General features: G+C 44.5%; 2 protein-coding genes across 2 annotated transcripts; one reads left to right on the top strand and one right to left on the bottom strand.

Moving 5' to 3' along the window:
* The first annotated feature begins 61,355 nt into the window (after positions 1-61,355).
* Positions 61,356-91,513, top strand: EMP1 (epithelial membrane protein 1). The gene is made up of 5 exons (XM_073586665.1): positions 61,356-61,503; positions 84,780-84,887; positions 85,087-85,189; positions 86,165-86,308; positions 89,333-91,513. The coding sequence occupies exons 2-5, from the start codon at positions 84,810-84,812 to the stop codon at positions 89,482-89,484; spliced, it is 477 nt and encodes a 158-aa protein (XP_073442766.1). The 5' UTR covers positions 61,356-61,503; positions 84,780-84,809; the 3' UTR covers positions 89,485-91,513.
* A 56,757-nt stretch (positions 91,514-148,270) lies between these two features.
* GSG1 (germ cell associated 1) lies at positions 148,271-277,125 on the bottom strand. The gene is made up of 6 exons (XM_073586664.1): positions 276,958-277,125; positions 261,772-262,084; positions 162,696-162,743; positions 152,392-152,544; positions 149,191-149,302; positions 148,271-149,097 (listed from the first exon to the last, which is right to left on the bottom strand). Exons 1-6 carry the CDS (start codon positions 277,012-277,014, stop codon positions 148,806-148,808), a joined length of 975 nt encoding a protein of 324 aa, XP_073442765.1. The 5' UTR covers positions 277,015-277,125; the 3' UTR covers positions 148,271-148,805.
* Positions 277,126-288,358: the final 11,233 nt, after the last annotated feature.

Raw genomic sequence — 288,358 nt, 5'->3', positions numbered from 1 at the left:
AGTTGGTGGCGCTGGTGTGGGCAATGACTGAGAAGTTTGCAGAGTATCAGGCCGGCTCAGAAGTCCACGTGCAGACGGATAACAATCCGTTGGCTCACCTCAAAACAGCAAAGATGGGGGTCCTAGAACAACATTGGGTATCACGAATGGCAAAATTTCAGTACAAGATCTCCTACGGGAGGGGAGTGGAGAATACTCATGCTGATGCCCTTTCCAGAGTAAATTAACGTCCGCCAGCTACCAGCCAGGATGAAGAGTTGGTGGCTGTAGAGGTTCCAGAGTTTGGAGGAACTGCCAGGACTGTGGCAGTGACGGGGGAAACAGTTCAAGAAAGGACACAGGAGAATTTGTTGGAACAACCCCGTGATGAGTTGGTGTGAATACAGCAGGAAGATCGAGAGATAGCTCAACTGAGACCGTGGCTCGTAGCCGAACAAGTGCCTGGTCAGAGTGAGAGGACAGCTATGTCCCCTGAGATGTTATGGATGCTGCGCCAGTGGGAGCGGCTACACTTGCGGGATGGTATCCTGTACAGGAAAGTGTACCTACAATCTGAACTGAGGCTCGTTTGGCAGACGATCATCCCCTCGTCCCTGGTAGAACAGGTGGCTAAGGAGGCGCATGAGAAAGGAGCACACTTCGGGCCAGAAAGAAACATTTCAGTGGCTGCATCGTTTATTCTATTATCCCCACTTGAGGAACATCGTGGAGAGAGTATGTCAGCAGTGCCGAAATTGTGAACTAGTCAAACCGCCGGAACAGCGAGCCCCCACAGAGACAGTGAGGTCCTCTTCTTCCATGGAGCTACTGGTCATAGACTACTTGACGATTGGGCCAGCGCATCAGGGCTATGAGCATTGCCTTGTGATGATCGACCACTATTCCAAATTTGCTGTGGTCACACCCACTCGGGACCAGACTGCTGAGTCTGCGGCCTATGCTGTCTGTAAACATTTCATCCAAGTGTACAGGTGTCCCAAGCAAATCCATTCTGATCAAGGAACCTGCTTCCTTGGGAAAGTGATGGAAGAGTTACATCCAGCTGTACAAAATCGATAAGTCTCGGACCACTCCTTACCATCCACAGGGGAATGGAGCTTGTGAGAGATTTAACCGCACACTGATTCAGATGCTCAGAACACTGGAAGAAGACTGGAAGCGCGCTGGACTGAGTCTGTCCCCGAATTAGTGTGGGCGTACAACAACCGTAAACACAGTACCACAGGATTCACGCCCTATTCACTCTTCTTCGGTCGGCCCGGGAAGGGACTGACTGAATTGGCGCTAGAGCTTGAGGAGGACTACCCACGGATGGGGTGTACTCCTGGGTTCAAGAACATCGTCGTCGGCTACGGACCATTCAACGGCTGGTGCAAAACCAACTCCGTGAATTTGAACACCCTCAGGTCACTCCCCAGAAGGGGACAGCCCTACAACTGGGTGATCGAGTTTTAGTAAGGGAGAAGCGCCCCCACAACAAGTTGGAGTTCTGGTGGGAGAAGAGCCTGTACAGGGTGAAGCGACGACTCGGTGGACGGGGACCCGTCTATGAGATTCAACCTGAAACAGGTGAAGAGCTTCCCACCCGTACACTACATCAGAATATGCTACGTCCCTGCTTGTCTCGAGCCCCTCCTGTGGTACCATCTGCCCCGGTACCCCAGGTAGCTGAACCAGTGATCGCTGCTGATGACGAAGATGAGGGAGACTCTCTACCCCTTCAGAGAAACCCGAAAACAGGGCTGGTGCCTGAAACTACGGAAGTAACCGGGGAAACCTCAACTTCCACTTTCCCAGGGGCTGATTCCACAACCTCTACTGATCTAAGATGCTCTGAACGGTCAACGGCAGGTGTACCCACCATACGCTACAATCAGGACGAATTAATCTGGCAGCAAATTGTACAAGGTCTGGAATATTGTCAGCAGGAGCTCCAGAAACTCTTGCCCATGGAATGACGAGCTCACAGAGAGGGGGAATGTAAGGGGGTGGAGTGCAGAAGGAGCCGAGGGAGGGTTATCTCTTTTGCTCCGTGCCCGGAACCATTAAGCAGGGCAGCGGATTCCCGGGGGACACTTTAGCAGCCTGTTCAGCAGCCAGGAGTAGGAAGGGAGGAGAGCTGAGAGCAGGAAAACAGCTTTCCTCAGAGCAGCGCAGACCTCTGACAGGGGAGGACGCTAACGCAGGCGGGGAGAGAACTCTGGTACAGCCGCCAGAGACAGAGAGACCGCGGACAAAGACTGCAGATCGTGAGTATGTGAAGCCTGGGACTGCAGTGTCAGGAAGGTTGCGCACTCACCCTTGTGATAAAACGCTGCCCCGCAGAGAGACTGTGCCCTGTGATAAAATGCTACCCTGCAGAGAGACTGTGTTATGTGGCAAGACGCTTCCCAGCAAAGAGGCTGCATTCAGGAATGGAGCTGTGACCTGTTTAGAGAGACTGAGCTACGTACAAGGTTGCGGTGACTTATGTGTTAATGCAGAGCACCTGATTCCGGTGAGAGAGCACCGTTACAGAGTAAGAGAGAAGGACTTGGAGTAAAGGGGATATCGTCAGTCTCATACCACTCTTGCTCCTGCATTAACCCCTCGTACCCCGGCTGGACAACGTTAAAGGCCCAGGATACAGAAGACTACGGACTACAAACGCCGCTGGTGATTCGGCGCCAACGTTGGAGAAGAGTGACCCCTTCAATCAAGACCCCTGCAGACTGATAAGTTTTCACCATAGGAATCATAGAATCATAGAATCGTAAAGTTGGAAGCGACCTCTTGGGTCATCAGGTCCAACCCCCTGCTCAAAGCAGGATTCGCTAAATCATCCAAGACAGATATCTGTCCAGCCTCTGTTTGAAGACTTCTATTGAAGGAGAACTCACCACCTCTCATGGCAGCCTGTTCCACTCATTGATCACTCTAACTGTCAAAAAGTTTTTTCTAATATCTATTCTGTGTCTCCTTCCATTCAGTTTCATCCCATTGCTTCTAGTCTTTCCTTGTGCAAATGAGAATACAGATGATCCTTCTGCAATGTGACAGCTATTTGTATACAGTTATTAAGTCTCCTCTCAGTCTTCTCTTTTGCAGGCTAAACATTCCCAAATACTGCAACCTTTCCTCATAAGACAGGGTTTGTAGACCGGTCACCATTCTGGTCGCTCTTTTCTGAACTTGCTCCAGTTTTTTTATGTCTTTTTTAAAATGTGGTGCCCAAAACTGGACACAATATTCCAGATGAGGTCTGACCAAAGAGGAGTAGAGGGCAATAATGACTTCACGTGATCTAGACTGTATGCTTCTGTTAATACATCCTAGAATTGCATTTGCCTTTTTTGCTGCTGCATAACACTGTTGACTCATATTCAGTCTGTGATCTATTAGTATACCCAAGTCTTTTTCACATGTGCTGTTGCTTAGCCCTATTCCTCCCATTCTGTATATGCTTTTTTCATTTTTATTGCCCATATGTAGTACTTTGCATTTTTCCCTGTTAAAAACCATTCCGTTAGTTGCTGCCCACTGCTCCAGTTTATTTATATCTTTTTGAATCTTCTCTCTCTCTTCTCTAGTATTAGCTATCCCTCATAGCTTTGTGTCATCAGCAAATTTAATCAGTTTACCCTCAATTCCTTCATCTTAATCGTTGATAAAGATGTTGAACAATACAGGGCCCAGGACAGCGCCCTGTGGTACCCCACTTGAGACATTCTTCCAACTGGATGTGCATCCATTTATGACCACTCTTTGGGTCCGATCACTAAGGCTACTTTCACACATCAGGTTTTCGGCGTCAGGCGCGATCCGGCGTCGTGCCGGAATGCCGGATCCGGCAAATGTTTTGTAAAACCTGATGTGCCGGATCCGGTTTTCTGCCGGATCCATCTTGTTCTTGACAGACAAAACCGGATCCGTCTCATCCGGTTCATCCGTTTTTCTATCCGTTTTTCGACGGATTACGCCGGATCTGGTTTTTAAAATTGACCCTTGTGGCCTTCCGAACGGGATTGGCTACTGGAAAACTATATATAGCATGTTCCTACAGCCCTTCTTTGACAGGTTGTAGAGGAGAAAGTGCAGGTTGGAGAGAAGAGCAAGTTACTGGCGAAGATGGATGTTGTCATTGGAAATATTACCACTAGAAGTTCTGTGACGGTTTCAGTAATGAGGGACAATTTTGCACTATACTTTATGTCACCTCAAGGCAGAGTACACTGGCAGGATGACAGAGTGTGAAAGATTTGTGCCCTACCAAACTTGTGTACCTTCTGGACCAACAGTATATACCTTTGCCAACCAAAGTTGGCTATCTTGTCATGGTCTTACTATTTTTAGCTTTAGGCCACAGGTGTGTACCTGGTTGTGTTTTATGCAAAGTATTTCACCTTTTAACAAAAGTTGTGTACATTGTTAGGAAATCACCAACAATAAACACAACTTTTCAGGTGAAATACTTTGCTTCAAACACAACCAGGAACACAACTGTGGCAAAAAGCTAAAATTTACCCACAGTTATATACCTGGTTTTGAATACCTTTTTACCTTTTAAATACCCTGTATTTAACCTTTTTTTTAAACATATTTCGCCGCAGAAAGAAATGACAGACAACCAGTGTAAACAATAATTTAACTTTTATTTAAAAAAATTTTTTTTTTTGTAAACTGTTTTTAAAGTTAAAAAAACTTTTTTAATAAAGGTTTGAAACCAACCAAATGGGCATTTTTATTACAGAAAAAACATTATAACTCGGTGTAGTGTGGGGTGGAAATACTGCTGGAGGGGCTGCGGGACACTTCGACAATGGGAGTGTGGAGAGAGGACTGGGATCGTGGTGGGGAAGGAACAGTTAGAGGTGATGGTGTGGAAAAAGATACAGAATGGGTGGACATGTGGGAGGCAGAAGAGGTGGTGGGCGGTGGAGGGTTGGGCAGGGACTGTAGGAGCAGATGATGTTGATGGAAAGTTGTATGGGGAAGGAGTTTGGTACGGGGAAGGAGTTTGGTACGGGGAAGGAGTTTGGTACGGGGCAGGTTGCTGGAAGTGGGGAGATGTCTGGTACTGGGGAGGTTGCTGGTACTGGGAAGGTTGCTGATACTGGTGAGGTTGCTGGTATGTAATAGGAGGGGGAGGATGGAAAGTGGCTGGAGGGGGTGCAGATGTAATAGGAGGGGGAGGATGGAAAGTGGCTGGAGGGGGTGCAGATGTAATAGGAGGGGGAGGATGGAAAGTGGCTGGAGGGGGTGCAGGTGGAGGAACTACAGTGGTGGGAGGTGGAGGTTGGGAGGTAACCTGCTGTAGAGCACCGTGGCACGAATGCATTACATGCATCTGCTGGGTAGGAGATAGTGTTGCCATGCGCTCCACAACAGACCTGAAAAAGGTGTGATTTGGCGAAGATCTTGCTTCTGAATGCATGGTTTGCAGAAGTGTCTTCACCTCCAGAATGCTGGAGTTGATCTGCTGAAAGCCTGCGGAGATTTGCTCTGACAAGACTTTTAGACAGTTCTGGAAAGATGCATTCAGATGCAAGAACTCTGGCGCATAACTCTTTTCCTGACCCCTCTGCCGCTGCCGCCCAGTACCCACAGGTGTACTAGAGGTGGCAGGGGCAGAAGGGTGGGGTAAAGGGAAAGCGATCTCCTCACCAGCAGCTTCATGTAATGGAGGCGGCCACGATGCTCCTGTGCTGGTGGATGGGACAGATGGGTCGAATGTGTGGGAAGGCTGGGAAGGTGCAGATGTACCGGGGCGGACGAAGTGTCCCTCGGTGCCGGTCTCCTCAGGGATCGCCTCAGAAGGGTCCAATCGTGCAGGCTCCCGAGTGCTGCTCACCGTGCTGTGGAATAAAGAGAAAAAAAAACAATTAAAATACTGACATGGTATGGCCCTGGCTGAAAAAAAAAAGTTACATCTAACATTTTTTTTCACATGTGGTGTGTAATATTTACCTTCTAGTGACCATTGTTTCCCGGAGGAACGACAGGGCTTGTGCGTACTTGTACTTGCTCCTGCGTCCTCCAGATCCACTCGGGGCCCGCATCTCTTTATTGAACTCCTTCTTGAAACGATCCCTCACAGACCGCCACCGATTCACAATTCTGTTCCCTGAAACGAGAAAGGAGTGGTTAGTATACAACATCAGTGTTTCACAAACTCCAGTCCTCATGGTCCCCAGGGGTCATGTTTTCAGGATTTCCATAGTAAATAGAAATCCTGAACACATGATCCGTGGGGACCACGAGGACTGGAGTTCGGGAAACACTGGTTTACATCAAGCAACCGGTACTGTATATACTTACGCTCTTTAATCTGGGCCCGAACATCGAGGTCCTCCCAGCGGCCCACAAGGAGCGAACAGATTTCCTCCCAGAGTCGTCGGGTAACGATAAGGTCAGCGTGGCGGCGGTCAGCCATATTCCAGAGCGGCTCCCTTTCTCTGACGAGATCGATGAGGTGGTCCACATCGAGTCCTCCATCCTCACCGTCAGAGTCGGGAGCACGCTGTGAAGGCTGTTAAAGAAAAAGACAAAAATAACATAATTAGCCTACACAAAAGAAATGAAATAAAAAGTGCAAAAAAACAAAGCAAAAATATTTATACTTACACGCTGGTGACCGCCGCGTTGCTGTCGCCGACGACCCTGGGAGGCACTGCGAGGACCTCTTGGCCGAGCACCAGATTGGGAAGACTAGAGAAGAAAACAAAAAATGTTATGTCTTTGGATGTAGGCATTTGTTTGCTGTGTGTGGTCTGCAGAACATTGTTTTCTATGTGTTGTGTGTAGTGTGATGTTGTGTTTCTGCGTTTGATGCAAAAAACTTACCAATTGTGAGCCCACTCCAAGCGTCTGTCCACCCCTTCCTTCTTCTTCTGGGAGCTCCTCTTCATCTTGTGAATCCTGTTTTGAAATAAAAGGCAATGAATAGACATATATTACAGAGATGATGGATTTTGGAAATAAAAACTTACCGTCAAACGCTGACGATGCGAGGGAGGGCTCCCAGAAGATGATGTGCTGTCTTCCTGGTGGCCACACTCCATGCCTGTGGGTGGTGTTCCACCTGCTGCCATTGCTGCTGCTGCTGCTGCATCTATTGGGCGGCTGTTGAATAAAGAGAAACAAAGGGCCAATGAATATCTTGATATTCAATAGCCCTAGTTTGGAGGAATGGGGGATTTGATAATTACCGTCTCTCATCTGCTGCTGGCCTCCCCTCCTCAGCATGTTCCATTTGCTGCTCCATTTGGGGTGGTGGTGCTGATGGTGCTGCAGTGGTCTCCTGCCTTCTCCTGCTGCACTTGGTTGCTTTCTTGGGTGGCATGTTGGGTGTGGCTGTGGGTCCCACTGTCTTGCTTTTATATATGTCTTGTGGGCAGACCTACTGAGCATGCTCAGACCAAAAAAACCGGATCCGGCCACCGGATCCGGCGCATTGCGGCGCTCATAGACTTTCATTGTGTGAAAAAGCCGGACGCGCCGGATCCGGCGTGTCCGGCTTTTACGCCGGAGACAAAAAACGTTACAGTAGCCGTTTTGTTCCAGACGCCGGATCGCGACACATTGCCGGATCCGGCGAAAACCGGATGAAACGCATGGCCATCCGGCGCGATCCGGCGCAAATGCAAGTCAATGGGGGGGAAACCGGATCCGGCATTGCATTTCGCCGGATCCGGTTTCTGTCAAAAGCGCCGGATCGCGCCTGACGGCGAAAACCTGATGTGTGAAAGAGGCCTAAGCCAGTTATGAATCCACCTAACAGTTGCCTTGTAAATTCCATACTTAGTCATTTTTTCAATAAGGATTGTGTGAGATACTTTGTCAAATGCTTTGCTGAAGTCAAGATATACTATATCTACAGCATTTCCCTGATCCACCAAATCAGTGATTCTGTCATAGAAGGAAATTAAGTTAGTCTGACATGACTTATTAGTTACAAACCCATGCTGACTCTGTTTAATCACTTCATTCTTATCCAGGTACTGACATACATGTTGTTTAATAATTTGTTCAAAGATCTTTCCTGGTATAGAAGTCAGACTCACCGGCCTATAGTTGCCTAGGTCCACCTTCTTCCCCTTTTTGAAGATAGGAACAACATTTGCTATTCTCCAGTCTTCTGGGATTTCTCCTGTCCTCCACGAATTTTCAAAGATTATGGAGAGCGGTTCAAAAATTTCTTCTGTTATCTCCTTCAGTATTCTGGGGTGTAATTCATCTGGACCTGGAGACTTGACTTCATTTAGGTTAGCTAAGTGTTTCCTCACTATATTTCTCGTTATAGGTATCCTGGATTCTTCTATTCCCTTAATAGGACAGTGAAGAATAGTTGATGTAACATTTCCTTTCTGAGAGAAAACAGATGCAAAATAGGAATTTAAAAGTTCGGCCTTCTCAACATCCTGTCTTACCATTTCATTATTTTCATCCTGTAAAAATTCTATAGCATCTTTGACTTTTCTTTTACTTTTGACATATCCCCAAAAACCTTTATTATTGCCTTTGACCTCTCTTGCAAGCCTCAATTCATTGTCAGCTATAGTTAATCTGATTCGTGCCCTGCAGTGTTATGATTGAGTCACCGTAGGAGGCAAAAACAGAAATGCTAGCTAAGTCCAGAAAACCAGAGAAGTTGTCAGTTATCGGATTGCAGACCCCTGAACCTATCAACACAACTAACAGTAGCCGTGGGGGGTTCCTACGATGCCCTAGACCCCTCGATCACAGCCGGAGAATTAAATAGGCCTAAAGAAAGAAAGGGGAAATCTAAACTGCCCCAGAGCAGACCCCAAAGCAATAGGCAGCCCCCAATATATAATGACGGTGAAGCAAGATGAAAATACTAATGCAGACAGAAAGATAGACTGAGCAAAGAGGGGCCCAAGCTAACTAAATAGAAAAGGACAGGAAGGCTGCTGTCTGCAATCCGTGAAAAACCCTATGAAAATAAGAGCCAACAGACTGACAGTGAAAAAGGCCCTGAAGATGCTAGGCTTCAAAAAAGCTATGTCAGTACTCAGGAATATACTGAAGACAGAGCTACAGGCAAAAGGAGATTCAGCTCACCCCAGCAGGGAATGGCAGAATACTGAAAAGCAAGGAAAACAAAAAACAAAACAAAAAGCTAACAGGCAAAACAGAAACTTAGCTTTAGAGGAGCAGGAATCAGACTGGTGTCCTAGAAGTCCACAGAGAAATCACACGCAGGGCAGAAGGGCGTCGGCAGCCTTATATCCAGTCCGTGACTCCACTCAGCCAGTCATCCTCATTAGACTCAGGTGCCTGATAATCAGGCTCATTACCTTCCTTTACCAGAATAGGGAGTTCACCAGACCCCAGTGACGAAGGGGAAAATGAACTCACAAAACCGCAGGTTCTGCAGACAGCATTATATTCTTCTTTAGATATGCCACCCTCTTTCCATTTTATAAACATTTCTTTCTTCCTTTTTAGCATGTGCTTAAGTTCTATGTTCATCCATCCTGGTTTCCTTAAATGCTTCCTATTCTTCCCTCTTTTTGGAATTGTTAACGATTGTGCTTTGAGAATTTCATTATTCAAGATTTCCCATCCTTCCTGGACATTTTTGTCCATAAGGATATCCAGCCATTGGATCCCTCCAATTCTCTTTCTGAATCTCTTAAAATCTGCCTTTCTGAAATCTAACCTTGACATCTGAGTCTTCACAGGTCTTCCTCCTCTAGTTATCCTAAATTCTAAAATAGCATGGTCGCTACCTCCTAGGGTCCCAGCCACTTTTACCTCCTCAACCATTTCCTCCCTGTTTATAAGGATTAGATCCAAGGTAGCAGTTCCCCTTGTTTTCTCCCCTACCTTTTGGAAGATAAAGTTGTCAGCAAGAGAGCATAAGAATTTCCTTGACCTGTTGTCACGTGCCCCGTCCTGCGTGACATGGCCAGCAGGCCGGTAACTGATACAACAGGACGCGGCACGTGTAATTGTCCTATGTGACGCGGCCCGCAGGCCGTTAACTAATACAATAAGACAAGGGAATAGGGAAAACCTGGGTAACAATAACAATGGTGGCCCTGCGATAGGGAACGGGGAAGTGGAGACCTGCTGCACTCCCCTGAGTCAGTGTCTCTACACTCTTAACGTTCCCTAGGCCGGTTCCGCACCGGGCGCCGATCAGGATACCTAATATCCCTGACTCGCCCTGCATTTAAACCCTCACTAGGGAAATGGTCGGTGCAGAAACTAATCCCACCACTGCACTAAACACACATAAGGAAAAATGACAAAACAGGGGAACACCACTTAGCTTTGCTCTGTTGCTTACGCTCCCAGCAACAGAGCCCACCACCTGCGTGCATCTTTTCCTCTTACTGGATCCAACACCATAGTGCAGCCTTGGAGCAAACAGAGTTCACCACCTGCTTGCAGCTGTCCAGAAACAGAGTCCAGCAAATGAGTCCAGCTTTTCTGCCAAAGAGTCCAATATTTTGAGTCCAGCTTTCCAGTAACCGAGTCCAGCATCCTGAGTGCAGCTCTGCACCATAGCCGCCACTCCACCAAGCAATGCCAGCCCTCCTTGCAGACACCATAGCTGACACTCCACCAAGCCATGCCAGCCCTGCTTGCAGACACCATAGCTGCTACTCCTGGACTCTCATGTCAGGGTCCTGACAGCGCCGACGTACAGCCTCCACTACGCAGGGACTCACCCGCACCATAGGGACCCCTGGGGACAAGAACAGCCGGACAATAAAGATGCATGGGACCTGAATGTAGAAGATTAGAAAGCCGACACAGGACCTATGGTCATGTGAACGGTCATGTGACTGCAAGGGGGTGGGGCTTAGCATCCTGCTTTCAGAGGAGGAAGAAATCTCAGAGTCGGGCAAAGCAGAGGTCAGGCACAATACAGGCAAGTGAGGTACAGGAGGGATAAACAGACGGGAGGTCAGACAAAGCCAAAGGTCATGCACAAGATATCAATACAGTACCAGGGATGAGACAGAACGGACAGTCAGGGCCAAGCAGAGATCAAAAACCAAACGGACATAGAAGGTACCAAGCAGAATCCAAAGCGATATCAAGAGAACAGACCAAGTCATACACAGGGAATCAAGCAACCAGAACACAGCACTAACACACTCAGGGGTCACCACACAATGCCAAGGGCGAAAGTATAACTGACGGGGATGGGAGCTTCCTGAGGCTATAAGAAACCTCCCCAGAACCAATGAGAAGCCACCCTAATAGGTCCCAGGTGTGCAGGTGAGAGTCTGCACTGCGATCAGAACATTAACCCCAGAAGTGCCGGTCACCCAGCACTGGTATCATGACAGTACCCCCCTCTCAACGGGGGGCCTCTGGACCCCCAGGCTTGCCCGGGTACCTAGCATGGAAAGCCCAAACCAGACGATCCGCATGCATCAACCGGGCCGGCACCCAGGACCTGTCCTCCGGCCCATACCCCTTCCAATGAACTAGGTACTGTACTGACCGCCGTACCAACCTAGAATCTACAATGTGACCAATCTCATATTCCACATGTCCCTCAACCGAAACTGGAGGAGCAGCGGACTCGGATTCTCCCCGGACTGCTTCAAACGGCTTCAGTAGAGATCTATGGAAGATGTTAGGGATCTTGAAAGAGGGTGGAAGGCACAGCCTGTACGCTACCGGGTTGATTTTTTCCACAATCTTGTATGGGCCAATGAATTTGGGGCCCAACTTTGCTGACGGAACCTTTAACTTAATGTTTCGCATGGAGAGCCAAACTTTCTCTCCCACCTGAAACATGGGACCAGGTGTTCGTTTCCTGTCCGCGAAAAACTTATACCTGCCTTGAGACCTAGATATACGCCGCTGGACTTCTGCCCATGTATCTTTTAACCACTGAACAGAATCCTCAGCCCTGGGGCACCCCGAATCCAGATGAGAAAACTCACCAAAATGAGGACTGAACCCATAGTTGATGAAGAAAGGGGACATACCAGTGGATTGACTCACCCGACTAATGAAGGCGAATTCAGCTAACGGCAGTATATCACACCAGTCATTCTGTCCAGCAGAAGTCAGACATCTGAGGATCTGTTCCAGAGACTGATTAGTGCGTTCCGTCTGACAATTACTCTCAGGATGGTATGCAGACGAAAAAGACAGAGATATCCCTAATTTTTTACAGAAAACACGCCAAAACTTAGACACAAACTGCACACCACTATCAGACACCACATTCAGGGGTACCCCATGCAAGCAGACCACATGCTGCACAAACAATCTGGATAATATCTCAGCAGAAGGTAATGCGGACAGGGGTACAAAGTACAAAATGAGCCTGCTTAGAAAATCTGTCCACCACTACCCATACCACCGTAATACCCCTGGGGGAGGGAAGATTGGTAATAAAATCCATGGACAGATGGGTACACGGTCTTTTGGGAACTTCCAAGGGCATCAGCTCCCCCGCCGGCCAGCTATGGGAGCTTTTAGAACGAGCACAGACCCCACAACCAGAAATGAATTTCTTTATATCAGAACCCAGAGTAGGCCACCAGAAGATCCTAGCTACCGTCAGTCGCGTGGCTGATATACCAGGGTGAGCACACAACTTGGATTAGTGGAACTCTTGCAAGAGCTTAAGGTGAAGTTGTTCTGGGACAAACAACTTGCCCCCTGGTTTGGCCGCAGGAGCCAGCGACTGGGCCCCCTCAATTTCCCGTTCCAATTCAGACGACATCCCTGCTAACACCACCCCAGGGTGCAGAATGGAGGACGGTGGCTCAGGGACAGACACAGGGTGAAAACTACGAGATAAGGCATCAGTCTTGACATTCTTTGACCCTTGATGTAAGACAAATTTTTGTGATCAGTGATCACAGTAACCGGGTGACTGGCCCCCTCCAAAAAGTGCCTCCATTCCTCAAACGCCAACTTAACCGCAAGAAGCTCTCTATTGCCTACATCATAATTTCTTTCAGCAGCAGAGAACTTCTTGGAAAAGAAGGCACATGGCCTGAGTTTGGTTAGAGTGGCAGGCCCTTGAGACAACACTGCCCCCACCCCCACCTCGGAGGCATCCACCTCCACCACAAATGGCTTGGAAGGATTTGGCTGTATCAAGACAGGAGCAGACATAAAACATTTTTTCAGCGTCGCAAAGGCCTCTTTTGTGAGTGAGGACCAATTTCTCACATCCGCACCTTTGCATGTTAGATCCGTGAGAGGTTTGACCACTTGCGAAAACCCCGGAATAAATTTGCGGTAATAATTGGCGAACCCCAAGAAGCGCTGAAGACCCTTAAGATCTCGGGGTTGCACCCAATCCGCAATGGCCTGCACCTTCTTGGGGTCCATGCAAAAACCCTCCCCAGATACAATTAACCCCAAAAAAGACAATTCTTGCACACAGAATACACATTTCTCCAATTTGGCATACAGATGATTTCCTCTCAGTCTTTGGAGAACAGTTCGTACATGTTCCAAATGAGAATGCTTGTCAGTGGAGTATATCAAAATATCATCTAAATAGATAATGACAAATGACCAATGAGATCCGAGAATACCACGTTGATGAAATTCTGAAATATGGCGGGGGCGTTGGTAAGACCAAACGACATGACTAAATTTTCAAATAGTCCCTCAGTCGTATTATATGCCCCCCGAAGATCCAGTTTAGAAAACCACTTTGCCCTTGATAGTTGGTTACATAAATCGTATTCCGTACAGTAATCTGATTAAGCTCCCAGAAGTCGAGACAGGGACGTAACCCGCCATCTTTTTTCTTTACAAAAAAGAAACCTGCCGCCACAGGTGAGACTGAAGGACGTATGTGTCCTTTGCGCAGACTTTCAGCAATGTACTCCTTCATAGCCAAGCACTCAGGAACGGACAAATTAAACAGACAGGCTTTAGGTAATTTAGCCCCCGTGACCAGCTCAATAGCGCAGTCAAAGGGTCTATGTGGCGGTAACGTCTCGGCCTCGCTTTCGGAGAATACATCTTCGAAGTCCTTCAGGCATTCCAGAATACCTTCCAGCTCGACAGATGATACAGACACAGATTTAACAGGTTCAACCAGCAGTGCGGATTTATCACATAACTCAAAATCATTAAACCCCCATTGAACAATATCCCCCGTTTTCCAGTTAATAACTGGGTTATGGCGTTGTAACCAGGGCATGCCCAACACCAACCCTGCAGGTAGATTGTCCAGCACAAAACAACTTAGGTTTTCCACATGAGTAGCTCCCACTCTGAGCGAAAACAAGTCAGACATAAAGCGAATTCCCTCCTTAGTGAGGAGAGAGGAGTCAATGGCCATCACCTTGATCGGAACCTTGAGCCTAACTGTCCCTATCTTGCAGTGTGTGACCAATTGGGAGTCAATGAGATTAATCGATGACCCGCAGTCCACGAAGGCTGTAGAGGAAAAAGAACTACCATCCACAAACAGTTCCACAGGCAGTAACACTTTAGAAAACGAGGAAAAGGGTACCTGAGGGTCTGAGCAGTCTCCCCGTTGACTACTCAGACCTAGTCATTTTCCGCCGACCGGGTTTGAAGACGGGCAATCAGGACACTCCCTTTTCCAATGTCCCGTTTTACTGCAGTAAAAGCATAACTGCTTGTCCTTCTGGCGTTTGCTCTCGGTATCCTTCAGGAAGAGGGCGCCTACATCCATGAGCTCAGGGGCAGTCTCTTTTCCACTGGGGAACCAAGGAGTTTCCACCTGCATCACCCCTCTGGCCCGCAGCCTGCGGTCCATCCGGACGGCCTGGGTCATGGCGTCCTCGAGAGAGTTAGGTGGGGGGATGTAACGCCAAGGCATCCTGCAGCCGCTCGGACAAGCCTCTGAGAAAGAATCCTTGGAGTGCGGTGTCGTTCCAAGAGACCTCTGCGGCCCAGCTGTGGAACTCAGTACAAAACCACTCAGCTGATTGTTTCCCCTGACAGACACTCATCACCATGTCTTCTGTCAATCGCACTCGGTCAGGCTCTTCATAAATGTGCCCGAGGGCCTCAAAAAATGCATTCACGGACACTCTCTCAGGGGCAGTGGGAGAAAGGGAGAAAGCCCAAGCTTGTGGGGACCCTCTTAATAGAGACATAACAACCCCGACCTTCTGACATTCGTCCCCAGAGGAACGTGGTCTCAAACTAAAAAAAAGTTTGCACACCTCCATGAAGACCCTGAACTCCTTTTGGTTTCCAGAAAAAAAGTCAGGCAGTTTAACAGGTGGCTCTGGTGACACCAAAACAACATCACTCGACCCAGCCCCCAGAGACCCAGCAGCTAGAGCTCCCCACACTGTCTCAGAAACCTGCTGCTGAGAACGAGCCAGAGCTTGCTGCTCCAGAGATAAACCCTGAAACATCTGACTCAGACTTTTCATCCGGTCAGCCAGAGACTGTATGGGATCCATAACTCTCTGCATAAAAAAACCCCAAAAAACTTAATGGTCAGTTATAATGTCAGGGTCCTGACAGTGCCGGCGTACAGCCTCCGCTAAGCAGTGAGTCACCCGCACTGTAGGGACCCCTGGGGACAAGAACAGCCGGACAATAAAGATGCACAGGACCTGAATTTAGAAGATTAGAAAGCCGGCACAGGACCTACGGTCATGTGAACGGTCATGTGGTTGCAAGGGGGCAGGGCTTAGTGTCCTGCTTTCAGAGGAGGAAGAAAACTAAGAGTCGGGCAAAGCAGAGGTCAGGCACAATACAGGCAAGCGAGGTACAGGAGGGATAAACAGACGGGAGGTCAGACAAAGCCAAAGGTCATACACAAGATATCAGTAAAGTACCAGGAGTGAGACAGAGTGGATAGTCAGGGCCAAGCAGAGATCAAAAACCAAACGGACATAGAAGGTACCAAGCAGAATCCAAAGCGATATCCAGAGAACAGACCGAGTCATACACAGATTATCAAGCAACCAGAACACAGCAAAAACACACTCATGGGTCATCACACAATGCCAAGGGCGAAAGTATAACTGACGGGGGATGGGAGCTTCCTGAGGCTATAAGAAACCTCCCCAGAACCAATGAGAGGCCACCCTAATAGGTCCCAGGTGTGCAGGTGAGAGTCTTCACTGCGATCAGAACATTAACCCCAGAAGTGCTGGTCACCCAGCACTGGTATCATGACATCTCACTGAGCTGCCCGTGACTCTCCTTCAGCTCCATTCTTCACCCAGGCTTGCTTGCAAATGAGGAACTTATCACCAAAGTGATTGACACACCTGACACTCTTTTATAGAGCAATCACACCTGTTACATAATCACGTGCACAAACTAAGATAACCAGAGTGCAATGACCCTAATGGCCACCAGGGGGAAAACTACAACTGAAACCACCACAGTGCAATGACCCTAATAACCACCGGGGGCAAAACCACCTTTGGCATACAGCCAAAGGAAAAAAAAAAGGTTACTTTGTGCATTTAATCTGTCGGATCCAACCTGGATCATGACACCTGTTAGTTTTGCCTGAGAGAGATTCCCAACAAATGTCTGGATAGTTGAAATCTCCCATGACAACTATGTCATATTTTTTGGAGAACTCGGCCATTTGGTGCATAAAGAGTTCATCCCTATCTTCAGCTTGCACAGGCGACCTGTAGTAAATGCCTACAATGGTGTCCTTTCCATTGTTCTCTCCTTGTATTCTTGTATTCTTACCCAAACAATTTCCGCAGAACTCCCAGTCTCTGAAGCTTCAATCTCTGTGCAGATATACGTGTTTCTAACATACAATGCGACACCTCCTCCTCGTTTATCAAGTCTGTTTCTTGCAAATAAGTTGTATCCTTCTAGTCTTGTATTCCAATCATGTGTATTGTCCCACCAAGTTTCTGTGATTCCAATGACATCATATTTCTTTTCCTGCGTTAGTAGTTCCAATTCTCCTTGTTTGTTGCCCATGCTTTGTGCATTAGTATAGAAACATTTTCGTTTGTGATTGGTTTCTCTTTCTCCAATATTTTTATTAATTAGATTCTTTTGTCTTTGTTCTTCCTTTTCACTTCTAATAGCAGAGTTCTCAGTAGCATTTGTCAGGTGTATGGCTTTTTCTGGCCTTTTGCTTCCTTTCCCACATTGTTCTAATGTAAAGCTCTCCTGATGAGTGTAGCAAGGAGACTTCCAAATATATATTTTCCAGTCTTCGTAAGGTGCACCCCATCTCTAGCAAGTAGTCCATCGTATAGGTAATTCACTATTATTACTGTTGAATTCTGTTTATGTTTTTTTGGCTGTTTGCTAAACTGTTCACATCGTATTCATTTCTATACTGTTAACTTTACCAGTATTATTCCCTGTAAATAAACCTCCCCTTTAACTGTTGGTCCGTCTGCTCCGTGGTGACATACCTATTCCTGCACGCTTCTTACACAAGGATAGGGGATAAAGCGCCATACATACACGGATAGGGGATAAGGAGCCATGCATACAAGGACAGCGACGGGGAGTCATGCATGCAATGACAGGGATGGGGGAGCTATGCATACAATGACAATGACAGGGATGGGGGAGCCATGCATAAAATGACAGGAATGGTGGAGCCATGCATACAATGACAGAGACGGAGGAGTCATGCATACAATGACAATGACAGGGATGGGGGAGCCATGCATACAATGACAGAGACGGAGGAGTCATGCATACAATGACAATGACAGGGATGGCGGAGCCATGCATAAAATGACAGAAATGGTGGAGCCATGCATACAATGACAGAGACGGGGGAGTCATGCATACAATGACAGGTACGGGAGGAGTCATGCAGACAATGACAGGGACGGGGGAGCCCATACATACCAGGATTGGAATAAAGGGACAATGCATACCCAGCTTATACTCGAATCAATAAGCTTACCCAGTTTTTCATGGCAAAATTAGGTGCCTTGTCTTGTATTTGGGTCGGCTTATACTCAAGTATATATGGTAATAAGGGCTGTAAGCACTTGGCTGTACAGAACTCTTTTCTCCTTTCTGATATCGCTGAAAATGCAACATGCGATCCTGTTTTATACAGGATGTCTCGGATGTCTCACGTGCTGCGCCGTCCAATCACAGCCATGCCAATACTTGTCATGGCTGTGATGGAGCAAGAAGTGAACACACTCATGAAGCTTGGTGATTAGCTGTGATGCAAGATTTTACCAAGCTTAATTATGTGCAGCCGATACACTTCCAGTTTAAAGTCCGGGTTTGGGGTTCGGTACCGCAAACAGCACAGGGTGTCTGATTCAGACCCCAAACATTAGCAATTCAGTGCACCTATCTGTGTATTCATTGAATAAATAAAAAAATAAATGAAAAAAAAGGTTGGAGTCCACCATAGTTTTCATAAGCATCTGAGGGAAAGCCGACATCTGGGGGCTGATGTTAATATTTTGGGAATGAGCCAATAGCCCTAAGGGTCCCATCACACCAAACGATGCACCAGCAATCCCAACAATGATACCACCTGGTCAGGATCGCTGGTGCATCACTACATGATCGCTGGTGAGCTGCCAAACAGGCAGATCTCACCAGCGATGAGGACCAGCGAGGAAGCTGGTATCCAAGGTAAATATCGGATAACTAAGCGCATGCGTCGCTTAGTTACCCCCTGTGTACCTTGGATACCAGCTCCCAGCACTAGCACGCTGGTATCCAAGGTACACAGCGGGTAACTAAGCACAGCGCGTGCTTAGTTAACCGATATTTACCTTGGATACCAGCTCCCAGCGTCTGCTTACAGCGCTGGGAGCTCGCTGATCGATGCTTCCCCGCTGCCACACACAGCGATGCGTGCTGGCCAGCGAGAGACCAACCATTAAAAAATGGCCCAGGATGATCCAGCACGATCAGCGATACCCGGCGGGGGGGGGCCGGTCGCTGATACGTGTCACACACAGTGAGATCGCATGAGAGATCACTGATGCGTCACAAAATCAGCGATCTCGCCATGTGTGACAGGCCCTTAAAGGTTCCCAGGCTATTAATATTAGCTCACACCTGTTTGCTTAGCCTTTTCTGGTTATTATAGGGGAGACTCCTGCAAAAAATGACTTGGGGTCTTCCCTATATTTATTAACCAGCAAAGGCTAAACAGACATCTGCGGGCTGATATTAATAGCCTAAGAAAGGGCCATGAATATTTACCCCCTCCCAGAATAAAAACATCTGCTCTCAGCTGCCCCAGAAATGACACATTTATTAGCGGTTCTTCCCACTTGCCCTGGTGCGATGGCAAGTGGGGTAATAGTTATGGGGTTGATGTCAGCTTTATAATGTCAGCTGACATCAAGTCCACAGGTTAGTAATGGAGAAGGGTTGTGAATTCTCTTTCTGGGCTCCCTCTGGTGGTTAATGGAGGTGGTGGAGCTGATTTGATTGACAGAGGCTTACCACCTGATAATGAGGACAACGATTGGAGATATGAGGCTTCAGAATGGGACTTAGGACAGCCGACGCCCTCTATCCCTGCTGGTGATTTTGGCTGCCTTGCCTCCTGACGTCTGACGTATTCAGCTCTTTCCCTGCATTGTCCAGCTAAGTGATTCATTTGCTTTTCTGTTTGCATTTGTTCAGGTTCTGTCTATTCCTGCTTTGTGCGGGTCGGCCAGCTCCGGCTGGGGCTGTGCTGCATCACCGCCATATGTTGCTGCTTGTGCCAGTTTGTTTTTCCCTCCTGGTATATTGGTCTCTGTTGCTTTGCTTTCAGAATCTACCAGAGTATTGATATAGTGGGAGGCGAAGTCTTGTGACTTCAGGGTTTTTGTGCATCAGTCGTGTTGGACATTTTGCAGGGTTTTTTGTGCGTGATTGCAGACAGTATCTATCCTTTCTTGTCCTGTCCAGTCAGTGTGGGCCCCATCATTTGCTAAGCCTATTTTCCTACCTACGTTTGTGTTTTCATCTTGTGTCACCAACAATATATGTTTGGGGGCTATCTATTCCTTTGGGGTCTGCTCTGGGGTAGTTTAGCTTTCCCCTTTCTTGCTTGAGATGTAGTTAGCTCTTCGGCTGTGCTGAGGCATCTAGGATCATCGTAGGTGCGCTCCACGGCTACTGCTAGTTGTGTGGATAGGATCAGGGGTCTGCAATCAGCTTAGTTACCAACCTCTCTGGTGTTCTGTGGCTCAGCTCGGGCCTGCTCTCCTCCTCAGTGACCCATTCATAACAGAGAAGCATCTATAAGACCTCATAACTAACCCCATAGTCATATTGTAAAGAAGACACAGCCAGAATAAAGTTCTTTATTTGAAATAAACACACAGACATCTTTATTTGAAAGTAAAACTCCCCAACCCTCTTTTACTCATTTATAACTGTAAAAAAAAAAAATAAAACACCATATTCCTCACCTTGAGGGTATGTGCACACGCTGCAGTTTTGCTGCGGTTTTGCTGCGGTTTTGGCCCTGCAGAACTGCAGCAGTTCCACAGGCATGGTACTTTACCATATTAGCCTATGGGTTTTCAAAACCGCAGTGCTCACGCTGCGGTTTTTTACCTGCGGAAAAGCTGCGTTTTTTTTTCCGCAGCATGTCAATTGTTTCTGCGGATTCTGCTGCGGTTTCACACCTTTAACATAGTAGAGGTCACTTTACCTGCGGTTTTACCTGCGTTTCCGCGGGAAAAAACCTGCAGCAGAATCCGCAGCGTGTGCACTCACCCTTACTCCTATTAATAATCCATTAATGGCCATGTCCCATGACGATCCAGATGATTTGGAGAGCAGTCACAAAAGTGATGTGAAATAAAAAAGGGGAGAAGCCAGCGTTGCTCATGGTCAGAATGCAATTCATAAAGTGCATATGCACATATTAATTTCTAACTGTCTTTCAAAATGAGACATTTAGCAAAAAATTGATCAATATTTTGAGCCACCTCACCACGCCAAGGTATTCTTATATGGGGCAGTCCTACTCTACGTTTTTTATATTCGCTGTGCCATTATGGCCTCCTAAATGTATTAAAAGCAAGACCATATTAAATGCAAGCTGTACCTGAAGCATTTCTGAGTCACTACCATGGAGCCAGAAAAGGCAAGTGCAGATGAAGGCTGACCAGGTCCAGACATAGACATTTCAAGTTTAACCTCTACACTGCCTGACCAGCACCACAGATAAAGGGTGATACAGGCCCAGACACAGGTGCACAATGAAACAGAGCCTAAGGCAGGGCAGGGCTGCTGTGTGTGCGCCTGGCTTCTCCCCTTTTTTATTTGATATTGGTTTGTGGCTGACCTCCACCATTGCCGTGCGTGCTGGGTTATGTTTGCCGTTCTTTCTGTGTTCATTGTGATTGATCTAGGCTGCTGTGCACACACACAGCAGCCGTGCCCTGCCCCAGACTCTGTTTGATTGTGCACCTGTGCCTGGGCTAGAAAGGAGACTACACAACCCATCTGCATAGAGAGATTCCCAAGTTGCTTCCAGGCCGACCAACTCCTGTACCATCTGTGATGTGAATCCTGGACTGTACCTTCAGTAATAGGTAAAAGAAACTGCACTCTGTCGTATTCTTTGAATCCTTCCTGCAACTCCTTCAGCACTGCTACATCTCTGTGTCTAAACACTACATCCTCTACCTTAACATCTACTACTACTTCCCTGGGACTACAGCTCTGCCTGTGGAGAGCTTTACTAACTCTGCTGCTAGTCACCTCCCTTCTGACCAGAAACCACAGGTGGCGTCACAAATTATCTACCTATAAACTTTATTCAGCTTCATTCCACCTATTTTACATGGACACCCAGGGCCACGGACCGGGTCACGCCACCGCTACCTATCCCTTTAAGACACCGGCCCGGTACCGAGTAATCCCACCGCCAAAATTATTAACGTTATTGCCAGTCCACGACTGATTACGCTAGTCAGCACATTGACCCTACAATATTGTGTCAGCAATCTTTCACATGGACCATAGCAGCGCGCACTAGTCGTGCTCATTTTACAGACCAGACATATGCAATCTGTGGATGTGACTGGTACATTTTTGGTCATTTAGAACAAGCCTAGAAAAGCTGTATACAATTAACTGATGATCTCAGGGCTCGCTTACATGAGCGTATACATCAGATGAGTGCTAATCCAATGTTTTATCGGCTAGCATTCGGACCGATAATATTCTATGAGGCAGAGATGATCAGAGAAAAAAAATCTCAGCATGCTGCAAGTTTCTGTGCAAATGGGATGCCACTCACCCATTCAAGTCTATAGGTACGTGGTAAACATAGGACTGCACTTGGATGTCATACGAGTCCGATTTTTGTGGACTCACAGAATTGTGAAGATAGAGAAATTAACTTCTCTGTTTTCTCCGCATCTGTGATATGGTTCTCTCATCCAATACAATCGGATCACACTAAGCTGACACTAGGATCACACTCTGATCTGACTTTGAGCCTAGTGTCATTAGCATAATCATCCGGATTCTCTCGCATGACGAAACCTATGCTCGTGTGACTCCGGGCTATAGGGATCTCTAAGCGTCTCCTGATTAGAGTTCAGCAAATTTTTCAATATTCAATTTGGATAACAATCGCCAGCGAATATTGTTTTTGCAATATTTGCTTAACTTAGCCGAATGTCATTGAAGTAAGTGGGAGTAGAAATGAGCAAATATGTTTGGAACTGATCGACAAAAATAATTTCTTCACAAATAGTGTGCTAATATGGCACGAATATGGCAAATTCGGATTTGGGGAACGTATACAAATAGATTTGTTCATAGTAACATAGTGACATGGTTAGCAAGGCCGAAAAAAGACACTTGTCCATCCAGTTCAGCCTATATTCCGTCAGAATAAATCCCCAGAACTTCGTCCTTCTAAAGAACCTAATAACTGTAAGATACAATATTGTTACGCTCCAGGAAGACATCCAGGTCTCTCTTGAACCCCTCGACTGAGTTCCCATCACCACCTCCTCAGGCAGGGAATTCCAGATTCTCACTGCCCTAACTGTAAAGAATCCTCTTCAATGTTGGTGGAAAAACCTTCTCTCCTCCAGACGCAGAGATTGCCCCCTTGTGACTGTCACCTTCCTTGATATAAATAGATCCTTGGAGAGATATTTGTCTTGTCCCCTTATATACTTACTAGCTATGTACCCATTCTATGCCCGGGTGGCAAGCATTTTTATTGGTACATGGTCTCCTATCCTGGTATGTGGTGCCCCCCTCCTATCCTGGTATGCATGGTCCCCTCACCCCCCAATCCTGGTATGTATGGTCCCATCACCCCCCAATCCTGGTATGTATGGTCCCCTCACTCCCCTATCCTGGTATGCATGGTCCCCCTCACCCCCCTATCCTGGTATGCATGGTCCCTTCACTCCCCTATCCTGGTATGCATGGTCCCCCTCAGCTCCCTTATCCTGGTATGCATTGTCCCCTCGCCCCCCAATCCTGGTATACATGGTCCCTTCGCCCCCCTTTCCTGGTATGCATGGGCCTCTCACCCCCCTTTCCTGGTATGCATGGGCCTCTCACCCCCCTTTCCTGGTATGCATGGTCCTCTCACCCTTCTTTCCTGGTATGCATTGTCCTCTCACCTCCCCTCCTGGTATGCATGGTCCCCTCACCCTCCTATCCTGGTATGCAAGGTCTCCTCAACCCCTATCCTGGTATGCATGGTGCTCTCACCCCACCATCCTGGTATGCATTGTCCCCGTACCCCCTATCCTGGTATGCATGGTCCCCTCACCCCTCTTTCCTGGTATGCATGGTCCTCTCATGTCCCTCTATCCTGGTATGCATGGTCCTCTCACCCCCCTATCCTGGTATGCATGGTCCCCTCACCCCCCCTATCCTGGTATGCATGGTCCCCCAAAACCCCCTATCCTGCTATGCATGGTCCCCTCACCCCCTTATCCTGGTATGCATGGTCCTCTCACCCCCCTATCCTGGAATGCATGGTCCCCTCACCCCTCTATCCTGGTATGCATTGCCCTCTCAACCCCCTATTCTGGTATGCATGGTCCTCTCACCCCCTATCCTGGTATGCAAGCTACCCCTCACCCCCTAATCCGGTATGCATAGTCCTCTCACCCCCCTATCCTGGTATGCATGGTCCCCGAACCCCGGTATGCATGGTCCCCTCACCCCCTCTATCCTGGAATGCATGGTCCCCTCACCCCCCAATCCTGGTATGCATGGTCCTCCGCCAACTTATCCTGGTATGTATGGTCCTCTCACCCCCCTATCCTGGTATGCATGATAAGCCTCATCTCCCAATCCTGGTATGCATGGCCCCCTCACCCCCCCTTTTCTGGTATGCATGGTCCCCCTCACCTCCCCTATCCTAGTATGCATGGTCCCCTCACCCCCTTTCCTGGAATACATTGTCCCCTCACCACCTATCCTAGTATACATGGTCCCCTCAACCCCAAAATCTTGGTATGCATGGTCCTCTCACCCCCCCTTACCTGGTATGCATGGTCCTCTCACCCCCCTTTCCTGGTATGCATGGTCCTCTCACCCCCCTTTCCTGATATGCATGGTCCCCTCACCTCACCTATCCTAGTATGCATGGTCCCCTCACCCTCTTTCCTGGAATACATTGTCCCCTCACCACCTATCCTAGTATACATGGTCCCTTCACCCCCAAAATCTTGGTATGCATGGTCCTCTCACCCCCCTTTCCTGGTATGCATGGTCCTCTCACCCCCCCTTTCCTGATATGCATGGTCCCCTCACCCCCCTTTCCTGGTATGCACGGTCCTCTCACCCCCCCTTTCCTGGTATGCATGGTCACCTCACGCCCCTTTCTTGGTATGCATGGTCCCCTCACCCCCCTTTCCTGGTATGCATGGTACTCTAACCCCCCCTTAACCTCTTCATAAAAACTGATTAGATTGGTCTGACAGGAGCGATTCCCCATAAACCCATGCTGATATGGAGTTAAACAGTTATTCTCATTGAGATAATCCAGAGTAACATCCTTCAGAAATCCTTCAAATATTTTACCAACAATAGAGGTTAGACTTACTGGCCTGTAATTTCCAGGTTCACTTTTAGAGCCCTTTTTGAATATTGGTACCACATTTGCTATGCGCTAGTCCTGTGGAACCGACTCCATCACTATAGAGTCCCTAAATATAAGAAATAATGGCTTGTCTATTACATTACTTAGTTCTCTTAGTACTCGTGGGTGTATGCCATCTGGACCCAGAGATTTATCTATTTTAATCTTATTTAGCCAGATTCGCACCTCTTCTTGGGTTAGATTGGTGACCCTTAATATAGGGTTTTCTTTGTCTCTTGGCATTTCATCTAGCATTTCATTTTCCACCGTGAATACCGTGGAGAAGAAGGTGTTTAATAAATCAGCTTTTTCCTAGTCATCTACAGCCATTCTTTCCTCACAATTTTTAAGGGGCCTACACTTTCACTTACAATTCTTTTACTATTGGTATAGTTGAAGAACCGTTGGGGATTAGTTTTACTCTTCTTAGCAATGTGCTTCTCTGTTTCCTATCGGCAGCTTTAATTAGTTTTTTTGATATAGTATTTTTTTCCCTATAGTTTTTTAGAGCTTCAACGGGGGAATCCTGCTTTAGTAGTTTAAATGGTTTCTTTTTACTGTTAATTGCCCATCTTACTTCTTTATTTAGCCACATTGGTTTTTCCTATTTCTTGTCCTTTTTATTCCCACAAAGAATAAACCGCTTACAATGCCTATTTGGGATGTTTTTAACCCCTTTACCCCCAAGGGTGGTTTGCACGTTCATGACCAGGCCAATTTTTACAATTCTGACCACTGTCCCTTTATGAGATAATAACTCTAGAACGCTTCCATGGATCCCACTGATTCTGACAATGTTTTCTCGTGACATATTGTACTTCAAGTTAATGGTAAAATTTAATTCATATAACTTGCGTTTATTTGTGAAAAAAACAGAAATTTGGCTAAAATTTTGAAAAAACCTGACTTTAAATTCATCCATTGGTTGTATAAGTTATTCTATTGAAAGCTGAAACCCTCCGAAATGTGGTTTAGGTTAAGAAAATAAATTGGTATCAATGCAAAAATATTAATCATTTAATGGACACAAAATGGTTAGATTTTGGCAAAATTTGAATTATTATGCCCTTAAATCACAGAGATATGGCACACAAAAAACTTAATAAGTAACATTTCCCATTTGTTTACTTTACATCAACACAATTTTGGAACCAAAATTTTTCTGTTAGGAAGTTATAAGGGTTAAAAGATGACCAGCAATTTCTTATTTTTGCAACACCATTTTATTTTTACGGCCCACATCACATTTGAAGTCACTTTGAGGGGTCTATATGATGGAAAATACCCAAAAGTGACACCATTCTAAAAACTACACCCCTCAAGGTGCTCAAAACCACATTCAAGAAGTTTATTAACCCTTCAGGTGCTTCACAGGAATTTTTTGAATGTTAAAAAAAAAATAAACATTTAACTATTTTTCACAAAAAAATTATTTCAGGTCCAATTTTTTTTATTTTACCAAGGGTAACAGGAGAAATTGGACTGCAAAAGTTATTGTGCAATTTGTCCTGAGTACTCTGATACCTGATATGTTGGGGGGGAACCACTGTTTCGGCGCATGGCAGAGCTAAGAAGGGAAGGAGCGCCGTTTGACTTTTTCAATGCAAAATTGGCTGGAATTCAGATCAGATGTGATGTCACGTTTGGAGAGCCCCTGATGTGCCTCAACAGTGGAAACCCCCTCACAAGTGACCTCATTTTGGAAACTAGACCCCCCAAGGAACTTATCTAGATATGTGGTGAGAACTTTGAACCCACAAGGGCTTCACAGAAGTATATAATTCACATCCGTAGAATTAAAAAATCATATTTTTTCCACAAAAATTATGTTTTCACCCTCAATTTTTATTTTTCCAAGGGTAACAGGACCGCAAAAGTTATTGTGCAATTTGTCCTGAGTACGCTGATACCCCATATGTGGGGGTAAACCATTATTTGGGCGCATGGCAGAGCTCGGAAGGGAAGCAGCGCCATTTGACTTTTATGGCTGGAATTGAGATCGGACGCCATGTCGCGTTTGGAAAGCCCCTGATGTGCCAAAACAGTGGAAACCCCCACAAATGACACCAATTTGGAAAATAGACTCACCAAGGAACTTATAAAGATGTGCGGTGATAACTTTGAACCCACAAGGGCTTCACAGAAGTTTATAACGTACACCCATAAAATTAAAAAATCACATTTTTTCCAAACAAATGATCTTTTCACCCCCAATTTTTATTTTCCCAATGGTAACAGGACCCTTAAAGTTATTGTGCAATTTGTCCTGAGTACGCTGATACCCCACATGTGCAGGTAAACCACTATTTGGGCGCATGGCAGAGCTCGGAAGGGAAGTAGCGCCATTTGACTTTTTTGGCTGGAATTGGGATTGGACGCCATGCCGCATTTGGAAAGCCCCATTCTGGAAACTAGACCCTCTAAGGAACTTATCTAGATGTGTGGTGAGCACTATGAACCCCCAAGTGCTTCACAGAAGTTTATAATGCCTGAGCATGAAAATAAAAAAATCATATTTTTTTCCACAAAAATGGTATTTTTGCCCCCATTTTTTTATTTTCCTAAGGGTAACAGGAGAAATTGGACCCCAAAAGTTGTTTTGCAGTTTGTCCCCCATATATGGGGGTAAAACACTGTTTGGGCGCATGGCAGAGCTTGGAAGGGAAGGAGAACCATTTGACTTTTTCAACAAAGAATTGGCTGGAATTCAAATCAGACGCCATGTTGCTTTTGAAGAGCACCTGATATGCCCAAACAGTGGAAACCCCCCAATTCTAACTCCAACCATAACCCCAACACACCCTTAACCCTAATCTCAGCCCTAACCCTAGCCCTAACCCTAGCCCTAACCCTAACCCTAATGGGAAAATGGAAATAAATACTTTTTTTAATTTTATTATTTTCCCTTAACTAAGGGGGTGATAACTGGGGGTTTGATTTACTATTTATAGCGGGTTTTTATGTTTGGCAGCTGTCATACGATAAAAGACGCTTTTTATTGAAAAATAGTTTTTGCATCACCACATTTTGAAAGCTATCATTTTTCCATATTTTGACCCACCGAGTCATGTGAGGTCTTATATTTTGCAGGACGAGTTGACGTTTTCATTGGTACCATTTTCGGGCACGTGACATTTTTTGTTAGCTTTTTATTCCGATTTGTGGGACGCAGAATGAACAAAGACCAGCATTTCAAGAATTTCTTTTGGGGGGGTGCGTTTACACCCTTCTGCGTGTGGTAAAATTGATATTGGTAAAATTCTTCAGGTCAGTGTGATTACAGCGATACCTCATTTATGTCTTTTTTATGTTTTGGCGCTTTTATGCAATGAAAACAATATTACATAAAAAATAAATATTTTTGCATCGCTTTATTCTGCAAGCTATAACTTTATTTTTTCACTGATGACGCTGTGTGGCAGCTCGTTTTTTGCGGGACAAGATGACGTTTTTAGCGGTACCATGGTTATTTATATTCGTCTTTTTGATCGCATGTTATTGCACTTTTTGTTCGGCGGTATGATAATAAAGCATTATTTTTTGCTTTGTTTTTTATTTTTATTTTTTAAGGGGTTCACTAAAGGGGTTAACTAATGGGTACAGTTTTATAGGGCATGTTATTATGGACGCAGCGATACTAAATATTTGTACTTTTGTTGTTTTTTTGCTTTTTTATTTCCAAAAAAAGAAATTATTAGGGAATATTTTTTTTTTCAATTTATTTAGCGATTTTTAATAAATTATTTTTACACTTTTTTTTTAACTTTATTACATTTTCCCAGGGGGGACATAACTGTCATGTGTGAGATCGCTGATCTGTCGCTGTGACAGATCAGCGATCTCACACAGGAGCTGCAGCAGGCTTCCTCATGCCTGCGCTCTGCAGGCACTGAGGAGGCCGCCTCCCTGCAGGCCCCCGAAGGTCCCCGCCACAATATTGGATCCGGGGACCTGCAGGGAAGGAGGCCCCCACAGCAGCGCTGCACATCGCGCTGCTGCGGGTGTTTCAGGGAAGCACGGAGGGAGCCCCCTCCCTGCCGATGCTTCCCAATACCCCGGTACACTGCGATCGTGTTTGATCGCAGTGCGCCAGGGGTTAACATGTCGGGGGCGGTCCGTGACTGCCCCTCACTCATAGTGCCGAGTGTCAACTGTGATAGTCAGCTGACACCCGGCCGCGATCAGCGGCGCTCACCCTGTGAGCGCCGCTGATCGGTATGACGCACTATCCCGTCCATGGGCATAGGGGCCCGGGTCCCATGGACGGGATAGTACGTCAAATGTCAGAAAGGGGTTAAACATTTCCCATTTATTATCTGTATTCTTATTTCTGAGCACTTTGTCCCAGTCAACTAGATTAAGTGCATCTCTAAGCTGGTCAAACTTTGCCTTCCTAAAGGTCAGTGCTTTTGGGACTCCCTGACAAGTCCCCTTTTCGAAAGACAAGTGAGACTGTACAATATTGTGGTCCCTATTTCCTAGATGCCCAACGACCTGAAGATTTGTTATTCTCTCAGGTCTATTAGATAGTATTAGGTCTAAAAGTGCTGCTCCTCTGGTTGGATTCTGCACCAGTTGTGAAAGATAATTTTTCTTGGTTATTAGGAGAAACCTGTTGTCTTTATGGATTTCACAGGTCTCTGTTTCTCAATTAATATCTGGGTAGTTAAAGTCCCCCATAACAAGGACCTCATTATGGGTTGCAGCTTCATCTATCTGACTTAGTAGTAGACTTTCCATGATTTCTGTTATATTTGGGGGTTTGTAACAGACCCCAATGAGAATTTTGTTACTATTTTTCCCTCCATGTATTTTGACGCATATGGACTCGACATCCTAATTCCCTTCGCTAATATCCTCCCTTAAAGTGGACTTTAGATAAGACTTTACATAAAGACAAACCCCTCCTCCTCTCTGATTTTTTTGATCCTTTCTAAACACACTGTAACCCTGTAAGTTAACTGCCCAGTCATAGCTTTCCTCTAACCATGTCTCGGTTATCCCCACTATGTCATAGTTACCTGTAGATATTTCTGCTTCTAGTTCTTCGATCTTGTTTGTCAGGCTTCTGGCATTTGCAAGCATGCATTTTAGAGAATTTTGCTTTGTTCCAATCTCCTCCCTGTTGATTGTTTTAGAAATTTTCTTACCTCCCTTCCGAGTATGTTGTGTTGGGTCTTCTTTGCCACACCTCATATCCTTTATCATTATATTTTCTGGCTCCATGTTCGACTCTAATGTTTTTCTTCCCGTCCCCTCTTCTTCTAGTTTAATGCCCTCCTGATGAGTGTAGCGAGTCTTCTGGCGAATGTGTGCTCTCTACTCCTGAGTAGAGTTGAGCGAAACGGGTCGAACAATTTCAAAAGTCGCCGACTTTTAGCAAAGTCGGGTTTCATGAAACGAAACCCGACCCTAGGATGAGGTCGGCCACGAGGTCGGCGACTTACGCGCCAAAGTCGCGTTTCAAAAGTTTGTTTTGCGCTCTTTTTCAGCCAATCAGGATCCACGGACACTGTGGGCAACGTGATGACATAGGCAGGGGTCGCCACCATCTTTCAGAAGGGCATGCAAGTGATTGGCTTGCTTTGGTGGGCGTCACAGGGGTTATAAAAGGCCGTGCACGCCAACCGCCATCTTACTTCTGCCGATCTTAGCATAGGAAGAGGTTGCTGATTCTGTAGGGAGAGCGTTAGGCAGGGAAGAAGACAAAAAAACTGCTTCTGCTGCTAGCGATTTTGCCTGTGCAACACACCACTCACTGTGTGTGCAGTGCAAGGGGAGGCTATATTGTGGTGGATCAGCGGTGTTGGTTGTTAGGCTGCCTTCTAAGGCTTCCTGACAGCTGCATTGCTGTTTCCCCACTGCTCTGCAAACTGCTTTTTTAAAAGCAATCCCAATTTTTTTTTGTCCTGCTAAGGTACTGAGCGTGCATTTATTCACACCATACAGCGGTGTACGCTCCTCACACAGTACCGTGTAACGGCTGTTATCACAGCCACAGTGAAGCTATCTGTGTGTCACTGTGGAGGACTTGTTCCGTTCTTACAGACCTACACTCTAGGGAGATTCCTATTCTGCCCAATTCTACAATTCACTTTTTTCACACCTGTGCCATCGAGCCTGTGACATAGCGCTGTGATATTCAGTGGGCCTCACACAATCCAAGTGTCCAGTGTCCACAAGTGTCTGCAGAAATTCAAAATCTCCCAGAAATTCAAAATCTCCCTTATCCTGTAGTCACTTTTTTCACACCTGTGCCATCGAGCCTGTGACATAGCACTGTGATATTCAGTGGGCCTCACACAATCCAAGTGTCCAGTGTCCACAAGTGTCTGCAGAAATTCAAAATCTCCCTTATCCTGTAGTCACTTTTTTCACACCTGTGCCATCGAGCCTGTGACATAGCACTGTGATATTCAGTGGGCCTCACACAATCCAAGTGTCCAGTGTCCACAAGTGTCTGCAGAAATTTAAAATCTCCCTTATCCTGTAGTCACTTTTTTCACACCTGTGCCATCGGGCCTGTGACATAGCACTGTGATATTCAGTGGGCCTCACACAATCCAAGTGTCCAGTGTCCACAAGTGTCTGCAGAAATTCAAAATCTCCCAGAAATTCAAAATCTCCCTTATCTTGTAGTCACTTTTTTCACACCTGTGCCATCGAGCCTGTGACATAGCACTGTGATATTCAGTGGGCCTCACACAATCCAAGTGTCCAGTGTCCACAAGTGTCTGCAGAAATTCAAAATCTCCCTTATCCTGTAGTCACTTTTTTCACACCTGTGCCATCGAGCCTGTGACATAGCACTGTGATATTCAGTGGGCCTCACACAATCCAAGTGTCCAGTGTCCACAAGTGTCTGCAGAAATTTAAAATCTCCCTTATCCTGTAGTCACTTTTTTCACACCTGTGCCATCGAGCCTGTGACATAGCGCTGTGATATTCAGTGGGCCTCACACAATCCAAGTGTCCAGTGTCCACAAGTGTCTGCAGAAATTCAAAATCTCCCAGAAATTCAAAATCTCCCTTATCCTGTAGTCACTTTTTTCACACCTGTGCCATCGAGCCTGTGACATAGCACTGTGATATTCAGTGGGCCTCACACAATCCAAAAGTGTCCAGTGTCCACAAGTGTCTGCAGAAAATCTAAATCTCCCCTGTCCTATAGACACCTTGTACCTTGTTTTACATTACTATATAGTTTGTAGGAATTTGTCTACATTTCTACCAAAAATGAGGAAGGCTGGTGGAAGAGGCCGTGGAATTGGGCGGGGGTTGGCAGCTGGTAATGATGGTGTTAGTGGTGGATCTGATGGTAGTGGCAAAAGCAAAATAGGACCGAATGCAGGAGGTGTTGAGCCTGCGTCATCGTCTGGCTCCATAAGGCTTCGAAGGCTTAGTTTTCTAGGAGTTGGCAAACCGCTTTTAACGCCAGAGCATCAGGAAAAAGTTTTGTCTTACATTGCTGACTCAGCCTCCAGCTCTATCACCTCCTCTTCTGAAGTTGTAAAAAGTAAAAGCACTGAGTCGTCATTGGAGGCTCATGTTCATGAACCACATGAACCACACCTTTCCTTGTGTCCTTCACCACAACCAAGATTGAAGGATGACGCAGGCCATACTACTGATTACTCCATGGAGCTGTTTTCACATACCATGCCTGGATTATCAAGTGAAATGGTGAATTACCCAGGCCAAGATGAATCTGACATGGAGTGCACTGATGCACAGCCGCTGATAGATGATTCTGCTGGTACATTCACTCAGAGCACTACATTGTCCTCGCAGTGTACAGAGCCAGATTCTGACCCTGATGAGACTCAGGTGCCCCTTCCCGCACACTATACCACCATACACGGTGACAAGGAGGAAGGTGCACATGACATTGAAGAGGAGGTGATGGATGACCCAGTTGTTGACCCAGATTGGCATCCATTGGGGGAAGAGGGTGCTGCTTCCAATAGCTCAGATGAGGAGCATCCACAGCAGACATCAACATCGCAACAGCTGTTATCTGGCAGGCCCGGAGCACTCCAAAGACAGGTTCCAAAAATCAAAAGAGTTTCTGGACAGCTTGTCCAGAGGGTCAAAACATCACAGCGTGCTAGGCCGCAAAATGTCTGCCAAAGTAGGAAGAGTGCAGTGTGGCACTTTTTTGAACAAAATCCTCATGATCAGGCCAAGGTTATCTGTAAGAAGTGCGTAAAGACCTTTAGCCGAGGGAAAAATCTGAAAAATTTGAATACCAGTTGCATGCTTAGACATTTAACCAGCATGCACTTGCAAGTGTGGACACAAAACCAAACCTCAAGTGCCACATGTGCAACTGATCACAAAGAAGGTAGTCAGCAACGCTACATTGTTTCCCCCACTGTAAGCCCACCGGTTAGCACAGCAGCAAATGTTGAGGTGTCGTTGCAAGGCCACAGCAGTCAGGGAATCCCACTATTATATCAACGAAATACTGAATCTTGGCCATCAGAAAGAACACCAACTCCATCACCATCATCAACCCTCTCTCAGTCCGCCCTGTCCACCGCTACTTCCACCATATGCAGCTCTCAAGTCCAGCTCACCCTCCCAGACACTATGAGTAGGTCAAGAAAGTACTCAGTCTCTCATCCACGTACACTGGGTTTGAACGCCCACATTTGAGATGATGCCCTATCGGTTGGTGGAAAGCGCAGCTTTACGCGAACTCATGGCCTATGCAGTACCACGCTATGACCTACCCAGTCGCCACTTCTTCTCTCGCAAAGCCATCCCAGCCCTCCACCATCATGTGAAAGACCGCATTGTCCATGCACTCAAGCAGTCAGTGAGTGGCATGGCCAGGGCCGTTACGTGTCCATCACTGCGCACTGGGTTAATGTGGTGGATGCAGGGTCCACAGGGGACAGCGGTGGTGGGACAGTGCTGCCTAGCCCATGGTATAGGAAACAGTTGGCTGTAGGCATTCCACCCTCCTCCTCCTCCAGAAGCGAAAGCTCGTCCACAGAGCGCAGTCGTACGAGCACTCCATCTGCAGCTGCCACTGTTGCACACGAGGTGTCCCCCTATCGAGCAGCTAGTGGAAAGCGTCAGCAGGCTGTGTTGCAGATGATGTGTTTGGGCGACAGACACACCGCCGAGGTGCTGGCCGAGTACTTGAAGCGACAAACTGAGTCATGGCTGGGCAGTGTACATCTTGAGGCAGGCAAGGTAGTTAGTGATAACGGCCGTAATTTTGTGGCAGCCATAGCCCTTTCAAAACTCAGCCACATACCTTGCTTGGCTCACACCTTTAACCTGGTGGTGCAGTGCTTCCTCAAAAATTATCCGGAGTTAACAGCCCTGCTCCATAAGGTGCGAAGACTGTGCGCGCACATCCGCCGGTCGCCTGTACACTCCGTTCGTATGCAGAAGCTGCAGCGATTGCTCCACCTTCCCAACCACCACCTCATTATCGACATTGCAACAAGGTGGAACTCCACCCTGCACATGGTGGAGCGGCTGTGCGAGCAGAGGCAGGCCATAATGCATTTGTGGGAGGATACACGGCCAGGCACTTTGAGAGCAGACATGGAGTTGACAGGTGTGCAGTGGTCGAAGCTGAAAGACCTCTGTAAAGTCCTTCAGTGTTTTGAGGAATGCACACGGCTGGTAAGCGCAGACGACGCCATCCTAAGCATGAGCATCCCACTTATGCGTCTGCTCATGCAAACTTTGACGCACCTTAAGGAGCAGGCATCTGCAGCCAATGTTGACGAGGAGGAAGAGGTGGAGGGAATCCTTGATGACATTCAGCCATTGTCTGCTCAGGGACCTCTCCTGGACGAGTTGGAGGAAGAAGAGGAGGAGGAGGATGATGATGGGGATGATTACTTAGGGGAGGAGGATGCATCTCGTGGGGCAAGTGAAAATGTTGGCGTGGCAAGGTCTGATACAGGGTTTGTGCGTGACTGGAGGGATGTGGATTTGCCAGAAAGTGCTCCTCCAATCAGCACTCGCAGTGCATCATTGACACCGGGAACATTGGCCCACATGTCAGATTATGCCTTGCGGATCCTAAAAAGGGACCCCCGCATTGCCAAAATGATGAACGATGACGACTACTGGTTGGCCAGCATCCTGGATCCACGCTATAAAGGCAAATTACAAAACATCATGCCACAGGAGAACCTTGACCTAATATTGGCTAATAAACAAGCAACTCTGGTAAATCGGTTGCTTGAGGCATTCCCAGCACACAGCAGCGGTGATGGTTCTCACACGAGCCGTACGGGCCGGGGGCAGCTTGGCAGAGGTGTTCATGGTGCACACAGCAGAAGTGGCGTTGGAGACAGGGGTTTCATGACAATGTTGTGGACTGATTTTTCAAGTACCGCTCACACAACTGGTAATACAGCATCGATGGAAAGTGACAGGAGACAGCAGTTGTCAACTATGGTTACAAACTACTTTTCCTCCCATATCGATGTTCTCCCACACAGGTCATTCCCCTTTGACTATTGGGCTGCTAAACTGGACACCTGGCCTGAATTGGCACAATATGCCTTACAGGAGCTCGCTTGCCCAGCTGCAAGTGTGCTATCGGAAAGAGTCTTCAGTGCAGCTGGATCAATCCTGACAGAAAAAAGGACCCGTCTGTCAACCCAAAATGTGGATGATCTAACCTTCAGTAAAATGAACCATGCATGGGTTTCCAAGGATTTTGTCCCACCTTCCCCTGATGACACATAGGGTGACAGAAAAATGGCTTGCTTTGGTCCACCTCTTCCTGGGACTTGACCTATTTCGCCTTTTGCATCAGCTGAATGTCCAACATCAACATATGCCACTTTCTAAAACTCCCTAACTGTGCTGCCTCCCCCCCCCATGGCCGGGGTCACCACGTAGCGCACGACACCGTGCGAGTGCCGTTGCCCTGGACAGGTGGGTAGGCCGACTCTTGGGCGCGGGCACTGGCACAGGGTCCCTCATAGTGCAATCAAGTGTCTCTGACGGTGGTGGTGCACACCCGCCGTCAGACACACCGCCGTACTATGAGGGGCCCAGTGCCAGTACCGACGCCCACGAGTGGGCCCCCCTTGCTTGGGCAGGGCCCCAGCATTTGCAATCTTTACCTCTCCCCGCTCCTCCGCTGTGTAGTCTGGGCCGTCAAATCCATACTGTGCCTGACACCGTCTGAGCCTGCCTCCTGATGTATAGACATATTTTGAATGTGTACGCTATCCATACATGTTATCCGGGGATACGGTACCCTTTCTCACCTTTGTGCAATCACGTGCAAGCCATACTGGGCCTAACACCGTCTGAGCCTGCCTCCTGATGTATAGACATATCTTTTGAATGTGTACGCTATCCATACATGTTATCCAGGGATACGGCACCCTTTCTCACCTTTGTGCAATCACTTGCAAGCCATACTGGGCCTTACACCGTCTGAGCCTGCCTCCTGATGTATAGACATATCTTTTGAATGTGTACGCTATCCATACATGTTATCCGGGGATACGGTACCCTTTCTCACCTTTGTGCAATCACTTGCAAGCCATACTGGGCCTTACACCGTCTGAGCCTGCCTCCTGATGTATAGACATATCTTTTGAATGTGTACGCTATCCATACATGTTATCCGGGGATACGGTACCCTTTCTCACCTTTGTGCAATCACGTGTAACCCATACTGGGCGTGAGAATGGCTGGCGAGCTGTTAAGCAAGCTACAGCACCTTTGGTTTGCACACGTAAGTTTTTCATTTTTTTCAGGAATGACGGTTAGGCCTAATTCCGGAACTGCGGTTGACCTGCACTTACTGGGAAATCATCGTTCACGAGTAATAATTGTAATCAGTGATCCCCATCACTAACGTTGTTCATCGGGTTATCTGCACCTGTAAGCGACAAACGCTGGCCTTTTCAGTGTAGCGCACATGCAGCCACGGACATGTAAGGGCATGACACACCAGTTATTGGCCAATCTCATGTGCCAGAGCCTCACGTGTCCCTCTAGTAAGCCGGACTCGGACCGCGGGGCATGACGGAGTCTCGTTCGTTAACGGAATTAAGCTTGCAATGTGTGCATCTGTTCTGTAGCTGGCATGGTTGAGGTTTCCCAGGTGGAGTCAAATTACGCCGTAGGCTCCACTCCTGGTGGTGCCCTTCTGGACATTCCTTTAAGGTTCAGCTTTGCAACCATACTGCCCACGTAAAACAAACACTTTGCCTTCATGAACGCTGTTTGGAGGGTCATGACTCGTGGGAATAACGCCGCCCAATCAGTTAACCTGCTAGAGAGATCCTTCGTTGCTCCCAAGCATGACATCACACTTCCTAGGAGGAAGGTAATGCCACTGTGGCGACCGTACTCCTGGGGGCGACACAAGTGCACTGATGCCCAGCCACTGCTCGATGAATCTGCTGGTACATTGACCCAGACCACTACATTCCCCTCGCACGCTACCCGACCTGAATCTGACCCTGATGAAACTCAGGTTACCCTTCCCATATACAGTTCCATCTTACACGGTGACAAAGAGGAAGCTGCAGATGAAAGTGCAGGTTCGGCCCACCCGCCATCAGACACACCACCGTACTATCAGGGGCCCTGTGCCAGTGCCGTCGCCAACGAGTGGGCCCCCCCTGCTTGCTCAGGATCACAGCACTTGCAAGGTTGAAATACTGTGCAGTGAGATGGAAGATGGGGACGACGAGGAGTCCAGACTAGTACAGGGATTCCCTAGCGAGGAGACTTATTTCATTGTTTTCAATGTTGGGACAGCAATTTTTGGGGAGCACTATACTCTGGAGAATGATAGATGGGGCCCACCATACACTGGAACATTCCAAAGGTGGACATCAGACACTGGAGCAGCATTTACAGGGCCCATTATACACTAGAGCATTAGAAATGGGGCCCATTATGTTTGGAGCATTATTTGGGCCCATAAGACAGTGGAGCTTCATCCATGGGGACCAACATATACTGTAGCATTATGTGGAGCTCATCATATACTGTTTCAAACATTATATGGGACCAATGATTCTGTATGGAGAAATAGATGGGCCTCGTCATGAGATGTAAAAAGTGAAGTATTTTTCATTGTACTATACCGCTATTTCTCTGCCGTATCGGAGCATGATGAGTTGTGGTATTAGGTGTTAAAGGGGCGCTCTTTCGCCCAGGGCACATGAAAACCTGGAGCCAGCCCTACCCCCCCACAACTTTAGCCAAATAACCCCCATTTTTCAGTGCGTAACTTGTATTATGAAGTTAATTAAGGTTGACCAGCTTAAGTAAGAAGAATTGATGCTTTTGGCATTCAAATGAGCACTGTAGGTGTGTTTCCTGTCCTCCTCTCACTGCCGACTTTTATTCCCCATTGACTTACATTGGGTTTCGTGTTTCGGGACGACCCCGACTTTTCCCTATAATCGGCCGATCTTGCTCGACCCGACTTTTGGAAAAGTCGGGCTTCACGAAACGAAACTCGACCATAAAAAAACAAAAGTCGCTCAACTCTACTCCTGATGGCAGATGTTATGATCAAGAACAACAATATTTCCTTTATTCCTGTGAGATATAACCTCATGTCAGAGGAGTCTGGCAGTTGCTCCCAGTTGTGTCCTTATTGGAATAAATATGTATGTTGAGGTAATAGTCTGTTTTGGTGAAGCTATATCATTACACCATTAGAATCTTAAAGACAGGGCAATTTTTCATTTTTTTTTTCCTCTTCTTCCAAGAAGCCATATATTTTTTTTATTTTTTAGTCAATGTGGCTATATGGGGGCTTGTATAAAAAAATATGTCTTAAATGATGCCATTCATTCCCCACATAATGTACTGAAACTGAGGAAAAAATTACAATGGTGGTGAAATGTTGAAGAAAAAAAGAAGCAAATACTTTGTGTGGTTTTGGTTATGTTTTTATGGTTTTCACTATGGGATATAAATGACCTTACACAATTCTCTGGGTCAGTCTGGTTACACAGATATCAAACTTACAAGGTTTTCTTTTAAAACTTTAGTTGTAAAGATATTCAGAACTTGCAAAAAAATAATTTGTCTTGTATTACCAGAGAGCTGTAGTCTGATATTATGTTTTCATTTATAGCACTTTGGGTTATAAATGTTGCCCTGATAACTTTATTATTGGATTTTGGGGAGAAATTTGGCAAACGAAGCACAATTCCTATGTTTTGATTTTTTTTTGCCTCAATGTATGAGATACATATTTTTTTATTTTGGACAAACAACAGTAACATACTTACAATATTAATCTTTTATTTTTTTACAATTTGCTCTTCACATTTGAGGTAAAAGCGGTAGTTTAAAGGAAACCTGATCCATGTTGTTTTGTGAGGAGACCGCAGGCACGTAAGATGCAGTAACGGATTGTACACAGACCAAGGGTGATAGGGGTTTATTTTACAACAGAAAACTCCACGCAGGAAGAAAACAAAGGGATATTAGTCTCTAATAGAGCGAATGACTATAGGGGATAACTTAAGGCACAAGAATAAGTAAGGCTACTTTCACATTTGCACCGTTTTGCACAGCGTTTCGTGTGCACATAAAACACAAGCAAAAAACGCTTGCAAACGTATGTAAATGCAGCGATTTTTGACGCATCAGCATGTGCATGATGACAAAAAAGCGCAGCGTTTGTATGCGTTTTCATGCGTTTTTACATGCGTTTGCATTTTTATGAGCATGAGTTGTCAAAGTGTCACATTTCACAGGAGGAAAATCCTTGAAAAATTCTTGAAACAGACTCCACCAATGGGACATCAGTGGACGCGTTTGATGGGAATTGTTTATATATACCCTGTTTACAGCCGAATTCTTCAGATTTGCTTGCTTTTTCTTTTGTGAACATGGATCTGTACTGGAAGAGTTTTCACTTCAACTGAGATCTGGACATCGCAATGGCTCAGGCTTTTGCATTTGCTTACCAGCAACAAAGGGAGAGAGAGAGACAGCGAAGACAGCAGCGGGGGCGTTTGTGGATACATCCGATTATTGAACTCCGGGAGAGCCGTGGAGCGTACCACACCCTCTACATCGAGCTCCAGGGAAACCCAGCGAAATTTACTGACTATACCCGGATGTCCCAAGAAAGCTTCATGGATTTGCTTGCTTGCGTTCAAGGAGCTATCCGGAGACAGGACACACAGCTCCATCGTGCGATTTCTCCTGAGGAACGGCTCCTGGTCACATTATGGTACGTAATATTTACAAACCAATGCCTGCATAATTGTTTTTGTTCTGCCATGTACTAATCCAAAGCCTGCAGAATTATTGTTCTGCCACATAGTAATCAAAAGCCTGCAGAATTATTGTTATGCCAGGCACTAATATTTTTTTATTTTATTGTTTTAAAAAACCCTAGACATAAATTAATATTTATGTTCTTTCTCTGTTTGGCAGATTCCTGGCTACTGGAGAGACACTATCTTCACTCTACTTCCAGTACCGGCTTGGAATATCAACCTTGGAATAGTTGCATACACCTGCCGGGCTTTGTGGGACGTTCTCTGTCCAGAATTTATGCCCCTGCCCACTGTGAAAAAGTGGATAGATATTGTTGAAAAATTCTGGACAGTCTCCAATTTCCCCAACTGTTTGGGAGCGGTGGATGGGAAACACATCAGGATAACCAAACCCGCAAGAAGTGGATCAGAGTACTATAACTACAAAAAGTACTTTTCTACAGTACTCATGGGCATTGCGGATGCAGACTGTCTGTTTGTTGCAGTGGACATTGGGGCATTTGGCCATGGGAATGACTCCCAGGCTTTTAAGAACTCGGACATGGGCCAGAGGTTGTATTGCAACCATTTCAATTTCCCCATGCCACGGCCTCTTCCCCACACCGAAGGTCCGCCACAGCCATATGTAATGGTTGGGGATGAGGCCTTTCAAATGTTCCAAAACCTGCTGAAACTCTACTCCAGCCGGGACTTGGACCTTGGACCACACCAAAAAAATATTTAATTAGAGACTGACCAGGGCCCGAAGAACAGTAGAGTGTGCTTTTGGTATTCTTACCTCCAGATGGCACATTCTCGGCACAGCCATTAATCTTAAACTGGAAACAGTGGATGAGGTGGTGAAAGCCTGTGTGGTTCTTCACAATTTTGTGATGGCTAAAGAGCACCCTAACTTTGAACTCGATGAACCAGCTGCAAACCCATTGCCTGAATTCAATCAGCACCCTCTCAGGTCATCAGTTGAAGATGGCCAAATGAGGGACCAATTTGCGGCCTATTTTATCTCTGATGCAGGACGTGTGGAATGGCAAGATCAAATGGTGTAAAATTGTTTTCTTGTGTGTATGTCAATAAAAAACCTGTTTTGATACCTGTACCGAATGCACTCTGTTTTTAAACACTCCAATACAATAATCATTTGCCCAGCTATCCCAGTGAATTCAGGATGCTGTGTTTTGTGCATCATGAATTTACTAGTACTCTTGACCAGGTGACTATACATACACACAAGTTGTATGACCTTTATCATCTCTCCAGTTTGTGTTCAATTTGCAGCAACGGTGGAGATAATACAACTAATATTTGTATCACCTGGCCTGATGTTACAAATAGTGATTTTGGGATGCACTGACACCTGTCACTCTTTATGACACCTGACCATGTGAGTATAAATATTATTTGTAGGATCACCACTGTGGCTTGAGTATGAACGCAGACTGGAGAGATGATAACGTTTATACAACTTCTACAATCCCCAGGCCTGGTGTCATGCTGAAGTGAGGACGCCCAAAATAACACATCCTGACTTCAGAATGTAATCACACCTGGGCAGGTGAATACACACATGAGTTAACTTCCAGCATGTCTCCAGTCTGCGTGCAATAGATAATGCAGACTGAAGCGACGCTGCCGGTTAATTCATATGTGTATTCACCTGGCCAGGTACGATAAATAGTTATGATATGAGGCCAGGGTATTGTAGATATGATGTGCATTTTCTCCATCATCTCTTCAGTTTTTTCACCACACACTGAATAGAGGATGTGGTTAATTACAAGGTATATCTAGAATCCCCTGGCCTTGTGGCACAAAGAGTGAAACGATGATGGTAAAAACACCATTCTCATATCACTCTTTATGATACCTGGCAAGGTAACAATAGATATGCCTTGCACTCAACACCATCTTCTATTCAGTCTGTGCAATATTAGCAGACTGAAGAGACTGGTGGTGACAATACAAGTCAAATATTTGTGTTTTTGACTACACATATCTCCAGGAATGACATAAGAAACATGTGTCAGTAATGGAGCTATGTGGTGGTAATAACACAAAGTGTATGGTGCAGTGTGTGTATGGTGCAGTGTGTGTAGGCAGCGGAAGACACATTAATCAAACAGTATTAAGGGAAACCAGATTTTTACATTTATTTAAAAAAAAAAACAGGTTTTATTGGGAACGACATTTGGGGGAAGATGGTGGCAAGTTGGGGGTGTGGAGAGACGTGGAACGGCTGGAAGGCAAGGAAGTGATTCTAGGGGAAGGGGCGACAAAAGTTGGGGGGAAAGGAGCTCAGGGATGGAACTGGAAGCAGGTTGAGACACAGTGTGGGGTGAGGGGGGAGGGACGGTCAAAGATTTTTGTGACTCCTGTGTCCTGGTGTGTCCTGCCTGGGCCTCCTGGAGCTGGGTGACCGCCTTAACCTGGCTGACCGGCTGGAGCAGGGTGACTTTTGCTGTGTGGGAGCAAAAATGGAATGGGGGTCCCCCATTTGCTGCTGATGATGCTGCTGCTGCTGCTGAAGCTGCTGCTGCTGCTCGGTGGTGGCGGTGCCAGTGCTGGTCCTTGCAGGAGGAGTGGTGGCAGCAGTGCTGGTCCAGGCAGGAGGAGGTTGGTGGCGGCAGTGCTGGTCCAGGCAGGAGGAGTGGTGGCGATGGCGGTGGCGGTGCTCCAAGCAGGCATGGTGGTGGCGGTGGTGGTCTAGACAGGAGCAGCACTTACCATGGTGCTGGCGGTGGAGTGTCCAGCAGCACTCGGCATTGGGGTGGTGTTGTGGTGTCCGGCTTGGCTTGGAATGTAGGTGGCTGTGCAGTGGTGTGCAGCAGAAGTCGGTAGTGAGGTGAAGCGAGTCAGTGGTGGCACAGTAGGAAATGACACCACTGACTGCTGCACGTACTGACTCTGCTGCATAGCCTGCAAGAAAGCAGTGTTGCAGGCCTACATCACAGTCAGCTGGAGATCTCGACTAACGTGTTCCGCCATGGCCCGTTCAATTTGGTGGAAAAAATGGTACGCTGGTCTGTTGAGGTTGGCTTCCAGATGGTCAAGGCGACTGTAGACAGACTGGAAGCAGTGTTCCATGAGGGTAAAACCGCTTTCCACTCTGTCTGACAGCGCTTTGAGGCCATTCTGAATAACTGAGCTCAAGTGAAGGAACTCGGGCATGACATTCCTGGTCTCCAGCTGTCTGTGGTGCTGACCTGCAAGATGCTTCTTGGCTGACGGATGGCTGGGACGGGTCCGAGGTGGTTCAATGAAGGACCGTTCCAGGGACAGGTTGCAGGGTGTTGCTCCAGGTGCTGTGAAAAGAAAAGAAAAACATTACTATCATGCATTTACAAGCGCCAACTGCTGTGGAATAGAAAAGCACAGAGTTAAAAGCAAAATACTTACGCTCTGGTGGCAAGGGCCGGTCTTAGGAACGCCAATGCCCGATGGTATCTGTATTTTGTTCTGGTCCTTGCAGCAGCACCACTGCGACCCTGGCCCTCCTGACGAACATCCCTGTTGAAGCGGTCCTTCATTGAGCGCCAATGGGTTCTGACTTTGTTCACTGTGGGAAAAAGAAATTTAAAAAAATTAGGCAATGCCAGGATAACACAAATGTGTGTGATGCTAGAAAATCACTTGCATCATACACACTTGTGTTATCACGGCCAAGGTGATTGCCGCATCACACAGCAATACAATAGACAATGCACTGTTGGCCATGATAACACAAATGTGTGTGATGCTAGAAACTCCTGTTCCTAGCATCATACACACTTGTGTTATCACGCCCAAGGTGACTGCCACATCACACAGCAATACAATAGACAATGCACTGCTTGCCATGATAACACAAATGTGTGTGATGCTAGAAACTCCTGTTCCTAGCATCACACACACTTGTGTTATCACAGTCAAAGTGACTGCCGCATCACACAGCAATACAATAGACAATGCACTGTTGGCCATGATAACACAAATGTGTGTGATGCTAGAAACTCCTGTTATTACACCCAAGGTGACTGCCGCATTACATAGCATTGAAATACTTATGAAAATCCTTGCGGACTCGGGGAGAGGCGTTGTCTCAGTCATCCATCACCGCTGCGGCCACCGCTTTCCACTGCCGCCGGGTCACCACCTTGTCCGCGTGATGCGGATCACAGCTGTCCCACAATGGGACTCGCTCCTTGACCAAGTTAATCAGGGCATCATTGTCCAGGGGCATTTCTTCATCCCGTTGTGGAGCCTAGAAAAAAAAAGAAAAACCTAATCTTGGAAATATTTGGAAATGAAAAAGATAGAAAAAGATACAGAAAAGAATTGAAGATGAAAATCAGGACAGAAAAAAAGGCAGGGGAAAAAAAAAAGTACATTTACAGTCAGTCTATACTTACAGGCCTTCTCCCCGCCCGCACTTGGCTGCTCCTGCTGTTCTTCCTTCCGAAACCGTGGCCGATGAGGTCTGAAAAAGAACAAAAATTAATTTGGTACATTTGTAGATGCAGCAGCGAATACTTACCCAAAATATAGGGCATGAAGATACTCACTTCACGCTCTGCTTGGGCAGTTCACCACGGACCAGTGTGTACTCCTCTCCAGAAGACATGCTGCAATAAAAAAATACATTAGTACATAATAAATTTAAAAAAGGACAGGCAGACATTAGGTTAGAGTACTCACATTCTTGAAGTTGCTGCTGCTCTAAAAATGACTGGATCCTCTTGACTCTCTTCCAGGCTGTCTGTAGAGTAATGGTCTGCCAGTACCAACACCTTCTTTTATATACACTACCCCCCCAAACAATGTTTCTTTGTGTAGGAGGTGGTTTAAACCAGTGTCTAGACATGTTTACTCAAAAATCGCATGCGATCAAAAGCGCAGGTGTGCGCATGTCCATGTGCACACATGCGACCCCATAGACTGTAATGTGTTATTTTGGTTCATTCCGTGCGCACGTGATCGCATGCGGTTTTTTAACGGTGTTGGGCGGAACAAAAAATGCAACATGTTGTGTCTAGCGCGTCTAGGCGCACACCTGTAAAAAGCGCATGCGCACGAAAACGCTGATGAACACATGCAAGCGCTAGACCATGCGCCCGCCATGTTAAACATAGGGGCGCATGGCGCATGCGACCGATAGCGCACAATGCGCTGCGCGAAAAAACGCTAATGTGAAACCAGCCTAAGGCAGACAGTACAATTAAATACTACTTATCCCTCAGGTGTCAGTCACAGTTAAACTCCTGACCGTGACTGGAGCCGCTTAGGATGTGTCGCAGTGGAGGTCAGTCCTGAGAAAGCTGGTATAATATATCCTGATGGTGACAGCTAGTCCTCGGGATCCTGATGCAGGTCTTGGGTCCAGGAGATGAAGCGATAAAGAGGGAAACGTCTTTTTCCTCAGCGATGAGTGTCCCAACAATACGGAAACATGCAGCACTACCCAAACACAGTTTACTACGCGCAGCCCGGTTCGCTGTGTCGACTAGATACATGCCTAAGTCTAGTTTACAGACCTTGTCTCTCACGGTCAGTGCTGTCGGCAGGGGCGGCTGTGGCAGAGTTGTCAGCCGTCTCAGCGAGGGCAGAAATGTCAGCGGGGACAGCAGTGTCTCAGCGGTACTCAGTCTGTAGTCTCCTGTCAAAGCGCTCTGCCATCACAGGCTCTGCTCAGTCACCTCTCAGCTGATTTTTCCTCATTGGTCTCTTGCGCGCTCGAAGTTCCCGCCCAAACTGTTTGAATCATCACGCGCGAACCTTCTCTCAGCAAGGCCATGCCCCCTTCACTCAAGTAGAGAGAGCGGTCTCGTGCTTTAAGCTTTTCCCCGTGACTTAGGTGACAGCCCCGACGGTTCCGGACCCATCACGGAGGAGACATGCCTAACTAGTTCCTTCCACTTACAGTTTGATCCAGGTGTGCCATGTATCAGACAGCAGCTGCACGATTCTACCCTTAGGCCGGATCAAACTTGCGAGTGCAATGCAAGAAACTAGAAATACATGCATAAAAATACATGCAGCCGCACACTCCGGTCCCGAGTGCCGGCGCAGTGCCGGATATTGATGCGAGAGACTCGCACGAGTTTCTAGCGTTGCACTCGCAATTGTGACCCCGGCCTTACAGTATATGTAGATTGTAACTCTTTAACAAAGCCGCCGTCTCTTCTGGAGTGGCAAGTCTCTTCTTGGATGCATGTATAGGGAGAGATTTGTGAGTCAGTGGTACGGGGACAAACTGCCAGGGACTGGCCTGTCCAAATAGTCTCCTGTGCGACTCAGTAGCTAATGGCTTTAAAAGCATGTGTTTGTCTGAAGCATAGCAGCGTTTCAGAGTTAAATTCATATTGTATCACTTACATCATATAGCCAATGTTTGATACATACTGCCTGTAGATTAGGACGCGCGTATCAGCTGTAAGTTCTCCTTTAACATTTTTATATTTATTGATTTTTTTATATATTTTTCTTTTTTTTTTTTTACATTACATACTAGCCTCTTAAGGGTATTTAACCTGTGAAAACTCAGTTGCCTATACAATACACTGCAATACTGTAACCCTAAAAGGCACTCCATGGTGGAATTTAAGAAATTAAACTGATGCAATCAAAGCTAGTTCCAATCACCTCAGTCACTCTCAGGTGCCATCTTTGTAATACAGCCAGCACCTGTACTGTAAAGTGCAGGCTCAGCTTTTGAGCTCGTGCCTTGTAGTAGCAGCTCATGGCCACTGTGCATATACTGTGTCTTAGGGGTTGAAAGGGTTGTCTAAGGCTATGTGCCCACATAGTTTTTAGTGCTGCGGATTTCTCCCTGCGGATTTTGTAAAATCCACAGGTAAATCCGCAGGTTAAAAGACCTGCGGTTTACCTGCGGTTTCTCACCTCACAATGGTGAAGGTAGGAAACCACAGCGAAATCCGCACAAAGAATTGACATGCTGCGGATTGTAACCCGCAGCAAATCCGCGCGGAAAAATCCGCAGCATGTGCACTGTGTTTTTTTATTTCCATAGGAAATCAGAATCTGCTGCGGACCCGCAGGGCCAAATCCGTTGTGGATCCGCAGCAGAATCCGCAGCGTGTGCACATACCCTTAGGCTGTGTGGTTTTTCAGCATTGTTCACACATGGCTATGTTACATATAAGGTTAGATTATAAATGACTTGCATTTACATTCATCTCCCTTTAAGTTCCTGGAGCTCTCTCTTTACTGGCCATGACCACATTTATTTGTAACATTGCTCTGTACAGCAGCCAAGTGAACTCATAATAATTAATTGAAGCCTGTGCTGCAATGTCATGAAAGAGATGCTGAATGAAGCATACGCGCTGTGCTCGGCTACTCAGTTATGCTAACACTATTACTGGATGTTCCTAACTTTATCCCTCTGTATTAAAGGGGTTGTCTGGCCTTAGGCTACAAATCTGCCCTCACTTTATGTGCCTGCAGACTTGTGAATTCTCACATCACGCACACAGTGTGCTGTGAAGATTCTCCGGTGCCGGTGCTGGGAATGATTGGTCATGTGACCATAACTATGCAATTTACTTCAGGCCACACTCTGACTAAATGGGCGTGGCCTCACTCATTGCACTGCATTAGGCGTGCTGGAAACAGTCTAGTTGGAATGTGGCCAGAAGTGTGCATATCGCATATGGATCGCCCTCCCAGGGCTGTGGGGTACTCGGTACCGGGCTAGTGTCAGTGGGATGTGTCACAGCAGCAGTGACCCGGTCCATGGCCCTAGGCACCCAAGTAATGGGGAATTGTAATGGTGTAATGGAATAGTTCGTGACGCCGCCTGTGGTGTTCGGCAAGGGAGATGTTAAGCCGACGCTGCAGACAGATCCGCTGGGACTGATGGTATGGTGCAGCAAAGATGTAGTAGCTCCCCACAGGTGAAGCTATAGTCCCAGGGCAATGTAGATGTGGTTGGCACGGGGACGTAGCAGTGCCGGAAAGGTAGGAAGCAGACAAGACACAGCGGGGTGCAATTTCTGTACCTTTACTTGATAACTGCAGTCCAGGGTCCTGATTACAGGTGGTATTAGAGCAGGCTAGCCTGGAAGCAACTCAGGGATTCTCTCCTAGCAGACGGGCTGTGCAGTCTCCTTCCTAACGCTTGTTTGAATTAAGCACTCCAGTACTAAGTTACTCTGAAGTTCCTCCTGTCAGATGTTCCCAAGAACCGTACTTGCACGGCAGACAGCTGTAGCCTTTCTCGGGGACTCCTCTCACTCTGAGTCCTGGCTCTCTATCCAAGCTGCTGTTGTGCCTCAAGTCTTAGATGGGAGTAGGGCATTTACAGGCTCCTACTACCCTGGTATCTGCTGTAGGTCCTTTAGTATCCGTACAGCCGTGGAGACCAGGCTCCAGTTCGTGCGCTCTCAAGCTGAGGGAGCTCTCCTTCCTAGCTCAACCTCCAGCTTCACTCCACACGTCTGCACACTTCACCCTTCACAGACTAACTGAACACTCCTTCATCTTGGCCCTCAGAGGGCACCCCTCCCCTTAATCCTGGTTCAGAGTTCCCCCTGCTGGCCTGGAGTGGAACTGTGTTGCATGTATGGATTGACTGCGAGAGAGACCCATCAGTGCCTCCAAGCCTGGCGTTACCCTCCCCTGGAGGAAGGCAAAGCCACTGTGGCAGCCATACTCCTGGGGGCGCCACACATACTTATGTTTACTTGACCGTGTGCTCCCAGTGCTGACAGCAGAGAATCCTCACAGTGCACAGTGTTTGCAGTATAATCCCTGTAAGTTATACTTTTGCCTTTGGCCGAGTGTGGTGACCTCAGTGTGCCTGTGCCTGTTCATTGTTATAGCTTGTTTATATGGTTCTGTTCCCCGTTGTGAGATTGCCTGTTGATTCTGTACTGTGCTACCCTCTCTGTGTATGACTCGTTGCCTGTGATCTGACTACTCTCTGCTCGCCCCTCTTGTACCTTGCAGATATCTCTGTGTATGACTCCTTGGCTACATCCTGACTATCCTCCCTGTCTATGCCCCTTGGTAACTTTGTCTCGCAGTTACCCTGCTAGGAGTTCTCTTGCAGCTCTCTGGAGTTTAGGCCATGCCCCCAGCAGTCACGTGCTTCAGGTCCTGCTGTTCTGATGTACACACCTACTCGGCTGCTGCCCGCTCCACAGGTATCTTTGAGCACAGTTCGCTTTACTCGGGACATCCGCACTGGCTCAGTGAGCAAGTTCAGTGTGGTGTTCCTGACATTATAACTGACCTTGAATTTTTTTTTCTCTCCTCATTTCTGCAGCATGGACCCAATGTGTGCTTTATCTGAGCAGGTGAATTGCTTGACTCAGTCACTGCAGAAGCTTGGCTTGGAACACCAAGCTCTGGCCCAGTCCCAACTGCGGGTTGAGGACTCAGTTCAGGGGGTGCTTTCCGCAGGCTTTCAGCAGGTGGGGAATAGAGAAGTCATTTTAGTCCCACCCGAATCCCCGGTTAAATTGCCAGATAATTTGCTGGTAACAAAGATGAATTCAGAGCATTTAAGGAGGGCTGTAAGCTTTTTCTCTTTGAGACCCCGCTCCTCTGGGGATGAGAAACAGAGGGTGGGGGTGGTGATGTCCCTGCTTAGGGGGTCCCCACAAGCCTGGGCATTTTCGCTTTCCTCTTCTGCCCCGAAGAGAATGTCTGTGGATGCGTTTTTTTAAGCCTTACGGCTTATTTATGATGAGCCTGATAGAGTGCGTTTGGCTGAGGACAAGGTGATGAGTGTCTGGCAGGGGGAGCACTCGGCCGAGTGGTTCTGTTCTTAATTCAGACGTTGGGCAGCCGAGATTTCTTGGAGTGATGCCGCCCTTCGGGGGCTGTTCCGTAGAGGCCTGTGTGAACATCTGAAGGATGCCTTGGCACTCCATCCTCCACCTGACTCCCTGGAGGATGCCATGACCCAAGCGGTTCGCATGGATCGCAGACTACGGGCTAGAGGTGTTATGCAACTGGAAACACCATTATTTTTCAGTGGAGATGAGACCCGGACTCTTCCTGTGGCTATGGAGGTGAGCGCTGTCACCTGTCAGGAAAGGAAAGAAGACGCCGCCGGGAGAAACAGTTGTGCTTCTATTGTGGGGAATCTGGACACTGGAAGAAGGACTGCCCCTCCTGTCCGTCATCCTCGAAGATGGTGGGAAACGACTAGGTCTGGGAGGTAGTCAAGGAGGCTACCCAGACCTTCAGGTATAATTTTCCTCACGTGCAAAAATGGTGCTGCAGGTGGAACTGGAACTTGGTAATGGTCCGGTTCAGACTACTGCTTTTGTTGACTATGGTTCTGCTGTGAACCTGATTGATACCAAAATTATGACTCTTAATAAGATAGGGACAGCCAGGCTTCAGGATCCTGTTAAACTTGTGGCAATTGACTCATCCCCTCTTACCCAGGATGGTATCTGTAGCAGGTCTGAACTTTTATCTCTAAAAGTGGGTTCCACTCATGTGGAAAAACTAAGTTGTCTTGTGCTAGATAACTTACCTGCAGGACTGGTACTAGGGATGCCTTGGCTTCAACGCTATAATCCTACCATTGATTGGGTTACAGTGGAGATCACTCAATGGGGATGCAAGGATAAATGTGGTAACCTGGGACACCTTGTTAACGCTGTTAAATCCGTATCTGTGTCGTCTGTCGGTCTGGAAGGTATTCCGGAGTACCTGAAGGATTTCGAAGACGTTTTTTCCGAAAGTGAGGCTGAGGCGCTGCCACCACATAGACCCTACGATTGTGCCATTGATTTAGTACCCGGAGCCAAGTTACCTAAGGCTCGATTGTTCAATTTGTCTGGGCCTGAGCGCCAAGCCATGAAGGAGTACATAGCTGAGAGTCTCCGCAAAGGGCATATCAGGCCTTCTGTGTCACCTGTGGCAGCAGGATTCTTTTTTGTGAAGAAGAAATATGGTGGTTTTTGCGGCCGTGCCTCGACTTTCGGGAACTGAACAAGATAACGGTTAGGTTACCCGCTTCCCCTCATTCCACACTTATGTAACCAGTTAGCTGGGGCCCAATGGTTCTCCAAATTAGATGTCCGGGGGGCCTACAACCTGATAAGGGTTCGGGAAGGGGACGAGTGGAAAACTGCGTTCCTCACTTCAGGAGGACTCTTTGAAAACCTGGTAATGCCGTTTGGGTTAACTAATGCGCCCGCTATTTTCCAGAATTTCATCAATGCGGTGTTTTCTGACCTGATAGGCTGTTTTGTTATTATTTATTTGGATGACATTTTGATGTATTCCCCGGACAGCCAATCTCACTTGCAACATCTACAGTTCTCCAGAGACTCAGGGAGAACCAATTGTTCACTAAATTGGAAAAATGTTCGTTTTTTGTAGAGGAACTGTCTTTTTTGGAGTTGATTGGAGGGCGGCTCACCCTATCACGGTTGTCACGGATCACAAAAATTTTTTGCATACCTTGAATATGCTAAGAGGCTTACTCCTAGACAAACCCGTTGGTCACTTTTTTTCATGATTTCAGTTCTCCATTACTTTTCGACCAGGGTCCAAAAATGTTAAAGTGGATGCCCTGTCCAGAAGTTTTGACCCGGTGTCTCCCCCCCAAGCAGCCATCCTCCATTCTTAGTGGTAGTGGCGGGGGTCTCATCTGAGTTGGAACAAGAAATTCTGAGGGCTCAGGCCCTAGCTCCTGCAACCAGGCCAGGGGATAAATTGTTTGTTCCAGATTTATTGTGGCCTAGACTTCTGCAGGAGTTTCATGAGTCTAGGCTGAGTGCTCATCCAGGTATCACGGCCACTAGAGAGGCAGTAGCCAGGGGTTTTTAGTGGCCTTCACTAAGGTCCAATGTTAAGAAATTTGTTTCTGCTTGTGGTGTGTGTGCCCGTTCCAAAAGCTCGCATATCCGGCCGGCTGGGGAACTCATACCTTTACCAATTCCTGATAGGCCATGGACTCATCTTTCCATGGATTTTTGCTATGAATGGGTCATCGAGGAGAAAAAAGCAAAACAAGCTAAGTCACAGAAAAACAGAGAGGTTGGTAACTATGCAGATTGCAGATCCCTGATCCTACCACACAACTAGCAGCAGCCGTGGAACGTACCTACGATGTTCCTAGACGCTTCATAACAGACGGAGGACTAAATAAGCCTGAAGCATGAAAAGGGGAAAACTAACTGCCCCAGAGCAGACCCCAAAGGAATAGATAGCCCCCAACATGTATTGACAGTGAAACAAGATGAAGGCACAAACACAGGCAGGAAAACAGGCTAAGCAAACGATGGGGCCCAAACTAACTAGAGAGGAAAGGAAAGGAAAGACACTGTCTGCAACCTGCAAAAAACCCTACAAAAATAATGTCCAACACTTCTGATAGCAAAATTAACCCTGAAGTCACTAGACTTCTCCCACTATATCAGCACTCTGAAGTATTCTGAGACAGAGCAAAAAGAGACCAAACTAGTAAGGGACAAAAAGCAAATTGGCAAAATACTGATAAATATGAGTGGAAATTCAGCACAGCCCCCAGCCGGGGCTAGCTGACCACACCAAAAAACTGAATAGACCAACAAAATCAAGTGTGAACATTAGCAGAAAAACTTAGCTTTAGATGACTGGAACAGAGCTGAAAACCAAGAGCTGACAAGCCAGAAGGAATCACCAGCAACTGTATAGGGTGTCGGCTGTCTTAAATCCAATCTGAGACTCCTGAGGTCCAATCGTCATCCTCATTCTCAGGCAGATCTCCACCGATCAAATCAGCCTCACTACCTCCTGTTACCACCAGAGGGAGTCTGGAAGAAGAACTCACAACTGGTGAACCAGAGAATGAACTCACAACAGTACCCTCCCTTGAGGAGGGATCAACGAACCCTCATCCACGCCACCAGGCCAATCAGGATGGGCCCAGTGAAAAGCACAAACCAATCTATTGGCATGAATAGCGGAGGCAGAGACCCAAGAATTATCCTCCTGACAATAACCCTTCCATTTGACCAAATACTGGAGTCTTCGTCTAACCAAACGAGAATCCAATATTTTCTCTACCTTATATTCCACATTGCCTTCAACCAACACAGGGTCAGGAGGTGCTGCCATAGGAACCACTGGCTCAACAAACCTCTTCAACAGAGATTTTTGAAATACGTTATGGATCTTGAACGTAACTGGAAGAGCCAATCGAAACGAAACAGGATTAAGAATTTCCAAAATCTTATAAGGACCAATAAATCTTGGCTTAAATTTAGGAGATGCAACCTTCATAGGAATATTCTTAGACGACAACCAAACCATATCACCCACTTTAAACCGGGGACCAATGGTCCTATGCCGGTTGGAAAATCGCTGGGCCTTTTCCTGAGAGAGTGATAACTTATCCACCACTTGGTCCCATATCTGCTGCATTCTCTTAACCACAGTGTCCACACCTGGGCAGGACGAAGATTCCTCTTGCCCTGAAGAGAATCGAGGATGAAACCCAAAATTACAGAAAAAGAGTGACATCAAAGTGGCAGAACTAGCTCTATTGTTCAGTGCGAATTCGGCCAAGGGCAAAAATGAGACCCAATCATCCTGATCAGCAGATATAAAACATCTCAAATAAGACTCCAAGGTCTGGTTTGTTCTCTCAGTCTGTCCATTGGTCTGGGGATGAAATGCGGAGGAGAAGGATAACTGAATTCCCAGATTGGAACAAAAGGCTTTCCAGAATCTGGAAACAAACTGGACTCCTCTGTCCGACACAATGTTCTCAGGAATCCCATGTAACCGAACCACCTGCTGTAAAAACAAGGGCACCAACTCAGTGGAAGATGGCAACTTTGGGAGTGGTACAAGATGGACCATCTTCGAAAATCTATCACAAATCACCCAGATAACAGTCATTCTCTGAGAGACAGGAAGATCAGAAATAAAATCCATTAAGATATGGGTCCATGGCCTCTTGGGCACCGGCAAGGGCATCAGCAACCCACTAGAACGAGAACAGGGTTTAGACCGAGAACAAGTCCCACAGGACTGTACAAAATTCCTGACGTCACGAGATAAGGCAGGCCACCAAAAGGACCGACTCGCCAAATCTCTGGTACCAAAAATACCTGGATGACCAGCCAATGAGGAGCAATGAATTTCAGACATCACTCTTTTTCTCCACTGGTCAGGAACATACAATTTTCCCATAGGGCAACGCTCAGGTTTATCCTCCTGAAATTCCTCCAGGGCGCGTCTCAAATCGGGCGAAATGGCAGAAAGAACTACCCCCTCACCTAGGATGGTAGTAGGCTCGGTCACACTAAGAGAATCGGCAAAGAAACTCCTAGAAAGGGCGTCTGCCTTAACATTCTTAGTGCCCAAAAGAAAACAGACCACAAAATTAAAACATGTGAAAAACAAGGCCCATCTAGCCTGTCTAGGATTCAAGCGTTTGGCCGACTCCAGATAAATCAAATTCTTGTGATCGGTGAGGACCACAACTTGATGTCTAGCTCCCTCCAACCAATGTCTCCACTCCTCAAATGCCCACTTCATGGCCAACAATTCCCGATTCTCCACATCATAGTTGCGTTCAGATGGGGAGAACTTTCGAGAAAAGAAGGCACAGAGATTCATCTTAGAAGTCACAGGGTCTTCTTGGGACAAAACAGCTCCTGCACCAATCTCAGAAGCATCTGCCTCCACCTGAAATGGAAGTGAGACATCAGGTTGCCGTAAAACTGGAGCTGAAGTAAATCTCTGCTTAAGCTCCTGAAATGCTGAGATAGCCTCAGGAGACCAATTCAGGACATCAGCGCCCTTCTTGGTCAGATCAGTCAGTGGTTTGACAATACCAGAAAAATTACCTATAAATTTACGATAGAAATTAGCAAAATCCAAAAACTTCTGGAGGGCCTTCAAAGAAGTGGGCTGAACCCAATAATAAATGGCCTGTACCTTGGCCGGGTCCATTTCAATAGTCGATGGAGATAAGATAAATCCCAAAAATGAAATCCTCTGTACACCAAAGAGGCATTTCGATCCCTTAACAAACAGGGAATTCTCCCTCAAAATCCGGAACACAGTCCGGACGTGTTCCACATGAGAATCCCAATCACTAGAAAAGATCAAAATATCATCCAGATAGATGATCAAAAACTTATCCACAAAGTCACGGAAAATATCATTCATAAAGGACTGGAAGACAGAAGTGGCATTAGTGAGCCCAAAAGGCATCACCAGGTACTCAAAATGTCCCTCCGGAGTATTAAACGCCGTCTTCCATTCATCCCCGTGCTTGATGCGAATAAGATTATACACCTCCTGAGGTCAAGCTTAGTAAACCAGCAGGCACTCTTAACTCTGGAGAATAAATTAGTCATCAGAGGTAATGGGTACTGATATTTAACCGTCATCTTGTTAAGGGAATGATAATCAATACACGGTCTTAATGAACCATCTTTCTTGGCCACAAAAAAAAAAAACCCAGTACCTAAAGGTGATGAGGATGGTCTAATATGACCCTTCTCCAATGACTCCTTAATATAGGATCGCATAGCATCATGTTCGGGTACTGATAAGTTGAAAAGCCGACCCTTGGGAAATTTACACCCAGGCATCAACTCAATTGCACAGTCATAACTCCTATGAGGAGGCAAAGACGCAGACTTGCTCTCACTAAATACATCAGAAAAATCGGCTAGATAATCAGGAATATCATGAGACTGAGGACAGGTGGAGAAAACAGGAGCGTCCCTAAGAACACACTGACAAGCCCAACTCACCACAGACCCAGATTCCCAATCCAAAACTGGATGATGATTTTGCAACCAAGGAAAACCAAGAACAATAGTATCATGCAAATTATGCAGCACCAAAAATCTACAATTTTCTTGGTGGTCTGGGGCAACTCGCATTGTCACCTGATCCAAAACTGAGGTTTATTCTCCGCCAAAGCAGTAGCATCAATACCCCTCAAAGGAATAGGCGTCCGCAGAGGCGTCATGGAAAAACCACAACGTTTAGCAAAGTCCAAATCCATCAGATTCAATGCTGCTCCTGAATCCACAAAAGCCTTCGTGGAAAACGTGGATAAGGAGCAGATCAGAGTAATTGCCAAAAGAAACTTAGGTTGTATACTGCCCACAGCAAATGTGTGTGCAAAACGTTTCTCTCGTTTTGGGCAGACAGAAATAATTTGAGAGGCGTCTCCACAGAAAAAACACAGCTTATTACGCCTTCTAAACTCCTGACGTTGCGCCCTAGACAAAACCTCATCACATTGCATAGGTTCAGACGTTTGTTCAAAAGGTGGCAGCGCCTCCCGTGTAGTTTTACGTTCACGTAAACGCCGATCAACTTGCAATGGCTAATGACATAGAATCATCCAGACCAGAGGGAACAGGAAATCCCACCATAACATCTTTTATGGTCTCTGATAAACCCTTCCGAAAGAGAGCTGACAAAGCACTATCATTCCATGTAATAAGGACAGCCCACTTTCGTAATTTTTGACAGTATAACTCTGCAGAATCCTGACCCTGGCTTAATGCCAACAGGGTTCTCTCAGCTTGATCAACAGCATTAGGTGCATCATACAACAACCCCAAGTCTTGAAAAAATGCATCCACATTAGTCAGAATAGGATTTTCAGGTGTCAGAGAAAAAGCCCAATCCTGGGGATCACCGCGCAGCAAGGAGATGACAATTTTAACCTGCTGCACAGAGTTCCCCGATGAGTTAGGCTTCAAGGCCAGAAATAATTTACAACTATTCATAAAATTCAGAAATTTAGACCCATCCCCAGAAAACACATCAGGAGTAGGGATCTTAGGTTCAGCAGCATGTGACTGAATGAGGTAGGTGGAAATTCCCTGCACTTCAGCAGCCAGCTGCTCCACATGATCAGACAACTGCTTAATCTCCATTAGGAAAAAGGAAAAAAAATCCTCCTACAGCCCCAGAGAAAAAAGAGGAAAAAAAATTAAAAAAAAAATACTGACACTTTTTTTTTTTTTTTTAACAACTTTTTCCTGCTTTTGAGTACCCTAGAATCTGCGGTATGGCTGGTGATTCTGTTATGAATGGGTCACCGAGGAGAAAAAAGCAAAACAAGCAAAGTCACATAAAACCAGAGAGGTTGGTAACTATGCAGATTGCAGATCCCTGATCCTACCACACAACTAGCAGCAGCCGTGGAGTGTACCTACGATGTTCCTTCCTAGACGCTTCATAACAGCCGAAGGACTAAATAAACCTGAAGCATGAAAAGGGGAAAATTAACTGCCCCAGAGCAGACCCCAAAGGAATAGATAGCCCCACACATGTATTGACGGTGAAACAAGAGGAAGGCACAAACACAGGCAGGAAAACAGGCTGAGCAAACGATGGGGCCCAAACTAACTAGAGCGGAAAGGAAAGGAAAGACACTGTCTGCAACCTGCAAAAAACCCTACAAAAATAATGTCCAACACTTCTGATAGCAAAATTAACCCTGAAGTCACTAGACTTCTCCCACTATATCAGCACTCTGAAATATTCTGAGACAGAGCAAAAAGAGACCAAACTAGTAAGGGACAAAAAGCAAATTGGCAAAATACTGATAAATAAGAGTGGAAATTCAGCACAGCCCCCAGCCAGGGCTAGCTGACCACACCAAAAAACTGAATAGACCAACAAAATCAAGTGTGAACATTAGCAGAAAAACTTAGCTTTAGATGACTGGAACAGAGCTGAAAACCAAGAGCTGACAAGCCAGAAGGAATCACCAGCAACTGAATAGGGCATCGGCTGTCTTAAATCCAATCTGAGACTCCTGAGGTCCAATCGTCATCCTCATTCTCAGGTGGCAGATCTCCACCGATCAAATCAGCCTCACTACCTCCTGTTACCACCAGAGGGAGTCTGGAAGGAGAACTCACAACTGGTGAACCAGAGAATGAACTCACAACAGATTTTATTACCGGCCTTCCACCTTCCAGGGGCAATACTGTGATCTGGGTGGTGGTGGATAGGCTTTCTAAACAGGCCCATTTCATTCCCTTGGCAGCATTACCCTCAGCAGAAACATTGTCAAGGTTGTTTGTGCAGCATGTGGTCCGATTGCATGGGGTACCCCTGAATGTGGTGTCTGACAGAGGTGTGCAGTTTGTGGCCAAATTTTGGAGGGCGTTCTGTATGAAATTGGGCATCTCACTCTCCTTCTCGTCGGCATATCACCCGGAGAGTAATGGTCAGACAGAACGCACCAATCAATCCCTGGAACAAATTCTCAGGTGTCTGACCTCCGCCAGACAGGAGGATTGGTGTGATGCGTTACCATTGGCGGAATTCACTTTTAACAACCGGGTGAGTCAGTCCACCAACATGTCCCCATTCCTGATTAACTATGGGTTTAATCCGCATTTTGGGGAGATTTCACAGGTGGATTCCGGTTGTCCAGGGGTAGAGGGGTCCGTTCAACGGTTAAAAAACCTCTGGGCTGAAGTCCAGCGTAATATCTCTCGGGCCCAGGGGAGGTACAAATATTTTGCTGACAAAAAGAGAGCCTCGGGAGACATGTTTCAGGTGGGAGAGAAGGTTTGGCTTTCCACACGTAACAACAACTTAAAGGTACCATCAGCTAAGTTGGAACCGAAGTTCATTGGTCCGTACGAGATTATGGAGATAGTCAACCCAGTGGCATATAGGTTGCGTCTCCCCGCCTCCTTAAAAATATCCAATGTGTTCCATAAATCTCTGTTGAAATCCGTAGGGTCTGTCAAAGAGGACTCCGAGCCTGTTGTTCCTCCAGTGCTTGTGGAGGGTCAATTGGAGTATGAGGTCGGACATATTGTGGACTCTCGGCTGGTGCGCCGCTCTTTGCAGTACCTGGTCCACTGGAAGGGATATGGACCAGAGGAGCACTCATGGGTCCCTGCTCGCTCTGTACGTGCAGATCACCTGGTTCGAACTTTCCATGCCAAGTACCTGGGGAAGCCTGGGGGTCCAGAGGCCCCCCGTTGAGAGGGTGGTACTGTCATGATCCCAGTGCAGGTTTTTGAGCTGCACGTCAGGGGTTAATGTCTGGAGCTCAGTGCAGGTTTTGACCTGCACACCTGGGGTTAATGATTGTGGCCTCTCTTTGGTTCTGGGAGAGCTTCTTAAACCCCTGGGAAGCTCCAATCCCTGTTAGTTATACTTTTGCCTTTGGCCGAGTGTGGTGACCTCTGTGTGCCTGTTCGCTGTTGAAGCTTGTTTATATGGTTCTGACCCGGCTCTGTTCCCCGTTGTGAGTTTGCCTGTTGATTCTGTACTGCGCTACCCTCTCTGTGTATGACTCATTGCCTGTGATCTGACTACTCTCTGCTCGCCCCTCTTGTACCTTGCAGTTATCTCTGTGTATGACTCATTGGCTATGTCCTGACTATCCTCCCTGTCTATGCCCCTTGGTAACTTTGTCTCGCAGTTACCCTGCTAGGAGTTATCTTGCAGCTCCTAGCTCTCTGGAGTTTAGGCCACCCCCCAGCAGTCACTTGCTCCAGGTCCTGCTGTTCTGAAGTACGCACCTACTCAGCTGCTGCCCGCTCCACAGGTATCTTTGAGCACAGTTCACTTTACTCGGGACACGCACACTGGCTCAGTGAGCAAGTTCAGTGTGGTGTTCCTGACATCATCCAGTCATCCACAGTTCACAATTGCTTTTCCTTAGCCCATTGTAACCTTGTTTTTTCTGTTTAGGTGTTAATGATGGCTTTCGTTTAGCTTTTCTGTTCGTAAATCCCATTTCCTTTAGGCAGTTTTTTACAGTTCGGTCACAGACTTTGACTCCAGTTTCCTCCCATTTGTTCCTCATTTGTTTTGTTGTGCATTTCCTGTTTTGGAGACATATTGCTTTAAGTTTCCGGTCTTGACGCTTTGATGTCTTCCTTGGTCTACCAGTATGTTTGCTTTTAACAACCTTCCCATGTTTGTATTTGGTCCAGATTTTAGACATAGCTGACTGTGAACAACCAACGTCTTTTGCAACATTGCGTGATGATTTACCCTCTTGTAAGAGTTTGATAATCCTCTCCTTTGTTTCAATTGACGTCTCTGGTGTTGGAGCCATGATTCATGTCAGTCCACTTGGTGCAACAGCTCTCCAAGGTGTGCTCACTCCTTTTTAGATGCAGACTAACAAGCAGATCTAATTTGATGCAGGTGTTAGTTTTGGGAATGAAAATTTAAAGGGTGATTCCATAATTTTTTCCCACAGAATTGAGTGATTCCATAATTTTTCTCCTCTGCTTGGTCTAAAAAAGTAACCATTACTGACTACCACATTTTTTGTTCTTGATTTCTTTTAGGTTTTCTTAAAGCCAGAAAGTTGCCATTTGAAATGACTTTAGTTTTGTGCCATGTCTGTGATCTGCTTTTTTTCTACAAAATGAAACAACTGAATGAACATCCTCCAAGGCCGGTGATTCCATAATTTTTGCCAGGGGTTGTAGTCGACAATCAACTGCAACTATGTAAATCACATACATGTGGTCACGTGACCACCCACCTGCGAGAGTACTGAGAAAATGTGACTGTGTGCGCACCATCATGGATCGGTAGCCTGGGGTCACATAGAGTGACTGCTGACTTTTCATATTAGCTTGGGCAATAACCTTAAAATTAAAAACTGAATACCGAAGGGCGAGAGGTGTCTTAGATGTTCTCAGAGTGGCCGGCACAAAGACTGGAAACATTGAGCCAACGGCACCTTACAGTTTACATCTGGCTGCAGGTGGAGCTCAATGATCAAAAAGGGAGAAGAATATATAACACAAGCCGATAAGAAGGTTCATTCAATGGAATCAATAAGTGACCATACAGTTCTAAATCATGATCTCATGCTGGAAAACCCTCTAATTCTACAATGTGAGGTGTACAACCGCAGACTACTCACTTGGTTACCACATAGTTACCCGCACCTCTTTTTTTTTCCTTTTATAAATCTGTTTTTGCAAACAAGTCTGTTTCCAAAGGATTCTCAGTGCATCATTGTGTGAGTTTTAGTCATTCATTTTCTTTCCATCTAAAAATGTAATTGTGACTCACGCAGCACAGAACGTAGTACAACTTTCTGCCTCCTCCCATACCTTGCAACTATGCAGCTGCCAAAACCTGGGTGTAACTGAATTCTTTCCTTGATAGTTCTCTGCATATATATGTTCCTATAAAACTCGCACAGGCACCACCCTAATTGCATCACACAGAACCTATAACTGCTTGAGAAGTATTGCTATCCAAGTATTGCCATTTACACCAAAAGTGAGCCAGGACGTCTGGAAGCGCACACCATTCTCCTCGGTAAGATTTCTTTAACAAATTTGCTTTCATGCTTTTTGACAAAGTTCAAGTAGAACAGTCGTTTCTATGAGAAGAATTGGAGATTCGACACAAATGCTGAGGTTTTCAGACAGATGATTATCATTGTCTATTCAGCTGTGATTGAATATTTTGCTGCAAACCCAGTGGCTCTAAACCTTTATATGGTTTGACTGGGTTTGTTCTTTTTTTGTCTTTTAGTTCTTTGCATTTTTGTATTTTTGTTCTATTATCTTTATGCATGGAAAGATTTCATTAAACCAAGAAAAGAAGTAAAATAATATGTCTACATATACAACTTTATTTTTCTTCAAACAGTAACATGTAACATGTATCATACCTGACAGTCCAAAGCAAGACATTAGTGCCTACAAATATATACCTATCTGGCATAACGTTAAAGCTACTGTCTATATTATTATGTGGTCCTCCTTGTGGTCTCCATCTAAAGATGTCCAGCACTACATTTTCAGTAAGTTGTGTTAGCATTTCTGTAGTACCCGACAGACTGGCTAACCTTCACTCCCCATGCATGTGATTGTGCCTTGGGCACCCATGACTCTGTCACTGTTTAATGTATGGATGAATAGTATAAATTTTACATCATCTGGACCTTTGCAAGAATTAGCCATTATTGGTTTTGTTTGTAATTACAGTGGTTAGCACTGCAACCTTGCAGCGCTGGGGTCCTGAGATCCAAACCCACCAAGGACAAAATCTGCAAGTAGTTTGTACGTTCTCCCCATGTTTGTGTGGGTTTCCTCTTGCTTTGGAAGGTGGAGTGGCCCCTCTTATCTCCTTGGCCCCTGTGCAGCTGCGCAGGTTGCACCAATGGTATGTCCATCCTTGGCTTTGTTGTGTCAGATGAGACAGGCACTGCCAATCTTCCTCTATATGATACAGTGTCTTATCAGGAAAGCAGGTCTGGATCAAAAATTGTTACCGGGACTTCTGGTGGTGGGTGTCTGGGCTTCTACCAGAGTTTAGGATGCAGATGCTTCCTCAGTCTAGTGATGCTTAATCCATCTGTAGCAGTGAGTATAGGAAGTTAACTCAGCAAAATACACTTCAAGGCCTTATTCACAAGCTTAATATTTGGGCAGCATTTTGCATCAGTGTTTTATGCCAAAGTCAGGAGTGGAACATACAGAGAAAAACTATAATTGAAAGATTGACACCTGTTCAGTGTTTTGGAGACTCTCCTAGGTTTGGCATAGAGATACTGATCAAAGAATACTGATGTGTGAATAAAATCTAAATGTAATGTGCTAACTAAAATATCATTAGGAATCTGGGAAAACATTTGTTTCAATAAAAATATAGAGCAGTATGCAAATGAATATCACTTATCAATTGTCATATTAAATAATGTTACATGTTTGTAATTGTAATTTCTGGACAGCAGAAGGTTTTGCTATTTCCTGAATTTTAGAACTTTGATAGTTAATTTATTACTCAAACATCATGTTTCTAACACAACTAAAGCTATTTTATGGTACTTTTAGTAAACTTTTATTAGCTGGCGCAGAGCCTATAAAAATGGACTGGTATGCAAGAACAGCGAAGTAACCCTTGTTCCCGAATGTAAGGGTTACTCAATACTGGGTGTTGCTCAGATTAGAGTGTCACAAGCTTTTCTTCCTAGTTGGGCTTCTATGTTTTAGCAATTCTGTGATATAATGTGATTTAAAGAATAATTCCAGTTAGCTAGCACTTTGAAGAGAAAGGAGAACAGTTATAGATACAAGTCTAATGCTAACGTGCCAGTACGGCTAATAATGTGGTGAAAAAGGCAATAGTCTACAACCATTCTATTGCCAGAGAAGACCACCCAACTGGTGATGATAATGGCTTTTATCATAGCGTTATTGCTTCCACACATGGTCCCAACAGCAGTCTGAACCATTGTGATGAAGGACAAAACATTAATGTACTTTTTTGATTGAATTAAAATTTTCACCATTTCTACTGCATCCCTTCATTGTATATCATACACCTGATTCAGTCATTCACTGGCAGAATTTCAGGCCTTAATTAGAAATTTCATATTCCTGTGCTTTCCTGTTCTTAAACCAGGAAGAACTTCCACTGCTAATGGAAATCTGTCACTGCATCATATTAGAGAGCTGGTGACCAAGGTTCATCCAAATCAGCCCACAATTTCAGAAAAATCATATTTTTCATATTTTGTTTTGTACTAATGCTGTAATGAAGCTTTCCTAGTAAAATATTGGCTCATATGTATACAGAATATAAGTAAATAGAGGATTTACTGACTGGTAAAGTATGTGTAATTATGTGAAAGAAGTGTTCCAATAACATAGAACATTAAAATAATAAATATGAGGAAATGGGAGATCTTGTATGAAGTAAGCAAAGCTTATTTCTCGCAAACGTTGACAAAACTTGCATAATTTGTATAGATGTAAACCATGCAGATCCTGGATAGGCAGCCATTAGATTGGGATCTACTGGTAGATCTGACTGATCATAAGTAGATCACACTGATATCCGCGATTTAAAAAAATGTCTAAAAGCCGGCAGTGTGGTAAAAGAATAATAATTGTGACAAACCTGGAAAAACCTCTGCCCTCCAGTGCTTCCGCTTTGGTGATGCTGTTGATGTTACTGCTGCAGCCAATCACTGGCCTAGTGATGGTACCTGCAAGGATGGCACAAGATCGCTGAGACCAGGGATTGGCTGCAGTGATGACTTATGCATAGTTGGCTTATCATCACTGCAGGACAAGTCAGGAATATTGGTGGGATCTAAATCATGGTCTTTTATTTAACCACATTGTCACTTTTCTTCTGTGTAAAAATGAATGCATTTTTATCATGGCCTTTAGCAACTACAGAATTAATGCAATATATCTCAACCTCACCTGATGTAGACCGCTGAACTTCTAGCATCTGAATTACAGATGTTAATTTACCAACTATGTGATATAACAAAAATTGAAAGAATTTCCATCACCAAAACTGGTAATTCTCTTTCCATTTTGTGCATTGTTTTGCTGGGGTACTGGCCCCGTTTCTTTCCAGGCTTCTCTACATGGACCGCATGTTGCCATGACTTATATTGGTGAGCTGATACCCCCACTCCCCCCCCCATGTGATATAAAGTCTGTATTCTGATCCTAAGTGAGATGTCTTCCATAGCTTGCATGGATTGTGCACTCACTCATGGCATTAGACGTTCCACTCTACTAGTTATCAAACTTCAGCCTCATGAGCCCAACACATAATATCCAACTGGGCCACCACCACAGGTCTTTAATAGTATTGGTCTTCCCATATAGTCCAAGGGGACTTTTTGTGCTCCTTAGCTCCAAGCCTTGGGTGCGATTGCAACCTGTCACTTCCTATAATTATGCCCCTGATAGTCATCTATAATTACCTAATTAATTCATCAGTGACTTAATATGGAAATAGGGAGAAGAATACATACCGACAGCATAATTTGGCAATTGATGGTTAATGCATAACAATATAGGGAGTGATAACATTCTTGCTTATTACTTAGATTGAAAAAGGTAGATTTACTAAATAGTTTGAAAAGAAAAAAAAATCCTTGGCCATTTTTAGCTAATCTATCTGTACATACATTATTTAATCCTGAATATCCAGACACACTGGCTGATAGTACTTAGATGTCAGCTATGCCATTTAATTGCCTGCATAATGTGACTGATGGCCCCAGGCGCTCCGGTGTTATTCATGGTAGGTATGCGCTGAAGCCTTAAGTGTACCGTCATGACTCTATAACCTCAGGGCTACAGCAATCTCGATATGAGAACTCTTCTCAGTGCACTGATGTTATAGCAGGCGAGAACATGTACCTGACTCCAGTGTCAGTATAGATATGGAATTTACATACAGAATAAAATCCAGGCTGCTGATATATTATCTGTTGTATTCCTCAATGGCCGTGCCTCTGTACAGTACAGCTCTGGGTGTGGAGGAGATGAGCCTTCCCGCAGCTACAACATTGCCCTTTAGAAACATATTTTTACTACGTAATCATTGTGGTTTCCCAGTGTCGCTGCCTACCACGACATATCTCGCTACATAGGTTGGGTTGCTTAGGATTTTGTTTTTCAGTACACAGTGAGTCAGAGTACTGTAAATCTGGCAGATGGGTGGGGTGGGTCGCTGGTGTGATATTTGATGCTTGCTATCACACAATGGTTACACATCGCTTGCATGACTTAACGTCTTAACTCTACTTCTCTATTTAAGAAAATTTGAGTTTTTAAATGCCAAACGCAAAGGAATTTTTCTTGTTGTCTCTTCTTATACACCACTGGTTTGCAATAGCTGACTCCCGGAAATGTTTTGACCATATGTCAAAGTATACATTATTACAAAAAGTACAATGGCTTTCATATATGTGATTATTGCACTGATACATTGTAATCTGATCAATGAAATAATTAATTATCTGATAGAAATGAGCTGTATCCTGGCTCCATAAATCCTTTGTGTTGTACAGAGCCATGTATGCTGTTGTTTGGTTTGCATATGCTTGTTCAATTTGCTTATTAAGTCTTTTTACGTAACATAGTGTAACATGGAGTCCTATATGGACATTAACATAAGGCACTCTGCCTTATTTTTAATTATTGATATGTGCCGTTTAGAAATTTCTCTGTTGTGACACCTTCAGAGACATTTTTTGTTGTGGGCTAATATCTTACAGGCAGGTAGTAGCTAAGTACCTGCCTGTTCCACCCAGTCCTGATCTCTGTCAGCTCAGAATGGCCACAGAGACAGGCTCAGAATGCTTCTTCTTTACCGCTCTGCTTTGTTGACAGGACGTCCCTGCCAACGTCATGATGATTAACTATAATCTCCCTGCGGCCTAACTGTGGGGAGCCAAATGTCAATCAGCATTATGTCTGCAGTAACGCCCATCAACAGAGCAGGCTGGAAGAGGAAGAGCTACTCTGTCCACGCGAGGTCAAATGAAATAGCAGAATCAATGGCAGGAGTGGTCTGTGACTGAAATTAGTTGGCAGAGATTAGAACCAGGCACAAAAGGCAGATCTCAACCCCATAGAAAAAAAACAAAATTCCGAATAACCCCTTTAGGTATATATTTTTGTGGCTAAAAATACAGTGGGGGAAAAAAGTATTTAGTCAGGCACCAATTGTGCAAGTTACTGATGGTAGCCATTGTTACAGAGGTCCCAGCTCTATGCAGGTCATTCACTAGATCCCCCCGTGTGGTTCTGGGATTTTTGCTCACTGTTCTTGTGATCATTTTCAGGGTGAGATCTTGTGTAGCGCTCCAGATCAAGGGAGATTATCAGTGGTCTTGTATGTCTTCGATTTTCTTATTATTGCTTCCACAGTTAATTTCATTACACCAAGCTGGTTGCCTATTGCAGATTCAGTCTTCCCAGCCTGGTGCAGACCTAGAATTTTGTTTCTGGTGTCCTTCGACAGCTCTTTGGTCTTCACCATAGTGGAGTTTGGAGTGTGACTGATTGAGGTTTTGGACAGGTGTCTTTTCTACTGATAACAGGTGCCATTACTACTGGTAATGAGTGGAGGACAGAGGAGCCTCTTAAAGAAGAAGTTACTGGTCTGTGAGAGCCAGAAATCTTGCATGTTTTTAGGTGAGTAAATACTTATTTTCCACCATAATTTTCTAAATAAATCTTGCCAAATCAGACAAGGTGAGTCATTTTCTGGATTTGTTTTCTCATTTTGACTCTCATAGTGGTGGTCTACCTATGATGTCAATTACAGGCCTCTCCTCTTTTTAAGTGGGAGAACTTGCACAATAGGTGGATGACTAAATACTTTTTTTCCCCACTGTACATTTGAAGTAGAGTTTCATTATTAATTTATAACTGGCATCTATAGCCCCAATGTTTCTCTGTACATAGCAGATTTCAGAATGAGTTAAAGGGTTTGCACTAAGCTTATGCTTTACAATCTATTCAGTACTGGGATCCCCATGAATCCTCAAAATAGACTTGCCTGAATGGGAAGGAGGTCACACATGCACACCTCTTTTCATTCTCTATTGTACAGTGCTATCTCCAGCAGTGTCTTAGAGAATGAACAGACTGGAGGTGAGTATGCTTGACCTCATCTACATCCAGAAAGTCATCTCCTGAGAATCCATCCATCCATCCATGAGCTGGTTCTGATGGCAGTCTATAAGCCTTATATTTCTTTTGAACTCCTCTGTGTTAATTGATGACCACATCAAAGCTCAGCTGTGGTCACAGACTGCATAAGTTACACTGTCATATTTAGGTCAATAAATAATTATGACCATTGATAATCAGATGCAGTATTATTTTAATCAACTTTGCTGAACTTTCTCCTAGTTGCAGAAGCTCCTCCGCTCGTCTACATAAACTCAAAGTTTTTAAGCGCTTGTTCATTCACATGTAGGTTGGTATCTTCTATGTTGCTATTAAGGAAATATTGTCAATGTTGGCACTGAGTGAAGTTTCCTGAAATTTAATCCTGAATAACTCTCTGCCAACACTGACTTTGTGTTCCTGAGTTCTGTCACTTCATACATTTTTATTTTACCTCGATTAGTAACCAAACCATCAATTACTAAATCACTGTTGACTCGAGGTGTAAATCCCATGTACTATCTTTTGGCAAGCATCAGGAAACTAAGCTTGTATCCAAATATGAGAACTGCGGTAAGGTAGACGGTCAACTGATCCACGGCTAAGCTGTGGTGTAACTGGATTAAATATTTGCCATGATTTACTGATACCAAAAGGAGTTTAAAAAAAAGTGAAATGTTTCATTACTCCATAGCCTCAATATGGATTTTTTTCCTCTCCATAGTCATTTCTCTAAATCGTATGTTTTAATATAAATCTATTTTACTAAGACAATATAATTATATATATATATATATATATAGGATTTCATATGATGTTAAAAATGAATTGTATTTGGATGTATTCATTGTGAAATGCACGAAAAGTAATTGAGTAATGTTACACAAGAAACGGTTGCCGCATGGCCATCTCTGTTAGCTGTGTACAGAGATGTTTGCTGCTAATAGCACAAGGTTGCGGGATGGGTCATCAGAGGTTTTCATGCCTAAATGAGACAAGGTAAATCTTTTTAGTGGTGCATCAGGAAGAAAGAAGGAAGAACAGCAGATAATTTGAATGACATGGGTGACCAAACCCTTTGGGGTTGGGTGTTAATACTTTTAGTAAGTGCTCTGCACGGTAGTCAGATCTAGTTGAACAAACATATTAAGGGTGTTGAGTTACAGTAGGAGTATAGCATGGGATGGTGCTGGTACTTTTCCTTTACAAACTACACTAGATTGTGGTGACTCCAGCACTATCCTGTGCCCTGAAACAGATAGAAACTTAATAAAAATTCATTGTCCGTCTAATCATCACTGACAACTGGAACACAGAGATTACGATAACCATAATTCTGGAACAACCTAAATATAAGGCCTGGCTAGATCTATAGCTACTACAAATGGATACTGGAGATTACAATAGTACTCTTACTAGATCACAGTGAAACACGTATTCCCTCTCATTTCACATTTCATATTATCAATACATGTGGCTCATATCCCTAATAATCAATGTAATATCCAACTAATAAGGAGATGTTTCCAACAAAATGGAGGAAAAAAGCCTAACAGAAAAGTCACCATTCCGTGTTCAGTGTTGTTCGATGCGTTATAGGGGTTGTTACCATTAGACCCTTTGCCTCACCCTCTGGTTCAGTCACTTTACAGTAAAACCTCGTCAAAGTTAATTGGTGCCATCTTACAGCCATGTGCATGAGGTCTTATGTTCCCTAAAATTATAACATTTGCAGCCAGCATTAGCCAAACATCAGTAAGTTTAAATTGATAACATAACCTAATATTTCCAAAATATCCAATAAATGCACTCTCCCCAATATTGAGGTTTGCAGTGCTTAGGTGATTTCACTCTTTCCTACATTGCATGCCAGCTCAGCCTACTCCACCGTGCGTGGGTGTCAGGACTTTATTAAATTACTCTGGGGCAGATGCAGTAAAACCACATTAGCAATCCCTGTATATTCAATAAGGTGATTAACATATATTGCTTTCTTACATAAGCAAATCAAAATTAAGGAGAACACAGACATGCAGCTCATTCTGCAATGTCCAACATTCAGCAAGTGACAAAAGGAGTAGCTACCTATGGAGCACAGGACCAGACAGTCATGGAGCCACCAGTGATCCCACCACCTGGCTTCAAAGACTTTTATAAATTAACCGGTTAAAAACGCTACTCATATATGCTTAAAGGGGACCTGTGACCTGGTCAAAAGAAGCCATCTCTTGTTCATATTTCATTCTCACTGCTTCCTTGAATATTATACTTTTTATTTTATTTTTTTTTAAATCGTCCATACGGTTCCTGAGTTATGGGGCTTTTTATTTAGCACTAACTTATTTAGCGTAATAATGCAGATCAGCCTAAAAACATGCTCCAAAAGAATCCTGTGAACCATACGCCACTGGTAGAGATGAGCGACTTTGCCTCTTTTCAGGTCGAGTCTGGTTTCATGAAACTCGACTTTCGCAGAAGTCGGGTGGAACGCAATCGGCCGATTATCGTGAAAAGTCGAAGGCCGACTGAATCACGAAACCCAATGCAAGTCAATGGGGAAGAAAAGTCGGCAGTGAGTGGAGGACAGGAAACACACCTACAGTGCCAAAAACATCAATTCTTATTACTTAAGCTTGTCAACCTTAATTTACTTTATAATAATAGTTAGGCATTGAAAACTGGGGGTTATTTGGCTAAAGTAGTGGGGGGGTAGGGCTGGCTCCAGATTTTCATGGGCCCAGGGCCAAAGAGTGTCGCTGGGCTCCTTTAACACATGCCACAATTCATGATCCTCTGATACGGCATAGAAATAGCAGTATAGTACAATGAAAAATACTTCACTTCTTACATCACATGACTGGTATCCATTTTAAATTCTCCAATAGCTCCAAAAACGGACAGTATATTACTCCATACAGTATTATTGCTAGCGCATAGTGCGCCATACAGAGTAATGAGGCCCATATATTTCTCCACACAGAGTCATTGGTCCCATATAATGTTCGATACAGTATATGATGAGCTCCACATAATGCTACAGTATATGTTGGTCCCCATGGATGAAGCTCCACTGTATTATGGGCCCAAATAATGTTCCATACTGTATAATGGGCCCTGTAAATGCTGCTCCAGTGTCTGATGTCCCCCATTTGGAAAGATCCAGCATATGATGGGTCTCACGGATGATGCTCTAGTGTACGATTGGTCCAAATAATGCTCCATATATAATCTGCCCCATTTACAATGCTCCAGTATATGATGGGCCCCAAGGATGATGCTCCAGTGTCTTATGGGCCCAAATAATGCTCCATATATAATGGGCCCCATTTCTAATGCTCCAGTGTATAATGGGCCCTGTAAATGCTGCTCCAGTGTCTGATGTCCACCTTTGGAATGCTCCAGTGTATGGTAGGCCACATATATCATTCTCCAGAGTATAGTGCTCCCCAAAAATTGCTCCCAACCTTTAAAACAATTAAATAAGTCTCCTCGCTAGGGAATCCCTGTACTCTGGACACCTCGTCATCCCCATCTTCCATCTCTCTGCACTTGGACTGTTTAGGCAGAGGGTGTACAGACATGATGTCATCGCACTCTCTGATCAGAATGTCACTGTCAGGAAACGCAGAAGACGTCATGGTGGTGGAGCAGGGAGAGGTAAGTATTTCAACTTTGCAAGTGCTGTGATCCTGAGCAAGCAAGGGGGCCCACTCGTTGACGACGGTACTGGCACTGGGCCCCTCATAGTACGGGCCCTCCCACCGGCAGAGACACTTTTGTGTACTATGAGGGGCCCTGTACCAGTGCCGTCGCCCATGAGTATGCCCCCCCACCTGCTCAAGGAACCTGCACTTTCATCTGCACCTTCCTCTTTGTCACCGTGTAAGGTGGTATAGGATGTGGGAAGGGGAACATGAGTTTCATCAGGGTCAGATTCTGGCTGTGTAGAGTGCGAGGGGAATGTAGTGGTCTGGGTCAATGTACCAGCAGAATCATCTAGCAGTGGCTGGGCATCAGTGCACTTGTGGCACCCCCAGGAGTACGGTCGCCACAGTGGCATTACCTTCCTCCTAGGGAGTGTGATGTCATGCTTGGGAGCAACAAAGGATCTCTCTAGCAGTTAAACCAACACACAACACAGTTCCCACTCCAGGCCAGCAGGGAGAGCTCTGAACCTGACTGCTGAGGATCTGCTCTCTATGGTTGGGAGGAGGGAAGTTAGGGCAGTCTGTGAAGGGAAGGAGGAGTGTGTGGACGTGAGAAGGGGAGCTGGAGGATGAGCAGAGTTAAGGCTCACTCCTAGCTGGAGCACATGGTCCAGATTCCGGTCTCCGAGTTTGTAGGGACACTGACGGTCCTGCAGCAGAAACCGGAGGAAGTAGCAGCTGTAAATGCTCTGTTCCCAACTAAGGCTCGGAGGCCCCAGCAGCGACGTGTGTGAGCCAGAAGGAAAAGGCTACAGCTGCCTGCCATACGAGAAAGTTCCAAAAGAGAGTCAACAGGGGGCACTTCAGTGAACTCAGTACTGCGAGTACCTCAGATAAGAGCTAGAACGGAGGCCACACTACCTATCTGCAGAGAGAGAATTCCTAATTTGCTTCCAGGCTGACCAACTCCTTCTCCATCTGTACTCTGGGTCCTGGACGGCACTTACCAAGCACAGGTAAAGGAACTGCACGACTGAGTCTGTCATTTTTCTCCTGTGCCTGGCGCACGGGTCTGCTACATCCTGCACTGCACACCATCTACCAACTCTTTCATCTGCCCTGTGACTACGGCCCTACCTGTGCAGCGCTTCTACATCTTAGCTGCACCACAACGTCTGTCCCAGAGAAGCGACACTGCAGCGCTGGTCAATCTGATCAGAAACCACAGGTGGCGTCACGTATCATTCACCTACAAACGTTATTCACCCCTTTGCATGGACGCCCAGAGCAACGAACCGGGTCACCACCACCATGACACATCCCTCTGAGACACCGGGCCGATACCGATGAACCCCACCGCCCTGGCTGGCGACCCACACTCCTTGTCAGATTCATCTTGGACTGGGGAATTCACGATATGACTTGATAACCCAGGCATGGTATGTGAAAAGAGCTCCATGGAGTAATCTGTAGTGTGGCCTGCCGCATCCTTCACTTTTGGTAGGGGTGAAAGACAGAAGGAAAGGTGTTATTCCTGACCAGGAGCCTCCACTGACAACTCAGTGCTTTTATTTTTTGAAACTTCAGAAGAGGAGGCGATAGAGCTGGAGGCTGTGTCAGCAATGTAAGCCAAAATTTGTTCCTGAAGCTCCTGCTTTAAAAGCGGTTTACCTACTCCCAGAAAAGGGAGCCTTCAAGGCCTTGTGGAGCCAGACGATGATGCAGGCTCAACACCTCCTGCCTTAGGTGCTATTGTGCTTTTGCCACTACCAGCAGATGCACCACCATCAGTACCGGCTGGCAATCCCCGCCCACTTCCACGACCTCTTCCACCATACTTCCTCATTTTTGGGAAAATGTACCCAAAATACCACCAGCTACATGGTACTGTAAAACAAGGTACAAGGTGTATATAGTATTGGGGAGAATTTGAATCTCCCTTGAGATTTTAGGAGGCTGAACAATTATCTCAGGCCCACTATAGATTACACCTCAATTTTACAGGCTGAAATAGGCTGGTGTACGACAAGGTACAAGGTGTATATAGTATTGGGGAGAATTTGAATCTCCCTAGAGATTTTAGGAGGCTGAACTATTATCTCAGGACCACTATAGATTACACCTCAATTTAACAGGCTGAAATTGGCTGGTGTATGAGAAGGTACAAGGTGTATATCGTATTGGGGAGAATTGGAAGCTCCCTAGAGATTTTAGGAGGCTTAACTATTATCTCAGGCCCACTATAGATTACACCTCAATTTAACAGGCTGAAATTGGCTGGTGTATGAGAAGGTACAAGGTGTATATCGTATTGGGGAGAATTGGAAGCTCCCTAGAGATTTTAGGAGGCTTAACTATTATCTCAGGCCCACTATAGATTACACCTTAATTTAACAGGCTGAAATTGGCTGGTGTATGACAAAATACAAGGTGTATATAGTATTGGGGAGAATTTGAATCTCCCTAGAGATTTTAGCAGGCTGAACTATTATCTCAGGCCCACTATAGATTACACCTCAATGTAACAGGCTGAAATTGGCTGGTGTATGACAAAGTGCAAGGTGTATATAGGATTGGTGAGAATTTGGATCTCACTAGAGATTTTAGGAGGCTGAACAATTATCTCAGGCCCACTATAGATTACACCTCAATTTAACAGGCTGAAATAGGCTGGTGTATGAGAAGGTACAAGGTGTATATCGTATTGGGGAGAATTGGAAGCTCCCTAGAGATTTTAGGAGGCTGAACTATTATCTCAGGCCCACTATAGATTACACCTCAATTTAACAGGCTGAAATTGGCTGGTGTATGACAAAGTACAAGGTGTATATTGTATTGGGGAGAATTTGCATCTCCCTAGAGATTTTAGGAGGCTGAACTATTATCTCAGGCCCACTATAGATTACACCTCAATGTAACAGGCTGAAATTGGCTGGTGTATGACAAAGTGCAAGGTGTATATAGGATTGGTGAGAATTTGAATCTCCCTAGAGATTTTAGGAGGCTGACAATGATGCTCTCAGTCCAAGTATGGCAGCAGGCAGCCTAATAAGCAGGACTGCTGCACACAAAAGTATGGAAAAATGAACACTTGGTAACTGTGCAGAAAAGAGGAAGAAAAGTATTTTTGCTTTTAAAAAAGCAGTTTGCACAGCAGTGTGCAAACATCAATGCAGCTACCAGGGAGCCTTATAAGGCAGCCTAATAACCAACAGAGCTGATGCACAAAAATATATCCTCCCCTGTCACTGCACACAAAGTGTTGTGTTGTGCAGTGGAAATCGCTAACAGCAGAAGCAGTTTTTTTTTTCTTCCTCCCTGCCTAACGCTATCCCTTATTCAGCATCAGCAGCAGCAACCTCTCCCTAATGCTAATATTGGCAGAAGTAAGATGGCGGTCGGCATGCACGCCCTTTTATAGCCCCGGTGACGTCACAGAAAGCAAGCCAATCACTTGCATGCCCTTCTCAAAGATGGTGGTGACCGCTGCCAATGTCATCGCGTTGCCCACAGTGTGCGTCCTCCATCATTGGCTGAAAAAGGGCACTGGAAGCATCATTTGAAACGCGACTTTGGCTCTCTGGTCGCCGACCTCATGGCCGACCTCACGCTATGGTCGGGTTTCGTTTTATGAAACCCGACTTTAGCGAAAGTCGGCGACTTATGAATTTGACCGACCCGTTTCGCTCAACTCTAGCCACTGGTAAAGAAAATAAAAATTAGCACCAAATAGAAAAGTCCATTTCTCCGGTACTGTATGGTAGATTTTAAAAAGCAAAAAGCGGAAAATTAGGAGGAGCAGTATGAAAAAATTAGAGCACAATCTGGCCACTTTTGACCTGGTAATAAGTCCTCCTTAAATGCTATATAATCCAATCACTAAAAAGAAGAAAATATTGGACGTTGGTGTATAAAGAGAATAGTACGCACTATAATATAATTAGTAGGATAGTAACATATAGATGATAGAATGTAAGGTACAAAGCCTCAGTGGGTTCCTTGGGTTGAGCAGAGGCCTCATAAATTCAGCTGCTGAGATTGATTTGTTTTCTGACAGTCACCATGACAGGCATTGAGCACTGACGTTTGCTGACAACTGAATAAATCTTCCTTGTACTCACTATAGGACTCTTCAGTTGCAAATAACAAACACCATGTCCTCATACGTGAATTTGTCAATCTATTAGGGAGAAAATTTCTTAAAACTAAAATGTAAAAAAATGTCTGTGACAAGCTTTCTTTTGGAAAACAGCAAAGGACCATGAGATATGAGTGATGCCTCAAGCTTTTTACCTGCTGAAATGAGAGGGAATTCAACAAAATTCAGCACATGCTTTAAAAAAAAAATGGCCACGTGTTTGCTAAAATAAGTCTTCCTTCTCTAACAGCCTTGGGTGCAATTCTGTCATTTTAAAGATGAGAGTCTGGAAGCCTGGGGCGATTGTACAGTGTCTATAACCAGCTTCCACGATGGGAATAATTCTCTACGTAGTAAGATTTACAAGATGGCCATTATCATGGCGAAGACTGAAAGGAAAAATTAACCATTCCCTCTATGTAAGGAGCATAATAATACATTATGTACACCTCAATTAAGATTTAGGGAACTGTTCAAAGTGACAAGTGTCATGTGTCACGTTCCCGGAATGAGAATGTCCTTCGATGTGGATCCCAGAGTAATGGTTACAGTGAGAGGACATCACTTAGGACATAATGTAGTCTGACCCAACAGAACCAGTGTTCCTTGGTAAGTTGCACAACTTTCTGAAAGTTGATGAGAACTTTGAGGTTTGTGTCTAGATACCGTTTAGGACAAAGTATACCAGAATCTAATGCTATTTCTTTCCGCAAGTATTCCAAGGCAACTTGATTTCATTAAAATACTGATATTTACCGGTACTTCAAATTCTGTCTCAACAACATTGCTAGGATGCAGTATAGCAGCTTGTTGAAGACTTATGTTCATAGACAGATCACCTGGGGCAATGGTAACATGTCAATACATCTAAAAAAGTTAAGTAATGTGCATAACCAAGCACAAGCATGTTTAAAAAAATGATACTGTAGTGAAGGTTCCCACACAATAAAAAGTACTTAGTATTCTCCACACATGAGACTATTACTCCATCCATTACAAAAATAGAACACAGGGTGTGATGCTGGGAAAATGAAGTGACGTGAGCCATGACAGGTCATTAACATTCCCGTATCTTTACATATCGATACTTAGTTAAATCATCTAACATGCTTGGTATTCAGATCATTTGATTTGGACATCAGAGGAAGTAATCAGAGGTAATCTATGTCAAACACTGAACACTTATATACCACTAATTTATTTTTTAATTACAGATATACTCATAATCAAAAATTTTCTATACCTGCACTTGAATCTTTGGAGCTGTACACGAATGATGAAGATGATAGGCATCAGGCTTGTTTACATATGCTGTAGAGTAGATGGCATCCAGCATGAACCTGGCCATGATAAAATGATGCAGGACTTTACTAAACAATTCTTCAACATTCGACTTCCCTCCGGAGTCCTTGTCCTCTATAGATTGTGAATGTAGCTAGTATGGACTGGGGGACCAGCAAGGGCTCACCCACCAGAAATATTGACTTTGAGGGCCCAATATTCAGTTGCATGCAAATATTACATTACCCTCATTAGCAAGTTTGCTTATGCTTCTATATAATAATACACTGGGTAGTTTGTTATGATGATGTGCTAATTTTGTCTATACATAGTGAATCAATTATATTGAGACAAATATTGCTTAAAAAGTTGAGTTGAGGGCTCACTCCTGCAAAGGGGCCCCCCGGGAGATTCTCCTGTTCCACCGTGAGCCAGTCCAAGTCTGCAGCATGGCTATAAATCTGAATATGAAATGAGCGTAGTCTTTCCATTGTGCGGAATAGACTTAGAGAGGATTAGCTACTTATATGGACAGAAGGTTCAGTAAACCAGGAATGCCAAATCTTAAAGGATTATTTCTGCAATTATATACTGAATTATTTCAGTAATTTTTGCATTATCTTTTGAAATTATTTTTTATAATTGCTCTAGTTCATCTGAAATGAAGAAAAAAACAGTTTTCATCTAGTAATGATTAAATATTCTACCTATGTGCCTTCATGGTGGCAAATTTCGAACAAACTCTGTTACAGTCTGACGCTGTATTTATATGTATTTCCACTACGTATTGTTGCTATTGTACAAAAGAAGTGAGAGGAAGAAGTAAAAAATGTCTACACAAATTCATATAGCCAGGAAGCTTCATGTAAATTATAGTTCAGTTTAGGCCAGAATAAACACATCCGTGAAACATAGTCCGAACTTGGATCACCATTCCCAGCCCGACTGTCAGGTTTCATGGCCTGATCTAACTTCCTCAGCTATGCCTATGACGCAGTTAGTTCAGGTTAGGAGATCCAGTGGTCATGCATGGTGACCCAAGCACAGTCTGTATTTCATGGAAGTGTGGAACAAGCCCTATTGCTAGCATGGGACAAAGATCCAAGTGAGCAGTCAAATACAGGTGCTTTCTCACAAAATTAGAATATCAGTAAAAAGTTAATTTATTTCAGTTCTTCAATACAAAAAGTGAAACTCATCTATTATATAGAGTCATTACAGAGTGATCTATTTCAAGTGGTTATTTCTGTTAATGTTGATGATTATGGCTTACAGCCAATGAAAACCCAAAAGTCATTATCTCAGTACATTAGAGAAATTATCAAAAACACACCTGCAAAGGCTTCCTAAGCGTTTACAAAGGTCCCTTAGTTTCAGTAGGCTCCACTGTCGTGGGGAAGACTGCTAAGTGCTGGCTAGACAGATGTTCAGAGGTCAGTCACTGACACACTCCACAAGGAGGGTAAGCCACAAAAAGTCATTGCTGGCTGTTCACAGAGTGTTGTATCCAAGCATATTAATGGAAAGCTGAGTGGAAGGAAAAAGTGTGGTAGAAAAAGGTGCATAAGCAGATGCCATGTCATCTGCTGGTGTCGGTCCACTGTGTTTTATCAAGACCAAAGTCAGCACAGCCGTCTACCAGGAAATTTTAGAGCACTTCATGCTTCCCTATGCCGACAAGCTTATTGGAGATGGAAATTTCATTCTGTAGCAGGACTTGGCACCTGTCCACACTGCCAAAACTACCAATAACAAACTCACCTGACCTTAACCCCATAGAGAATCTATAGGGTATTGTCAAGAGGAAGATGAGAGACACCAGATCCAACAATGCAGACGAGCTGAAGGCTGCTATCAAAGCAACCTGGGCTTCCATAACACCTCAGCAGTGCCACAGGCTGATCGCCTCCATGCCACGCTGCATTGATGCAGTAATTGATGAAAAGGAGCCCCGACCAAGTATTGAGTGCATTTACTGAACATACGGTTCAGTAGGCCAACATTTTAGATTTTAAAATCATTTTTCAAGCTGGTGTTATAAAGTGTTTTAATGTACTGAGATAATGTCTTTTGCGTTTTCATTGGCTGTAAGCCATAATCATCAACATTAACAGAAATAAACACTTGAAATAGATCACTCTGTAATGACTCTATATACTATATGAGGTTTACTTTTGTATTGAAGAACTGAAATAAATTAACTTTTTGATGATATTCTAATTTTGTGAGAAGAACCTGTGCATTCTGCAAAGTTGTTTCAATTTAATGAGATGACAAACCAGTGTTGAAACTAGTCTCACAATGCACATGGGAACCACACGTGCAAAATGGGTAATCCTAAAATGTGAAAATTGTCAGCAACACCCACATCTGTGAATATGATTTGTTGTCTCGCCTAAGTCACAGTAGACTATTAAGAAATAAATAACCAAGTAATCATCCTTGTTGCCAAGTATGGCTAACAGCTTAGAAGTGATAGACATCTCTGTTTTTTTGTAACTTTGTGTTCTCAGTATTTTATGAGTATGTGCGTGTATAATGAGTCTTTGTCTTCTCTGAAGTAGCAAAACCTAAATTGGTTGTCAATGACCTCATTCGCAGCACAGTATATCAGCAATTAGGGAACTGCAGAATCCCTGGGTATCAATGAATACCAGAAAAAATTCCTCTTACAGGACAAGGTTCGGTAATGAACCCTTAAAGGGAATCTGTCAGCAGGTTTTTGCTACTAAATCTGAGAGCAGCATGATTTAGGGGCAAATATCTTGATTCCATTCATGTGTGACTTATTTGGCTGCTTATTGTAGTTCAATAAAATCAGAGCTTTATCAGCAGGAGATTATCACCACAGGACTAGTTGCCCCTTGCTATGTTGTCCTTCTGCTCTGTGACTTGGGAGCTGACTCTTGACCCAATCTCCTGCCGTTTGAGTTTGTTTATGGGTTGATTCATTTATAACCTTGCTAGATCTTATCAGTGATACATCCTATATGTAATGTGATAACTATCCGTAAAAATTGCATATGCAAATATTATATATATGTGAATTCTGGGCTATTTATTCTGATTGACTGTAGGAACCTCACTCTGACATGTCACGTTGCAGACCGTGCAATTATTTTTTACCCTCATGTCACTTAATGTGTCAAATATTATATCTGCATCAATGACAAGAACAAATGATTCTTTTCTTCTCTCTTTTCTTACATCTATAATATTTTCCACTTTTTGCTATGTGCCAGTCCACACCCTTTGGCAAGTTATTGCAGAAACTACTGGCCGTGACCCAGAACAGATTCAGGCTGAGGTGTGGCATGAAGAACAACTCAACCTCTTGTAAAAACTTCATTACGTCTTGATAAAATAGAGCCCAGCTCCACATAAATGTGACATTTTCACCAAAACGACACGCTTTTCATAAGGGTATAATAATCCTTTTTATGTCAATTGCTTTATCAGATCCTTTTGCTCATGCACTGATTGTTTGCGTTTTGTTATGAAGAACGGTTGTTATGGGAGGTTGTCACAGCTTCACCCCCCGTGCAGAAAATTTAGTGGCCACATAATAAAAAGAAAACAGCAATGTGCCCGTTTCATTTCTAATAAATGAACTTTCTGAGGTTCATGCTTTAAAGCTGATCATTGATCCTTCAACCATTTTCTATTCCACAAGGGGATTAAAAAATATAAACATTATTTTTATTTTTGTAGGTTATAAACAGATTACAACGTTTTTCGATCTCTACTTTGCCGATTGCTGAAAATGCCACTATTTGTCTCTCAGCAAACCAGGGCATAACAATAGTGAGAATGCCGCACATTTACTTTTTCAATGAGCAGGAAGACCCAATACGAGTGTTTGACTTGGCCTTGGAGCAAAATCTTATATTCTCCAATGAACCATACTTAGAGCTATAATCTTGGCCTTCATGTATAAAAGGATGCATTTTATTTACTCATCAAACTATTGTGGTTTAATGAAGAGTTTTACTGTGATCCGTTTGTTGTAGAAACTCAGATTGACGTCTGATGCATCAACGCTTCAAGAAGAGTTGTCTCTGTCGGCCAAAATGTAAAGGATAAACCAAAAAAAGAACTTGTATAAAGTAACAAAAACTTAATACTCATCTTACCTATCTACCAGAGCTCCTATACAGACGCCTACCTGGTCCCTCACCGATGTCTGTATTTGCTGCTCTGTAGGCCAGACTTGTATTGTATTTTTATGGACAGACGTATTGGGTTTTTCATCGAGTCCTTTTGCCACAACTGGATAAAATCCTGCCTCTCGCCATCCCATCTGTCTTTAGAAATATTTGTGAAAGAGGCAGTCATTCTAAAGAGCTCATTGAAAGTTTTTGTGGTCCTGTAATAGGAGGACAGCATCGTAACAAGCCAGTTCATGACATTTCTACTCTCCTAAATATTCCTCAACTGACTTTAATATTATTGAAATGTAAAAGCATTTAGGAACAACATCTACTCAGCACTTAAGTGGAGACTTGATCTGTGGTGTGTGGTGTGAAAATCACGCCTCTCCATCTGGCACCTGTAGCATGGGTATGCAATGCCAGGAGAACATTACGTACCCAACTGCATTGAGCCAGCTCTTACGGTGGTATAGGATTGTTTTCCAGGGTTTTAACTTTTGATAACTTAAGAGCTACATTCTGCTCTGATAGAGGGTCTCACCCCCTAATTACCACACAGTAGTGACAGCAACAGCACCCATTAACGCTATAATGACAGCCAAAGCTATCCCATAGAAATCACACAGAGGAAGTATACCTATATCTAGAGGATCTCACCTTATCTACCATAGGTATACTTGCACCAAGCTCTCCCACCACTATAGCATCCAGCTTCAAGATCCTCCTTAGACTGACAGAATCATCCATCTTATACCAACATCCGTATATGCTCATCCAGACCTGCTCCTCTTGGCGGGTCTACTCACAAAAGTCACCAACTGGAAATCTGCTCTTCATAGTTCTTTTCTAAATTTTATGACAGTCCCAAGCAACACATCTGGTTTCCGATCCACAGATTCAAGGACCCCAGACCTTTAGTTCCAGTGGTTGGAAATAGTAATGCTTCAGCGTAACAAGTATGGCTATGCCTTAATTCACAAAGCAAGGTCCATAAAGGCTTAGCTGGTTGAGTTTGGTGTGGAAGAAATTGACTAGAAGCACATAGACCTGACTTCTCAACGAACACCTTTGAGATGAGCTAGAACAAAAGTTTCAAGTTAAACCCTTTTGCCATAAAATGGCATTTACTAAAGATAAGGAATTATCTATCCCTATGAACAAACCCCTAATGCACCAATATAATCAATGATTGTATTAGTGTTTTCCTTCATTCTATGCAGATAAATGATTCTAAATATTAAGCGTCTGATTGGGGTAATCTCAGACATACAATATATTCTATAAAAAACTGGGAGGAATATACAGAACAAGTGGATGTTTTTAGTCTCACAGTGCTTTGACTTGCCCTTGTCTCCACACCCAGTTTTCTATACCTTATGTTAGCTGTTGGACAAGTCACTTTGTATAAAATCCTACTAGGGCCTGGCTTCAATGTGAAGAAAACATAGATTGAGTCACATGAATAAGTACACTGTCAGTGTAGGAGGTGGGTCTGTAAATCACACATACCAGTGATGAAGTGATACTACCTCACCCATAGGGGCACTCCTTGAGGTTGCAAGTTCAGGTTTTTAATGAGCAGTCTAGCTCTCACTCAGGATTCCATCTTTACCTGTCAATATGTGCTAAGACTTTATGCTGCCCTTGATTTACTTATGTCTAGCAATTTATGCCTCCAACTTTCATAATTTTAGGTAACATTCATAAATTTCAGTTTTTATATATTCTTTACTAGTTTTATTCATCTATGGATTAAAACACTACAGAGTTCCGAAGCATTCTTCGGACTCCTCTTGTCCTTCCTCCCCTGCCCTTTCCTTTGTCTTACCAGTAGGCTTTCTGGTCTTGTTGGTCTTCTGTAGGTGTACTTTGGCCAACATTTACCTCTTTAATGTCCCCCTGAAAGATGAATGCTAAGCATAGATGAGTGTTCAAGTGCTCTCAGGGCAGAGAGGGGAGAAAGCCACTGCCAGGCGCCTCTGACAGCAGCTTATCTGGTATCAGATTAATAGAATCCGGTCGTTGATCCGAGTGGTGAGTTCTCCTTCAATGGAAGTCTTCAAACAGAGGCTGGACAGACATCTGACTGGGATGATTTAGCTAATCCTGCTTTGAGCAGGGGGTTGGACCAGATGGCCCAGGAGGTCCCTTCCAACACTACGATTCTATGATTCTATCCATGGATGTCTACATGAGTCCTGATACCATATCCTAAATGATTAGTATACTTAGTGATAAAGGGATATTTATGTAACAGGATTATTACAAGTAGAAGTCTGATATTAATATATTAATAATGCTATAAAAATTTGCAAAGTGTTATCAAAAGCACCAAAGGAAAAAAGAGGTTATGCTCTACTTGGATACTCCACGAAACAGACAGATTGCTCATATTTTATCGTTCTGGGTCTAAACACATTTCACAATAAGCTTTTATTTTTAATTATACGTTATTAGCTTTCAGGTATTTTGTATATTTTACAATTGCTATAGTCCGATATTTCAAAATAACGAACAAATTCCTTGATCACGTTGGAGCTCCCTCGGCGCTCAGCGCAGGGCAGTGGGGTAATCGGTACCGGGCCCGTCGACTTCAATGGGGGACGGTGTCACGGCGGCGGTGACCCGGTCCGTGGCCCTGGGGCGTCCATTAAATAATAAAATAGGGGGGAAAGTTGTTTGTGATGTTGTTAGATGTGGTAGAAATGAAGATAAAGTTTGTAGATGATTAAATATGTGACGCCACCTGTGGTATTCTGGTCAGAGGTGACCAGCGCTGCGGTGTTGTTCCCCTGAGACTGTTGATGTGGCGCAGCTGAGATGAAAATAGCTCTCCACAGGTAGAGCAATAGTCCCAGGGCAAAGATGTTAAATTAATAATCAAAATGGCTGTGAATGTTGGGGTGCAGATAAATGAGAGGAGGACACAGAGAGGTGCAGTTTCTTTACCTTTTGACTGGCAATTGGTTGTAATCCGGAGTACCACATACAGGTGATGGAATGAGTCTGGCTCGCCAGGGGATCCACCTTACCAGGTGGGGGTTTAGGACCTTCCTTCTGCGCTTTGTGTGTGGGTCTCCGCTGTTTATAACTATGCTGCGACCCTCAATTGCGTGAAGATTTCACTAACCTGTACGGCTGTCAGCATGAGCCTATTCCACGGGTACCGTCCCTTTCACCGTCAGCCCCAGGCTCCTTATTTGCTGCCATGCCCTCAGGTGTTTAATGTCGCACAGGAATTTACAATCCCCTGTACTTTCAGATTCGGCGATCAGGACATACAGCTCCTGACCAACTAGGACTCAGACGTCCCTTTTCTCTCTATTAGCACTTCGCTCTGGGGTCTGCTATATGCAGTTTTTTAGCTTCCCCAGAGCCTCTCCATCTCTGCTCGTGTCCTTGCCCTCTTCACAGATCTGCTCTCTGTCTTGAACTGACTGGATCTTCCAGAAAGATCTTTACCTCACGTTTAACTGTCTTGTCATTTCCTCACAGCTGCTCTTGTTTCCATGACAACTCCCTCAGCTCACTTCTAGCTGACTCACCAACCCCCTCTGCTGGCCAGAATTTATAAGGCAGCTGCCTTTTCTGACCTGCAGCAGGAATTGTGATTTAATCTATGTTACCTGGCATGGGGGCCCCTTTCTGCCTCCAAGCATGACTTCACCTCTTAGAGGGAGGCAATGTCACTGTGACAACCGGTCTCTGGGGTGTCACAACAGCGTTTACATTTTACTTGTATTTGTCAACGATAATGCAAGCACAAAAGAAGCAGCACACTTCTAACACATGGCCAATGCGGGTGTGGGTTTAGCACAGTCATTAGTGCCTTCTTCAATGCATCTTTCTGCTGTATATTACTATGTATGACAGTGGTTTACATGAGTTTGGCCCTTTTAGTAGGTCTAATCATTTTTACTGTCCTGCTCTTTTCTAGAGTCTGCTCCGTTAATACCAGAAAACCAAGATGTTGGTCATCCTAGCTGCCGTGTTTGTGGTTCACATTGCCGTCACTATCATGCTCTATGTGGCCACCATTTCCAATGTATGTATGAAAACAATAAAAGTAAATGTATTGCTTGCTATGCTATTGAATAATATGTTGGAAATTTGCATGAGAATGGATACCTTATGTGGATACATTTCTGTATTTACAACCCAAACTTAGGATGTTTCTTATAAACAATATGCCGACACACGAGAATGTGCAGAGACTTCCACTCATCGCGATTACTGTGTTTCAGGTTTGGCTAAAAGAAGGCACCGGCATAATGTCACAGGGTATATGGCTGTACTGCCAGGCTGGGACTTGTACAAGTATATTTGGCCAAATTGGTACTGATCAACGTAAGTTGCTTTTGATTATTAAAAATATGTTAGTCTCATTGTGACACCACAAAATGACAGAAGACTTCTCTGAATAGTTATTTTCTGGGAGTGGCACGTTTGTTAAAGGAGTTATTCTGGACTATTTTACTTTTGTACTATGGGTCTAAGAACTGACAGGCAGGCAAGTAGTTGTTAACAACGTGGCGTCACCTCAGAGCGGTCACGGACAGTTCCTGCTGGAGATTCAGTCGCTTCACATCGATAGCCGCTCTTCTGGGATGTTTTGCTGATGGGGCTTGACGGCTGATGTCATGCTGATTGACGGTTGGCTCCCCGCAGTTAGACAGTGGGGAGGCATCAGTCAATCCGCATGACTTCAGCAGTTATGTCCATCAACGGAGCTGAGCAGAAGATAAGTAGCTACATCAACGTGATGCCAACGGTAGCAGCTGAATCATTGGCAGGAGCAGTCTGTGACAGCTCGGTACCAGCAGAGATCTGTGTCTGGCAAAACAGACAAGAAGTTATCAATTACCTGCCTGTAAGTTCTTAGGCCCATAGTAAAAAAGTAAAACAGTCCCGGATAACTCCTTTACTGGTATGGTGGATGAAGTAGAGGCCATTAGGTAGCTGAGCGTCTTGTACAGGAGAAAAGTTGTGGCTGTATTACTGTATCACACATATTATAATGATGAACTTTTGTATTCAATTTTTTTACCTCAAAAATATCTATTAATTACTGTAAATTCAAAAATGTAATTTCTGCATTATTCACAGTAAAAAGAATTATTATTACATTTCCACTTCGGTGCATATCATCGGTAGAATATTATTAGCATATTTCACATGGGGGGAAAATAATGGTATAACATTAGCTGCCAATATTATACCACTTCTCCATGAATGTCTTATGGATTAAGCCCCCAAACGGTAAAGCCCCAGCATCACTGCTGGTATCATGGCCGCCCACATCTATTACTTTCTCTCTTTCAGACCCTTCTATGAGGGCAGTGGAAGCTTTCATGATCCTGGCCATTATCTTCTGCTGCTTTGCACTGATGTCATTCATCGCTCAGCTCTTCACACTGGAAAAAGGATGCCGTTTCTACATCACGGGAGCTTTGATGTTTGTCTGCTGTGAGTATGCTCACTGAATCTATAATTCTGAGTAACCATGAATGTAATCCTTCATTGTTTTACAGGTGGGTGCACATGCGGCCCACCATGCCATTTTGGACTTCTGTATAGAGTAGTTTTTAAGTCAGGGGGAAATATAGTAGCACGCGCACAGGATCAGGGATGGATGAACCCGAAATGAGCACTATGTAACCAGATCTGGGTCTCCCGTAGATAAAGAAACTAGGGGACTCTCTTTACCCTGATTTAGCTTTCTAGAAAGGCATTTGGGATAGAAAGAGGTGGCTGCCTATGGGGATGGTGAAATGCAGCCAGGTACTACAGCACCCATCATCTCTGTTAGGAGTCGGATTTCTGCATTTACTCAGCAGGGATCCAGATCCTCACATTCTGCACTCCCCTCCTATTTTGCCACTGCAGAGGAGATTGCAGAGGAGATTGCCCTGCAGAAAATCTCTCCTGAGGCTAAGTCCTTCTGTCCTCCTACTGAGCATGCTCATGGGACTATCTCCCATTGGAGATCGGGAGTCATGTGCTCAGGTCCCGCTCCAGTTCTCATTGGTCCATCTCAGAGATCTGGAAGCATGCAGAAGGTCCCGGCTACTATAAAAGGCGCACATGGCTGTTCCGCCATGCGCTAGTATAGTCATACTTGCTGCGGTGTGTATGAGGACGGATGCATGATTTTGGTGACTGACTCATTTGAAACCCCTTCCCTCTGATATTACGCATGTGAATAGGGACTTAGTTAGTTTCAGTGCCAGCGCTCCTCTGCTTCAACTCGCACAGCTGCTAGCGTCCGACATTGCGCTTGCGCCTTAGCCTTGTCGTTTGATGGCAGTGTCCACGCCGCACTGCAGTAGCAGCCTCCTTTGCGTTTGCAGTTGCTATGCCGCACACACGGTAGGTCTAGACGGACGTAGTGCCGCCGTCTTGGGCTACTCCTGTGACCATATACCGTGTGTGCGTTTTTTACTGAGCTCTGTGACTACAACAGGCTCAGTTATTTGTTGTACTTTCGGCATCTCCGTGAACTTAACTGAGATTGCTCTGCACACCTGGGTGGAGTTTAACCCTGTGTGCAATTCCGCCATATTGCTCCTGCCTCCACCTAGCAGCGGTTATTTCACCTACTGCACGGTGGACCCCGAGCGGCGAACGCACTTTATTTATAATTTTATTAAGTGCGTTCCGCCGTTCCTAACAATCTCCAATGTGGAGAGTTACATGTGTACAGGGTCACTTCCTCACTAGAGTGCTAATTGTGGGAGAAGAGGACTCCAAACCAGGTAGGAGTCCTAGTAGTGACAGCTGCTTCTCCTAGACGTTCCTGGTATACACTTTTGATATGCTAGAAACCTCTAATGGCCTTTTTCAGTTTGATTGCCGCCCTTGGACAATGTGGCCCTGGGACAAAAAAAGGTTGTGCACCCGTTTTGGAGTCTAATTATACTCACACTGCCCATGTCCGTCTGTACACTAATGAAACCTGTAGGAAATAGTCATTTCATGAACATCAGATTGTGTTTTTAACACCAGTACCAATACTGTTAGAGCTCTACTAAGGATGTTGGGTGACTAATATGCAGCTAATCATCATTATATCCGCTGCCCCTTTACTGATTCCCCTTTGTGGGCTTGTTCACACACTGTATTTTTTCCACTTTTTTAAAAGGTAAGAAACGTATTGTGCCTGCAAAGTGAATGGGATTGCTGAAATCTCACACACACCCTGATATTTTTCCCTTGTGGAATTTGAACCATCCAAGCATTTATTGAAATCTGCAACATGTTGATGCTTTCAGCATTTTTGCATTTTTTTCACCTTTTTAAATGAATGGGAGTAAAATGCAAGTAAAAAAAAAACATCAAAGACGGGCATAAAAATGCAGCATTTTTCCCGCCAACACTCTGCTTTTTGGTGCAGAAAAATGTACTGCAAATAACTTGACCACATGCCCTTTCAGTGGACAAACTGGCCATTTAGAGGAATTGTGTATATTTTTTCTTTCCATTACTTTAAGATAAAGTTACAATAATGATAATAATGACTTGTGTGGGTTAAAAGGCGTTCATTTACCAATAACGAGCACTTAAAGGGATTAGTTTGTAATTTTGTTCTTTATTAGCATGTAGACTAATCATTTTCTTTCCGAAAACAAGCAAATATGTCAACAAGTAACACAACATGGTACTTAAAGAGGATATCAGGCCCTTTTTGTATTTTTTTCCTTTGGGGTTATGAACGTTAAGTCAGGTTGTGGCTAACTTCCTGCCTATTCTGCCTGGCACCGATCTCTGCTGGCTCAGAGTGGTCACGGGCTGCTCCTGCTGGTGATACTGAGGCTTCCTTTGTTGTCACGATATAGAGCAACTCCTTCTCTAGTGCTCTGTTGACAGGACTTCACTGCTAACGTCTTGCTGATTGACAGCAAGCTCCCCACTACCTAACTGCGGGGAGCCAGCAATCAATCAGCATGACGTTGGCTGTGATGCCCTGTTGACAGAGCAGAAGTGGAAGCGCTGAGGTCAAATGAAGCAGCAAAATCGCTGGCAGGAGTGGTCTGTGACCACTCTGAGCAAGCAGAGATTGGCACCAGGCAGAAAAGGCAGGTTGTGTTAGCAACTGCCTACTTTTAAGTTCTTAGCCCCATAAGAAAAAAAAATAAACTATTCCTAGATTAGTACCACGTTGTGTTATTTGGTGACAAGTTTGCTTGTTCTGATCCCACAATAATGACTTTACCTGCTAATGGGCTGTGTCTGGTAATGAGGAACAGCCCCATTTAAAGAGGACCTGTCACCAAGTCACAAGGGAACAGTTTTTTTATTTCTGCTGTTACACAAAATATTTTTTTTTTTTTTTTTTTTTTTTAGTTATTTGTTTTCATTCTGCAGTTCCAGAGATCCAGACTTTTATTATGCTAAAAAGAATAATTTCCTAGACATATTACAAGTATTAGCATGTTGACGTGTGAGATAACTGCAGTCGTCTGACAGCCAGCTTTCCTTTTTTCTTTGCAGTTGTCTGTATTCTTATTGCAGTTTCCATCTACACGGCCAGATTTGGATATACCGCAGGATGGTACCATGCATATTGCTTCATTTTAGCCTGGATCTGTTTCTGCCTCAGCTTTATACTTGCCATCCTCTATATGGTTCTACGGAAGAAGTAATTGTCCTATTGGTCTGTATGTACCCCACAGCCTGTGAACCAGAATCTCAACAGAATCCCCCAATTTGCCAATATGAGGACTGCTCCATCATCATATCACAAAACAAGAGCGCAAATACTGTGGGCTCAGGCTACGAAGATCACACAAAAAATCACAACGGTTTTAATATAACTGTCCCAACTTAAAGGAAAAAGGGCAATGGGGAAGACATCTAAATTCTGAGAATTATGTTGCTGCAAATATATGTTTGTCTTAATTTACAAATTTTAAGTCATCATGGCTAAAATCGCAAGCAATTGGCACAAATTGGAAATGACGTGTGACCCACAAATAACAAGCCGACTTTTATTATTTATTTCTAGTTTAAACTGTATCTAAGGTGCAAGAGCTTTGTGTTAGGTTGTACTGTGAGGACACCATGTGGTCAAAATATGGTACTACAGGTTCTCAATATAAGGCCTAGAACAGCCCAATGTATTTGTGAAAAAAAAGGGTTGTTCCATTTTGACAACTAAACATTATTTTTTTTTCTGTTTTACCTTTCTATTGTTAAATATCTTTGTGTACAAAACCCCAAAAGTATTAAAAAAAAAATCTAATATCTTTATTGGTAAAACAGAAAAATAAAAATTATAAGGTTTGGGGCCACTGAGGCCCATACATCAGACAGGTTTACAAAGGGAAACTCTGTTTTACCCTCAAAGTCAAAATAAACTATTTCCTGTGATTATATATCTTAAAATATGTAAAAGCAAGTGTGGTGTTGGGAACGCTACACCTGATATATTTAGCCAGAGAAAAGTATCGTTGCTTTTTAAGGATATACTGTATCTACACAAAGATTCCTTATATAATAAAGTATCACCCAAAGATGTCTTATCTAAGAAACCATCATGCAAAAATAAAATGTATCTTTATATTTAAGATTTATTTTAATATAAATATTAATGCTTAATAAAGGAATAAACTGTCATATAAAATATATTCACATGCAAAGCGCCATGGAATGAATGTCACTATAATAATAAATGATGATATATAAATATATAGTTTTATGACAATACTGTATATATTTATTTGTTATTATATGACTATAAATATATACAGTCATATAATAATTAAAAGAAAAAGAATTTCTAAGGAAATATTGCAGACAGTCTGATGAGGCTCAAAAGAAGTGGCAATGGGGTGAAAAAGAAAGTGTACACTGGTTTAGATGTAAAAACTTGGCAAACTAGCACATTATACTGCCTATTTTTTGGAGGCCATAATGAAAAACATCTTCATCTTTGTGTTTCTGAATGTGTATGCCCTGCTATATAAACAGACCTGTCTATTGACCCGACTTGTCAGTTGTAATAAATACTTGTGCTCCATAATAAATCATTCCTTAGCATCTCTCTTTCCACCTCTTCGTCGTGCATTTCTTCTGTTACTCCTCCTGAAAATGTATAAAGAAATCCTCAAACAGCATTCAGTCTGATATGTCAGCACTGATTGGCCGATGTCACACTGTTAGGATACGCCCTAGAGGAACCGTAACCCCTAGTTGCAAATTCTTTATATGTTTCAAGGAGGAGAAGAAGAGGAGTGGCACAATTCTGAGTTCCCAGAAGAGAAGTTCCATGCTATTACATGGAGAATACAAGGATTTACTGTGACAGACACGTCGGCAGAAGGGTCAGACCCTTACTAACGCCTATGGAGCAGCCACAAAGGTGCAGTTCAGGCCAATGTATCCATATAATTTGCTTTTGATTCTGTTAGTTCGGGCCATCTCACTTTACTCTTATATCTGGATTGCTCTCTTCGGTGGTTAGAATCTATTTATGACGTTGTCATTTCCTGGTGCCTAAATAGACTGGAGTTTCTGTATCTAATCTACTACTACTTTTTGCCTATGTAATGGAACTATTGCTTTCATGTGGAATGTAATAAACTTGTAGGCTTTGCACTCATTGTAAATATTTTGATACAATATTATATGGATTCATAGACTGAAATACAAATATTACTAAATGTCATACAACTGTCTCTTTGGTTATTTAATTACTATTACTTATTAGCGTCCCCAGCACATTGATTAGCTCTTTTGCTGATTATCGTCAGGTCAAATCAAACAGAAAGTAGCATGAAAACAAAAGTAGTCCACCGCTCACTGAATAGTGACACACAGTGTATTTCATGCACACTATCACAATTCCCTTGTACTTCCAGCATGAGCGACCGCAAGTATACGATTTACATGGATGTGGTCAAGTATCGGCTAGATTCACATCCACTTCTCTCAATGAATAACTATCTGGGGTAATAGAGATAGATGTAACCAGTCCAGCACGGCCTCTGGATTCTCTCCATCCTGCTTCAGGTGATTGACAGGTCATACATGAAAGAGACTTGTCAATCAATTGGAATAGGAGATGCTATCTAGGGGTTGCACAGGACTAGTCACGTCTATCTCCATGGTCCCCGGTTGGCTCTTCAATGTTTTCTCTAAAATGCTGCGGCATGCATACCTGGCTGTGGTTGTGTAGTCAGGCTCTCATATATTCTGCTGGTGGTTTCAAACAGCATGAATCTAGTGACAGGATCCCATCTTAGAAACTCATGTGTTTTCAGCCCTGTTTCTGAAAAGTCTCTTTTACCTGCTGTATTTGTGCATATCTACAAGAATTCAGCAGGAAGAAACACATTCTTCTGGGATCTTCATATGTGCCTCCTACAGTTGAGTTCAAGCACTTTGTGTGAGTAATGGTTGAAAGAGTGTTAGGCGTCAGGTTCCTGCGGCGGTTCAGCAGGAATCCAGAGCCTCACATTCTGCAGTCTCCCATTGTCTCTCGACCGCAGAGGAGATTGCTCAGCAATCCCAGGGTCCCAGACGCCCTGCCCAAGCCCTGCTCTGCCAAACCATGCAAACATGAAAAATGAATAATGAATTGCATTACTGCATTAGAAGTATGAAAAATTGAGAAAGTTTAGTGCATAAAATGGCCAAGTTATGTGTACCTTGGAAGCCATGTTAAGGCATTTCTCGTTTTCCAGGTCCCTATTCTATGCCAATCCTCACTAAGACTGTAGTCTCCATCTGAATGGGAGCCTATGAAAAATCCTCTGTTAGGACTGAAGTCTATATCTCTGTGGAGGGGAAATGGCCCTGGTTTGATTAAAACCGCCTGCAGCTAACAGGTGGAGTGCTCAGTCAGAAGGTAAATGAATACAAATTTCAAAAACTGACCGTCACCTCCAAGCATAAGCATAGTGTGAACAGGTGCTTAACCTAGAGTCACCAACTCATATACATTCAAGTAAAAAAGGAAGCACACTGTAGCGCCAAACCATGCAAACTTGAAAAATGAATAATGAATTGCATTACTGCATTAGAAGTATGAAAAATTGAGAAAGTTTAGCGCAAAAAATGGCCAAGTTCTGTGTACCTGGAAGCCACGTTAAGGCATTTCTCATTTTCCAGGTCCCTATTCTATGCCAATCCTCACTAAAGCTACTTTCACACTAGCGTTTTTTTGCGCTGCGTTTGGAGCGCACATGAAACGCATGTCAAAAGCGCATGCAAACCCTGGTAAACGCTGCGTTATTTTGTAGCATTATTGTGCGCATTAGAACAAAAAATCGCAGCGTTTTTATGCGTTTGTAAGCGTTTTTCATGCGTTTGCATTTTTTATGCGCAATAAACTGGAGAAAAAATCCTTGAAAAATTCTTGCAACACACTCCACCAATGGGACAGCAGTGGGCGTGTCTATGGAAATTCTTTATGTAGACCCTGTTTACACCTGAATTCTTCACATTTGCTTGCATTTGACTTGAGAAACATGAATCTGCGCTGGAAGAGCTTTTACTTTGACTTGGATCTGGACATGAGGACGGCTCAGGCTTATGCCGTTGCCTGCCATGAACAGAGGGAGAGAGAGAGGCAGCGAAGACGGCAGTAGCGGCGTATGTGGATACATCCCATTATTGAACTCTGGCAGAGCCGTGGAGCGTACCACACCCTCTACAGCAGGGGTCCTCAAACTTTTTAAACAGGGGGCCAGATCACGGTCCCTAGGACCACTGGAGGGCCGGAATATAGTTTAAAAAAAATTAGGACCAAATTCATATGCACACTGCATATATCTTATTTAGAAATAATAAAACAAAATAGGAACAAATACAATATTAAAAATGAAGAAGTAGTTAAATCATCAAACTTACCGATTTTTTGGGGTTCTTCGAATATCCTATACTTCCAGTCAATTTTTTCTCTTTCTTGATATCATTGTTTCCTAGGCATTCAAAATTGCTATTAGTAAAATACCAACATATATACAGCGCTACAATAACAATATACCAGCAATAAAATTTCCCACACAGAGACATACAAACTGCACTGCCCAACAATGCGGCCTGATCAGCGCCCATCAATGCGGCCTGATCAGCGCCCATCAATGCGGCCTGATCAGTGCCCATCAATGCAGCCTGATCAGTGCCCATCAATGCAGCCTGATCAGTGCCCATCAATGCAGCCTGGTCAGTGCCCATCAATGCGGCCTGATTAGTGCCCATCAATGCGGCCTGATCAGTGCCCAGCAATGCAGCCTGATCAGAGCCCATCAATGCGGCCTGATCAGTGCCCATCAATACAGCCTGATCAGTGCCCAGCAATGCAGCCTGATCAGAACCCATCAATGCGGCCTGATCAGTGCCCATCGATGTAGCCTGAACAGTGCCCATCAATGCAGCCGGAACAGTGCCCATCAATGCGGCCTGATCAGTGCCCATCAATGCGGCCTGATCAGTGCCCAGCAATGCAGCCTGATTAGAGCCCATCTATGCGGCCTGATCAGTGCCCATCAATGCAGCCTCACCAGTGCCCATATTGGTGGAACTCCACTTTTACCACAGGCTCAGACTAGTGCAAGAATCCCCAATAGGCGGCATTGGTCCCTAAAAGGCAGGAAAATGTCCCAAATAAGCAGCACAGGTCCCCAAAAGGTAGCACGGGTCCCCAACAGGCAGGTAAATGTCCCCAGTAGGTAGCACAGGTCCCAAATAGGCAGGAACATGTCCCCAATACGTAGCACAGGTCCCCAAAAGGTAGCACAGGTCCCCAGTAGGCAGCACAGGTCCCAAATAGGCAGGAACATGTCCCCAATACGTAGCACAGGTCCCCAAAAGGTAGCACAGGTCCCCAGTAGGCAGCACAGGTCCCAAATAGGCAGGAACATGTCCCCAATACATAGCACATGTCCCCAAAAGGTAGCACAGGTCCCCAGTAGGCAGCACAGGTCCCAAATAGGCAGGAACATGTCCCCAATACATACTGTAACAGGTCCCCAAAAGGTAGCACGGGTCCCAAATAGGCAGGAACATGTCCCCAATACGTACTGTAACAGGTCCCCAAAAGGTAGCACAGGTCCCAAATAGGCAGGAACATGTCCCCAATATGTAGCACAGGTCCCCAAAAGGCAGCACAGGTCCCCATTATGCAGCACAGGTCCCCAATAGGACCCGGAGTTAAAAGAAAAAAAAAAACAGTACTCACCTATGTCCCCTGCTGCTCTGAAGAGGCGCCCGCTCATCTCCGTCTTTTTCCAGCACAGGCACAGGCGGCGTGATGTCATCAGGCCACGCAGGCGGCGTGATGATAATCACATCGCCTGTGTGGTCTCTGCTGCATACTGAGGGATGCGCAACGCCTTTCCTCGGCGCCTCATCCCGCCTGCGATTACAGGGCCCGTCGGCCCTGTAATCAATGCAGTTTAATGTTGGCCTGGCCAGGGGCCGGATAAAAGTCCTTCGTGGGCCGCATGCGGCCCGCGGGCTGTAGTTTGAGGACCAATGCTCTACAGCGAGCTCCAGGCAAACCCAGAGAAATTTACGGATTATACCCGGATGACCCAAGAAACCTTTCACTATTTGCTTGGTCGGGTAAAAGAAGTCATCCGGAGACAGGACACGCATCTCCGGTGTGCGATTACTCCTGAGGAACGGCTCCTGGTCATATTAAGGTAGGTAGTTTTGCTAAACCAATGTCTGCTGAATTTTCTTGCTTGTGACATGTACTCTTCCAAATCAGGCAGAATTACAGTTCTGCCATGTCGGTAACTACAAGCTGCGTTAATTTTTGGATGGCATGTATTGAAACAAAGGCTGCAGAATTATTTTTTTTTTTTTAATGTAACGTGTGTAAAAAAAATTACATAAACACATATATTAATTTTTGTTGTTTTCTTTGTGTCACAGATTCCTGGCTACTGGAGAGACCCTCTCATCACTGCACTTCCAGTACCGGATTGGAATCTCCATGTTGTCTGGAATTGTAGCGGACACCTGCCGTGCTCTCTGGAACGTTCTTTGTCCCGAATTCATGCCCATGCCAACCGCAGAAAAGTGGTTGGACATCACTGAAAGATTCTGGACTGTCTGCAATTTCCCTAACTGTTTGGGAGCAGTGGATGGGAAACACATCAGGATTATCAAGCCCAAAAGAACTGGCTCTGAGTTCTTTAACTACAAAAAGTACTTTTCTGCTGTACTGATGGCCATTGCGGATTCAGACTGTATGTTTATTGCAGTGGACATTGGGGCATTTGGCCGTGGGAATGACTCCCAGGCTTTTAAGACCTTGGACATGGGCAGGAGGTTGTATGGCAGCGACTTCAATTTCCCCATGCCACGGCCTCTTTCCAACACCGAAGGTCCGCCACAGCCATTTGTAATGGTTGGTGATGAAGCATTCCACATGTGCCAAAACCTGCTGAAACCCTACTCCAGCCGGGACTTGGACCTACAAAAAAGAATTTTCAATTACAGGCTGACCAGGGCCAGGAGAACAGTAGAGTGTGCCTTCGGTATACTTGTATCTAGATGGCGCATTCTTGGCACAGCTATTAATCTGAAACTGGAAACAGTGGATGAGGTGGTCAAGGCCTGTGTTGTTCTACATAACTTTTTACTTTCTCGAGAGCACCCGAACTTTGATCTTGATGATGTTGATCCTAATCCATTGCCTGAATTTACTCAGCACCCTCTCAGGTCATCTGTTGAAGTTGGCCAAATGAGGGACCAATTTGCGGCATACTTCAACTCAGATGTAGGACGGGTGGAATGGCAAGAGCAAATGGTTTAAAAAATTTGTCTTGCATGTTGTTCGTATGATAATAAAAAAAACTGTTTTGATACCTGTACTGAGTGCATTCTCTGTTTTTACACTCCCAATACCATTACCAATTAGCCGTGTGTATCAGTGAATTTATGATGCTGTGTTTTGTGCATCATGATTTCACTAATACTCCTGAGTTGGTGACTATATAGATTATGTGGTTATTTACAAGGTATATCTATAGTTCCTTGCATTTTTTAAATGAGAACAATAGATATACTGTACCTTGCACTCAACACCATCCTCTATAGCAAGGGTTTTAAAAATTTACTCCTAATGTCAACCAACATATGTTTAAAAAAATTTTTTAACTCCAATGTAATTACTAAAAACATGCTATGTTGGTTTGGTTTGAACACTGTATTTAGGGAAACCAACTCTATTCAGTTTGCAATACACCAGATATCTCGATTACTGACGTTTCTTGTGTCAGTCTTGGAGATATGTTTTGTCAACGAAACCAATCTACATCTTCACCAACTCCACAAGGTTCAACAACAGATCATGTTGTAATGAAATCCATAGCTTCAGTTGCTAAAAATTTTTCAAACAGAGGATTCCATACAACATGATCTTTTGTTGGACCTTGTGGACTGGAGTTGGGGAACCCTGCTGGATGCACTCTGTGCAATATTCCTAGAATGTAGAAAGTGTTCTGGAAAAGGAAAGTCATGTAGATTATACCTATATGACTTGTCTTTTCCACAGCAGTCTCTACATTCTAGTAATATTGAACACACTAGATCCAGCAGGGTTCCCCAACTCCACTCCACAAGCCCACCAACAGATCATGTTGTAATGAAATCCATAGCTCAGTTGCTAAAAAATTTTCAAACAGAGGATTCCATACAACAAGATCTTTTGTTGGACCTTGAGGACTGGAGTTGGGGAACCCTGCTGGATGCACTCTGTGCAATATTCCTAGAATGTAGAGACTGTTCTGGAAAAGGAAAGTCATGTAGATTTCGTTTGTTGACAACACATATCTCCAAGACTGACACAAGAAACAAGTCTCACACAAGAAACAGTAATGGAGATATATGTTTTTGCAAAAACCCTAAGTGTATGGCGCAGTGTGTGTAGTCGGCGATAGACACAGTAAACCAATACCAATTTTTTTAAAGCACAAGTGCACATTTATTTTGAAACCAAAAATAAACAAGAAAAATTTTATTATGAATGACGTTTGGGGGAAGATTGGGATACTTTGGGTGTGTGGAGAGACGAGGAACGACTGGAGGTAGAGGAAGGGGTTCTAGGAGAAGGGGCGACAAAAGTACTTGGGGAAGGGAACTCTGGAATGGACATTAAGGCAGGTTGAGACACATTAGGAGGAAATGGTGGATGGACAAACAAAGGTTTTTTTTTCTTCTTTTTTTGGCACAGGCATATCCTGCCCCGACCTACTTGCAGCCTGTGACCACCTTTCTTTTGTAGACCGCCTGGTGACTGTGGACTGTGCTGTTGCCCTGTAAAATAGGGAATGCGGATCACCCCTTTGTTGCTCTGTGGTGGCGGTGGCGGTGCTGCTCAAAGTGGCAGTGGTGGTGCTCCTAGAAGGGGAGCATGTTGGGTCGGTGCTACGTGAAGGAGGCTGCGTATCAGTTATCTCAGCCAAAGTTCTTGGGGGACTACGAGGAGGAGAATTGGTGGCGGTGTTCTGAAGATGAGGAGTGGTGGTGGTGCTCCTTTGATGAGGAGTGGTGGCGGTGCTCCTTTGATGAGGAGTGCTGGTGGTGCTCCTTTGATGAGGAGTGCTGGCGGTGCTCCTTTGATGAGGAGTGCTGGCGGTGCTCTGTTGCTGCGGAGTGCTGGTGGTGCTCCTTTGCTGTTGACTGCTGGTGTCGGTAGCCCAAGCAGGTTCTGTGGTGGTTTGGCTCCAAGCTGGTGGTGCTGTGGCGGTGGTGATGCTCCATACAGGAGCAGCGCTTGCCATAGTGGTAGTGGCGGAGGAGTGTGCAGCAGCACTCAGACTTGAGGTGATGTAGTGATGTCCGGCTTCGCTGGGAATGCAAGTGGCAGTGCAGTGGTATGCAGCAGAAGTCGGTAGTGTGGTTAAGCGAGTCAGCGGTGGAACTGTTGGAAATGACACCAGTGACTGCTGAACATACCGATTCTGCTGCATAGCCTGCAAGTAAGCAGTGTTGCAGGCCTGTAACACACTCAGCTGTTGCTCAGGACTAAGGTGTTCCGCCATGCCCTGTTCAATTTTACTGAAAAAATGGTGCGCTGGTCTGTTGAGGTCAGCCTCAGACGGTCAAGGCGCTGGTCGACAGAGTGGAAGCGGTGTTCCATGTGGTTAAAACCACGTTCCATCAGGGAAAAAACGCTTTCCATTCTGGCGGACAGCGCCTTGAGGCTGGCCTTAAAGGCCTCGCTCAAGTGCATGAACTCGGGCATGGCTTTCCTGTCCAAGGCCCTCTGCCGCTGGCGGGTAGTGCCCGCATAACCAGTGACAGAGACCTGGGACAGGGGAACACCTGATGGACCAGCTTCCTGGTCACCAGCTGTCTGTGTTGCTGACCTGCAAGATGCTTCCTGGCTGTCGAATGGCTGGGACGGGTCCGAGGTCGATCGATGAAGAACCGCTCCTGGGACAGGGTCAGGTTGCAGGGTGCTGCTCCAAGTGCTGTGGAAAGAAAGGGAAAACATTAGTATCATGCATTTACAAGAAGCATCAGCTGTGGAATAGAAAAGCACATATTAAGAACAAATAAAAATAAAAAACTTATGCTCTGCTGGCAAGGACCGGTCTCAGGAAAGCCAACTCGCGATGGTAGCGGTACTTTCTTCAAAAAACAAAAAGAGGAAAAGAATCATGCAAAAAAATAGGATCACCAGACAGTATCAATAGGTACAAACTAAGAGCAAATTTTATTAATGACAAGCCAAAAAACAGCACGCATTTAAAAACATTTAAAACATCCAAAAGATCATAAATGGACTCTCCAAAAGATGACAGAATATAACATAATAGATTTTAATATATCAGTTGACCGCAAATGCTGAAAGTGCACAGAGAAAAATAACTCTGAATAAATGCTGCTAGCATATAACCAACAATCTTGCTCACCTTGAAAAAGACACTTAGAAGTGTCGATACGCGTGGGTTTCTCTCATGGACTCTTAACATCACCACTGACCGCACCGCTGCTATTCAGATGACGGGACGACTGACTGGTTCCCCTAATCACTATCATACGGGGTGACGTATTCAGCTTCTGTTGCCCAGCATGCAGGATGCATTGGGCATCATTGTGTATTTACTATTAACCCCTTTCTTGTGGCATTCAGCCGTTTGGCTTATGGTAATAATCAGGGTTTAACTTTTGCACTGCATGCTCCATATATGGGGGCTACACTGGTTTATAATCTAAGATTGTTCAACAGAATCACCAGCCATACCGCAGATTCTAGGGTACTCAAAAGCAGGAAAAAATTGTTTAAAAAAGAAAAAAAAAGTGTCAGAATTTTTTGTTTTTAATGTATTTTTTTCCTCTTTTTCTCTGGGGCCGTAGGAGGATTTTTTTTTCCTAATGGAGATTAAGCAATTGTCTGATCATGTGGAGCAACTTGCTGCTGAAGTGCAGGGAATTTCCACCTACCTCATTCAGTCACATGCTGCTGAACCTAAGATCCCTACTCCTGATGTGTTTTCTGGGGATCGGTCTAAATTTTTGAATTTTAAGAATAATTGTAAATTATTTCTTGCCTTGAAGCCTAACTCATCGGGGAGCTCTGCGCAGCAGGTTAAAATTGTTATCTCCTTGCTGCGCGGCAATCCCCAGGATCAGGCGTTTTCTGACACCTGAAAATCCTATTCTGACTAATGTGGATGCATTTTTTCAAGCCTTGGGGTTGTTGTATGATGAACCTAATGCTGTTGATCAAGCTGAGAGAACCCTGTTGGCATTAAACCAGGGTCAGGATTCTGCAGAGTTATACTGTCAAAAATTCCAAAAGTGGGCGGTCCTTACTACATGGAATGATTGTGCTTTAGCAGGTCTCTTTCGTAAGGGTTTATCAGAGATCGTAAAAGATGTTATGGTGGGATTTCCTGTTCCCCCTGGTCTGGATGATTCTATGTCATTAGCTATTCAAGTTGATCGGCGTTTATGTGAACCTACACGGGAGGCACTGCCACCTTTTGAACAAACGTCTGAACCTATGCAATGTGATGGGGTTTTTGTCTAGGGTGCTACGTCAGGAGTTTAGAAGGCGTAATAAGCTGTGTTTTTTCTGTGGAGACGCCTCTCATACTATTTCTGTCTGCCCTAAACGAGGGAAACGTTTTGTACACACATTTGCTGTGGGTAGTGTATGTTAGGCATCAGATTCCTGATGCTGCACAGCAGGAATCCAGAGCCAGACATCAAGCGGTCTCCTATTCTCCTCCGACTGCTCCAGGTGCTGCTCAGCAATCACGGCAAGCCAGGCATTCTGCTCAGACTCATTCTGTGAACCTAGATGTTGCTGCCACCTCTGGTGCAGCAATGGTAGCGCAACCTGCTCTGCAGGGAACCGCTCCAGAGGCTAAGTCCTCGTGCCGTGCTACTGGGCATGCCCACAAGGTGACCTCTCAGTAGAGAGCAGGGGTCACATGCTCAGGTCCTGCGTGGGATCTGATTGGTCCTTCCCAAAGTACTGGAAGGTCCCGGAAGTGCATGGCTATAAAAAGCCCACACGGCGGCTCGGCCATGCGCTAGTGTAGACTAAGAATGCTATGTGTGTATGGTGATGGATGCATGGACTGGTGACTGACTTATTAAGAAACCCCTTCCCTCTGATAATACGAATGGTGACAGAGTGTTGGCTTAGTCAGCGCCAGGTTGTGGCAAGCTACACGCCACTGTGCTTACCGCACCTACACTAGCGTCCATCGGTGTCCGGCTCCTCCGGCACCGTCGCTAGTGGCTTCAGTTACGGCCGCGCTGCAGTAGCAGCAGCCTTTGGTGTTCGCGGCTGCGATGCCACATGCCGGCTGACCTGTGCAGCTAACAGGTTCAGCCTTCACTTCTACTTTATGTTCAGGCGTCTCTGTGACTAAACAGAGTCCACCTTCAGGCTCTCGGGTGACGTTAATCCGAGCGCTGTATCGCACTTCCAGCATATCTGCCATCGTCCAGCAGCGGTCTTGTCATCTACCGCACGGTGGACCCCGGGCGGCAAATGCACCCCCTATTATTTATATCTGGTGCGTTCCGCCGACTCTAACATTACACTAGTGCCAGGGTCTGGCTGGTAATGGCAGACGTGCAGCAGTTGCAGCGCTATATTCGGCAGCTGGAGAGCAGGTTGGCGGCTATTGAGAGCGCCAACTCAGCTGCGAATACTGCGCTAGCTGCTGCTCAGACAGTCGCTGAGGCTGTCTCACTTGTGCCCACACTTATGCCCACGCCGACAATTTCTCCCCTCCCGCTCCCCGACAAGTTTTCGGGTGACAGCGCCACCTGTAGGGGATTCGTCAGCCAGTGCTCTATTCAGCTGGAGTTGCTGGCTGCACGGTTTCCTACAGAGCGGGCTAAGGTGGGGTTTATTGTCTCCTTGTTGTCTGGCCAGGCATTACAGTGGGCCACGCCATTGTGGGAACGTGATGATCCCGTGGTTGAGGGTGCTGCTCAGTTCCTTGCAGCCCTGAAGCAGGCCTTTTTGGGACCATGGATCACGCACGATACCTCGCTCCAACTACTATCCCTAACACAGGGCTCGCTCTCGGTTAGCCATTATGCCGTCCGGTTCCAGACACTGGCTTCCAAATTAAAGTGGCCGGACAAAGCATTAGTCTCGGTGTTTTGGAGTGGGTTAGCTGAGCACGTGAAAGATGCTCTAGCCACTAGAGAAGTTCCCACAAGTCTGGAGGAATTGATTGCAGTTTCCACCCGCATTGACCTCCGGTTTACAGAGCGCAGGTTGGAACGTGCACAATCCAGACGAAGGGTTAATATGGCTCCCACATTCTCCGAGCCGCTAATTTATCCAGCTCAGGAGCTTTCGCCCTCCGAACCTATGGAGGTGTCTCGCACTGACTCTAAGCCACGGCCGATGCGAAGCTCAGTACGTTGTTATCAGTGCCGCCAGTTTGGTCACCCGGCCAGCATGTGTCCTCTGCGGGCGAAAAAACGTCCACGACCAGTGGCCGTAGGTGATGGGCAGTCTAATATGAAACCCTTCCCACCCAAACCGGTATTCCGGGGTATCTTAGACAGAGGGTCTTCCACCTGGGAGGCAGAGGTTACCGTGGATTCCGGGGCTGAGGGGAATTTTATGTCCTTTACCTTCGCCCAGAAACACGCTATCCCCCTGGTATTATTACCACAGCCTCTGACCATCAGGGTGGTTAACGGTGCCCCGTTACCCTCTCAGGTGACCCATCAGACAGCTCCACTCGGGCTCTCTATCGCACCCTCTCATCGTGAGATTCTGTCCCTGCTCATCTTGCCAGATGGCATCGACCAGGTGCTTCTCGGGGTTCCCTGGCTCCTTTGCCATTCTCCTCATATTGATTGGACTTTGGGGAATATACTGGCATGGAGCAAGGACTGTGAGGGAAGGTGCCTGAGGGGCAGTGTTCAGGTGGCTTCCACTGAAGTGCCTGCGAATCTCTCCGCGCTCCCCAAGCCCTACCACCAGTACGTCTTCTCTAAGAAGTCTGCGGAGACGCTCCCGCCGCACTGTCCCTATGATTGCCTGATTGATCTCCTGCCAGGCACAGAACCTCCTAGAGGCTGTGTGTATCCATTATCACTCCCTGAGACAGAGGCTATGTCTCAATATATCCAGGAGAACCTAGCTAGGGGTTTTATCAGAAAATCTGTGTCACCGGCTGGTGCAGGGTTCTTCTTCGTACAGAAGAATAACGGAGAGTTATGTCCCTGCATTGACTACAGAGGTCTCAATGTTATCACGGTTAAAAACAAATACCCTCTACCATTGATCTCTGAGTTATTTGACAGGTTGTGAGGGGCCCGGATCTTTACAAAATTAGATCTGCGGGGGGCATACAACCTGATCCGCATTCGCGAAGGAGACGAATGGAAGACAGCTTTTAATACCAGGGATGGCCATTACGAATACCTGGTTATGCCGTTTGGCCTTTGTAATGCGCCAGCTGTCTTCCAGGATTTTGTCAATGACGTCTTCCGCGACATGCTCTCTACCTCGGTGGTGGTCTATCTGGATGACACACTCATCTTTTCGCCAGATTTGACCACCCACCGGAGAGACGTCTGCAGGGTCTTTGACCGTCTGCGGGCTCTGCGGGCGAACTCTCTATTTGCCAAGCTGGAGAAGTGCCAGTTTGAGCAGGAGTCCTTGCTGTTCCTGGGCTATATCATCTCGGCCCAGGGGCTGGCCATGGATCCTGCCAAACTACAAGCGGTAATGGACTGGCAGGAACCCCATTCCCTCAAAGCGGTGCAGCGCTTTTTGGGGTTCGTGAATTACTACCGCCAGTTTATACCACACTTTTCCACACTGGTGGCTCCTTTGGTTGCTCTCACCAAGAAAGGAGCTAACCCCAACGCTTAGTCGGAACAGGTCTCCAAGGCCTTCTCAGCTATAAAATCGCATTTTGCTGGCGCTCCCATATTACATTGTCCCGATGTAATAAACCGTTTATTCTGGAGGTAGATGCTTCTTCCGTCGGTGCAGGAGCAGCCCTTTTCCAGAAGGATGCTCAAGGTCGGAAGCATCCATGCTTCTTCTTCTCAAAGACCTTCTCACCGGCGGAGAAGAATTACTCCATCGGTGACAGGGAGCTGCTAGCCATGAAGTTGGCCTTTTCAGAGTGGAGACATCTCCTGGAGGGGGCTCGGTTTCCCTTCCAGGTATACACAGACCATAAAAATCTGGTCTATTTGCAGACGGCCCAGCGCCTGAACTCCCGTCAGGCTAGGTGGTCGCTTTTCTTTTCTCGCTTCCGCTTCACCCTGCACTACCTCTCAGGAGAGAAAAACATCCGTGCGGATGCTCTCTCATGCTCGGTGGTTTCAGCGGTTCAGCAGAGGAGGAGAGGCTGAGCCTCGGTTAATTCTCCCGCCGGAGAGTTTTACGACCGTGGCTCCAGTCGCTCTCGAGTCAGTGCCACCAGGCAAGACCTTGGTGCCTCCTCAGCTACGGCCGGAGGTTCTCACCTGGGCATATGCCTCCAGGGTGGGTGGTCATTTTGGCAATAAATGGTGCACCGAACTCTTGGCAAGGTCATATTGGTGGCCACATATGGCTCGAGATGTTAAGGAGTATGTGCAAGCATGCGTCTCGTGTGCTCGGAACAGATCCTCTAGACAGAGGCCGGCAGGGCTGTTTTCAGTACGGTCATCTGGGTGGTCACTGACCATTTTTCCAAAATGGTGCATCTGGTGCCACTCGCACGGTTGCCTTCCGCTCATGGTCTTGTCACTTTGTTCATAAAGCACATATTTCGGCTACATGGTATGCCGGACAAAATCGCGAGTGACCGAGGTCCCCAGTTTGTGTCTTGATTTTGGAGGGAGCTCTGCAGCTTACTTAGCATCGAGCTCAATCTGTCCTCCGCTTACCATCCCGAGATGAACGGCTTGGTCGAGAGAGCCAATCAGACCTTGGTCACCTACCTACGGCATTTTGTCTCTGCCAGGCTGGATGACTGGGCATCCTTGCTACCTTGGGCTGAATTTGCTCTAAACAATGCGGTGGCTGATTCCACTGGTCAGACGCCCTTTCTCCTAAACTATGGCCAACATCCTCGCATCCCTGTCCCGATGCCAGTGTCCTCCGCTGACTCCAGGGTGGCAGACTGGACAGTGGAGGCCCGGAACATTTGGTATCGCACTCAGGATGCTATCCATGCCTCTAAGGAAAGGATGAGGGCGTCCGCCGACATGCATCGGCGACCCGCTCCAAGCTTCTCCCCTGGCGACATGGTGTGGCTCTCCACTCGAAATATCAAACTACGGGTCAAGTCCCCCAAGTTCGCGCCATGATATATTGGACCATTCAAGGTCCTTGAGTGAATTAGCTTGGTGGTCTACCGCCTGGCTCTTCCTCCACATTTAGCCATTTCAGATGTGTTCCATGTGTCCCTCCTCAAACCAGTTCACATGGCCCGGTTTTCTGAGTCATCGGCCGGGTCGTCAGGCTTGTCATCTGACGAGTTTGAGGTTAATGCCATCGTGGGGTGCAGGTTTGTGCGTGGCAAAAAATTCTACTTGGTAGATTGGAAGGGTCACGGTCCCGAGGCTCGGACCTGGGAGCCGGTGGAAAACATCCACGCACCGCTCCTAATCGCGGCTTTTGAGCGCAGTGAAGTGCAGAGGGGAGGGGGCCTTAGGAGGGGGGGTAATGTTAGGCGTCGGATTCCTGATGCTGCACAGCAGGAATCAAAAAGCCAGACATCCAGCGGTATCCCATTCTCCTCCGACCGCTCCGGGTGCTGCTCAGCAATCACGGCGAGCCAGGCGTTCTGCTCAGACTCATTCTGTGAGCCTGGATGTTGCTGCCACCTCTGATGCAGCAATGGTAGCGCAACCTGCTCTGCAGGGAACCGCTCCAGAGGCTAAGTCCTCGTGCCGTGCTACTGGGCATGCCCACAAGGTGACCTCTCAGTGGAGAGCAGGGGTCACATGCTCAGGTCCTGCGTCGGATCTGATTGGTCCTTCCCAAAGTACTGGAAGGTCCCGGAAGCACATGGCTATAAAAAGCCTGCAGGGCGGCTCGGCCATGAGCTAGTGTAGACTAAGAATTCTATGTGTGTATGGTGATGGATGCATGGACTGGTGACTGACTTATTAAGAAACCCCGTCCCTCTGATAATACGAATGGTGACAGAGTGTTGGCTTAGTCAGCGCCAGGTTGTGGCAAGCTACACGCCACTGTGCTTACCGCACCTACACTAGCATCCGTCGGTGTCCAGCTTCTCTGGCACCGTCGCTTAGCGACTTCAGTTATGGCTGCATTGCAGTAGCAGCAGCCTTTGGTGTTCGCAGCTGCGACGCCACACGCCGGCTGACCTGTGCAGCTAACAGGTTCAGCCTTCACTTCTACTATATGTTAAGGCATCTCTGTGACTAAGCAGAGTCCGCCTTCAGGCTCTCGGGTGACATTAACCCGAGCGCTGTATCGCACTTCCAGCGTATCTGCCATTGTCCAGCAGCAGTCTTGCCATCTACCGCACAGTGGACCCAGGGCGGCGAACGCACCCCCTATTATTTATATCTGGTGCATTCCGCCGACCCTAACAGTGTACAACCTAAGTTCCTTTTGGCAATTACTCTGATCTGCTCCTTATCCACGTTTTCCACTAAGGCTTTTGTGGATTCAGGAGCAGCTTTGAATCTGATGGATTTGGACTTTGCTAAACCTCTGCGGATGCCTATTCCTTTGAGGGGTATTGATGAAACTCCTTTGGCGGAGAATAAACCTCAGTTTTGGACCCAGGTGATAATGCGAGTTGTTCCAGACCACCAAGAAAATTGCAAATTTTTGGTGCTGCATAATTTGCATGATACTATTGTTCTGGGTTTTCCCTGGTTGCAAACTCATAATCCAGTTTTGGATTGGAAATCTGGGTCTGTGGTGAGTTGGGGTTGTCAGTGTGTTCTTAGGGACGCTCCTGTTTTTTCCACCTCTCCTCAGTCTCATGATATTCCTGATTATCTGGCCGATTTTTCTGATGTATTTAGTGAGAGTCTGCATCTTTGCCTCCTCATAGGAGTTATGACTGTGCAATTGAGTTGATGCCTGGGTGTAAATTTCCCAAGGGTCAGCTTTTCAACTTATTAGTACCCGAACATGATGCTATGCGATCCTATATTAAGGAGTCGTGGGAGAAGGGTCATATTGGACCATCCTCGTCACCTTTAGGTGCTGGGTTTTTTTTTGTGGCCAAGAAAGATGGTTCATTAAGACCGTCTATTGATTATCGGTCCCTTAACAAGATGAAGGTTAAATATCAGTACCCGTTACCTCTGATGTCTGATTTATTCTCCAGAGTTAAGAGTGCCTGCTGGTCTACTAAGCTTGACCTCAGGGGGGCGTATAATCTTATTCGCATCAAGCACGGGGATGAATGGAAGACGGCGTTTAATACTCCGGAGGGACATTTTGAGTACCTGGTGATGCCTTTTGGGCTCACTAATGCCCCTTCTGTCTTCCAGTCCTTTATGAATGATATTTTGCGAGACTTTGTGGATAAGATTTTGATCATCTATCTGGATGATATTTTGATCTTTTCAAGTGATTGGGATTCTCATGTGGAACATGTCCGGACTGTGTTCTGGATTTTGAGGGAGAATTCTTTGTTTGTTAAGTGATCGAAATGCCTCTTTGGTGTACAGAGGATTTCATTTTTGGGATTTATCTTGTCTCCGTCGACTACTGAAATGGACCCGGCCAAGGTACAGGCCATTTATGATTGGGTTCAGCCTACTTCTTTGAAGGCTCTCCAGAAGTTTTTGGGTTTTGCTAATTTCTATCGTAAATTTATAGGTAATTTTTCTGGTATTGTCAAACCACTGACTGATCTTTCCAAGAAGGGTGCTGATGTGCTGAATTGGTCTCCTGAGGCTGTCTCAGCATTTCAGGAGCTTTAGCGGAATTTACTTCAGCTCCAGTTTTACGGCAACCTGATGTCTCACTTCCATTTCAGGTGGAGGTAGATGCTTCTGAGATTGGTGCAGGAGCTGTTTTGTCCCAAAAAGACCCTGTGACTTCTAAGATGAATCCCTGTGCCTTCTTTTCTCAAAAGTTCTCCCCATCTGAACGCAACTATGACGTGGGGAATCGAGAATTGTTGGCCATGAAATGGGCATTTGAGGAGTGTAGACATTGGTTGGAGGGAGCTAGACATCAAGTTGTGGTCCTCACCGATCACAAGAATTTGATTTATCTGGAGTCGGCCAAACGCTTGAATCTTAGACAGGCTAGATGGGCCTTGTTTTTCACGCGTTTTAATTTTGTGTTCTCTTTTCTTCTGGGCACTAAGAATGTTAAGGCAGACGCCCTTTCTAGGAGTTTCTTTGCTGATTCTCTTAATGTGACCGAGCCTACTACCATCCTAGGTGAGGGGGTAGTTCTTTCTGCCATTTTGCACGATTTGAGACGCGCCCTGGAGGAATTTCAGGAGGATAAACCTGAGCGTTGCCCTATGGGAAAATTGTATTTTCCTGACCAGTGGAGAAAGAGAGTGATGTCTGAAGTTCATTGCTCCGCATTGGCTGGTCATCCAGGTATTTTTGGTACCAGAGATTTGGTGAGTCAGTCTTTTTGGTGGCCTGCCTTATCTCGTGATGTCAGGAATTTTGTACAGTCCTGTGGGACTTGTTCTCGGTCTAAACCCTGTTCTCGTTCTAGTGGGTTGCTAATGTCCCTGCCGGTGCCCAAGAGGCCATGGACCCATATCTCAATGGATTTTATTTCTGATCTTCCTGTCTCTCAGAGAATGACTGTTATCTGGGTGATTTGTGATAGATTTTCGAAGATGGTCGATCTTGTACCACTCCCAAAGTTGCCATCTTCCGCTGAGTTGGTGCCCTTGTTTTTACAACAGGTGGTTTGGTTACATGGGATTCCTGAGAACATGGTGTCGGACAGAGGAGTCCAGTTTGTTTCCAGATTCTGGAAAGCCTTTTGTTCCAATCTGGGAATTCAGTTATCCTTCTCCTCCGCGTTTCCTCCCTAGACCAATGGGCAGACTGAGAGAACAAACCAGACCTTGGAGTCTTATTTAAGATGTTTTATATCTGCTGATCAGGATGATTGGGTCTCATTTTTGCCCTTGGCCGAATTCGCGCTGAACAATAGAGCTAGTTCTGCCACTTTGATGTCACCCTTTTTCTGTAATTTTTGGTTTCATCCTCGATTCTCTTCAGGGCAAGAGGAATCTTCGTCCTGCCCAGGTGTGGACACTGTGGTTGAGAGAATGCAGCAGATATGGGACCAAGTGGTGGATAAGTTGTCACTCTCTCAGGAAAAGGCCCAGCGATTTTCCAACCGGCATAGGACCATTGGTCCCCGGTTTAAAGTGGGTGATATGGTTTGGTTGTCGTCTAAGAATATTCCTATGAAGGTTGCATCTCCAAAATTTAAGCCAAGATTTATTGGACCTTATAAGATTTTGGAGATTCTTAATCCTGTTTCTTTTCGATTGGCTCTTCCAGTTACGTTCAAGATCCATTACGTATTTCACAAATCACTGTTGAAGAGGTTTGTTGAGCCAGCAGTTGCTATGGCAGCACCTCCTGACCCTGTATTGGTTAAAGGCAATGTGGAATATGAGGTAGAGAAAATATTGGATTCTCGTTTGGTTGGACGGAGAGTCCAATATTTGGTCAAATGGAATGGTTATGGCCAGGAGGATAATTCTTGGGTCTCTGCCTCTGATATTCATGCCAATAGATTGGTTCGTGCTTTTCACCGGGCCCATCCTGATTGGCCTGGTGGCATGGATGAGGGTTCGGTGACCCCTCCTCAAGGGGGGTACTGTTGTGAACTCATTTTCTGGTCTACCAGTTGTGAGTTCTCCTTCCGGGCTCCCTCTGGTGGTAACAGGAGGTAGTGAGGTTGATTTAATTAGTAGAGATCTGCCACCTGATGATGAGGATAACGATTGGATCTCTGGAATCTCAGACTGGATTTAAGACAACCGACGCCCTATTCTGGTGCTGGTGATTCCTTCTGGCTTTTCAGGTCTTGGTTTTCAGCTCTGTTCCAGTCATCTCAAGCTAAGTGTTTCTGGTAATGTTCACACTTGATTTTGTTGGTCAATTCAGTTTTTTGTGTGGTCAGCCAGCCCCGGCTGGGGCTGTGCTGAATTTCCACTCTTATTTATCTGTATTTGCCAATTTGCTTTTTGTCCCTTATTAGATTGGCCTCTTTTTTGCTCTGTCTCAGAATATTTCAGAGTGCTGATATAGTGGGAGAAGTCTTGTGACTTCAGGGTTAATTTTGTTATCAGAAGTGTTGGACATTATTTTTGTAGGGTTTTTTGGGCAGATTGCAGACAGTGTCATTCCTTTCCTGTCCTTTCTAGTTAGTTTGGGCCCCATCATTTGCTCAGCCTATTTTCCTACCTGTGTTTGTGTTTTCATCTTGTTTCACCTTCAATACATGTGTGGGGGCTGTCTATTCCTTTGGGGTCTGATCTGGGGCAGTTAGTTTTCCCCTTTTCTTGCTTTAGGCTTATTTAGTCCTCCGGCTGCGACGAGGTGTCTAGATTCATCGTAGGAACGCTCCACGGCTGCTGCTAGTTGTGTGGTTAGGATCAGGGGTCTGCAATCTGCATAGTTACCAACCTCTCTGGTTTTCTGTGACTTAGCTTGTTTAGTTTTCCTCCTCGGTGACCCATTCATAACAGGGGAGTTCTAGACAAGTGTCTAGACATTGTTTCCTCAAATCGCATGCGCGCACAAGGCACTGACGTGCGCGGTGCCAAGCGCTCATCAACGACCACATAGACTGTAATGCTATTTTTGGGCGCACACCGAGCGCACACGTGCGCACGCGATTTTTTTAACGATGCCGCCAGAAAAAAATGCAACATGTAGCATACGGCGCATCTGGGCGCACACCTGTAAAATGTGCAGTGCTCGCTAAACGCTGAAGAGCGCGCACATTCACAAGACCCTGCGATCACCATGTTAAAGATAGGGGGACATTGCGCGTGCGCCCGATAGCGCACGATGCGCTGCGCGATCGAACGCTAGTGTGAAACCAGCCTAAGACTGTAGTCTCCATCTAAATGGGAAACTGTCGTGAGTTCATTTTTCCCTTCATCATTGAGGTCTGATGAACTCCCTCCTCTGGTGAAGGAAGGTAGTGAGACTGATTATCAAACACCTGGGCAGCTAGATGAAAACTGGGTGGCTGGAATTGAAGACAGGATATAAGGCTGCCGATGCCCTTCTTCCTGGCTGGTGATTTTCCTGCTGGATTCTTGGAGACCAGTCTGATTCCTGCGTCTTAAAGCTAAGTTTTTCTGCTCTGCTTTGTACTCTTCAGTTTTGTTTTTGTTTTGCCTTGTTTTTTGGGAGTTCTGCCATCCCCGGCTGGGGGTGAGCTGAATTTAATTTTTGTCTCTGATCTGTTGATCTTTTGCTCTGTCTTCAGAATATACCTGAGTGCTGATATAGTCTTTTGAAGCCTAGCGACTTCAGGGCGAGTTTTTCCTATCAGTCGGTTGGCTCATTTTGATAGGGTTTTTGCGGATGGCAGACAGCAGCTTTCCTATCCTGTCCTATGTAGTTAGCTTGTGCCCCATCATTTGCTCGACCTATCTTTCTATCTGTGTTAGTGTTTTCATCTTGCTTCACCGTCATTATATGTTGGGGGCTGCCTATTGCTTTGGGGTCTGCTCTGGGGCAGTTTAGTTTTTCCCCTTTCTGTCTTTAGGCTATGTAACTCTCCGGCTGTGATCGAGGGGTCTAGGGCACCATAGGAACCCCCCACGGCTACTGCTAGTTGTTGTGGATAGGTTCAGGGGTCTGCAATCCGATAGCTGCCAACCTCTCTGGTTTTTCTGGACTGGTATTTTGTTTTTTCCTCCTTTGGTGACTCATCATAACAGAATCACCAGCCATACGGCAGATCCTAGGGTACTCAATAGCAGGAGAGAATTGTAAAAGAAAAAAAGGAAAAAGTGTCAGAATTTTTTTTTTTGTGTGCATATTTTTTCCTCTATATCTCCGTAGGGGGAAATTTTCTCTCAATGGAGATGAAGCAATTGTCTGATCGTGTGGAGCAGCTCGCTGCTGAAGTGCGGGGAATTTCCGCCTATCTTGCTCATTCACATGCTGCTGAACCAAAGATTCCTACTCCTGATGTGTTTTTTGGGGGTCGGTCTAAATTCTTGAATTTCAAGAATAATTGTAAATTATTTTTTGCCTTGAAGCCTAACTCGTCGGGGAACTCCGCACAGCAGGTTAAAATTGTCATCTCTTTGCTGCGCGGCGATCCCCAGGATTGGGCGTTTTCTTTGAAACCTGATGATCCTATTCTGAATAATGTGAACGCATTTTTTCAAGCCTTGGGGTTGTTGTATGATGAACCTAATGCTATTGATCAGGCTGAAAAGACCCTGTTGGCATTAAGCCAGGGTCGGGATTCGGCAGAGTTGTACTGTCAAAAATTCCGAAAGTGGGTGGTCCTTACTACCTGGAATGATGGTGCCTTGGCAGCCCTCTTTCGGAATGGTTTGTCATAAACTGTAAAAGATACTATGGTGGGATTTCCTGTTCCCTCTGGTCTTGACGATTCTATGTCATTAGCCATTCAGGTGGATCGGCGTTTACGTGAACGCAAAACTACACGAGAGATGTTGCCACCTGTTGAACAAATGTCTGAACCTATGCAATGTGATAGAGTTTTGTCTAGGGTGCAACGTCAGGAGTTCAGAAGGCGTAATAAGCTGTGTTTTTTTTGTGGAGATGCCTCGCATATTATTTCTGTCTGCCCTAAACGAGAGAAACGTTGTGTACACACGTTTTCTGTGGGTGGTGTTCAACCTAAGTTTCTTCTGGCAATTACTCTGATCTGCTCCCTGTCCACATTTTCCGCCAAGGCTTTTGTGGATTCATTAGCAGCTCTGCACCTGATGGACTTGGATTTTGCTAAACGTTGTGGATTTCCTATGACACCTCTGCGGACGCCTATCCCTTTGAGGGGTATTGATGCTATTCCTTTGGCGAAGAATAAACCTCAGTTTTGGACCCAGGTGGTAATGCGGGTCGCCCCAGACCATCAAGAAATTTGCAGATTTTTGGTGTTGCATAATTTGCATGATACCATTGTTCTGGGGTTTCCCTAGTTGCAAATCCATAATCCAGTTCTGGATTGGAAATCTTTGTCTGTGGTGAGTTGGGGTTGTCGGTGTGCCCTTAGTGATGCTCCTGTTTTCACCACCTCTCCCCAGTCGCATGATGTTCCTGACTATTTGGCTGACTTTTATGATGTATTTAGTGAGAATGAGTCTGCGTCTTTGCCTCCTCATAGGAGTTATGACTGTGCAATTGAGCTGAACCCGGGGTGTAAATTCCCCAAGGGTCGGCTTTTCAATTTATCTGTACCCGAGCACGAGGCTATGCGATCTTATATTAAGGAGGCATTGGAGAAGGGTCATATTAGACCATCCTCTTCACCCTTAGGTGCTGTTTTTTTTTTTCGTGGCTAAAAAGGATGGTTCATTAAGGCCTTGTATTGACTATCGTGCCCTCAACAAAATTACTGCTAAATATCAGAATCCGTTACCCCTGATTTCTGATCTATTCTCCAGAGTTAAAGGTGCTTGCTGGTTTACCAAGCTTGACCTCAGGGGGGCGTATAATCTTATTCGCATTAAGCATGGGGATGAATGGAAGATGGCGTTTAATACTCCGGAGGGACATTTTGAGTACCTGGTGATGCCTTTTGGGCTCACTAATGCCCCTTCTGTCTTCCAGTGCTTCATGAACGATATATTCCGAGACTTTGTGGATAAATTTTTGATTATCTATCTGGATGATATTTTGATCTTCTCCAAGAATTGGGACTCTCATGTGGAACATGTTCGGACTGTGTTCTGGATTTTGAGGGAGAATTCCCTGTATGTCAAGGGATCTAAATGCCTTTTTGGGGTACAGAGGGTTTCATTTTTGGGATTTATTTTGTCTCCGTCAACTATTGAAATGGACCCGGCCAAGGTACAGGCCATTTATGATTGGGTTCAGCCCACTTCTTTGAAGGCCCTCCAGAAGTTTTTGGGTTTTGCTAATTTTTATCGGAAATTTATAGCTAATTTTTCTGGTATTGCCAAGCCATTGACGGATTTGACTAGGAAGGGTGCTGATGTGCTGAATTGTTCTCCAGAGGCTGTTTCTTCCTTTCAGGAGCTGAAGCGAAGATTCACTTCTGCTCCGGTTTTGCGGCAACCTTATGTCTCACTCCCGTTTCAGGTGGAGGTGGACGCTTCTGAGATTCGTGCAGGAGCGGTGTTGTCCCAAAAAGATCCTGTGACATCTAAAATGAATCCTTGTGCTTTCTTTTCCCGAAAGTTCTCCCCATCCGAACGTAACTATGATATGGGGAATCGGGAACTGTTGGCCATGAAATGGGCATTTGAGGAGTGGAGACATTGGTTGGAAGGAGCCAAACACCAAGTCGTGGTCCTTACTAACCACAAGAATTTGATTTACCTGGAGTCAGCCAAGCGCTTGAATCCTAGACAGGCTAGGTGGGCCTTGTTTTTCACACGTTTTGATTTTGTGGTCTCTTTTCTTCCGGGCACTAAGAATGTCAAGGCAGACGCCCTCTCTAGGAGTTTCCTTGCTGATTCTCCTGTTGTGATTAAGCCTGCTACCATCTTAGGCGAGGGGGTAGTTCTTTCTGCCATCTCGCCCGATTTGAAACGCGCTCTGGAAGAGTTTCAGGAGGACAAACCTGAGCGTTGTCCCAGTGGAAAGTTGTATGTTCCTGACCAGTGGAGGAAGAGAGTGATGTCTGAAGTTCATTGCTCTACATTGGCTGGTCATCAAGGTATTTTTGGTACTAGAGATCTGGTGAGTCGGTCTTTTTGGTGGCCTGCCTTGTCTCGTGACGTCAGGAATTTTGTGCAGTCCTGTGGGACTTGCTCCCGGTCTAAACCTTGTTCTCGCTCTAGTGGCTTGTTGATGCCTTTGCCGGTGCCCAGGAAGCCATGGACCCATATTTCAATGGATTTTATCTCTGATATGCCTGTCTCTCAGAGAATGACTGTTATTTGGGTGATTTGTGATAGATTCTCTAAGATGGTCCATCTTGTACCACTCCCTAAGTTGCCATCTTCCTCTGAGTTGGTGCCCTTGTTTTTGCAACAGGTGGTTCACTTGCACGGGATTCCTGAGAACATTGTATCTGACAGAGGAGTTCAGTTTGTGTCTAGATTTTGGAGGACTTTCTGTTCCAAGCTGGGAATTCAGTTGTCCTTCTCCTCTGCGTTTCACCCTCAGACCAATGGGCAGACGGAGAGAACAAACCAGACTTTGGAGTCGTATTTGAGATGTTTTATTTCTGCCGATCAGGATGATTGGGTTTCATTTTTGCCCTTGGCCGAATTTGCTTTAAATAATAGAGCTAGTTCTGCCACTTTGATGTCACCTTTTTTTTGTAACTTTGGTTTTCACCCTCGATTTTCTTCAGGGCAGGTGGAGCCTTCTGCCTGCCCAGGTGTTGACACTGTGGTGGAGAGAATGCACCAGATCTGGGACCAAGTAGTGGATAAGTTGTCTCTCTCCCAGGAAAAGGCCCAGCGGTTTTCCAACCGGCGTAGGACTGTTGGTCCCCAGTTTAAGGTGGGTGATATGGTTTGGTTGTCATAAAAAAATATCGCTATGAAGGTGGCTTCTCCTAAGTTTAAGCCTAGATTTATTGGACCTTACAAGATTTTGGAGATTATTAATCCGGTCTCTTTTCGGTTGGCTCTTCCTGACACATTTAAAATTCATAATGTGTTTCATAAGTCCTTGTTGAAGAGGTTTGTTGAACCAGTAGTTCCTGTGGTGGCACCTCCTGACCCCATATTGGTTGAAGGTAACATGGAATATGAGGTAGAGAAGATACTGGATGCCCGTCTGGCTAGACGGAGACTCCAGTATTTGGCTACGTGGAAGGGTTATGGTCAGGAGGATAATTCCTGGGTCTCTGCCTCTGATATTCATGCCGAAAGATTGGTGCGTGCCTTTCATCGGGCTCACCCGGATCGCCCTGGTGGCATGGATGAGGGTTCGGTGACCCCTCCTCAAGGGGAGGTACTGTTGTGAGTTCATTTTTCCCTTCATCATTGAGGTCTGATGAACTCCCTCCTCTGGTGAAGGAAGGTAGTGAGACTGATTATCAAACACCTGGGCAGCTAGATGATAACTGGGTGTCTGGAATTGAGGACTGGATATAAGGCTGCCGACGCCCTTCTTCCTGGCTGGTGATTTTCCTGCTGGATTCTTGGAGACCAGTCTGATTCCTGCATCTCAAAGCTAAGTTTTTCTGCTCTGCTTTGTACTCTTCAGTTTTGTTTTTGTTTTGCCTTGTTTTTTGGGAGTTCTGCCATCCCCGGACGGGGGTGAGCTGAATTCCATTTTTGTCTCTGATCTGTTGATCTTTTGCTCTGTCTTCAGAATATACCTGAGTGCTGATATAGTCTTTTGAAGCCTAGCGACTTCAGGGCGAGTTTTTCCTATCAGTTGGTTGGCTCATTTTGATAGGGTTTTTGCGGATGGCAGACAGCAGCTTTCCTATCCTGTCCTATGTAGTTAGCTTGGGCCCCATCATTTGCTTAACCTATCTTTCTATCTGTGTTAGTGTTTTCATCTTGCTTCACCGTCATTATATGTTGGGGGCTGCCTATTGCTTTGGGGTCTGCTCTGGGGCAGTTTAGTTTTTCCCCTTTCTGTCTTTAGGCTATGTAACTCTCCGGCTGTGATCGAGGGGTCTAGGGCACCGTAGGAACCCCCCACGGCTACTGCTAGTTGTTGTGGATAGGTTCAGGGGTCTGCAATCCGATAGCTGCCAACCTCTCTGGTTTTTCTGGACTTAGCTGGTATTTTGTTTTTTCCTCCTTCGGTGACTCATCATAACAGGAACCTATGAAAAATCCTCTGTTAGGACTGAAGTCTATATCTCTGTGGAGGGGAAATGGCCCTGGTTTGATTAAAAACGCCTGCAGCTAACAGGTGGAGTGCTCAGTTAGAAAGTAAATGAATACAAATTTCAAAAACTGACCGTCACATCCAAGCATAAGCATAGTGTGAACAGGTGCTTAACCTAGAGTCACCAACTCACATACATTCAAGCAAAAAAGGAAGCACACTGTAGCGCCAAACCGTGCAAACATGAAAAATGAATAATGAATTGCATTACTGAATTAGAAGTATGAAAAATTGAGAAAGTTTAGCGCATAAAATGGTCAAGTTATGTGTACCTGGAAGCCACGTTAAGGCATTTCTCGTTTTCAAGGTCCCTATTCTATGCCAATCCCCCCAAGACTGTAGTCTCCATCTGAATGGGAACCTATGAAAAATCCTCTGTTAGGACTGAAGTCTATATCTCTGTGGAGGGGAAATGGCCCTGGTTTGATTAAAAATGACTGCAGCTAACAGGTGGAGTGCTCAGTCAGAAGGTAAATGAATACAAATTTCAAAAACCGACCGTCACATCCAAGCATAAGCATAGTGTGAACAGGTGATTAACCTAGAGCCAATCCTCACTAAGACTGCATCTGAATGGCCACTTTATGCGCTAAACTTTCTCAATTTTTCATACTTCTAATGCAGTAATGCAATTCATTATTCATTTTTCATGTTTGCATGGTTTGGCGCTACAGTGTGCATCCTTTTTTGCTTGAATTTATGTGAGTTGGTGACTCTAGGTTAAACACCTGTTCACGCTATGATTATGACCATATACCGTGCGTGTACTACTCTGAGACCTGTGACGTTAACAGGCTCAGCCTTTTGTGTTTAGCACTTAGCGTCTCTGTGAGCAAACAGGGATCGCCCAGCGCACCCGGGTGACGTTCAACCCCTCGTGCGTTATACCGCCATATTGTGCGTCTGCCATTATATAGCAGCAGTTTATCACCTCTGCACGGTGGACCCCGGGCGGCGAACGCACTTTCTATTATTTTATATTTAGTGCGTTCCGCCGTCCCTAACACAGGCAGCCTGGACATGGTGTCTCAGTGCCCTACACTTGCAGTTCAGTTGTGGAGTGAGTCTACAGCTTCTATAATGCTACAAAATAGTCATCAGAACATCTGCTTTCAGCATATAAAAAATCATCATTGCAAAGCCCCTCATACAGCTTCCAGAAACCAGCAGCTCTCATCACTCCATTCTGTTTGTGAAGTACAAGGGCTGAAAGAAAGACTACACGGTCTCTACCAGATCTGCTGTCAGATGAAGAATGTGCAGAGTTTAATCCAGTCTAGTGAGAAGGCCAAACACGCTACAAAGCTTACATGGAAAGCTACAGAGAACTTTGATATAAGTAAATATGAACTTTCTTGCAATATACCAGACTTATTGCAAAAATTGCTGAGTCATATCCCCCAGCCTGCTTCTCATGAACTACCACTAGAGGGAGCCTTAGGACATCGGTGCTCAGTTTATAAGCTCTATTTCAGAAAGACGAATTGATACATTATAATTCTGCAAAGACTTAATACATCTGATTCTCTTGAAGAGCTGCAAGTAGCAATGAGCGAACGTGCTCGGATAACATGTTATCTGAGGATGCTCAGGTGTTATCCAAGTATCTTTGCCATGCTCGAATAATATGTTTGAGTTCCTGCAGCTGCATGTTTTTAGACAGCTGCAATACATGCGGAGATGGCCTAACAAACAGGCAATTCCCACATGTGTTGTGCTGTCTAACAGCCGCAAAATATGCAGCCACAGGGACTCGATCATATTATTTGAGCACAGTCAAGATACACGGATAACACTCGAGCATGCCCGGATAACAACGTTATCCGAGCCACTCATCGCTAGCTGCAAGTTTTCCAACAACTTAATTTTGAGAGAGAACACATAGTGAGCGATATCACAGCTAAGGGCTCATACCCATTTGCGAGAAATACGGACGAGTGAAATCTGATAACCTGTCAGTCTGATTTTACTGTACACCACATATGAATTACCGGCTTTTCTATCTATCTATCTATCTATCTATCTATCTATCTATCTATCTACAGTTGTGGCCAAAACTATTGACACCCCTGCAATTCTGTCAGATAATACTCAGTTTCTTCCTGAAAATGATTGCAAACACAAATTCTTTGGTATTATCTTCATTTAATTTGTCTTAAATGAAAAAACACAAAAGAGAATGAAGCAAAAAGCAAAACATTGATCATTTCACACAAAACTCCAAAAATGGGCCAGACAAAAGTATTGGCACCCTCAGCCTACTACTTGGTTGCACAACCTTTAGCCAAAATAACTGTGACCAACCGCTTCCGGTAACCATCAATGAGTTTCTTACAATGCTCTGCTGGAATTTTAGACCATTCTTCTTTGGCAAACTGCTCCAGGTCCCTGATATTTGAAGGGTGCCTTCTCCAAACTGCCATTTTTAGATCTCTCCACAGGTGTTCTATGGGATTCAGGTCTGGACTCATTGCTGGCCACCTTAGAAGTCTCCAGTGCTTTCTCTCAAACCATTTTCTAGTGCTTTTTGAAGTGTGTTTTGGGTCATTGTCCTGCTGGAAGACCCATGACCTCTGAGGGAGATCCAGCTTTCTCACACTGGGCCCTACATTATGCTACAAAATTTGTTGGTAGTTTTCTGACTTCATAATGCCATGCACACGGTCAAGCAGTCCAGTGCCAGAGGCAGCAAAGCAAACCCAAAACATCAGGGAACCTCTGCCATGTTTGACTGTAGGGACTGTGTTCTTTTCTTTGAATGCCTCTTTTTTTCTCCTGTAAACTCTATGTTGATGCCTTTGCCCAAAAAGCTCTACTTTTGTCTCATCTGACCAGAGAACATTCTTCCAAAACGTTTTAGGCTTTTTCAGGTAAGTTTTGGCAAACCCCAGCCTGACTTTTTTATGTCTCGGGGTAAGAAGTGGGGTCTTCCTGGGTCTCCTACCATACAGTCCCTTTTCATTCAGACGCCAACGGATAGTATGGGTTGACACTGTTGTACCCTCGGACTGCAGGGCAGCTTGAACTTGTTTGGATGTTAGTCGAGGCTCTTTATCCAATATCCGCACAATCTTGCGTTGAAATCTCTTGTCAATTTTTCTTTTCCGTCCACATCTAGGGAGGTTAGCCACAGTGCCATGGGCTTTACACTTCTTGATGACACTGCGCACGGTAGACACAGGAACATTCAGGTCTTTGGAGATGGACTTGTAGCCTTAAGATTGCTCATGCTTCCTCACAATTTGGTTTCTCAAGTCCTCAGACAGTTCTTTGGTCTTCTTTCTTTTCTCCATGCTCAATGTGGTACACACAAGGACACAGAACAGAGGTTGAGTCAACTTTAATCCATGTCAACTGGCTGCAAGTGTGATTTAGTTATTGCCAACACCTGTTAGGTGCCACAGGTAAGTTCCAGGTGCTGTTAATTACACAAATTAGAGAAGCATCAGATGATTTTTCGAACAGTGCCAATACTTTTGTCCACCCTCTTTTTTATGTTTGGTGTGGAATTATATCCAATTTGGCTTTAGGACAATTCTTTTTGTGTTTTTTCATTTAAGACAAATTAAATGAAGATAATAATACCAAAGAATTTGTGTTTGCAATCATTTTCAGGAAAAAACTGAGTATTATCTCACAGAATTGCAGGGGTGTCAATACTTTTGGCCAAAACTGTATCTATCTATGTAATATTAAAAAATATATATGTGTGTCACTGATATATACACATATATATATGTGTATATATATGTATTCTATCTACTAGATGGTGGCCCGATTCAAACACATCGGGTACTCTAGAATCTCTCTCTCTCTGTTAGGCGTTGGGTTCCTGCCTCTGCACAGGAGGAATCTCGAGCTTTGCCTTCTGCATTTCTCCCATTCAGTCCCAGCTGCAGAGGAGTCTGCTCAGCAAAGACGTCGTTCCCAGCGTCTTGCTCAGGTTAGCGCTGTCAGGTTGGTTGCTGCTGCCACCTCTGGGTCAGCTTTGGCAATCCGCACTAGCCAGCAGCGAGCAGCTCCAGAGGCTGTCTTTTTTGCAGCCTTCTGAGCATGCCCGTGGGACAACCTCTCATTGGAGGTCGGGGGTCACACACGCATGTCCTCAAGCAGCCCTGATTGGGCCATCAGGAAGGTCCCGCTGCGCCTATAAAAGGATCGCACTGCCGTGTGCTAGCATAGTCTGTAATTTGTAGTGGTATGTGTGATGATGGATGCTTGTGAACCGCTGACTGACTCATTATGAAACCCCTTCCCTCTGATACGTATGTTAGTAGGGTTTAGAGTTTCGAGTCAGCACCGAGTAGTGGCACTGCCTAGCGTCGCAGTGCTCCCAGCTCCTTTCACATGTTGATGCCAGTGTGCACCACGCTACATTAGGTACTACGGTACCGAACGTTCAGCAGCATCAGTCAGAGTGGCGCCATGCGCCATTAATGTGCTTTCTAGGCCAAAGCTTAGGCTGGTTAGTGGCATCCTCCAGAGCTGCGCTGTACGTACTTCATGCAGTAATCATCTATCAGCTGCACCCTGTGACTGTTAACAGGGCACAGCGTTCAGTAAGGGTTTATCCCTGGCGTCGCAGTTGCGGCGCCGAACGCTTGTGGGTCTAGAGGGACTCTAACCCCGTGTCCTTGGGGCAGGGTCCTGTGACCAAAACACTAGCGTTCACTCTGCGGTATCGCGGCCCTGTGAAGCACCAGGGTCCGCCTCCTATTCACAAGGGTGAAGTTAACCCGTGTGTGTTTGCTATACCGCCAGTTTCTATCCGCCATTATGAAGCAGCAGTCTACCATCGCTGCATGGTGGACCCCGGGCTGAAAACGCACCTCATTACCATCTTTTATTATTTGGTGCGTTCCGCCAGCCCTAACAGTCTCTCCCTCTCTCCATCCCTCCCTCCGTTCCGCACTGCTGATCTCCCGACGGAGGAGTGCGTCGTTCGAATGCGCTGATTGGTCGCGCCTGGCCGGCCGCGACCAATCAGCACCGCGGAATTCCATTACAGACAGACAGACAGAATTAGATGATTATATAGCAGATTGTATCTATTCTTTTCTAAGCTGTCAGGGTGATTTTACTGTAGCCGCACATGAATCGCCGGCTTTTCAAAGGACACCGGTGCATAAAAATCGGACAGCGCTCGCATGGTCTGAGTAATGTGCGATTTTTTTTCTCGCACCCATTGACTTGTATTGCCGAGTCTCATCCAAGATACGCAGCAAATCGCAGCATGCTACGATTTTTTTCTCAGTCCGATTTCAGTTGAGAAAAAAATCGCAGATGACATGTAATCCACTGAATATCATTGGTCCGAGTGCAATCTGATTTTTTATCGGATTGCACTTGTCTGTATTTCTCACAAATAGGTATGAACCCTTAACCCTATACTCAGAAGTGCACATGCAAGCCAATATACAGACAAGTCATCACATTCCAGTAAGCCACACAGTTCCAGCTCCATATGTGGCAGAAACTATGCACATTAAATCAGTTACTGGACTGAATGCCAGTGCTGCACCATACTTGTCTGTGTTACTAGGTCAAAACGCCACAGACTATATGAATAACACTACTCAGCCAGCAACTGTTTTTCCAAAATCAGTGAAAACTGACATGTTTGACTTTGCAAAGTACATGGTTTGCTGCGAACTTACTAAAACCAGTCTCACAAGGTTCAATGATCAACCTGAAAACTACAGAGTAGAGATGAGCGACTTTGCCTCCGGGATGGTCGAGTCGGGTTTCGGACCACCCGACTTTACCAGAAGTCGAGTCGAACGAAATCGGCCGACTATCGGCAAAAGTCGAAGTTCCGACCGAAACCTGACCACAATGCAAGTCAATGGGGAATAAAAGTCGGCAGTGAGTGGAGGACAGTAAACACACCTACAGTGCCCATTTCAATGGCAACGACATCAATTCTTATTACTGAAGCTTGTCAACCTTAATTTACTTTATAATAATAGTAACGCATTGAAAACTGGGGGTTATTTGGCTAAAGTTGTGGGGGGGGGTACAGCCCAGTTAGGGAGATGGAAAAACTGGCATATGTTGAGGTGTATGCTGGATGTTCAGCAGCTGCAAATGGAGGAATTGGAGAAGTCGGAGGAAGAGGCGGACAAAGTGAGCCATTTTGCTGGCAACCTATGTGTCATCAGGGGAAGGTGGTACAAAGTCCTTTGAAACCCAGGCATGGTTCATTTTAATGAAGGTGAGATCACCGGCAGGTCATGTTTTCAGGATTTCCTTTGTATTACCCAGGTGATAATTGCATCACCTGTACAATACATGGGAAATCCTGAAAACATGATCTGTTAGTGGGCCTTGAGGACTGGAGTTGGGGAACCCTGATGTAAGGCATATTGTGCCAATTCAGGCCAGGTGTCCAGTTTACAGGCCCAGTAGTCAAAGGGGAATGAACTGTGAGGGAGAACATTGATAGGGGAGGAGAGGTAATTTTGAACCATAGTTGACAACTGCTGTCTCCTGTCTGTTGCAATCGATTCAGTATTACCAGTCGTGTGAGCGATACTCGAGAAATCAGTCCACAACATGGTCATAAAACCCCTGTCTCCAATGCCACTTCGGCTGTGTGCGCCACGAACACCTCTTCCATGTTGCCCAGTACGGCTCGTGGTAGAACCTGCACCGCTGCTGTGTGCAGGGAATGCCTCTAACAAACAGTTTACCAGAGTTGCTTGTTTGTTCGCCAATATTAGCTCTAGGTTCTCCTGTGGCATGAGGTTCTGTAATTTGCCTTTATAGCGTGGATCGAGGATGCTGGCCAATCAGTAGTCGTCATCCTTCATAATTTTGGCAATGCGGGGGTCCCTTTTTAGGATCCGCAAGAGATAATCACACATGTGGACCAATGTTCCAGGTGCCAATGATGCACTGCCAGTGGTGGGTGGAGGAGCACTTTCTGCCAAATCAACATTCCTCCAGTCACGCACAAACCCTGTACCTGACCTTGGCAAGCCAACATTTTCTCTTACCCCCCGAGAAGCATCCTCCTCCCCAAAATAATCATCCCCCTCATCCTCATCCTCCTCCTCCACCTTGTCCAGGACAGTTCCCTGAGCAGACAATGCCTGACTGTCATCAAGGCTTCCCACCTCCTCCTCCGCTGCAGACGCCTGATCCTTAATGTGCATCAAAGTTTGCATGAGCAGACGCATAAGTGGGATGCTCATGCTTATGATGGCGTCGTCTGCGCTTACCAGCCATGTGCATTCCTCAAAACATTGAAGGACTTTACAGAGGTCTTTCAGCTTTGACCACTGCACACCCGACAACTCGATATCTGCCCTCAAACTGCCTGCCCATGTATCCTCCCACAAATGCATTACAGCCTGCCTCTGTTCGCACAGCCTCTCAATCATGTGAAGGGTGGAGTTCCACCTTGTTGCAACGTCTATGATTAGGCGGTGCTTGGGGAGGTGGAGTAATCGCTGCAGCTTCTGGCGGGAGAGAGACGGATGTGTGAGCACAGTCTTCGCACCTTATGGAGCAGGGCTGGTAACTCCAGATAATTATTTATGAAGCACTGCACCACCAGGTTCAAGGTGTAAGCCAGGCAAGGTATGAGTCTGAGTTTTGCCAGGGCTATGGCCGCCACAAAATTACATCAGTTATCACAGACTACCTTGCCTGGCTCAAGATGTATACTGCCCAACCATGACTCATTTTCTTGCTGCAAGTAGTCGGCCAGTACCTCCGCGGTGTGTCTGTTGTTGCCCAAAGACATCATCTTTAAAACAGCCTGCTGACGCTCACCACTAGCTGTTCGACAGTGGGACAACTCGTATGCAACTCTGGCAGCTGCAGATGGAGTGCTCATGCGACTGCGATCTGTCGACGAGCTTTCGCTTGTGGAGGAGGAGGTGGAGGGTCGAACGCCTACAGCCAACTGTTGCCTATACCGTGGGCTTGGCAGCACTGTCCCACCGCCGCCGTCCCCTGTGGACTTTGAATCCACCACATTCACTCAGTGCGCAGTGATGGACACGTAACGGCCCTGGCCATGCCTACTGGCCCATGCATCTGTTGTGAGGTGCACCTTTCCACTCACTGATTGTTTGAGTGCATGGACAATGCGGTCTTTCACTTGCTGGTGGAGGGCAGGGATGGCTTTTCTCCAAAAGAAGTGCCGTCTGGGTAGGTCATAGTGTGGGACAGCATAGGCCATGAGCTCTCAGAACACTGCGCTTTCAACCAAACAGAAGGGCATCATCTCTAATGAGATCAGTTTGGCAGTGTATGCGTTCAAAGCCAGTGTATGCGGATTAGAGGATGAGTACTTTCTTGTCCTACTCAGAGTCTCTGCTTACAGTGGGGGAAGCAATGTAGCGTTGCTGGATACCTTCAGTCGGAGCAGGTGCACGTGTGCTACCTGAGGTTTTGTAGTCCGTCCACGCTTGCAAGTGCATGGTGTTTACATGTCTAAGCATGCAACTGGTATTCAAATTTCGGAGATTTTTACCTCGGCTAAAGGTCCTTCTGCAATTCTTACAGATAACCTTTGGTCAAAAAAGATTTTGGTCAAAAAAGTGCCACACTGCACTCTTCCTACTATGGTAAAAATTTTCAGGGCTTGCACGCTGTGCTTATTTGACCGTCTGGCCAAGCTGTCCTGCAACTCTTTGTTTTTTTAACACATTTTTGGATGCTACGGGCCTGCCAGATAACCGCAGCTGCGATGTCGATGCCTGCTGCGGATCCTACTTCTCTTCTGAGCTATTTCCAGTGGCACACTCTTCCCCCAATGGATGCCAATCCGGGTCAACAACTGGGTCATCCATCACCTCCTCTTCAATTTCATCTGCACCTTCCTCTGTGTCACCGTGTATGGTGGTATAGTATGCAGGAAGGGGCACCTGAGTTTCATCAGGGTAATAATCTGGCTCAGTAGACTGCGAGGGCAATGCAGTGCTCTGGGTGAATGTACCAGCAGAATCATATAGCACTGGCTGTGCATCAGTGCACTCCATGTCATAGTCATCTTGGACTGGGGAATTCAGGATTTCACTTGATAACTTAGGCATGGTATGTGAAAAGAGCTCCAGGTAGTAATCTGAAGTGTGGCCTGCTGCATCCTTCACTTTTGGTGCGGGTGAAGGACACAAGGATTGTGTTGTTCCTGACCAGGAGCCTGCACTGACGACTCGGTGCTTGCAGTTTTTGAAACTTCAGAAGAGGAGGCGATAGAGCTGGAGGCTGTTTCGGCAATGTAAGCCAAAACCTGTTCCTGATGCTCCGGCTTTAAAAGTGGTTTACCTACTTCCAGAAAAGGGAGCCTTCCAGGCCTTCTGGAGCCAGATGATGATGCAGGCTCAACACCTCCTGCCTTAGGTGCTATTGTGCTTTTGGCACTACCAACAGATGCACCACCACCACCATCAGTACCAGCTGGCCCCCCGCCCACGTCCGTGGCCTCTTCCACCATACTTCCTCATGTTTGGGAAAATGTACCAAAAATACCAGCAGATATATGGTACTTTATGACGAATGTACAGCTGTATACGGTGTAGGGAAAAATTTAAATCTCCGTATATATTTCCGGAGTCACACACAGATGCTCATCCAATATGTATTTGACCGTAATACAAACAGCAGATATACGGTACTGTATCAGAAGTTACAGCTGTATACGGTGTAGGGAAAAATGTAAATCTCCGTATATATTTCCAGAGTCACACACAGACACTCACTCAGTATATATTTGACCGTAATACAAACAGCAGATATACGGTACTGTATGAGGAGCATACAGCTGTATACGGTGTAGGGGAAAATTTAAATCTCTGTATTTATTTCTGGAGTCACACACCAATAGTCAGCATGTATTTGTCCGTGATACCAGCCGGTACAAGGTAGTGTGTGAGGAGCGTACAGCTCTATACGGTGTGGGAAAAAATGAACAGTCGGTAACTGTGCAGAAAAAAAGAATAAAAGTATTAGTGCTGTGTAAAAAGCAGTCTGCACAGCAGTGTACAGACAGCAATACAGCTATCAGGCAGCCTAATAACCAGCGCTGCTGCACCCAAGAAAATCCTCCCCTGTCACTGCACACTAACTGTACAGCACAATTGCTATCAGCACAAGCACATAAGAACTTCTTATATCTTTACAGCCATAACTCTCTCCCTACTTATAAACAGCAACCTCTCCCTACTGTTAAGATCGGCAGAAGTAAAATGGAGGTCGGCGGTCAGGGCTTTTATAGACACTAAGACCCCCCCAAAGCAAGCCAATCACTACAATGCCCTTCTCTACGATGGTAGTGGACGCTGCACATGTCATCTCATTGCCCACAGTGTATGTCCTTGCTCATTGGCTGAAAAAAAGGCACCTGCAAGCATTCTGGGAAATCTGACTTTGGCGCTCGTTTTGCCGACCGCATGGCCGACTTCATGCTATGGTCGGGTTTCGGTCGGCGAAACCCGACTTTGGCATAAGTCGGCGACTTATGAATCTGGCTGACTTGTTTCACTCAACTCTACTACAGAGGTTGGAAATGTGCCTTTAGAACCGTAGTTAGTGACTTCTGCATTGCTGCTGTTAAACACCTACAGTAGATTTGATGATCAGTTGGCTCAGGCCACAATCCACAGAGCAGGTTAAGAAACTTAGATCTGTTCACATCAGTATCCCAGCGACAGGTCTCCTGGCTGCATGGGAGAGACTAGAATGAAGCTTTGGTAATCCTGCAGCCATAGAAAATGTGTAAGGGTTGGCCAGGACTATAGTTTTGGCCAGAGACACTAAAGCATCAGTGTCCCAGCCATTCCTCACAGAAAATTGCAATCCACTGTTCGGTGTACCGGCGTCTCCAGGTTTGGGTCCCCCTGCGCACTTCCCAAGTGGCGATGGCCCCTCTTGGAGGTGACTCCCAATAACTGAGACACAGTCCATGGTAACTTGAATGGTTTCTTTACTGATAACTTCGTAGATAACACATTCATCTTTACTTGCTTCCTCAGCTCTTCCTACTTTGCTGATGCTTCCATACGGCATGTGCCCGGACCAGACCGTCCTAGACTGCTTCCCAGCTTCTTTCTGGCCTAACCTTGCCATGATGACAATTCCTTCTGCCTGTTTCGCCCAGACTTTGAAATCATCTACCCCCTGGTTTGGTTGCCTCTGGAAAAGCATTCAGCCCATCTGTACTGCTTCCTGCGAAGCTACAGCATCCTTCTGTTCCTCACTCCATCTGACTCCTGCCCTAAGAGCGTCCACCAAGGTTACAAGTTGCCACATCTTCTTCTACTCTTTGGTCCACTAACTGATGTCCAATGGGCGTGAATAAATTGGACTGTCGCTGCTCAATGTTGTGTGGCTGCTAAGCCATCCTGGGCCTATAGCCCATGTGGACACTTCGGGCACCCTGGCCCTGTCTGAACTGCCTTCCCTTCTCATCTGACCTTAACGCCCAGCAGCCCCTCCTACACTTAACCCTATACTACTAAGAGTTCTATATTCTAGAGTGCCCACCCTCTAGTGTCCAAAGGGAGCACTACACTTTCCCTATTCTATAAATGGCAAACCTTGAAATGAAGTAAACATCATCACACTTATGTGCAGATAAAAGCAACAATAACAATAAGAAAGAGACAAACAATGGTAATACCCAAAAAGGAGAAGCAGTACCATTCCATATTGGTGGAAATACGTGTAAACATGTAGCAGTGCCATTTAGCAAAGAATAATAAATACCACATTGAACATCTTACTTAACCCCTTTACATTTACACTGTTCAGGGTACTACAGGATTTTCCAAAAATATTCAGTAAGGACAGTTCAAAATTCCTAGAGTTCAGCAACCTAGTGTTAGAGCACCAGCTCGCCAAAGCAAACACGCACCTACCTGGCCCCAGCTACCTGGATATTGCTCATGAGGTAAAACCAATAGTTTCTAAACTGCCTTACAATGTACAAGAAAGGTAGACCACAATTCGGTAAAGATACAAAAGCGCTAACTAAGTCTCTTTTCCTCCATTTTCCTACTTCTGTGAGTTTATTAAGGATATTGCAGTGTGTAAGGCCTGTTTCACACAGACGTTTTTCCCTTCAGTTGGCAGCCGCCAAAAAGGCGGAGAACGGATCCGTGTCCGTCGAGACACCAACAGGTGGCACCGGACCATTGCTCCGATGGGATCCGCCGATCTAGGAAACTTAAAGGAATCGCAGGGTTGAAAAAAGTACCGGCGATGTAGCCGGGCCGCGGGACGAGCCGTGAGAAAGAGCGGGGCCGCGGGAGGATCCGCGATAAGAGAGTGGCGGGAGGAGCTGCGAGGAGCGGGGGGACGATCGCGATAACAGCGGCGGGAGGAGCCGCGAGAAGAGGCGGGATGATCGCGATAACAGAGCGGCGGTAGGAGCCACGAGAAGCGGGGGGATGATCGCGATAACAGAGCGGTGGGAGGAGCCGCGAGAAGAGGCGGGATGATCGCGAGAAGAGAGCGGCGGGAGGAGCCGCGAGAAGGGGGGGATGATCGCGAGAAGAGAACGGCGGGTGGAGCCGCGAGAAGAGGGAGGATGATCGCAAGAAGAGAGCGGCGGGAGAAGAGGCAGGATGATCGTGAGAAGAGAGCAGCGTGACGATCGCGAGAAGAGAGGGTCGGGGCAAACCGTGAGGAGAGAGAGATTATTTTAGCGGCTCCCAGACGGCATGGGTTAAAATGCTTTCCGGAGTTTACATTCTGGGCATGCGCAGCTGAAAATAGCAGTCCGTCAAAGTAAAAAAACGTTGCAGGGCCTGTCTCATCCGCCCGGGAGCCGCTAAAATCTTGGCGGATCCGTACAACAACGGGTGGGCCGGATGACCGTCAATCAAGATCCGCCAATAATGTAAGTCTATGGGGGAAAAAACGGATCCGCCCCTTTTTTGGCAGATCCGTTTTTTAAAAAAATTGGCGGATTTTGACTGACGGGAAAAAACTGCTGTGTGAAACAGGCCTAAGACTGACCAAAGCTTTTACTATGGAGAACCCAGTAGCCCTGGTTTATCTCCTCTGAAATATGAGAGTCCATGTTCTAACAACAGAAACTGGAGCAGCCAAGTGTCAGTGAAAAAAGACTGAGATGAAAATAAAATTAACCGGTCCAAGGGAGCGCAAAAAGCCAAAAATAGATTTAACCCCTTACTGCCATGTGACGTACTATCCCGTCCATGTGCCCTGGGACTTAATTCACCAGGGACGGGATAGTACGTCACAGCGATCAGCGGCGCCCACGTGGTGAGCGCCGCTGATCGCTGCCGGGTGTCAGCTGATTATCAAAAAAACAATAAAAGTACACATATTTGGTATCGCCGCATCTGTAACGACCTGCCCTATAAAACTGTCCCATTAGTTAACTCCTATAGTGAACCCCTTAAAAAATAAAAATAAAAAACGAAGCAAAAAAATGTTTTATTATCATACTGCCGAACAAAAAGTGCAATAACGCGCGATGAAAAAGACGCATATAAATATGCATGGTACCGCTGAAAACATCATCTTGACCCACAAAAAACGAGCTGCCACATAGCATCATCAGAGAAAAAATAAAAAAGTTATAGCTCGCAGAATAAAGCGATGTAAAAATAATGATTTTTTATATAAAATTGTTTTTATTGCATAAAAGCGCCAAAACATAAAAAAAGACATAAATGAGGTATCGCTGTAACCATACTGACCCGAAGAATAAAACCGCTTTATCAATTTTACCGCACGCGGAACGGTGTAAACGCACCACCCAAAAGAAATTCATGAAACGCTGGTTTTTGTTCATTCTGCGTCCCAAAAATCGGAATAAAAAGCGATCAAAAAATGTCACGTGCCCGAACATGATACCAATAAAAGCGTCAACTCGGCCCGCAAAAAATAAGGCCCCACATGACTCAGTGGGTCAAAATATGGAAAAATTATAGCTCTCAATATGTGGTGATGCAAAAACTATTTTTACAATAAAAAGCGTCTTTTAGCGTGTGACACCTGCCAAATATAAAAACCACCATAAATAGTAAATCAAACCCCCCGTTATAACCCCCTTAGTTAGGGAAAAATAATAAAATTAAAAAAATGTATTTATTTCCATTTTCCCATTAGGGTTAGGGTTAGGGCTAGGTGTGTGTTGGGGTTAGGGTTGGAGTTAGAATTGGGGGGTTTCCACTGTTTGGGCACATCAGGTGCTCTCCAAACGCAACATTGCGTCTGATCTCAATTCCAGCCAATTCTGCGCTGAATAAGTCAAATGGTGCTCCTTCCCTTCCAAGCTCTGCCATGCGCCCAAACAGTGTTTTATCCCCTACATATGGGGTATCAGCATACTCAGGACAAATTGCAAAACAACTTTTGGGGTCCTATTTCTCCTGTTGCCCTTAGGAAAATAAATAATTGGGGGAAAAAATATCATTTTTGTGGAAAAAAAAATATGATTTTTTTATTTTCACGCCTGGGCGTTATAAACTTCTGTGAAGCACTGGGGGGTTCAAAGTGCGCACCACACATCTAGATAAGTTCCGTGGGGGGTCAAGTTTCCAAAATGTGGTCACTTGTGGGGAGTTTCAATTGTTTAGGCACATCAGAGGCTCTCCAAACGCACATGGCACCCGCAGACCATTCCATCAAAGTTTGCATTCCAAAACATCACTACTTCCCTTCCGAGCCCCGACGTGTGCCCATACAGTAGTTTTCTCCCACATATGAGGCATCAGTGTACTCAGGACAAATTGGACAACAACTTTTGGGGTCCAATTTCTCCTGGTACACTTGGGAAAATAAAAAATTGGGGACTGAATGATCATGTTTGTGGAAAACTACGATTTTTTTTATTTTGACGCCTGGGCATTATAAACTTCTGTGAAGCCCTTGGGGGTTCAAAGTGCTCACCACACATCTAGATGAGTTCCTTAGGGGGTCTAGTTTCCAAAATGGTGTCATTTGTGGGGGGGTTTCCATTGTTTAGGTACATCAGGGGCTCTCCAAAGGCAACATGACACCCGCAGACCATTCCATCAAAGTCTGCAGTCCAAAACGTCACTACTTCCCTTCCGAGCCCCGACGTGTGCCCATACAGTAGTTTTCTCCCACATATGGGGTATTGGTGTACTCTGGACAAATTGGACAACAACTTTTGGGGTCCATTTTCTCCTGGTACCCTTGGGAAAATAAAAAAATTTGGGACTAAATGGTCATGCTTGTGGAAAAAATACGATTTTTTTATTTTCACGCTCGGGCGTAATAAACTTCTTTGAAGCACTGGGGGGTTCAAAGTGCTCACCACACATCTAGATCCTTAGTTCCTTAGGGGGTCTAGTTTCCAAAATGAGGTCACTTGTGGGGGGATTTCACTGTTTAGGTACATCAGGGGCTTTCCAAACGCGACTTGGTGTCCGATCTCAATTCCAGCCAAAAACATCAAATGGCGCTGCTTCCCTTCCAAGCTCTGCCATGCACCCAAATAGTCGTTTACACCCACATATGGGGTATCAGCTTACTTGGGACAAATTGCACAATAACTTTTAGGGTCCGGTTACCTTTGGAAAAGTAAGAATTGAGGGTGAAAAGATCATTTTTGTGGAAAAAATATGATTTTTTAATTGTACGGCTTTACGTTATAAACTTCTGTGAAGCCCTTGGGGGTTCAAAGTTCTCACCACACATCTAGATAAGTTGCTTGGGGGGTTTAGTTTCCAAAATGGTGTCATTTGTGGGGGTTTCCACTGTTTTGATACATCAGGGGCTTTCCAAACGCAACATGGTGTCCGATCTCCATTCCAGCCAAAAATGTCAAATGGCGCTGCTTCCCTTCCGAGCTCTGCCGTGCACCCAAATAGTCGTTTACACCCACATATGGGGTATCAGCGTACTCAAGACAAATTGCACATTAACTTTTAAGGTCTTGTTACCCTTGGGAAAATAAAAATTGGGGGTGAAAAGATCATTTTTGTGGAAAAAATATGATTTTTTAATTGTACCGCTGTACGTTTTAAACTTCTGTGAAGCCCTTGTGGGTTCAAAGTTCTCACCACATATCTAGATAAGTTCCTTGGGGGTCTAGTTTCCAAAATGGGGTCACTTGGGGGGGTTTCCACTGTTTAGGTACATCAGGGGCTCTCCAAACGTGACATGGCATCCGATCTGAATTCCAGCCAATTTTGCATTGAAAAAGTCAAACGGCGCTCTTTCCCTTCTGAACTCTGCCATGCGCCGAAACAGTGGTTCCCCCCACATATTAGGTATCAGCGTACTCAGCACAAATTGCACAATAACTTTTGCAGTCAAATTTCTCCTGTTACCCTTGGTAAAATAAAAAAAATTGAACCTGAAGTATTTTTTTGTGAAAAAAAGTTAAATGTTCATTTTTTTTTTAAATATTCAAAAAATTCCTGTGAAGCAAACTTTTTGCATGTGGTTTTGAGCACCTTAAGGGGTGCAATTTTTAGAGTGATGTCACTTTTGGATATTTTCTATCATATAGACCCCTCAAAGTGGCTTCAAATTTGATATGGTCCGTAAAAATAAAATGGTGTTGCAAAAATGAGAAATCGCTCGTCAACATTTAACCCTTATAACTTCCTAAAAAAAAAAAATTTTGGTTCCAAAATTGTGCTGATGTAAAGTAAACATGTGGGAAATTTTTCTTATTAAGTTTTTTGTGTGCCATATCTCTGTGATTTAAGGGCATAAAAACTCAAAGTTGGAAAATTGCAAAATTTTCAAAATTTTCGCCAAATTCCCATTTGTTTCACAAATAAACGCAAGTTATATGAATGAATTTTTACCACTATCATGAAGTACAATATGTCACGAGAAAACTATATCAGAATCACCGGGATCCATGGAAGCGTTTCAGAGTTATTACCTCATAAAGGGACAGTGGTCAGAATTGTAAAAATTGGCCCGATCATGAACGTGCAAACCACCCTTGGGGGTTAAGGGGTTAAAAGGTGCTCATTTATTAATAAAATTAATGGACTAATTTGATTAATGAATGAGCATCTTTTAAATATATTTTTGGCTTTTTGCGCTCCCTTGAATCGGTTAATTTTATTTTCATCTCAGTCTTTTTCCTCATTCGAGGTAGCCGGCGGGAGCAGAATTGCTCTTATATCCAATCTGGAAACGTGCAGGTGGCGCTCCGTCTGACCATCCTTTCCACTTTCTGCAGTGAAAAAAAACTGACATTCTTCCTACACCTACATCAGCTCCAGACAAGAGCAGCAAAGGTGAAAAGGTTGAAAATCCTAATCGAATGTGACCCATTCATAAAAGGCCACATCCCCTAAAGAAGTGCATCAGTTTCAGAAAGAAACCACGCCAGGAATGCAAGGAGCTTCTAACAAAGTTTGGAATATGTCACAGATTTTGTGCTTCTGCTGAACATCTTGCTAAAGACTGTAAAATTACAATTAAGTGTTTGTAGTTTGACAGTGATTACCATGAACAAGTTTTTCATCCAGCCCTACCTAACGCTGCACAGCTTACCCCATTATTGACCACCACAAGTCATGGCGGGGAGGATGCAGAAAAAGCAGTAGGCCCTACCACAATATCTTTTTCATGCACAGAAGTCTGTGCAGAAGACCTTTATGATAAGTCCTGTGTGAAGATATGTCGGGTGAATGTGCATCCCAAGGGTCAATCAGTTAAAACCGTAAAGACGAACGTCATCCTTAACGATCAAAGCAAACGATCACTTGCAAGGTCAGAACTCTTTCAGCTGTTCAATATAAAGGGAAATGCTCATCCCTACACATTGGGCACCTGTAGTGGTGTTACTGAGGTCTCTGGGAGAAAATCCAATGGACTCATAGTTTTTTCTCTTGAGAATAATGTGGTGATACCCCTGCCCACTGTCGTTGAGTGCAACCAGATACCATCCAACAGAGAGGAGATCCCAACCCCAGCGGCTGCTCTTAATCACCCTCATCTAAAGACTATAGCAAACATGATACTAGCCCTTGACAACAGGGCAAATGTCTTGATTTTGTTTGGCAGAGATATTTTTCAGCTGCACAAGGTACGTCAGCAAATCAATGCACCACATTGTGACACCCCAGAGTCCTGTTGTCACAGTGACATTGCTTCCCTCTAAGGGGTAAAGTCATGCCTGGAGGCAGAAGGGGGGCCCCTATGCCAGGTAACATAGATTACATGACAATTCCTGCTGCAGGTCAGAAAGGGGAGATGCCTTATAAATTCTGGCCAGCAGATGGGGATAGTGAGTGAGCTGAGAGAGTAAACAGGGAGTTGTCATGGAAACGAGAGCAGCCTGAGCTCATGACAAGACAGTTAGTCAGTTGGTGACGGGGAGTTAATCTGTGTAGAGGGAAAGGACAGGAGCGGAGAAAAGAGGCTCTGGGGAAGCTGAAATTGCGTTTAGCTGACCTCATAGTGAAGCGCTGATATAAAAAGAGGATGCCAGAGTCCTAGGCTGAACAGGAGCTGTATGCCCTGACTGCTGAATCTGGAAGTACAGGGGGCTGCAAGTTACTTGGGGACATTGAACACCTGAAGGCACGGCAGCAGATCAAGAGCCCAGGGCTGACAGTGAAAAGGACAGTACCTGTGATATAGGCTCACACTGTCAGCCATACAGGTTAGAAACCATCACACAAGAGAGGGTCGTAGCTTAGTTACAAACAGCAGGGACCCGAAAATAAAGCGCAGAAGGAAGGTCCCAAACCCCACCTGGCAGGGTGGATCCCTTGAATGCCTCCAGGCGAGCCGGACTCAATCCATCACCTGTATGTGGTACCCCGGATAGCAACGACTTGCAAGTAAAAGGTAAAGAAACCTGCACCTTTCTGTGTCCTTCTCTTATTTCTCTGCACCCCAACGTTCACCGCCATCTGAACCATTAATCAAATATATCTTTGCCCTGGGGCCCCGCTCTACACGTGGGGAGCTGAACCATTCTTTGCTGCGTCACCATCAGCCCCAGAGGACCAAAACCGCAGCATCGGCCACTCATTGCCGAACACCATGGGTGGCGTCACACTTAAACATCACACAACTTTCCTCAATTTTATTACTCTATTAAGTGTAATTTTTTTTTTTTTTTTCTGGTTTTTTTTTTTTTTTTTGTTCATATGGTAAATTTTGTGATATCTAAGAATAAATATAAGATGTGAATAATAATGTATTAGATAAAAATAAGGGCACTTTGTAGCGATATGCTTTAAATATGTAGTACATTTTGTATTTAACAAAGTTTTATCCCTGTGTAAGGGTATACACCCTATTTTAATTAAGCCAAATTTTGTAATTGGATCAAGTTCCTGGAAGCAGGGTATATTACTATCTTGAACACTGCTCACACTTAAGACCTAGAAGAAGACCTAGTAAGGTCGAAACGCGTAGTCTGCACGCATAAAGCAGCAGTGTGCCCTTTTTTTCTTCTGACCCCCTGTATATATTTGGGTTTCTGCCACATGGAACTATTTTAAAAGATAAAAATAAAATGGATTTTATGGCCAAGTAGGAAGCATCCGCTGGAATTATTTGCTGGTTTTTGTTTCTATTGCAACATGGGTGTGCCTCTCCCATTACAACTCCGTGCGGCTTCCTGGCAGTGAGCAGAACCACTAAGGACGTCTAACTGGGTGAGCTGGCTATAATTTTTCTTGTTTGAATTACCAATTAAACTAACCTCACTACATCCTGTCACTACCAGAGGGAGAACGGAAGGAGAACTCCCAGCTGGTGGAGCAGAAAATGAGCTCATAACAGGGGGCTATATACCATGATGGGCTGTATTATACCATGCTGGGGGGGCTATACACCATGCTGGGCTGTATTACACCATGTTGGGGGGCTATATACCATGCTGGGGGATATATACCATGCTGGGCTGAATTATACCAAGCTGGGCTGTATTATACCATGCTGGGGGGCTATATACCATGCTGGGCTGTATTATACCATGCTGGGGGGGCTATATACCATGCTGGGCTATATTATACCATGCTGGGGGGCTATATACCATGCTGGGGGGGCTATATACCATGCTGGGCTGTATTATACCATGCTGGGGGGCTATATACCATGCTGGGCTGTATTATACCATGCTGGGGGGGCTATATATCATGCTGGGCTGTATTATACCATGCTGGGCTGTATTATACCATGCTGGGGGGCTATATACCATGCTGGGGGGCTATATACCATGCTGGGGGGAGACTATATACCATGCTGGGCTGTATTATACCATGCCGGAGGGGGCTATATACCATGCTGGGCTGTATTATACCATGCTGGGGGGGCTATATACCATACTGGGCTGTATTATACCATGCTGGGGGGCTATATACCATGCTGGGCTGTATTATGCCATGCTAGGGGGGCTATATACCATGCTGGGCTGTATTATACCATGCTGGGGGGGGCTATATACCATGCTGGGCTGTATTATACCATGCTGGGGGGCTATATACCATGCTGGGCTGTATTATACCATGCTGGGAGGGCTATATACCATGCTGGGCTGTATTATACCATGCTGGGCCATGTACCATGCTGGGCTGTATTATATCATGCTGGGGGCTATATACCATGCTGGGGGGGCTATATACCATGCTGGGCTGTATTATATCATTTTCGGGGGCTATATACCATACTGGGCTGTATTATACCATGCTGGGCTGTTTTATACCATTCTGGGGGGGCTATACACCATGCTGGGCTATATTATACCATGCTGGGGGGCTATATATCATGCTGGGCTGTATTATACCATGCTGGGTGGGCTATATACCATGCTAGGCTGTATTTTACCATGCTGGGGGGGAAATATACCATGCTGGGCTGTATTATACCATGCAGGGGGGCTATATACCATGCTGGGCTGTATTATACTATGCTGGGCTGTATTATACCATTCTGGGGGGCTATATACCATGCTGGACTGTATTATACCGTTTTGGGGGGTCTATATACCATGCTGGGCTGTATTATACCATTCTGGGGGGCTATATACCATGCTGGGCTGTATTATACCATGGTGGGCTATATACCATGCTATGCTGTATACCATGGTGGACTGGGCTGTATACCATGGTGGGCTGTATACCATGGTGGGCTGGGCTATATACCATGTGGTGCTGGGCTATATAGTATGCAGCTGTGTTATATACCATGGGGGTACATTTTATATTATATTCTATAGGGGGAGGCTGTGTTATATAATATGGGGGGCTATATTATATTCTATGGGGAGATGGGCTGTATTATATTCTATTTGGGGCTACATTATATTCTATAGGGGGGCTGTATTACATTTATTATATTCTATGGGGCTGCACTATACTATATGAGGAGGGCTACATTGAATTCTATGGAGAGGCTACATTATACTATATAAGGGGCTGCATTATATCCTATGAGGGGGTTGCCATATATTCTATGGAGTGGCTGCATTATACTATATGGGGGGACTGCATTATATTCTATGGGGGGTTACATTATATTCTATACATATATTATATCCAGCCCTGCATAGCCTCAATATTAGATAACAAATAACTTTGTTGCCCTATGAAGGGCGGGGGGGGGCCCAAAAAATTTCTTGCACAGGGGCCCACTACAGTCTGTGTCCGCCCCTGGGAGAAACATTTTGTTGACTTCATGCAGAATATCTTTGATAGAGATCATGCAGAGCTCACACCATCACTGAAGGAAGAAGAATGCTGATATATTCCATCCTTTGGTGTCTATCACCCTTACAAACCTAACCAAATCAGGGAAGTGTTTAACTCCAGTGCTCAGTATGAATGTATCTCTCTCAATAACCTGCTTCTCACTGGGCCTAACCTAATCAACAGCCTTATATGAGTAATGGTTTGCTTCAGACATGATCCTGTTGCAGTAATGGCCGACATTCAGCAAATGTTTAATTATTTTATTGTGAGAGAAGACAGTAGAAACTACCTCAGGGTACTGTGGTACAAGGAACATGCCTTCAGGAACAGCTCCTCACCTGCTAGATAGAGTATGGATCTGATGCTTGTCTACTTGTGAAGATCTTCTATGTTGATGATAGACTTAAGTCCTTGCCCACAAGTGAAAAAACAATTGACCTGCTCTCCAGGAAACAGGAACTGCTGTCTGCATCAAACCTTAGGATTCATAAGATCATCTCCAACATCCAGGAGGTAATGAGGGCATTCCTATCTGAGGACCACGCAACATGAGTAAATGACCTCGATCTGGGTTCTGATGTTCCTCCTATGCAATGCAGCCTTGGTCTGCTTTGGGACATTAAAGAGAATCTGTCACCTCATTTTCAGCATATAAGCTGCGGCCACCGCCATCAGGGGCTTATCTACAGCATTCTGTAATGCTGTAGATAGGCCCCCGATGTAACCTGAAAGAGAAGAAAAGCAAGTTAGATTATACTTACCCGGGGGCGTGGTCCGGTGAGGTGGGCGTTGCGGTCCGGTCCGGCGCCTCTTATCTTCTAGAGATCGGACCGGACCCGGGACTGCCCCTGGGTGAGTATAATCTAACTCGTTTGTTTTATCTTTCAGGTTACATCTGGGGCTTATCTACAGCATTACAGAATTTTGGCCGCATCTTATAGGCCAAAAATGGGGTGACAGATTCCCTTTAAATAGGACAAATTCACATTCCAGGTGTCAATCAGTGATAAACCCTTCACCAAACCAAAGAGTCTTATCTGTTGTGAACAGCATCTACAATTCTCTCTGGTTTATAGCACCCATCCCCTTTCAAAGGAAAATACTGTTGAGACAGTTGACCGCTGAGAACATTGACTGGGACACTCCGCTACCGACCCAGAAATTACAAAGGTGGGAGACATGGAAGAAGTCTCTGATTTTCTTAGAACAGCTCCAAATCCCATGTTGTTTTTCCTTAAATTCCCTATCAGATACCATCAGAAGAGAAGTCCACATTTTCCCTGACGCATCTACAGAGGCCATGTCTTCAGTGACCTTTTTGATAACCTCGGAGACCAGTAACAAAGTGCATTGCGGATTCATCCTGGACATGGCCAAACTAGCCCCAAAACCTGCACACTCTGTACCAGGGCTTGGACTTTGTGCTGCTGTACTGGCAGCAGAGGTTGCTGAAGTTTCCCCTGAACAGTGGCACCACTTCTCTGCTGGCCTGAAATCAGCCAATAGAGAAACAAGATGCATGGCCAAATCTAGCCTTTACAACAACACCTGGCTGTGGTCTCCATGCTTTTTACATGAGGACCCTTGTTCTGCTGATGCCAGCAACACATATGAATTATTTGAGGGTCTGGCCTTTGATGGGGAGATCAGACCAGCCGTCTCTACATGCCGCACATCTAAGACACCATGATTGAAGCTAAGGCCTCTTCATTCTTGAGGCTTCCCAAGCTGGTCATCGGATGTGCAGGCTGGTATTCAACTGACATATCACCAAGTACTTCATGAGAGAAGGCATCACTTGGAGCACATTACTACTGCACACAGCTTATAGCGGGGAGCATATCACCATACACCTCAGGTGTATTAAGACATGGAACTTTAACTGTATGGATTGTTGGGTTGATGGAAGTGTTTTCAAGTTGCGGCTTCCTCAGTCAGAAGATGGGTTTCCAATTGAACTTGGATTACACTACTGTTGTGAACTACAGGCCACCAATCATAAAATTGTACTTTACAGTTGTTTTCAGTTTAATATTCCATGTTTTTGTGTTTTTATCTTTCAGGTTCCAAGAACGGCGGTAGACATCATACAAGGACCTCACATCAAAATGGAATCATCGTGAAATGTAAAGTTTTCAGATGGGGAGTGTCATTTCCCATTATACGGGAATAATACATGTATAATAATTATAATACATTGTGTTGTTTCGTTGCTATGCAATCAGGTTTGCTCTCTTAGAAGTTTGTCCTTCCTCTCTCCCTGTCTCTCTCTGATGTAGGTCAGATGTCAGCAACCCATCCCTTCTTCCTCATTCACTGTCTATCAGACATCTTAGAAGCTCATGTGTTTGCAGCCTTTTTTTCCGAAAATTCTTTTTTACTTGCTGTATATGTGCAAATCTACAAGAATTCAACTGGAAAATAAACCTTCTTCTGGATTCTTCATACATGCCTCCTACAGTTGACTTCAAGATATCTGAGGACATCACTCTGTGTGAGTAACAGTTGAAAGAGGCAGACTAGAAACGGTGTCTCAGCACCCTACACTTGCAGTTTAGTTATGGAGTCAGAATACTATGGGTACAGAGAAGCATAGTCACCTACAGCTCAAAGAAGAGCCTACTTGCTGTTTTTACTTCTACCATCCATATTCTCATGGGACACGGAAGAAAAGCTCTTGCGTCATACAGCAGTTATATTGTATCACTGCAATTTAGCTTCAGATTTAACCTGAGCAAATTTATATCATACTGGTTGTTTGTAACCATATTCTGTTGAGAACGAAGGATCCTTTGGAATCTACTATAGAAATGTTACCTTTCACTGTAATCCTGTCTGAATGTGTGGTGTCCCTGCGGTCCGGCCGCCACAATGGTATCGCCTCCCTAACCGGTGATGGTATCATGTCATGCATCCACACACAAATCCATCCCTGACCAGAAGGGGGAATAAAGCCCCTAGTTTGGAGGGTGACTGCCCCGTCTGGCTGGGGGGGAGGAGTAGGAGAGTGTAGTGTGAGGAAGGGAAGGGAAGAAGGAGCATATGGAGTTTCCAGGGGTTGGAGCTATGGAAGGCTCACCCTAGGATTACAAAGACAGCAGGAGACCAGACTCCTAGGCTACCAGGGATTGAAACTCCTGAGAGCAGCATCTGGAGTCCGAGGGATTGCAGGTCCTTGGGCCACCCCTGCAGCACTAGAAGTACCACATTATAGAGGGCTTAGAGCTGGGACCTAGAGAACAGCTTACAAAGAGCTCGCAATGTATGCTGGGTGTAGCTGCTACAGAACACAAGCAGGGAGTACAGATCAGCTCATAAGCTGTTGAATCTCCAAATATACGGGCATAGAAAGGAAGGCTTAGGCTATGCGCACACGCTAGCGTTTTTAAACGCTCAGGAAAAGGATCCATTTCCCAGAAATCGCGCGTCTTTTTCCGCGCGATTTTTGACGTGTTTTTGACGCGTTTTTTGACACGCGATTTCTGGGATCATTGGGGATGGCTAAAAACGCTCAGCAATGCGGAAATTAATGAGCATGCTGCGTTTTTAGCCGCTAAGCGATTCCTGAGCGGTTAAAAACGCATGCATTGGCACAGAAAGCCAAAAGTGCATGCTAATTAATTTGATGCATCTTTTAAGCGTTTCTGCAGCGTCTGAGCCGGCTCAAACGCTGCGGAAACGCTTAAAAAAACGCATCGTGTGCACACAGCCTTATTCTACCCACTTAGTGGAGTGGACTCCAGCTGCTCCCAGACTGGCCAGACCCTGGACCTGGTGACCAGAACCCCTGGATTCAACCTGCATGCATTATCAGTAAAGGTAAAGACTGAATTCCATCGCCTCCTTGCTTCTTTCTGCTGCACTGCTCACTACAGCTCCCATCATTGCCCCAGGGCATTACTCCTGCTGAGGGGAGTGATCCATCTTGCTGCACTGCATTACTATCTATCCCCTGGGGACCCCACATGCAGTTCTGGTCATTCCTGGCAAGACACCTCACCTGGCTTCACGATAAAACCATAAACTAATACCCCCTGTAAATACTCCCCTTTCACTTGTCCGTATGGTCCACCATGCTGGGCAATCACCGCTGTGGTATCCCTGATAGACTGCCTGCCTGGTTACCGAGTACCCTCGGCCCGTGCGACTGCGACAAATGAAACTTCTGAAAAGTAGGAGTGTAAAATATGACTTAGTGGCCAGTCTGAAAATGGCAAGATTTCTATTTTTTTAATGGGATGTTTGCCACTCCCAATTACACAGACACATCAGGTAATCCGTGTGGCTAGCTGTGTCTGGTAGTGCAGCTCCATCTTCCTGCTCTGGCTTATCTTCCTGCTCTAAAGGCCCCGTTACACATAACGATGTCCCAGCGATCCTACCAACGATCCGACATGGATGGGATCACTGGGACATCGCTAGGCTGATCGCTGGTGAGCGGTCATATAGACAGCCCCTCCAGCGTTCAGGACCAGTGAGCAAGCTGGTTTCTAATGTAAACATCGGGTATTCAGGAGCCGTGGCTCTTGGATACCCGCTGTTTACCTTGGAAACCGGCGTACACACTGGTTTCCAAGGTAAACAGCGGGTATCTAAGAGCCGCACGGCTCCTGGATACCCGCTGTTTACCTTGGAAACCAGCATGTACGCCGATTTCCAAGGTAAACAGCGGGTATCCAAGAGCCGCGGCTCCTGGATACCCGATGTTTACATTAGAAACTAGCGTCCAGCGTCGCTGATCGCTGGTCTCTCGCTGCCACATGCAGCGATGCGCGCTGGCCAGCGGGAGACCAGCGATCAAAAAATGGCCCAGGCCGATCGAGAACGATCAGCGATACCCGGCGGGGGGGCTGGTCACTGATCCCCATCACACACAGCGATCTTGCTGGCGAGATCGCTGTGGCGTCACAAAATCAGCGTGTGACGGGGCCTTAAGCCAAAGAAACCGAGGACAAACTTGCTCACAGGCCGCCTTGAAGCACAAACATGTTCCTCATTATAGAGACAGACTGTTTGTGCTTCGGTATAGCCTGTGGGCAGGTCGTTCTTTGGTTTCTCTGGCTTAGAGCAGGAAGATAAGACTCTGTCTACAGTCCCACCCCGGAGCATGGGCATCTCATTAACTGAAAATTTCTAACACTGATTACACAAGAACCACAAGATGGATTTCTTCATCCCAGGTATCATTTTGATCAGTTTAACAGGGGAAACCTGACAGTGTCTGTAGTTTACAGAGCACAATCCTGCTGTCAGGTTCACTTTAAAAATTCCAAGCATTAAACAATGTTGAAAAGTTTCAGTTTATTTTATGGAATTTTTGCTATTAGGCCACTTGCACACGTTGAGTATTTGGTGAGTTTTTTACCACAGTATTTGTAAGCCAAAACCAGGAGTGGGTGATAAATGCAGAAGTGGTGACGGGTTTCTATTATACTTTTCCTCTTATTGTTCCTCTCCTGATTTTGGCTACAAATACTGAAGTCTGCACGTGACTTTACTCACTGTCTAGAAACACAGAAGAAGAAAATCTAAAAGACTATGTTCCCAAGTGCTGTATGATTTGCGCTCAATTTCTACATTTTTAGAAATCCAACACGTGATGATGAAGAATAATTCTGCTATTCCCTGCTGTAGATGCGCACAAGAAATAAGCATCAAATCAGTTAGGCTAATTTCACATTAGCGTTTTTTTGCACAGCACATCGTGCGCAATAGAAACGCATGCAAAAAAACGCATCATGCGTTTTTGCATGCGTTTGCGTTTATTTATGCGCATTCATTCTCTAGGGGTTAAAACCAGTGTCTACACATTTTTACGCCAATAATGCATGCGCACAAAAACACAGATGAACGCATGTCCATGCGCATGCCTGCGTTCCCATAGACTGTAATGCGTTATTTTGTTGCAATCCGTGTGCAAGCATGCGCATGCGCTTTTTTGACGCCTTTCGGCGGACCCAAAAATGCAACAGCCTAGGCGCACACCTTGAAAAAACGCATGCGCATGAAAACGCATGCAAACGCAAGACCATGCGCACGCCATATTAAACATAGGTACGCATGACGCATGCGCATGGAAGCGCTGCGCAGAAAACGCTAATGTGAAACCAGCCTTTCAAATGAGAAAAAATGTTCACATTTACAGATGTGCCTTATATTGCATATGGAGTGAATGCATATTTTGCAAAGACAAAGTATAACATTGTGCCCATATTATTACAGTAATTACAAATGAAGAATAAATGTATCCAGCTAAACTGTGGTGATCATACCAATTGCTAGGTCATGACTACAAAGAAAGGAAAAAAGCAATGGATTATGGGAATCATCCCAGATCCTCCTCCATTAATCTGTGTATTTCATTTAGTGGTTTGAATCCCTTTTTCATAACTAATTTCCCTACAGTTTTTTTAAGGAATCGCCTAATCCCTGGATTACAGATAAGGCCTTGATTTGTTTATTGGAGATTATGCAGTCAAGGTTACCATGTCTTGAACATGTGCAGGGCAAGGGTGGAGAAGAAACCTGCGCAAGCAGCCTGGCATAGGTTCCAATGAATAGAATTACCCCGAATCACAATCTGCATCATCTGCCATCAGCATTTGTTCTAGATGTAAAAAATAAATGGGTTTTGGTGGTCGCCTGGCATGAATCTATAACCATGTCAGCAAGGGACAACAAAAGCTATAGAAACAGAACAGTGTCTCGTTAGTATGTCAACCTATACAACATCATATAAATCCTAAACATGTGCAGATCTTTAGTATCAAAGGCTAAAAAACGTCATCAATATTAATCATAAGAACAAAATCTGTAAACTGTTTTCCTTCTTGATCCGTGAAGACTGAAAGAAGTAATTGGCAGACATAAGGGCTGCGGAGCTAGATGCAATGTAGAGTCTGGCGGAAATCTAACTGGATATGACAGCTTAATGTTGCAGAAGGAGAAGCCAACAGGGGAATTGTGGAGCACAGAGAAGGGCAGTCGTTTAGGAAAAAGAGTGACTTCAATGGCTTGCAGGATATAAAAAGTGGCCATAGCGGTGCGTGAATAATGTGAGCAATAAGGACGCTCAGTGGTTAGCATTTCTACAACATTAGAACCGTAAGATCAAAGCAACATCTGCACAGAGCTTGTATACTCTCTTTATTTTCTTATTCCAAAAATGCTGCTAGCTTAGGACCAAGTTTAACAATATTCTAGTATATTCACTAAGCACATTGCCTTAATTACCTTCCTATGCTTTATGCCAAAGTGAAGGAACGTTAGAATATTAGCCTTAATTAAAAACAGTGTCCATGAGTCTGGATCAGAGTATACCTCCTTATCTTCTCAGTCACGGGCCACAAGCTTAACAGAAATCCCTGGGAGGCCTTGCTGAATAAACGTATCCCCAGTGTTCCTAAGTATTCCTGTAATAACCTGCAGGTACAGAGGATGTCATCACAGATCTGAGGCAGACCAAGAGTTAAAGGTTTATTTACAAGGATATTCACTCCACGCAGGGAGGAGCAACAAGGGGGATAATAATTGCAACAAATAAACGGTAATACGGTAGTTAAGGAGATAAATGTAGGCAGGAATAAACTTATAGTCTGAAGAAGGCTTGATTGAAGGGTCTACTTCTCCAACGTTGGCGCCGTCAACAGCGGCACGTGCATTCTCGCAAGTCTCTGTCCACAATGAAGAAATGGCCTATGGGGAAAACAACAGGATGCTGGGCGGTGAGAGGGGGTCCTGCTCTCACCACTCTTAGTCACAAGTTCACACTCAGAATGTGTCACCACAGGAACGATGCCGCGCTCCTCGGTCAGTCCAGCTACTTCTCTCAGGGGCTCAGGTCTGTCACTGTGCATGCCGGGCCTGCACGCACTACTTGTCAGGGGAGTCTCCTTTGGTCACAGAGATTGGTGGGTCCACATTCACACAAAGGACGCTCACCGCGTACTGTCTGTCTCAGTCCTCAGCCAGACGGTTCTCTCACTCCGGGAATGCGGTGCAGCTGACAGCTCTCTGTCCTGTGCGCTGTACTTTCCTGCCCTGACTCTACTCTGCTTCCTACGCGCAGCCCCTCCTAACAGGTCTCCGCCCCCCGCAGTCACATGGAAGGGTCGGTCCAGGTCTGATAACCTTCCCGCAGGAAACGCTTCTGCCTGGCCAGGTGGTTCCGGACACGGAGCAGGAGAGGTAACCCCATTTAAGTTCCTCCTTCTCTTCACCCCCTTACATTCCCACACTCTTATTTTCCTGGCAGCTAGATAGACCATGGCCTAAATATGGAGAAAACCAGGATTAGACCTGATGGAAGTAAAGAAGAGGATCTCATGGTATATGGTCAACTAAAATTGTCAGCCATGTTGCCTTATAACATAGACAAAGTCAATCAAATGTGGGCTCCACGGACAGACAACAGTAATCATACCCCTCTGCTCTACCACCGTGACCCACACAGACTTCCACAGCCTTGGATTCTCCTTTTACTCTGCCCCTTCCGCTGGCTAGGATTCCTTTGCCTCTTTACACTTCCCTCTCAACCCTATGTCCCTCTCTTTCCCCTCCTTCTTTAGCTACCCCTCCTCCACCCTGTCACCTTTGTTTTGCATTCTTTTTCGCTATAATTAAAAGTTTGTACTTTTGTCATTTTGTAATGTTGTTTCTGTGTTTGCTCCAAAACTGTAACTAAACAGTTACAGTTTAAAAAAACCCTGTCCATTGTGACTGCATACACTCTTTGTACAAGCTGCAGAATACGTTGACGCTATTTATAGGAAAAAAGTCAAAGTTAGAGAAAGAAATTTCAAAAACTGACCGTCACATCCAAGCATAAGCATAGTGTGAACAAGTGCTTAACCCAGAGTTACCAACTCATATACATTCAATCAAAAAAGGAAGCACACTGTAGCGCCAAACCATGCAAACATGAAAAATGAATAATGAATTGCATTACTGCATTAGAAGTATGAAAAATTGAGAAAGTTTAGCGCATAAAATGGCCATTCAGATGGAGACTACAGTCTTAGTGAGGATTGGCATAGAATAGGGACCTGGAAAACGAGAAATGCCTTAACGTGGCTTCCAGGTACACATAACTTGGCCATTTTATGCCCTAAACTTTCTCAATCAGATTACCTAGTAACAATCTGCTGACGGATTCCCTTTCAATAGGGTGAAGACAAATTTTAGTGATCAGAAATTGGCAAACTATGTTTTATTATAATAGGCAAAGGGATCTTGGAACAGGAAAGTGGTAAAACTGTCTGGTAAAAGAAAGGGCTCCTTGTTTTAATAGTTGAAATAGTATTACCCTGTAAGGTATGATAATGTTCTGCATATGGCATGTGATAAAGTGGTTCATGTACTTGCGAAATATTAATACAATTAATAAAAATAATCATTTTATTCCAAAGTATATTCCCTATCACATTGAAGATGAGACTCCAACGTACAGTCGCATTGTCCAACATGAAAAGTCTTATAATAAAATGAATTAGACAACGCTTCTTTATCCATGTATTGAAAAGTGAATTGTATAATCAAAGACAAAAACACATAGACCGTGTGGAAGATAATAAGGGGCACAATAGGGATGTAGCGGAAGAAAAAAGTGATTGCCAGGGAGAATTAGGTATAGACCATTGCAATTAGTAGGTGACTAGGTAGGATCCCAAAGTGACCACATGGAGTCAAATTTGTCCATCTTAGTTCCTAACTACCTTATTTCTGATGTGTTGATTAAAAGAGGAAGATGGAGAAGTCTATTTCCCTTGACTTGCTATAGGACAACTTGTCACTGATGCGTAGAAGGAATCCTTATCACAATGCATTCTTCATTTTCACTCATCGTCCCTACAGAAGTGTTCACTGTGCTGATCAGACTTTCCAAATAGTGTAGCATTCCAAATGATTTTCTAGCAATGTTCCTCTTCCATGGATTCTTCAACATCCTCAAGATCCATTGAATGGTCACGCAGAAGGACTTTCTTTTGAAGTTCAGTGTAGAAGTCCACACTTTCTGACACACAATGGATAGGTTTGTCTCTATAGAAATCCATCCCTTTGTGGTTCAAAAAGCAGGTTTGCTCCTTCAAGTTTTGCTGAAATGCTTTTTGATTTCTCCGGAATTCAAGGACAGTTTTGGTGTAAGTGTTGAGTGTTGTAACAGCAGAAACCATACAGCAGGTGAAGGAAGCCCATGCAGTGCTAAAATACACAGAAAAGGTTTCTCTTAAAAAAAATAAAAAATACTCCTAAAATTATTTAAGTAGAAGCATTTTGAATTATTCATGAACTTACTAGAATGCCCAACCATAATCCCATGAATGTGGCCTCCAGTCCTCTGGTCCAAGGCTTACAGTGGCTTGGAAAACCTGAGTGTACATCATGTGTGCCACCATCCCAAAAAGTCCTGCAGAAAAGAGAGCATCTTAAAAACCTGGATGAATACTGAATATCATGATTAGTTATAATTATTAGTATTATTCAATTGTTTCATGCTACCTGGGGCTTAAAAGCATGATCACTAATGATTCGATCTACCCAACCGCTCGGTACACTAATCCTCTATGTTCATTCCTGTTAGTCATATACTCCCATTAAACCAAGTAAAGCCCAATTATTGGATATTCAGTATTTAAAACTCCCTTTTACCAAGAAAAATCAAAATAAAATATTATCAGATTATCAAATACGGATCAAAGAAATGTTGCTATATTTCAATCAAAATTAAATATTTTGAGCCAGATTTACTAATATTGTCTAATATTTCAAGAGTATAAATCTAGACTATGCAGCCAAAAGCTGCCCAAATTCATCCCAGTGGTGTATATATAATGTGTGACACAGTACCCTTGAGAAACCCTGAGAAAAGATTTTTACATTCTTTATACCAAATCAAGACTGCGTTAAATTAAGGTTTATTTTGTAGGTACACTTGCAATGTAACATTAAGACAGAACGGCGCTGCGATTGTACAGCATGTGAGATAAGACTGATAGTTTTTTCCTTTGAGGTGTTGTCCATTTTCAATAAACACTTCAGGCAATGCTGATTATGGTTTACTTACCTTCTGAAGTCCCTACCACTTTACCACTGATTCTCTGCTGCTCCGCTCTGGGGGGTTTTGACAGGTCTGCAGATGTGATGTTGCATCTAGATCATACGGCCACAGCAGCCAATCACTGGCTTAGCATGATGCTGATGTAGACAGCACAAGACACTCAGTGATTGGCTGTGGCAGTCAAGTGTAGACATATCATCACTACTGCAGGCCTTAAAAAACGGTGCCGAAAGCAGGCACTAAAGTGACAGTGGCTTCAGTAAGTACAGCGGGTGAAATAAGTATTGAGCACGTCGCCAATTTTTTTAACTAACTATATTTCTAAAGGTGCTATTGAAATATAGATCTCTCCAGATATCGGTAAAAATCCATCCAATCCACACAGGCAAAGAAATCAAACCACAGATGTCCATAAATTAAGTTATATATAATAGTGAAAAATGACCCAGAAAAAAGTATTGAACACACTTGCTGAAATGTTTTTAATACTTCATACACAAGCCTTTGTTGGTGATGACAGCTTCAAAACGCCTCCTGTATGGAGAAACTAGTCGCATGCATTGCTCATGTGTGATTTTGGAATAAATACAGTATACAGGGATTGCAGTGCTTACCTGTCCAGGTATCTGAACTAGTACACTCCCAGGATGCATCAAACCCATGTGGTAAAGATGTTGGCAATACAGGTGCAAAATACTGATGAGTCAACCACTCCCATCCTACCAACTCATGGAGGGGGTGTTTACTTAGTATATGACTGCACAAAAGAGGCTTCTATAGTCTGGTCACACACAGGTAATGCACAGTGTCTGGCTTACAGCCTATTAATGATGCCCATACTATTAGAACAGGCAGCCTGCCCAGCACTATCTAGGTGCATCCCATGAGGGCAGACACCCTACTTTACAAGGCTAAAAATCCAGGTCAAGGGTCCTCACATTTGCGAGTCCTAACGCTAAACTTCATAGAAAAACCACAAAAAGAGGACTAAAAATCCTCCAAAAATTCAAATTAATACAGTATAAACCGCGGGTTGCGTGCTTACATATTCTTTAGACTTTGGCATTAAAGCCCCAACAGTGCTCATTGGAACCTTAAATAGTTTAGAAATTCTTCTGTAACCAATGCCATTAGTATGTTTTGCAACAATAAGGCTGCAAAGGTCTTGACAAATCTCACTGGTTTTACTCATCATGAGACTTTTTTGTGGGGCTCCTCGGTAATGCGACACCTTTTTATAGGCTGTTGAACCAGCTGAAATTATTTTTCACTAAGTGGTACAATTGCTTTCAAATCACTGATAGATTTCAGCTGATGTCATGACATGATTTTTGAGCAATGGAGAGTTCCACAAAACTTTTGCAACCTTTGGTGATTAGACATTGCATACTTGTGGCTACGAGGTTATCTGCTCCCGACGCTGGCACAAGAGAATTCTCACAGCACGCAGTGCACGCGATGTGAGGATTCATAAGTCTGCAGTCACATTGAGTGACTGCAAACTTGTAGCCTAACGCTGGACAACCCCTTTAACAATGAATGCAGTTTGCATTTTGAAATTTGGCGATAGATTCCATTTAACGCCATTCTATCATCAAACCGCTGGAAGCATTAACCAGAAACTAGATGTGTGTCTGCAGCCAGGTATGTTTTACTCTGAAATGACGCAGCCTTGTCAGCATAAACATACGAGTACTTTGGAATCCTCCGGGGACTGTGCGCCTCAGCTGACTAGTCTATTTCAGGTCCCTGATTAGTAAAACAAAAAAAGTGGTTTGGTACCGTGTCAGCCAGTAGAAAAAAAATATATAAAGTGCTCTCAGTGAGAGAAACAAAATAGGAATCTTGTGGGTATGATACCTTTTAATGGCTAACAAATAATAGTGAATGTTGTTACAAAGCAAGCTTTCGGGACTGCTTACGTCCCTTCATCAGGCTGATACCATATTAGCCTGATGAAGGGACATAAGCAGTCCCAAAAGCTTGCTTTGTAACAACATTCACTATTATTTGTTAGCCATTAAAAGGTATCATACCAACAAGATTCCTATTTTGTTTCTCTCACTGAGAGCACTTTATATATTTTTTAGGTCCCTGATTGTCTTCTTCCACTTGACTTCAGGTGACTAACAGGTCTTTCCCTATTTACGTACATAGAGCGAGAGCTGAAAAATAAAGCTAAGCGAGGAGAAGCAACTGGAGACCTGCCTCAGACTAATCATGTCTCTCCCCCCCCAAAATATGTCTACTCTGGAGCGCCACAGCATTCAGAGTAAAACATACACATCTGCAGTGGCACAAACGGCGTCTGATTCATGCTGCTGGGGTTCAGGCAGCATGAATTTAATGATAGGTTTCCAAATGCTGCCTAATTGTCTCTTTGAAAGAACCTTTTAAGCACATTTCAAATATCACCTTGTGGGAAGCAGATAAGTTACCTGAAAGCACCGAGGACATTGCAGCAAATGCGTTCAGCTTCAGTCCACAGACAGGGTTTCCAGTGTAAATAATTTCCAGCAGCAGCAGCACAAAGCTAATGACCAACAATGTAATGTACGCCAGCTCTGATCCTAAAGAAAGCCATAGAATCCCTGAAACAGAGAACACACAGGTGATAGCATGTGCAATTAAAGTGACTCTAGCACTAGATTAAGATAAAGGTAATCTGAGAGCAGCATGATGCAGAGGCAGGGACCCTGATTCCAGTGATGTGTCACTTACTAGGCTGTGTTTTGCGGTTTCAATACAATCAGTGTTTTATCAGCAATAGGTCACTACAGGACTAGTTGTCTTGTGCCTTCTAGTCCAACCACGCCCTCAGCACTGATTAGCAGTTTTCTCTTACTATACAATGTACACAGAAACATATGGTATAGAAACAGCTCTACCATGGAGCTCTGCTAGATCTGCAGCAGAGAAAATTGTGACTATCATAATTGCTGCACTCAGTAAGCTAAATCAAACATCGCTGAAATCAGGGTCTATATCCCTACATAGTGCTGCTATCAGATTACATAGTAAAAAAGTTCCTTACAGATTCCCCTGAATTAGCAAAATAGTGGTTTGGTTACAATGTTTGGATTTACAAATAATGAGGAAACCCCATGATAACATATGAAGAACAAATACCATGAATATCAGATACCATTCCAAGAGTTTAGTACTACAAGACTAAGCAATATGATGTGATGGCTCTAGCAACCAGCAATGCTGCAGTGCATATAACACTGCATCATTGTGTCACAGCAGTCATTTATGGAAGTTTCCATTGTATATTTTTACTCATAAATCATAATAGTTGGATAATCGATCACAGCTCCTTGGAAAAAATATGTCATAAAATGTAATGTGTAATTTAGAGAGAATCTGTATAAAGCATAACTGACACCTTAGCCCTAGACCGAGGGATCATTTAGACTTCAGGGCTTTTTATTGTCCCTAAAAAAATAGTCATCAGTGTTTCTGATCAGTGTCATTAATGTTTTTCATCAGTGTTTTTAAACAGTGTCATCAGGGCTTTTCATCAGTGACAGATTTTTACCATCACAGTTTGGTCAGAGTTTCATCAACTTTTTTTCTTGGATGATAAATATTTCTCCAACTTCTTTTATTAAACAGTCTGTGAACAATGGTGGCATCCAAGTGCTGTCCTATTTTTCTCTGAACCCATAGACTTGCATTAGCGATTCTGATTAAAAAAAATAGACGAATATGGGACGTATCTCCAAGATTTTGTGCATAACACACAGCCTGCAAAAATATCTGGATAACAGCCCCATAGACTATGATATGTATGAATTCTATCTCTGAGAAAAATTCGTATCAAACTTGTACATGAAAAAATGGTGAGCCCTTACACATACCGCACTTATCACACAGAGCAGCGGTTCTATTCTGCAGCAATCTGAGAAGTGGAGCATCACTCCAAGGATTCCTTTACAATTTACCCAAATAGCTATAGTGATTACAGGAATTAAAATACTTTCTGATCGTCGGCTACTTATGTTCTCAGAACAGTTCTGGGTGTCAGTCCTGCATCATGTGAAGGCAGCTCTGATTAGCCCACTCACACAGTGTCTTATGTGGCCACTGGAAGTTACATTCTCAATGCAAGTCTATGAGAGCCTTAACGAGAGTCGGCAAGTAACACTGAGGTGACAAGGTGCAGAACAACAGTACTGAGAATGGAAGAAGACAGAAATATGTCAGTATTTAAAGAGAACTTGTCAGCAGGATTGTGATGGGTAACCTACAGACAGTGTCAGGTCAGCACCGTTATACTGATTACAATGATACCTGGGCTGATGAAATCCGTCTCGTGGTTCTTGTTTAATCTTTATTTTCAGTTTTCAGTTAATGAGATTCTCGTGCTCCGGGGCGGCCTGTGGGGGGCGCTTTATGTGGTGGTCTGATTACATAGTCATCCTTATGGCAGGTCACTGATCCCTGAATGACCGGTCCCTAATTTTACATACTGCATATAATATGGTTTGAAAAAAAAATTCACATTCATCAAGCAGGCGCCTGTGCTGTAGCATGATGCGGTGGATAATATGACTTTTCGTTTTATTCACACATATAGTTTTGATTGAAAAAAAAATAGTCTCCATCATGATGGTTGCGGCAGCGCCTGCGCAACAGCATCTATCGCGTTCCTATAGATGCTACTGAGCAGGCGTCGGTGCCATTTTGGTAGAGAAAAATAAAAATTAAACTCCTTCAAGATGGCACCAGCGATGCCAGCGAAGTAGCATAGTTCCTATAGAGCCTACTGCGCAGGAACCACCACCATTTTGGAAGAGAAAAAAAACTAGGCTGCATCAAGATGGTGCCGGCGGCGCCTGAGCAACGGCATGTATCAAGTTCCGATAGATGCTACAGAGCAGGCTCCGGCGCCATTTTGGCAGAGAAAAAAAATTAGGCTCCATCAAGATGCCACCAGCCGTGCCTGCGTGTAGCATTTATCGGAACGTCATTTTGATTAAGAATTTTTTTCTTCAAACAAAATTATATGTCTAAGTAAAATGAAAACGGGCACATTATCCACCGTATCATGTGACAGTGCAGGTGCTGCCACTGCCTGCCTGATGAAAGTGAATTTTTTTTCTCCAAACAATATTACCGGTATATTCATTACATAAAATAGGGGCAGGTCATTGAGGAATAAGTGACCTGTCACAAGCCACACAGATGAATATCTAAGCAGAGCACCACTTAAAGCCTTGTCCAGAGGCTCGCCCCTAAGCACAAGAATCTGATTACCCGAAAGCTGCAAATAAAGATTAAACAACAACCACAAGACAGATTTCACCAACTAATGTATCATTTTAATCAGTATAACATCGCCAACCTGACATTGTCTGTAGTTTACTGAGCACAATCCTGTTGACAGGTTCACTTTAAATACTGTGACAAAGTCACTGGCAAGGTGCTGGAGGGAAGATATGTTTCACTGCGGCTCATAGCTTCAGTGATCTAAAACCCCAGAAGTTTTTCCTTCAGCACACTAAGTGTTGCAAAGCAGACAATTTAAATAAAGGGCTGGTTTTTTTGTGGATGACCATAGAGTGGGTGGAAGGTTGTCCACCTTATCTCCACACCACGGTGCGGTCTGGGGCTTAAATAGCTGGCCTCCAGAGGCAGTATGTGTTCAGTGTCTGGAGAGGAACACTCCAGAGAACTGTTTTGTGTTTCATGCTAAAACCTGAACTGTGGACCTTGCTAGCCCAGTGCGGGCTGATCCCCGCAATGAGAAGGACTGTGTTTTGTTGTATTTTGTTTTGCTGTTTTTGCCCAGAGGGCTGTGTTTACTTGTTCAAACTTGGCTTATGCTGAACCTAATAAACCAAGGACATTCTTAAAGAGACAGTGTTATCGTTTTGACCTTGTGTCCAGCCGAGTGAGCTGATTTACCACAGGTGGTGATAAAAGTGCAGGCAGCGTTCCCAGTGAACACGTGTGATGGCTACAAGAGGTGCTGCATGTCATGGGTGAAGGAGGCCACAAACCACCGTATGGTAAAATTGAGGACCTGTTCAAATATCTGGTACAAGCGCAGCAGCAGCAACAGACCAGTAAGCAGCTTGTAAATCAGATGCAACAGCAGCATCAGCAGCATGTTAACTTGCTCTTAGAGGCGGCTTGTGGAAAGTCGGCAGCTCCTCCCCCAAGTCCAGATGACGTCACATATGTCCAGAAGGTGGTAAGATGAGCAATGCAAAAAATGACCCCGGGTGATGATGTGGAAGCATTTTTGACTATGTTTCAGTGGGTAGCAGAGTGTGAGAAGCTATCGACAGAGCAGTGGGCGGAGGTGCTAGCCCCCTTTCTAACTGGCGAGATCCAAAAGGATTATTTTGATTTGGTGTTAGAGGATGCGCAGGAGTATGCCAAATTAAAATCTGAAATTTTGGCACTCGCTGGAGTTATTATGTCGGTCAGAGCACAAAGGGTTCACCACTGGGCATACTATGGGGACAAACCACCTCGATCCTAAATGTTTGATTTACTGCATCTTGTAAAATGCAGCAAATGGTTGCAGCCGGAATCCTCCACTCCAGCCCAGATGGTCCAGCGGGTTGTCATGGACAGATTTGTTTACTCCCTTCATAGGTCGGTTCAGATCTGGGTTGCCCAGGGAGATACCTGGAATGCGGACGAACTGGTGGGCCTAGTGGAACAGTACCAGGTGGTCGAGAGGTTTCTAAGAAAACCAGGGGTTGGTGCATCCCCATACTGTGTCAAGGGCCATTGGCCCGTTGTCCTTTCTCCTCTGAGGAGATGGACTGAAGCCTAGGGAGGCGCTGCTTGTACTATGCCTATCCCGCCTGCAGTGTGGATTATCAGCCCAGTGAAAGGCTGCAGGCATGTCCCGTGACAATAAATGAGGTGCTGGTGTCAGGACTCTTGGACTCAGGGAGTTTTGTGATAAGGGCCACAGTTCTTGACCAGTTGATCTCAGGAAAATACGTGGGCGTCCGCTGCATCCATGGTGACGCCAAGTACTACCTTGTTTCCTAAATAATGATAAAAATGAACCATAGTACTGAGTCCCATGAGGTTGGCGTAGTCAAACACTTGCTACACCTGGTGATCATCGGGCGTGACTTTAGTCTGTTCTGGCACCTGTTGGAACAGGCGAGGGTGCCCACTAATGCAGATAGAAGCCGGTCCACCCATGAAGATTCCCCATCGCAGTCGGATGAGTTCTCCCTGTGCTTACTTGCTGGTGACGAGGATGAGGCGGTGACCAGTGAGGCCGAGATTCCTGAGTTAGTTGAGGGTTTCTGGAGGGTATTTTGGGACTGCCCAAATGTATGATCTTAATTTAAGAAATTTGTTTGACATTGAGACTGTGATAAATGGAGGTGCTCAAGAGCCGGGACCGACACCAGGTTTCCATGTTTCACTTTAAATGAAGAACTGCTTTATCAGGTCAATAAACCTAGAAGGGAACTGATAGAGCATTTGTTGGTGCTGGGTCCCTATAAGTGTTGGGTATTAGATCTGGCCCATTCTCATGTCTTGGGTGGGCATCTGGGAGTAGATAAAACTCAAGAGCGGGTCCTTCAGAGGTTCTACTGGACTGTGTGTCACCGAGACATTGTTAATTTCTGCCGATTATGTCCTACCTGTCAGCTATCTGCTCCCGTATCCCATTTTCGCAGTCCCTTAGTGTTGTTGCCCGTAATCGAAGTGCCATTTTATCGGATTGCCATGGACCGAGTCAGGCCCTTAGTTAAGTCCACCAGGGGTCATCAATACATCCTGGTGGTAATGGACTATGCTACACGGTACCCACAGGCAGTACTACTGAGAAACTCCTCCGCCAGGAGTATAGAGCGAGATCTAGGTCATATTTTCTCCCAGTCGGGCCTGCCAAAGGAGATTCTGACAGACCAAGGGACACCGTTCATGTCCAAGGTAATCACTGAGTTGTGTGAAAGGCCCTCCAGATTACCTAACTCAGGACACTGGCCTAGTGGAGAGGTTCAACAAGACTGAAATCTATGTTGAAGAAGGTCATGGTGAAGGATGGGTGAGAAGACTGGGATTGCTCGCTGCCAAAACTACTTTTCTACATTAGAGAAGTCCCACAAGCTTCTATATGGTTCTCACCATTCGAGTTGTTGTATGGATGGCACCCTCAAGGACTTCTGCACATTGCAAATGAGACTTGGGAAGCGGAGGTTACGCCCCTGCGAAGCGTCATCGAACATGTGGCCCAAATACAGTACAGGATCATGAGGGTGATGACAATTGTCAGAGAAAGTCTCCTTCCAGCACAAAGCAAGTAGGCAAGGGTCTACAATTGTTCAGCAAGACTGAGACAGTTTAGCCCTAGAGAACGGGTGTTAGTGTTGATCCTCAAGGTGGAAAGTAAGTTCCTGGCCAAGTGGCAAGGGCCAAACGAGGTGGTTGAAAAGTTAAGTGATATCAACTACAAGGTCCACCAACCAGGGAGAAGAAAGCAGTACCAAATTTACCACCATCAACCTGCTCAAACCTTGCCGAGAAAGGGAACCTGTTGTGAGTTCATTTTCCCCTTCACCATTGAGGTCTGATGAACCGCCTCTTCTGGTGAAGGAAGGTAGTGAGGCTGATTACCAAGCACCTGGGCAGGATGATGATGACTGGGTGACGGGAATTACTGACTGGATATAAGGCAGCCGACGTCCTTCTGCCTTGCTGGTGATCTCTCTGAGGGATTCTAGGAGACCAGTCTGATTCCTGCTCCTCAAAAGCTAAGTTTTCTGCTCTACTTTTTGCATTTGTGTTTTGGTTTTGTTTTGCATTGTTTTCCTTGATTTCTGCCATTCCCTGCTGGGGTGAGCTGAATTCCTTTTTGCTCTGTCTTCAGAAAATACCTGAGTACTGATTTGTGCAGTCCTGTGGGACTTGCTCCCGGTCTAAACCTTGTTCTCGCTCTAGTGGGTTGTTGATGCCTTTGCCGGTTCCCAGGAGGCCATGGACCCATATTTCAATGGATTTCATCTCTGATATGCCTGTCACTCAGAGAATGTCTGTTATTTGGGTGATTTGTGATAGGTTCTCTAAGATGGTTCATCTTGTACCACTCCCTAAGTTGCCATTTTCCTTTGAGTTGGTGCCCCTGTTTTTGCAACAGGTGGTTCGCTTGCACGGGATTCCTGAGGACATAGTATCTGACAGAGGAGTTCAGTTTGTGTCTAGATTTTGGAAGACTTTCTGTTCCAAGCTGGGAATTCAGTTGTCCTTCTCCTCTGCTTTTCACCCTCAGACCAATGGGCAGACGGAGAAAACAAACCAGACCTTGGAGTCGTATTTGAGATGTTTTATTTCCGCTGATCAGGATGATTGGGTTTCATTTTTGCCCTTGGCCGAATTTGCTTTAAATAATAGAGCTAGTTCTGCCACTTTGATGTCACCTTTTTTTTGTAACTTTGGGTTTCATCCTCGATTTTCTTCAGGGCAGGTGGAGCCTTCTGCCTGTCCAGGTGTTGACACTGTGGTGGAGAGAATGCACCAGATCTGGGACCAAGTGGTGGATAAGTTATCTCTCTCCCAGGAAAAGGCCCAGCGGTTTTCCAACCGACATAGGACCATTGGTCCCCAGTTTAAGGTTGGTGATATGGTTTGGTTATCATCAAAAAATATCGCTATGAAGGTGGCTTCTCCTAAGTTTAAACCTAGATTTATTGGACCTTACAAGATTTTGGAGATTATTAATCCGGTCTCTTTTCGTTTGGCTCTTCCTGTTACATTTAAAATCCATAATGTGTTTCATAAGTCCTTGTTGAAGAGGTTTGTTGAACCAGTAGTTCCTGGGGTGGCACCTCCGGACCCTGTATTGGTTGAAGGTAACATGGAATATGAGATAGAGAAGATACTGGATTTCCGTCTGGCTAGACAGAGACTCCAGTATTTGGTTAAGTGGAAGGTTTAAGGTCAGGAGGATAATTCCTGGGTCTCTGCCTCTGATATTCATGCCAAAAGATTGGTGCATGCCTTTCATCAGGCTCACCCTGATCGCCCCGGTGGCGTGGATGAGGGTTCGGTGACCCCTCCTCAAGGGGGTCGGTACTGTTGTGAGTTCATTTTCCCCTTCACCATTGAGGTCTGATGAACTCCCTCTTCTGGTGAAGGAAGGTAGTGAGGCTGATTACCAAGCACCTGGGCAGGATGATGATGACTGGGTGACGGGAATTACTGACTGGATATAAGGCAGCCGACGCCCTTCTGCCTTGCTGGTGATCTCTCTGAGGGATTCTAGGAGACCAGTCTGATTCCTGCTCCTCAAAAGCTAAGTTTTCTGCTCTACTTTTTGCATTTGTGTTTTGGTTTTGTTTTGCATTGTTTTCCTTGATTTCTGCCATTCCCTGCTGGGGTGAGCTGAATTCCTTTTTGCTCTGTCTTCAGAAAATACCTGAGTACTGATATAGTCTTTTTGAAGCCTAGCGTCTTCAGGGCTTTTTTCCCTATCAGCTGTTGGCTCTTGTTTTGATAGGGTTTTGGCGGATTACAGACAGCAGCTTTTCTATCCTGTCCTATCTAGTTAGCTTGGGCCCCATCATTTGCTCAGCCTATCTTTCTATCTGTGTGAGTGTTTTTTCATCTTGCTTCACCTTCATTATATATTGGGGGCTGCCTATTGCTTTGGGGTCTGCTCTGGGGCAGTTTAGATTTCCCTTTCTGTCTTTAGGCTATGTAGTTCTCCGGCTGTGATCGAGGGGTCTAGGGCACCGTAGGAACCCCCCACGGCTACTGCTAGTTGTTGTTGATAGGTTCAGGGGTCTGCAATCCGATAGCTGCCAACTTCTCTGGTTTTCTGGACTTAGCTAGTATTTCTGTTTTTGCCTCCTACGGTGACTCATTCATAACAGGAACCGGTGGAAGCTGCATGCCTGTGAGCCAGTCCTGAAGCCAGGTTCAAGGATGTCACAGTGGCAGACACTGTCACTGACCCAGAAACAACAGTGCCGTGAGATGCTTCAGCAGAATCGAGACCTGTTTACAGAGTTACCAGGTTGTACGCAAGTTTTGGAACACGAAATCCTGACTGAACTGCATGTGAGGGTAAATCAAAAGGCGTATCGGATTCCTGAAGCCCGTCGAGAGGTAATCTCCAAGGAGGTGAGGAGAATGTTGAGCCTGGGCATCATCGAGGAGTCAAAGAGTGGTTGGTTAAGCCCTATTGTCCTTGTGCTGAAGCCTTATGGAGAGTGGTGCTGCTGTAACGACTACAGAAAATTATATGAGGTGTTCAAGTGTGACGCGTATCTGATGCCCTGGGTTGATGAGCTCATTGAGAGGCTATGGTAAGCCACATATATCACCACCCTCAAACTAACGAAAGGGTACTGGAAAATGTTCCTGTCCCCAAGTTCCAAGGAGAAGATGGCCTTCTCTACACTTGATGGGTGCTTTCAGTATACCACAATGCCGTTCAGACTACAAGGCGCCCCAGATACCTTCCAGAGGGCCATGGACCGGATCCTAGACCCTCACAAAAAGTATGCCACCGCTTATGTGGACAACATCATGACCTTCAGCCCGGATTGGGGAAGTCACCTTCAGAAGGTCAGGGCAGTACTGGATGCACTGAGGATGGCACTGTTTAACATAAACCCAAAGAAATGCGCCCTCGGGAAAGAAGAGGCAAAATACTTGGGCTACATCATCAGAAGTATCAAGATAAAGCCACAAATAGACAAGGTGGAGGCAATCCAAAAGTGTCCGCAGCCGATCTCCAAAAAGTTTTGCAGGGCGTTTTTGGGAATTTACACTTTATATCATCAAAGTACAGTACATATTGTCATCTGTGCTACATATTGTATTTAAAATGCTTTTCTGGGCACAAGAAAGAAAAACTGTCTCTCTCTATGCAATGAGTTAAAGTCACCAAGTCTCTTACCTTAGTTTTCCTTTTTTTTAGCTCCCCTTTAGGCTCCTACATCCTTGAGGTTTGTTTCTTGTTTATAGACAGAATTCTATCTCTGTGCCTCTAGACTACAACTCTCAATAGCTAGTAGGCTCTAGCTGCTCTGCCAGAGGTGTATTCACCCCACAGCTCCCTCGCACCCACACTTTGTGCCTGCCCTATCCAAATACAAAGCACCATCTGGTGACTCCTAGATAGTCGCAAGATGGGTAAACATTCCTTCCACTTCCCCTCTTATGCACTAATTCGAGACACTCCTGTAGTCTCAACATTGCTAAATCCCACCTTAATTGTTCAAAGACAAATAATGTTACTGCTCCTTAAACTGGATTCAAACAAGCTCACCTATAGTAGATACTTCTGTGAACCCTGCACTGCATCTGTGAGTTCAGTGCTCCCTTCCAGTGCACATCACTGAGGTTTACACTCACACCACCCATGACATCAAAACTCTTAGAACTACTGACTGAGTCTTGCCTCTTGCATGCAGAGGCTTGACTGACAGGTTATCATCTGGTCAAAGCACAGACAAGAAAGTTATGTACTCTGTGCTTTGAGCACACTGAAACAGTAAGTAAGGAGCTAGAAGTTACATGAAAACATGAAACAGTTGTACCCAACTTTACATGAGTCAAGTAATGGGTTATTAGCTTGGGTGTGGTTACAAGGGAATTTTACATGCCTGCAATCAGCAAATGACCAGTTGCTCTTTTTCATGTTACATTCATTTTTACCATCAAAGGAAACATCATTAGAATTGTACATTAGGGAAAGTGGAACAAAACACCCATGGCAAATGGCAAAATACAATGTTCTGTATACCTCTTTCAGCTGGGGGAGTCAACTCCAAAAAACTTCTGCATTTTTCATCTGCAATAAGACAAAAAGAATTATAAGCACACAAAGTACATAATTTACCATCTAAAGCAGTTTTCTAAAGAAAACAATTATTATTCAAAGAATAAAGAAAATTATACTCATCTTCACAGGCAACCTGCTGGTGCCTCTTGAAACTGTTACCTTGTTTCCGATGCTCTTTGTTTCTTGGTGATAACTGAAACGGCTAAAAATGCTTGCTTTGCCAGTCACTGACTGCGACAGGTGAGTATTTTTTTAAGCAGCCCAAGGCTCTTGAACTATAAATTTTGTTCTCTAGAAACCATTTCAAAATGTTATTATAGGACAGTACAGTGGTCATAAATGGGTTGTCCTCATTCATAACATTGTTGTCCCCAGGTACAGTTTGAGATATATATATATATACGAGTATATACACACATATACACACACACGTGGTCAAAATTGATGAATTGATGCTTGTTGGTACCCCTCGTTTAATGACAGAAAAACCCACAATGGTGAAAGAAAAAACTTGAATCTGACAAAAGTAATAATAAATCAAAAATCTATGATAATGAACAAATGAAAGTCAGACATTGCTTTTCAACCATGCTTCCACAGAATTTAAAAAATAAAAATCATGAAATAGGCCTGGACAGAAATGATGGTACCCCTGAAAATAATGTGACAAAAGGGACATGTTAAATCTAGGTGTGTCCACTAATTAACATCACAGGTGTCAACAATCTTGGAATCAGTGAGTGGGCCTGTATAGAGGGCTACAGATACTCACTGTGCTGTTTGGTGACATGGTGTGTATCACACTCAACACGGACCAGAGGAAGCGAAGGAAAGAGTTGTTTCAGGAGATTAGAAAGAAAATTATAGACAAACATGTTAAAAGGTAAAAGTTATAAGACAATCACCAAGCAGCTTGATGTTCCTGTGACTACAGTTGCACATAGTATTCAGAAATTTAAGCTCCATAGGACTGCAGCCAACCTCCCTGGACATGGCCGCAGGAGGAAAATTGATGACAAATCAAAGACAGATAATACAAATGGTTGCAAAAGAGCCCTGAAAAACTTCTAACCAGATGCTCAAGGAACATCGGTGTCAGATCGCACCATCCGTCGTTGTATGAGCCAAAGTGGACTTCATGGGAGTCGGCCAAGGAGGAGGACACCATTGTTAGAAGAAAAATCATAAAAAAGCCTGACTGGAATTTGCCAAACTACATGTTGACAAGCCACAAAGCTTCTGGGAGAATGTCCTATGAACAGATGAGACAAAAATGGAACTTTCTGGCGAGGCACATCAGCTCTATGTTCACAGATGGAAAAATGAAGCATATCAAGAAAAGAACACTGTTCCTACTGTGAAACATGGAGGAGGCTCTGTTATGTTTTGGGGCTGCTTTGCTGCATCTGGCACAGGGTGTTTAGAATCTGTGCAGGGTACAATGAAATCTCAAGACTATCAAGGGATTCTAGAGAAAAATGTGATGCCCAGTGTCAGAAAGCTTGGTCTCAGCCGCAGGTCATGGGTCTTGCAACAGGATAATGACCCAAAACACACAACTAACAACACCCAAGAATGGCTAAGAGTAAAACATTTGACTATTCTGAAGCGGCCTTCTATGAGCCCTGATCTATATCCTTTTGAGCATCTTTGGAATGAGCTGAAACATGCAGTCTGGAAAAGGCAACCTTCAAACACGAGACAACTGGAGCAGTTTGCTCTTGAGGAGTGGGCCAAAATACCTGTCAAGAGGTGCAGAAGTCTCATTGACAGTTACAGGAATCGTTTGATTGCAGTGATTGCCTCAAAAGGCTGTGCAACAAAATATTAAGTTAAGGTTGCCATCATTTCTGTCCAGGCCTATTTGATGAGTTTTATTTTTTTTTAATTTCTGCAGAAGCATGGTTTAAAAGCAATGTCTAACTTTCATTTGTTCATTTTCATAGATTTTTGATATATTATTACTTTTGTCCGATTCAAATTATTTCTGTCACCATTGTGGGTTTTTCAGTCATTGAACAAGGGGTACCAATAATTTTGACCACGTGTGTATATATATATTATATAGTGCTCAAAAAAATAAAGGGAACACATCCTAGTACATTGTGTTGGTTAAGTGTTCCCTTTATTTTTTGAACAGTATATTATACATGTGTATAAGCCAACCCGAGCATAAACCGAATCCCTTAATTTTGCCACAAAAAACTGGGAAAACTTATTGACTCGCTTATAAGCCTAGGGTGGAAAATGCAGCAGCTATTGGTAAATTTCAAAAAATAAAATTAGATACCAATAACAGTAAAATTAATTGAGACATCAGTAAGTTAAATGTTTTTGAATAGCCATATTGAATCAGGAGCCCAATATAATGCTCCATACAGTTCGTGATGGCCCCCTAAGATGCACCATACAAAATACACTCCATATAATGCTGCACAAAGGTTAATAATGGCCCCATAAGATGCTCCATAGAATAATATTCCCTGGCCCCATAAGACGTTCCATAGATTATGCCCCATATGCTGCCCCATAAAATGTTCCATAGAATAGGCCCCATAAGATGCTTCATAAATTATGCCCCATAAGATGCTCCATAGATTATGCCCCCATATGCTGCCCCCATAAGATGCTCCATTGAATATGCTCCCATATGCTGCCCCCATAAGATGCTCCATTGAATATGCCCCCATATGCTGCCCCCATAAAATGCTCCTGTCATGATCCATGCTGGATCAGGACATATAAAAAGCACAGGTAACCTTTTTTTTCCTAAGCTCTGCTTAAGGTTGTTTTTTGCCCCCGGTGGCCATTAGGATTATTGCACTGTGGTGTCGTTTGTTCTAAGTTTGCCCCCGGTGGTGGTGAGCGTCATTGCACTCTAGTTTCTTTGGTTAAGTGCACATGATTATAATGCAGGTGTGATTGCTGGCTCTGCTATAAAAGAGTCACAGGTGTTGCAATCAGGGTTGGTGATAGTGTTCATTTCAACCATCCTTGGTGGAGGAAGGAGCTGGAGAGCGTTCCTTGCAGCACTGTCTTAGCCCTGGTGTGAAAGGAGTCATAGGGAATTTCCTTGTAGCTCTGACAGAGCTTGGTGGCAGCGATTCAGGAGGAGAGCTGCATGCTGGTGGTGGACTCTGTTTCCAGAAGCAAGTGCAACAGAGTAAAGCTGAGTGGTGTTTCCCTGTTTGTGTTTTTCCTTAGCGTGTATTAGTACAGCAGTGGGGCCAGTGCCTGCGCCACCCAGCTCCCTAGCAAGGGATAGGTGTAGGGTGTGCTAGGGCGACAGGTTCCTGATCGGTGCCTGGTGCGGAACCGGCATAGGGAATGTTAGGAGCGTTGGAGACACAGACTCAGGGGAGTGCAGGAGGTCTCCACATCCCCTTTCCCTATTGCAGGGCCCACCATTGTAACTGTTTCCCTTCCCTTTATCTTGTTTTAGTTACCGGCCTGTGAGCCGTGTCACACAGGACAGTATCACGTGCCGCATCCTATTGTTCTAGTTACCGGCCAGCTGGTCACGTCACACAGGACGGGTCCACGTGACATTATCACCAACCGATAACTTTTTTTCTGCTGAGCCATGGATCCAGTTCAGCTCTTTTCCCAATTGCTGCAGACCCTTACTAATGAGATTAGGGGGCTGCGCGGAGGGTTGGTGCGGCAGCTGTGGCTGTTGGTGGGCTCTGGGGGCTTGGTCCAGGAACAGGCTCAGCCAGAACCCAAGATATCCCTCCCTGACAGATTTTCTGGAGAGAGAGATCAATTCATGGTGTTTCAACAAGCCTGTAAATTTGTAAATTGTATTTCAGGCTGCGCCCTCGTTCATCAGGGAGTGAAGAGCAATGGGTGGGAATCATTATGTCCCTTCTTAAAGGGGATCCCAAATCCTGGGCCTTCTCCCTACCGGATGATTCTCCATCTTTAGAGTCCGTGGACGAGTTCTTTGCGGCTTTGGCGCTTGTGTATGGGGATCCTGATGGCGTCGCCCTGGTGGAATCCCGAATCCGTAGGTGTAAACAGGGAGCCCAGGTCGCTGAGGAGTACTGCTCTGAGTTTAGGAGATGGGCCACTAATACTCAGTGGAATGACCCTGCACTTAGGAGTCAATTTGTGCAGTTTGTCTACAAAGTTGCAGGATACTCTGGTGCAGTACGCCACCCCCAGGTTGCTGGAGGCCGCCATGTCACTTGCCATCCGGGTGGATAGACGCCTTAGGGAAAGACATATACAAAAAATGCCCCCTGATGTCCTCACTAGGGAGGAACACCCACCAGTGCGGACGGAGGAACCCAGACAGCCCGGTGTTGTTGATACAAAAAAGGAGGTGTCTGTGGCTCGTCGTGGTGGGGGGTATGCTTTTCCTGTGGGAAGCCTGGCCATTTTATGAGAGCCTGCCCAGTTCATGCCAAGTCTCCTGATGAGCCCATGCAAGTAGGAGGAGCTAGTTTGTGTACGGAGCTGCCTACGGTTTGGGGAGTGGTGTCGACATGTTTGTTCTGTGGGCAGACTGGTCATGTCCTGAAGGCTTGCCCATTGCATGCCAAATTATCTGTGCCATCTGAGAAGCCGCATTCCCCTGGTCGCTTGGAGGGAGGCGACCAGGGAGTATACATTTCCTCCATTTTGCCCTCCCAAAGTACCATGTCAGCAGAGTTCTGGGCTGGCGGGGTACCGGAGGTGATACCGGTGTTTGTGGACAGCTGAGCAGGAGTCAGTCTGGTGGATGCTCGCTTTGTCCAGACTCATGGTCTGAGGTGTAGGACGCTAGCTCAGCCTATAAGCATCCAGGCCATAAACTCTGTTCCACTGAGCCAGGGGAGCTTGACCAAGGTCATAGAGGATATCCATCTGCGTATAGGACATCATGAGGAGTCCTTGTCATGCTACGTCTTGGAGGGAATGCCAGTACCTATTGCTTTAGTCCTCCCTTGGCTGAAGAGACACAACCCGGTAATAGATTGGCGGTCGAGCGAAGTGGTCAGCTGGGGGCACTCGTGTGAGGGCTGCTGCCTAGGAACTACTGTCTCTGCCATCTCTCTTTAACGGACCCCTTACTCTCCGGTGAGGGTAGCAGATGTGCTGCAGGAGAGTAGGGGCAAGTCTCAACCCTCGCCATTGGACAACCCTGGGAGGCGTAGACCTCTTGGTGGAAGGGGTTGGAGGGTGGTGTACCCCTTGGTGAGGTGCGGTGGTGTGAGTGTGGTGACACAGGGGGAACGCCTCTGTTTTCAATCCCAGAAAGAGTTCTCCAAGTGGTGACAAACGAACAAGTGGCAATAAACGTTCAGGTCCAGACCTGTGTGTGAACGAGCGTGTATGGGTGGCCTCCAAAAAACATCGAGTGGAAGTGTGTTGTGGAGTGTTACCATCTCATACCAAACATACACATACACAACCCGTTCCCCAGGTCAGAGCTTCGGAGATGTGTGTTGCCTCCAGAACATACGTTGCCAATACCAGCGGGCTTGTTTCTCATCAACCTGACATGCAGGTAGTTGCTGGGGTGAACTCTGGGTCTGGGCGTCCCCGCTGTAGGTGGTTCCCTGATGGGGAGCGGTCTTGAGGGTCCAGAGGCCCCTCATTAAGGGGTGGGTACTGTCATGATCCATGCTGGATCAGGACATATAAAAAGCACAGGTAACCTTTTCTTTTTTCCTATACTGTGCTTAAGGTTGGTTTTTGCCCCCGGTGGCAATTAGGATTATTGCACTGTGGTGTCGTTTGTTCTAAGTTTCCCACGGTGATGGTGAGCATCATTGCACTCTAGTTTCTTTGGTTAAGTGCACATGATTATAATGCAGGTGTGATTGCTGGCTCTGCTATAAAAGAGTCACAGGTGTTGCAATCAGGGTTGGTGATAGTGTTCATTTCAACCATCCTTGGTGGAGGAAGGAGCTGGAGAGCGTTCCTTGCAGCACTGTCTTAGCCCTGGTGTGAAAGGAGTCATAGGGGATTTCCTTGTAGCTCTGACAGAGCTTGGTGGCAGTGATTCAGAAGGAGAGCTGCATGCTGGTGGTGGACTCTGTTGCCAGGAGCAAGTGCAACAGAGTAAAGCTAAGTAGTGTTTCCCTGTTTGTGTTTTTCCTTAGTGTGTATTAGTACAGCAGTGGGGCCAGTGCCTGCACCACCCAGATCCCTAGCAAGGGATAGGTGTAGGGTGTGCTAGGGCAACGGGTTCCTGATCGGCGCCCGGTGCGGAACCGGCATAAGGAATGTTAGGAGCGTTGGGGACACTGACTCAGGGGATTGCAGGAGGTCTCCACGTCCCCTTTCCCTATCGCAGGACCCACCGTTGTAACTGTTTCCCTTCCCTTTGTCTTGTTGTTTTAGTTACCGGCCTGCGAGCCGTGTCACACAGGACAGTATCACGTGCCGCGTCCTGTTGCTCTAGTTACCGGCCTGCTGGTCGCGTCACACAGGACGGGTCCACGTGACAGCTCTATTGAATATGCCCCCACATGCTGCCCCCATAAGATGCTCCATTGAATATGCCCCCATATGCTGCCCCATAAGATGCTCCATTGAATATGCCCCCATATGCTTCCCCCATAAGATGCTCCATTGAATATGCCCCCATATGCTGCCCCCATAAGATTCTCCATTGAATATGCTCCCATATGCTGCCCCCATAAGATGCTCCATTGAATATGCCCCCATATGCTGCCACCATAAGATGCTCCATTGAATATGCCCCCATAAGATGCTCCATTGAATATGCCCCAATATGCTGCCCCCATAAGATGCTCCATTGAATAGGCCACATAAGATGCTCCATAAATTATGCCCCATAAGATGCTCCATAGATTATGCCTCATATGCTGCCCCCATAAGAAGCTCCATAGATTATGCCCCCATATGCTGCCCCCATAAGATGCTCCATAGAATATGCCCCCATAAGATTCTCCATTGAATATGCTCCCATATGCTGCCCCCATAAGATGCTCCATTGAATATGCCCCCATATGCTGCCACCATAAGATGCTCCATTGAATATGCCCCCATAAGATGCTCCATTGAATATGCCCCAATATGCTGCCCCCATAAGATGCTCCATTGAATAGGCCACATAAGATGCTCCATAAATTATGCCCCATAAGATGCTCCATAGATTATGCCTCATATGCTGCCCCCATAAGATGCTCCATAGATTATGCCCCCATATGCTGCCCCCATAAGATGCTCCATAGAATATGCCCCCATAAGATGCTCCATTGAATATGCCCCCATATGCTGCCCCCATAAGATGCTCCATTGAATATGCCCCCATATGCTGCCCCCATAAGATTCTCCATTGAATATGCTCCCATATGCTGCCCCCATAAGATGCTCCATTGAATATGCCCCCATATGCTGCCACCATAAGATGCTCCATTGAATATGCCCCCATAAGATGCTCCATTGAATATGCCCCAATATGCTGCCCCCATAAGATGCTCCATTGAATAGGCCACATAAGATGCTCCATAAATTATGCCCCATAAGATGCTCCATAGATTATGCCTCATATGCTGCCCCCATAAGAAGCTCCATAGATTATGCCCCCATATGCTGCCCCCATAAGATGCTCCATAGAATATGCCCCCATAAGATGCTCCATTGAATATGCTCTCATATGCTGCCCCCATAAGATGATCCATTGAATATGCCCCATATGCTGCCCCATAAGATGCTCCATTGAATATGCCCCCATATGCTGCCCCCAAAAGATGCTCCATTGAATATGCCCCCATATGCTGCCCCCATAAGATGCATTGAATTTGCCCCCATATGCTGTCCCCATAAGATGCCCCATAGATTATACCCCCATATATTGCTGCTGCCGCTACTGCTGGTATAAAAAAAGACATACTCACCTCTTGTCCCTGGGGGCCAGGTGCCGGTGTGCTGAGCAGACGAACACCGGCGCGCTATGGTGGACAGGTGTCGCCACTGGCTCAGGACCCGGCCCCTGAATATTCACCTGTCCCGGTTCCAACACTGCTTGACGCTGTCTGCCAGGTCCCTCTGCAGTGACGTTCAGCAGAGGGTATGCACTGACTACGTCATCGCGCCCTCTGCTGCTTGAACGTCACGGACAGAGGGACCCAGCGGGCAGACAGCAGCGTTGGAACCGGGACAGGTGAATATAGCATATACTTATCTCCCCCTGGCGCGTCTCTGCATCCCCGTTCTCCCATGGTCTCCCTTCCTTCCTTCATCGGTCACATGGTACCACTCATTATACTCATAAATATGCATATATTCATTACTTTAATGAGCGGTACCATGTGACTGCTGTAGGAAGGAAAGGAGACTGTGGGAGAAGCAGGGGGGCTGCAGAAACACGTCAGGTGGGTCAGTATAATCTGACACCCCCGATCCCCCTCCCCCGCCGACCCCCTGGCTATATAACTCGCGTATAAGCCGAGAGGGGGACTTTCAGCCCCAAAAAATGGGCTGAAAATCTTGGCTTATACGTGAGTATATACGGTATATATATATACATACACACACATACATACATACACACACCACTGAGTCTCTGCTGCTGCTCCCAGGGCACTGTATTTGAGGCGGTACTGAGATCACATCAAGAGCACAGCAACCAATCAGCCAGCTCAGCAGCTCTGAGCGGATGTTCCATCTACACAGTCAGAGCTGTTGATCTCACTAATTGGCTCCTGCACGGTCAACCTGACATCAGTGCAGCAGGCAACACCAGAGACAGGGAGGTGAGGCTGAGATTCATCATTGGATCTGTGGGCAATGAGTAAGCCTGTTTAACCCCTTCTGACATATGATGTACTATCCCGTCCAGGTGTCCTAGGCCTGAATGCACATAAACGGGATAGTACGTCATACGGGATCAGCCGCACTCACGGGGGGAGCGCAGCTGATCGCAGCCGGGTGTCAGCTGATTATACTGATTGTTAGCCGATTATCGCACCCGGCTGTCACGGACCGCACCTGATTGTCACGGACCGCTCCCGGCACTTTAACCCCCGGCACACTGCGACCAAACATGATCGCAGCATTCCGGTGGCATAGGGAAGCATTGCGCAGGAAGAGGGCTCCCTGCATGCTTCCCTGAGACCCTCAGAACAACGTGATGTGATCGTGTTATTCCGAGGGCCACCTTCCTGCAGGACCCCGGATCCAAAATGGCCACCAGGTCCTTCCGGGTCCTGCAGGAAGGTGTCTTGTCAGTGCCTGCTGAGAGCAGGCACCGGCAAGCCTCCTGCACTGCCTGTCAGATCCTGCAAAGTGTCAGATCAGTGATCTGATATAATACAGTGATGTTCCACCCTGGGACAAAGTAAAAAAGTGGAAAAAAAAAGCGTGTAAAAATATATTTTTTAAAAAATTCCTAAATAAAGAAAAAAAAATAAAGAAATGTATTTATTGGGGAATATTTATAAATGTAAAAAAAGAAAAAAAACAATAGAACACATATTTAGTATTGCCACGTCCATAACGACCCACCCTATAAAACTGTCCCACTAATTAACCCCTTTAGTGAACTCCTTAAAAAAAGGTGACAATGCGCGATCAAAAAGATGGCTATAAATAAACATGGTACCGCTGAAAACGTCATCTTGTTCCGCAAAAAAAGAGCCACTATACAGCATCATCAGCGAAAAAATTTAAAAGTTGTAGCTCGCAGATTAAAGCGATGCGAAAATAATTATTTTTTATTGAAAATTGTTTTTATTGTATAAAAGCACCAATACACAAAAAAGATATAAATGAGGTATCGCTGTAATTGTACTGATCCGAAGAATAAAACTGCTTTATCAATTTTACCACATGCGGAACAGTATAACCCCCCCCACTAAAAAGAAATTCATGAATTGCTGGTTTTTGTTCATTCTGCCTCCCAAAAATTGTAATAAAAGGTGATCAAAAAATCTCATATGCCTGAAAATGGTACCAATAAAAACGTCAACTCGTCCCGCAAAAAATAAGACCTCACATGACTCTCTGGGCCAAAATATGAAAAATTATAGCTCTCAAAATGTGGTGATGCAAAACTATTTTTTGCAATAAAAAGCATCTTTTAGTATGTGACAGCTGCCAAACATAAAAACCCGCCATAAATAGTAAATCAAACCCCCCGTTATCACCCCCTTAGTTAGGGAAAAATAATAAAATAGAAAAAATGTATTTATTTCAATTTTCCCATTAGGGTTAGGGCTAGGGCTAGGGTAAGGGGCTAAAGTTAGGGTTAGGGTTGGGGCTAAAGTTAGGGTTAGGGTTGGGATTAAGGTTAGGGGTGTGTTAGGGTTAGGTTTGTGGCTAGGATTATGGTTAGGGTTGGTATTAGGGTAAGGGGTGTGTTGGGGTTAGGGTTGAAGTTAGAATTGGGGGGTTTCCACTGTTTAGGTAAATCAGGGGCTCTCCAAATGCGACATGGCGTCTGATCTCAATTCCAGCCAATCCTGCATTGAAAAAGTCAAATGGTGCTCCTTCTGTTCCGAGCTCTTCCATACGCCAAAACAGTAGTTTACCCCCACATATGGGGTATCAGCGTATTCAGGACAAATTGCACAATAACTCTTGGGGTCCAATTTCTTCTGTTACCCTTTGGAAAATAAAGAATTGGGGCAAAAATATTATTTTTGTGGAAAAAAATATGATTTTTTATTTTTATGGCTCTACGTTATAAACTTCTGTGAAGCACTTGGGGGTTCAAAGTTCTCACGACACATCTAGAAAAGTTCCTTTGGGGGTCTAGTTTCCAAAATGGGGTCACTTGTGGGGGGTTTCCACGGTTTAGGCACATCAGGGGCTCTCCAAATGCAACATGACGCCCGCAGACCATTCCATCAAAGTCTGCATTCCAAAACGTCACTACTTCCCTTCCGAGCCCTGACGTGTGTCCATACAGTAGTTTTCTCCCACATATGGGATATCAGGAAAAATTCCACAACAACTTTTGTGGTCCAGTTTCTCCTTTTACCCTTGGGAAAATGAAAAAGATTGGACCTGAAGTAATTTTTTTGTGAAAAAAGTTAAATGTTCATTTTTTTTAAAACATTCAAAAAATTCCTGTGAAGCACCTGAAGGGTTAATAAACTTCTTGAATGTGGTTTTGAGCACTTTGAGGGGTGCAATTTTTAGAATGGTGTCACTTTTAGATATTTTCTATCACATAGACCTCTCAAAGTGACTTCAAATGTGATGTGGTCCCCCCCAAAAAATGGTGTTGTAAAAATGAAAAATCACTGGTTAATTTTAACCCTTGTAACGTCCTATGAAAAAAAATGTTGGTTCCAAAATTGTGTTGATGTAAAGTAAACATGAAGGAAATGTTACTTATTAAGTATTTTGTATGCCATATCTCTGTGATTTAAGGGCATGAAAATTCAAAGTTGAAAAATTGAGAAATTTTAAAATTTTTTGCCAAATTTCCTTTTTTTTCAGAAACGCAAGTTATATCAAAGAAATTTTACCACTAACATGAAGTACAATATGTCTCAAGAAAACAATGTCAGAATCACCAGGATCCATGGAAGTGTTCCACAGTTGTTACCTCATAAAGGGACAGTGGTCAGAGTTGTAAAAATTGGCCCGGTCTTTAACGTGCAAACCACACTTGGGGGTAAAGGGGTTAATCTTTTTATAACAAACTGGGACTTTGGGCCTGATATTCTGAAAAGAGAAAATCCATTTAAAGATAACAGCTAAATTAGATTGCATCATAAGCAATACTATTCTAGGGTGAGGTTTCATATTATGAGTGTCACGATTCCTCCACTCAGTGTAGAGTGGCCACTAGCTGTCTAATCTGGGGCAGAGGTGTGTTGAGATGTCAGTATCATGATAGACAGCTCGGCCATACAATTTTGAGGCTTGGGCGTGCTGTGCTGTCAGTGTGGTGAGTGACTGTCTAGTCACCGAATCAGGGCCGGGGCATGCTGGGTTTTGCTCGGAATGATTCACAGGCTATTTAGCTGTCTGCCTACCTGCCTCTGATCTCTGACAGTTGTAGCTCTGCTCAAGTGCTCTGTGCTTTGAGTTCTAGTATTCTGATCTCTGTTGCCTGAACTTGGAGTTGCCTTTGACCATCCGTTTGCCTAGTCTCTTTATCTTATCCCATACCTTCTTGGAATTCTGACCCCAGACTGTGACCTGACTGTGCCTTTGCCTCACCCCCTTGTTTTTGGCATACACTCCTGGCTTTTGACCTTGGACTCCTTGATTTCCTCACCCCACGGCTAGTCCGTAAATCAGGGGTCTCAAATTGCATTCCTCGAGGGCTGCAAACCATGCGTGTTTTTGAGATTTCCTTAGCATTGCACAAGGTGCTGGAATCATTATCTGTGCAGGTGATTAAATTTATCACCTGTGCAATACAAGGAAACCCTGAAAACATGACCTGTTTGCGGCCCTTCAGGAATGCAGTTTGAGACCTCTGCCGTAAATAGTGACTTGTGTCAAATTTGGCTTGTTGAAGAATTTTACAGGGATTTTGGGAAAGTCACCACATTTTCTCCAGGCAGCTCTCCGGTAGAAAAAGAGTTATATACATGTATATTAACAAAAGAAAGAAGCAAAATATGAATGTGTGTCATAAAGTACATAGCAGACCAAATACTGGAAAACTGGAAAGGAAAGAAGAAGTGGAAGAGGAGACTAGAAGACTTCTGTTATCGTGTATTTTAAAGTAGAAGACGATAGAGTTCTGCTATAACTTCTGTGTCTACCTTAATACAACTTCGACTATTTAAAGTTGAGCAATCTCATGTAAACTTCAGACTAGTGATAAGCGAGCTTGCTCTCCACTGCTCGGTATTCGATCAAGCATCGGGGTGCTCGGGCACACTCAGTACTCCATTGAGTATTCCTGGTGCTTATGCACATGCTTTTCAGTCACTAACATGTGGGAATTGTCTGTCAATCACGGTAGTGCCGCAGCCATATTGGGAACTGGCATTACTGTGATGGGCGGGCCGCATCATGTCATTGGGTCTATATAATACCAGGTGACGTGATGCTTGCCACACTGTACCCGGAAATAATGTAGGGAGAGCTGCTGGACAAGGGAAAATGATCAGAAAACTCATTATCAGGCTTATACTGTATCTATTGTATTCAATACCGCTGTTAGCTGAACTATTTCGCATTTTAGTTTCGGCACATATGCACTTTTTTAAACTACTGGAAACTAGATTGAGCTGTAAAATTAATCTTATACTTTTATGGTGCACATGCACTTTATATCCTATCCACTTTAATAACAATACATAGTTGATCGTTCGATTAGCACAAAATAATTTTTGATTATTGTAAATTAGGCAAGTTTTGCCTTGTCTTGCTTATCTTGGATTATTTTTACTTTGCTAGGCAATAAGTCTCTCTAAGTCTTTGATGCATTAATTTTCTTTCTACATACCGTATATACTCAAGTATAAGTCGACCCAAATATAAGCCGAGGCACGTAATTTTGCCATGAAAAACTGGGCAAACTTATTGACTCAAGTATTAGCTGGGTATGCATGATCTCCTCATCCCTATCCTGGTATGTCTGGCTCCCCCGTTCCTGTCCTTGTATGCATTGTTCCTCCGTCGCTGTCCTTGTATGCATGGCTCCAGAGGCGTATCTAGGCTCTCTGGCACCCGGGGCAAGAATTCGGTTCGGCGCCCCCCCCCCCCCCCCCAAGTACATATGTGACTTGCACACTTAGCCATGTACCCACGAGCTGCTCCTCCTAATGCTCTCAATGTTCAGTAAAAAACTGAGAGAAGCAGGAAGAGAAGCTCGTTGTCAAGTATGAAAATCGCACATGAGTGAAGTGTCCATGTGATGACTACTGGAACCTGCAGCGCTGAATCCTGACATTCCAGGCTTCTGAATTCTCACAACGAATGCACTGCACACATTTAGGATTCTCCCTTGCCGATGTACAGTCATGTCAGCACAAGTATGTGATTTATATACTTCTGCCACATTCCGACTAGACGTGCCCGGCCTCGCTCCGTTCACTTTCATTGAGTGAGGCCACACATGTCTAGTCAGCATGTGACCGCATGTATGTAAATTACCGGCATGAGAGAATCCTGACAGCGTTCAGTGAGCACTGTGAGAATTCAGAAGTCTGCAGTCACATAGAATGACAGCAGACTCATCACAGACCTGGAGAACCCCTTTAATGTTCCTAACAAATAAAAACATGAGAATTAGTCAGTATCACAAATAACATTTACATCCAAGTACCTTATAGATGACGTCGTCTCTGCAGTCAGTCTCCTTTTCTTCTAGACCCCATGATGAGTTTTCTCATCCACAGCCGTCTCTGCAGACTTCCATCTTCTCCGGTCTTCTGCAGCAAATCTCCACACGATGCCCTTAAAGATAGAAGTGTCATTATAATGCCCCTAAATAAAAATATCTGCAATATACTGTCTCCTCACACTATTCCCCTCCCTCATCATACTGTCTCCTCTAACATCCCCCCTGTTCACCATACTGTCTCCTCATATATTTACCCCTCACGCATATTCCCGACTCCCCATACTGTGTCCACTCACATTAACCCATTCGCTCCCCATACTGTCTGCACCAATCCCCCATACTGTTTCCTCATACATACTCTTTATTTTGTGTCCTCAAATCTCCCCACACATTAAATCCCCCCATCCCCAACATACATTAAGTACCCCATCCCCATTCCAAATCCCCCCACACATTAACCCAATCCCCACTCATTAACCCCCATCAGCACTCCAAATTCCCCCACACATTAACCCCAACCCCACTCATTAACGCCCCCATACATTAACCCCCATCCCCATTCATTAACCCCCGCACACATTAACCCAATCCCCACTCATTAACCCCCATCACCACTCCAAATCCCCCCACACATTAAATAACCATCTGCACTCCAAATACCCACACACATTAACCCCCATCCCCACTCATTAACGCCCCCACACATTAATCCCCATCCCCATTCATTAACCCCCCCACACATTAACCCAATCCCCATTCATTAACCCCTGCACACATTAACCCAATCCCCACTCATTAACCCCCGCACACATTAATCTCCATCCCCATTTATTAACCCCCGCACACATTAACCCAATCCCCACTCATTAACCCCCGCACACATTAACCCAATCCCCACTCATTAACCCCTGCACACATTAATCCCCATCCCCATTCATTAACCCCCGCACACATTAACCCAATCCCCACTCATTAACCCCCATCACATTAAATAACCCCCATCCCCACTCTAAATACCCCCACACATTAACCGCCATCCCCTCTACAAATCCCCCCCATCTCCACTCATTAACTCCCCCTCACCTCCCATCTTCGGTGGTTCTTCAGCTCCACAGTGGAGCACACTTACCACCAGCGTTTGCTTTGGGCGCCGGGGAGTGACGTCAGCAGCGTGATCACATGACATGATCACGCTGCTGACGTCGCTCTGGCCCGGCGGTCAGAGCTTCAATTGTACAGGCGTCTGTATAGACGCCAGTACAATTGCTCCCTGGGAGCCGGCGCGGCCTCCTTCTCTGCGCCGGCTGTCAGCTTGACAGCTGACACAGAGAACAGCCGACTCTCAGGCTGGGGGGCGACAGAACGCAGCCGCCAGGGAGGACACTGCGGACCGCTGCATTAGGCGGCCCGACTGCGCCCCCCTGCTGGCTGCGCCCGGGGCAACTGCCCCGGCTGCCCCCCCCTAGATACGCCACTGCATGGCTCCCCTGTCCCATTCTTGTATGCATGGCTCCTTATCACCTATCCTTGTACGGGCGCGCAGGAAGGTAAGTAGGATGTGTGCTGGAAGCCGGCAGCTGCGGCTGTCACTGTGCGTTACTACAGAAAAATGAATATTCATTTCTCTTTAGCAGCGGCACCTCTATGACCCGCTGCCCCACCGCTCCCCCTCCCTCTTTCTGGGACAATTGACTTGTGTATAAGCCAAGGGTGGCATTTTCAGCACATAAAAGTGCTGAAAAACTCGGCTTATACACAAGTATATACGGTAATTTATTTTTTCTTTAACTATTTAATGCCTCATCCCTATTCACTTGTTTTAATTCCCTAAATGTTTTCTTTTTGCAATATATTCTGTCTCTAAGAGCTTCATTTAGCCTTAGGCTATGTGCACACGCAGATTTGTTGCGTTTCCTCAGCGTTTTTCCACGTGGAAATGCAAGTGATTACTTAAGCAATGTTAATCAATGGCATTCCTGAATTGTTGTGTACACGCTGCGGAATTTTCCACCCATGTTTTCAGTGTTTCATTTTCCACAGCATGTCAATTCTTTTTGCGGATCTGCAGCATTTCTGCACCCATTGACTTCCACTGAGTCAGTCAAATCTGCAGCAAAACCGCAGATGTGAAAAAGTTTGCTGCGGATGTGCTGACAAAAATGCTACAGGAAAGGAAATGATGTCAGGAGGAAGAGTGTGTGGGTGGAGACTATGTTTGAGTGGAGAATATGTGCGTGTCTGTGGGTGTCTGTGTGTGTGCGGGTGTCTGCATGTATGCGCGGCTGTGTGCAGGTGTCTGCGTGTGGGTGTGTGTGTGCGTATGTCTGCATGTGTGTGCGTCTGTGTGTGGGTGTCTGCGTGTGTGCGCGGATATGTGTGTGGTTGTCTACGGCTGTATGTGGTTGTCTGTGGCCGTGTGCAATAACGCTACCGCCAGTACTGTCGGTCAAAGTGCTGCAGGATCATGCTGGCAGATGTCAGTGTGATACTGCAGCTGACTGTGACCCGCAGGTGTTACCTGTGGTACAAAAACAAGCATGGGCTGATGAGACTACTGCTCCCATCAAGCAATGTTTGCTGTCACTGATAACAGTGACAGCAGGTGCCGCTGATGGGAGAGTAGTATCATCTGCCGGCGCCTGTGCTCACGATTAAAAAAAAAAAGTAAAATTACATACATATTCACATAAATATGAAAACCCATTATACTCACCTAATACCAAATCCCTGATGCCCTCGTCTCCTAGAAGTATTGTAAAATAATGAACCAACAAACACTACAGTTCAAAAGTTTAGGGTCACTTAGAAATGTCCTTATTTTTTAAAGAAAAGCACAATTTTTTCCAATGAACATAACATTAAATCAGAAATACACTCTATACATTGTTAATGTGGTAAATGACTATTCTAGCTGCAAATGTCTGGTTTGTAATGCAATATGTTCATAGGTGTATAAAGGCCCATTTCCAACAACCATCACTCCAGTGTTCTTATGGTAAGAAAGAAATTTTGGCGAGTCCCAAAAATAGATAAAATCCACAAATTTATTTCAAATATTTTAAAAGATCATTCATTTTAAAATGAAAATTGATGAAATATTACAATCCAGCCATGGCCGATGCTGCAGTAGCATCGGACATGGCTGGAGACCCTAATCTGAGCCAAACACTGGCTGGCGGGGGCGATCGGCCCCACCACGGACTGACGGCAACAATTGGCTGCTGCCGTCACAATCTGCTCCCCCTCCCCTTCCCTCCGCTCCCCCCGCAGTCCGATCACCCCCCCTCACCTTCCACGGTGCCTCTGAGTCCCTCTCTGTCTCCCGGTGTTCCGCCGTCCCAGTTCATGGGCGCCACCATCTTGGAAAATGGCGGGCACATGCACAGTGCGATTGTAATATTTCACCAATGACTTCAGACACCCTTAGAGACCCCCCCACTGACTGACGGCACCAATCGGCTGCCGCCACCAACTGAGGGCAGCGATCAGTCGCCACAGTCAACATCAGTTCAACCTCCCCCTTCCCTCCGCTCCCCCCAGCCTTCCGATCCCCCCCTCACCCACCCCGGTACCTTCTGTCCCTCTGGCCGTCCCAGTGTCCCGCATCATGGGCGCCGCCATGTTGGAAAATGGCGGGCGCATGCGCAGTGCGCCCGCCGGATTCTGTCGGCTGGCAGATTCATTCATTTATTTTGATCACTGTGATAATTCTCACAGTGATCAAAATAAAAAAAAAGTAAATAAACCCACCGCTTATCACCCCCATAGCTAGGGACAACTAATAAAATAAAGAAAATATTTTTATTTTTCGGTTAGGGCTAGAATTAGCGTTAGAGTTGGAATTAGGGTTAGGGTTAGAAATAGGGTTAGGGTTAGAATTAGGGTTAGGGTTGGAATTATTAGGGTTAGGGGTGGAATTAGGGTTAGGGTTGGAATTAGGGTTAAGATTAGTGTTAGGGGTGGGTTGGGGTTGGGATTATGGTTAGGCTTGTGGTTAGGGTTAGAGTTGGGATTAGGGTTAGGGGTGTGTTGGGGTTAGGGTAGTGGTTAGGGTTAAGATTAGGGTTGGTATTAGGGTTAGGGGTGTGTTGGGGTTAGGGATGGAGTTAGAATTGAGGGGTTTCTACTGTTTAGGCACATCAGGGGGTCTCCAAACGCGACATGGCGCCACCATTTATTCCAGCCAATTTTGCGTTCAAAAAGTCATACAGTGCTCTCTCCATTCCGAGCCCCAACGTGTGCCCAAACAGTGGTTTACCCCCACATATATGGCATCATCGTACTCAGAACAAACTGGACAACAACTTTTGGGGTCCAATTTCTCCTGTTAACCTTGTGAAAATAAAAAATTGTGGGCTAAAAAATAATTTTTTGAGGAAAAAAAATTATTTTTTATTTTCCCGGCTTTGCGTTATAAACTTCTGTGAAGAACTTGGGGGTTCAAAGTGCTCACCATACATCTAGATTAGTTCCTTGGGTGGTCTAGTTTCCAAAATGGGGCCACTTGTGGGGGGTTTCCACTGTTTAGGTGCATCAGGGGCTCTGCAAATGTAACATGACACCCTCAGACCATTCCATCAAGTCGGCATTTCAAAACGTCATTACTTCCCTTCTGAGCCCCGATGTGTGCCCATACAGTGGTTTACCCCCACATATGGTGTATCAGCATACTCAGGACAAACTGTACAACAACTTTTGGGGTCCAATTTCTCCTGTTACCCTTGTGAAAATAAAAAATTCCCTAGGGTTACGGCTAGGGTAAGGGGCTAAAGTTAGGGTTGGGTTGGGGCTAAAGTTAGGGTTAGGGTTGGGATTAAGGTTAGAGGTGTGTTAGGGTTAGGTTTGTGGCTAGGATTATGGTTAGGGTTGGGATTAGGGTTAGGGGTGTGTTGGGGTTAGGGTTGGAGTTAGAATTGGGGGGATTCCACTGTTTAGGTAAATCAGGGGCTCTCCAAATGCGACATGGCGTCTGATCTCAATTCCAGCCAATCCTGCATTGAAAAAGTCAAACGGTGCTCCTTCTGTTCCGAGCTCTTCCATACGCCAAAACAGTAGTTTACCCCCACATATGGGGTATCAGCGTATTCAGGACAAATTGCACAATAACTCTTGGGGTCCAATTTCTTCTGTTACCCTTTGGAAAATAAAAAATTGGGGGCAAAAATATTATTTTTGTGGAAAAAAATATGATTTTTTATTATCACGGCTCTGCGTTATAAACTTCTGTGAAGCACTTGGGGGTTCAAAGTGCTCACTGTGCATCTAGATAAGTTCCTTGGGGAGTCTATTTTCCAAAATGGGGTCACTTGTGGGGGTTTCTACTATTTAGGCACATAAGGGGCTCTGCAAACGTAACATGACGCCCGCAGACCATTCCATCAAGTCGACATTTCAAAACGTCACTACCTCCCTTCTGAGCCCCGACGTGTGCCCAAACAGTGGTTCCCCCCACATATGGGGTACCAGCATACTCAGGAGAACCTGGACAACAACCTTAGGGGTCCAATTTCTCCTGTTACCATTGTGAAAATAAAAATTAGCGGGCTAAAGAATCATTTTTTGAGGAAAAAAATTATTTTTATTTTCACGGCTCTGCGTTATAAACTTCTGTGAAGCACCTGGGGGTCCAAAGTGTTCAATATGCATCTATATAAGTTCCTTAGGGGGTCTAGTTTCCAAAATGGGGTCATTTGTAGGGGAGCTCCAAAGTTTAGGCACACAGGGGCTCTCCAAATGCGACATGGTGTCCGCTAACAATTGGAGCTAATTTTCTATTCAAAAAGTCAAATGTCGCTCCTTCCCTTCTGAGCCCTGCCGTGCACACAAACAGTGGTTCCCCCCACATATGAGGTACCAGCGTACTCAGGACAAACTGGACAACAACGTTTGGGGTCCAATTTCCCCTGTTACACGTGAAAATTAAAAATAGCGGGCTAAAAAATCATTTTTGAGGAAAAAAATTATTTTGTATTTTCTCTGCTCTGCGTTATAATCTTCAGTGAAGCACCTTGGGGTTCAAAGTGCTCACCACACATCTAGACAAGTTCCTTCGGGGGTCTAGTTTCCAAAATGGGGTCAGTTGTGGGGGAGCTCCAATGTTTAGGCACACAGGGACTCTCCAAACGCGACATGGTGTCCACTAACAATTGGAGCTAATTTTCTATTCAAAAAGTCAAATGGCGCTCCTTCCCTTCCGGGCCCTGCCGTGCGTCCAAACAGTGATTTATGACCACATATGAAGTATCGGTGTACTCAGGAGAAATTGCCTAGCAAATTTTAGGATCCATTTTACCCTGTTGCCCATGTGAAAATGAAAAAAAGTGAGGCTAAAAGAAAATTTTTGTGAAAAAAAGTAGTTTTTTTTTACGGATCAATTTGTGAAGCACCTGGGGGTTCAAAGTGCTCACTATGCATCTAGATAAGTTCCTTCGAGGGTCTAGTTTCCAAAATGGGGTCACTTGTGAGGGAGCTCCAATGTTTAGGCACACAGGGACTCTCCAAACGCGACATGGCAACCGCTAAATATTCCAGCATATTTTCCATTCAAAAAGTCAAATGGCGCTCCTTCTCTTCTGAGCCCTGCCGTGCGCCCAAGCAGTGGTTTATGACCACATATCAGGTATCGGTGTACTCAGGAGAAATTGTGCAACAAATTATAGGATCCATTTTATCCTGCTACCCATGTAAAAATGAAAAAATTGATGCTAAAAGAATATTTTTGTTGGAAAAATTAAAATGTCCATTTTTTCCTTCCATGTTGCTTTAATTCCTGTGAAGCACCAGAAGGGTTAATAATCTTCTTGAATGTAGTTTTGAGTAGCTTGAGGGGTGCAGTTTTTAGAATGGTGTCACTTTTGGGTTTTTTCTGCCATATAGACCCCTCAAAGTGACTTTACATGTGAGATGGTCCCTAAAAAAATGGTTTTGTAAATTTTGTTGTAAAAATGAGAAATCGCTGGTCAACTTTTAACTCTTATAACTTCCTAACAAAAAAAAATTTTGTTTCCAAAATTGTGCTGATGTAAAGTAGACATGTGGGAAATGTTATTTATTAACTATTTTGTGTCACATAACTCTCTGGTTTAACAGAATAAAAATTCAAAATTTGAAAATTGCAAAATTTTCGCCAAATTTCGTTTTTTTTCACAAATAAACGCAAAAATTATCGACCTAAATTTACCATTAGCATGAAGCCCAATATGTCACGAAAACACAGTCTCAGAATCGCTAGGATGCGTTGAAGCGTTCCTGAGTTATTACCTCATAAAGGGACCCTGGTCAGAATTGAAAAAAATGGCCTGGTCATTAAGGTCAAAATAGGCTTGGTCATGAAGGGGTTAATTTACATATTGTGCAACCAATGTATTTCATTTTACATTCTTTGCAAAATCTGCAATATACAACATGGTTTGTGTTACAATTAATGAATCTTTTGATATCATTGGCTGCATCAGTCTTTTGAGTTTGCGCTGTATATTGACACATAGTGCATTTGGGACATGCACATTTAAAAAAACCTTTGCGGCTTAGCCAAGTTTTTTATCACCTTTTGGAGGCATGTATAGACTAGGGGAAAAAGTAGCACCTATTGATCTCCCTTTTCTCGGCACACATACTAATCCATTTTCCAGGATTTTATATAAGTCCCGATCTTGGAATAATATAGGGACATATCTATGTACAATATTTATTTCCTGAAATTGGCAACTATATGGAGTACTAAAAATGGTTTTATTTTTCATTTTGTTAAATTATGCTGTTGTTAGTTTGTTATTACTATTTATACCATCATCTCGAGTATTTCTTACAAGAACCTTTTTTATTGCTGTATCAATTTGCTTTTTCCTATATCCCCTTTCCATTCGTCTCGATGTCGCTATCTCTGCTTGTTCATGGAATAGTGTGATATCAGAGCTGTTTCTATAGATTCTGTTTAGTTCGCCATAAGGGATTGAATTCACAGTGTGTGCAGGGTGGCGGCGGTCTGCCCTAAGTGTGGTGTTCCCACTAATAGGTTTTCTATAGTTCTGATATCTGACTTTTTGTTGTTTTACATCTCCCATAAGAAACAAATCCAAGAAACTGATTTTATCCTGTGGTTCAGTATACATAAATTTTAAGTTTACAATAGGGGATGAGATCGGGTAAAAACTATAAGGAAACAGACAGTGCAGTATGTCAGTAATGGCAAATAATATCACAGCAGTAACACAAGGTGCTATCATAACAGTAAAGCAATGATACAGAGTGCTGTTATATCAGTAGCATGCATTATACAGAGTGCTGTCATATCAGCAGCAGGCATCACCACAGAGGCTGAACAATACAACACACAATGCAGTGAAACAAACTTAGGCTGCTGGCATTGTGCTAACTGAACAGAAATGCATGTAACTACATGCAGAGCAAGAGCATTACAAGGAACTGAAAATACATTACAAATATCATGGGGGGCTGCATTATGGCTAGCGAACACAGATGCATAGCACATATCACATAACTGCATTAAACCCTTACCGGAATCCGCTTGATATAAGCAGTAGTGTTGAGCATTCCGATACCGCAAGTATCGGGTATCGGCCGATACTTGCTGTATCGGAATTCCGATACCGACTTCCGATATTTTTTCAATATCGGAATTCGGCATCGGAATCGGAAGTTCAGTTGATTGACGGCCTGACGTCATCATGATGCGCGGTGTGTGCGCATCATGATGCGCCGTCATTTCGGGCCTTCCGGGGGTCTCTGCCGGCCTGCCGGGGGGCTGTGCCGGCCTGCCGGGGGGCTGTGTGGACTGCCCGGGGTCTCTGCCGGCCTGCCGGGGGGCTGTGCCGGCCTGCCGGGGGGCTGTGCACCCTGTGGGGGTCTGTACCGGCCTGCCGGGGGGCTGTGCCGGCCTGCCGGGGGGCTGTGCTGATGTCCGGGGGTCTGTGCAAGCATCGTCCGATGGGACTACAAGTCCCATCGGGCGATGCCTGCTACCATGACAGTGATTGACACATTAGCCAATGATGGGACAGTAGTAGTCCCATCATCCGGCTAATGTGTTAAATGTTAAAAAAAAAAAAAAAAAAAAATACTACATACATACTACATGCTACATACATACTACATATATACTACATACATACTACATACATACTGCATACATACTACATGCATGCTACATACATACTACATATATACTACATACTACATACATACTGCATGCTACATACATACTACATACATACTACATACATACTACATGCATGCTACATATATACTACATGCTACATACATACCACATACATACTACATGCATGCTACATATATACTACATGCATGCTACATACATACTACATATATACTACATGCATGCTACATACATACTACATGCTACATGCATGCTACATACATACTACATACATGCTACATATATACTACATACATACTACATATATACTACATGCATGCTACATATATACTACATACATACTACATATATACTACATGCATGCTACATATATACTACATATATACTACATACATGCTACATACATACTACATACATACTACATATATACTACATGCATGCTACATATATACTACATATATACTACATACATGCTACATACATACTACATACATACTACATATATACTACATGCATGCTACATATATACTACATGCTACATACATACCACATACATACTACATACATGCTACATATATACTACATGCATGCTACATACATACTACATATATACTACATGCATGCTACATACATACTACATGCTACATGCATGCTACATACATACTACATACATACTACATGCTACATACATACCACATATATACTACATACATACAATACATTCATACAATACATACATAGACATACAGTACATATAACATAGAGTAACATACTTACCAATACTTGTCACATTGTTCCCCGAAGCCATTGTCTTTCCGGAATAAATATTAACATAACAAACCACAAAAATACTCACCCACGATCCGAAGCAGTCCACGAGTGTGTCCCACGACGATCTTGGGTAGAGAACTGCAGCATCAGATGATGCTGCCGTTCTCTACGGGCTGCAGGAATCCAATGACGGAAGGTAGGTATCCTTCCGCACTGTATTCCTCCGCCACTTAAAAAAAAAAAAAGTCCCTAGTCTCACTTTATGCCATTGCTGTGTGGGAAATTCCCACACAGCAATGGCATAAAGTGAGACTAGGGACTTTTTTTTTTTTTAAGTGGCGGAGGAATACAGTGCGGAAGGATACCTACCTTCCGTCATTGGATTCCTGCAGCCCGTAGAGAACGGCAGCATCAGCTGATGCTGCAGTTCTCTACCCAAGATCGTCGTGGGACACACTCGTGGACTGCTTCGGATCGTGGGTGAGTATTTTTGTGGTTTGTTATGTTAATATTTATTCCGTAGACGACAATGGCTTCGGGGAACAATGTGACAAGTATTGGTAAGTATGTTACTCTATGTTATATGTACTGTATGTCTATGTATGTATTGTATGAATGTATTGTATGTATGTAGTATATATGTGGTATGTATGTAGCATGTAGTATGTATGTAGCATGTAGTATGTATGTAGCATGCATGTAGTATATATGTAGTATGTATGTAGCATGCATGTAGTATATATGTAGCATGTATGTAGTATGTATGTGGTATGTATGTAGCATGTAGTATATATGTAGCATGCATGTAGTATATATGTAGTATGTATGTAGCATGTATGTAGTATATATGTAGTATGTATGTAGTATATATGTAGCATGCATGTAGTATATATGTAGCATGCATGTAGTATATATGTAGTATGTATGTAGTATATATGTAGCATGTATGTAGTATGTATGTAGCATGCATGTAGTATGTATGTAGCATGCATGTAGTATATATGTAGTATGTATGTAGCATGCATGTAGTATATATGTAGCATGCATGTAGTATATATGTAGTATGTATGTAGTATATATGTAGCATGTATGTAGTATGTAGCATGCATGTAGTATATATGTAGTATGTATGTAGCATGCATGTAGTATATATGTAGTATGTATGTAGCATGCATGTAGTATATATGTAGCATGCATGTAGTATATATGTAGTATGTATGTTGCATGTAGTATGAATGTAGCATGTATGTAGTATGTAGTATGAATGTAGCATGTATGTAGTATGTAGTATGAATGTAGCATGTAATTTTTTTTTTTTTTTTTTTACATTTAACACATTAGCCGGATGATGGGACTACTACTGTCCCATCATTGGCTAATGTGTCAATCACTGTCATGGTAGCAGGCATCGCCCGATGGGACTTGTAGTCCCATCGGACGATGCCTGCACAGACCCCCGGAGCCTGCACAGACCACCGGCAGGCCGGCACAGCCCCCCGGCAGGCCGGCACAGCCCCCCGGAGCCTGCACAGACCACCGGCAGGCCGGCACAGACCACCGGAGCCTGCACAGACCCCCTGGCAGGCCGGCACAGCCCCCCGGCAGGCCGGCACAGCCCCCCGGCAGGCCGGCACAGCCCCCCGGAGCCTGCACAGACCACCGGCAGGCCGGCACAGACCACCGGAGCCTGCACAGACCCCCTGGCAGGCCGGCACAGCCCCCCGAAAGGCCCGTACAGACCCCAGAGAGGCTGTACAAGGGCAGGAAAGGGTTTTTCTTATTCCGATACCGGAAGTCCCATAGACTTGAATGGGACTTCCGGTATCGGAATCGGCGATACCGATACTTTTTTTAAAGATCGGCCGATACCATCCGATACGATACTTTGAAGTATCGGATGGTATCGCTCAACTCTAATAAGCAGTGATCTTGCAGGGAGCTGGGCATATGTGAGTACCCGAGAAATGGCTACATGTTGCTAACCCGGGAAGGATGAAGGGGCGGTTCTGAATAGAATAACCATTAAAGAGACAGGATTCTAAATCCATGAACAAGAAAGAGAAGGGCAACTATGACATCTATTGGCCATACCTGGAACAGTACTTAAGAAATGTCTTGCTGCACATGAATGGGCAGAACAGCCCCCTAATCCCTATCCTGGTATGCATGGTTCCTCATCCGTATCCTAGTATGCATGCATCCCTCATCCCTATCCTGGTATGCATGGCCCCCTCATCCCTATCCTGGTATGCATGGCCCCCTCATCCCTATCCTGGTATGCATGGCCCCCTCATCCCTATCCTGGTATGCATGGCCTCCTCATCCCTATCCTGGTATGCATGGCCTCCTCATCCTTATCCTGGTATGCATGGCCTCCTCATCCCTATCCTGGTATGCATGGCCCCCTCATCCCTATCCTGGTATGCATGGCCTCCTCATCCCTATCCTGGTATGAATGGCCCCCTCATCCTTATCCTGGTATGCATGGTTCCTCATCCCTATCCTGGTATGCATTGATCCATCTTTATCCTGGTATGCATGGCTACTCATCCCTATCCTGGTATGCATGGCCCCCTTATCCCTATCCTGGTATGCATGGTTCCTCATCCCTATCCTGGTATGCATGGATCCCTCATCCCTATACTGGTATGCATGGCTCCTCATCCCTATCCTGGTATGCATGGCCCCCTTATCCCTATCCTGGTATGCATGGTTCCTCATCCCTATCTTGATGTGCATGGATCTCTCATCCCCATCCTGGTATGCATGGTCCCCTCATCCCTACCCTGGTATGCATAGTTCCTCATCCCTATCCCAGTATGCATGGATCCATCTTTATCCTAGTATGCTTGGCCCCCTCATCCCTATCCCAAATGTTCATGGCCCCATCAGAAAACATAAAAAAAAATAACACTTACTGTACCTTCCTGGCGCTCCCTCGCAGCGTCCTGCTCCATTGCCAGCAGCTGCTCTATGCTTGTAAGCAGCGCATGGCAGAGACGTCATGCGCTGCTCACAAGCAGAGCACATCTGCCGGAATACTAACTGCTCTGCAAGCTGGGACTGTGTGCGCAGAGAGCAGTGAGTATGCTTTGCTCTTCAGTAGCGCGCAGTGTCAGCCACCGGCTTCCTGCTGCTGCCAGTGGTAATGCGTGCCGCTACTTCAGGTAAATGAATATTCACCTCACTGGGCATGAGATTTCCATACGTCAGAAGCAAAAACATGCAATGATTAAGATAATTTTCTGAAATGCATTTGTGTAATTTTTTAATGGTTTTAGAGATGAAGTTACGACTTCCTTTCTGTATTTTTACACAATATAGTATGACTTGTAATAGAAGATTCTGATGCTGGATCCCGTTTTTTTCCTCCTGCCGACCTCTCGCCCATTACAAGTCTCCTGCATGGATCTTCCTATGGGTGAGATGACCTTTTTTTGCCTTTTTTATTATATACATGTCATCCACTAATACGATGTAATATGTTATTTTGCATGAAATATACATCAGAACTTATCTCACACTCATATGCAGCAGCTGGTTATAAGTGAGGTGAGCGGGAGGCAGTTATCATTGAAGTGATCATATGCTGCAATTTTTCCTGGGAAGGATGAGGAAAGGGCATTTTGTTTTTAAAATAGAAACCAGGGTTTTTGAAATCGGAATAATCCTTTAAAGGGAACCTGTCACCTCTTTTGGCCGCTATAAGATGCGGCCACTGACTTTCAGGGCTTATCTACAGCATTCTATAATGCTGTAGATAAGCCCCAAGTCTGACCTGCAAGATAAGAAAAATAACTTTTAGGGTGTGTGCACACGCTGCGGAATCCGCTGCGGATTAATCGGCACGGATTTTGCAAAAACCGCAGATAATCCGCAGGTCAAAAGACCTGCGGATTATCTGCGGTTTTGCCTGTGGTTTGGTCCTGCGGATTCACCATCTCCACAATGGTGGAGATAGGAACCCGCTGCGGATTCCGCAGAAAGAATTGACATGTAATTCTTTCTGCGGTTTCAAAACCGCAGCAAATCCGCGCGGATTTTTCCGCAACGTCTACACAGCGGTTTTTTTGTACCATTCGTTTGAATGGTACTGTACACCGCAGCTAAAACTGCTGTGGGTCCGCAGCGGCCAAAACCGCTGCGGAAACGCAGCGGATTCCGCAGCGTGTGCACACACCCTTACTATACGGCATGTGGCTGGTCTGATTCCCAGGCAGATGTACAGGGTCATTTCTGCCTTACAGATCCCGGTCCAAGTCTCAAGGAGTTGGACACTTGGTGAAAAGGTTTGTTGGTTATGGATGACCCCTAATCGGATAAATACCCCCTCCTCCCCGCCCCAATTTATCACCCATTAACGACATACATCTGTTCATGTACTCCCAAAGGAGATCAGCTCTATGCAGAGGGTAACAGAAGGGAATCCCCTTTGTCACCTTGCCATAACCTGGGGGTGTCTAAAGCAGAGAACCCCTTTCCCTGCTAGATCCTCCAAATTACCCCAAGATGGGCACATTACGACATTACGTGGGGTGGTCAAGCTCAACGTCCTCAGGTGCATCAATAACGGCGCTGATTGTGGCAGCGCACCCTTCCGTTATGGAATCTTCTTTATCACACTTGTTTATAACCTCAGAACAGTTGTCATGGTTACTACAGTGGCTATTACTGATGCCAGGCCTAAGTATTAACCCTTTCATCACTGGTCATCCAGTATTCATTATAGAGACAAATAACTGCACTTGTTACCAGCATGCACCCAATCGTTATGGCTTCCCTTAGGCCCCATAAGAAATACACATTACAGATTAAAGGAGAGTGAGTCAGAAGTTTTGCACTTTTTACATGCAGAAATTGAGTTTATAACTAGCACTTTACCAAGAAGAAAATTAAGAAGAAATTACTTGCTAAATAACATTATAGTGAATTTCAAGCATTTTCCTAATGTACATTCTACATACTGTATTTTTCGGATTATAAGACGCTCCGGATTATAAGACGCACCCCAAATTTTGAGGAAAAAAATAGGAAAAAAACTTATTTTTTAACAAAATGGTGGTGCTTCTTATAATCCATGTGTCTTATTGCTTACCTAGGGTGGTGGATGAGGTGAAGCGGGGTCCCAGGGTTGCTGCTGGAGGAGGCAAGAGTGGAGCGTTGCTGCAGGCCGCAGGCTGGGATGAGGGGGTGTACTGATGTGCGGAGTGCCGCTGCAGGTGTCTGGTGCTGCTGCTGCTGCAGTGTGTCCGGTGCTGCTGCTGTCTGTCATGTGTGCTGCAGGACACAGGGCAGCGGCAGCGCACCGGACACCGGGTGGCGGCAGCGGACTGGACACAGGGCAGTTGCAACGTACCAGACACAGGACGGCGGCAGTGCACCGGACACCCGTAGCAGTGCACCGATAAGGTATATCCACATTATAAGATGCACCCCCATATTTTTCTTATAATCTGAAAAATACGGTAGTTACATAGTTATATGAAAGAAAAAAGACCTAGTTTCAATGTTATAGTCCTATCTTCCAAGCTGTACATTTTCTATTGCTAAATTATTTATAACAACGTCATGTTTTGTTAAAGAATATCCATACCTTGTATAAATGATGCTACAGTGTCAGCCATTACTACTTCTTGTGGTCGGGCTTTCCACAGTCTGACTGCTCTAACCGTAAAGAACCCTTTCCTATTCAGCTGCCAGAATTCGTCATATGCCAGTACTATGCATTGACCACAACTGTATTGGTACATATAAATGAGTTCTTATAATAATCTAGTTTCCACCTTTGAACTGACTCTAAATTCCAAAAATCTTTTTTAGAATGTGGCGCCCAAATTGGATTCCATATCCACGATATGGCCTTACAAGGGATTTATAGAAGGATAATAATACATTTGGATGACAGGATTTTACCTCTCTTTTTATACACCCTAAAATCTTGTTTGCTTTTGCAGCTGCATACTGACATTGAGTACTGCTGCTCAGCTTACCTGTAACCAGAATACCCAAGTCCTTCTCCTGTTCTGTAATCTTGAATATATTTACATTTAATCTATATGCAGCAGTACGATTACTCCGGTCATGGTGCATTACTCTACATTTATTAACACTAAACTTTATCTGCCATGTGTTTGCCCTTGCAGGAATCTTTTCAAGATCCTTTTGTAATATGTCAGAGGTTAATAATATATGCAGTTTGGAGGGTGCCTTCATCCATTGGAAAAAGGTAGGGGTATCCAGATGTTTTTTGGGTAAAAAATATGAAAACGTTTCCATTTGTAGGATTAAATAAAAACAGAACAATTTTGGAAAAGATCGCACATTTTTTCTATAGTACTGGGAATGTTCTGTTTTTATCGAATTCTACAGAAAAATTGTTTGAAATTTTTTTTATACAAAAAATAGTGGGATATCCCTATCTTTTCCTATTGCTACCACCAAGCAGGATTGTTTTTTCATTCAAGCTGAGGATTCGCTGGCTAGTTCAACGTGGGTGAGCTGAATCACTCTCTCTTATTTTTTGCCATGATCCATTAATTTTAGAGTCAGAATAGCTGTGGAGCTAAAATAATATTTACATAAAGAGAATCTGTCAGCAGTTTTTTGTGATTCCATCTGAGAGCAGAATAATGTAGGAGAAGAGACCCTGAATCCAACGATGTATCACTAAGTTTACTGGGAGCAGCCGTTCTGACACAATCAGGGTTTTTACATTTAGCAATGCAGCAGAGCTGAGAAAGCAGACCCTGCCCATGCCGCAACTAACCCCACCCACACCAGGCTCTCAAACACATAGCTATAGATAGTCAGTTGCTTTTCACAGAAGGGGGCGAAGTCGGACCAGGGCTCACAAGACCAGCTAGTCACAGTAATGTTAATCACAAGGTGAATAAAGTTGCAGTCTAAGTAAAAAAAAACAGCACACAGCCGGATATGTGAGACATTGTGGAGTTCAGTGTTTTAACTCCTACTTCATGGTGTCCTCAGATTACTTAGCAAAACCATGCTGACAGATTCCCTTTAATGCTTACATCTCTGCCCAGTCAGACTATTAACTGTCTCATGTGGCAGTGTGGGGCACAGGGAAGCAAACATTAAGGAGATGATAATTACCTTCATAAAGGGGTTATGATCATTCATAAATTGCTTTCCAAGATGTGATCTTCAGGATTAAGAGGGATTTGGGGTGTAAACATAGGAAACAATGAGTAAAACATCAAAGCAAAAAGAAAAAGGGTCTGTGACCCAAACTGGTAGGTGAGACGGGCTAGCCCCATATTATACAAAGTCACAACCAGATTTTTCCTGAGGAAGACAGCATTAATCAGTCCTCAGAAGCACAAAACCCTGAAATATGCAGTGATTATACACTACTCATTATAAAAGTGTCTAATGTGCTACTAAGGCTACTTTCACACTTGCGTTTTTTTGCTGCGCGTCTTTTGCGCACACAAACGCATGAAAAAAACGCATCATGCGTTTGTGTGCATTTTTTTGCGGGTTTTGGTACATTTTTTTAAAAAACACATGCTTTTTTTGCGCATACGTGCTCATTACAATGCACACGTATGCGCACCCATAGACTTTAATGGGTGTTTTGCTGTAAAAAAAAACGCATTGCGCGCGCATGCGTTTTTTGGGGGGCAAGTCGGACGCACAAAAAATGCAACAGGATGCATTTTGTGCACCCGAGCTCACACTGCAAAAAAACCGCATGCGCATACAAACGCGTACGTGCGCATATGTATGCGCACATATGCGCACCCATGTTAAAGTATAGGGGGAAAAACGCATGCGTTTTTTTGCACTAAATAGCAGAGCAAAAAAACACAAGTGTGAAACCAGCCTTACTACTGGATTTTAGCTAATATACAAGACATAGTTGTAATGAGAGATGAAAAAGGTAATGGGGGATGATATATAGAGAGTTCCTCAGGATATTTCTAACATAAAATATAACCAAAAAGAGAAAGTGAAGAATGGCTGTCACATCTATTCTTAGATGTTCTGTCATCATTCTTTTGAAAATAAAATTTGGAGTCTAATGACCTCTAGAATGAGCTCAGCTAGTCCACACAGTGAGGAGATAAGACCATAATGGTCCAAGAACAGAAAAAGTGACACCTTAAAGTAAGGCTCTGTTCACATGTCCTGTATCATCAGTTAGAAGGGATCCTGCAGCAATCTGTTTACAAAAAAGTGGTGCAGACACAACTGTTTTGTCTGGCTAAAAAAATGGTTTTAGCTGAATCTGTTTTTTTAACAATGAAGTCTATGGAAAACTGACTAGTTAAACAGTCTGGCGTCTGTACACCAAAATCTGATTGGCAGAAAACTTCACATGGTAATTAACTCCTTTCATGCCCGAGACGTATCCATACGTCCCTGTAAACCTGGGCCTTATTGACCTGGGACATATGGATACGTCACAGCGATTTTGCGTGCACAGAGGCTATGTGTGCGTGATCACAGCTGGGTTGTCACCTGATTCTGACAGCTGACACCCAGCAGTCAGTGCCAGGAGCAGTCCTACACCGCTCCCAGCACTTTAACCCCCTAAATGATGCGATCGAACTCGATTGCAGCATTTCGGGAGCAGGCAGAGTGTAGCCAGCCCCTCTGCCCTTGGATTGGAGACCCATAACATCATTGCGGGGTCCCGATCGTTGCAATGGTGAATCGACGTCACCCTGAAGACATCCGGGTCACCTGAGCTAGCAAAGTTGCTTGATCATGCTCAGGGCATGGTCAACAAGTTTGCCTGTCAGTGCAGCGCTGACAGTTTGCATAACATAGGGATGCTGCTGCATCCTCATGCTGTACAAGCAATCAGCCTGCAAAAAAATGATAGCCCCATAGTGGGGCAAAGCAAAAAAAATGAGAAAAAAAAGTAAAAAATGTAAATATATTTTACCCATAAATAAAATAAACAAACAATAAAAGTACAAATATTTGGTATCGCCACGTCCAGAACAACTCAACCTATGAAATTATCCCACAAATTACCCTTTTAGTGAATACCGCCTAACTTATGGGTGCATGCCCCCAGAAGCATAACGTACTGGTGATTACAACATTCTAGTCACTACAGCGTACTGGTCACTACACTGCAGTTTTCAATCGGCAACATTCACTGCTGCTTGTTTCTAGAAAACACGTATGGAGTCATAATCGTCACTACACCTGTAGATAAATTCCCAAAGGGTTATAATTTCCAAAATGGAGTCACTTGAGGGGGCATTCTGCTCTTCTAGCAATTAGGGGCTCTGTATATGTAATCCGCAAACTGTTCTAGGAAAATCTACGCTCCAGGAGGCAAAATTATCGTGCCATTTTTACCCACTTCTTGTGTTAAAATGTAAAATCCGGAGCTAAAGCAAAATTTTAGTGGTAAAAATGTAGTTATTTTTCTTCACTGCCCAATGGTATAAAATTCAGTGACACACCCATGGTGACAATATGATCACTGCACCCCTAGATGAATTCGATAAGCAGTAAAGTTTGTAAAATGGGGTCACTTATGGGGGGTTCTACTGTTCAGGCAACTAAAGAGGCTCTCCCAGTGGGTCCTGGCACCCTCAAACCATGACAGTAAAATCTGCATTATAGTATGGGGCGATTCCATGCTGAGAAGGAATATTTTCAAAATTTTCAAATATTTTGGAAATAGTTAATTTTGTGTAAGTTGGTACTTCATTACACATGGCATAAGGTGGCAACACTGTTTCTTTCAAATTCCATATATTTCCAAGATGGCAGAGGGTTGCATATGAACACCTACTGTTCTTACTGGAATCATACAGTAACAGGCGATATTGGTAAGTGGATTACTATTAACTAGCAACATGCATAACTTAAGTTCAGTAAATATAAAAGAAGTACTGTTAGGAAACCAAAATACTATAATATCTCTGGTTCTGTAAGATTATTTTTACCAGAAATTTTGCACATATCCATTGTAGATATTTTCTCAGTAAGGCTGGTTTCACATTAGCGCTTTTTAAGCGCACGCACGGCCGGGGGTAGCTCCGCCCCCGAGCCGGCTCTCTGCCCGGCGTGCCCGCCCCTTGCTTGTAGCGCCGCCTCCTAGCGCACAGCGGCACCTGCGATCGGCGCACCCTATCTTTAGCATAGGGTGCGCAGATCGTGCGCAGGCCGTGCGCTACTTGCGCTTTGACCTGCGCTGCGCACTTTTGACGGTGCGCCGAGCACGCCGAAATCCGAAAAGTTTGATTTTGGCGCGCACGGCGCACCGTCAAAAGTGCGCAGCACAGGTCAAAGCGCAACTAGCGCACGGCCTGCGCACGATCTGCGCACCCTATGCTAAAGATAGGGTGCGCCGATCGCAGGCGCCGCTGTGCGCTAGGAGGCGGCGCTACAAGCAAGGGGCGGGCACGCCGGGCAGAGAGCCGGCTCGGGGGCGGAGCTACCCCCGGCCGTGCGTGCGCTTAAAAAGCGCTAATGTGAAACCAGCCTAACGTAAGTAACTATTCACTAAATTTCAAGTTGCTGCTAAAAGTTTCACAGTTTCTGTATGAAGTAAACTTATTGTAACGTAAGTTACCATCAGCTTTGTAATGTAAGTTACTTCAGCTTTTCAATGTAAGTTACCTGCCTTTCAATTCAATTTCAAAGCTGCAAACAAACTGAAGAATGTAGAGATCCTAGACATAAGCAACACTGAGACTGATTCCAGAAATTTGACTCTGGAATTAAAGCAGTTGGTAAGCAATGCAAAGCCTGTTGAAGTAATTTCAAAATTTCATGCCATAGGCTATTTTGCAGGCAAATTTATTGGCTTTGGAACCCCTAAAACATGGTCTACTACAATGCTAATAACTGCACGTACCCTGATATTGAATACAAAGTTGATGACTTGGTTGAAGTAATGTATGATGGCAGAAAGTATCATGGAGGTTGAGGTTGCATGCAATGAGATGAAAGTGAAAACCATGGAACTCTATGGCAAGAATAAAAATGTTAGGTTGAACAATAAGAAATGTTCACTAGTTGCCTTCTCCTGGCCCAAAGGGTATTGATCAGTGCGCAGTAAAAGAATCACACCACACAGTCGGATGTAACCTCTAAGATCAATCTATGGCACAGCTTCAAGAGAGAGAGAGCTTTTTGGATTCAAAACATAGGTTCATATATCCCCTGTGAGGGGGCTCGGTTAACTCTAAAATGGGAGAGTTCAGATGTATTCCATTGGTTAGTGGTTTGGGCAGTAAGCTAGTCCGTGGGCGGATCCATGAGGTCATCAGGCTGGGTTGGTCCATGAGGTCATCAGAGTGGGCGTCGTCATGTGCGGATCCATGGAGCACATGGTGTGTGAAAACAGGAAATTCCAGATCCATGAGCACATGGTGTGTGGTGAAAAGCAGGAAATGGCAGCCATCTTTAGTGTCACACTTTGATCTGAAAACGCTTATGTAAGGTGAGATAATACACTTTTGGGTAGTTCCTATCAATCTCTTATGTCTTGAGGTTAATTGTTTGATCTTAAGGCTCTCCTCAACAAAAATACCTGGAAATTGCCATCTAAAGTTGATGAAATTTATTATGATGTCTGTCAAATTTTAAGAAAGGTTGATCCTCCCCTGAAAATGGGTTCTAGGGACATTTGGGAGTTTTTTGATTAGCCAGGAAGTTAAATGAGCCGTGAGCACAAATTTACATCCTTGTTGAAGTTCTTCATTAGCTGTGTCTGCATTCATTGGACTGGACCACATATGTAGGCCTAGATTAAAATTTAGTCTACATTATGTAATTGATCAACGGTCGTATTTTGTAATCAAAATTTCCACTCTGCAAAAATATTGACAACTGAAGTATGAATATTGATTGATTACATTTTTTATACTAAATTTTAGTCTACATATGTAGTTCACACCAATGAATTCACATGCAGCCTATGTTTTGTCTAAATAAAGTCAGTTTGCCTTCTCAAATATGAACACTGACAAAGCTGAACACATTCTTTGTTTTGTAACGCAAGTCACTATATTGTGTTGTAATGTAAGTTACCTACATTTCTTGTAATAAAAACTGTTTCATATAACTAGAGAGGTTAAAATAAATGTGTTAAAGTTGCTTGGACTATGGTGTTTTAACACAATAAAAATAGTGCTTCTCCCGTGTTTACCAGAACAGAAAATTTGGCAGTCTCATGATATGGACAATTGCCTTTCCTTTTTGTGTAACGTAAGTTACCAAGTAATAACACTGTATTTTGTATTTAATTTGTATTGTTGAAAAATCAAACTGTGTTGAAATCTATTGAGAATAGTTTAACGTACAAAATGTATCCACTCATTTTTGTGCCTGCCTTCAAAGAACAGTCTATAGCCATTATTAACTCAGTTTTTGGATTGTGAATGTAACGTAAGTTACCATGGAATCGCCCTATGGCGCTCCTTCCCTTGTAAGCTTTCCACTGTGCCTCTAGTAATCATGAATGGGTGAGCAATATAATGTAATGTAGATAAAATTTGTGAACAATTTTTTGGAGGGTTAGATACCACCAAAATGTACCCAAGAAGATGTAGTACTCTCTGGATGAGCAATAAAATACTGACACAATTTATGCGTTTTTTGGAGTGCTATATATCCAAGAAATGTAACCCAGACCACAGCCTAGTGTATGGGTAAGGCCGGGGGCACACTTAACATATGAAAAATCGGTCTGAGTCTCCCTGCCGAGAGTCGCAGGAGTGTACTGCGAGTGTAATGCGAGCGCCATGCAAGTACAATCCGATTTTCCAATTTCTCACACCTAGCATCCGATTTACATCCGAATGTGGTGTGATTGCTATGCGATTTTAACATGATCTTTTACATACAGCAATTCTCTGTCATTTACACATGGTTTTCAATCAAAATATTCTTCAAAACACCCACATACTGTATATATATATTGTGTGTGTGTTTTGAAGAATATATATACTATATATATATATATATATATATATATATATATATATATACACATACACTGGATAGATAGATAGATAGATAGAGTGGCATGACGACTGGTCATGTGGTTGATGGGCGGTATGTATCACAGAGGTGGGTGGCCCTGTGATGGAAGCCTGGGCTTGTTTTGCTCAGCAGATCTACTGCTGAGGATTACTATACATTGGGAAGGCTTCCATGTGACTCGGAGAGATGGGTGTGTCCAGTCACCTACATACCCTACCCTAGCGGGTGTGTCTGAAGTCCCAAGATGAAGCCTGTGTGTTTGTCCACAGGCAGTAGTGTGCTGCCTAGTGTGAGCCAGAGTGATGGGGCCTGTGAACTACCTCCAGAGAGGACACCTCTGAGGATAAGAGGTATCCAGCAACTGGTGCGGTCGTCACGGACAGTTAACGGACACTAATCCGTATTAGGCACACCACGGCTCAGCGCAGACCGTGGGTACTGTAGAGCCGAATGGTTGCCGGACTGTGCACGGGATGCTGCATGATACCAAGTACCTGAGACACGTTACAATAGATAGATAGATAGATAGATTAAAAGCCGGCACATCATCTGCCTCGTACAGTATAATCATAGAGTGCTACGTTAGAATAGAATAGATACAATAGATACATACACATAGAATAGATGTATTGTATATATAGGTCAGTGATATATATCTCATATTGCATAGAGAGATAGATAGAATAAAAGCAGGCAATTCATCTGCCGTGTCCTGTAAAATCACTGCAGAGGCGACAGGATAGAAGAGATCGATTACATACAGTAAATACCAATAGAATAGCTAGATATATAGAAGTCAGTGACAAATACAATTATTACAGTGTGTGCAAATTACTGTACATGCATTTAATTAATAAAAGATTATTTTTCTGAAAAAAATGGCGTGGGGGCCCACGCAATTTTCGTAACCAGCAGAGGGAAAGTCGACGACTGGGGGCAGATGTTTATAGCCTGGGAAGGAGGTAATACCCATGGAGCTTCCCAAGCTATTAATATCAGCTAACAACTGTATACTTAGCCTTTACTGGCTATTAAAATGGGGGACCCCACAAAAAAATGATGTAGGGGCCCCCTATAATTAATAACAAGCAAAGGCTACACAAACAGCTGCGTGATGATATTAATAGCCTAGGAAGGGGCCATGGATACTGGCCCCCCGGCTAAAAACATCAGCTCTCAGCCACCCCAGAAATGGCGCATCTCTAAGGCTATGTGCACACGTAGATTTTGGTCCTGCGGATTTTTCCACGCGGATTTGTAAAAATCCGCAGGTAAAATCTCAAGTCAAAAGACCTGCGGTTTACCTGCGGATTAGCCTTCAGTTTAGCCCTGCAGTTTCACACCTCTACAATGGTGAAGGTGTGAAACCACAGCGGAATCCGCACAAAGAATTGACATGCTGCGGATCGTAACTGGCAGCAAATCCGTGTGTAAAAATCTGCAGCATGTGCACAGCATTTTTGGTTTTACAATTGCAAACAATGGTACTGTACAATGCAGCAGAAACTGCTGCGGACCCGCAGGGCCAGAAACCTTGCGGATCCGCAGCAGAATCCGCACTATGTGCACATAGCCTAAAATGCACCCATTCTGGCACTGAGCCTCGCTCTTTCCAATTGCCCTGTAGTAGTGGCAAGTGGGGTGATAATTTGGGGGTTGATTTCACCTTTGTGACATTCAAGCCCCGAGGTTAGTAATGAAGAGGCGTCAAGGCACCTCCATTAGTAACCCCTTAGTCACATTATAAGAAAACACAGACACCAAGAAAAAAGTCCTTTTAATTGAAATAAAGACAGACTCCTTTACTATTCTTAATTAAACCATATTTACGACTTCACCTAATTCCACCGATGCCCTCATCATCTGTAAAAGAGGTGAAAAAACAAACAACAAAATTCCTCACAGTTCCGCAGAGATGCTTTTAATTCATTTGTCCCACGATGGGTTCAGCTCTGCTACATCTAGATGGCAGGCTGCATGGTGCGACCATACAGCCTGCTATCCAGCGGAGAAACTGAGTGAGTTCATTGGCCGTGAACTCGCATCACCCATTTCCCACGGCTGCTCGGGCTGACGTCACATAGGTGAAGTGAGTTCATTGGCCGTGAACTCGCAGGACATGCCAGACTGCACCGTGCGAGCAGAACTTTCTCATGCTTGCGGTGCTGTCAGCCAGGGAATAGCAGTTCACATAGAGACACTGAGCACACAGTGCTCAGTTTCTCTGCTGGATGACAGGCTGCATGGCCGCACCATGCAGCATGTCATCTAGATGTAGCAGAGCTGAACCCGTCATGGGACTAATGGATTAAAAGCATCTCTGCGTGAAGGTGAGGAATTTTCTTGTTTGTTTTTTAGTACCTCTTTTGCAGTTGACGAGGGCATCAGTGCAATTAGGCGAGGTTGTAAGTATGGTTTAATTAAGAATATTAAAGGAGTCTGTGTCTTTCTTTCAATTAAAGAATATTTCTGGGTGTCTGTGTTTTCTTACAATGTGACTATGGGGTTAGTAATGGGGATGTCTGATTTACGCCTCTCCATTACTATCCTTGGGGCTTGAATGTCCCAAAGGTGACATCAACCCCCTCAACTATTACCCCACTTGCCACCACTACAGGGAAAGTGGGAAGAGCGAGGCTAAGTGCCAGAATAGGCACATCTTAGAGATGCGCATTTTCTGGCACGGCTGAGAGCTGATGTTTTTAGACAGGGGGGCCAGTATCCATGGCCACTTTCTATGCTATTAATATCAATCAACCAGCAGCTGTGTGCATTGCCTTTGCTGATTAGGGGACCATACATCATTTTTTTGTAGGGTCCCTCATTTTAATAGCCAGTGAAGGATAAGTATACAGTTGTGAGCTTATATTAATATCCTGGGAAGCTCCATGGATATTACCTCCTTCCCAGGCTATAAACATCTGCCCCTGGTCATCTGCGTTCCCTCTGCTGTTTAAGAAAATTGAGCGGAACCCCATACCATTTTTTCCAAAAAATAAATCTTTTATTAATTAAATACATGTACAGTAATTTGCACACACACTGTACTAATGGTATTTGTCACTGACATCTATGTATCTAGCTATTCTATTTGTATTTATTGTATGTAATCCATCTCTTCTATCCTGTCGGGTCCTGCAGTGATTTTACAGAACACTGCACATGAATTACCGGCTTTTCTTCTATCTATCCATGCAATATATATATATATATATATATATATATATATATATACACTCACTGGCCACTTTATTAGGTACACCTGTCCAACTGTGTGTTAAGACTTAATTTCTAATCAGCCAATCACATGGCGGCAACTCAGTGCATTTAGGCATGTAGACATGGTCAAGACAATCTCCTGCAGTTCAAACCGAGCATCAGTATGGGGAAGAAAGGTGATTTGAGTGCCTTTGAACGTGGCATGATTGTTGGTGCCAGAAGGGCTGGTCTGAGTATTTCAGAAACTGCTGATCTACTGGGATTTTCACGCACAACCATCTCTAGGGTTTACAGAGAATGGTCCGAAAAAGAAAAAAAATCCAGTGAGCGGCAGTTCTGTGGCCGGAAATGCCTTGTTGATGCCAGAGGTCAGAGGAGAATGGGCATACTGGTTCGAGCTGATAGAAAGGCAACAGTGACTCAAATTGCCACCCGTTACAACCAAGGTAGGCAGAAGAGCATCTCTGAACGCACCGTGCGTCGAACTTTGAGGCAGATGGGCTACAGCAGCAGAAGACCACACTGGGTACCACTCCTCTCAGCTAAGAACAGGCATCTGATGGCTACTTTCAGCAGGATAATGCGCCATGTCATAAAGCTCGATTCATCTCAGATTGGTTTCTTGAACATGACAATGAGTTCACTGTACTCAAATGGCCTCCTCAGTCACCAGATCTCAATCCAATAGAGCATCTTTGGGATGTGGTGGAACGGGAGATTCGCATCAGGGATGTGCAGCCGACAAATCTGCGCCAACTGTGTGATGCCATCATGTCAATATGGTCCAAAATCTCTGAGGAATGCTTCCAGCACCTTGTTGAATCTCTGCCACGAAGAATTGAGGCAGTTCTGAAGGCAAAAGGGGGTCCAACCCGTTACTAGCATGGTGTACCTAATAAAGTGGCCAGTGAGTGTATATATATACACATACATATATGTGTGTGTATGTCACTGACATCTATGTATCTATGTATATTCTACCTATTCTAACATGTCAGTGTGATTTTACTGTATGTGGCACATGATTTGCCGGCTTTTCAAAGGACACCGATGCATAAAAATCAGACAGCACTCTCATGGTCCCAGTGCTGTGCGATTTTTTTTTCTCGCACCCATAGGCTTGTATTGGAAAATCTCGGACTATATACGCGTACAATCACAGCATGCTGCGATTTTAAACGCACGTAGAATACGCTTGAGAAAAAATACGGTGATGTGAGCTGGCCCATAGATTAACAATGGTCCGGGTGCTATGCGATATTTTCTCGCATAGCACTCATCCATATTCTACGATAGTGTGACCCCAGTCTAAGAAATGTAACCAAGCCAAATTTTTTAAGGTTTTTATAGATAAGTAATCTAATCCAATAATTTTTTTTCAACTCTTTTTCGGAGTATTTCATACCACCGCATTGCAATAATAACCATGTTAAACTGTATAGATAACTCAATGAACCCATAAAAAATTTTTAGAATGTAATTATTTTGAAAGTGTAGTTGATACACATTTACAGTCCTAAAGGCTTTGCAGTAAGTGCAAAGCCAGGCAAAAATTATGAGGATGGTCATCCATAGACCCCTGGAAGCCAACAACTGGCAGGCCTCATTCAAATATTCAATATTAAAAACACTTTATGTGCTGCTGTCATCTGATGGTGTGGGCTAATCCATTTTTTGTTCATTTTTATGAGAGTGAACCTATCAGCATTCTCAGTAGATAGGCGAAAGCGCCTGTATGTCACGACCCCCCCTCAGTGGTGGAAGGACAGCACAAAATCTCCAATTCATAGAAGGATAGCTCATGCCAGGTGTCCAGCTTTTAGACCCAATCATTGAAAGTCGCAGAGGAAACAGGGAGTATGCTGGTTTAGTCAGCCATGTATTTCTTGATTATCTTTAAAAACTTCTCACTCCTTGTCAAAAATACCCGGTCATTTGGCCCTGAATGTTGGGCTGGTTTCATGAAATTGGCCCAAGCTTTTGACAGTGTAACCCTGCCTCTTCTTTGTGTCTCCCTCGTCTCTCCTCCTTGATTGAACAAGGAAGCTTGCCCCCTGCCACTAGCATTGTCTGATGGGAGTTTTTTCAACATATTTTTCACAGTAGCCTTTTGGTATAGCACCACTTTAGAAGACCTCTCCATCTCAGGAAAAAGAGATGCAAAGTAATCCTTGTAGCACAAGTCTAGCAGGGTGAACAACCAATAGTCTTTTTTGGCCAAGAGGAATGTAACGCAAGGGTCACAAGAAAGGCAGCAGTACATAAGGTCAGCTGTATGTGCCAAACTCCATACAGCCAACACTTCCCTGTCTTCACCATGATGACGACTCTCCATCTCCTCCTCTTTCTCTTTTCTCTCTTCCTCCTCATTCCCATCCTCAGCCAATACACATAGGAGAGACAGGATAAAGGTTGTGTGGCTACTAGCTTCTGTTGAGCTAGCCACCAGTTCCTGTTCCTCCTCTTTCTCCTCCTCAGTGTCCACCTCCTCATTGTTACCCAATCCACGCTGAGCAGACGAAATGAGGCTGGGCTAGCTAGAATCTCTCTGTGAAAGGATTTTTGTTGACAATTTCTGCGCTGCTGAATAGACAGACATAAATCCAAATGTGATATAATAGGAAAGTAGTAGTTTATTCCATGAGTTTCGAAGTCAATTCCTCAGCAAATGACCACGATACGTTTGGATTTACATCTCAGTCTATTCAATATACCAAGAGGAAAAGAGAGACCAAAACCATCCAATAAAATGTAACTCACTTTATGAAAGACATATTAAAAAATACCAATTAATGAATACACATATCATGAAAACTAGCAAAGATGAATAATGTGGAAACAAGATGAAAAAGACAGCACCAAGCCCCACACAGAAGAAAATACGTGGATGGGAGACCTCTCGAAATAATTGGATTTTATATATCAAGTGCTAGTGCCAATATTGATCCTGACTACAAACTCTGTGCTCATATAAAGTATTAAGTTCAATGCCCATCTCCACTTGGTCCATAATAAATCAGCAGTGATAGTGACCAATAGGTAGAGAAGAATAGCATACGTACAGGGAGCACCAATAGTCATGCACATAAAACAAAGTTAGATTATATCAAATAGTATCCACATGCAAGGGTTTGGTGCTGGCAGCCCCAACGCACGTTTCACATGGGTTTTCTCAGAGGGATGTCCATTCAGCAGCGGGGAAACTGTCTACAAAAATCCTGTCACTTTTAAGCTAAACGGTCACTTGCTGACAAGTGGATCTACTGCAGCTGATACCAACATTCTATGCCTTAACAATGGATACATCAAGTTAGAGCAATCTGATAAAAACTATATTATGCATATCTGATAAGACCCTATTTGCACCGATTTCTCCTACAGCCTCATCGATAGAATCTGTCTGCATTATGTCTTCCTCCATCACCACCTGGTCCTCATGCAAAGCTTCATGTTTAATTGTGAGCAGCGACCATTTAAGTAGGCACAGAAATGAGATTGTTGCTCTGACTATGGCGTTATCACTGCTCACCATCTTTGTGGAGTCCTCAAAGTCTTGGAGAACCGCACAAACGTGAGACATCCATGCCCACTATTCAGTTGTTATGTGTGGAGGTTAACCAAAATACAGATGGGTGTGTTGGAGCTGGTACTCAACCACTGGACTTTTCTGCTCACAAAGACTTGCCAGCATGTGTAATATGGTGTTACAGCTCGTGGTGACGTAGCACACCAGTCGGTGTGCTAGCAGTTGCATGCTCTGCTGCAGCACTGCCAGAGCGGTGGCAACTGTAGCCAACTTGCAGAAAAGGGCGTTGACGTAGCATATTTGACCAGAAGCTCTGGCAAATCTAGGCAGATTTTCATAAACCGTTGAACTACCAAGTTGAGCACATGTACCAAGCATGGTACATGTGTGAGCTTGCCAAGTTTCATGGCCGCCACCAGGTTACGCACATTATCACACACGACCATACCTGGATGGAGGTTCAGCGGCTATAACAACAAATCTGTCTGGTTGGTTATTCCTTTAAGCCCTTTCTGACATCAGATATAATAATCCATCCATGTGATCTTGGACAATTTTACCAGGGACAGATTATTATGTTATTTCGATCACCCGCACACACGGGTGGTGTACGTGCGATTGCCGCTGGGTGTCAGCTGATTCTGACAGCTGACACCTAGCATTAAGTTTCAGGAGTGGTCAGGCACCACTCTCGGCACTTTAACCCCTGCAATCGAACAAGATCACAGCATTCCGGGAGCCGGCAAAGGGCTGACAGCCCCTCTGACTTTGGATCGAAGACCTCGCGGCGTGACACGGGGTCCTGAACATTGCCATGGTGACCCAATGTCGTCATGACAACATCCCGGCCACCATAGCTAGGAAACTTGCTGATCATGCATAGAGCATGATCAGCAACTTTCACTGTTAGTGCAGAGCTGACAGTTTCTAAATCATGGGGATGCTGTTGCATTCCCATACTGTAGAAGCAATCAGCCTGCAAAAAAATGATAGTCCCTTAGTGAGACAAAGTAAAAAAGTTTTAAATTTTTTTTAAATAATTGTAAAAATATATTATATTAAAAAAATTTTTTTTAAAAATGTAAACAATAAAAGTACACATATTTGGTATTGCCGCATCCACAACGACCCGACCTGTAAAACTGTCTCACTAATTAACCCCTTTAGTGAACAATATAAAAAAATAAATACAAAGCAAGCAAAAAACAATGCGTTATTGTGGTAATAGCAGGTACGCAGGATGCAGTGACGAGACGTGAGACAGATAAAACTTTAAACAGTAACTTTTATAGATAAATGCCGTTAGGGCTATTTTAAGCAACCAAATAGAATAACAGTAGTTGTCCTCACAGAGAGCAAATACACATAATCAAGGATTGGGAAAACACTACTCCGGCAAAGACTGGTCACTATAGGGCCACGGAATGGCCGACTACAGGTCCTTAGTTACTAAGTGTCACTTATCCGTCCTGACGTCCCTCGGTGTCCTGTTCAACAGTGTGTCGGCGTCGAAGCTACTGGGCCCAGTCGCTGAGGATCTGGCGTAGTCTTCGGGCGTTCCGCCGCCCGGGCGAAGCAGGGGCACAACAGGCCCGTGGAGAGTTCTTTGGCGGGATATCCCCCAGCGGAGACAGCGGGATACTGCCTGGGAGTGGAAGAGTGGAGGTCACAACTTCCTGACAGGGGCTGGCAGTGGCGGTGATAAGTGGCGGTCGATAGGCCACAGGCGCAGCCTGCGGCTGCACTGGAGGATCCGCTGTGAGCGCAGGCCCAGCCCCTACCACGGACTGGAGCGGGGCGGTGGCAGCTGCGGGCGGCAAAGGAGAAGTCACCGCCGTGGTCGGGAGTGAAGCGGCAGTGGCTGCGGGCAGCAGCGAGGAGGTCGCAGCCGCGAGCTGGAGTGGGCGGTGTCGGCCGCAGATGGCTGCGAGTAGGCCGCAGCCGAGAGCTTGAGTGAGGCAGCAGCCTTCTTTTGTCGGTAGGCTCGGCGCCGTCTCCCTGCGGTCCACTGAGAGTCTCCCTCCTGTCGCTGTCCTCCTCTCTGGTTGCTGCTCGTGGCTCTCGCTCTCTGGCCCTCACCAAGTCTCCTCCTCCTTCTCTCCCGTTATGCTGACTCATTCAGTCTGGCCCTCTTCGCCCCTTTTATCTGGACTCCTCCCCCAACTGCCCTGTCAGTCTCAGCGGTCCATCCCCTAACTCTGCTCCCTGGAAACAGATACCCCAGGAACCTAGAAGACGGTCCCCTCGGTTCCGGCCCGGGTACTCGGCGGAGGCCTCTCCCCCTACATTATCATCATCCCGCCAAACAAAAAGTGGAATAAAACGCGATCAAAAAGATAGATATAAATAAACATGGTACCGCTGAAAACGTCATTTTGTCCTGCAAAAAACAAGCTGCCAAACAGCTCCATTAGCGGAAAAATGAAAACGTTATAGCTCTCAGAATAAAGTTATGCAAAAACCACCATGGTTACTTACTGGTAGCCGGTTTTTCTTGAACCCATGACAGCACACCTGAGAGAGGGATCCGCCCCGCCAGGACAGGAACCTACTGAAATATAAGGGGCTGCACCTCTCCCCTGCTTCAGTTAGTCACAGAGCATGAGAGGACTTCCCGGTTAGTTTCATGTTTATCCAACACCACCTCACACAAATACACTCTACTTACGTGCACACCCATACGGTAAAAAAGGGAGGGGAATATACGGGTGCTGTCATGGGTTCCAGAAAAACCGGCTACCGGTAGGTAACCATGGTGGTTTTCCCTTCACCCATGACAGCACACCTGAGAGATTTTTGGAGACTTTGAACCACCTTAGGGAGGGACCACCGCTTGCAGCACCCTTCTACCAAAGGTTAGGTCAGCAGAGGAGGATAGATTTAATCTATAGTGTCTAAAGAAGGTTGATGGTGAGGCCCAGGTAGCGGCCTTACATATTTGATCAATTAATACCTCTGCCTTTTAAGCCCAGGAGGTTGCCACGGCTCTGGTGGAATGAGCCTTGATGCCGTCAGGAATCGGAACACCACTAGCTGAGTAGGCTATACTAATGGCCTCCCTAGTCCATCTGGCAAAGGTCCCCTTTGACACTCCGTAACCCTTTCTGGCACCCTGAAAGGATACAAATAGGGACTGGGACCTCCTCCACTGGCTAGTCACAGACATATACTCTAACAGGGCCCTTCTAACATCCAATTTGTGGAACTTTTCCTCCCCTGCATTTTTTGGGTTTTCACAGAAGGAGGGAAGGACAATTTCCTGACCCCGATGATACCTTAGGTAGATATGCGGGGTCTGTTTTCAACACCACCCTATCCTGATACACTTGGGTATAAGGAGGATTTACCGAGAATGCCTGCAAGTCACTTACTCTACGGGCCGATGTAAGGGCAACTAATATAATCGTCTACAGGGTAAGATATTTTATAGGCAGTTGTTGAACAGGTTCGAATGGCTCTTTTGTAAGGGCCTCTAATATCAGGTTTAGATCCCACGGGGCTATTTTTGGTAATGGGATAGGCCTGGACCTATGGCAGGATTTAATGAACCTAGCTACCCATCTGTTTGCTGCCAAGTTGCAGTTATATAGTGCTCCTAGTGTGGACACCTGAACTTTAAAGGTATTTACCGCTAACCCCAGCTGTAATCCTGATTGTAAAAATTCCAAGATGGCCTTAATCGGGGGTTTTTGGTCTAACGGCTTCCCTAAGAACTGAAGGAATTTATTCCATGTTCTGCCATAGATATTAGTCATTACTGGCTTTCTACTTTTTAACAGGGTGGCCACTAACCCCGGGGAGAATCCTCTATCCATTAGAAGTAACCTTTCAAATTCCACGATGTCAGATGGAATCCCTTGACCTGTGCGTGGAATATTGGACCCTGAGTTAGCAGGTGTGGGATCTCTGGTAGGACCCATGGATCTGAGAGGGACATCATCTGTAGCAGCGACAACCAGGGTCTTTTTGACCAGAATGGGGCTATTAGGATCACCCTGGCTTGATCTTTCCTGATTTTCCTCACAACTGTTGGGATCAGAGCCACTGGGGGAAATGCATAAGCTAGCCTGAAATTCCACAGAATTTGCAATGAGTCACCGCCCATGGTTTTTCTTTTGGGTTTAATGAACAGAATCTTTCCACTTGCCTGTTTTTGTTGGCGAAGAGGTCTATCATCGGTTCCCCCCAAAGTTGTACTATCGTCTGAAAAACTGACCGATTTAGAGCCCATTCCCCTTGCTTTAGTGTATTGCGGCTCAGGAAATCGGCTTCTATATTCTCCACCCCCTTTATATGCAGTGCCGTCAGAGAGAGTAGATGTTGTTCTGCTCTGTGAAAAATGTCGCTGGATTAGGGAGTGTGATCTTGTACCCCCCTGGCGATTGATGTACGCCACTATTACTCTGTTGTCCGACATGATACGGACATTGCGGCCGCTGAGGAAGGGGATAAAGTTTCTTAGGGCTTTGCTTACTGCCCACAGTTCTCTCAAGTTGGAAGATGCGTCTTGCTCTTGATGTCCCCAGGATTCCTGGGCCGCATGACCCCTTAGGTGCACTCCCCAGCCTGAGGAGCTCGCATCTGTCAGAATTATGTTGGTCACTGGTTTGTCCCATAGTATCCCTGACGTCAAGTTTGTCCTGTCTAACCACCATTTGAGAGAGTTTCTGACCTCTAAGGAAAGCTCCAGCCTTCCTTCTAAACGCCCTTTTCGTGATTTTTGTGCTGACAGAATTTCCCCTTGAAGCTGTCAGGTGTGGAACTGTGCCCACCTGACCACTGGGATACAGGCCGTCAGGGTGCCTAGCTAGTCTAGGGTTGGTCTAGGGCCACCAATGTCACGTTTCTCACCTTTTCTATCTTGGCCTCTGGTAGCAGACAGGTTTGTCGTTCTGAATCCAGGATAAATCCTAGAAACATCTGTTTCTTTAGGGGTTGTAACCTTAATTTTTTGAGGTTTACCCTCCACCCCAGTCTTTGTAGGGTGTCTGTTACTCGTTCCACCTGTACAGCACAGTGATCTTCTGAGCTGCCCGCTATTAGGAAGTCATCCAAATGGGGTATTATGACCGTGTTGTGGATTCGGAGGAAGGCTGTCATCTCCGCTATGACTTTGGTAAACACTCTCGGGGCTATGGATATGCCGAATGTAAGGGCTCTGAATTGAAAATGTCTGAGATTGCCCTGGATGTAGAGAGCTACTCTTAAGTATTTTTGATAACCTGGATGAATGGGGATGTGATAGTATGCATCCTTTAAATCGACTACGGCCATAAAACAATTGTGATGTAGCAGTTTTATGGCTGTAGTTACCGATTCCATCTTGAAAGTTTGTTTTTTTATCCACTGAATGAGGCCTCTGAGGTTTATGATTGTCCTGAATGACTGGTCCGGTTTTTTTATGAGGAAGAGGGGTGAGTAGAATCCCATTTTCGCCTGTCAGCTCGGGACCTCGGAAAGAACGTGCTTGTCTAGCAGACTTAAGATTTTCGATTCCAAGGCCAACTGTTCGCCTATCACCTTCCTCAAGGGGGTCACGACAAATGATGCTCTCAGCCGATGTAAAAAAGGGATCTTGAGGCCTTCCCTTATGATGTTTAGGATCCAGGCATTTTAAGAGATGTTTTCCCAGGCCTGGGAAAAGAGCGTCACTCTCCCCCCTACCAGAATGCTGGCGTCATTGTGGGGATTTCTCGGAAGTTGAGGTGGCTCCTCCGAACATGAATCCGGACTCCTTTTTCCTCTTATCTTCCCATCTTCTCCTATCCCTCGGAGGACCGCCCCTGTTGAATTTTCTTCCCCGAAAGGGCGGCCTTCTCTGATCCGCTGGAAACCTGGAGAAGCCCTTCTTTCTGTCACTTGCCTTCTCCAAGATGTCGTCTAGGTTTTTTCCAAATAAAAAATGACCATCACATGGGAGAGAGCACAACTTAGCCTTAGACTGCAGATCCCCTGGAAAGCCCTTAAGCCTTAATGCCCACCTCGCGGCGTTTGATAATCCTGCTGCTCTGGCTGTCAATCTCATGGAGTCGGCAGAAGTGACGGCTAAAAAAGCTGCCGCCCCGTGTAGCAGGTACATGTCTGCCAGTATCTTTTCTCTTGAGACTTTTGAAGCCAGTCTCTCTTCCAGCTGCTGCAGACAAATCATTAAGGAATGTGCCGTGCAGGTGCTGGCTAGTGACGGCTTTAGCCCTCCTGCTGCTGTTTCCCATGTATGTCTTAAATAGGAATCCACTTTTTTATCTAGCTGGTCCCTAAGCACCCCTGAATCTTCCAGGGGCAGGGCCGGTTTTTTGGATGACCTGGACACCGCCGCATCAATTTTTGGGACTTTGTCCCATATTTCTGTGTCCTTATGTTCAAAGTGGTACCTCCTTTTAGAGGAGGAAGGAAGGGCTCATGACCTCTCAGGCTTCCTCCATTCTCTCTCAATGAGTGCTTGGTCTTTCTCATTGACTGGAAATGTCCGTTTCTTTCTTTCCTGTAGTCCCCCAAACATGACATCCTCTAGGGACTTAGCTGTCTTTTCCTCCTGTAGACCCATTGTTACTCTGATGGCCTTGAGGAGTGCATCCTTATCCTCTATTGGAAAACACGGTTTGCCACCCGTGTTACTATCTGAGGAGGAATAGGATGGGTGTTCGACCTGAGATAATGCCGAGGAAGAGTCTGAGAAAGAGCTAGAGGGATCTTTCCTACTTTTTTCCCTTTTTTTAACAATGCTTTAAGCGAACCTTCCACCTCTGACCTGATAACCGATCTAAGGTTGGGTGCATAGTTAGGCGCTTTCTCCGCCATGGTTCGATGGATGCAGCTGGCGCAAAGGTCCTTCTGCCAGTCTCTTGCTAGGGGGCTTCTACATTTGGCAAAATCTCTATTGTTCCTCTTGCTCCCTGCTTGTTTGGGTTTTTCCTAAGGAATTTAACACAAAAGAACCCCATTAAACCCTTACTAACATTCACGAAGATCACTCACCACCAGTAATCAAGGGTACTGGACTCGGAGGCTGTGGAGGAGCACGTGACCTGCGCTCTCTGGACATTGAGGAGTCCCCCGACCTGCGGCTGGGGTGACTGCTGCTTTTGCTGCTTAAATGGCTGCCATGCTTGTGTGCCGAGGGTTGTGACGGAGGCATAGACAGTAGAGACGGTGACCGTTCCTGCTACGACCCCATGGCTACCCGGTCATGCTGACGTCTTCCTCCTTTAATTAGCTCCGGTCCTGGTGAGCGTTTTCCCCCTCCCCCCTTCGACCGCCGGCCGCGCGCTGCAGTTCTATGCAGCCGGCGTCACACCCGGCGCCATATTGCCATCGCTCTGCTGACGTCAGCCGGCGCGCTCCCAAGATGCTCTGCACCGCTGACGTCAGCGGCCGGAAGATGCCCCCGGCTCTCCCACGCTATGCGTTCTGAGGGAGACAGTCCGGGAGCATGCGCGAGGGGAGGGAGGCGCGGTGGAGCGCCCCGGAGTTAGAGGCCGCCAGCCGTACCCGCACGCACCCGGAGCCCCAAGGAGACCCCAGGGACTGCGCTACCAGGCACCCGACAGCCGGCGCTACAGGTAAGATGACCTTTTCTTCCCACGCCAGGATGGGCCTGGGTTCTTTTCATCCATGACAGGCACCGTCGCTGTCAGTCTGGGATTCCCTTCCAGGACAGGAACCCAACTGAAGCGGGGGAGAGGTGCCACCCCGTATATTTCAGTAGGTTCCTGTCCTGGCGAGGCGGATCCCTCTCTCAGGTGTACTGTCATGGGTGAAGGGAAAATAATTATTTTGTCTATAAAATAGGTTTTATTGTGTAAAAGCGCCAAAACATAAAAAATATATAAATGAGGTATCGCTGTAATCGTACTGGCCCGAAGAATAAAACAGCTTTATCAATTTTACAATTTTACAACACAAGGAATGGCATAAACCCCCCACCCAAAAAAAAATCTGGAATTGCTGTTTTTGTTCATTCTGCCTTCCAAAAATTGGAATAGAAAGCGTTCAAAAAATGTCTTGTGCCCGAAAATGGTACCAATATGAAACGTCAACTCGATCTGCAAAAAAACAAACCCTCACATAACTCTGTGGGGCAAAATATGAAAAAATTATAGCTCTCAAAATATGACGATGGAAAATTATTTTTTTGCAATCAAAATCGTCTTTTATTGTGTGACAGCAGCCAAACATAAAAACCCAATATATATATGGCATCGCTGTAATCACACTGACCCAAAGAATAAAGTCACCTAATCACTTATACCGCACGAAGAACAGCGTAAAACATAAAAAAATTCTTCACCTGCTGTTGATTTTTTTCATTCTGCCTTCCAAACATTGCAGTAAGACTCGGCGCACATTTATCCTGCACTCTGTGCTTACACTGGAGTTTCCTTGTAAATCTCTGAAATGCATGATTCAGATGGAACCTCTGGCAGAAGATTCCCTATAATGAGGCAGATGGAGGCACTGTGGATGCCTTAGAACCTGTGGTCTGGGGGGTGTCAGTCTTTTTAGGATTGCATAAAAGTGCCATCAGCCACAGATTTGTGCATTTCTGAAAAGAAGAACAGAGGCCAGACAGAGTCCAGAGTAACTCTACTGCCTCATTATAGTGAATGGATCCATGGAGGGTTTCATCTGAATCTTGTCACACAGAGATTTAGATGGAAACCCCTAAGCAAGTGGTCAGCGTAGAGACCGGCTAAATGTGATCCCAAATATTATGTAAAATATTCCCAATAAAAGTTTCCACTCAATCCACAATAAAAACCAAGCCCCACTCAGATCTGTCATCTGTTAATGGAAATATAGGGGGCTCCCATGTTACTGGTAGTACAAAGGCTCTGGAAAATAGAAATAGCTCCTCACCCACGAAAAGAAATTCAGCAAATTCTCCGCTCTCAAATCCAAATGCCCCCCTCCTTTATGAGCCCCACAGTGTACCTAAACCACATACTGTATATTGTCCACGTTTGGCATTTCTGAAGTGATGCGATCCCGCCTAACTTACTGGTACATGCCTCCAGAAGCACAGGCTGGGCATAATGTACTGGTGACTACAACGTACTGGTCACTACAATGGCAGTTTGCAATTTTCACTTGGCAACATTCATTGCTGCTTGTTTCTGAAAAATACCCATGGAATCAAAAATCATCATTACACCTGTGGATAAATTTCCCAAGGGGTATCATTTCCAAAATGGGGTCACTTTAGGGGGGATTCTGTTCTTCTAGCAAAATGGGGTTCTGTATGTGTAGTCCGCAAACTGTTCTAGGAAAATCTGTACTCAGGGAGGCAAATAGTGCTCTACTCCTCCCGAGTCTCTTCATATGGCTAGGCAGTACTGTACAGCCACATACAGTGAAGGAAATAATTATTTGATCCCTTGGTGACTCTGTAGGTTTGCCCACTGACAAAAACATGAACAGTCAATAATTTTAAGGGTAGGTTAATTTTAACATTGAGAGATAGAATATCAAAAATAAAATCCAGAAAATCCCCCCGCTGGGGGAGACATATTTTGAGCGATATATGCTTCCGCTATCGTTTTTTTTATCCAATTGGTGATAGTGCTCCTTGCCACCTTTTCCCCCTTTTTTTTACCTGAGGAATGGACAAACAGGTTCTGATCAAAAAGAGAAAAAGAAGCCAGCTCACCTGAAGGCATGTGTAGTGGATAGCCCGGACCACGTGCAGTCTTCACGCAGAGAAAAAAGGTCCAGCTTTGCAAATTCAAGTCCAATTTATTGTTAAAAACAAGTCCAAAAAGAGCAAAAAATATTGTGTTCACATGAGTAACAAGTAGTAGATTACGCGTTTCGAACAATAGCTTGTTCTTTCTCAAAACTACTTCCCCTAGGTGTTACTGCAATATATACTTTTTCCACCCAGTAAATTACAAACACATGGTGTGAAGGGAGAGAAAAAAAAAAGGGGGAGAGGGAAACATGTGTGAAATATAAAATATAAAAAATAATGTGACAAAGAAAAACACAATTTTTATGAAGAGAGGGGGGAGCCAAAAAAAAATAAAAAAATTTTTTCAAAAAGTTTTTTGTGCATATATATATATATATATATATATATAAATACAATTATAATAATAACATCAATAATGAAACATAATTTCTCTTCTGGCATTCAATCCATTGGGAAAGCATGTATTTAGATAGAAAATCCAATATGCTTCGCGTGTTAGAAGACGTTTTTTCAGATCTCCACCTCTTATATGTGGTGTTATTCTCTCAATGCCCGGGCACACTATTAAATCTATACCAGTGGGGGAGCTCGCTAGAATCAGTAGAAATTGCAGTGATGACAATGCCATGAAAGGAGAAATTGAGTCATGCTGCAACAAGCTGAGCAAGAGGGGTTACTCTAATTGGTGTCTTGATAGAGCAAAGAAAATTGTACAAAAGAAAAAAAGACATGATTTGTTATTACCAAAGGTATATAATAATGATGAAAATCCAGATAAGATGGTTTGCTCTATCCAATATAGTTCTCACTTTAACACCATTAAAGCACTCATCTTAAAACATCTACTATTCTATTTGAAGATGAGGTCTTGTCTAGCATTTTATCTAACGGCTGCAGAGTGGTTGCTAAAAAAGCCAACATCTTATCAGACATAGTGTCTCCTAGCTTTTTTAGCTCTAAAACTGGATCTCGGACATGGCTACACTGCTGCGGGTTTTACCGCTGCGGTACATCCAAATGCAGAACATGTGCACATTCTAATAATGCTCATTCCTTTTTTGATGGTACTAAGTGTAATGAACATAAAATAAAACAATATATCAATTGCAATAGTAAAAATGTAGTATATGTGATTGCTTGCTCCAAATGCAACTTGAGATATGTGGGCTGCACATCTCGCATGCTCAAGACTCGCATATCTGAACATATAACTGACATCTTATCTCCTTCCAGTATTAATCGCTCCATCTCATCTGCATCCAGACACTTCATTAATGAACACCAAAGAAGTACTGAATTTTTTCATGTCATGGGCATTGAGAGAATAACACCACATATATATGCTTTCCCAATGTATTGAATGCCAGAAGAGAAATAATGTTTCATTATTGATGTTATTATTATAATTGTATATATATATATATATATATATATATATATATATATATGTATATATGCACAAAAAACTTTTAAAAAAAAATTTTATTTTTTTTTTGGCTCCCCCCCTCTTCATAAAAATTGTGTTTTTCTTTGTCACATTATTTTTTATATTTCACACATGTTTCCCTCTCCCCCTTTTTTTTTTCTCTCCCTTCACACCATGTGTTTGTAATTTACTGGGTGGAAAGAGTATATATTGCAGTAACACCCAGGGGAAGTAGTTTGGAGAAATAACAAGCTATTGTTCGAAACGCGTAATCTACTACTTGTTACTCATGTGAACACAATATTTTTTGCTCTGTTTTGGACTTGTTTTTAACAATAAATTGGACTTGAATTTGCAAAGCTGGACCTTTTTTCTTTTTCCTAGGTTCTGATCAACTCTGCAAGGACGGGTTTGCCCCAAGTAATGCAGAACAATGCAACAGACATCAAGAGTATGGAATTTTTCCTCCTTAGAGTTTGCTGGACGTTATCAAAATGATGGTGGGACGATTTCTTGGGAACGGTGGAACTCAGAGACTGCTTTTGGAAGGAAGGAAGGAAGGATCGAGAAGAAGGACTATTGAGTCGTCTCTAACAAGCAAATAAGGTTCCCTTATTGATAGGGCTTGTAATTCGCCTACTCTCCTAGCCGTGGTTATGGCTACCAAGAAGACTGCTTTGTATGCCAGGTTTTGAGGAGAACAGGAAGACAAAGGTTCAAAGGGTGGACCTGGATCCCATGGAGGGAGTATCAACTGTTTCTTAGGGTTCATTCTGATGGCCGAAGTCATGAACCTCTAGATCCAGCGATGACCTGCTAGATCCTGGTCAAAAACAGAGCTGAGGGCTGAGACCTGGACCTTCAGGGTGCTAGGCCTAAGGCTGATCTCTAAGTCCTTTTGTAAAAAATCCAGACTTTGGGCTAAGTGGATCTGGTATGTCAGGTAGACAGAAGGATGAAATTTTTTTCCAAATTTTATTGTAGATTGCGTAGGTTACTGGCTTCCTGGATTTTTGTAGGGTAGCAATTACCGGGTCTGACGAACCTCTGGATCTCAGTACCTGGGCCTCAGTAACCACACCGCTAGATTCCACTTCGGAGAAACTGAGTGAAGAATAGGCCCCTGCGAGAGGAGTTCGTCTTCTACTGGTAAGAGATCCGGGCCATCTACTTGCATCTCGGTGATCAAGTTGAACCAACTTCTTTTTGGCCAAAGCGGGGCTACCAAGATAGTTTGGGTCCGATGTTCTCAAATCTTCCTCAAAACTTTTGCCAGAATTGGAATTGGTAGAAAGGAATAAGCCAGGTGCAAGTCCCAATTCTGGGCTAGGGCATTCACTCCCTTGGAATTGTCCCTGGGGTTTAAGGCAAAAAAGGCTTTGACCTGCGCGTTTTGGTGAGAAGCAAAAAGATCGATTTCCGGTAGGCCCCACCTGTCTACCAGCAATTTGAAGCTTCGGCTCTTTAGACTCCATTCCCCTGGGTGGATGTCCTAGCGACTTAAATAGTCTGCCTGTATGTTGGAAGTGCCTTTCAGATGGACCGCCATCAGGGACAACAGGTGTTTTTTGTCCCAACAAAATATTCGAGCGGAGATCCTTTTTAGGTTGCTGAACTTTGTACTGCCCTGGTGCTTGATATGAGCAACTGTGGTCATGTTGTCCGAATATATTCGGATGTGCTGTCCAGCAATCTGGCGACTGGCCGCCAGAAGAGCTTCTTCCACAGCCTTCAGTTCCCTGAAATTGGATGATTTCCCGCTCGTTGTCTGGTCCCAAAGTCCCTGGAATGGAATATTATTTATCATGGCCCCCCAGCCCCTTCTACTGGCATCCGACATGACTGTAGTCAGCGGGACCTGGTTCCAATTTACTCCTCTGCAGAGGTTTCTGGAGTTCATCCACCATGCTAAGGAGGCTCTTACTCAACTTGGCATGTGCACGTTCTTGTTCAGAGTACCGGGATGACCGTTCCAGTTCTCTAAGATGTGAGTCTGTAGGATTCTGGAGTGGGCTTGAGCCCAGGCTACCAATTGTATAGACGCTGTCATAGAGCCCAAGACTGACATGCCTTCCCAGAGCGCAAGGAGACCTCATGTCCCTGAACTTCCTGACCTTTGATACTAGGGTAAGACAGTGGTCGTCTGGAAGGAAGGACATTTGTCTTTCAGAGTCCAAAAGTACCCCCAGAAACCTTCTGATCTTGGAGGGCCACAGCTGAGACTTTTTCAAATTTGGGATCCATCCCATAGATCTCAACCTATCTAGAGTCTTTGATACCTGGGCTTCCAGGATTGTCTCGGTGGAAGCTACTATCAGTAGGTCGTCCAGGTAAGGTCGTCCAGGTAATGTCCTGACTCCGGATGAATGACACCGCTTCTGCCATTACCTTGGAGAAAACTCTTGGCGCTGAGGAGATGCCAAATGGAAGGACGTTGAACTGATAGTGCTCCACCTGACGTGTATCGCAAACCCGAGGTATTTTCTGTGTCTCGGGTAGATTGGGATATGAAAGTAGGCGTCCCTTAAGTCGATGGTTGACATAAGGAAGTGTGGCCAGATCAGGGGGATGGCTGATTTTAAGGATTCCATCTTGAACTTGCAATATTTTATGTGCCCGTTCAATCCCTTCAAATTTATGAAAATACGGGTCTCGCCTGATGGTTTGGTTACCAGAAATAACAGAGTAATGGCCCCGACCCCACTCCGATTCCAGAATCGGGAAGATTGCATTTGATCCCACAAGGTCTCTGAGACCTAATCGCAGTGTTGTCTGTTCTTTTGGAGCCGGAAGGCAAGTGACTTTTAGACCCTGTGGAGGGGAGGAGATGAACTCTATCAATAGGCTCTCCTTAATCACATTGAGGACCCAGTGAGAACTGGTGATGTTTTTTCACTGACGTACATATTTTGAGAGTCTCCCCCCCACTGGGTCGAAGTCATTGCTTCTACGGTTGGGCCTGCTGCTGCTGTGGGTTGAAAATATTCTTTCCTCTACCCTTTGTGTAGCTCCATCTCCCTGTCTTGCCTTTACCTCTTGTTTGTGAGGTTTGAGACTGTGGGGCGCCTTCTCTAGGATCTCATCTAGGTAAGGTCTGAAAACTTACTCCCCCTTAAAGGGTATGGCACATAATCTGGCCTTGGATATGATGTCACCACTCCACATTTTGAGCCAGAGCCCTCTCCTAGCTGAGTTGGATTGCACCAGAGACCTAGCGGCAACTCTTAATAGAATCCATGGAGGCGTCTGCTAAAAACCCAGTAGCTTTGTGAAGGATGGATAGGGAGTCTAATAACTCGCCCCTGGAGGTACCCTGAGATATATGGTTTTCTAATTCCCCAAGCCAACGAAACAGAGCTATAGCTACGCAGGTGGAGGCGATGTTAGCCTTTAAAGTGGACACACAATCCCTCACAGAAGTTATGTCGCGTATCCATGTTATGTAAATAAAAGCTTATAACCTGACTTTAAATTCATCCATTGGTTGTATCAGTTATTCTATTGAAAGCTGAAACCCTCCGAAATGTGGTTTAGGTTTGGAAAATAAATTGGTATCAATGCAGAAATATTGATCATTTAATGGACACAAAATGGTTCGATTTTGGCAAAATTTGAATTTTTATGCCCTTTAAATCACAGAGATATGGCACACAAAAAACTTAATAAGTAACATTTCACATATGTTTACTTTACATCAGCACAATTTTGGAACCAAAATTTTTTTTGTTCGGAAGTAATAAGGGTTAAAAGTTGACCAGCAATTTCTCATTTTTGCAACACCATTTTATTTTTACAGACCACATCACATTTGAAGTCACTTTGAGGGGTCTATATGATATAAAATACCCAAAAGTTACACCATTCTAAAAACTGCACCCTCAAAACCAGATTCAAGAAGTTTATTAACCCTTCAGGTGCTTCACAGGAATTTTTTGAATGTTTTAAAAAAATGAACATTTAACTTTTTTTCACAAAAAAATTACTTCAGGTCCAATTTTTTTTATTTTACCAAGGGTAACAGGAGAAATTGGACTGCAAAAGTTATTGTGCAATTTGTCCTGAGTATGCTGATACCTGATATGTGGGGGGGAACCACTGTTTCGGTGCATGGCAGAGCTCAGAAGGGAAGGTGCGCCATTTGACTTTTTCAATGCAAAATTGTCTGGAATTCAGATCGGACGCCATGTCACGTTTGGAGAGCCCGTGATGTGCCTAAACAGTGGAAACCCCCCACAAGTGACCCCATTTTGGAAACTAGACCCCCCCAAGGAACTTATTTTGATATGTGGTGAGAACTTTGAACCCACAAGGGTTTCACAGAAGTTTATGACGTACAGCCGTAGAATTAAAAAATCATATTTTTTCCACAAAAATGATCTATCCACCCCCAATTTTTATTTTCCCAAGGGTAACAGAACCCTAAAAGTTATTGTGCAATTTGTCCTGAGTATGCTGATACCCCATATGTGGGTGTAAACGAATATTTGGGCGCATGGCAGAGCTCGGAAGGGAAGCAGCGCCATTTGACTTTTGTGGCTGAAATTGAGATCGGACGCCATGTCGCGTTTAGAAAGCCCCTGATGTGCCAAACCAGTGGAAACTCCCCACAAATTACACCAATTTGGAAACTAGACCCCCCAAGGAACTTATCTAGCTGTGTGGTGAGCACTTTGAACCTCCAAGGGCTTCACAGAAGTTAATAACGCCCGGGCGTGAAAATAAAAAAATCATTTTTTCCACAAACATGATCTTTTAGTCCCCATTTTTTTAATTTTCCCAAGGGTAACAGGAGAAATTGGACCCCAAATGTTGTTGTCCAATTTGTTCTGAGAACGCCAATACCCCATATGTGGGAGAAAACTACTGTATGGGCACACGTCGGGGCTCGGAAGGGAAGTAGTGACGTTTTGGAATGCAGACTTTGATGGAATGGTCTGCGGGTGTCATGTTGCCTTTGGATAGCTCCTGATGTACCTAAACTGTGGAAACCCCCCACAAGTGTCCCCATTTTGGAAACTAGACCCCTTAAGGAACCTATCTAGATGTGTGGTGAGCACTTTGAACCCCCCAATGCTTCTCCGAAGTTTATAACGCCCGGGCGAGAAAATTAAAAAAAATCATTTTTTTTCCACAAAAATGATATTTTTGCCCTCATTTTTTTTATTTTCCTAAAGGTAACAGGAGAAATTGGACCGCAAAAGTTGTTTAGCAATTTGTCCTGAGTAGGCTGATACCCCATATGTAGGGGTGAAACACTGTCTGGGCGCATGGCAGAGCTTGGAAGGGAAGGAGCACCATTTGACTTTTTGAACGCAGAATTGGCTGGAATTGAGATCAGACGCCATGTTGCGTTTGGAGAGCACCTGATGTGCCCAAACAGTGGAAACCCCCAATTCTAACTCCAACTCTAACCCCAACACACCTCTAATCTCAGCCCTAACCCTAGCCCTAACGGGAAAATAGAAATAAATACTTTTTTTTAATTTTATTATTTTTCCCTAACTAAGGAGATGATAAAGGGGGGGTTTGACTTACTATTTATGGCGGGTTTTTACGTTTGGCAGCAGTCATACGCTAAAAGATGCTTTTTATTGTAAAAATAGTTTTTGCATCACCACATTTTGAGAGCTATAATTCTTCCATATTTTGACCCACTGAGTCATTTGAGGTCTTATTTTTTGCGGGATAAGTTGACGTTTTTATTGGTACCATTTTTGGGCACGTGACATTTTTTAATCGCTTTTTATTCCGATTTTTGGGACGCAGAATGAACAAAAACCAGCATTTCGAGAATTTCTTTTGGGGGGTGCGTTTATACCGTTCCGCGTGCGGTAAAATTGATAAGGTGGTTTTATTCTTCGGGTCAGTATGATTCTAGCGATACCTCATTTATATCATTTTTTTATGTTTTGGCGCTTTTGTGCAATGAAAACTATTTTATATAAAAAATAATTATTTTTGCCTCGCTTTATTCTACGAGATATAACTTTTTTATTTTTTCACTGATGACGCTGTGTTGTGGCTCGTTTTTTGCGGGACAAGATGACATTTTCAGCGGTACCATGGTTATTTATATCCGTCTTTTTGATTGCACGTTATTGCACTTTTTGTTCAGCGGTATGATAAAGCATTATTTTTTGCTTTGTTTTTTATTTTTATTTTTTAAGAGGTTTGCTAAAGGGGTTAACTAATGGGTCAGTTATATAGGGCAGGTCGTTACGGACGCGGCATTACTAAATATGTGTACTTTTATTGTTTTTTGTTTTTTTATTTCCAAAAAATGAATTTATTAGGGAATTTTTTTTTCTATTTATTTATCGATTTTTTATAAATTATAATTTATAATAATTAATTATAATAATTATTTTTACACTTTTTTTACTTTATTACACTGACCCAGGGGGCACATCACTGTCATGTGTGAGATCACTGATCTGACACATCCCAAATTGCTGTGACAGATCAGCGATCTCACACAGGCACTGCACAAGGCTTCCTCATGCCTGAGCTCTGCAGGCACTGAGGAGGCCGCCTCCCTGCAGGTACCCGAAGGTTCCCGCTGCCATATTGGATCCGGGTATCTACAGAGAAGGAGGCCCCCCACAGCAACGCTGCACATCGCGCTGCTGTGGGGGTCTCAGGGAAGCACAGAGGGAGCCCCCTCCCTGCCGATGCTTCCCTAAACCCCCGCTACACTGCGATCGTGTTTGATCGCAGTGTGCCAGGGGTTAACGTGTTGGGGGAGGTCCATGACCGCCCCTGACACATAGTGCCGGGTGTCAGCTGTGATAATCAGCTGACACCCGGCAGCGATCAGCGGCGCTCCCCCGTGAGCGCCGCTGATCGCGCTCGTACTATCCCGTCCATGGGCATAGGGGTCCGGGCCCCATGGACGGGATAGTACGTCAGATGGCAGAAAGGGGTTAATCTCAAGCGAAGACCTATAGATAGGGGGTCCCTGAAAGATCTAAGGACTGGGTCCAAAACTGGCGACCTCCTAATAGAAAAACAAATAGAAGGCTGCAGAAACATACTGAAAACAGAAACTAAGACTAGCAGAACCAGTGGTCCCAGAACTGCACCAATTAAACACCCTGGAGGCAAAGCAAGGATCCAAGCCAGACTTAAAGCTGATTAACACTGTTGTCCAGCAAGGAATGGGAGACAGGTGCAGGCTAATATAGGGTGATACAATCACCTGACCCAAGACAAATCCAGCACCAGGGGAAAAAGACCAGCAGCCAGAACACTGCAAGAAAATGGCAGATAGTCACAAACTAAACAGATTGTAACAAAGTAAGACGCTGGATGTGAAGGAGACAACTGTTAGTGCAACAGTAAGAAAATGGAAGAAAATCAAAATGACTGTTATTCGACATTGATCTGGGGCACCATGCAAACTCTCACTTCGTGAGGTATACTTGGTCATGAGGAAGGTGAGAGATCAGATTAAAACTACATGGGCGGATCTTGTTAATGATCTTAAGGCAGCTGGGAACACAGTCACCAAGAAAACCATAGGTAACACATTACGCCTAGAGATGAGCGACTTTGCCTTTTTTAGGGTTGAGTCGGGTTTCATGAAACCCGACTTTCTCAAAAGTCGAGTCGAACGAAATCGGCTGATTATCGTGAAAAGTCGAAGGTCCGACTGAAACACGAAACCCAATGCAAGTCATTGGGGAAGCAAAGTTGGCAGGGAGTGGAGGACAGTAAACACACCTACCTGCCGCACCGCTTTTTTAAAGTGCGCAAAATCTCTCTCTCTCGCTCTCTCTCCCCGGACGCTGCACATGTCATCTCATTGCCCACAGTGTACGTTCTTGCTCAGTGGCTGAAAAAAGTTGTGTGCAAGCATTCTGGGAAATCCAACTTTGGCGCTCGGGTCTGCGACCGCATGGCCGACCTCACGCTATGGTTGGGTTTTGCTCGGCGAATCCCGACTTTAGCGAAAATCGGCGACTTTTGAATTTGATCGACCCATTTCGCTCAACTCTAATTACACCATAAAGGGTTAAAATCCTGCAGTGCCAGCAAGGTCCCCCTGCTCAAGAAGACACATGTGCAGGCCCATCTGAAGTTTGCCAATGAACACCTGGATGATTCTGTGAGTGATTGGGAGACGGTGCTTGTGGTCAGATGAGACAAAAATTGAGCTCTTTGGCATTAACTCAAATCACTGTGTTTGGAGGAAGAGAAATGCTGCCTATGATCCAAAGGACACTGTCCCCACTGTCAAGCAAAGAGGTGGAAACATTATGTTTTGGGGTGCTCCAATGCTAAGGGCACAGGACTACTTCACCACATCAATGGGAGCATGGATGGAGTCATGTACCATAAAATCCTGAGTGACAACCTCCTTCCCACCACCAGGACATTAAAAATGGGTCATGGCTGGGTCTTCCAGCAAGACAATGACCCAAAACATACAGCCAATGCACCAAAGAAGTGGCTCAAAAAGAAGCATATTAAGGTCATGGAGTGACCTAGCCAGTCTCCAGACATTAATCACATAGAAAACTTATGGATGGAGTTGATGCTCAGAGTTGCCAAGTGACAGCCTCAAAATCTTAATGATTTAGAGATGGTCTGCAAAGAGGAGTGGTGCAAAATTCCTCCTGTAATGTGCGCAAACCTCATCATCAACTACAAAAAACGTCTGACTGCTGTGCTTGCCAACAAGGGTTTTGCCACCAAGTATTAAGTCTTGCTCGCCAAAGGGATCAAAGTTATTTCTCACTGCAAAATGCAAATAAATTTACATAATTTATACAATGTGATTGTCTGGATTTTATTTTTGATAAAAATGTAGTTATTTTTTCTTCACTGCCCAATGTTATAAAATTCTGTGACACACCCATGGTGTCAATGTGATCACCGCATACCTAGATGAATTCATTGAGAGGTGTAGTTTGTAAAATGGGGTCACTTATGGGGAGATCTGCTGTTCTGGCACCTCACGGGCTCTCCCAGTGGGTCATGGCACCTGCAAACCATAGCAGTAAAATCTGGCGCTCTATGCCTTCTGAGTTTTGCACTCTGCCTGAAAAATATTGTACAAGTAGGGTACTGGCGCACTCAGGAAAAAATGGACCTCAGTTTGTTGTAAAAAAAAAAATTCCTATTAGACTTTAGAAAAATTAAAAACTTGGAACGAAAACAACATTTTAGTGGTAAAAATGCAATTTATTCTTTCCTCCCTGCTCAGTGGTACCAAATTCTGTGAGGCACATGTGGTGTCAACATGATCACTGCACCCCTAGATGAATTCATTGGGGAGTGTAGTTTGTAAAATGAGTTCACATATAGGGGGTTTCTGTTGTTCTGGCACCTCAGGGGGCTCTGCCAATGTGACATGGCACCCTCAAGCCATTTCAGCAAAATCTGAACTCCAATATGGCGCCGCTTCACTTCTGAGCTTTGCACTGTACCTCAAACGTAGTATTCCCCCACATATGGGGTACCGATTGTGATGGAAATATATATATTTCATGTAGCTCTCACTTGCATATATACTCATATATAATCACTGCTAATATATCCACTATAATCCACTGCTTTAAAATGGCTGCCACAAACCAGACAGCTCTTTGGGGCTTTCCAAGATAAGAAAAGAGGAACAACACCAGATGTGCTAAAGTGATGAGTAGATGTCTCAACTTTGTCCTGGTTCCAAAAGGCGACAGTTACACTTTAGCTACTTAATCAGCATCTTGCCATGCATTAACCACTATATATTCCAAACATATATTTTGATAGCCAATAACAAAGGAGCTTGACCATATGGTAATGAACTAATGACCCCCTTTCTATGCGCAATTATAAAACCATGTATGTACAATAAACCATCGGTATTGATGGAATGTTATTCTATCACCATGAGTGTACGGTTGTCATACTCAGTCTAAATGGGAACGGCAGCAGCACACACAGGGATAGATTTATCCTAACCAAATTTCCATAACACGGTGTACTAAGGAGAAATTGCACAACAAACTGTATGGTGCAATTTCTTATGTTACCCGTACGAAAATGCAAAATTTGGGGCCAAAATAACATTTTTGTGGGGAAAATGTGATTTTTAGTGATTTAGTTTCCCAAATGGTGTCACTTGTTTGAAGTTTCCACTGTTTAGGTACATCAGAGGTTCTCCAAATGCAACATGGAGTCCTCCAATTTTTCCAGCAAATTTTGCATTCAAAAAGTCAAATGACGCTCCTTCCCGCCCAAGCTCTGCCGTGCGCCCAAACAGTAGTGTTCTCTCTCACATGGGGTATCGGCATGCTCAGGAGAAATTACACAACAAATTTTGGAGTTCATTTTTCCTGTTACCCTTTTCAAAATAAAAGAAATGGATTGTAAGTAAATTTTTGGTGAAAAATTTAAAATGTTCATTTTTTTATTCCACATTCCAAAAATTCCTGTGAAGCACCTGAATGGTTTATAAACTTCTTGAATGTGGTTTTGAGCACCTTCAGGGCTACAGTTTTTAGAATGGTGTCACTTTTGGTATCTTCTATCATATAGACACCTCAAAAGAACTTCAAATTTGATGTGGTCCCTAAAAAATGGTTTTGGAAATTTTGTTGTAAAAATGAGAAATCGTTGGTCACCTTTTAACCCTTGTAACTTCCTAACAAAAAAAAAATTGTTCCAAAATTGTGCTGATGTAAAGTAGACATATGGTAAATGTTACTTATTAAGTATTTTGTGTGACATATCTCTGTGATTTAAGAGCATGAAAATTCAAAGTTGGACAATTCCGAAATTTTCTAAATTTTCACCAAATTTCAGTTTTTTCACAAATAAACGCAAGTTATATCAAAGAAATGTTAACACTATCATGAAGTATAATATGTCACAAAATACATTCTCAGAATTACTGGGATCCATTGAAGTGTTCCAGAGTTATTAACTCAAAGTGACAGTGGTCAAAATTGTAAAAAATTGGCCTGGTCAGTAATGTGCAAACCACCTTCGGGGGTAAAGGGGTTAAGTAACACTATTGTAGTGTGCTGTTTGACTCCTAGACAAATTAGCTTCAGCAGAGATTCTTGCTGCTTTGCTGAGGCAGTGCTGCAGAGCTTCAAGCTTCTGGCTGATGTAGAAAATGTGCCCTGCGATAGCACATCGGAGATAGAGATGAGCAGGAGTAGGAGGAGGTGCAAGAACTGCTGTAGGAGGTGGGGAAACCCTGATCGAAGTAGGGCCAGCAATCCTCGGCATCGGGAGCCCATGTGCCATGCCAGGATGTGTCTCGGTCCCAGCCTTCACAATGTTCACCCAGTGTGCTGTCAGGGAAATGTTGCATCCCTTGCCACAGGCGTTTGTCAACATGTCGGTAATTAAGTGGACAATGCCAATAAGTGCGTGGGTTAGAGCACAGGTGATGTTCCCGGAAAGATGCTGGTACAAGGCGGGGACATCACATGGTGTGAAAAAGTGGCAGATAGGGACCAAGTTCCTGGTGGACGGCTGCCGCCATGAGTCAGTGAAAATCCTGCATGTCAACAAGCCGAAACGGCAACATTTCCATGGCATGCAGCCTGGAAATATGTCCATTTAGCCTCTGGGCCTGTGGGTGGCTGGCTGCAAACAGCCTGGACGGTCACATCTTGGCACTGTCCAGGTTGAAAACTAATTTTCCCCCAGACATGGATTAAGGTGTGGGAAGTAACAACCGACAGGTATGGGTTTCAGTGGAAATATTTGTTAGATGAGTTTAACTGTGTTTTTTATTTTTAAATAAAAAAGGTAAACTGTGCTTTGTTTTCAAATAAAATACTCTATTTTGGCTGTGTCTTTATTTACCATGTAACTATAGGAGTAATAATGGATAGGTGTCTTATAGACATCTCTACATTACTAAGCCGTTGGCTTGATGTCACCTGACATTATAAAGGTGACATCAACCCCACAAATATGAACCCCACTTGCCACCGCTACAAGGCAAGTGGGAAGAGCCTGGCAAAGTGCCAGAATTGGTGCATCTAATAGATGTGCCTTTTCTGGGCAGTTGCGGGCTGCTATTTTTAGGCTGAGGGGCCTATATCAATGGCACCTTACCAGCCTGAGAATATCATCCCTCAGCTGTGAGCTTTATTAGCAAGAGTCTGTATATCCATAGAGAAGAAAGTGGATAGGCACATTCCGTCCCGTGCAAAATAATCCTTTATTGTGGCATCAAGTTACCAACAGCAGGCAGATAAAACCATGGAGCAAGTACAGACGACGATCGTTTAGCGCTTACAATGCGCTTCAACAGGTCATGAAAATAGGGGGAACCCACGCTGGGTTTTTCATTCATTTATTTAGTTATAGCACAGGAGGCAGGTGAGGAATATCCCCATCATTTGCTCCTACTGTCACTGTTCTTAGTGGCAGCAGGTGTAGGTTAATGGGAGCAATAGTCCCAAAAGCCCCCACCTGCTGTCGTTGTTCTGACTTTAACCCCTTTCTGACATGAGACGTCCTATCCCGTCCATGGGACCCGGGCCCCTATGCCCATGGACGGGATAATAAGTCTACGGGGTGAGCGCCGCTTATCGCGGCCGGGTGTCAGCTGATTATCATAGCTGACACCCGGCACTATGTGTCAGGGGCGGTCATGGACTGCCCCCGACATGTTAACCCCTGGCACACTGCGATCAAACACGTTCGCAGTGTACCGGGGCTTTAGGGACGCATCGGCAGGGAGGGGGCTCCCTCCGTGCTTCCCTGAGCAGCGCGATGTGCTGCGCTGCTGCGGGGGCCTCCTTCCCTGCAGGTCCCTGGATTCAATATGGTGGTGGGGGCCTGCAGGGAGCCGGCTTCCTCATGCCTGCAAAGCGCCGGCATGAGGAAGCCTCCAGCAGTGCCTGTGTCAGATCGCTGATCTGTCACAGCGACCTGTGATGTGACAGATCAGTGATCTGTCACATGACAGTGATGTCCCCCCTGGGACAGTATAATAAAGTTAAAAAAAGTGTATAAATAATTTATAAAAAAAATCACTAAATAAATTAAAAAAAAAAAAAAAATATATATATATATATATATATATATATATACACTCACTGGCCACTTTATTAGGTACACCTGTCCAACTGTGTGTTAAGACTTAATTTCTAATCAGCCAATCACATGGCGGCAACTCAGTGCATTTAGGCATGTAGACATGGTCAAGACAATCTCCTGCAGTTCAAACCGAGCATCAGTATGGGGAAGAAAGGTGATTTGAGTGCCTTTGAACGTGGCATGATTGTTGGTGCCAGAAGGGCTGGTCTGAGTATTTCAGAAACTGCTGATCTACTGGGATTTTCACGCACAACCATCTCTAGGGTTTACAGAGAATGGTCCGAAAAAGAAAAAAAATCCAGTGAGCGGCAGTTCTGTGGCCGGAAATGCCTTGTTGATGCCAGAGGTCAGAGGAGAATGGGCATACTGGTTCGAGCTGATAGAAAGGCAACAGTGACTCAAATTGCCACCCGTTACAACCAAGGTAGGCAGAAGAGCATCTCTGAACGCACAGTGCGTCGAACTTTGAGGCAGATGGGCTACAGCAGCAGAAGACCACACTGGGTACCACTCCTCTCAGCTAAGAACAGGCATCTGATGGCTACTTTCAGCAGGATAATGCGCCATGTCATAAAGCTCGAATCATCTCAGATTGGTTTCTTGAACATGACAATGAGTTCACTGTACTCAAATGGCCTCCTCAGTCACCAGATCTCAATCCAATAGAGCATCTTTGGGATGTGGTGGAACGGGAGATTCGCATCAGGGATGTGCTGCCGACAAATCTGCGCCAACTGTGTGATGCCATCATGTCAATATGGTCCAAAATCTCTGAGGAATGCTTCCAGCACCTTGTTGAATCTCTGCCACGAAGAATTGAGGCAGTTCTGAAGGCAAAAGGGGGTCCAACCCGTTACTAGCATGGTGTACCTAATAAAGTGGCCAGTGAGTGTATATTCCCTAATAAATTCATTTTTTGGAAATAAAAAAAAACAAAACAATAAAAGTACACATATTTAGTATTGCTGCGTCCGAAACGATCCGCCCTATAAAAGTGTCCCATTAATTAACCCCTTTAGTGAACCCTTAAAAAATAAAAAACAAAGCAAAAAAATAATGCTTTATTATCATACCGCAGAACAAAAACTGCAACAACGCGCAATCAAAAAGACGGATATAAATAACCATGGTACCGCTGAAAACATCATCTTGTCCCGCAAAAACCAAGCCACCACACAGCATCATCAGCGAAAAAATAAAAAAGTTATAGCTCGCAGAATAAAGCAATGCAAAAATAATTATTTTTTATATAAAATTGTTTTCAGTGCATAAAAGCGCCAGAACATAAAAAAAGACATAAATGAGGTATTGCTGTAATCGTACTGACCCGAAGAATAAAACTGCTTTATCAATTTTACTGCACGCGGAACGGTGTAAACGCACCCCCAAAAGAAATTCTTGAAATGCTGGTTTTTGTTCATTCTGCATCACAAAAATTGGAATAAAAAGCGATCAAAAAATGTCACGTGTCCGAAAATGGTACCAATAAAAACATCAACTCTTCCCGCAAAAAATAAGACCTCAAATGACTTGGTGGGTCAAAATCTGGAAAAATTATAGCTCTCAAAATGTGGTGATGCAAAAACTATTTTTACAATAAAAAGCGTCTTTTAGCGTATGACAGCTGCCAAACATAAAAACACACCATAAATAGTTAATCAAACCCCCCGTTATCATCCCCTTAGTTAGGGAAAAATAATAAAATTAAAAAAGTATTTATTTCCATTTTCCCATTAGGGTTAGGGCTAGGGTTAGGGCTGAGATTAGGGTTAGGGGTGTGTTGGGGTTAGGGTTGGAGTTAGAATTGGGGGGTTTCCACTGTTTGGGCACATCAGGTGTTCTCCAAACTCAACATGGCGTCTGATCTCAATTCCAGCCAATTCTGCACTGAAAAAGTCAAATGGTGCTCCTTCCCTTCCAAGCTCTGCCATGCGCCCAAACAGTGTTTTACCTCCACATATAGGGTATCAGCCTACTCAGGACAAATTGCAAAACAAGTTTTGGGGTCCAATTTCTCCTGTTACCCTTAGGAAAATAAAAAAATTGGGGGCAAAAATATCATTTTGGTGGAAAAAAATATGATTTTTTTATTTTCACGCCCGGGCGTTACCACTCACCACATATCTAGATAAGTTCCGTGGGGGTCTAGTTTCCAAAATGGGGTCATTTGTGGGGAGTTTCAACAGTTTAGGCATATCAGAGGCTCTCCAAAGGCAACATGACACCCGCAGACCAGTCCATCAAAGTCTGCATTCCAAAACGTCACTGCTTCCCTTCCGGGCCACGACGTGTGCAGTAGTTTTCTCCCACATATGGAGTATCAGCATACTCAGGACAAATTGGACAACAAATTTTGGGGTCCAATTTCTCCTGATACCCCTGGGAAAATAAAAAAATTGGGGACTAAAAGATCATGTTTGTGGAAAAAATATGATTTCTTTATTTTCATGCCCGGGCGTTATAAACTTCTGTGAAGCTCTTAGGGGTTCAAAGTGCTCACCACACATCTAGATAAGTTCTTGGTGGGTCTAGTTTCCAAAGTGGTGTCATTTGTGGGGGGTTTCCACTGTTTAGGCACATCAGGGGCTTTCCAAACGCTGCATGGCGTCAAATCCCAATTCCAGCCAAAAAAGTAAAATGGCACTGCTTCCCTTCCGAGCTCTGCAATGCGCCCAAATAGTCGTTTACACCCACATATGGGGTATCAGCATACTCAGGACAAATTGCACAATAACTTTTAGGGTCCTGTTACCCTTAGGAAAATAAAAATTAGGGGTGAAAAGATCATTTTTTGGAAAAAATATGATTTTTTAATTGTACGGCTGTACGTTATAAACTTCTGTGAAGTCCTTGTGGGTTCAAAGTTCTCACCACATACCTAGATAAGTTCCTTGGGGGGTCTAGTTTCCAAAATGGGGTCACTTGTGGGGGGTTTCCACTGTTTAGGCACATCACGGGCTCTCCAAACGTGACATGGCGTCCGATCTGAATTCCAGCCAATTTTGCATTGAAAAACTCAAACGGCGCTCCCCTTCTGAGCTCTGCCATGTGCCGAAACAGTGGTTCCCCCCCACATATCAGGTATCAGCGTACTCAGGACAAATTGCACAATAACTTTTGCAGTCCAATTTCTCCTGTTACCCTTGGTAAAATAAAAAAAATTGGACCTGAATTAATTTTTTTGTGAAGAAAAGATAAATGTTCATTTTTTTCTAAAACATTAAAAAAATTCCTGTGAAGCACCTGAAGGGTTAATAAACTTCTTGAATGTGGTTTTGAGCACCTTGAGGGGTGCAGTTTTAGAATGGTGTCACTTTGGGGTATTTTCTATCATATAGACCCCTCAAAGTGACTTCAAATGTGATGTGGTCCCTAAAAATAAAATGGTGTTGCAAAAAAGAGAAATTGTTGGTCAACTTTTAACCCTTATAACTTCCTAACAAAAAACAATTTTGGTTCCAAGATTGTGCTGATGTAAAGTAAACATATGTGAAATGTTACTTATTAAGTTTTTTTTGTGCCATATCTCTGTAGTTTAAGGGCATAAAAATTCAAAGTTGGAAAATTGCGAAATTTTCAAAATTTTCGCCAAATTTCTGCTTTTTTCACAAATAAACGCAAGTTATTTGAATGAAATTTTACCACTAACATGAAGTACAATATGTCTCAAGAAAACAATGTCAGAATAAGTGGGATCCATGGAAACGTTCCAGAGTTATTACCGCATAATGGGACATTGGTCAGAATTGTAAAAATTGGCCCGGTCATGAACGTGCAAACCACCCTTGGGGGTAAAGGGGTCAATATAACTATCATCATTCTCCCCTGCTCGCGTCGATTGCCGGCAGAGCAGGGGAGAATTTTGAGTGTCACCTGCCACCGGGGAACAGCGCTTACTGTAGCGCTCCTTCCCCTGTGCCGATGCATGTTTGCATTTCACACGAATGACATCAATGCGTGTTCTCCGTGTGCATGTGTGTGGGACGTTTTGTGGCCCGTCTTGACGGTAAAAACGGACATGTCAGCATGTTTTGCCCAAGGACACACGGTCCAAGGAAACATACTAGCATGTGCGCAGACCCATTCATTTGAATGGGTCTACGTGTGTCAATGTCTCCCGTACGTGTGAAAACTGTCACCACACATACTGGACACACAGATGTGTGAAAGAGGCCCAACTGTTTAACGGAGAAAATCAAGACTGTCGGTGCTCTGTGGATCAGTTGCCCACCTTCTCCCTCTGGTCACCCCACTGCCTCTTCCTGTCTGTTTTGATGTTGCTGATCTCTCCCCCTATAGTGCTGCTGGCCTCACACTGCATGCCAGCTTCCCTGGTTGGGTCGGTGACTTCGTCATCCACTATCTCATCTTCCGCCCCCGCAAAATGGTACTCCTGACTTCGTGACTTAACAAGACTTAGCAGCAATTGTGTCTCATCATCATCTTCCTCTTTAGCCAAAATGATCTGATCCCCACATTCATTTTCTTGTGGTCCTGTGACACAGCATGTCCTCCTGTTCCTCTTGGAGCATTCAGGTTGATAGGCCACAATTGTGGAATGTTGTTGTGGGATCACTAGTCTCCTGGGACTCCAAATGGTGGGAGGAAGGAGGATAAGGATGAGGATTAAGTGATCCAGGCTATAGGCTGGTGAGACTGGACATGTGGAAGACTGACTAGTGCTACCAAGCCTGCTAAAGGCATTATCTGCTATCCAACCGACCGCCTATTCGCACTGCTCTGGCTTATGAAGTGGTGTACTGTGCCTCTCTGCAAAGTGGGACAGGAACCTATGTGTCTTGGATGCACATGTTTATTGTTCCCCAGAAACAGAGTCGTACCTGCCCAATTTCCTTGTCATCTGTGTGCACCATCAACAGCAATTACACTTCCCGTCCCTTACCGCACGCATTTTGTAATTGCTAGGTCTTTTAAAACCAAGTTAATTTTTAATAAAAGAAAAAAATTGGTCACCTGAAGCAGTCAAAGTGAGTTTTCAGACTTTAATACCACTATAATGTAACAGAAAGTATATGGATGTCAATCAAATTTCAATCCAGAAAAAGGCTTCAACACTTTTGCATGTGTTATATGCCACAGAAATATACCACAAAGTACGTAATACTGTATGGGTGAGAAATTGAACCCAGAAAAATTTTGAAATGCTTTTTTGGAGTGTTAGATATCACAGAAATGTATCACAGAACACGTGAAGCCATGGGTGAGAAATTTAAGTCTGCAAAATTTTTTACACTTTTTTTTAGTTTTATAAGTCACAAAAATGTCCCCCAGACCACAAAATAGTGTATGCATGAGAACTGTAATTTTTGCAATCCAATTTTTGCAATGATTTTTTGGAGTGTTAGATAATATCACAGAAATTTGCCCCAGACAACGGGATAGTGTATTGGTGAGAAATGTAATCCAGTTAACTCATTTTTTTAATGCTTTTATTGGAGTGCAAGATATAACAGAAATGTACCACAGAACATTGTATGTCTTTAACTGGTATGTGTTTAAGACTTTAACCCCTTTTTTTCAGTTTTATAGATCACAGGAAATTTCCCCCAGACCACAGAATAATATATGGATGAAAACTGCAATCCAGCTAATTTTTAAACACTTTTTTGGAGGGTTAGATATCACAATAAAGTACCACAGAACACGTGAAACTGTATAGCTGAGAAATGTATGCCTGCAAAAAATTTTAACGCTTTTTGTCAGTTTTATAGATCACAGAAATGTATGCAATACTGTGTGGATGACAAATTTTACACTGCAAAATTTATAGACGTACTGTTGGAGTGTTATATATAACATGAAAAAAATCCAGAACACAGAATTGCATATGGGTAAGAAATTTAACCCAGGGAAACATTTTAACGATTTTTTTTCAGTGTTATATAACACAAAAAAGTAACAGATCACATAATACTCGAAGGATCAAAATACATTGCATTTTTTCAACCCCCCCCCCCCCAATAAAATGCTGCAGCTATAGCAATGGATTGCACGGCCCTAATCCCTGTCTCCAGACTGAATTCTGTCACTCTCCCTGCTCCTGCGACTCTCTCTCCCTCCTTAGACTAAATGCACATTGTACGTGATATAAACAGCAAACGATTAGCCCTTGGAAGGGCTGTTAGTATGATGCCTCAGCTTCAGTATCAACACTACATGCCTCTGATTCATTATACTGTGCAGACACAGACCTACGCAAGCACTCTCTCCCTCCAATACAAAGTGTCATAGAGCTGTGCAATGGTGTCAGTGTGCCAAGCTGGGCGACATCTGCTCTTCTATAACCCCTGATGATGTCACATGGCCAGACAATCACAGTAATGCCACAACCAAGATGGCTACGGCATTACAGTGATGTGCAGGCCAGACATGCGGAGCTGTGATTCAAGTTTTATGTAGAGCACCGCCCATTACATGCCGAGTAACGAGTACATCTGAGCACTGTGATACTCGAGTGATAACTGAGTAACACTGAGCATGTTCGCTCATCCCTACTGAGCATTCATCAGTTGTCAATTCTGATGTATTCTCAGTAGGATCTTGACACTGCAATATTCTTTTCAGTGCAAAGTGACAGTGCGCTCCCTCGCTGGCTCTGATGATAAGTAACAAGTTGGAAAAAAAAAGCTGCAGGTACTTAAAAATTAAAATAGTTTTGCAGATTAACAGATTAGAAGTTGGACCAGAGTGGATTAGTCTTCAGGGCGACAATATCTTGGACTTGCTGCAGAAGAACAATACCTTTAGAGACTGTATGGAGAATCTTGGAAATTGTTACCGCAGGAAACAAAAATGTTTTTAGTTGGGTTCACAGAGACTATTAAAAGACAACAACTACAAAAGTTATGCGACTTGGATTTTCTGGCGTCAATGGCTCCCCGTCTTTGCTCATATATTTGTTAAGGAAACCAAACAAACTAGCTCAAGACAAATTATTATATTATATTTGGACCGTAATAATTCACACTTTAGAATCTGCAACTCTAAATTGGAAGACAGAGGTTCTAAAGTAACCCTTTTCACTGACCATAGGCAAAGGTGACATAAAAGATGAGCTTTATGAACCTTTCTGTACAGAACTAAAGTTTTAACTACAGTATAATGCTATTCAATAGACAAACCAACAAGACTGAACTGTCACTGTTTTCCACAATTGAGAAGAAACAACAAAATACCAAGATAATTGTGATCATAAGAGTTAAGGAAAATTTAGTGCGACTGGGACTTCACCATGGAATTCTATAGTTGTGGCCAAAAGTATTGACACCCCTGCAATTCTGTCAGATAATACTCAGTTTCTTCCTGAAAATGATTTCAAACACAAATTCTTTGGTATTATTATCTTCATTTAATTTGTCTTAAATGAAAAAAGTTCACCCAGTGCAATTTAAAACTGTCAGATCATGACAGTACCCCCTCCTTAATGAGGGGCCTCTGGACCCTCAAGACCACCCCTCATTAGGGAAACACCTACAGCGGGGACGCCCAGACCCTGAGTTCACCCCACCATTACCTGACACTTCAGGTTTATGACAAATGCACCGCTGGTATTGGCAATAAAGTTCATTTTGGAGGCACCACTCATCTCCACAGCGCCGACCTGGGGAACGAGTTTATGTATGTGTATGTTTGTTTGTTATCAGCTGATCAGGCTCCACAACACACTTCCACAGGATGTTTTTTGGTGGCACACATACATGCTCGTTCACACACAGGTCCGGACCTGAACGTTTAATGCACACATTCGTTTGTCATAAATTTGGTGAACTCATTCTGGACTCTAACAGAGGCGTCCCCCTGAGTCACCACACTCACACCCCCGCTATTCACCACGGGACACCACCCTCCAACCCTCTTTACCATGAGGTCTACGCCTCCCAGGGTTGGTCAATGGCGAGGGTTGAGACTTGTCCCTACTCCCCCGCAGCGCACCTGCTGCACACACCTGGAGGAGAAGAGGACAGGAATATGGATGAAATATACACTCGCTGGTCGCCTTCCTCCAAGCGACCAGGAGGGCAGCTTCTTCGGTGGTATAGAAGATTTGGCGTAAACCCCGCGGACTATCACACCAGTCAGCTCACCACAGGGGCGTACCCCTTCACCTCGGGGAATACCAGGCAGCTCCGTGGGGCACCATTCCTCCCACCTGCCTGGGTGCGCCCGCATGCATGAACCAGTCCCGCTCCCCAGCAGCGACTCTAGGGGGCTTTAGTACCAGAGCCGCAGGAATATGGAGGAAAATATATACACTCGCTGGTCGCCTCCATACGACCAGGAGGGGCGGCTTCTTCGATGGTATAGAAGATTTGGCGTAAACCCCGCGGACTATCACACCAGTCAGCTCACCACAGGGGCGTACCCCTTCACCTCAGGGAATACCAGGCAGCTCCATGGGGCACCATTCCTCCCACCTGCCTGGGTGCGCCCGCATGAATGAACCAGTCCCGCTCCCCAGCAGCGACTCTAGGGGGCTTTTAGCCAGACCGCAGCCGCCATTTTTTTTTTTTTTGATTTTCTGGTTAGCTGAGCAGAAGCCCCAGACCCTGATAACTGCTGCTGCAGCGGCACTAACACACCTTGCCGCTCCCCACACCTCAGTGAGGCCCGGCAGCAAATACCATAGGTCTCCACATGGCCAAGGCTCACCAGAAAAAAAAAAACTGTTGGGCCTGTGATAATGTCATGGTCACGTGTGTCAGGACGCAGATGTTTCCGCAAGGCGAACCCATAACACACGTGACCCTGGATACACCGCCTCCAGTGGGGCGCATTTAAATAATAAAACGTGCAGGTGGATAGGCCGCCTCCACCTGGCGAATTTAGGTATTACACGTTATACAATAATTCTGGAAACCCCGCCTCCAGTACGGCGAATTTAAATAATAAGGGGGACCTGGGAAACAATTACAATGGTGGGCCCTGCGATAGGGAATGGGGGACGTGGAGACCTCCTAAGCTCCCCTGAGCCAGTGTCCCTGCACTCCTTACATTCCCTATACAGGCTCCGCACCTGTCGCCGCATGCGTACCTTAACGCCCTTGCTCACCCTGACCCTAAACCCTCACTAGGGAATGGGTCGGTGCGGAGACTAATCCCACCACTGCACTAATAACACACATGAGGAAAGAGACAATACAGGGGAAACACCACTTAGCTTTGCTCTGTTGCGTGCGCTCCTAGCAACAGAGCCCACCACCTGCGTGCGTCTTCTCCTCCACCCGGATCCATCACCATAACAGGATCCTTCACCTTAGTGCAGCCTTGGAGCACTCCAACTCAGAGTGAACACAAACTCACAATATCACAGGCAGTGATTGCACACCCCTAGCACACCTTTATAGGGTGTCACACCTGATCCATAATTAAGTGCACAAAAACCTAAAGTGCAATACCACTAACCACCACAGGGGACAGTCAAGACACCTTGGAACTTTCCAAAGTAAAAAAAGTTCACCCAGTGCAATTTAAAACTGTCAGATCATGACAAATTTGTGTTTGCAATCATTTTCAGGAAGAAACTGAGTATTATCTGACAGAATTGCAGGGGTATCAATACTTTTGGCCACAACTGTAATGCCATGATCACCAATGGTGAGGAATAAAGACACTGTTGAAAAACAAATTGAATAGCTTCACCATATCATACCTTATAGTTGGATTTTGCTCCCCTGTATTTGCCCAATCATGAGATATTCTTCTACGGCCAAGTCAGTTACCTGACCTCAATCTGATTCAGCATGCTTTTCGATTACTGAAAAATCTGAAGGCCAAAATACTCACAAACAAGCAATAAGAGAAAATGGCTGCAGTAAAGGCCAGGAATATCATCTCAAGGGAGAAAACTCAGCAATTGGTCCATAAGTCTATATTCAGTTTCAGTCACTCGTTAACTGCAAAGTCTGAGGGGTGTTCATTAACGTTTTCTCCAGACCCACTTCTATTTATCACAGGACGCTGAAACTGCACATGTAATGATATAAATCACTATAGGTTACGTGCCAATTTGCAACTCAGAACTGATAACGGTCTTGATTTTACAGGTGCTGAAGTGGTGTGAGTTTTGATAATGGACCCAGTGAAATGAATACACAGCTGTCATCAAGTTCCTTTACTTGAAAGGCCACACACCAAAGGAAGACGTTCGATGAGATGAAAGAGGTTTATGGTGATGATTTCCCATCATATGATGTAAAATAGTAACATAGTTAGCAAGGCCGAAAAAATACATTTGTCCATCCAATTCAGCCTCTATTCCTTCAGAATGAATTCTCAGATCTACGTCCTTCTAAAGAACCTAATAACTGTAAGATACAATATTGTAACACTCCAGGAAGATATCCAGGCCTCTCTTGAACTCCTCGACTGAGTTCTCCATCGCCACCACCTCAGGCAAGGAATTCCATATTCTCACTGCCCTAACAGTAAAGAATCCTCTTCTATGTTGGTTGAAAAACGTTCTCTCCTCCAGACGCAGAGAATGCCCCCTTGTGACCGTCACCTTCCTTGGTATAAACAGATCCTCGGACAGATATTTGCATGGTCCCCTTATATACTTATACATAGTTATTAGATCGCCCCTCAGTCGCCTTTTTTCTAGACTAAATAATCCTAATTTTGCTAATCTCTCTGGGTATTGTAGTTCCCCCATCCCCTTTATTAATTTTGTTGCCCTCCTTTGTACCCGCTCTAGTTCTAGTATATCCTTCCTGAGCACTGGTGCCCAAAACTGTACACAGTACTCCATGTGCGATCTAACCAGGGATTTGTACAGAGGCAGTATAATGCTCTCATGTGTATTCAGACCTCTTTTAATGCACCCCATGATCCTGTTTGCCTTGGCAGTCGCTGCCTGGCACTGGCTGCTCCAGGTAAGTTTATCATGAACTAGGATCCCCAAGTCCTTCTCCATGTCAGATTTTACCAGTGGTTTCCCGTTCAGTGTGTAATGGTAATATTGGTTCCTTCTTCCCATGTGTATAACCTTACATTTATCATTGTTAAACCGCATCTGCCTCCTTTTGACCCAAATTTCCAACTTATCCAGATCCATCTGTAGCAGAATACCATCTTCTCTTGTATTGACTGATTTACATAGTTTTGTATCATCTGCAAATATCGATATTTTACTGTATAAACCTTCTACCAGATTGTTAATAAATATGTTGAAGAGAATAGGTGCCAACACCGACCCCTGCGGTACCCCACTGGTCACAGCGACCCAGTTAGAGAATATACCATTTATAACCACCCTGTGCTTTCTATCACTAAACCAGTTACTTACCCATTTACACACATTTTCCCCCAGACACGGCATTCTCATTTTGTGTGCCAACCTCTTGTGTGGCATAGTATCAAAAGCTATGTAAAAATCAAGATATACCACATCCAATGACTCACATATGACTATGTATCCCTGGTCATAGCATGATGGACATTAAATTACTTGTATTAAAAGGTGACTTCAAGTCTCAGAGAGAGAGAAGAATCTCTGAGTACAAATTTATGAAAACTTTCGACACATTCAGTGCAGGTATTAATGTGTCGTATGGATTTATGTCTTTTTACATCAATTAAGGAATTTGCCCCTCAGACCTTCTGGGGTCGTCACAACACAGAACCAGACCAGAAATCAGAGGGCAATAAAACATTCACACTGCTTATCTTTGAGCTGCTCCAATATTTATGCTTATCTCTCTCCCACAATGACTATTCCGCTTCACATCACTTGTCTTATCTATTGAGTTAGTTATGTGCTGTCTTGTGTATAAATATGCTATTCTTCAGATTTTGTATTAGTCTAGCTTGATGAAGAGACCTGCGTGTCTTGAAAGCTTGCAATTTGTTACCATCTTTTCAGATATGGAGTTAAACAGTTATTCTCATTGAGATAATCCAGAACAGCATCCGTCAAAAACCCTTCAAATATTTTACCAACAATAGAGGTTAGACTTACTGGCCTATAATTTCCAGGTTCACTTTTAGAGCCCTTTTTGAATATTGGTACCACATTTGCTATGCGCCAGTCCTGTGGAACAGACCCCGTCGCTATAGAGTCCCTAAATATAAGAAATAATGGTTTGTCTATTACATTACTTAGTTCTCTTAGCACTCGTGGGTGTACTAAGAACTGTAATCAAAAACTGGCATCTTCAATTCAAATGTGGTTGGACTTCAGTGCAAACAGCTCCAATTTCAGTGTAATCCCACTCTGCTACTGATGAACATACCATCCAGCAAGTGGAGGACACTATTTTAGAAAATTGCCGCATAACCATTCGCCACATAGCGCAAAATGTAAAGATTAGTGTGGGGTCTGCGGAAAAAATCATCCAAAACCATCTTCACAAGCATAAGGTATCCGCTCGCTGGGTTCCCCAGCTGCTCACCCCTTTCCAGAAGCAGGTACAAGCCGAATGCTCTCAGGCTTTATTGACGATGTGCCATGGGAACCAGGAGGACTTTTTCAACAGACACTGGTCACACAGGATGAAAGCTGATTCCATCACTATGATCTTGAGACTAAAGGCCCTTTTACATTTAGCGATGCACCAGCGATCCGACCAGCGATCCGACCCGGTCAGGATCGCTGGTGCATCGCTAAATGATCGCTAGTGAGCTTTCATACAGAAAGACCTCACAGCGATGCAGCAGCGACGCAGCGCACGATACTCACCTTTCACACACAGCGATCCTGACGTCCTCCCGCCCGCCTCCACGCGTCGCTCGTCGTCACAGCAGGAAGCCCCAGCAGGAAGCGCCCGACGAGAAATGGAGGCGGACATTCTCGCACGATCAACGATGGACAGCGGGGGAGCCGGTCGGAGGTAGGTATCACACATAGCGATATCGCTAGCAATATCGCTATAACGTCACAAAACCAGTGACGTTTTAGCGATACTGCTAGCGATATCGCTTAGTGTAAAACCCCCTTTAGATCCATTCAATGCAATGGAAGCATCATCACTCACCGCCTTCAAAAAAGGCACATGCCCATCCCTTGGCAGGCAAGGTCATGCTCACAGTATTTTGGGACAAGCACGCAGTAGTATTGATGGATTTCCTAGTAAAGGGTACCGTGATCACTGGGGCATACTATGTTTCACTGCTGTGGAAATTGTGGGAGGTCATCAAAACCAACAGACGTGGCATGGTCACGAAAGACAATGCACCAGTTCACAACTCACATGTTGCCCAAATGCAAGCATGCTCCTGTGGCTTTGAAATTCTACCGCATCCCCCTTATTCACCCGACCTCGCACCATCGGACTTCCATCTCTTTCCAACAATGAAATTATTTTTTAAGGGCAAGCATTTTCCAGATGATGAAACTCTGATTTCCAAAGTCACAACGTGGCTTTTGGAGCAACCTGTCAACTTCTACAAGCGAGGTGTTTACAGTTGCTTAAAGAGATGGGAGAAGTGTGTGCTCCTAGGAGGCACCTATGTAGAAAAGGACTAATAATGGTGCCAAGTTTCACTGCTCTCAGTCCACAGGAAGTGGGTCAGGGGAAATCTTTAATGAACGCCCCTTGTATTTGCCATGAAGTATTAAAACTAACGCTTCTAAATAAAACTGTTGGTCCAATTACTTCTGAGCTTGTCATTTTATACAAAATTGTCATATAAAAAATGTCTGTATTTCCCAAATGGCCAGTGGAATATTTTTGTAAAATCCCTTGTATTAAAAGTGAGAATCTACACTTCATTCATACACTGTATTGATGGCTTTCCTTTAAGTCCATGGCACCTATGGACAGAAGCTAAATTATAAAAATTCTATGACTGTCCAAATATTTTTGGACCAAACCATATCTATAATTTACAGTATATGTGCTCTATGCCAATTCTATTCAAATTATAACATTAATAGGCTTAAAAGGCTAATAATTGTAACAGAAAAACTGTCTACTAGTGAATGTGCACTAAAAGACCTTTTCAATATCACTCTGATAGTTCAAGCATTAGAAAGGCACAATATACTTGTAGAGGGACCTTGGATTAAATGTAAGCATCATAATGTAAAGCTTTGTCACACCATCTGCCATGAATATATGTGTTACATCTTTGTCCTGCTATAGTTCTAGTCAAGGCTGAATTCTGTCACATAAATGCATTGCTTTAAAGACTCACATCATTGGATTATGAACGATAGCTTACATTATGTTCTCTTCAGACATTTATTTCTTTTCTAAGGGGATTCTATCTTGACAACAAACCCTGTCAATTCTAAGGGGGCTTCCCTTATAGAATAAAGCTTAACTTATCCTGTGCAAAAGACAAACTACAGTATATTCTTCTACAGGAGTGGTATAGTAAGCTTCATGGTTACAGTGCAAACTAAGTGATCCAGTATGCCTCAAGGCTGAAGATCACACTAAAGGCAGGACCAAATCTAAGTGTCTCAAAGTCAACATAGTCAGGTAAGCTGTTACGAGAAGCTCAAGGGGCACACTGGGCGAGATGGATCCTCTAAACCTAAGGTCCAGGTGGGCACATGCGCATCGGGCATCAGGAAAGCAGGTTGATGAGTAGAGGGACTGGAAACCATAGGTAGACAGGTGGAATGCTGTAAACCACAGGCAGACGGGTGAAGTGCAGGAAACTGCAGGCAGGCTAGTAATTATCTTGAGAAAGTCGAACTTTTAAGTTCCTATTTTGCATCTGTGTTCTCTAAGAAAGCTATTGTAACATCAACTGATCTTCACGGTGCTATAGAAGGAATAAAATATTTCACACTATCTATAAACAGAGAGATGTTGTGGGAAAATTTAGCTAATTTAAAAAAAATTAAATCTCCTGGTCCAGACGAATTACATTCTAGGGTACTGAAAGAGATAGCAGAGGTAATTGCAGAATCACTGGAGAACAGGAGAAGTCTCAGAAGATTTGGAAAGGGCAAATGTTATCCTCTCTTCAAAAAAGGAAAGAAAATGGAGCCAGTAAATTACAAGCCAGTGAGCCTTATTTCTATACCAGGAGAGATCTTTGAACAAATTATTAACTAGCACCAGCATGGGTTTGTAGTAAACAAATCATGCCAGACTAATCAAATTTTCTTCTATGATGGAATAATTGACTGGGTGGATCGGGGAAATGCATGTAGTATATATAGTATATAGTATATCTAGACTTCAGCAAAGCATTTGATAAAGTATCTCATTCTATTGTTATTGAAAAAATGACCAAGGATTGAGAAGGCTACGGTCATACGCAAAGAGTGGTAATTTATGGTTGCACATCCAATTGGAAGAGTGCTTCATGTAGGGTACCACAAGGCTCTTTCCTGTCCCCAGTGTTGTTCAACATTTTTACACAGTAAATGATCTAAATAAGGAAACTGAAGGTAAACTAATCAAATTTGCCGACAACGCAAAGCTAGCTAGCTAACACTAGAGAAAACCAAGAATTCAAAAGGATCTAATTAAGCTTGAACAATGGGCAAAGACTAATATAATGGTATTTAACAGGAAGAAATACAAAATTCTACATATGGGCAAAAAAATTAAAATTACATCTGCAAAAATGGAAGAATAGAACTAAGCAACAGCATGTGTGAAAAAGACTTGTGTATAATAATAGATCACAGACTGCACATGAGTCAACAGTGTGATGCAGTAGCAAAAAAAGCAAACAGTTCTTGGATGAATTAAGAGAAGCATAAAGTCTATATCTCATGAAACAAATATCCCAATTTACTCATCCTTGGTCAGGCCTCATCTGGAATACTGTGATGAGTTCAGGGAACCACATTTTAAAATTACCTTGAAAAATTGGAGCAAGTTCAAAAAAGAGCTACCAGGATAGTAAGCAGACTGCAGAGTATGTCCTATGAGGAACGGTTAAAGGATCTAGAAATGTTTAGCTTGCAAAAAAAAAATACCAGGAGGAGACTTAATAGCTGTCTATACATATCTGAAGTAATGTCACAGTGTAGAGAGATCATCATTATTCTCATTTGCACATGGAAACACAAGAAGCAATAGAATTAAACTAAAAAGGAGAAGATACAGATTAGATATTAGAAAAAACGTTTTGACAGTGAGGGTGATCAATGAGTGGAACAGGCTTCTATGAGAGGTGGTGAGCTCTCGCTTAACGGAAGTCTTCAAACAGAGGCTGGACAGACATCTGTCTGAGATATTTTAATGAATCCTGCATTGAGCAGGGGGTTGGACACAATGACCCTTGAGATCCCTTCCAACTCTAATATTTAGGATTCTATGATTGTCCGCAGATGAAAAGGTGAGCACTACCATGAGTCCTGTGTCACTCCAACAGTAAAGCATACTGAGATTTTTGATGTAGGAATTTATCCAAAGCAGTGGTGTCACTCCCAATTTTGCCTAATAACACAACCAGGGAAAAAGAATGGTATTTAAACATTCTCCAAGAGGAACTTCTTCCAACCATCTAGTAGAAATTTGGTGATGTGATGAACAATGCTTTTTCGAGAATAATGAATGGTGAACAAAACATTGAAATTTTTTATCTATCACCAGAAAACTCCCCAGATCTCAATGCCATGGAGAATCTGTGGTTGAAGGGGCAGCATGGTGGCTCAGTGGTTAGCCTTGCAGTGCTGAAGTCCTGGGTTCAAATCCCACCAAGGACAACATCTGCAAGGAGTTTGTATGTTCTCCTCGAGTTTGCTTCGGTTTCCTACCCCAAATCCAAAGACATACTGATAAGGAATCTAGATTGTGAGCCTCATTGGGGACAGCGAAGATAATGTATGTAAAGTGCTGAGGAATAAGATAGTGCTATATAAGCAAAGAATAATAAATAAATAATCCTAAAAAACAGTTGACAAAAGAAACCACAGAAATTGTGATAAACTCCAAATACTGATTAAGCAAGAATGGGTTTTCATCAGTCAGGATTTGGCCCAGAAACTCATGAAAAAACATTTTCAGAATTGCAATTCTCAAAATCACTATTATAGGGACATTCCAATTTTTTATCACAAAGTGACACATCAGTATTAAAAATTGGGACTCTGTCACGAAGGTAAAAACAGTCATTGGAGGGAATAAAGAGCCTATAAAATATAAACAATGAAACCACTAGATCCTGCTATTATTAAAGCCAAGATCCACAACAGAGCAATTCAATAATAAAATCTCTTTTATTAGTTCACATATAAAAAGTACAAAGATTTTTATATTTACAAATAAAAGTGCAAGAAAAAGAAGAACACACGACTCCCCTTAACATGAAATTTGCTGCATGGTTCTGGACCTCATGACTGAATATCATGTAAGATACCACCTATGATATAACTGATTTAAACAAGCAGATATGTACTGGTACACCGAATAAATAATTTTGGCTACTACCGCCCAATAAATATGTAAACAAGGCTCCAGACACTGCTATTGCTATATAGGCTGAGAGCACCTCCCACTTCCTAGCAGCCCACAATATTTAACCATAGCCCACAGCACAGGTCATAACAGCTGCATAATCTAAAGGATTGCTAACACCAATAGCCATAAAGGAGAATCCTAATGGATCTTAATCATGATTAGAGCCACAGGGGCCATTACCTGGATCCTAGCAGCGTTCAGTGTGTATACAGTGGGGTCCCGTCCTTCTACCACGACGCGCACGTTTCGCCCTGCCAAGGCCACGTAAGCCCCGAATTGTTGCTAGTTATGGGAGCGAAAACACCTTAAACATGACTCCAAACACTGGCTGGTTCTCTCAATAGTAATCCATATTTATCCAGTACAACTTCTTGATTATAAAAAATGTTTTCTTTATTCAAATCCTGTTAAAAAACATTATAATCTTAAAGAAAACATTTTTTATAATCAAGAAGATGTGCTGGATAATTATGTATTAATTTTGCATGCGAGCTTGAACGCTATTCCCTGCACCTTCGTGGATAACTGCACTTGCTGTGGACAATTTAAGGGTGAGCTGATAAACTTTTCTTTTTATTTTATTTGGTTGGGTCTCTCACAAGAAGTCATTTACAGCAAATTGGTGCTTCAGCTGGCCTGCATTTGTTGGGCAGGCCTGTCTGGGTTTCTAATTAAGTGTCTTATTGTTGTGTCTTTATATTTTAATGATATAATAAATGTTAAGCTTTATTATCCCTACTTTTGCTTATACTATTACATCATTTTAGTGGGATCATCACCCTTTGTTTTGATTTATTGGCTAAAATCCAATTTTCTACCTGACCTTGGATGTACCCAGTACGTCATGGAAGAGACTGATTTTCATGAAGAGAATGACTTCCTGATCTTGGGTGTACTGGGTACGTCAAGACGATTTAGCCAGGGCAGGAGATGTGTGCGCGGGATTGCCGCCAGGTGTTCAGCTAACATCAAAGCTGACACCCGCCTCTCACTGCCAAGAGCGGTGCCTGCACCACTCTGGGCAGTTTAACACCGTAACTGCTAAGATTGATCTTAATTGCAGCATTAAGGCTAGTTTCACACTTGCTTTTTTTTGCAGCGCGTTTTTCCCGCAAAAAAACGCATTGAAAAAACGCATACATAAGCATACAACTGCTGCGTTTTTTTCAAGCATTTTTATGAGCATGCATGAAAAAAACGCAGCGTTTTTATGCGTTTGTATGCGTTTTTAGCGCGTTTTTACCGCGTTTGCGTTTTTTTCCAACATTTTTAGGTGGCCCCTCACACTACCCAAACCATGACTTTACTAACCCTAACCCTGACCCTAACCCTAACCCTGACCCTAACCCTAACCCTGACCCTAACCCTTAACCAAATCATACTTAACCCTAACCCAAACCCTAAACCCTAACTAACCCTAACCCTAACCCTAACCCTGACCCTAACCCTGACCCTAACCCTGACCCTAACCCTAACCCTAACCCTAACCCTGACCCTAACCCTAACCCTAACCCTGACCCTAACCCTTAACAAAACCATACTTAACCCTAACCCTGACCCTAACCCTAACCCTAACCCTAATCCTGACCCTAACCCTGACCCTAACCCTAACCCTAACCCTGACCCTAACCCTTAACCAAACCATACTTAACCCTAATCCTGACCCTAACCCTGACCCTAATCCTTAACAAAACCATACTTAACCCTAACCCTGACCCTAACCCTAACCCTGACCCTAACCCTAACCCTGACCCTAACCCTAACCCTAACCCTAACCCTGACCCTAACCCTTAACCAAACCATACTTAACCCTAATCCTGACCCTAACCCTGACCCTAACCCTTAACCAAACCATACTAAACCCTAACCCTGACCCAAAACCCAACCCTAACCCTGACCCTGACCCTAACCCTAACCCTAAACCCCCTTAACTAACCCTAACTCTAACTCAAACCCCTAAATTCCATGGTTAAAAAAAAAAAACGCATATGCAAAAAAACGCTTACATGAGCATGCCAGTGCGCACATATGCGCATCCATAGGCTATAATGGCCATTTTTAGCGCAAAACGTGCGCATATGTGCGCATGCGCTTTTTTGCAGGGCCAAAAAATGCAACATGATGCGTCTGGAAAATCCAATCGCACACCCCAAAAAAACGCAGCGCATGAAAATCGCATACATGCGCTTACAAGCGCGCAGGTATGCGCACCCATGTTAAATATAGGGGAAAAAACGCATGCGCAGGTTAGCGTTTTTTTCCAGCGCTAAAAAACGCAAATGTGAAACCAGCCTTAGAAGGCAAGTAGAGGGAGGAGGCTCCATCTCCCCTTTGAGCAGCGTCCCCGCAATGTCATTGTGAGGGCTCCATTGTTGCCATAGTGACCCGAGGTCATCATGATGACATCCCGGTCACCAGGCTATGGCAAGATGCTTTTTTCAGTGCAGCAATGACAGTTATTATTTATTATTATTATGCATTTATATAGCGCCATGTATTCCATGGTGCTTTACATGTGAAAAGGGGAAATATAGACAAGTGTAGTAAACATTTGTAAGACAAGGGACACACAAGTACATAAGGAGAGGGGACCCTGCCCGCGAGGGCTCACAGTCTACAGGGATGGGTGAGGATACAGTAGGAGAGGGAAGAGCAGGTCATGCTGTGGTTCAGTAGACTGAGGATCATTGCAGGCTGTAGGCTTGTCGGAACAGGTGGGTCTTCAGGTTCTTCTTGAAGGTTTCCGTTGATGGTGAGAGTCTGATGTGTTGCGGCAGGGAGTTCCAGAGTATGGGGGAAGCACGGGAGAAGTCTTGTATGCGGTTGTGGGAAGAGATAAGGGGGGAGTAGAGAAGGAGATCTTGAGATGATCGAAGGTTGCGTGCGGGTAGGTACCTAGAGACCATGTCACAGATGTATGGGGGAGACAGGTTGTGGATGGCTTTGTATGTCATGGTTAAGGTTTTGAATTGGAGCCTCTGGGTGATAGGAAGCCAGTGAAGGGCCTGGCATAGGGGGGAGACTGGGGAATAGCGGGGAGACAGGTGGGTTAGTCGGGCAGCAGAGTGTAGGATGGACTGGAGCGGATCCAGAGTGCTAGAGAGGAGGCCAGAGAGTAGGAGGTTGCATTAGTCAAGGCGGGAGATGATAAGAGCATGTACTAGTGTTTTTGTGGTTTCATGGTTGAGGAATGAGCGGATCCAGTTATAAAGCATTTCAAAGCTCGTGCATTCCAAGGCTTTATAACAGTGATCAGAGTGGTAAAAGTAAAAGTCCCCAAGTAATAAGGTAAATAAAAAATTAAAAAAAAAAAAAAATTGTAAAAAATGTTTTGATAAAATCACTAAATAATAATATATTTATAGTATACCTCAAAATTTGAACTTTTCTGTAAAAAAAAATGGTATGTTTGGTATCGCCACGTCCGGAACGACGTATCCTATAAAACGGTCACACTAATTAACCTCTTCAGTGAACACCATATAAAAAAAAAATTAAGTGGTAAAAAAAGATGTTTTTTCATCATACCGCCACAAAAAGTGGAATAAAATGTGATCAAAAAGATAAATGTAAATAAAAATGGTATGAAAGAAAATATAATCTTGTCACACCAAAAACAAGCTGCCATACAGCTCCATCAGTGGAAAAATAAAAAAGTTATGGCTTCCAAAATAAAGCGATGCAAAAATAATTATTTTTTCCATAAAATAGTTTTTATAGAGTGAAAGCGCCAAAACATAAAAAAAGATATAAACATGGTATCGCTGTAATATTACTGACCCACAGAATAAAGCCACCTTATCAATTTTACCATATTTGGAAAGCCATTAAAAAAAACAAAAACCAGTTCTTTAATTGCTGTTTTTTGTTAAAAAAAAATTGGAATGGAATTCAATCAAAAAACTTTGTGTGTGAAAATGGTGCCAATAAAAACATTGACTCGTCCAGCAAAAAACAAGCCCTCACATGACTGTCAGACGAACGATGGAAAAATGATAGCTCTGGCCGGTACATTAAGTCATCTTTAACACGGAGACTTTGACACTGACGCAGAATCTTCCTGGCAATGAGAATCCCCTTATCGTGGCTGCCTTGTACACATGAATTGGCCAATTAATGAGCTAAGCATTCTCAATTTTTCATATTTCTAGTGCAGTAATGCAATTCAATTTTCAGATTTCATGTTTGCACGCTATAGCGCTACAGAGTGCTGCTTTATTTGTTTGATATGAGTTGGTGACACTAGGCAAGCACCTGTTCAGAACTAAATTTATGTTTGGAACTGATGGTCAGTCTTTTAAAACTGTGTTTCAGAGACAAATCAGAAGGCCAGATTTCCACTCAAAAAATTGTGAGGCCTAATATTGGGATGCAGCGAGGAGGCCCAATTGGCTAATCCAAAACCTTACGAGGCACACTATCTAAGAAAATAAATTGTTCATTTAGTGACAGGTGACTGACAGCTGTGGGCCTATGGTTGTAAAACAGTAGGTTACAAGAGGGGAAGGCTACATACAACATGAGTGGGAAAAAGCGAGGTTGTGGTGAAAGGGGGAATAGGCTTGGTGTTAAACATATACATGGGTTAGGTGTTAATATTAATTAAAGCTCAACTGAATAAACACAGTCTTGTCCTATTCAAAGATCACTCACATCTGTTACTGGATGGGCTAGTCGACTCTCTTTCTTTGGCAGTTGCACAGCGGTATGCCTTGTAGATGAGGCTCAGAAAGAGAATGTGCTCCAGTGGATGGCAAGCACTGCATCAATTGGACTCTCCTCCTCTTCCCCCACCTTAACATCACACACAGTACAATCTTCAGAGGTGGCACCTCAATCACCCTTGTTTCCCCATGTCAAAAATTTCCAAATGCCCAACTGACTGTGGGGCACCTCAGATTGGCCATTCTGAAGAACTGTTCACACATTCTATTCCATTGGCATCAGAGGTCTGCTCCAAAGAATCACAGAATCTAGAGGAGGAAAGCATTTGCACCTATGCCCCAAACTTTTCCCTGTTAGTTCCAGGGCCAGATGAAGTAGGGTCCGAACAGAATCCAGACCCTCGTCAGCAGGCGTTAACCACCAAGGGTGGAGGTGATTGTGATGAGACTGAGATACCATAGGCGCATGCGGTCTGTACTGTTGTGTCAGGACAGGAAGAGGAGGAGGGTGACTCTCTGTGAGAAGTGTGAGAACAGAGAGGATGACGATGAGGTTGTAGATCTCACTTGGTGTGAAACCACAGGTATGCAGCTGAGTAGCTCAGCAGAGGAGGTGGATGAAGACGAAGACAAGGAGGATGTGTTGCAGCTTCCCACACAGACACAAAGTGATGCAGCCATGACAAGCACTGCATCCTCAGCCCCAACTCTGGCTGTGGCCAGCACCATTCACGAGTGTGCCATTCACAGTTGTGGCAAGGGTTGCCTAGCCTGGGACTTTTTTGGACCACAAAGGATGACCAAACACACGCTATCTGCCAAAAAACTGAGAAGCATCCAATATTGCATTAATTTGGAAACTGCATGCGTGAACCAGCACATGCGCGATCAAAATGCCGTTGTGTGGGAATCTTACTGCAATAAAATATGGACAAGTGGGCCTCGCCAACCACCAGCCCTCCCATCAAACCCATCTGCTGCTTCCTCCTCTGTCACCATGCCAAGTCTTCTCACACAGGTCTCCGGCCTCAGAAACTTCCCTTGTTTACCTCTTATAGTGAGGATGAGTGAAAGCCCATCAGCTGTTATGGAAGTGGACATGACTGCTGTTTTTGTGTCACCTAGTACAACACATCTTTCTCAATCCACCATAACATCTCCGCCTGCACCTCACTCACAGTCCAGCAGTTTGTCCTGTTCTCCGTACTCCACCCTGTCTCAGCACAGCAGCCAAGCCTCGGTCCCACGGTTGTGGTCACATAAAAGAATGTTTCCTCCTACACTTGCCAATGCTAAGAGCTTGAACACCACCATATCCAATCTGTTGACCACAGAAATGCTGGCGTTCAGCATGGTGGATACAGATGATTTCAAAAATTTGATGGCCATCACAGTCCCCCAGTATCAGTTTCCCAGTTTCCATTACTTCTCTAACAAAGCTGTGCCTGCTCTACACTACCATGTCACAGACATCACCCATTCCCTGAAAAAATCTATGTCTGCCATGGTGCATTTCAACACTGACCCCTGGATAAGCAAACATGGGCAGGGGCATTACATCTCACTGTTTGGGCGACTCTGGTGGCTGTGGGGGAAGGTGGTCAAGGGGCTGCTCCACAAGTTTTTGAATCTCCAAGGCTTGCAGGACAAACCTATGTATCTAACAGTTCCTCCACTGCTTCTGGCTCTTCCACCTCCTCTAGGGCCTCCACCTGTGCCCTCAAACTCTCCCTTAATCAGACACGAGCTCCAACAGTGCAGATAGAATCCTCCCCACCTCCATACTGCGCAGCCATGGCTCCCCACAAACAGGCATTAATATGCCTTGGAGATCACAGTCACACAGCTTAAGAGATGTGAACAGCTATCTAGGCAAAGCTAGAGCAATGGCTGTCTCCACTGAATCTGGAGCCAGGGAAGGCCGTGTGCAAGAACAGTGCAAACTTGGTGGTGGCTATACTCTGGGGCAACCTCACACACGTGCCTTGCATGGCTCACATCCTCAACCTGGTGGTACAGCAATTTCTCCACCACTATCCCAGCCTGGGTGCGCTGCTGCAGAAACCAGGTTCGCTGTGAGCTCACTTCTGCCAATCGCACCCCACAGGTAATCGACTTGCATCGCTACAGAGTTCTTTCGGCCTACCAGTTAACCATTTGATTTGCAATGTTCTGACATGGTGGAATTCCACTCTGCAGCGCCAGTGGCAGCAGCGACGAGCCTTGGTGCAGTATGTCTTTTTACATAGCCTGGGCCAACGCAGTACGGATGTGGTGCAAATCACGCTTGGGGAGTGGGCCCAGATGAAGAACCTCTGCACCCTTTTGCACAATTTTGAAATGGCTACTAAGATGGTTAGCAATGATGATGCTGTCATCAGCATCACTAATCCGGTCATCTACATGCTGAAGCATACGTTGAATCGTCTGCTGCGTGAGGAGGTGGTGGCCCCAGAGGAAGACATAGAAGCAGAGGAGAAAGGATAACAATATCTCTAAGTTATGGACTACCATTGCACAGGCGGGTGCCATGGGAGAGTGGCTTACAGTGTTCAAAGGGGGCTCATGGTACCAGCAAACCGTTATTGAAGATGCAGGAGCCAAGGAACAAATGGAGGAGTACGAGGTGATGGACATGCAAGAGTCAAGAGATGAAGAGGATAATGATCCACTCTCTATTATCCGTGGTTGGCAGGAGGGAATGGAGGAAGCAACCTTGAGTGTTACCCTGCCACCAACACACCATGGACTTGGACCTCATGGAAGCACCCAACACATGAGTGCCTTGTTGCTGCACTATCTTCAACATAATTCCCGTATTCTGAGGGTTAGAAATAGTGCTGACTACTAGGTTGCCACTCTGTTAGATCTAAGGTACAAGAGTAAATTTAGCTAGATGTTTCCCAATCTGGAAAGTGACGTGCGCATGCTGGTGTATTGAAACATGCTTAGGTTTTTGCTAAAACAGTACTGAGGCACACAGTGTGGATCCCAGTTCTAGACGTCCAACCCCGGGAACGTCAAGGTGTCATCGCAAAAACATTAGCAGCAGCAGAAGTGGTTTAAGAAATTTCTGTGAGTCTTTTCACACAATTTTAGACCAGCCCATGCACCAGCAGAACAGAGTACAAGCTCAATATCAATGCCATCAAGGGGGTTTGGATCCTTTTGCATTTTGGGCTTTAAAAATGGAAGAGTGGCCTGAGCTCCTCTGTCACGCCTTGGAGGTTTTGTAATGCCTTGCAGCCAGCATTTTCTCAGAACGTGTCTTCACTGCTACCGGTGGTGTCCTGATGGATAAGCGCATCCGACTGTTCCCTGAAAGGATAGACCGCCTAACTTTCATCAAAATGAACAAGTCATGGATCTCAAATGACTTTTACACCCCAGTCACAGACTGAGCAGACTTAGTAATGGTGTAGTTTTAAGTGTCATGCATTGATCTCACATTATTGCAGTCTGTGCCACCTTTGTGGTGTCTATTGTTCCTGCTGTTGCTATTGATGTTGATGTTACAAACAATTTTTTGAAAAGTAGAGACTCCAAGTTGGGTCTCCTTCTGGTGGGTTTCCTGTAGTAGAATGTGTGTCAGAGGCCTATTATACAGTTTCTACTCTGTGGAAATTGATGCCACTTTTGTGGTGTGTGACAATAATTTTTTGAAATGTGGGGACTCCAAGTTGGGTGTCCATCTAGTGGTCTACCTGTGTAAGTAGGGCTCCCAAACAGGCAGGCAGGCCTGCGCTTACTTCCAGTCAACTACCTGTGTTGCTTTCCTTACATTTTCTACCAACAGTACTGAATGAAACTGATCTTTGCACCATCTGACTGTGGCTGAATAGAAAAAAAAAATTGGAGGTTGTGCATGGGGTATCAGGGCTCCCAACTAGGGCAGCTTACACTGCTCCCTTAACCACCAGCTCCTCATTGAAACTTCAATTCCAAGCTGTAAATGCTGGGCCAGACCCTGATGCCTCATGCATGGCCCATGGCTGAATACTTCTGTGCCATTATAAAACGTTCTACTGTGGGTCAATTGATGCCACATTTCATGGCGTTGGCCCTTAATTTGAGCTGTAGGTGGAGCTTTTTGTCACCCCTTAAGGTGTTGTGTATATGTTTGGTTTGGCCTCCCATTGAATCTAATGGGGTTTGGGTATGTACGTTGAACTGCTCCACGAACATGTTCAACAAACATCTAAACATTCGGCAAAACGAACCGAACCTTGAGGCTATGTGCACACGTGCGGATTTTTCACTGAATTTTCTGCGGCAATTCAGCAACTCCCTGCCACAGGAAATACGTGAGAAATCCGAATGCGTAATTCCCGTGCATTTCCCGTGAAAAACTAGCATTTTGCAAGCGTAATTAGCTGGCAGAATACTAGCATTTTCGAAGCGATCTGCAGCATCGCTTGGAAAACTGATTGACAGGTTGGTCATACTTGTCAAACATAGTGTTTGACTAGTGTGACCAACTTTTTACTATTGAGGCTGCCTATGTCATCAAAGGTCATTGTCGCAAGGCATCGCTGGGAACGGGACTTGCCGGGAGCATCGCTGAGGCCTGAGAACGCTGCGGGGGATGCCGGAAGGTGAGAATATCACGATTTTTTATTTTAATTCTATTTTTTACAGGGATATGGTACCCAGGGCCTGGAGGAGACTCTCCTCTCCTCCAGACCCTGAGTACCATCTGCACATTTTCCGCTTACTTTGTGCATGGTGGGCATAGCCACATGCGGAAAGTAAGCGGAACAATGCATTCCTATGTGTGCAGAATTCCCACGATTCCACAAAAAGAATGAGCATGCTGCGTATTTTTCCGCGATGCGATTCCGCCGCGGAAAAATGCACAGCATGTGCGGATTGCCATTGAATTCAATGGGTTGTTTATTTTATGCATTTTTGCAGCATTTTCGGGGTAAAAAAACGCGGATAAAACGCATAAAATCAGTGGGAATTCCGGACATGGGAACATAGCCTCAAAGGTTCATCCATGCAAAGCTCACAAAGTCATTTCTGTTTTTTCCAGCAGCATGGATGAAAAGTGCCAATATAAGTCTATGGGTATGTGACAAACATGTACGGTACATGAGAAATAAGATTCTCTGGTCTGATGAGATGAAGATAGAACTTTTTGGTGATAATTCTAAGCAGTACGCGTGGAGAAAACCAGGTACTGCTCGTAACCTGCCCAATACAATCTCAACAGTGAAACATGGTGGCAGCATCATGCTATAGGCATGTTTTTCAGCTGCAAGTTTAGGACGACTGGTTGCAATTGAAGGAAACATGAAGGAGGCCAAGTACAGAGATATCCTGGATGAAAACCTTCCAAGAGCGCTCTGGACCTCAGACTTGGCCGAAGGTTCACTTTCCAACAAGACAATGACTCTAAGTACACAGGTAAAATAACAAAGTAGTGGCTTCAGAAGAAATCTGTGACCATTCTTGACTGGCCCAGCCAGAGCCCTGACCTAAACCCCATTGAGCATCTCTGGAGAGACCTGAAAATGGCTGTCCACCAATGTTCACCATCCAACCTGACGGAACTAGAGAGGATCTGCAAGGAAGAATGACAGAAGATCCCTAAATCCAGGTGTGAAAAACTTTTTGCATCTTTCCCAAGAAGACTCATGGCTGTACTAGCTCAAAAGGGTGCTTCCACTCAATATTGAGCAAAGGGTCTGAATACTTATGCACCATGTGATATTTCAGTTTTTCTTTTTTAATAAATTTGCAAAAAATTCTACCTTTCTGTTTTTTTCAGTCAAGATGAGGTGTAGAATGTACATTAATGAGGAAAAAAAGGAACTTTTTTGAATTTACCAAATGGCTGCAATGAAACAAAAAGTGAAAAATTTAAAGGGGTCTGAATACTTCCAGTACCCGTTGTATGCTTTTTATTGTTAATGTTAAAACTGAATAGTAAACACTATTTAAAAAAAAACACTAATGAAATTACTTGTCAGAGATGTACATTTTATTAGGCAACGTTTGTTCATCAGTTAACATAGTACTTCACAGTATGTGAATTTTTGGCCTGATAGAGATTTGGACTATACAGTGGCAATTGTTGCCCAACAGCAGGAGTCCGACAGGTTGAAGGACCAAAACTGTGTGTGAAAATAGTCTGTGCCATACGATCACACAAAAATTTTAAAGCTGTGATGAGGCTGCAGAAAAAAAACAGTTCGCAAACAGGTTTGCATGAGAGTCGCAACTCACTTTTATGAACACAAAGTCATTGCAATTTTTGACTAAAAATCAATAATGCTGTATTTTTTACGATAGCAGCAAACAATATTACTAGTTGCAACGTGAATCCATTGACAATTATTTGACTGAAACACAACACCATGATTTTTATGAACAGTGTCGCCCTAACCTTTCCCCTAATAACTTCCCACCCAGGCAATTTTAATTTTTGTCCTTTTGTAGTTCCTTCCCCTATATCAACTTTTCTTTATTTTTACATTGACACAGTCGTGTGAGGGCGTGTTTTTTACAAGATGAGTTGTACTTTTAAATGGCACAATTTATTTTACCTTACAAGCTGGAAAACAAGTACAAAAAGTGTGAAGAAATGGTGAAAAAACGCAAATCCATCACCGTTTCTTTAAAAAAAATGTCATAACATTCAACGTGCAGTAAAAATGATCTGGCAACCTGATTCTTCGGGTCAGTATGTTTATGTTGATACCAAACACAAGGTATGTGGACACGATCCTTATTGAAAAAATGACTAAGTATGGAATGGACAAGGCAACTGTTAGGTGGATTCTTAACTGGCTTAGTGATCGGACCGAAAGAGTGGTCGTAAATGGCTGCACATCCAGTTGGAAGAATGTCTCAAGTGGGGTACCACAGGGCTCTGTCCTGGGCCCTGTATTGTTCAACATCTTTATCAATGATTTAGATGAAGGAATTGAGGGTAAACTGATTAAATTTGCTGATGACACAAAGCTAGGAGGGATAGCTAATACTAGAGAAGAGAGAGAGAGGATTCAAAAAGATATAAATAAACTGGAGAAGTGGGCAGCAACTAACAGAATGGTTTTTAACAGGGAGAAATGCAAAGTACTACATCTGGGCAATAAAAATGAAAAAAGCATATACAGAATGGGAGGAATAGGGCTAAGTGACAGCACATGTGAAAAAGACTTGGGTATACTAATAGATCACAGACTGAATATGAGTCAACAGTGTGATGCAGCAGCAAAAAAGGCAAATGCAATTCTAGGATGTATTAACAGAAGCATACAGTCATACAGTCTAGATCACGTGAAGTCATTATTTCCCTCTACTCCTCTTTGGTCAGACCTCATCTGGAATATTGTGTCCAGTTTTGGGCACCACATTTTAAAAAAGACATCAACAAACTGGAGCAAGTTCAGAAAAGAGCGACCAGAATGGTGACCGGTCTGCAAACCCTGTCTTATGAGGAAAGGTTGCAGGATTTGGGAATGTTTAGTTTGCAAAAGAGAAGACTGAGAGGAGACTTAATAGCTGTCTACAAATATCTCAAGGGCTGTCACATTGTAGAAGGATCAACTTTATTCTCATTTGCACAAGGAAAGACTAGAAGCAATGGGATGAAACTGAATGGGAGGAGACACAGATTAGATATTAGAAAAAACTTTTTGACAGTTAGAGTGATCAATGAGTGGAACAGGCTGCCACGAGAAGTGGTGAGTTCTCCTTCAATGGAAGTCTTCAAACAGAGGCTGGACAGACATCTGACTGGGATGATTTAGCGAATCCTGCTTTGAGCAGGGGGTTGGACCAGATGGCCCAGGAGGTCATACACATTTTTTAAGTTGTAGCAAAATTCAGAACTTTGTAAAAAAAAAAGTGTGTTGCCATTTTCTGAGACTCGTAACTGTTTCATATTTTACCCAATGGAGCTGGGTAAGGTCAAGCTGTAGGTTTTTTGGTATCATTTTATCATTTTTGGGTACATCCAGTGTTTTGGTTGTATATAATAAGAGAATTGTGTAATGGCAAAATGGCAATTCTGGGGTTTAGATTTTTTTTATCAGGCATATCTGAAATACATTTATATTTGGTAAAGACCAGTATTTCTGAAATACATTTAAGGGCAGGTGCTGACAACTGTATTTTCCCTTATTGGAGAGAATTGGGTCGATTACGCAATTAACAATGTGATCAGAGTGTGATCACTGTGTGCTCCGATTCTCTAGGAGGAGAAGATGGAGAAAAAAATGTCTCCATCTTCTCCATTCTGTGAGGCCAAGGAAATCGCATTGCATTCAGATGTTACACAAGTGCAGTCCATTGTTTTCCACAGACTCATTGACTTAGCCGAGTGCGATTGATGATCAGATCCAACTCATGTATGCTGCAGTTTTTCCTCAGTCAGATTTTGCCTGAGGAAAAAACTGGACATGTACATGACACCATAGCATAATATTGATTAGAGTGCGATCCGATGCTTTGTTGGATCTCACTCGAACCAAAGATATGTGCTTGTGCTCCTGCCTTAATGCATACATTCCGCACAATTGGTCTGGTCAAAAATGCATCTGAGTTTGGTATTTCAACTTCCTACCTTTAGAATAGCAGAAAATAGAAAATTCTTTCCACTAAAAGTGATCTGGGGTTTCTAAATGATTCGTTCTGGTAATTATGATGTCCGGCAACTGCGAAAATGAATTACTAAGAAACCATTGAAATCAGTGAGTCGTCTACATCATGCAAGTAAATCATGTAAAGCAGTGTTCCCCAACTCCAGTCCTCAAGGCCCACCAACAGGTTATGTTTTCAGGATTTACTTTGTATTGCACAGGTGATGCAATTATCACCTTGGCATTACTAAGGAAATCCTGAAAACATGACCTGTTGGTGGGGCTTGAGGACTGGAGTTGGGGAACACTGATGAAAAGGATCTGATATTGACATTGATCTTGCTTATATATAACAAAACAGCATTTCTTACCTGCCCCCAAAATGTTTTCTTCACAAGAATACCAGATTCCAGTGTGGAAATAGCGGAAAGCAAATCTGTCATCGCCTGTCTCCCAGCTGTAATGTACTACGTTTTGACCAGAAGCATTAATGTTCTCCACATGTATGGGAACCACTATGCATTTAGTGGCCTTTCCATTTCCACAAAGAGGTTTAGGAACTTTTTGTGTCCCCTCACACCAGTAACTACTAAGAAGGGCTGTGGTGGAGAGAGTGAGAGACACCAAATTGAAGCCCATGGCCAGTAGAGCACGACGCCAGGGAACTACTTCTGTGATCTCCATCTATAGAAGAGAAAATTGTCAAATGTTATCAATAGTGCAGCCACATACTAAATATTCTACATCACATTTCAAACTAAGTATTTTGCTGTGTTCCGGGGCTTAGTTAACCGGTGCATGCGCAGTCAGGCTTTTCGGCTTTGCCCGCAGTTGGGCAAAGCATACTGCGCGTGCACTAGCCAAGAATGCTTAGCGCACGGGCAACAAATGGCAGACACCTACTCCTATTCCTCAAAAAACTGCGGCCGGCGGCCGGGGAGGCAGCACACATCGGGAACACCGCCCATTGGACCGGACCGACCTTGTTTTCATCGCCCGCCAAAACCAGGTGACAGATTCCCTTTAACAAGGTTTTGTCCCTCAGATAATTTTGTGTGTTCCTGATAGACTTTTTCATGCTGATTTCAGAAATGACTTCAGATTTTTCCTATCACGTAAGGTTTTTGAGAAATTATACCAAACATTATAATTTTCTGTTAGAATGCTAAAAACTCATATATGAACTTTTTCTGAAACAGTGTATTCTGAATTTTCCCCCGAAATAACATAAAATGCTGATCTACACATATGCAAGCACTTATTATGCGAATTCCGTGCAGGTGCAGTGAATCATTCGGATGACCGTGCATGGAGCATACCACATCTCCTGGGCAGGGGAGGAATCAAAATACTGACATACTTAGAGCATGGCTGAATGGATCACGACCTTCAATGCCGTTCGCTGTCCCAATGATATGGAGAGAGCAGAGAGATTATGTAACAGATTGCTACTTCTGCCTTAAGCCGGGGTCACAATGCGTTTAGGCAGTCTGTTAGACGGACTGCGTTACACTATGGTGTAACGCAGTTCGTTAACGCTGCAATTCAGCCCCATTGCCGGGCGCATCGCGACGCATGCCGTAAAGCAGCACGCGTTCACGATGTGCTGTCATTCACTGACGGAGCCTCGGACGTGGGCTTCAGCATCTGAGGCTCCGTCACCGCTAGCTCAGATGAATCATCTGTGCTAGCACAGATGATTCATCTGCGCTAGCGGGTATAGCATAACGTGATCGCATTATGCTATACCGTTAACGCAGCCTGTCAACGCTATGCGTTGAATGGGCTGCTTAACGTAATGTGAACCTAGCCTTACAATTGTAACCGGATATTCAGCAAAGAACAAGAAATCAATAGAACATCCTAATCTTCCTTCAGCCATAAGACCAGTGTCACACGATGAAAGTCTTCGTGTTCCAAAGTCACCCAAAATATGGACAATGGAGGACGACGAAGATGAACTAACAATGTCAGAGGAAAATGACACTGTTGCAGACCCAGACTTTGAGCCATCTACATCTAATCCACATCTGTTCAGTCAAGCTGCTCTGAGTTACTTGGTCAGAGATTTGAAATTGTCAAAGAGGTGGGCAGAATTATTGGGATCAAGGCTACAAGAATGGAATCTTTTATTACCAGGAACAAGAGTTTCTGTTTTTCACAGTCGTCAAGAAGACCTTAATCAATTTTTCAACCATGTCGACAGTTTAACCTTTTGCAACGATGTCTTGGGGTTGTTTGGTGCTCTTGGATGCGAACATGACCCGAAGGAATGCCGACTGTTCATTGACTCATCAGTTTTAAGTCTGAAGGCTGTTTTACTACACAACGGAAATATCTATCATTCTATACCTATTGGACATACTGTACACATGAAAGAAATGTATGAGAGTATGGAGTTACTGTTGACCTACATTAATTATAGAAATTATAATTGGAACATATGTAGTGATCTAAAAGTTGGTGCACTTCTTCTTGGACTGCAGCTTGGATATACCAAGTATTGGTGTTTTATTTGTGAGTGCGACAGTCGTGCACGGGAAATGCACTATTTCAGAAAGGACTGGCCATTTCGCGAAAACCTGGTTGCTGGACAGAAGAATGTTAAACATAATCCTCTCGTTGATCCAGCAAAGATATTTCTCCCTCCTTTGCATATTAAACTTGGGCTTATGAAGAATTTTGTCAAAGCAATCAACAAAGATTTTGAAGCTTTTTCTTACTTGCAACAGAAATTTCCAAGAATAAGTGATGCAAAGATTAAAGAAGATATTTTTATTGGCCCACAGATCAGAGATATAATGAATGACAGTAGCTATGATGGTCTTTTGCAAGGTGCTGAACAAGTGGCATGGTAAGCCTTTAAAGATGTGACCTTCAACTTCCTTGGCAACATCAGGGCACTGAACTTTGAACAACTCGTGGACAACACAGCATATCATTTGATGAAATGCAATATGTCACTAAAAATGCATTTTCTTCATTCTCACTTGGACTTTTTTCCAGCCAATCTTGGTGCCGTTAGCGATGAACACGGTAAAAGATTTCACCAAGACATTTCGCTGATGGAGAAAAGGTACCAGAGAAAGTGGAGTACGTCAATGATGGCTGACTATTGCTGGAATCTTATTCGAGAAGCATCTGCAACGGAAACGAAATACGAAAAACTAAAACACTTTTGAACAATTGCTTTTGCTACTGACATCCATGCACATGTATGTGGTGTCTCGGACATCATAATGTAGACTATAAGCCGGATTACTTACCGGTAATGCTCTTTTAATGAGTCCACGACAGCACCCAGTGGAGGTATCAGATCCGCCCCATTGGAACAGGAAACCCTACAGAAAGATAAAAGGAGGCGGTCCGCCGTTCCTCCCCAGTTTTGTATTTCAGAGTACCAGGAGGACCGCCAAGAGTTAGGCAATATTCTTGCATCTCTAAAATTTTATTTCTTTATATTAGGAGATACACTTTAATATGTGGTGTATTCATTGCTATTGTTATCTTTGTAGGGAGGGAAGTGAGCAGGTACTGTCGTGGACTCATTAAAAGAGCATTACCGGTAAGTATTCCGGCTTTTTACCCTTCGCCACGACAGCACCCACTGGAGAGATTCCAGAGACCATCACCTGGGTGGGACCACCGTGCCAAGGACAGTCCTGCCAAAGCTTAGGTCAGAAGTTGATGAAAGGTCATCTATAGTTATTATAGAAGGTAGAAGGGGATGACCAAATTGCCGCCTTAAATATGGCTTCGATTGTAACTTCTCCCCTCTCAGCCCAGGAGGATGCCATTGCTCTGGTAGTATGCGCTCTAATGTTCTCCGGAGGATCTTCACTTCTCGCGGAGTAGGCTAATCAAATGGCATCCCTAATCCACCGGGATAAGGTGCTCTTCGTGACTCCATACCCTTTTTTGTAGCCCTGAAAAGATATGAACAGAGCCCTGCACTGCCTCCAGCTCCCGGACCTCTCAATGTATTCTAGGACAGCTCTTCTAACATCCAAGGTGTGGAATTTCTGCTCCTCAGGATTGGAGGGATCTCTAAAGAAGGTCGGGAGGAGTATTTCTTGAGATCTATGGAATTTTGTTGACACCTTAGGAAGGTATGAGGGATCTGGCTTTAATATTAACCTATCCTGGTATATCTGAAAAAATGGTGGGTCTATGGATAGGGATTGAATGTCGCTCACCCTCCTAGCAGACGTTAGTGCTACTAAGAGGGCCGTCTTGAGTGACAAGTATTTTAGAGATATTGTGTCTATTGGTTCGAAGGGGGCTTCCGTTAGGGCGTCTAAGACCAAATTTAGGTCCCACGGTGGGATTGTAGGTATGTGAACAGGGGCCGTTCGTTCGCATGCTGTAATAAATCGTGATATCCACCTATTCCCTGCTATATTGTGGCCATACAGTGCCTTTAATGCGGACACTTGGACTTTTAGCGTGTTTACTGCCAGACCTAAATCTTTCCCTTTTTGTAGAAATTCCAAGATAGGAACTATCGGGACTTCCGTGGTATGAGGGGTTGTATGGAACTGCAGAAATTTTTTCCATATTTTTGTATAAATCAGAGTAGTGGACTGCTTCCTGCTTTGTAGGAGTATAGTAATTAGTGTTTCGGAAAACCCTCTTGATCTCAGTAGCTGCCTTTCAAATTCCACGCCATCAAGTGTAAGCTGTCCACTTGGGGGTGGAAAAAAGGGCCTTGGGAGAGTAGGTTGCGAATCGATGGGAGAACCCAAGGATCTGACACCGACATGGTTCGTAGCCATGAGAACCACGGTCTCTTGGCCAGAATGGTGGTATCAAAATTACTCTCGCCTTGTCCTCTCTGATCTTCCGAATGACCTGTGGCAGAAGGATTATCGGGGGGAAAGCATATGCCAGGTTGAATTTCCATGGAGGGCGTCTAGTATGTCTGGATGATCTGACGGGGACAGGGAGGCAAATGTTTCTATTTGTCTGTTCTCTTTCGTGGCAAAGAGGTCCACTTGAGGTTGCCCCCATAGAGCTGCTATGTCCTTGAAAATTTGGTGATTGAGGCGCCACTCCCCTTGCCGATGTGTGTGTCGGCTTAAGAAGTCTGCCTCTTGGTTGTTCCTTCCCCTGATATGGAGGGCAGAGAGGGACAAACAATTTTCGGCTAAGTTTAAGATTTCTGCCGCAGAAGACATCAGAGTCTCTGATCGAGTACCTCCCTGTCTGTTTAAATAGGCCACCGTAGTGGTGTTGTCTGATAGGATCCTGACGTGCTTCTGCTGGAGCTGTGGAAGAAAATAATGTAGAACATAACATACTGCCGTCAGTTCCTTTAAATTAGATGAGTAGCACAGTTCTTCCCTACTCCACCTTCCTTGACAGAAGCTATTCCCCATATGGGCTCTCCAGCCGTGGGGGCTAGCGTCGGTGGTTACAATATGGGATGGCAATATTACCCATGGGACTCCCGTGGACAGATGATTACTATCTAGCCACCATTCAAGAGAAGCCAAGACTTCCTGGGTTAGGGTTATCTTGTTCTCGAGATGACCATCGTGTCGCTTGCCCTCCTGAAGGATTTGATATTGCAGTGCACGGAAGTGATATTGAGCCCACTGAACTGCCGGAGCACAATAAGTGAGTGACCCCAACAGGGACATTGCCTCTCTTAGAGATATACGTGGTCTGTCCATTGCTGCCTCAACTTTATCTTTTATGAGCGCAATTTTCACCTGAGGAAGGAGACATCTCTGGGTTGTAGAGTCTAACTGGAACCCTAAGAACATCTGAAGGGAGTGTGGAACAAGTCTGGACTTCTGGAAATTGATGATCCAGTCTAGATCCTGCAAAGATGAGACTGTATCAGCCACCCATTTAGCACACTGGGTGATAGAGTTCCTGATAACTAAGAAGTCATCAAGGTACGGCACGATTAGGGTGTCTTTCTGACGGAGATAGGCCATCACCTCTAACATCACTTTGGTGAAGATTCTTGTGCTGTAGAGAGACGGAAGGGCATGGCCGTATACTGAAAGTGATGGATCTTGCCTTCGAATACCACTGCGACCCTTAGGCACCTTTGGTATCTATCATGAATAGGAAGATGATAGTAAGCATCCTTTAAATCAATTCCTGCCATTACACAGTTTGGAAATAGAAGTTTATTGGTGGATCTAATTGATTCCATATTAAAATGTATAATTTTTTATAAATGTAAGCTTCCTCAAGTTTATAATTGTCCTAAACGTACCATCTGGTTTGGAAACTAAAAATAAAGGAGAGTAGAAACCTCTACCTTCTTGTCCCGCTGGGACCTTCACTAAAACCCCCTTGGATAGTAGGCTCCGAATTTCCCCTTCGAGGGCCTTTTGTTGCACTATTGAGTTAAGGCGGATTATGATAAACAGATCGTGAGGAATTTGAAGGAATTCAAATTTTATTCCTTCTTTAATTATATTTAGAATCCATGAACTTGAGGTTACTTGTTCCCACTTTGAAAAAAAAAAATTCAGTCTACCCCCTACTGGGGGGACTGATTGTTCAATATTTATTTTCCTTTCGGAATGTTGAACCTCTAAACATGCTACCCTTTTGCTTCTCATCCTTCGTGGACCATCTAGTTGATCTATCCGTTTGTCTTCTTTTCCCAAACGGTCGCCTTTTAAAGTTTCTCCTGTAAAAAGGGATAGAAGAATCAGGGAAGGCCTTCTTCCTTTCTTTCGCTTTGGTGAGTATGTAATCTAGGGCTTTCCCAAAGAGAAACTCACCCTCGCACGGGGTTGCGCAAATCTTGGATTTCGATTGCGTGTCCCCCTTCCAGCTTTTCATCCATAACGCCCACCTGGCGCTGTTTACAAGACCACCCGATCTTGCTGCCAGCTGCAGGGTGTCTGCCGATGCATCGGACATGAAGGCTGCCGCCCCTCTAATTAATGGAATAGCAGCCTGTAGCTTTTCCCTAGACACCTTCTGCTCGATCTGTTGATCCACTTGGTCCAACCACACGAGCATTGACCTGGCGGTGCATGTGCCGGCTACTGCTGGCTTAAAAATGCCTGTAGTAGATTCCCACGACCTCTTTAATGATGACTCCGCTTTACGGTCTAGTGGGTCGGACAGCAGGCCTGCGTCCTCTACCGGAATAGTAGACTGCTTCGAGGTAGAGGCTACCACAGCATCGACTTTTGGAATTTTGGTCCATTTCAATAGCTCGTCATCACTAAATGGATATTTCCTCTTTGAGGCCGATGGGTGAAAACTTCTTTGATCGTGTTTTTCCCATTCCCTCTTTATTAGGGCCTTAATTGCCGGTATAACTGGGAGCGCCCTCCTTTTCTTTCCGCCAACCCCACAAACATTATATCTTGCGTGGTCTGGACGCCCTTTGTCTCCTCACACCCCATAGTGTTCCTTACGGACTTGACTAAGTTATCGACACTATCCAGGGGAAAACATGATCGTCCCTCAATTTCGGATGACGATGATGATGATGACGAGAGTGAGGAATCAGAGATTATCCCCTGTTCTTCCTCCGAATCTGAGCTGAGAGTCACTTGTTTTTTGCTCCTCGTTTCTAAGGGAGTACTGGCACGGGTGATAGCCTGTAGTTCCTCCCTAATTATGGCCCGTATATCCTTTGGTGACACTGCGGTCCCCTGCCTAGTTTCTCTGGTGCATTGCTTACAGAGCCTTTTGGGGTAGGAGTCAGGGAGAGGCTGAGCACATTAAGCGCATTCTTTGTGCTTAGACTTCTCTTTTTTCTTCGCCTGGAAGAGGGGGAGACATGGCGAAAGAAAAGGGGGGGAGTCAGCTTAATAGGCAGAGTATAATACCTATAATACCAGCTCGGATGGCTGAGACCCCGTTCTGGATATTGGCTCTCCCGCCTCACTCCTGCGAGCGGTGTCCGTGGATCCCTTGGCGCGGTCCCTAGAGGAGCTGCCCCCAGCAGAGTCCCCTGCCGGAACGTGCACTTCACCTGGAGACGACATGGCTCACCGCCGCTTACCGTGCGGCGCTTCTTTAAATAGATCTTTCCCTCCTTTTTTTTTTTCTCGCCGGAAGTCGCTCCTCCCCTCCGGGTTCCTCGCGCCTGCGCACCTGCGCCGTCTCAGCCATCGTGCCACGGGGCTTGGAGCATCTGCGCCGGTCAACTCCCGTGCCGCCGCTCTGTATGCGGCCCGTGCCTCTCACCCTGATGCTGCCGCCACCGCTGCTTGGCTTTTTTTTCTTCTGCGCCACTGGCGCACTTACCTCTCCTGCAGCGGCAGCCTTGAGGGTTTGGTGTTCACCCGGCGTGCTCCCCGGGTGAGACCGGGTGGCCCATCCCGGACCCGGTCATCACCCTATCTGTCAGACGAGGGGGGAGCCGTCTAACGGAACCTTCCCCGACACTGCCTCTGGACCGCAGCCCCTGCCGTTCTCATGGATACCGCACAGGCGGTGTGCACTGGCCCAGGTATGTCTTCCTGCAGGATAATCCTGGGGTTCCCTGGGAACAGAAAACCAAAACTGAGGAGGAAAGGCGGACCGCCCCTTTTATCTTTCTGTAGGGTTTCCTGTTCCAATGGGGCGGATCCGATACCTCCAGTGGGTGTTGTCGTGGCGAAGGATAAAAAACTGTTGTTTCTTAAAAACCTTACGTGATACTGACTTTTGGAGCACATATTCGTGTTCAGCATATCAAAATCTATAAGATACAATAAAATTCTCTCAGGGGACAAGAACTTCCCTGAAGTTTGCTGCGCAGTGCAATCAATTAATCCGATTGTTTAATTCCCAAAAATGTATTACACTCAACAAGACATGTATTATTAAAGGGGAACATATTGATATCTGTGATAAATGCTTCTTTTGTTTGATTACTAAAAATAAATTAATAAACTTATTGCTCACCCAAGGCGCTGATCAACCATTTCAGACTATAATTGCTTACTTGCACGAGCATAGATTGTTAACAAATATAAGCTGTCAACCAATAGTGTTCCTTAGTGGAAAATGTTGTGCATCATCTATTGTAGGAATGGTGGGATCCAACCTTCCTTACATTCATCTATCCTAAGATTGGTGCATCCACCTCATAGTTTTACCTGCACAGTGATGACGGGGCCACACATACAGGATATTCACCCAAACTTTACTTTGCAATATTGAGCTAATAACAATACACACACCCAATGAGTGCTTGGCTCATATTTTTAGAGCTGCCCATCAATTTATTAGGTAAATGAGGTTTATGAATGAACAGGGAAGGTGATTAGGAGGTCGGACCATCATGCATAGTTCATTGCTATTCTATTCATCTCACTTTGATTCCTGGTTACACCACCAGATTCGGGGTGTTAAACAACTGCCCATCATCTACTAGCTGTCATGATCCAGTGTTGGATCTGGCGGTATTAAAAGCACAAAGTGAACTTTTTTTACTTTGGTTGAGTTCAAAGGTGTTTTGACTGTCCCCGGTGGTGGTTAGCGGTATCGCACCATAGGTTTAGGTTAATGTTCACTTAATTAGGGATCAGGTGTGACTCCCTATAAAGGTGTGCTTAGGGGGTTCACTCACCGCTGGTGATATTTCTTTCTGAGTTGTTGGAGAGCCTGGTGGAAGGATGGAGCGGGATAGGAGTCCTGCGCAGTCAGCCAGAGAGGATGAGTGCCAGCTAATGGTGTCTGCAGGAAGGACTGGCATGGCTTGGTGGAGTCGCAGTTTATGGTGTCGGCGGGAAGTGCGGGCATGGCTTAGAGGAGTGGCGACTAGGAAGAGAGTTGCACTCAGCATGTTCGACTTGCTTGCTGAGAACTGGACTCGAGCATGCTTGGATTCTTGGCAGAGGCTGGACTCATCTTGGGACTCTGTGGACTGGACTGCTGCAAGTGGTGATGGACTCTGCTCCCAGGCTGCACGATGGTGACGGATCCAGTTATGTGATGGATCAGGGTGGAGGAGAAGATGCACACAGATGGTGGGCTCTGTTGCTAGGAGCGCACGCAACAGAGCAAAGATAAGTGGTGTTTCCCCTGTATTGTCTCTTTCCTCATGTGTGTTATTAGTGCAGTGGTGGGATTAGTCTCCACACCGACCCATTCCCTAGTGAGGGTTTAGGGTCAGGGCGAGCAAGGGCGTTAAGGTATGCGTGCGGCGACAGGTGCGGAGCCTGTTTAGGGAATGTGAGGAGTGTAGGGACACTGGCTCAGGGGAGTGCAGGAGGTCTCCATTTCTCCATTCCCTATCGCAGGGCCCACCATTGTTAAAGTTACCCAGGTTCCCCCCTTATTATTTAAATGCACCTTACTGGAGGCGGTGTTTCCAGATACATGTATGCATGGCGTGTAATACCTAAATCCGCCAGGTGGAGGCGTATCCACCTGCACGCTTTATTATTTAAATTCGCCCCACTGGAGGCGGTGTATCCAGGGTCACGTGTGTTATGGGTCCGCCTTGCGGAAACATCTGCGTCCTGACACACGTGACCACGACACTAGCTTTCTGCTCAGCAGTTGTTTAATACTCTGCTTAGCTAGGTAGATCCCATATCTGATACATACATAGTGACAAGTAAAAGCTTGTTCTGTGCACATTCAGGATATCATTGTTCTTGGCAGCACATGTCATTGTTCTCAGTAGCACATGTCCTGTTTCCACAGCATGATGTTCTGCTAAGAACAATGCATTTTACACCTACTTTAAAATCATTTCTCCTGATGAGTGAGCAGGTATTGGCAGCCTGCTTACTTTGCCTGAATATGGGTAAAGGAACACTTGATCACGATAATCAGCCAATGAATATCTATCTTAGGTCTGGGATGGGTGATGTCTATAGGCCCACTGAAGAGAAAAGGTCTGACAATCACATTATGATTTTCTCCATATGACAATACCTAAAAATTGGTCACTATTATAATCTAGTTGCTATTACAGTGATCTGAAAATACAGAAATTATTCCTGGCCACTGTCCCTGATTAAGAGAGTTTATTGCCTTTCCCACATTGTGGCCAGTTACATACAGTATAGTCAAATTACTTCCGCATTTTGGTGGTGTGTCATATCTCAAAAGCATGCCCATATTATTCTCCATATAATGCACATATTATTCTCAGTAGCATGCCCATATTGTTCTTCATAGCATGCCCGTATTATTCTCCATAGCATGCCCATATTATTCTCCATAGCATGCCCATATTATTCTCTATATCATGCCCATATTATTCTCCATATCGTGCCCATATTATTCTCCATAGCATGCCCATATTATTCTCCATAGCATGCCCATATTATTCTCCGTAGCATGCCCATATTACTCTCCATAGCATGCCCATATTATTCTCCGTAGCATGCCTGTATTATTCTCCATATCATGCCCATGTTATTCTTCATATCACGCCCGTATTATTCTCAGTAGCATGCCCATATTATTGTCCATAGCATGCCCATATTATGTGACTAAGTGAAGTGATTACAAAACACATAACTTTTTTATTTTTCCTCCAACAGAGCCACAGCTTGTTTTTTGCCATTATCAGTTGTGTTTTCATTTTATATATAATTTACGGATGGCGACTGTATAATAGAGTTCCGCACACTTGTACCCAAAGTAAGATATACTGTTATATATGTCTCTGTGAAGGGATTAAAGAAAAAAAAGAAAAAATAATGTGCATGGTTATAGATTTCTTATATGTAAATTAAGCATTTCTATGTTAGTAAAAAAAAATTGCATAACAGTTATACAAAAAGCCTGTGGTCATAAAATGGACACATAGCTGAGCTGCTCATTGAAATATCCGGTTCTGAGTGTCCTACAATTCTAGGATGCCACGCATCTGTGTCCATCTTGTGACCATGGATAGAATATTATTTCCTGGGAGTAAACTGTGAAATCTTACTGAATGGCGCCAAAAGGGGATGTTTAACATCACAAGAAACTGATGCAAAAAGTATATTGGAAAGTGAGATAACTTTTTATTGGACAAATAATATGTTTATTTGCAGAGACATTTTACTCCTTAATTTACCAAATACAAATGAAAGAAACTGAAAATTCAGCACCAGATGTAAGCCTTAATCTATATAGGGGCGTGTGGTTTGCAGGGGAAAGAGGCAGACGTGCTTCTTAGGAGCTCCTGCAGCTTTCCATACTAAAGCAACGAGAGCCTACTTAAAAGTGGATATATTGGACTTAAAAGCAACAACATCATGCCAGGATCCGATGGCAGGAAGAATGGATCCATTCCTGGGGGAAAAAATCTGACCCCAGGACAAAGAAATGGAAAAAAACCCAGCGGGGGCCTTCCGACAACCGGAGGTAAACAGACTAGGCCCGCAGCTCAAGTGACGGCTCCCCGCTGGAGTCAGGAGAAGCTAGAACCCTCTAAAACAAAGCAGACCCTCGTGAAACCTGCAGGCAAAAAATCTCCCCTTACAGAGGCCCAAGCAGCAACTGCCATAGATGAGGAGAAGAGTCGGGAGTCCAAGGCGGCTCTGGGCGCTGTGAGGCGGTGGAGGGAAGCTGGGCATGTCTCAGCGGTCTTTCCACGGTGGGAGCCCGGCGGCGGGAAGCCTCCTTTCATCGCGGCCCGGACATTGGCTGTGAAGGAGGAAAGGAGCGGTCGGGAGACCGCGGCGGCTTCAGGCGCCGGGAGGGGGAGAAATGAAGGTGGCTCAGCTGTTTCATCGCGGCGGCAGCCCGGCGGCAGGAGGTCTCCCTTCATCGCGGCTAATGAAGCAGATGCTGAAGGTAAAAATTTGGAGTCGGGAGGCCGCGGCGGTCCCGGGCGCAGAGAGGCTGCGGAGGGAGTATGAATGTGAGTCGGCGCTATCTGTGCAGCTGGTGTCGGGCGGCAGAGGTTCTCTCTTCACAGCGGATAATGCAGCAGCTGTCAAGGGCAGGGAGAGGAATCGGGAGACCGCGGCGGCTTCTGGCACCAGGAGTTTGCGGTGTGAAGGGGTCTCAGCGACGTTACCACAAAGGGGGAAACCTCTGCTGAGATGCGACGCGCCTGTGTTCCTACCGAAGACACAGATGGATGCTGGATATAGGATGCGGGAGGCAGCATTGCAGAGAGCAACAACGGAGGAGCAGGGGTCCTCATTATTACCATCACAATATTCAAAGGTAGATCACCCACTTCTCGGATATGTAGGGGAGGCTCCAGGAGTGCATTCTATTAATAATAAGGTGCCGAATGTGCCAAATGATTGGAGTGGCCGGGTGGGCAGAGACATATCCAAAACAGGAGAGGTACATGGGAATCTTTGTAGCATAAAAATACAGCATCAGAGGTCTGTTGGGGGTCCTGACTCTGATGATACAGATCTGCTGATAAATAAGTCTGAGCCTTTGCCTTTTGTAAGAAATGGTGGATTGTGTTTGGGAGTGCTGAACGGGGTGATTCTCCTCCTAATTTCATTAACCCTAAGCCACAGGCTACTAGTGTCAACCCCATAGACCCAGACTCAGCTCAACATACTGCTATGCATTCTTTGAATGGGGAATTTGAAGGGATTTATGCAAGCAAATTCCAGGCTTATATGGATGACAGTGATAATGAAGCATTGACAGATCAGTCTGGAGGCTCTCTCAATTCATTGGAAGATCTAGATAGCGTACACTCAGAAGATTTTTATGAGGATATGGGATTACCTGAACATAGGGAAAGTGAATCTCTCAGCAATAATTCAGACGTGATTTTTTCTACATCTTCATCTTCGAGTAATTCGGTTACACAAGAGAACTCAGAGTTTAATGAAAAATTTCTATTTCAAGCTGACAAGGTTGAGCCGAATCATGAGAAACCCTGTATAAATGATGGGAAGTCTGTTTCTAACCCATTACCAATAGATGAGATTCCAGCATCCGATGACTATCCCACACAGGGGCTCATGGTGAAAATGGTGATAGCTTTTTTAAACTCAATCGAATCTTCTGGAAAGGATGTTATGGGAGAGGGTGATCCAGAATTATTAAATAATCTTAAAATCCAGCTGTCTGACTTCAATCAAACAGAAAAACATAAAGCTTCTGAAGTTTTTATCAAAAAACTTTTCAAAGACACATCAACAATACTAGCCGATGCTACCCATTCAACTTCTGTGATCTCTTAAGGGTCTCTGGATGTTATCTTCATGACCCAAAGATAACCGATTCTATCAAAATTAAAAGTGACATACTACAATCAAGCGAGTCTCAAACGCTGTCCATGTTCTCAGACTCATTGAATAAAATTAAAAAGGACATTGCTTCTTTTAATTCCATCCTGGCCAATTATGAGGATTTTAAAAGAAAAAATAATGTCAAAATACGAGGGATCCCTGAGTCAGTCCAGACTTACCAACTAAAGACTTATATATCTTCAATGATCATCTTCTTGTTTCCCAATACAGATGAAAACTATTTGATTGAAAAAACTTTTCGAATACGCAGACCACCCGCACTTGCGCAAGATTCAGCAAGGGATGTTATTGTGTCGTTCCATCCAAACTGGATAAGAAATGCGCTCCTTGGAATCTCTAATGAACCAAAATTCAAATCTTCTCCCTACAGCCATTTATCCTTCTTTAAGGACTTATCAAGAAACACCTTACAAAAAGGAAAGCATTCTCCTCTACTACACGTGAATTGCTGCGTGCTGGGATACCATATTTTTGGACTCAATCTTCGACCCTCCTGGTGAAGTATGAAGCAAGGGTAATTCCTATTTGTTCTCCAGACGAAGGGAATGACTTTTTAGAATGTGCCGGAATTAAGATTTCCAAGATCTCCCAGGGAATCTCTTCTTCAAATTCTGACCTTCATCCTTACTGAAAGAACTGTATTTCACTATTTTTGCTTATTTCAGGTTTTCATACTTGTCTTTATTGGTTTGATATTCCACTTTCATAATATTCTGGGATTGAACCGGACTTTCCCCCCAATCGGTCCCAGGGGTATCATCGGATTCCCCGGACGGGGCAGGCTACTATACCTCCTATACTTTACTTTATATATGCTCACTAATTGACACATTGGAGGCAAATGAGAATAATTGTCTTTTTTTAGGTATTAATATGAAGATTTCAAAATCATTACTATAAGCTTCTCTACTTTATTGCAGAGAAATTAAGCAACTGGATAGTAACGTTGAGTTTACAGATTTTTCTTAGCTAACACAGATATGCAAACATTACAGCATATTTCTGTGCACTGATTTTTATTTCTTACTGATATTCAACTCTGATGATCACTAAAAAGACTCTTCGTATTATTCGAGGTCAATATGTAAAATTTGTGGTCTCTGATGTGTTGTATATATAGCCTGTCTACTCCCCCACTCTCTGGGGGATTTCCCTGTCTTCACAGGGAGATTTATTTTTCCCTATCCCATCCCTTTGTTTTTTGTACCCCTTCCCTTCCCTCTTAAAAATTCTTTAAAAACCTAATAAAGATTATTGGAAAATAAATTAATCTATATACGATGTACATGCAGCAAAAGTAAACGCCTGACTTAATTAAAAATACTGTTTCTTTGAGACTCAACGACTGTACAATATACACAAATGCATTGTAAAGTCACCATAAATATAACAATAGGCACTTACTGATGTAGTCTTCTGCAGAAATCTTGCAGACGATGCAACTTCTGACGAAAGGTGCATGATGACAACGTATGAGGACACATTCAATAGTTTTTATGGCATGCAGAACGGAGATACAAGCCGAGCACAAAGCCTTAAAAAGAAGAAACCGCTGGTAATACTCTTGTGTTTCCATCTAATCACAATACCCAGAGACCAACCCCGAATCATTGCTGTGAAATCACCAACATCTGCTGCACAGAAATGGAGGTTCCTAATCCTCAAAACAATCAAGTCCCAGCTGTTCCATCTAAACCCTTCTCATTCATTGCGATCTCAGCTCTTCTGCATAGTGATAACCAAACTACTCACATTTTAATATAAGAACTCAAGGAAGTCGTGACGGTGTCTGCAATTAGGTAGCGTCAGATTCTGACTTAAAGAAAATAGGATCACTGGAAAATGAATGATACATTTCTTTAGTATTCAAGTGATGCTCTAAAAATCAATGGCAAGGCAATAATTGTCGGAAATAAAATGCATACGAGTTCTATTTAGTCATTTCCTAGTTAAAACTAATTCTGAAAAAGTTTAGAAACTACTATTCAAAATTCCTTCATGGCTCCTTCACACATATTTGTCTCCATTTTTTACAATGTATGTAAAACACCATGCTTTTAGTATTCCCGAGAGAATAGGAGCTAATCTGCTGTGCTCGGCAGAGGCCACTACACATTAGGCCGGGGTCAGAGATGCAAGAAACTCACACGAGTCTCGCGTCTCAATACCCAGCACTGCCGCCATCACTCAGGACCGGAGCGTGCAGCTGCATAGAAATACATGTAGCCGCACGCTCGTGTCCGAGTGGCGGCGGCAGTGCCAGGTACTGACTTGCGAAACTCGTGCGAGTTTCTCGCATGTCTGACCCCGGCCTTACAGAGAGCTTTGCTGCACAGTTTAGTTTAATGTTTTCAAGCTAACAGCTGATCAGTGAGGTGCCGGGTGTCAGACTCCAAACGAATTGATACTGATGACCTATTCTGTGGATAGATCATCAATAATAGTTGTCTGTACCATTTTATGAATCTCCTCAAATTAAACCTGAACCTAATTAAACTGCTTACTGACTCCACAACAAAGACATTAACTGGAGACCAGAACAAAACATAAAAAAATTCACGTGAAACACGTACACCACACACATCAATGAAATGTTGAATTCATACAGAAAGGCAAAACAATTGTTGCTATGGCCATTTTCCATTTTTTTCTTTAGCTTTTTTTCCTTTTGTTCCAAGAACCGTAACTTTTTTATTTTTCTGTTGACATAGTCGTAATAGATCAATTTTTGCAGAATGAATTGAAGTTTTGACGCAATTTATTTTAATACATACACATATATATATAACCATACAATAGGTAAAATGACGAAAACTATGCAATTCCACCAATTTTGTTTTCATAACGTTCAGAGTACAGTAAGGCTGTGTGCCCACGTTGCGTTTGTTTAGCGTTTCCGCCGCATTTTTGCCGCCACGGAAATGCTAAAAAAGCTTCAAAAACGCATCCCCATGCAATCCTGTGGGATTCCGCATTGCTGTGCTAATGCTGCTGATTTTACTGTTGCGGAATCGCATAGTGGTAAAATCCGCAGCATGTTCATTATTTCTGTGGAATCGCGGCGATTCCGCCGCCATAGGATTGCATTGAAACGCTCACTTTACGCATGTGGCTATGCCCTCCATGCGTAAAGTGAGTGCTTCATGTGCGGATGGTACCCAGGGTCTGGAGGAGAGGAGACACTCCTCGATGCCCTGAGTACCATATCCCTGTAAAAAATAGAATTAAACGAAAAATAAAGATATATTTACCCTTTGACTGCCCCCGGAGTCCTCGCGGTCGTCATTGGCGCTGGCGGCAACTCCTGTTCCCAGGGATGCATTGCACGAATGACCTCTGATTTCGTAGCGGTCTCGCGAGACCGCTACGTCATCCGAGGTCATTGTCGCAAGGCACCCTGGGAATGGAACATACCGGGAGCGCCGCGGAGGAGATTGGGGGCCGTTGGAAGGTGAGAATAACCATATTTTTTATTTTTTTTAATTATTTTTAACATTCTATCTTTTACTATTGATGCTGAATAGGCAGCATAAATAGTAAAAAGTTGGTCACACTTGTCAAGCACTATTCTTGACGAGTGTGACTAACCTGTCAATCACTTTTCCAAGCGATGCTACAATTTGCTTGGAAAAGCGCTAGCATTCTGCAAGCTAAAAACGCTTGCAAAACGCTAGTGTTTTGCAGGAAAACGCATGCGAATTCCGCATGCGTTTTACCTGAGGCAGGGAGTTGCGGAAATGCTGCGGACATTTCCGCAGCATTTCTGCAACGTGGGCACATAGCCTAAAAGTAATATTGTAAGATGATTCACCAGTTTAGTATGATTATAGCGATAACCAAACATAATGTAACATGCTCACCTATCCTTGCTCCTGCCACTGTGTTCATTGCTGTAGGCTGCTGTGTAAACTCCTCCAGCTTGAACCCACATGCTCCTAATTATTACTGTATTGTTTATATTACAGTAGGCATAGGCAAAAAAATAATATTTGCATGGAAATGAACAGTGGGCCCCCAGTGTCAATGTTACTGGTGGGCCCTTGCCACCGCAGTCTGACACTGGTCACGTTGTACCTATACATCCAAGGTCGTGAAGGAGTTAAAGTTCACTGACAGAAACTCCCAAAAATCACAGTCAACTCTACCACTTCATCAATGGTCCGATGGTGATCATCAGCTCAATGTGGGTTTCATATATTGCTTTGCCAGAGGATGGTACCCATGCCTGCTCCAGGAGTAAAGGTGGGTTTGTCATTTCCTACATACCATAAACTGTATATTCAACAAACAAAACTGGCATGGGACCTCAATTATATTTGATGCCATTTTTTATAACTTGCAATTGCCTTCGTGACTAAGCCACATTTTTCAATTCTTACATTAAACAATAATTTTTGTAACGTAGTTTGTAACAAATTATACAGTCTGCCGGTGCTCAATTTAGGTCAAAGTGTTTTGCATGTGGGCAAGCATGGTGGCTCAATGGTTAGCACTGTAGCCAGGGCCATGTTTGGAGTTCACACTGCCCTAGTCAAACAATTGTTTGGCTGATAAATACAGTCTAATTTAGTTGCCTGTATTTTCAGTTCAGCACACTGATAAATGATAAAGGATCATGTGTAATAAATTAAAGATTAAAACATCTACAGAAATAGATCACCAGAATCATCATCAGTACATGAGTACTTCCCCAAAACAACCTTCAGTACACAACTGCTTAACCAAAATCATCATCAGTACATGAGTACTTCCCCAAAACCACCTTCAGTACACAACAGCTTAACCAAAACCATCATCAGTACATGGCTACATCACCGGAACTACTGTCAGTACATGAGTACATTACTAGAATAACTGTCAGTACCTGACTACATCACCAGAATAATTGTCAGTTGACTACATTGCCAGAAGTGTGAGTACATGACTATATCACCAGAACCACCATCAGTACAGGAATACATCGCCAGAATGATCATTAGTACAGGACTACATCACCAAATTTAGTACAGTGATCAATTGCAAAGTTAGGTCAGTCCCCGGCATATTCCCTTGTATCAGATGAAACGCAGAGCATGTCCTTGATAACTGTAAGTAGATGATGGGAGTTGTTATTGTTACCAGCCATCATCAGACTGCAAACCACACAAGAATGACATTTTTGATTAGTTGCAGGCAGTAGCCCTATCAAACATTTAAAGAGTGAATTAACTGTAGGGAAATAACTTAGATATTTTAGGTTCATTAATTCTGAAGAGATTAGTGCAATTCTGGGACCCGAAACACACTGATTGCTCAAAATGCCTCTTAGAAGTGTCCAACTTAGGAGACAGGACTATGACATTTTCCTGCATCGGGTCTGTTCTGTGTGCTCTGTCTCATTAGCTGCATTTTTCTAACAGGTCTTTTAAGCGATTTCTGGGAGAATCAGGACTGAGTTCCTCACAGATCTGCTTAGAATTATTGAATCTAAAACGGGTGGGAAATCGGGGATCACAGTTCTAGTGCCGTTGGTTGCGTTTTGCCAGCAACAGGCCCTTTTATTGCTCCTGAGACTGCGAGTGAGACCCTGCAGGACGTGCACTAAAGATGCAGAGTATACTTTGGAATCAGCATGCTCTGCGCTCCGCGCTCTAGTCCCACCAACGATGAGTGACAGCTCCAGCTAGTCCTGTGATGTCTATATACCCCCAGCCGCTCCTGTGATGTCTAAAGTATACGCCCCCAGCCTGTCGCATCACATCTATATGATGTCTGTATGCAAGGAAGGATAGAGTCCAGCTCACCCGCATGCAGTGTTTGAAAATCTAGAGCAGAGGAGGCGTCTGTGCCTTGGATGTGAATAATTACAAAGAAAGAGGAATCCAGCTTCACGGAAATACAAAACTCTTCTTTGTTGGTGTGAATAGAAAACACCTCAGTCGGTAAGTTTAAAATGCCATGGTAATGGATAAAACAACGTGTTTTAGGTAGTAAAACTGTAAAAATCATGTCATCATACAATAGGAAGGGTTGGAACATACTGTATATAGGGTAGTATCCGGTTTTCATACTTGATGCCTAATTAACAATTAATCAGATTAACCCCTTCATATGCAAACAAAGTAAAATGCATGATAATACTGACAGGAACAAGTGACATATAATGTACAATATATACAATAAGTACCAGAATTTCCCTACTAATGGGAAGCAAGTAATAGCACAACTCAGCAAGCAATATAAATCATCAAAATTCCCTATCTCAACTATTAAGTAAGATTTAGGGACCAGAAGAGTTTTAGCAAAAAAATATTTAAATTTTATTAGACAATATTTAAAAACAGAAAACAGAGTATCAATGCTAACGCAGGCAGTGAACAATGAAATAACATCTAGAATAAATAAGTCAATGTGAATCAAATAATAGTGAAGGGTTTTACTCCCTCACAATATGCAATAATAAGTCACATCTATTTAATTCAGGTACCCTCTAGAATGCTATAGTATTGACTCTAACATATTAATATAGTGCAAATAGTAGAAAATATTTCTTTTTCCAAAATTTATTAATACACTCATATAAAATACAGGTAGACTAGGCTGTAGAAAACAGCAAAAACGTTACTGCATAGTATGCATTGTGACTAAACAATTTTCATCACACAGAGAATCAGTTTCAAAATGCTGCGCTAATCAACTAAGCAGATGCAAGGACTGAAATCTCTGCTATGAGTGGTGACCAGCCAATGCTGCAAACTACCTCCTTCCATAATGTGGCAAAGGTTAAAAATGAATACAAATGTCAATTGCCGCAGTGGAGATTTCTGGCGGGGATTAGCCCGCTGTGGAAACTACAGAAACAAATGCATACTATTGTCTACTAGGCAGGATAGAGTGCATGTTAATGCATATTAAACTAGAGAGTGAAATAACACTTACAATGGAGTGACTGGATACTGCCGCTGCCTGCCGCCTCTACGCGCGTTACGCCTTGGCTTCCTCAGGAAGTAAAACTGTAAAAATCATGTCATCATACAATAGGAAGGGTTGGAACATACTGTATATAGGGTAGTATCCGGTTTTCATACTTGATGCCTAATTAACAATTAATCAGATTAACCCCTTCATATGCAAAGAAAGTAAAATGCATGATAATACTGACAGGAACAAGTGACATATAATGTACAATATATACAATATAAGAAAGCAAAAAGCAAAAAACACAAAAATCCTGAACTAAAAAGTAAAAAATAAACTGCAAATAATACATAAAGGTAATAATAATAATAATAAGGGTATTTAGTAAACATAATTTTGATCAAAATAATGTACAAGCCATCCCGCCACGTCACGGCAACCCTTGTGGGACAGTCCCTACTCTAGTATTTAAAACCTTTTCACTTGCCAAGTGACGTGAATGTGAACAAGGATCGAGCGGCTGAACCACTAGTAAAAGCTTAGGCCAGACAGGATGGTTTTCCGAAAGAGGGCGGTCACACCCATATATGTACTGAATTCACAATATGTATGATGCATCTACAATAAAATAAATGTACAAAGCAAAATGCAAGAAATGCCTCAATTACACAAAATACATCTACAGTGGAGGAAATAAGTATTTGATCCCTTGCTGATTTTGTAAGTTTTCTCACTGACAAAGACATGAGCAGTCTATAATTTTAAGGCTAGGTTAATTTTAACATTGAGACATAGAATGGCAAAAATATAATCCAGAAAATCACATTGTATATATTATATGTTTGCATTTTGCAGCGATAAATAAGTATTTGAACCCTTTGGCAAACAAGACATAATACTTGGTGGCAAAACCCTTGCTGGCAAGCACAGCAGTCAGACGTTTTTTGTAGTTGATGATGACGTTTGCCCACATGTTCGGAGGAATTTTGGTCCACTCCACTTTGCAGATCATCTCTAAATCATTAAGATTTTGAGGCTGTCGCTTGGTAACTTGGAGCTTCAACTCCCTCCATAAGTTTTCTATGGTATTAAGGTCTGGAGACTTGCTAGGCCACTCCATGACCTTAATGTGCTTCTTTTTGAGCCACTCCGTTGTTGCCTTGGCTGTGTGTTTTGGGTCATTGTCTTGCTGGAAGACCCAGCCACGACCCATTTTTAATGTCCAGGCGGAGGGAAGGAGGTTGTCACTCAGACTTTTACAGTAAATGGCTCTATCCATTCTGTCATTGCTGTGAAGTAGTCCTGTGCCCTTAGCAGAGAAACACCCCCAAAATGTTTCCACCTTCATGCTTGACAGTGGGGATGGTGTTATTTGGGTCATAGGCAGCATTTCTCTTCCTCCAAACATGGCGAGTTGAGTTAATGCCAAGACCTCAATTTTTGTCTCATCTGGCCACAGCACCTTCTCCCAATCACTCACAAATTAATCCAGGTGTTCAAATGGGACTGCACATGTGCCTTCTTGAGCAAGGGGACCTTCCATTCCCATGTTGAAGAGGTTAGAGTCTGACTGATTAATTGAGTCTGTGGACAGGAGTCTTTTATAAAGGTGACTATGTAAGACTAACTGGTCTGTAGGAGCCAAAATTCTTCATGGTTGGTAGGGGATCAAATACTTATTTCTCACTGCAAAATGCAAATAAATTTATATAATTTATACAATGTGATTTTCTGGATTTTTTTTTGATATTCTATCTCTCAATGTTAAAATTAACCTACCCTTAAAATTATAGACTGTTCATGTGTTTGTCAGTGGGCAAACTTACCTGTCCCGAGTCTCCTGTAATGCATACATGCTCCCTGCCCCTCCTGTGATGTATATATGTCCTCAGCCCCTTCCAGTGATGTGTATATGCCCCAAGTGTCTCCTGTAATGTATGTTCCCCAAGCCCCTCTGGTGATATATATACTGTATGTCCCCAGTGTGTCCTGTGATGTATATATTCCCCCAGCCTCTTCTGTGATGTACAGTATACAAACCACCAGCCCCTCATGAGATATATATAAACCACCAGCCCCTCATGTGATGTATATGTCCCCAGCATCTCCTGTGTTCAGAACTTACTGCTGCAAGTTCTTTTCAAAATTCATCACAAAGTGTTGACTTCAGACCAACCAAAAGCAGATGTGAGTAGTAACATCATCACTACCATCTAACATCACACGTCTAACCAAAGAGAAGCAGCTCCAGCCATCACATTAGTGGTGTGTTAATTAATTGCTTCACCAAATATAGCAGAATATATTTGAATTGATAATTTTTAAAAGCTCACCAATGATTATATAAATTTCTAAATGGCCCCTGGCAGATAAAAGGTCCCCCATCCCTGCTCTAATACATATAAAATATTATCTCAAAAGTGCAATTACTTTTTACGGTGAATTTCTACTGCAGACGATTATTGGCCTGTTTAAACAGGCTGTCAATGACCAGATGCACAAACAAAATGTTTGTCAGGTGAAAATTGTAAGCTTACTTAAAAGGAGTTTGTTACTCACAAAATACCAATTAAACTGCATAAACATTCATACTGGGGGATGTAGACCCTATAAAAATCATAACAGGTATATACAGTATAAATTAACCCCTTTCTGCCATCTGACGTACTATACCATCCATGTTACCCGGCACAATTTGACCATGAACGGTATAGTACGCAAAAGCGATCGGCTGCGCACATGGGTGGTGTGCGGCCGATCGCAGCCGGGTGTCAGCTGATTCTCACAGCTGACACCCGACACTAAGTGCCAGGAGTGGTCACAGACCGCTCCTGGCACTTTAACCCCCAAAATGCTGCGACAGAACACGATTACAGCATTCTGGGAGCAGGCAGAGGGCTAACAGACCCTCTGCCTTAGGATCGGAGACCCCGCGGCGTGACGCGGGGTTCCGATCGCTGCCATGGTAACCCGATGTCGTCATGACGACATTCGGATTACCAGAGCTAAGAAACTTCTTGTCATGCGCAGTGCATATCAGGCAGGGCCGGTTTTAGGCAAAGTGGGGCCCTAGGCAAAAGTTTAAAATGGGGCCTCAAATACTAACATATTGCACACCACACAGAAGAATTTTGGTTGTATTTACATGCGCTGAGTTCAGGCTGCTATACGAATGTGATCGACAATACTGAAGTCGTTCGACCTTTGTTTCCTGGCCTCGATACAGCAACTTAGAAAGAATGATGGGAGCCGAACAATCACTATTAGATCAATCTGTCCCCATACAGTATCATGTTATCAGCAGCATATCTACAGTTTACACCGGCGATGTGCTGCAGAGAACAATGATTTTTGTTCTGGCATAAACAATCCAATCACTCAATGAATATGCAGCACTTTGCTTGTTTAGTATAATACACCCCATAGTCCTCCATATATTATAATGTGCACCACAGTCCTCCATATTGTTAAATGCACACCCAATAGTCCTCCATATAGTATAATACACTCCCCATAGATCTCCAGATAGTATAATACACTCCCTATAGTCCTACATATTGTATAATACACTCCCCATAGTCCTCCATATAGTATAATACACTCCCCATAGTCCTCCATAAAGTATAATACACTGCTCAGTCCTCCACATAGTATAATACACTCCTCATAGTGTTCCATATAGTATAATACACTGCCATAGTCATCCATGTAGTACAATTCTCTTCCCATAGTATAATGCACCCCATAGTTCTTCATATAGTATAATGTATTCCCCATAGTCCTCCATACAGTATAATGCAGCCCATATATAGTATAATGCAGCCACCCCATAGAGTGTAATGCAGCCACCCCACAAAAGTATAATGCCGTTCCCTCAGAGTATAATGCAGCCCCACCATACAATATAATGTAACCCCCATAGAATATAATGCAGCCCCTCTATAGAATATATGGAAGCCCCCAACAGAAAATAATGCAGTCCCTCCATAGAATATAATGCAGCCCCCTTATATAGAATAATGTAGCCCCTCCATAGAATACAATGTAGCTCCCCCATAGAATATAATGTAGCGCTCACAGAATATAATACAGCCCACCTTCCCATAGAATATAATGTACCCCCCATTGAATATAATACCCCTCTTCCAAGAGAGAATGTTTTTACACTTTTTCCACAAAAAAGATAGCATAGGTTTCCTATACTAACAAAGTGATTGGAATTTCTTAAATCTGACGCAAGATCTGCTTATTTTTTCCAGGTAGATTTGAAGCAGTTTCATAGCTGTCGTGTGTCATTTCTTTCAGCTTCTTTCCTGCCAGCAGACACGTTTTTTGGTGCAGAAACATCTGCTGTAAATTCCTAATGTGTGCACACAGCCCACAGCCTTAGGTTTCTCACCTCTTGTTACCGGTTTCTCCATTTTGTGGTGCAGCGTGGTGTAGTCCACACTAGTTATGTCAGATAAATACTACACACATTATACAAGTGCAGCGTAAACAAAAAACCGCAGGGAGGCTAGAGAGCAAGGAATACAGGCACAAGGGGACACACGGGGGCTAGGAGGCAGGGGAGAAGGGCACAAGGGGACACATGGGGACTAGTGGGCAAGGGAGACTGACATAAGGGAGACAGGCACAAGGGGACATACGGGAACTAGTGGGCAAGGGAAACTGACAAGGGAGACAGGCACAAGGGGACACACGGGGACTAGTGGGCAAGGGAGATTGACACAACGTGACACACGGGGAATAGTGGGCAAGGGAGACTGACAAGGGGATACACAGGGACAAGGGACACAAGCACAAGGGGACTCATGAGGACTAGGAGGAAGGGCACACATGGCGACTAGGGGGTAGAGTAGATAGGGACGCATGGGGAGACGGGGATGCAAGGGGACAGGGGAAGATGGGGGGAGACTTGGGAGCAGGGAAGAAGGGGGCACAGGGATTACGAGGACAGGGTAGATGGGGACACATGGTGAGAAAGGGTCGCAAGAGGACAAGAGAGGTGGGGGAACAAGGGGATGAAGGGGAGACTTGAGAGCAGGGCAGACGGGTCACACGGGGACAAGGGGCAGGGAATGCATGGGGGTGCAGGAGGACTCAAGGCATTGGAGATGGGGAGCATTGGGTGACCAGGGGAGGAGGGACAAGGCCCGTACGGGGGCCCGGAGGAGCACAATGACCTGAACCTGGGGACCTACAAGGACATGGGGCACGGGAGAGCAGGGAGCAAGGGCAGAGCAAGGAGGAAAAGGGGCTGGTGTCATCAAAGGGGGCAGGGGACTCTGGGGGCCGAGGACGGTGACACACGGGCAGCAGACACACTTCACTACTGCCGATCCCGTACACCTTCATGTTCATCCCCGGATCCTCCAGATGGCAGAGCCATTGCAGCGTCCCCCTACTGGGCGGCTCGGTCCACGCGCCCCCCTCCAGCTCCTAAAGGGGGAGCGGAGAGGTGAGAATACCTCCCCTTTGGAGCTGCTTATTCCCGATTCCCGCTGCCGCCACAGGCTCCGCCAATATGGCGGCTGCCATCACCTGTGCAGATGCTGCACTGCCTGGGTCCGGCACACAACGGGTGTGCGATAAAGTGACATCATTAAGCACCCACAGTGTCAGAGGCAGAGGGGAATCATGGGAGAGGGAGTGTCAACTGACTCTCTCTCCTCCATCATTGCTTTGAACTGTACGGGCGTCATAATGACGCCAGTATAGTTCAATGCGGCGGTGGCAGGGGAAGCCGGCGCTGGCTGTAGGCGGGCCCCCCTGACCCACGGGCCCCATAGCGGCTGCGTGGCAGTACGCCACTGGCTGGGGGCCCCTGGGGCAAGGGGCCCTAGGCAGCTGCCTGGTCTGCCTGCCACTAATTCCGGACCAGTTGTCAGGAAGTCTCTCAGGTCAG

The sequence above is a fragment of the Dendrobates tinctorius genome, unplaced genomic scaffold (genome assembly GCF_039654945.1).
Source record: "Dendrobates tinctorius isolate UK_male_01 unplaced genomic scaffold, ASM3965494v1 ptg000094l, whole genome shotgun sequence".
Classification (NCBI taxonomy): Eukaryota; Metazoa; Chordata; class Amphibia; order Anura; family Dendrobatidae; genus Dendrobates; species Dendrobates tinctorius.
This window is presented reverse-complemented; position numbering and strand designations above follow the sequence as displayed.

Coding starts and splice junctions, on each gene's coding strand:
- GSG1 (XM_073586664.1), bottom strand. CDS start 277,014: ATGCACCTTTCGTCAGAAGTTGCATCGTCTGCAAGATTTCTGCAGAAG. Junction 162,744..261,771: donor AGAAAACATTTTGGGGGCAG/GTAAGAAATGCT, acceptor GTCTTATTGCAG/ATGAAAAATGCAGAAGTTTT. Junction 149,098..149,190: donor GATTATGGTTGGGCATTCTA/GTAAGTTCATGA, acceptor TGTGTATTTTAG/CACTGCATGGGCTTCCTTCA.
- EMP1 (XM_073586665.1), top strand. CDS start 84,810: ATGTTGGTCATCCTAGCTGCCGTGTTTGTGGTTCACATTGCCGTCACT. Junction 85,190..86,164: donor CCAAATTGGTACTGATCAAC/GTAAGTTGCTTT, acceptor TCTCTCTTTCAG/ACCCTTCTATGAGGGCAGTG. Junction 86,309..89,332: donor AGCTTTGATGTTTGTCTGCT/GTGAGTATGCTC, acceptor TTTTCTTTGCAG/TTGTCTGTATTCTTATTGCA.